The 223,048-nt window shown below is 38.8% G+C and overlaps 4 protein-coding genes across 12 annotated transcripts; 3 read left to right on the forward strand and 1 right to left on the reverse strand.

The window, feature by feature from the left end:
- The first annotated feature begins 7,733 nt into the window (after positions 1 to 7,733).
- On the forward strand, positions 7,734 to 57,783 carry LOC120539072 (class I histocompatibility antigen, F10 alpha chain-like). 3 transcript variants are annotated; one of them, XM_039768800.1, is made up of 17 exons: positions 7,734 to 7,916; positions 21,152 to 21,184; positions 26,250 to 26,513; positions 30,252 to 30,530; positions 31,690 to 31,956; positions 35,178 to 35,297; positions 36,613 to 36,642; positions 38,221 to 38,247; positions 44,292 to 44,342; positions 45,355 to 45,381; positions 46,068 to 46,112; positions 49,872 to 49,898; positions 55,013 to 55,039; positions 55,348 to 55,398; positions 56,418 to 56,444; positions 56,925 to 56,966; positions 57,281 to 57,783. In XM_039768800.1, exons 1-17 carry the CDS (start codon positions 7,862 to 7,864, stop codon positions 57,298 to 57,300), a joined length of 1,392 nt encoding a protein of 463 aa, XP_039624734.1. In that variant the 5' UTR covers positions 7,734 to 7,861; the 3' UTR covers positions 57,301 to 57,783. The 3 variants fall into 3 exon arrangements, with proteins under 3 accessions (XP_039624734.1, XP_039624735.1, XP_039624736.1); XM_039768801.1 differs by lacking the exon at positions 46,068 to 46,112; XM_039768802.1 differs by lacking the exons at positions 45,355 to 45,381; positions 46,068 to 46,112.
- Positions 57,784 to 62,979: 5,196 nt separating this feature from the next.
- Positions 62,980 to 75,554, forward strand: fkbpl (FKBP prolyl isomerase like). Of its 2 annotated transcripts, none has more exons than XM_039768803.1 (3): positions 62,980 to 63,064; positions 71,140 to 71,503; positions 74,467 to 75,554. In XM_039768803.1, the coding sequence occupies exons 2-3, from the start codon at positions 71,198 to 71,200 to the stop codon at positions 75,061 to 75,063; spliced, it is 903 nt and encodes a 300-aa protein (XP_039624737.1). In that variant the 5' UTR covers positions 62,980 to 63,064; positions 71,140 to 71,197; the 3' UTR covers positions 75,064 to 75,554. The 2 variants fall into 2 exon arrangements, with proteins under 2 accessions (XP_039624737.1, XP_039624738.1); XM_039768804.1 differs by having other exon boundaries at positions 63,060 to 63,103.
- A 14,892-nt stretch (positions 75,555 to 90,446) lies between these two features.
- Positions 90,447 to 160,699, forward strand: atf6b (activating transcription factor 6 beta). 2 transcript variants are annotated; one of them, XM_039768806.1, is made up of 17 exons: positions 90,447 to 90,689; positions 119,885 to 119,967; positions 121,183 to 121,264; positions 126,492 to 126,554; positions 126,845 to 126,942; positions 130,509 to 130,638; positions 132,543 to 132,707; positions 133,033 to 133,277; positions 135,312 to 135,494; positions 136,456 to 136,550; positions 136,710 to 136,916; positions 145,055 to 145,162; positions 145,840 to 145,939; positions 146,104 to 146,171; positions 151,831 to 151,942; positions 152,998 to 153,082; positions 158,887 to 160,699. In XM_039768806.1, exons 1-17 carry the CDS (start codon positions 90,617 to 90,619, stop codon positions 159,150 to 159,152), a joined length of 2,163 nt encoding a protein of 720 aa, XP_039624740.1. In that variant the 5' UTR covers positions 90,447 to 90,616; the 3' UTR covers positions 159,153 to 160,699. The 2 variants fall into 2 exon arrangements, with proteins under 2 accessions (XP_039624740.1, XP_039624739.1); XM_039768805.1 differs by having other exon boundaries at positions 90,448 to 90,689; positions 130,509 to 130,674.
- Positions 152,206 to 210,800, reverse strand: LOC120539076 (olfactomedin-like protein 2A). Of its 5 annotated transcripts, none has more exons than XR_005635551.1 (8): positions 210,543 to 210,800; positions 195,467 to 195,721; positions 187,601 to 187,708; positions 178,168 to 178,350; positions 173,529 to 173,673; positions 171,496 to 171,681; positions 165,817 to 167,406; positions 152,206 to 152,600 (listed from the first exon to the last, which is right to left on the reverse strand). XR_005635551.1 is itself a non-coding variant. In XM_039768809.1 (7 exons), the coding sequence occupies exons 1-7, from the start codon at positions 210,615 to 210,617 to the stop codon at positions 166,772 to 166,774; spliced, it is 1,575 nt and encodes a 524-aa protein (XP_039624743.1). In that variant the 5' UTR covers positions 210,618 to 210,800; the 3' UTR covers positions 165,372 to 166,771. The 5 variants fall into 5 exon arrangements, 3 of the variants coding, with proteins under 3 accessions (XP_039624743.1, XP_039624742.1, XP_039624744.1); XR_005635552.1 differs by lacking the exon at positions 152,206 to 152,600 and adding an exon at positions 156,115 to 156,270; XM_039768809.1 differs by lacking the exon at positions 152,206 to 152,600 and having other exon boundaries at positions 165,372 to 167,406; positions 210,555 to 210,800.
- Between the last annotated feature and the right edge of the window lie 12,248 nt (positions 210,801 to 223,048).

Below are 223,048 nucleotides of genomic sequence, written 5' to 3' on the forward strand. Positions count from 1 at the left end.
TTCTTTATCAGCAACCAAACAGTAACAAGGTGCACAGTCAGCCAGCTGATGACCAACCAGCTTGAATTCTCCTTTGTGTCCATCATACAGTATCCATCCATCCATCATCCAGCCCGCTATATCCTAACTACAGGGTCACAGGGGTCTGCCGGAGCCAATCCCAGCCAACACAGGGTGCAAGGCAGGACACAAACCCCGGCCAGCACACCACAGGGCACACACACACACACACACACACACATCAAGCACACACTAGGGACAATTTAGAATCTCCAAACCTGCATGTCTTTGGACTGTGGGAGGAAAACAGAGGACTTGGAGGAAACTCATGCAGACACAGGGAGAACATGTAAACTTCACGTGGGAAGCAAACCCAGTACTCCTAACTGCAAGGCAGCAGCGCTACCCACTGCGCCACCGTGCCACCCTCATGCAGTATCCGTTTTAAAAATATTTGTAGTGAGAAGTCAAGCAAAATGACACCTTTTATTGGCTAAAAAGATTATAATATGCAAGCTTTTGAGGTAACCCAGGTCCCTTCTTGAGGCAAGCGGCCTGAGTAAGTTGCCTTGAAAGCTTGCATATTGTAATCTTTTTAGTTAACCAATAAAAGGTGTCGTTTTGCTTGACTTCTCACTATATCCATAATGGCTAACATGGTACAAAACCCTAATACTATAAAAAAATATTTGAAAAGAGAAAAATCTTGATCTGCTCAGGCCCACATAACATTTGGATGTTGTCTCAGAAAAGAGAAAATCAAGAGTTAAGGAAATATTAGACATGATCTTTTGAAGAGCGATCTTTGAGAGACAGAGAGACACTTTCACTTTCTGTGAGTCAGGTAAGTCACGTCATACTTACAACCTTTGGAAGCAAGTCCCGTGATACACATGCAGAGCAGATTAGAGATAATGGAAGTAGGAAAATTCGAAAGTCTCAAAAAAAATTAGAGTAAAGCTCACATTAGTGCAAACAAACGGAAAATATTACTCGGTGAAATAATGGAAGAGCGAAAAGATATTGAACAGTGTTTGAGGATGTCTGGTGGAGAAGAGAGACAATGCACTGACTTTAAAACATTCGAAGAGCCGCACGAAATATAGATCACGCCACACAGCAGCAGCAGCAATCCAGCAGCTGATTGAGCAAAGAGGAGGTAAAAAAACAACTGTTATTTGCTTCCCATTGTATCACCATTAAAGATATTCTTCACAAAGGTGCGCTAGTGCTTTAAAGGGGCTTGGCGAGCAACGCGAGCTTGGGGTGAAGCCCCCTAGTGTTTTATTAAAAGAAACTGATTGGATTAAAATTGGTGGCCTACATGAAAACAGAGTATCAGACTTCTGATTTAGATGGCCACTTGTTGGCTGTATCTCATAACTGTCTTTCATTATTGTTTTGGCCTCTGGTTAAAATAAAAAGAAACAATATAAGTGTTTCCAATGTTAAAAAGCAAGTCAGTTAAAATTAAGACCAAAATACTGAATTCAATTTGTGACAGTAATTGGTCACTAATTTAGAAAGTGGCTGGAACAAAAACCTGCAACCACTGCGGTCCTCCAGGATCTGAGTTTGTAAGGCTGCATATCTGAGATATTGAGCATTCAAAGAGTTTAAGTGAATAGCACTTTGAGCAGCCGGAGAAATTAATTTTCCTCATTTGAAAACACGTAGACTTACAAGTCACTTTTATATGTGTATCAAAACAAAGTTCAGAATCAAATGCAACACCAATAAATGTTAACTGTTGTTTTGTAAGGTCAAAGAACTTCCAGATGGGGATTTGACATTTAAAAATGATTATCTATGCTTGCATTCCGCATTCATGGGGCCATATAGGCATATAGGCAGTGATTCCGTTTCATAATTCAGTTCAGTATTTAATATAACACTCAGTTCAAGTGCTCTGAGCAATAAGGTTGCTGTTACTTCTGCTCTTTTTTATTTAAACAATCCCTTGTGTATTTGAATGTGATGGCCTGTCATCCAGTCCAGAGCTGGTTTTCTGACCTGCTCTGCCCCTTTGTAGGCCTGACTTCATTAAGTCGATGACTTAAGGATGCTATGTTATGTTATCTTATATATGTAGTATTTTACAAATATACTAAGATTTAACCTATTGGTTTCAACTGAGGTTAAGTGGGTGTCACTGTAAGACAAGAATAACTGTATAAATTTATAACAACCTTTTCTGAAACTCTGGGTTTTTACACCATGCTAGCAAATTTAATTAATGTCCTACAGAAATATTTCTCCTCACATGGGGCTATTAGTGATACCACTGTTGTACTACAGGTTATTTGAAAAATCTGGCAGCAGTGATGTATACTTTTATTTTAATTAGCTGTGGCCACTAGAGGACATCACAGACCCCACCAAACCTCAGACACAATTGTGTCAACTACAGTTCTAGGTTCAAAACCTAACCTTTAGTTTTATTTATCTCAATTTTTCTTTAGTAGTTTTTTCTTTCCCTCGCTCTTTTGTCCACTTCCCTTCCAAGTGAGCTTCATCTGACTCCATTGCTGATCTGACTCCCCAAATGAATGTGAGGAGGCTAATTTTATGCAGGACCCAGGAGTACTTCTGATTTCAGGATTCTGCATGGCACTTCCAGGTCAGGCAGAAACTCTAAAAAGCACCCCGGTGGCACTCACTGCCCCATTGGACCACAAATCCTAGCAGCTTGTGGAGGTGTGTGTATGGGAACACCAACCCAGGAATGCTGTCACCTAGCACACCAGTGCTGCATGCAGTCTCAGAAGGCTATTTTCCCAGGTCCATCCAACATTCCAGCCTCCCAGGCTGGGTAAGAATCTCCTGTCATACCCCACTGGGATGCCAGTCCATCCATGTTGGCTTGGACACAGGGTTACACCTTGCCTCTGATTATTTATTCTGCTAGGCGATGGAACAGGATCCATACCAGCCAGGACACCAATCCATCCTGGCTGCCCATCACATGGCATATCTTCCATTTTCTGTCCACCTCAGCTATTATAATTGAATTAATCTGGTTTGAAAATAGATGGAATGACATCTTTTATATAACTAAATGGCTAACAATAATGTTTGATGCTATCAAAGCACATGTATTGTCTCTTACAGTTTTCTTCTTTGTAATGGTTTTAGTGAGGTGTAAGGGGAAAAAAGGCATAAACTGACCTGCTGCGATAGATTATGAGTGTGTGCATAGGTGTGCTCTGTGGCATCCAATCCAAGGTTGGAACTTTCCCATACATGCTATGTTTCTAAGATACACTAGTCTAGTAATGCCCCTATGAATGCAAGCTGATGAAACAGATGGATAGAAGATGGCTTGGGTTCAGCAGGAATATGAATTACCAAGCAAGATGGAAAACATTTACAGTATTATAAAGGATTGCCTTGTAGTCTGTTTCCTGACCACTGGCCATCGTTATATTATAACGGGCTGAGATTAGTAAAGCAATAATTATGTTTTTCTACGCAATTATCTACATCTGTAAAACAAACAATCCATGAAAACTTTGTGACTGAAAAACGTTAGAAGCACCTATAATTCAGTTTTAAAGATGGTATGTTACAAAATGCTTACGTCAGTGTTGTTAGACGTCTATGGACATTGCAAATGCCAGGAGCTTATTGATTTCCAAAGGTCCTGTCAAACAAGTGACCCATGTATCACAAAAATGACACTCTCAACAAATGACCACAAACCTTAGAAAGCCAAGGCAAAAATCTCCATCCATCTAATCAAGAGTTTGTTCTTGGCTATGACCACAGCATGGTAACAGCAGAAGTAGTTTAAATGTGGATTTATTATTATTAAGGCAAGGAACTAAAAGGAGGGCGGCACGGTGGCGCAGTGGTAGCGCTGCTGCCTCGCAGTTAGGAGACCCGGGTTCGCTTCCGGGTCCTCCCTGCGTGGAGTTTGCATGTTCTCCCCGTGTCTGCGTGGGTTTCCTCCGGGCACTCCGGTTTCCTCCCACAATCCAAAGACATGCAGGTTGGGTGGATTGGCGATTCTAAATTGGCCCTAGTGTGTGCTTGGGTGTGTGGGTGTGTTTGTGTGTGTCCTGCGGTGGGTTGGCACCCTGCCCAGGATTGGTTCCTGCCTTGTGCCCTGTGTTGGCTGGGATTGGCTCCAGCAGACCCCCGTGACCCTATTCGGATTCAGCGGGTTAGAAAATGGATGGATGGATGGATGGAACTAAAAGGAACAGAAACTGAATGTGTAGAAAAAAAATAAGTAGTCCAATTAGATAACACTGGGAATCAAAAGAGCAGGCAAAGACAATGCACAACCAATGTATAAATTAAGGTAGAACAGTGACAAGAGATTAAAGCAAAATTCATAGTCCAGGGTTCACAAAAAAAATGGCTAAAATATGAGAGAAACAACAAAGAAACGAGGCGAACGTCTTATGAGCCAAGGGTTGCCTGCTTGAAATGTGCCTCAGGTGATGGCTGAATAATTTTTGTTATGCACAAGAAGTGTTGCCAAGAGTATGTGAGTCATAACGCCATCAAGCTGATATGTGTCAGGTGAAATAAGCAAGAATCACAGCAACCAGTTTAAAAGAAATGTCGCTAAGATGTGCATTTCAGTATGGTGGTAATTAGTCCAGAAGAGACTGTCCTCTCCGTTTCTGTTAATTTCTTTTTGTGAGTGCAGCCTGTGCATACAGACATATATAGACACACTATATTGCTTGCCTTTACACACACATGAACTTTAATGACTTCCCATGCTTAATACATAGGCTTTAATATGGAGTTCGCCCACCTTTGCAGCCTTAACAGCTTTATCTCTTCTGGGAAAGCTTTCCACAAGGTTTAGCAGTCTGTTTAAGGGAATTTGTACCCATTCTTCCAGGAGAACATTTGTTAGGTCAGGCTCTAATTCATCCCAAAGGTGTTCTGTTGGGTTGAGGTCAGGGCTTTATGTAGGCCAGTCAAGTTCCTCCACACCAGACTCGCTCATCCATTTCTTTATGGACCTTGCTTTGTAAACTGGTGTGCAGTCATGTTGGAACAGCCATTCCCAAGCAATTCCCACAAAGGTGGGAGCATGAAATTGCCCAAAATGGCTTTGTATGCTGAAGCATTAAGAGTTCTTTTCACTGGAACTAAGGGGCCAAGCCCAACCCCTGAAAAACAACCCTACAACATAATCCCTCCTCTTCTAAACTTTACACTTGGCATAATGCAGTCAGGCAAGTACCGTTCTCCTGGCCATCAGACTGCCAGACAGAGAAGCATGATTCGTCACTCCAGAGGACATGTCTGCACTGCTCTAGAGTCCAGTGGTGGTGTGCTTTATACCACTGCATCCGACGCTTTGCATTGCACTTAGTGATATAAGGCTTGGATGCAGCTACTCAGCCATGAAAACCCATTCCATGAAACTCTACGCACTGTTCTTGAGCTTTTGGAGGTCTGTAGCTATTGACTCTGCAGAATGTTGGCGACTTCTGCACACTGTGCGCCTCAGCAAGCATTGTCACCATTCTGTGATTTTGCATGGTCTACTACTTCATGGTTGAGTTCCTGCTCTTCCCAATTGCTTCCACTTTGTTATAATACCACTAACAGTTGACCGTAGAATATTTAGTAGCGCGGAAATTTCACAAATGGACTTATTGCACAAGTGGCATCCTATTTAATATAGAAGACAATAGTATATGCTTGCTATTTACTGTATGCGCTCTGCTAGGACTCCGATTTATATTCGAAGCCTCCGTGATGGGCTTTGTTGTGCAAACCTCCTTGAATAATCAAAAAAGCACAGCCACGCCGCTCGTTTGTCTGTTAAGGTTTATGACACTTCGTCTGAAAGTTCAGGTTGTACGATGCGACTTTACAGCTCAATGCTAGTTTCCATGCAGCAATCCATCCATCATCCAACCCTCTATATCCTAACTACTTGGTCACGGGGGTCTGCTGGAGGCAATCCAAGCCAACATAGGGCGCAAGGCAGGAAACGCAGCCCACCGCAGGGCGCGCGCACACACACACCAAGCACACACTAGGGACAATTTAGAATCGCCAAAGCACCTAACCTGCATGTCTTTGGACTGTGGGAGGAAACCGGAGTACTCGGAGGAAACCCACGAGGAGAACATGCAAACTCCACTCAGAGAGACCCAGGGAAGCGAAACCGCGTCTCCTAACTGCGCGGCAGCAGCGCTACCACTGCGCCCTCATGCAGCAATAACAACGTAAATATTAATGCATCGTTCAGCATTACGAAAAAATGTCAGCAGAAAAAGAAGAACGTGTACAAATGCAAGAAAACATACCTAAAATGTTAACAAACTAAGCACATGCATGGATCCTAGTAATAATAATAATAATAATCCATGTGGCTATTGAACACTCACATTAACGAAAATTAATGTAAACTGTACTGCACAGTGATGCTAACGGCTTCTTCGAAATACTTGTTCAGAATATTATTTCATTTTTTAGATATCTAGTCTTCAGCACAATAGGGTCTTTGCTTTCTTTTTGTTTTAATTTTTTTTCTCTTCGTTGCACCACTGATCCTTCGTTTAAAATGACCTTCCATGTGAGATTTATTTTTGTGCGACACGGTAACGCATCAGATGTACGATGTAATAAAATTGATCAGACACCTGTTCTGATCGTGCCGCATTAATATCAGACTAAAAGAACTCATGATTCTCTGTTAACAGCTTTTTTATTTCTGACTGGACAGGTTTATAATCGTGAGGATCTAAGTGCGTGACACTGGCCCTGAAAATGTAACAGTACAGTACATTTAATGTGTAACCCCCTCTCCACCCACCATTGACTCTCTGAGAAGAACAGAACCCACACACGCACAAAAAAAAAAAGTAGGTCGGTCGCAATGTGCGTCAAAAATGGGCGAAACGCAACACACAAAACTGAAAACACGTGTAATGATCTTAACAATAAATACAGAACTATCACATATACGGATACAGATTTGTTCAAATACATCAAAAGCAAAGTAGAAACTACAGTAATTAACAAAACTAATAAACAGCAATATATGTCAATCAGCTAATTGTCGAATCACTGCCAGAATGTATACTGTACAAGCCAAACAGTCAGAGCTCTGGGGACGTCGTCTTCTCCCTCTATTGGCCATTCTGCGGCTAAGTCAGGGCTGAGACGGCCAACCTGATGAAAGGAACCTTCTACCCTAAAATTCCAGTGCTACTTTATCTTGGATGATTTATCCATGGCAGGCAAACACCTTCGCAGTTTAGCAGTGGCACTAAGTGCCACATGAGGATACCGAGAAGAACAACAGAATAGTCATGTTCAGTGAATACTGAGGGGTTTACACAGAAGACATTACATAACCGGAGAACGGATTAGGGAAATTAGGAATGCAGCAAGATAACACACAGCATAACATATATAAATCATAATTTGACGAAACACTAAATGACTTTAGACACCGGTTACCCACGAGTGGGTAAGGACCCTTAGCATATCAACTTTAGGAATAATACCCAATAACTAGAAAATTCCAATTTTGTACCGACAGAACAGGCATTTACAGCAATCCCCACTTAGATTATCACGATTATAAACCTGTTTTACCCAGCAACCTTGTTGGCTAACAGTACTGGTGGCGGCCGTTGTTAACCAATCAATAACATTTGGGGAACTTGCCTCTCGTTTGCCTTCCTAGTTATTACTTATCACCGGAGACGACGCGTCTGCATTCTTATTGGTTGCAAACACCCAGCAAACGCCTGTCACGTGACTCACCACACGCGACCTACATCTTTGAACAACATACACGGAAATTCGCATCTGTCGTATTATTACTTTTTATTGGTATATTCTTCTGGGTACGGATGTAAAATTACTGAAAATGAAGTGGACTATCTGGATATTTGTCGCGACTAGCCTTAGCGCTGTGTCTTCAGGTAAGTTGAAGGGCGCGAACTTGTATCAGAAAATATAAATAAAATGAAAGTGAAACTGTTTGTCTGTGACACCATGTTATAGTTTTCAAGAACTAAGCAAAACACTGTCCAAATACGTTTATTTGTTTTTATGAAACTTGTTTGATAGTTTCATATGTTCGGGGTTTATTTGATAGAAGGTCTCTCCGTAAGGATGCGATTTCTTTCATTTCCGTATGGACAAGTCGTTTGTTCTCCCACTCTCTTTCGGTTTGTTACGCAGAAAGTTGTTTGCATGTTATGTGAAGGTTTGAGAACGCTGATCATTGTTGTGATGTGGCCCAACTGTTGTCATAGAGTTTCTAACACTCGCCTTCAATATATCGCAGTGTTTAGGGTATTGTGAGATGACAGGCAGACCTCGAATCACTTTTTTGCATGCAATATGCATTGGGGTTTTCTGAGATTTAAGTGTCATCTGCATGAATGTAATATTAGTTTCCGTGAAAGTTGTTATTTCTTGTTTGAATTACTGTATATTGCATTGTGTATGACGTATGCTTCTTGTGGTATAAAGTTTTGTCCTGGAGGATTACCTTGGCCGCAGTTTGTCGTTTTCACCGTCATCGCCATCAATGATTACCTTAATTTTTTTTTTAATTGCTGACTTTTCCAGTCTCATATTTTTGCATTCAGAAAAGTGCAGTACTTAGAGATTTATATTCATTAGAAGTTTAAAAAATGTGTTTGCCATATCTGTGTATATTTTAACTATTGTCTTTTAACCTCTCTTTATTTGTAACGTTTATATCAGAATGCTAACAATGCACAGCAGGCACTAGAATCGTGCACAGTGGGTAGCCATTTCAGTGTTACCCACATGGATGCTTATATAGTAGACAATCGCTTAAATGTCCTGTACATTGAAAAATAACATGTACGGTAACAGCATTATATTACACACATTAATTCTTGCATTCAGCAAACATTTACTCTTACTTTTTATTTCAGGATTTATATTGGGAAATAGCCACATGCCTAATTAAATTAGGCATCTGACAGAAAAAAAAAAATGTTACAGACGAAATGTGAAGCCACAAGACATTACCAGGACAGAACAAGAGAAAATGCCACCATACCATCTCCCTTGTGTGTTTATACAAGTAATGAGAAATTCAACTATTACTCTTCATTTCAGTTGACTATTTACATAATATGCTCAATATAAAAATAATTTAGGATTTAATTTGTATAATGCCGTTGACAGAGCACTCCGTGCCAATGTGTTTTCCAGAACACACATGAATGACTACAGTATGCTATTCAAAACAACAAAATACGCCAGCGGTTGCATTGATTCTAAGCATTAATGCATTCTTGTATTTGGAGATAGTAACTATGTACTCTGAGTAATAAATACAATGACTACTGCCTCTCAGGTTATCTTAAGGCTTTAAAAAGATCAAGCAAATAAAGTTAACCGCTATTTCTTTCCCAGCAAACACCTGTCCATTCTGTGAATTCACGTTTTCTATTGCAGTACTGCAAGTGCCTGTAGCAAATGTTAACTGTAAAAATTAAAGTTTATATTTTAGAGCTCCTTTTACTAAGCACACTATTAAGATTTTATACAAAGTAGATATAAATGCATTTTAAAACCCAAACGTCCAGTTCTTCATTTTATAATTCTGCTTTTATTCCATTAGTGCTGAGGGAAATCACTGTAGCATTATTTTCTGACCTTAGGTATCCTTTTGTAATGAAGCCTGTTACAGAGGTTTCCACATTTACATAAAGACCTGGTAGTGTTACAGTAGTAATTAAGGTACATGAACACATCTGTGGCCTATGTAAGTGTAGTGTATGACATTTCAATTTTAATGTTTACAGTTTACCATAAATGAAGAATTTCCTCAGTCACATCATCCTGTCATAACATAATTCATAATGAAAAGTACAATATTCGTTATTCAAGGAATTTTTCAGTCAAGTACTGAATACATTATGCTGTTGATTACATTAGATATTGTTTTGAATGTTTTTATTTTTCTTCCAAATTTTACATTCGTGGAGGGTCAACCCCTGGAAGGGATACTGTTCTTTTCAGGGTACACTCAATTAGATACCCATGTTTGTCAAAATTGCAGTCAGTAGGTTAATGTGTACTGTATATATAAACGGTTGGTGGAAGCTAATTACCAAGTGATGAAAATGCAATCAGATTAATGTGCAAAATCCACAGCAAGGAGCATAACTGGAATACAAGCATTGTAAAATGTTGCAAAATGAATGTTTCACCAGTGAGAAAATGATTTACGTTTGTATTTGTATTCTTCGATATTGTTAACACTGTGCACCATAACTATTTTATTTTGTTAGCCTGTAATGGACAGACACCCCGTCCACTGATTTTTTTATGACTTGTGCACGATGTGGTAGTAGGCTCCATCCTCCCCGCGACTCTGCTCAGGATAAGCAGGTTTGTATGGAGTAAGGTCACTGTGAAAAATAACTCGTAATAATTTAAGTCAAATTTACATTTTACACGTGTCCGTTACGCTTGCGGTTTTGAAAATTACAGGTATAATTCTCAAGCGTTAACAAACTGTCAAAAATACGTCATTGGATGCACGAAGCATTCGATATCGTGGAAGAAACAATCGATTTTTGTTACTACGCATCTGTTAAAGGTAGAAAGATGGAATTACTTTTGATAGCGATAGTACATCATGCTTACCTCCCTTACAATGGTTTCAAAACGCAAAAAAACAAAACCAACGCAATATTTATATAAAAAAAAAAACAAAGACAACATTGGACTGCCAATCCTGCCAGCAACCCCCAAGTTTTCCCTGTAAGTTGGAGGACTTGCTTGCAGGACTGGATGTAGATCAAAGTGAGGGCATGAAATTAACAAATTAACATCGCCATCCAAGCGCTGCGTTTTAATCTTTACAAAACATCTTTGCCGAATGTCCAACTGTTTGTTATAAGTGTACAGAAGAGCGAGATGTTGCGGAACGCTTCCCACCTTTGGGGTTTCGGCACTCTTAGGTCATAGATTTGGGGGTTGGGTGAGAAGAACGGAATTATGACCCCACGTCTTTCCTCAAGGAGGATGTGAATATATACAACACTACAAATCAGACTTAAAGATTGGGGGCTTTTGCACCCTCGTGACGGCACTGAGTTTTTTTTTAACGCTCGCGATTTTGCTGTGGAAGCACCGAGTCAGATTAAGAACAGTTTGGAGAATAATGGAGGAATATTTTGGACAAAAATAAATCAGCAAGATAAATCAAAGAACTGTGAAATATGGCAATAAATACATAATAACACTGAATATTGGAGATTGCATGACCTCCCGGTGTCTGCGGAGGTTTCCTCCCATAGTCCAAAGACATGCGGGTTGTATGTGTTCGCGTGTTCACCCTGTGATGGACTGACGCCCTGTGCTAGCTGGGATAGCTCAAGCAGAACCCCATGACCCTATTTAGGACTAGGCGGGTTTGGAAATGACTGACTGACATAATGGAATGAAGACAAAAGGTATAATTTGTCACCCATTTAATCATTTATACTTGCATTTCATGTTGTTACTATTTATTTATTGTCACATGTCACAATAATTTTATTTATTTTCATGTATTTATTTGCATATTTATCCATTCATCTTACCAGTGGGTAGCGCTGCTGCCTCACAGTTAGGAGACCCGGGTTCGCTTCCCGGGTCCTCCCTGCGTGGAGTTTACATGTTCTCCCCGTGTTTGAGTGGGTTTCCTCCGGGTGCTCCGGTTTCCTCCCACAGTCCAAAGACATGCAGGTTAGGTGCATTGGTGATTCTAAATTGTCCATAGTGAGTGCTTGGTGTGTGTGTGCATGCCCTGCAGTGGGCCCAGGGTTTGTTTCCTGCCTTGCGCCCTGTGTTGGCTGGGATTGGCTCCAGCAGACCCCCGTGACCCTGTAGTTAGGATGTAGCGGGTTGGATAATGGATGGATGGGAAAATCATTGGCAAAATACTCAAAAACTAAAAAATAAAATATATTTAAAAAAATATAAGTAAAATGATTTTACTCACTGTAGTTATAAATATACTAAAAAGCAAAATATACATTTTTCTTTAACCACAATATTTGTGGTTATATGTGATTAAATAAAATCGTGAGGCGCACATAAATTAATTAATTCAATCAATTAATAGAATAGCTACTTTCATTATACAATATAAAAAAAACAACATTGTAATTCCCCACCATGCTAAGCAAGTTTCAAAAACTGTTTGAATTAATTAATTTATGTGCGCCCCACGATTTTATTTAGTCACATAAAACCACAAAAATTGTGGTTAAAAAAATATTTTTTTTTTTGCTTTTTAGTGCATTTATAACTAAAGTAAAATCATTTTACTTAAAAAAAAAATGTATATATATTTTTTATTATTATTTGGACTGTATGAGGCATTTATGTATGTTACATAGGGATCATTTAGTGTCCATTTTTAAATGAGTTTTTTTTACAGTTTTCATTCTCCGTTACTTACTAATGAGCAATGGTGGACACTAAAGTAGTTGAAGCATTTCTGCTGCAGTGTTTTTAAGCTGGTAGGAACAGCTGGTGACTCCATGTGACTGCAAGTTTGAGTTTGGGAACCACTGCTATATCTTACAATAATTTAATAGTTGATTAATTGAAATAGAATTCTAATCATGCAGCTACCAAAAAACTGTCAAAACACAGACTGCTGTCCTGTTTATATCTGTACCCCTAAAATTCTGTCATCATTATCATTAGACTAAACTATATATCAGTTGAGGACCAGTATTTGGCTAAGCTACTAGCTTAGCATGCATTACTTTTATTAAAAATAAAATATTGATAAACAGTTTACAAAGGTTGTCTTATTTATAGATCCATTCATTAAAATATTTCAAAGTTTTTAGTGTTAGTGTTTTTCAGTTTTGGAATCTAGTATGATGAAAAAACTAAATGAGGTTGATCATTTTTGAATTTTGAGATAATACGTGGATTTTACATGTTTTGTGTTATTTACATTTTTACCGACATTTCTTGTTTTAAATCAACATTATTGTGAGTCTATGGAAATACAACAATTACTCATGAAATATGCTTGCATATTGAAATAATTAATTGATATTGGCATCTGAAACGCTGCGTAAATGTAAATCTACATGCATTTATTTGTTTTAAACTATTTTTTTTATCATTAATTGTGCTACAGTATTACTCTTTAGATATTCCTGTAATGTGTTTTACTGGTATTTTTTACATTGTACTTATTAGTTATCCATAATTCTTGTGGTGTAATTATGAATTTTACTTATGCTGTGCTTGTTTCTTATCAGTCTTGTAGTATGTGATGCACACAGAAATAATAAACGCAGCCTTTTTCTTTTGCACAAAACCATCAACAGTTTTATCAATATGTTCATCTGCAGAGCTGAGCGTTCAGCCACTAGAATTGCTGAACTTGTTGAATGTTAGTGAGTTATAGTGGAACATACATAGTTTTTGACTCTTGTTTTAAGTGCGCTGCACACCCTTTTCAAAGTTTCATTTGGTAACGGTAATGATCTTTTATGTCAGTACTACTACAAGTAACAGATACAGCTTTGGTTTGTGTATGTGCTTTTGACACATCGCTCATCAGATGTTCACAGTTGAAAAACAGGAAAAAAAACACCTGTTTTCTTTACTTGCTGTTGTCTTTCTCTCCTTGTTTCATTTTTCATTTTCTGATGCATATTGACATCTCATGTTGCGCCTTCTGTGTAATGAGATAAGAACTTTTCTAAGCAATGGTGTAAGGCAGGGCAAGCAGCCGTGTCCACTGGCTCAACAATATCTTTGTATTCCTGAATCGCCCACCACAGGCTGACCAAGATTTTCCCAGTCAGAATTAACTTTAGTATTGTGAATACATCTGACATCTGCAAAACAAGGATATGTGAGTCTGAAAGCCTGAATTCTGTTTTTAAAATCACCGAAAGTACAAACCTATCAGTAATGTGGAAGAGCAGCCAACTCTGACATCTGTTCAGCTTTAAAACGCAAGCAGAGTGGCATGCATCTATCTACCTGAGACTGTAACATCTTTGTCATTGTGTTAAAGCACTGACATTCTTTAAGGCATAGCATCTTATTTTCATTTTTTTCATTTTTTTTTCTTTTGGATCATTAGCAGTTTTTGTTCTTACAATTTAGTATCTGTGATGTGCTGTGCAAATAAACACAGTTGAAGACTGAAGAGACATTTCAATTGTTTCTGTATATTACATTTACATCAGCAATCAATATATGAAACATTAAAGAGAGACTTTAGAAAAAACAAACCTGTCATCCAAGGCCGTGTTAAAGTCCATGGGAATTGAGTCTGACACCCTTGTTTTATAGGATTTTACTGGTTCATTTTGATGTTCACACTGCTAACAACTTCTCAGTGAGTACCAGATTTGAAAGAAGTGAAATATTTAGTTGTGTCTGCTTCTTAAGGTTCATCATCAAAATGTGTCAATCATCAATTCAGTAGTCTGTGGATTTGGAAATTATATACAGTATGCTGAATGGCCAGTAATCTAGCCCCAAGAACAGTTCGGGTCAAGGACTCTATGAGGGCCTGTGTGTGTTCCACACTTATGTGGCCAAGTCTGACATGATTGTGGCCTAAAGTGTTTGGAGCCTGTTCTACTAATGGTGCAATCGAGAGAGTGTTTTTTTCTTGAAACCTGTAAGCTTGACCTCCCCATCAATTATTTCTGCCTGCTTTATGCTAAAAGTATTGAAATAGCAACAAACAAAGTAAAATTAGAATAAAGCCACTTCTTTCCTTTAAAAAAAAAACATTTAAGGGCACCCTTCAATAACCCTAGGCTAATGTATATTATACATCGATTTTCATGATTCAACCCACTCTACGGTCAGTCAATGTTTCTGTCCTGCCACGTTATGACATTGATCACCTGATATGTTTATAGTAGTGCTGGGCGGTATACCGGTTCATACAAAAAACGTTTTTAATTTTTGTTATGATATGGATTTGTTTTATACCGGAACACCGGTTTAAATAGCCTAAACAACGTTCGGAACGTGGCGCAGTGGGAAACTGTTTAAGGGGGGACCATTTTCACTGCTACACCGCAAAACAGGAATGCCGCAGAGTACATGCGTTAGTGGAGGTTGTGAGAGAGAACATTCCTAAACGGAAGCTGTAGCAGACAATAAAGTTGAACATGATGACACCAGAAGAACCTTTTAACCAAAAAATATGCCGTGTCTGTTGTCTGAAGATACTTTGGTTTTAAAAGTTCAGATACGGACCATTATGTTCCAATGTGTGAATACTGTTTCTATAGTACTGGACTACTGGATAATACTGCAAGCCAAGTTGTACTTGTTTTATTTTTTTTCAATACTGTGTAATGTACCTGGTTACTGTGTAATAGTGTGAGATGCCGGTTCCCTACAGACTCCCTCTTCCCACATGGGAATCTGTTGAACCAACACCGTTGATAGTTATGACCGAGATGAGCTGAGAAATCTCATTGAAGTCGGGGTGGTGGAAAGTGCTCAAATGCTTTTGTTAAAAACAGTCAAAAGTAAAACAAAGTGTCCATTGTGCAGTGTTCAGAATAAAACAGTACCCAAATAAATAGCAAATCCATAAAACCAGTGAAACGTGGGGATAAAATCCATAATAAATAAATCCGTTAAAATAGAGGTTAAAATGCAGTCTCTCCAATCGCAGCACACCACCATCTGTCTCCAAGTGCTCACCCTTTACAGGCGTTGCTGGCGGAGCCTGTATTGGCTGACGCCACAATGCGCAGTCAGACCGTCCGAGATTGGCACACCTCCCGTGTTCCTTCGCGCTCACTCAGACACTCCTCGTATCCATTGGGTGGTCTTACATTTCGTTTGCCCCACTTTACACGCTTAGTTAGTGGGATGAACCAGCCCCTAGATCGCCTTAGCCTGCACTCGCTCACGGAGCCCCAGCTTGTGCTGCCTTCACCTTCCTGGTGTCTGGATCATCTCCCATGACTGCCTTTTCCCTTCTTTAACCTCCTTGTGTTCTATCTTTTCTTTTTTGCTTTCCCCTATCCTGCCGGCTCATAAATATACATCTCCGTCGGCGCAGCGCCTTATTCACATGCCGCAGTAAGCTGATGAATCAATAGAGAACAATCGGGTGCGACTCGCCCCAATCATCTCATCAACTCCCAGCAGTCGTGCAATCGCGCCCACGGAGACGGACATGGCGAACTGGATTTAAAAACAGACCTTTTTTTTTTATATATAAGCCGCAGACCCACTATGCTACAAATAGCATTATAACTGCAAGTTGCAGTTTTATTATTTATGTATGTAGCTTAGCTTGAAGCAAGGTCCATATTAATGCAATTTGCCTTAATGACGGTTCAGTTGGTAAAGATGTCATCACCAAGTTGCACTTGTTTTATTTTATTTTATTTTGGTGAATACTGTGTAAGGTACCTGGGCTTGAAGTTTTGAAGTAATAGTATTATTACTGGAAGTTGCACTATTATTTTTTTATTGTTAATATTTATTAGTTTAAATATTATGCAGTTTAATGATGGTAAAGTTGTTAAAAAATGTCACTTTAACATGTCAGTGGACAGAGATTGTTAACATTAACAGAAAGTGTAGTTGGTTTACAAAAAATATTTACTATTTATTCCTTTTCTAAGACCTGTTCAGTGCAATACAACTTTTGACAAGCACCTCTGGATATTTTACTAAGTCTAAATGTCTCTTTGGATGGTTGACAATATGTTGTCAAAATTATAGTTTAAGTTTTTGCAAAATTTGTTCAATAAAAAGGTTCTATATTTTGACTGCATCTGTCATGCAATGTGATTCCTTCTCTTCATTAGTGTCACCCCCTTGAAAACTATCACTTTATGGGGCCATGCAAACCTGTATTAATACTTGTGTGCACATTAAAATGTTTTTTGTTTGTACAATATACAATGCTCATTACAGTGGAATAGGTTATTCTTAGCCAGTCTACTGAAGTAATTGCAGGGGAAAATGTGGTTAACATCCATTTATGCATGGGGAAAAAAATACCGTTGAATACCGTGAAACCGGTGTAATTTAGAAAAATACCGTGATAAAGAATTTTGGTCATACCGCCCACCCCTAGTTTATAGGGTCAGTATTGTGACATGTGGAGAGTACCATGAAATCCTTACTTCCTTGTATTAGTGAACATACTGCCTGTTGCCTGAAGAAAAAAAAAATGTAGAATTTGCTGTATCTCCTCTGGGCTTGAATCATAAGGCCATGTCCCATTTGACAATAGTTCCACTGATTTTCAGCATAGCCTTCAGTTACATAATCCTAGTGAATAGGTGGCAGTTGGCAGTGTGCCGCCATGAAGCCAGTTGCATAATGTGTCATGCACAGCAACTCACTACAAGTAGCCCATGAAGTTTTTGATGTTGTCTTTAGTCATAGAGGTGGGCTCTGTATACATAAGAGTAGACAACCAATGAATGCTCATCTGGAAGTGCGGGACATGTAATTCAGCAATGAGGAATAAAGGTGTTTTGGACCTCACAAACAGAAGAGAAGCTTGTCTGTTTGATGTGTCTTGTTTGATGTACAACAACAAAATGGAAAATGGGGGGAAAAAAGAAAAAAAGTGCCGAAATTATAGTCAGACTTGACATGCACGTTAACCCTTTGCACAGCACAGACTTCATCAAGGAAGCATTTTAATGGCTGTCACAAAAAGAGGTGAGCCTGACTGCGCTGGATGGTTTGTAAGCAACTGATAAATGTGACATTACCAGTGATTCCCAGTCATGTAAATTGGTCAGGCAAGGAGACCAGCAATAGCAGTCAACAAGTCTGAAATACTCAACGACTAGGAAGTTGCATAATGTGGCATCGGCTTTAGAGAAGTTCTGTGGAAAGAGTAAAGAATGTCAAAATGAAAAATGTGTCAACCTTTAATCCGTTACTAAGCCCATTTAATCTGTGTGATGATCATGGGGCCAATGTTATATAATATGCAGAAAACACAGTGACTATCACTTAAAATAAAATTAAACGGATGCCATGTGTCCAAACATATGCTTCAGTATTTGTCAGTGGCTATAATAAAGTTTTTTTTAATAAAAAAAAAATGATTTGAAAATTAAACTAAAGAAGCAGGAATTTCTTGTGAATGTCCTTTGTCTAGCTACATGTCTTTTTTTTGTTTTTCTTTGTTTTCAGGCTGAGATGAGTTGTTTAGACTTGTTGATCATATTCAGCTGTCAGTCAAGTCTCGTCTATGCTAAGGCAACATTATATCATGACATGCTGTTTCCAATAGCTAACATGAAAGAGATCACAGTATAAATTCATTAGCACACCTCATTCCCCTCCATCAGCCCAGGAGAAAGAAAAAAGTAGTTTACCTTCAGCAGGTATTACAACCACTTGAAATGCCTTCTGAATTGTGTGCATGTAATAATCTTCAAACCTTTTAATGAAAACAATGTTTTGACATTATAATATACTGAGTTTTTAACATCTTTGTAACAGTTGTCTACACACTGATTTATTACGTGGACTGAAAAAGCCAATTATTGCACTTTTATATCTTACCCATTAAGTCTTCAATCCTAACTAAAATACCACCCCAAGTTTATTATTTGCTAACTTTTAACTATATACCTCTTCACAGTGTTTGTATCCCAGTAAACTAGAGGCAGTATGGTGATGCAGTGGTTATGACTGCTGCCTCAGTGGTCCATAATAATTCTGCACTTTCTCCTTGTGTGTACATATTTTTGGGTACTTTGGTTTTCCTCCCACATCCTTTACAATATGTGTGTCAGTTTATTTGACAATTCATATTTTCCCTGTGTGATTTTAAGTATGATTGTGTGAATAAGTCCACTGATGGACTGGCATCCTGTCTAGTGCTGGTTCTTTGTTTTCATTCAGTATACCATCAAGATAGGTTCCTCTGAAACCTTGAATTGAATTAATTGGGTATGAATATTATGATATGTGCAATAACAAAAGTGTGATGGGATGCGGCACGGTGGCACAGTGGTAGCGCTGCTGCCTCACAGTTAGGAGACCCGGGTTCGCTTCCCGGGTCCTCCCTGCGTGGAGTTTGCATGTTCTCCCGTGTCGCGTGGGTTTCCTCCGGCGCCCGGTTTCCTCCCACAATCCAAAGACATGCAGGTTAGGTGGATTGGCAATTCTAAATTGGCCCTAGTGTGTGCTTGGTGTGTGGGTGTGTTTGTGTGTGTCCTGCGGTGGGTTGGTACCCTGCCCAGGATTGGTTCCTGCCTTGTGCCCTGTGTTGGCTGGGATTGGCTCCAGCAGACCCCCGTCTGGATGGATGGATGGTGATGGGATGCCTCCCTGATAAGTGGTTGTGTAAAGCACCCAGCAGATTTTCACAGATTGAAATTAGTTTCCCACAGATAATCTCTGGATAAAAGAGAGAGATGTGCTTTCCACTGTCTATGGGTTGGAGTAATTCATCCAATTCTTCTCCAAATCACTATGTCAAAGCACTCTCCTTCTCACCCTCTATTTCACCCCCTGTCTTCAGGCCCTGGCCTCTCTTCTTTCCACCACTCAAGAGCTTGCCCTACTCATTTTCAGCTATGCAGTCAAATTGCCTCCATGGCAGACTTCAACACCATTCTGAAGTCATTTCTGATCAAGCCCCAAAATCACTTCTAGGATCAGGAATGTCCTTTGATTTACTCCTTCATCATCAGCTCCCTCTACCAGCTTCTGTTGTCCTCCAAGTTTTTCATTTGTGGTGTCATCTGAATATGGACAGCTCTCAAACTGACCCTTCCTAACAGAATGTTTAGAACAATGTAACAATTACATGATTACTGGGTTTAATCCCCATATTTAACCTTACCTTAACTTAAGTAACATTCTTGCTTTTGTAATAGGTTCACTTAGCCAATAAAAGGTGTCATTTTGCTTGACAAAACTATATTAGAAACAAAACTCTACTGTTTTGCTCATCATTAGTGATAATACTGTCGCCTTTTCCTCTTCAGACTAAGCCATTTAGAGAATGGCTTTTCTTCTGCAGGTTATGGCAAAGCAGCCATGCCTAACGGAGGACTATAAGTCTATTTCCCAAGTAAGGGTAGAGTTGATTCTGAATTTTACTAATGAATCAGTACAGTAAAATTCCTTTCCAGGGTGGTAAAGTGGGAATGAAATACACAAATGTAACTTTGGATTTATCAGTCGATTTCCTTCCTTTTCCTCACTAGGAACTCTGATTAAAATAAATAAATTGTAGGCTCCTATGTCAGTTTGCTAGATTTGACCCCCTGGATATGGAAAAGATTTTACAAAAAAGATAGAACTTTAGAGAAGAATTGATTTTCATTTTAAAACAGCCATGTGCTCTATTTTAACTGTTTAAATGACTTCATGTCAGTCATTCTCCAACCCGTGACTTTCTTTTTTTAAAACATGCTTTTTCTTTTTATTGATTTTATTGAAATCACACAACATTCCATACAAATAGATCAATTTTTACAAAAATAGGATTGAAAACAAATCAACCCCCACCCCTGAGAAAGAGAGCATGGCCGGCAGAACATGCTTATTCCTAACTTTGTTTTTAAAAATTTATATTGAATTCTGGTTCTGTTTGGGTGTCTTGAGTTTTATGCATGCCCCTGTCCCCCCTCTCCCCATTCATTCTTCAAGAGCCCTGTCTTCAAATCAAAAGCTTAGTCCAGTGTCAGTGCCTTTCCTGTTTCCTGTTCATGTTCTTCTGAGTTCCCAGAGGTATTTATCTAACAATATTTTAGCAAAAAATGCCTGTGTTTTGTACGTTGCCATCATGTGACTGGATGACTTGAATTGGATTATGCAACATGAGTAATGAAAGATTTTTTCATGGATGTGTTAAAAGGATAAGTTTTGTATTTTTCAAGTCAGTTATTTCTTGGTATTTGAGCATTTTCTATGCAAAATTGTGTTCAAAACTTAAATATTTTCTATAAATTTAAAAATATCTTGCCCGCACTGGTCCTTTACAATGCAACTTTGACTTGAAAAATACTAAACTTATGATTTAATATTGTTTGCTGTTGTACATTGTTGGTCTGCATAGGTGCTAGTTCTATTACAAAATTTATCTCCATTATCCATGAAATCATGTGATTAAAATGGATAAGTGGTATATTACAATATATATCTATTTTTTGTTTACATGTTACAGATTTCCCGCAGAATCCAGATGTGAAGTTTACTGGTAAGTGCTTTATATGTACATTTATTGATTACATAAAAGTAAAATAAAGGCACAAAAATGGTACAGTTGGACACAAAACACAACAATCATGTTTATGATTGTGTTGATGACTACAAAATTTTAGGATGTTGTAGTACACTTGTGAATTTCATTAGGTAAAAGAGATTAATGTTCAGTTTTATTTTTAAAATTTAAAAAAGGTTTTGACTTGATTTCAGTTTTCTTAAAATACCAACCAATGTGACCTGGTGTGAGGTGGGGATATCTGAAAACAAGTGTTATTATTATTTAAGTCTTATTATAATGTAGACCCAACACTTGAAAATTATCTTTTTGTATAGCATGTTGTGTTTCAGATCTACCAACATTTTCTTGAAGTGGCAAACATATTACCCTTCCTACCACATACACTCACCTAAAGGATTATTAGGAACACCATACTAATACGGTGTTTGACCCCCTTTCGCCTTCAGAACTGCCTTAATTCTACGTGGCATTGATTCAACAAGGTGCTGAAAGCATTCTTTAGAAATGTTGACCCATATTGATGGGATAGCATCTTGCAGTTGATGGAGATTTGTGGGATGCACATCCAGGGCACGAAGCTCCCGTTCCACCACATCCCAAAGATGCTCAATTGGGTTGAGATCTGGTGACTGTGGGGGCCATTTTAGTACAGTGAACTCATTGTCATGTTCAAGAAACCAATTTGAAATGATTCGAGCTTTGTGACATGGTGCATTATCCTGCTGGAAGTAGCCATCAGAGGATGGGTACATGGTGGTCATGAAGGGATGGACATGGTCAGAAACAATGCTCAGGTAGCCCGTGGCATTTAAACGATGCCCAATTGGCACTAAGGGGCCTAAAGTGTGCCAAGAAAACATCCCCCACACCATTACACCACCACCACCAGCCTGCACAGTGGTAACAAGGCATGATGGATCCATGTTCTCATTCTGTTTACGCCAAATTCTGACTCTACCATTTGAATGTCTCAACAGAAATCGAGACTCATCAGACCAGGCAACATTTTTCCAGTCTTCAACTGTTCAATTTTGGTGAGATTGTGTAAATTGTAGCCTCTTTTTCCTATTCATAGTGGAGATGAGTGGTACCCAGTGGGGTCTTCTGCTGTTGTAGCCCATCCGCCTCAAGGTTGTGCGTGTTGTGGCTTCACAAATGCTTTGCTGCATACCTCGGTTGTAACGAGTGGTTATTTCAGTCAAAGTTGCTCTTCTATCAGCTTGAATCAGTCGGCCCATTTTCCTCTGACCTCTAGCATCAACAAGGCATTTTCGCCCACAGGACTGCCGCATACTGGATGTTTTTCCCTTTTCACACCATTCATTGTAAACCCTAGAAATGGTTGTGCATGAAAATCCCAGTAACTGAGCAGATTGTGAAATACTTAGACCGGCCCGTCTGGCACCAACAACCATGTCACGCTCAAAATTGCTTAAATCACCTTTCTTTCCCATTCTGACATTCAGTTTGGAGTTCAGGAGATTGTCTTGACCAGGACCACACCCCTAAATGCATTGAAGCAACTGCCATGTGATTGGTTGATTAGATAATTGCATTAATGAGAAATTGAACAGGTGTTCCTAATAATCCTTTAGGTGAGTGTATATTAAATGAATGAATTCACAAATGGTAGTGTATTTTCCAGAAGCATTCAGTGAAACAGCTGGCTAATCCTTTAGACTTCTTTCCCTACACTACTTACTAAAGAGTCTGAATTGATATTACATTAATTTGGTAATGAGGGTAGCCATACTGTATGTACCAAACTGCAGAATAAATGCAAGTTGTTTATCATTGCATAACAAGGATTAAAAAAAAGAAATGTAAAATTTTGTTTATTATTACATACAGTTAAAAAAAAATGTGTTGTTCGCATATTGAGGGGGGAAACATGTCAGAAAGCAGGAATAGAGGAGGACAGTAAAGAGAGTGGAAATAAGGGTAGGAACTTTGAATGTTGGCAGTGTGACTGGTAAGGGGAGAGAGTCAGCCGATATGATGGACAAAAGAAAGGTTGATATATTGTGCATGCAAGAGACTGAATGGAAGGTTGAGTAAGGCCATGTGGGTCGGAGGTGAATTCAAATTGTTCTGTTGTAGTGTGGGTGGGAGGAGAAATAGGGTTGGGGTTCTTCTGAAGGAACAGTATGTCAAGATTGTTTTGGAGGTGAAAAGAGTGTCAGACAGAGTAATGATTATGAAGCTGGAAATTGGTGGTGTGATGATGAATGTTGTTAGTGCATATGCCCCGCATGTTGGGTGTTCGATGGATGAGAAGGAAGATTTCTGAAGTGAGTTGGATGAAGTGATGGACAGTGTACCTGAGGAATAGAAAGTGGTGATTGGAGCGGATTTCAGTGGACCTGTTTGTGAAGGGAACAGTGAAGACGAGGAAGTAATGGTAGGTATGGTGTCAAGGAGTGCAATGAAGAAGTTCAGATGATAGTGGATTTTACAAAAAGAATGGACATGGCTGTGGTGAATATGTATTTTAAGAAGAGGGAAGACCATAGGGTGACATACAAGAGTGGAGGAAGATGAACACAGGTAGATTACATCCTATGCAGAAGAGTCAATCTGAAGGAGATTAAAGACTGCAAAGTGGTGGTAGGGGAAAGTGTAGTTAGGCAGCATAGGATGGTGGTCTGTAGGATGATGTTGGAGATCAAGAAGAGGAGGAGAGTGAGGGCAGAGCCAAGAATCAAATGGTGGAAGTTGAAAAAGGAAGACTGCAAGATTGAGTTTAGGGAGGAGATAAGACAGGCACTGGGTTGCAGTGAAGAGTTACCAGTCAGTTGGGCAACTACAGCAGAAGTAGTAATGGTAACAACAAGAAGGGTGCTTTGTGTGACATCTGGACAGCGGAAGGAGGAAAATGAAACCTGTTGGTGGAACGGGGAAGTACAGGAGAGTTTACAGAGGAAGAGGATGGCAAAGAAGAAGTGGGATAGTCAGAGAGATTCAGAAAGTAGTCAAGAGTACAAGGAGATAAGGTGTAAGATGAAGAGACAGGTGGCGAAGGCTAAAGAAAAGGCATATGATGAGTTGTATGAGAGGTTGGACTCTAAGGGGGGAGAAAAGGACCTGTACTGATTGGCAGGTTAGGGTGATAAAGGATAAAGATGGAAACATACTCATAAGCAAGGAGGGTGTCTTGAGCAGATGGAAAGAGTACTTTGGGAGGCTGATGAATGAAGAGAATGAGAAAGAGAAGGTTGGATGCTGTGGATATAGTTCATCAGGAAGTGGAACGGATTAGCAAGGATGAAGTAAGGACAGCTATGAAGAGGATGAAGAATGGAAATGCCACTGGTCCATGTGGCATACCTGTGGAAGCATGGAACTGTTTAGGAGAGATGACAGTGGAGTTTTTAACCAGATGCTTTAATGGAATCTTGGAAAGTGAGAGGATGCCTGAGGAGTGGAGAAGAAGTGTACTGGTACCAATTTTTAACAATAAGGGGGATGTGCAGAGCTGCAGTAAGTACAGGGGGATAAAATTGATGAGCCACAGCATGAACTTGGGAAAGAGTAGTGTAAGCTAGGTTAAGAAGGGAGGTGATGATTAGTGAGCAGCAGTATGGATTCTTGCCAAGAAAGAGCACCACAGATGTGATGTTTGCTCTGAGGGTGTTGATGGAGAAGTATAAAGAAGGCCAGAAGGAATTGCATTGTGTCTTTGTGGACCTGGACACAGCATATGACAGGGTGCCTCAAGATGAGTTGTGGTATTGTATGAGGTAGTCGGGAGTGGCAGAGAAGTACGTAAGAGTTGTACAGGATATGTACAAGGGAACTGTGATAGTGGTGAGGTCTGCGGTAGGAGTGGCGGATGCATTCAGCGTGGAGGTGGGATTACCTCAGGGATTGGCTCTGAGCCCTTACTTATTTGCAAAGGTGATCATGTTGAAAGACAAGATTAGACAGGAGGGAGTCCCCGTGAACTATGATATTTGCTGATGACATTGTGATCTGTAGCGAGAGTAGGGAGAGTTGAGGAGACCCTGGAGAGGTGGAGATACGCTCTAGAGAAGAGAGGAATTAAAGTCAGTAGAGACAAGACAGAATAAATGTATGTAAATGAGAGGGAGGTCAGTGGAATGGTGAAGATGCAGGGACTAGAGCTGGCGAAGGTGAATGAGTTTAAATACTTGGGATCAATAGTACAGAGTAATGGGGATGGTGGAAGAAAGATGAAAAAGAGAGTGTAGGCAGGGTGGAATGGGTGGAGAAGAGTGTCAGGAGTAATTTGTGACAGATGGGTATCAGCAAGAGTGAAAGGGAAGGTTTACAAGACAGTAGTGAGACCAGCTATGTTATATGGGTTGCAGATGGTGGCACTGACTAAAAAACAACAGACAGAGCTGGAGGTGGCAGAGTTAAAGATGTTATGATTTACATTGGGTGTGACGAGGATGGACAGAATTAGAAATTAGTACATTAGAGGGTCAGCTCAGGTTGGACGGTTGGGAGACAAAGTCAGAGAGGCAAGATTGAGTTGGTTTGGACATTGCAGAGGGGAGATTCCAGGTATGTTGTGAAAAGGATGCTAAGGATAGAGCTACCAAGCAAGAGGAAAAGAGGAAGGCCTAAGAGATGGTTTATGGATGTGGTGAGAGCGGACATGGGTGTAACAGAGCAAGATGCAGATGACAGGAAGATATAAAGATGATCTGCTCTGGCAACCGTTAACAGGAACAGCCAAAAGAAGAAGAAGACAGTTAAAAAAAATTGTGGAGCTTACCAAAAGTTGATTTTTCTGATAATCTTAATCCATAAGTGTTCACTTGTATTTTAAGGGTTAAAGAAATATAATTGTCTTTATTACACCTTGACTAAAGATCAAATCACATTTATGAGCCATATATCCCAGAATCCAGAAGATTCCACAAAGATTACAAATTTCTTTACAGTTTTATTAGGAATTCAGCTATCACTGCATGATTCAGAGTTTCAGAAAACTAAGAAGTGAAACAATTTGTTTAATGTTATATACAGTATATATTTTTATTATGCAAGACTTTTTTTTTCTCCTTAGGAGTCCACTCTCTGCACTATACCTATAGTGCTCTTTCTTCTAACCAGAATGAACTCCCAACATTTGTGGCCATGGGCCTCATTGATGATCGACAAATTGATTACTATGACAGCAACACAAAACAAAAAGTTCCTAGACAAGCATGGATGGAAAAAATGATGAGTGAAGATTATTGGAAAAAGGGCACTTTGTCTCGCAAAAGCAAGGAGCAGTGGTTCAGGGTAAATGTTGATATCTTGATGTCGAGAACTAATGATACCAATGGTGAGCCGTTACTTTACATCTGGGCTTATGGTAATTGGGGATAAATTGTGTTTATAATATAAGTTGACTTTAATGCTTTTTTGTGTGATGTCTTGAAAGGCGTATGTAATAATATTATATATTTTTTGTGCCAAATTTTTAAGGATGCTTCAACTGTTTAGGTTTACTTAAGGCCAATACAGATCGTCAGTTTCATGTTGCTAGAATTCTAATACTGATTCCAATTTGTTTTCTTTTTTTTTCAATATTGTTTTCCAATCTAAGTTTCTGCATACCTAACCATGCAGAAGTGTTATGTTCTACAGTATATTAAAGTGGTATTTTTACAATTAAACTGCACACCACAGATATTACCTGTTCATTTTTTATTAACAGAATAAAATTCTGTAGGCTTATTGTTCAGTGTCCATAAAAATACTAAAATAAATAAAATCCCCCTTAAACATACATTTTTAAGCTAATACAAATTTAGGCAAAATATGTGTGGATAATACACATGCCATGAAAGAAAATAAATTTCTTTCATAATTACTAGCCACAGTTCTTATAAAATGTTCATAAGATGTTTATCAAGAAGATACAAGGCTAACATGCTTAACAAGTTTACATGTAAAATTGGCACATTTGGCTCCTAAGCTAAGAAGTCTATTGTTTAGTAAGCAAAAGGGGCAAATTCTTCTTCATCTATTCTTTTTTTAAATAAAATTGTGTGCCACTGTACTGAACACAAGCTCCCATACTATTCACACTCTGACAAGGAGTGTCCATTTTAAGTAAAGAACAAAGCGAAAAGGTCTTATCTTGTTACAATCCATTAATTAGTTTATGACCTATGGTCAGCTGACAGTGGTGGTGAGTTAAATCATACAGGAGAAAGTCAAAAATAAAGTCAAAGTCATGGAGATCTCAGACAACTGGCCGCCTACCTGCTCCTGGATTTTCTATAGTAGAGTCTGTGCTGGCCGTCCAATCTGATGAGAGAATCTTTCCTTCATCCAAGATGACTTTTTCATATTCAGGAGAGCAGCCACATGTGCTTTAGTCTCTGTTTGTTCCTTATCTCCTCCAATTCCATCCAAGTGCACCACTTCACCCAGGTATCTTTGACCTTCACTTCACATGCCTTAGTGTATTTCTCCTGAGCATAAGCATCACTGTTGACTTGGTGAGGACATGGTGATTGCTATTTATGTCCTGACATGTTCAACAATAGTACCGAAAGATGGTGTTCCTACTTTCTCACTTTAAACCATGGCTGTAAACACTCAAGCCTGGAATGACAGTACTTCCTGAGCAATGGTGGGGAATGTCTACATTACTGTATGTGGCACGCTGAATGAGGATGTTGCTTTATAATGAAATGAATGAACAAAATATTTTTATGTCATGCATCCTCTTAATATCCTGTGTTCTGACTTAGTATTTTGTGAATTACTGGAATTGTATCTTACATATGATTTTTTAAAATTATTTGTATTTGTTAACAAAGTATGCTCAGAATTTCTTGTTGTAATTTTATTTTTTATTTATGAAAATTAGCTGTGTTACCTGGCTTCACTCGAGAAATTTCCTAAGAATGGATCTCGGTTACAGTGCTGTTAATTGGATGTATCAGAAGTACTATGTAACTGAGTACTTTTCTGTATACAGTATTTATTCTTTTTTACCAGTGGTTAATATTATTAGTTAATTGGAGCTCCTTACTCTAACATCCTAACATACAATTATCCAGGAGTAAAATATTCATGCTGTAGATCAGTTCCTGCTGATTGACCATTGCTTTTGTTGATGGTCATTGGAAAATACAATTTTACAGTAAACTGTATTATTTTGAATTCTAATGGAAATTTTGGTTCTAAATAGAATTTCACATGGTAGTACATCCATGTTGCTGTGTATTCTTTTTTTTAAAAAAGGTAGCTTTAGTCAGAATTTAATGTAATGGTTTGATCTACAATGTTGTGTCATTACAAGGTTTCAGAGGGTTTAGAAAAAAAAGCAATATACACAGAATTGTGGTTCCTTTAACTTATTGGATAAATCATTGACTTTTACAGGCTGAACATTATAAGCATTGTACAGAAAAAAAAACTGGTGAAAAGATCTGTCATAAACTATGTACAATGCCCTAGTGCTTGAAGTAAAACCAAATAACTGGTGGTGCTCTGTATCATCAGGGTCACCTTTTTGTTATTACTTTTACATGACATACCATTTGAGCAGGTGGTTGAGAGGTTGGGGGTATTTGGAGCACCACACTACACTATCGTTAGATCAAGGAGAGGTAGGGGGTGTACCCCATTCAAGTTCATCTGCTCTGATAAAATGACATTTAGACAAAGAGTTGGAGATAAGTTATACTCACCAGTACACTAAGAAACGCACCCTAAGTAGAAATTGTAATTGGTCCCGGTAGCGGCCCACTAAAAAGCACAGCAGTGTCCAAATCCTTTATGTTCTGTTCTTGATTGACTTCATTACTGAGCTGACCAAGCATTTAAACTTACCAAAGCATGCCGTCACTTCTAGCTTGTGTTGTACACAGGGCTCAAAGATGGGTGGTGCTTTGTGAACCTGAGTGTAACAGCATATTGGATCTGATCTTCAAGGGGACACTCTAGTTCTCTCAATATTGCATGCATTTTACCACCAAGACTATCCCCAGTTCTTTGAAATATATGTACTGTATATAGTTTCATTCGACAATCCAATCTGGCTTCAATTTGTAGGTATTTTATGCACATCGTGAGGAGTAACTTAGCAATGCTAAGCATGACTTCTTCAAACTTTGTGGAACTTTCTGCCTTTACTTAGCTTCTGGTAGCAGCCATTATTTCCATACAGCAACAGTCTCAGTTCTCTGCAAGATTACATCTCTACCTTCTTGGCGCTCAGCAGAAAAAAGGATGCAGCCCCTAAGAATAGCCCACTCACTACAATGTAATTACTGACAAATATGGACAAATAAAAAAAAAATATAGGTTGGCTAGTTGTTTTTTTTTTCTATAACATTTTAAACATTTATTTTTCTTATTACATTTTAAACATTTTACATTTTAATAAAAGTAATTTAGTCTAGTCTAAAGAATGACATCCTTCTTCCGGTCCTGGGTGGCATTAAAGGACTGGTTCCCAGAAGGGACAGGTGTTGGTCACGAAAACCTATAAGTGCCATCACTCATTTTCCAGTTGATGTCCCTCTGAATTGCAGAAGGAAAAAGATATTGTGTTAGCATGAGCGCCCCCTCTTGTCCTGGGGTGATATTGATTACCTGTCCAGAGCCCTGAAATCTGTCATACTCCTACATGCTTGATATAAATTTTATTAATGCTTTATGTGATTTTTTTTAAAGTGCATGTCTCCCATAAACTTGCTTTCAGGTGTCCAGTCATTTTTGTGATGCTAGTTACATGAAGAGGTTTATTTTTAAACAACATTCTCCTGCTCACTTAAACCATTTCAAGATTGTGGAAGGTCAGGTCCTATTCTGGCAGTATAATGTGCGAAATAGAAAGGTTTAAGTGAAAATGGAGGGTTTTATTAAAGGCAAGTGGAAATAGTAATGAATGTAAAAACTATTGCAACATTGTATGTAGTTGAAAATATAAATCAGTAACAGAATGTAATCTTTGCAATTTATCCTCACCACTAACCTTTTGGTGCCTCCTTCTTCTTTTTGAATGAGACACAGCATGAATCCTCCATTTAACTGGAGCTGTAATTATGTTTGTTTTCAGGCCTTCATGTTTTACAGTGGATGCATGGATGTGAAGTTGACTTTGATAAGGGATCTGTGAAAGGAATGGATATGTACAGTTATGATGGAAAAGATTTTCTGTCTTTTGATAAGGAAAATATGCAGTGGGTTGCCCCAGTTGAACCAGCACTTCAAACAAAGATTAAATGGGACAAAGAACAAATCTTGAACCAATACACCAAGGGATACCTAGAAAATGAGTGTGTTGACTGGCTTAAAAGGTTTATGAATTATTCAGTGGGAGAGGCCACCAAGAGCAGTAAGTAATTATCTTTCTTTCCAAGGTTGAAACAAGGAGAAGCAATATTTGACCTGTGTGTATATACAAAATAATGGCAAGGAGGCTCATAAATAGATGCTCTAACACCCCTGTAACTCTGTTCTAACAAAGGTCATGGCTTGGCTACCTGTGATGCCCATTCAAGAGCTTACTTTCATATTATTATCAGGGCACTTAAGGCCCTGCCTTTGGTCTGTATTATCCACCGCTGCCTACAGAATCCATCTCAGCCAGGTTGTACAGTTACCTTCAGATATGATGATGTTTCTTTGTATTAAGAATGAAAGAGCATCTAAATTCTAGATAAGGTCTGGGTTTTTAAACATGTTATGTCCACAGTTCATATAAAGTCATTAATGTATTAAATAAACCTGAAAACACAGAAGACCATATTTAAAAATAGATTGCCAGCCTACAACGTTGCATTTCAGCCATCAGTTTAGTCACAGATAAAAAGGGAAAACGAGAAATAAGTGGACTTCGACAACCTAAGGTGTTACACTTTCATTTTATAAGGTGGCACATTTAGAAGTAGTCCACTCCTTAAAAGTTGGTATTAAATCACAGTGTTTGTGCTGTGAGTGAGAATTATGATAAGCATACTAATAATGTTAATAAATTAAACAATTTTTTTTAATGGAATATTGACTTTTGTTATCAATCTCCATTCCTGAGATTTGCAAGAATTTCACATGGAGTGATTATAATTCCATAAAATATGTATAGCATTAGTGTTTTGCAGGGCATGTCCATTTGTGCCCAAGCAGATTTTCAGGAGTGTAGGGATGCCATCTGCAGGTCATTCTGACTCAGAAATTGGGATATATTTGTTATACTTTACCTGCGTACTAAGGCTCCTGGATGACTTGTCCAACAGTAAAATTGATGCTCATGACACCAAAAACTAACTGGCACTGGGTTTGTTAGCAGCTGGTGCAAGTGTGAGCTGTTGATCATTTTGACAAGCTTACAGTAAAATGCAATGACAGTTGGTTAATAAAAACAGCCACCTCAGCAACTATAAGAGATGTACAGGTGAAATATTGCTTCTTCTTTTCCTAAAGAAATATTTATTTAATCCTTATTGACGTTGTGTGCACTCTCTCACTATCTCACTATCACTCTCTTTTATTTTAAGATGTTCCTACTGTGAGGCTTTTTGGCAAGCGTATGACTGATAAGGTCAGAGTTACTTGCTTGGCAACTGGCTTTTATCCCAGAGATATTAAGGTTTATATCACAAAGGATGGGGAAATAATCACCCCAGAGGAAGAAGACCCTCTACCAAATGATGATCACACCTTTCAGACTCGTAGAAACATAGATATTAATCCAGATGACAAAAGCAAATATGCCTGTAAGGTGCTTCACAACACCCTGGAAGAAAAAATTATTGTACCATGGGGTAAGTTCTTAAATTTTCAAATATTAACTGATTAATACAACTGAATAAATAAAAACTTTCTACTGTCAATTTAAAGATGAATTAAAGTTTTTGTTTAATAATCATTTAGAAAAGCTATTTGTTCCTCTTGAAAACAATGATTGGAAACTATAGCACAGACTCTCCATTAAACTGTACTTTTAAATAAACTATTTTTCTCATCCAGATTGATGATCATAATTACTGTAGTTGTCAGATCCTATATGACAACTAAACAACCTTCATATGTGCAGTTCAAAATTATTTCTTAGTCAGGACATCGTTTTCAGTTTGTCTAAAATTTTTCAATTTTTATTTCCTTTCTTTGTGAACAAGTTAACAAAAACTGGAAAAAAACACACAATGGTCCTCATAGTTATTATCACTTTAATATATCCGCTTTATGTTTTCCCTTTTATTTCTCTCTGTATGTTTAAGTCCCGATAACCTGCTTGTTTAAGTGCTTTTCTCCTTTTCACAACAGTTCAAATTTCCTTAAACACTTGTTTTCCCTCATATTTCTTTGCTAAATGTGTAACTTCTGCTGAGCTGTGGCAATAGTTTAACCAAATGGCAAAAAGATTGGCCATCTTGTAAGCATTTCTCATCACTCTGTAGAGTTGGTTCAGATGAGCTGCTGAGATAAACATTGAGCCAAAAATAGTAGAGGTAAAATCTAGAAAAGACGAGCTGAGATCCAGAATTTGACAAAATACAAAACAAAAAGCACTGTGCCAACACTAAGTCCTAGTCTTTCAAAGCTGGTGAAGTACAGTGCTAGAGCAAACACTAAGGATGTGTTCTTTTTATTTTCTTTTTCTCCAGTCACATGACTGCCACATTATTAAGCAACATGACTAGATTGTTATCGGCAGACATGGGTGAAAAGAGAGTGTAACTGGAGTGAACCCATACCAGAAAGTTACAGGAATTCATTAAAATTCTGTTTGTTTTTTGTTGTTTGTAATGGGACAACAACTTTCTTTGAGTCTTTGAATTAACGCATAACTGCTGGCAGCAGCTCTATTTTCACTATGTGGATTTCAATGACAGATACCAGGACTGTGCTGCTGCTGCTAAATATAAGAAATATTGTTCATATCCTCAGGTGAGGTTTACAACATTATAGAAACTACAGTGGAACTGTTGGGAAGTACTGAAGTGTGTTGCATTAAAATCTGGAAATGCACATCCTGACAGAAGTAACAAAAGGCTTACAAGTTTTCTTGTGGATACATCATAAAAATTTCGTAATGACAGTACTAGCTTTTTTATTTATGTTGATCCTGGAGAATGTTCATCTGGTGCTTGAATATATTTCATTTCAGGGATATTTCTGAGCTAAATTAGTTTATCCTTTAGGAAGACTCCAGTAATCTTTTCACGTTCCTGTCATCTGCAGCCATTAAATTTCAGTTCTCAAATGAGGATGCAGACGTGTGAGTTAACATATCTCATAGGTCTCTTAGAAGGTCAATGAGGACCATTTACCAGGACTAAAGAGTCTGTGAAGGCAAGAAAAGTGAAGTTGAGTTTTTTCTATCTGTTGTACTGGAATTCCTGCCACTAAACATCAGTTACACTGGATGGACACACCCTCTGTGGGAGAGGTAGAGACAGAAATTGTGGGGGATCAATGCTCATTTCCTTGAGGGAGGTCGCTGAGGTAGTTGAGTAACTCTGTAGTGACAATGCCCCTGGGAGTAGATGAGCTATGTCCAGACATACTGAAGTCCCTGGACATTCTTGGGCTCTAATGGCTGACTCACCTTTTCAATGTTGCATGGTTGTCGAGGGCAGTGCCCTGGATGTGGCAGACTGGTGTGGTGGTCTAATTTTAAATAGGGGTAGCGAATTTTGTGTTCCAACTATTGGAGATATTACACTACTCAGCTTCCCTGGGAAAGCTTATGTCAGGGTACTGGAAAGGAACCTCTGCCTAGTCATGGAACCTTCATTGTGGAACATTGGACAAGCTCTTTGCCCTCGTGGTCACTATACTAATCCATAGTGGTAAAGAAGGAGCTGAGCCAGAAGATAAAACTCTCGTTTTTCAATGACCGAAAGGACAAGATTGCAAATACAAGTGGCCTTTCTCCACAGGGTGACTGGGCTCTCTTTTTAGAGTGAGAAGCACAGACATCAGGGAGTGGTTAGGAATAAAGCCGCTGATCTTCCACATCAAGAGGAGCCAATTAAGGTGATTTGGGTATCTGATATGGATGCATCCTGGACACCTGCCTGTGGAGGGTTTACAGGCACAACCATCTGGCAGGAGACCCTGGGGGACGACCTAGGATTCCCTGTGAGGACTATATCTCTCAGATGGCCAGTGAACACCTTGGGATCCCACAGTATGAGTTGGCCAGTGTGGATAGGAAAAGGAACTTGTGGGCCTCATTGCTAGGACTGTTTTCCCCCCCGCGACCTGGTCCCAGATAAGCAGTGAAGAATGACTGAATGAAACATAAGTTAAAATGTCTGGCCGTTCACCATTGCATGCAGAAAGTATTTTGCGTAAGTTGTATGCTGTAGTCTCTCTCAACTTGCCCTGAACACTAAAGCTAAATTTGGTGAAACTCTTGCACACCAACCCTGTACTCTGTAATTTTACTTGTGGTTATATAGCATTTTAAGCCTACACTGCAAAAAACTAAAATCTAGGTAAGGGTGATTAACACTTTTTTAAAAAAAATTAGATTAGCTTATCAAATACCGGGTAAGTAAGATTATCTTGCTTCTTCTGAGAATGCCTGAGAAACAACACCATAGATAAGGAGGTTCTGAAGATAAAGCAAACTTGATAAATTTGAAAAAGAACATTTAAATGTCCACATTCAAGACATTGTTGCATGTTTAACTAATCAGACCTACAGCTATTTATTTAGTAGCTGTGGTCTAGTCTATTAACCACAAGGTTCCAAGTATAGTACACACCACTAGAGTAACGTTATAAATGTAATGTAACCTGACAGTTTTTCACTACAGTAACATTTGTCCTACCTCTTAATCTCCATTTGCATAAACTGAAAAGATTTATCTCCTTCATTTATTCCCCAAAGGTTATATCAGTCATTCCTCTCATTTGTGAAATCAGCATCTTTTGTGGACTTTCTCCAGCACTGCTTTTTATAGTCAGCAGTAATAGTAGTTCCCCCAAAACTGTTTTGATTCTAATAAGGACATTTGTATTTATGTTTCAGATAGAACAATATTGAATGAAAATAAAGGAAATGGAATGGTTTGGGGCATCATGGGTGCCTGTATACTTTTATTTTTCTGTAGTATGGCTGTTCTTGTTTACAAATACAGACTGAAAAGAGGTAAGAAAATGTTTTCTTTAAACATTTTAGGTATTTTTTTTAAATATGTTGTTATTTCATAAGTTACATAAAAAGCACACACATTGTTTCGTGTTGAAAGGTTAACCTTTTAAATTTATTAAAACTGTGACAGGAGAATTCAATGATAGAAAATTCAGTTCTTGGTGTGTTGATATATTAATATTAGAGAAGGTAGCCCAGTATACTAAAGTATACAGGTCTTGATTTTGGTTTCCATGTATACTTGACATTTGACTAAAGTATAAAAGATTTTTTTTTAACTGAAGTACATAAATCCAATCTTGGGTAGATTTTAGCATCTTTAAATTTTGAAACTTTGAATGTGCTGTGGAATTTTTTAATCTTATTAACCCATGTTTAGCACAAATTGAACAGTATTTTTTCCACATTGTTATCTTTAATTGTGATCATAATTGTAATTATTTTAAGTGCCTCTCTGGGCACTCTATGGGCGGAGTGGCAGCTCTGAGGTAGGGATCTGCACTGGTAATCGGAAAGGTTGCCGGTTCAAATCCCATTAACGCCTGAAGTGACTCTAATCTGTTGGACCCCTGAGCAAGACCCTTAACCTGCAATTGCTTCGTCCTGGGTATGACATTAATCGGAATCCAGCCCTGCAGGGAAAAACCTGGGGATTGGTGGCAGAATTGGCACTCCAGCCACCATAAAAAACATGGCTACACTCGGGTCCTAATCTGGGGATCCTGAGTTGATTTGTCATGTGGTGGGTGCAGCAATGCACTGTATCAGCGCGTGTTCCTAATCTCTCTCTCTCTCTGTCTATGAGTAAACTGCTTTACGAACATTGAGTTAAATTCACTTATATTTGACATTGCCCCTCTTTCCTTAGGGCTGTTTAACAGTAGTGTCCTTATTTTAGATAAGGAGAACCTTTGGATAGGAAGGTCAATCGATCTCCATTAAATTATTACAACGTTTCATACTTAATAACTTTATTTTTTTAAATGCAGCAAGGTATATGACAGACACATATTGAAGGTAGCTACTGTATGTATCCATTAATCAAGTAAAAACCTAGAAGTAGAAAGCATAAACATAGAGAGAGACAAAGTTAGAAAATATCACAGTGGGTCTGAAAAAGTAAAGAGAGGGTTACATACAGAGAAAGTGAATGTAAAGGTTTACTGTACTGTAAAACATCCTGATGAGCAGTCTGACTGTCTGTTACAAACTGATCAAAATGTCCTGTTTTTCTCATATAGCTTTTTTCATACAGATGTCGGGTGTCATAGTTTGTGATCAGTAATCACCTTTTTTGCTTCTGTTTATACAGTGCCTGAAACATCAAGTGCTACTAGTAATGGTAAGTTTACTAGATAATTTTTTTTCTTTTTTCCAGTAGCACTTTTTAATGACTATGGATGGAGTTTGAAACCTGGGTGTCATTATTATTATTTTTTTTTTTTGCCTCAGTTAAATAATATAGTATATAAAGACCCTACACATGCTAGACATGGTTGTTAGGTACTTGCTGGATCACAGGACCAATACAGGTGGAAATGAGCACAGCTGATCACACATTCTCAGAAGGCAATATAGATTAGTATGAGCCCCCAATAAAAAGATATCATGAGAATTGGAAAATTTTTTAATCAAAACCAATTCATAATCCAAAAATGAGAATCCAGAAATACAGGCAGGAGGTCATAATGAGGAGGGCAGAAAAACTTGGGCACATATTTCTTCAAACACAAGGAAAGGGCAAAAACTAAATACAGGCTGATATAAAGAAAGAAATTGAGAAGAGGCTATTATAGAAGCAACACTGTAAATGCTCAAGCAATGCCTTTTATCTTCCTCCTTTTATGTCATCAACCCCCATCATGTGACTGCTGCATGGCAAATGTTGCTGTGTAACAGACCCAGATAGGAGGGACCCTGTAGCAAAAGGAAGGTTAAAGGATGGAACTCCATCCACACATAATTATTTTCTCTTTAATTTTCTTATTATTGTGGCCAAGAGTCATACTTTTGCACTTTTTTGGATAGCCTTCACTTTGAAACACTTTTAAAATGTAAAATGAAAAATGACAGTGATATTAGAGCAAGTAACAGTAAGTAGTCTGTACATTCTAGTCTGACGGGTTTCAGATGAAGTGAGCTTTTAAAATACCAGAGAGGACCCTAGGCTGTACAATTATCTAGTTTAAATTTTTAAAGGTCCTGAAATACAATTTTACTTGACTGAAATTCTTACATTACTGTTGTTGCATCTGAAAAGTTGCAATTTATCTTTCAAGAGTAAAATATGTTTTATTTTTGCAACATATTTGCTATACAGTATTTCTTTGTAGTGATGTGAAGGTTTTGTTAAAATCCAGTTAAAAAAATAACCAGAAAATCAACACTGAGTGTAACACTCACTGTCAATGCACCTCTAAGCGGCTAACTGAGGACTGAAAAATAAAGATGAATGGCATTTTACACAGTAGCCAAAGACTAAAAAATGATATTGAAGCACTCACAGCGTAGACTTGCAGGATTTCACAAGTCCCAGTCAGTTCTTATTTTTTGCACTGTGAATTTTTTTACATGTAAAATTTATTATGCAAAAATATATCATTTTGTCAAGTAAAGAAAAGCCAGTATGCCTTTCCTTTGGTATTTTTTTTTTCCTTCTCTCTCCAAACGTACCTTGAGCTGAATACTTTCTTCATCCTTCTGTTTTAAATGTGTATCCTTGGTGCATCACTTTTTAATTCCAATCCAGGTTGTTACTTCTGTGTTTTGTTTAAATTGTTATCCAGAATAGCAGGACATGAGGTGACTCAGAAAGGTGTCCAGCATTTCTCTTTAACATTGCCTGCATATCTGACTTCCATTCAAGTACATTGCTACTGTTCATTCAATTAAAATTAAAACAGTATTTTTCTTTTTGCAGGAAATGCTACTTTGAATGCAGGAAATGGTAAGTAATTAAACAGACATCTAACATAAAATACAGGCAATGATTATGTTTCTGTAAATGACTAAACATTTAACTTCAAGCAAGCCATTTTTTTAAACATACAAAATCTAAAATATTTACTTCTGTTATTGGTAATTGCCAAGCCAGGGATAAATTAGTAAATTATTAGTAAATGCCAAACTGGGACATAACACCATGTAACAATAAATTGGAATCTGTATAAATAAAGAAAAAGTTAGGTTTGTCTGTCTTTATGTGTGTTTATTACCATATTGTCCAGTAAACAGCTCGGCGGACTTTTTTGAAGCTTGGGGTAGCAGTGGGATAAGCTAAGTAGAAAAATTCATAATAGTGCATGATATAATAAAAAAAAAAAAAAACTAATTTGGTTTTTAGAATTGCATTTAGATGGCCTTAAGTACATTAAGCTTAAACTATTGGGTTATAGCATGGAAGGAGGAGTTGGCCTTGAAAATTGGAGTGCAAATAACCCAGTTACACAACTGAAGCTCCTCAGAAATGATTACATTAGACATAATTTCTAGTTACTCCCCAACATTACTATTCATTCTTAGATCTCTCATAATGTAATGTTCCTTGCAACAAGATACTTAATTTACCTTTCAGAAAGGTAGGAGCTAATTTACACTGAAACAGCTTCTGCCATTATCACATTGACATGCAACTCCTGAGGGTAAGAGGTAATGGAAAGCTAAAATAATGTGAGGTAGTGCAAGATTTTAAATCTTTCCAGTGATTCCTACAGTGAACTCTTTGGTTGTGCTGATATTGTTTTAGATTATTTTCTTACTATAAAGCAATTTTAAAGAATTTTGTGGGGCTAGGGGTTAACTCCAGCTACTGACTTCAGCTTTGATATTTTACATTCATAGAAAAACATGGCTGAAGGATTTGAAATAAAAACTACCTTTGTCATTTTGGTGAGAGGCACTAGTAATTTTCTTCCTCTAAATATTTTCCCACTTTCATGGAGAGTCACTATTTTTGACCAGCCTCCTCCATTCTCGTCTGTTGTACACTTTCTCACCTGACACCCCATTTCTTCCTTATATTCTTCTTTATGCAGTCCACCCTTTTTCCATTTGGTCATCCTCTTCTCTTTTCTCCTTGCATCTCTATATCCATGATTCTTCTCCCCACATTATTTACCTGTCTTTTCATGGCATGTCAATACCATTTTAACCTTCTTTCCTGTATTTTCTTTAGAAATTTCCCAACTTTGACTGTACCTCCGATTCTCTTATTGATAATCTTATCAGGATTTGTTACTACACACTTTCATCTCAGCATAGTCATTTCTGTAGCATCCAGTTGCAGTGAGTACCACTTTACCTTTCACTCTTGCACTGATTCTTAACACTCATAACACTCTGTGAACGGTACCCGGGCACAGACAGGCGGACATGTTGTTTTCAAAACCACCACACGTTTATTTACACACTATTTACAATTATATAGGGTCACCAAGACCCCAATCAATGGTCACAAAGACCCAGTCACGTGCACAAACCCCCAAACTCCCAATGTCCTGGCCACAATGCCTTTCTTCGGGCCGCCTCCACTCTCCACTGCTTCGTCCTCCTTCCACCCGACTCCAGCCCTGAATGACGGGAGACGGCCCCTTTATGGAGGCCCCGGATGAGCCCAGGTGTTCCCGGCAATCTTCTGGCCACGCCCCAGCGTGGCGGAAGTGTCGGCTGTCCTCCCGGCTGCTCCCCGGGCACCGTCCAAAGTCTTCCCCCCAGCACTTCCTGGTGTGGCAGGAGTGCTGGGGAAACAATCCCCAAGGCATTGGGGCGCCTCCTGGCGGTGGCCACGGGCCCCTACAGGGAAGAGCTTCCAAGCCCTTGACCCGTGGCTCCCAAAACAACCCGGAAGCGCACCCCGTGATCCAGGCGGGCTCTGACCCTCTTCCGGTCCCTCCTGGCGTCCCGCGGGTCATAGCCCCTGGCATCCCTGACAGTGCCCACAGCCAGCGAAGACCACTCGTGGGTAAGAGCGACCCGTCCCGCGAGGGCAGCAGAGCTCCGAAACGGGTCCCACTCGAGGATAGCCGGGGTCCGGCCCCGCACTCCTAGCAGGGACAGGGCGGAGACACAATCCGACACCAACCCATGGTGCATCCCTGTGCTTCGCACAGGTTGTGCTCCCCCCTTTTACCGGCACCCCGGGGCCTCCTCGGTAGGCACCCCCTCCGGGACCTCCACGCCCCTTTGTTCTGAGCCACTCGTTCCCCCGTTGGCTCCTCTAGCTGCGAGCGCACCTGCGCACCGACAGAGAGATCCTTCTGCAGCGGCCCGACATCAGAGGGCTGTTCCGCCACGAAGGGGTTCCTTCAACTCGCCCGGGGTCCGTCCCTACAAAAGAGAACACAGGGGCAGAACCGCTGCCAAAGCACCCAGCTCGTGCCACGCATGCGGGCAGCGTTCTCCCCTCCAACCGGCACCCGGCACTTGCCTGATCGGCACCCTCTCCGCGGCTTCCGTGTCCCTCTCAACGATGGAGTCGTCGGCACCGCCCGCTCTCTCTCCGCCGGCCTCAGGGATTCCCTCTGCTCTCCCAGAGGGCAGCCAGCCACACGCGTGCACCCAGCAACGCGTCTCACCTTATCGGAGGAATCGGCACCCAGCCTCTTAATCCTCCCTTTACTTTCGGACGCCTTGACGATATGCGGCTCCGTATTACTCAACACGAGCCCCTTTCCCGTCTGCGTCCGTAACATATCGGAGGAATCGGCACCCAGCCTCTTATTCCTCCGTTCACTCTGGGACGCCATGACGGTTTGAGACTCCTTATGGAATAAAAGGCGCCTCTGTCCCGTCTGCGTCCCTATAGTGCGGCGCAAGACCGCAGCCGACTCGGGGCGGAGGGCGCTAGGACCCGGGGCACTTAGCAGCCCGTGTCCCTTCAGCGTCCTCTCGGACTCCCCCCTCGCCGCGCATGCAGTCCGCGGCGCCGCACCTCCTGTCGGAGGGCTGCTTACTCGGAACTGCTCATTGTCTTCACAGCCTTTTTCAGCAGACCCTCCCATATGCTTTACGGAGTCGGCTGTACTCACCGTCTCCGCTGTACCTCTCCGGCTGGAGATTCCAGCGTCGCGCCGTCCCGTCGTCGATAGAAACGTTCTCAGCGCCGCGCGCCTTCCTCTCCATTACCAGCACCTCAGCCCGGAGGGCACATAGCACCTGTAACACCGCGCTGCCCGGCGGGCTGAAGGGACGCCTCCAGCTCCGCCAAAGCAGCCGGCAAAGACAGGAAGTTAACCGGCGCGAGCCTACCTGACTGTCGGCCTCCGACGCCGGCCACTTCCTGTGGGCCTTCTCCTCCGGCCCAATCGGGTCTCCCCCCTGCCCGTGATGGACATTCCTTGGTCCCGCCTCTCTGCAGTCATCGGCGGGCACACAAGACACACCGTCCAATCGCGTGCCTGTCAGGGGGAGGGACTTCTGGTCCGCGGCCATCTTGGCTCTCCTTCTGCGGCGGCGACGTGCTTGCCGGCAGCCTTGCTGTTGCCAGCGCCTCTCGAGCTGCAGCGTCTCCTCCTTCGCAGCCCTCGCGGCTGCGCTGTGCTGCGGGCCCGCAAACCAGCATCGCCCGCCACTGGCGCGATCCTGGAGGTCCCTGCCTGGAAAACAAAACACACGCCCGGCCCCCAAGGGCCGGCTGCCGATAGGCAGGAACTCACCTCCCAGGTCCCGTCAAACCGAGGAAACGTCCTCGGCGTGGCCTCTCTGGACGCCATGCCGTCCCGGGCGCCTCCAGCAACGGCGCGCTCGTTGGAGACCGCTGCACTCTTCCAATGCACGCCGCCCGCCCGCTTCAGGGAATAACGGCCCTCCTGCGGACCCCTGGCGGTCCGTGGGGTTCCTTTACCCCGCGGGGCTGTGTGCACGCAGCACCCGCGGTATGCGTGGGTGGGGTCCCCTGCTGCACCGGGCCGTCCACAACAATGTTTTTATGAACAGGTCTCCGCCTTGAAACAGGCGGAGCATCCTGCCGACTACGCCAGATGTGAACGGTACCCGGGCACAGACAGGCGGACATGTTGTTTTCAAAACCACCACACGTTTATTTACACACTATTTACAATTATATAGGGTCACCAAGACCCCAATCAATGGTCACAAAGACCCAGTCACGTGCACAAACCCCCAAACTCCCAATGTCCTGGCCACAATGCCTTTCTTCGGGCCGCCTCCACTCTCCACTGCTTCGTCCTCCTTCCACCCGACTCCAGCCCTGAATGACGGGAGGCGGCCCCTTTATGGAGGACCCGGATGAGCCCCAGGTGTTCCCGGCAATCTTCTGGCCACGCCCCAGCGTGGCGGAAGTGTCGGCTGTCCTCCCGGCTGCTCCCCGGGCACCGTCCAAAGTCTTCCCCCCAGCACTTCCTGGTGTGGCAGGAGTGCTGGGGAAACAAATCCCAAGGCATTGGGGCGCCTCCTGGCGGTGGCCACGGGCCCCTACAGGGAAGAGCTTCCAAGCCCTTGACCCGTGGCTCCCCAAAACAACCGGAAGGCGCACCCCGTGATCAGGCGGGCTCTGACCCTCTTCCGGTCCCTCCTGGCGTCCCGGCCGGGTCATAGCCCCTGGCATCCCTGACAACTCCCAATACCTTTGTCCAACCTAATTTACAGGGTTTATTTCTAGATCTAGCTGTCCATCCTCCTATTATGGTTGATATGAGATATTTGAACTTTCCCAGCCTTTCAAGCCTTTTCCATGGAGGTGCAACAGTAATTCTAAACATTAATAAATGTCAGTAGTTTGAAAGGTGTTGTGACGGCATGCTTCTCAGAAAAAATAAAAGTAATTTCTGTACCGAAAAGAAGTAATTGAAGTTGTCTACAGATTTATTTTTTAATTTTTAATCATGCATGTAATATTTGCATGATAATTTTTAGTACCCTGAGGTGGACTGATACTCAGATGTTGCACCCAACTAAATATGATGGCTCTAGTTAAGTTTAAAAAAAAATAAATAAATAAAAATCACCAGTGCAGGTCTAACTACAAAAACAACAACAACATTTATTTATATAGCACATTTTCATACAAAAAGTAGCTCAAGGTGCTTTACATAATGAAGAATAGAAAAATAAAAGACACAGTAAGAAAATAAAATAAGTCAACATTAATTAACATAGAATAAGAGTAAGGTCCAATGACCAGGGTGGACAGAAAAAAAAAAAAAACTCCAGACGGCTTGAGAAAAAAAAAAATCTGTAGGGATTCCAGACCATGAGACCGCCCAGTCCCCTCTGGGCAACTAGAGCACTGAAAGACCACAATGTAAGATTAGAGTGTCAGCTGCAAGAACTGAAGTACTGTTAGCCTCTCTCAGTGCTTCTGCCTCAGTTTGTAGAGCCGTCTTCTGTGGGGGGTTTTCTTGTTATGACATTTTCATTCTGGGTGTGCTCAGCTTCTTATGCCCTATTTTTGGAAGGTGATAGCTAGTAAAATAACTCTCTGAATGCATATCAGTAAAGTATACTGTCATTGATGAAGCAGAAAATACTAAATTTTACTTTAACACTTCATGTAAGGAATGATTAGATTTTTTTCAGTTTATTACAAATTTGTACTATTTTCTTTATCGGTTTAATGGATTCCACAAGACACTTTTATATAAGTACACATCTTCGTTATTGATTGTATAAAGGCTCACAGCCATATTTTATTATTTTATAGGTGAACCCAACAATCTCTTGTTTACAGATAAATTTAAGTTTTCTTTTTTCATTTCACCTGGAACTATGCAAGGTGCAGGATAAAATAGTCTGTCTCAAACATTTTGGAATGTTTATCAAAGTTATTAAAACATTTTGAATTTAAATCATGATTATTTGCATAAGTGTTTTTGTCACTGCTATATCTGTGGGTTGTCAACAACCCTTTTGATTTTTACATACTATATATAAAGTATTCAAAATGGTTTTTTTTTTTTTTACTTGAAATACAATAGTTGAACACTAAGACTGATATGCTTTTTTGTTTAGAAAAAAAATAATTTGTGTTCACAGGACTGCCTGGCTATCCAAATGGACATGTTGGAATCTCGGTTACTAACTTGGGTAAGTAGAATAGAAGAAGTAGAAGTAAAGTCATAACTTTTATTCATCTCATTTTATACAACTGCAATAATGTATTATGACTCCACTTTATAGCATGCCTCAGAAAGATAAAAATGTTTACCAGATTCTGGGCTTTCAATCTCAAGAAATATGTACACCACAGTTTGAACTCTGTTGCTCTGAGTGGGTCATAACAATGAAATTTGATAACCTCGTGCTTTAGTTTGGATGAGCAGGACATTATCATATGCTAAATGATGTATCAATTATGTAATTTAATGGAAAAAACGATCTATAATGTGAAGAAGTTTACATTTTAAAGTTTAGTTCCCAATCACTACTTGTAATATGTATAATAAAATGAAAAGTATTCACCCCCACTTAGATGTTTTCGCTTTTTATTATTATGCAACATTGAATCACAGTGTATTTCATTTGCCTTTTTTGACGCTGATTAACAAAAAAAAAGACTCTAAGATGTGTGTACATAAGTAATGGTAAGGTTTGCCATATTTCTTGGAGTTCACCCTCTACATACAATACATACACATACACACATACAGTGTGTGTGTATGTGTATATCTATCTACTGTGAAACTATATCTAAAAAGAACAAGTTTATCTATTTATCTTTTACACTTGTCTGCATTGTTCTGCCCCTGTAGCTCTGTTCGAGTCAACTTCATCTCTTTAAAGAATTAATAGTTTGAACATGGAATATATTCTTTTACTCTAACTAGCAAAATATAAATATTAAGTGAGTCAGTAATTCATAATCTGTAGATCGGCTTTAAAAGTACAGTACCACTACCTGTGAGAATACACCTTGGTATGGTAAAATGTTGCATGTAAATGGAGGTCGCATCAACAAAGTTACTGAAATATAATGAAACTAAATTTTGTATATTTAAGAACACCTTGTCATTTGAAAAGATAATTAAGTAAACCAAACTTCGAAAGACCCTCTACTTTAAGATTTTAAGCATTTATTCTACTATTCTTGCCTCTGCAGGTGAATGTAGTTCACTTTTGAAACCAGGTAATTTCTTTTCTCCTTTGTTAATTGTACCTGAGATATACTGTACTTGATTACTCTAATAAGAGTCTAGAATCATTTTCTATCCTAGATTTATGATTATTCTAGATTAAATTTGGCAGTTGTGCAAAAATAATCCTTATTTCACAAAACAGCAATAAACAAACGTGCTGCTTAAGAAAGCTGTTTCGTTTTGCCCATTTTGTGAATCCAGAATTGAATTTAACATTAGTGCCAGTACATTGCAACCCACAGGAAGGTAATTTACTTGCTTTGCTGAACAGACTAACAGGTTGTAACTGTGCTAACACAGTTACAAAGGTTTCTCTAATAATCAGTTAGCATTTAAACATGATAAATTAAGGCTGTGCTAAGAGAGCTTAGCATTAGGACCTTGGAGTAGTGGTAATTGATAATGGGGCTTTGTAGTTACCTGTGAATAATAAATTATAAATTAGTCATTTCAGACAATAGTAGCCACTTGCAGCATTAAGTGATATCATGACTCATTTAATGGTACTCTCACTTACTACTTTGTGTGTGTGCGTGCGTGCACGTGTGTGTGTGTGTACACTTGTATATTGATATATAATTCTGTGTCTGTGCTCAAAAAATCGGTCTACCCTGTAAGGAACCTTTTATTCTATAAAATAGAAGTTTTATTTTTTCTTTTTCTTTTCCATAATCAGAAGTGGGTTTCAGCAAGTGTAGTCTGGCTGGTTCTTCAGATTCTGGTATGTAGAATTAAATTAACTTAAAGTATATTATATATAGTATACTCAAGTAACACTAAGAGGAAAATTTGTAACATTGACATACTGCCTATTAATTTCATTCCATGTAGATCTTTTATTGCATATTTCATCTTTAAGACCATCTTTTTTTAACACATTTTGCATTTATGAAGAACAGATGCTTCAAAACAACTCGTGCTCTCAAGAAGCACTTACAAACTCATTCCAATTCCTTTCAGTGTCAACTCGCAAACCCCATGCACAGTCATCGCATTCAGTTTTATGCTGCTTTTCAAGAAGATACCGCCATTCCCGTCCAAGAACATAACATTGGCCTACATACCGCAGTATGTACTTCTTGCAATGCTATTCATTGGCCATCAGAGGAGTTGGCGGGCCTTGCCCTGTCGTGCGTATCCCATGGTATCCCATGGGCTTACAGTTGGCGGGTGGGGCTCTGTGAATTGGCGGGTGTGGCTCTCTGTCTTGTGTGCGTCTTGGGTGCCCTTAGTGAATGGCGGGCAGGGCTCTGTCATGCGTTCCCCATGACGCGGGATGAGGGTTAGAGTGGGCGGTCGGGGCTCTGTCGTGTGTACCCCATGGTCAGGCGACTTGGTCGATTATATATAGAACAGCAGCCTGAACCGAAAAGAACAATGAAAAGTCAACGTGGCTCAGAGGTGTATGTGGACTGTAGCACAAACGAAAGCGACTGAGGCTGTGTTTGGTGAGTTGTTGCGTGCGGGTACATGAGCAGGCAGTGCACATGCCTCAAAAGCGACGGTGGACGCGGGAGGAGGGCTACAGTTGGCGGGTGGGGCTCTGTCGTGCGTATCCCATGACGCAGGAGAAGGGTTAGTTGGTGGGCGTGGCTCTGTGAGTTGGTGGGCGTGGCTCTCTTTCTTGCGTGTGTCTTGCGTGCCCTTAGTGAATTATATATATATAGATTTTTTTAATAAAACCGCAGGGAAAAATGTTGTGTGTGTTAACTGGCAACACTAAATGAATGTGTATAAGCAGATATGTTTGTACTTCAGTTTGCATGGGGTGTACTGTACAGTATACATGGTACTAAGTATACCGTTTCAGAGCTGGTTTTTCTCCTGCACCAGAGGATACTGAATCAGGCTTTTAGCTTCCTGCAGACTTACAGTATACAATGCATGCTTATAAAATGGAGAGATTTATTAATCATTTATTTTTTATGAATGTGTGTTTATGCTTAATCATTACCACCTTCTACAGTATGTGCTGATCAGACGTCCATCTGTACTTATTCCTCTTGAAACTCTCCATGATAGATTAGACATGCTTTATTTGTTTCCCTAAAATGATAGCAGTCACAGCAGGAATAGTAACAATCTAATTTAAGCAGCAATGTAACATCAGAGGTATTGACAAATCTCAACAGAATAATTTTCTGCCCTTGTAAAACAATCATCTGTCCATATTATAACAATATCTCCTGATATATAATTTGTGCTAAACTTTTCTGAGCTGTTACACAGGCAAAATAGAATACACATTATGAAAATGTACTGAATTTTCTGTATTAATTTAATGCAATATAAAGAAAATGCATCTAAACAGAGCATTTTTATTTTCTGTTTTATTTCTGTTATTATTGTGACCAAGAGTCATACTTTTGCACTTTTTTGGATAGCCTTCACTTCGAAACACTTTTAAAATGTAAAATGAAAAATTACAGTGATGTTAGAGCAAGTAACAGTAAGTAGTCTGTACATTCTAGTCTGACGGGTTTCAGAATGTTTCAGATGAAGTGAGCTTTTAAAATACCAGAGAGGACCCTTGGCTGTAAAATTATCTAGTTTAAATGTTTAAAGGTCCTGAAATACGATTTTACTTAATTGAAATTCTTACATTACTGTTGGTGCATCTGAAAAGTTGCAATTTATCTTTCAAGACTAAGATGTTTTTTATTTTTGCAACATATTTGCCATACAGTATTTCTTTGTAGTGATCTGAATGTTTTGTTAAAATCCAGTTAAAAAAATGAATAACCAGAAAATCAAAAGTAAAAATATCCAGAACACAGATTTCTCCATCAGTTTAGAAAAACCAAGTTGACTATTGTGTACACAACTTGGAATTTAAAACTACATCTTTGCAAAGTAGCTGATCTCATATACAGATTATCTTGCTGGAAGCTGCTAGCAATATGCCTGCCACGTGATTTAAACTGTGCAGCAACTAAAAACATGAATGGCAGATTGCTTTATGCCTAAAGTGTTCCGCATCTTGTCAAATTGCATGTTTCAGGAAGTTAACACTGCCTCTGCAAGTTATAAAAGACATATTTCTGCACACTTTTACATACTAAAACTGTGTGGAGAATTTAGTAGATTGAAAAAAATTGTGACTCATGTGCAAAACTGTGGCACCTTCCCAGTTGAATCATTACTTATTTTTAAGACTTCAAAGTCTGACTAATTGGGCCTTAAATCCACCCAGGTAAAGACAATTCCAGAGCTGATTAAACAATGACTCTTCCAGCTTCTCAGTATGTAACACTCACTGTCAATGCACCTCTAAGCGGCTAACTGAGGACTGAAAAATAAAGATAAATGGCATTTTACACAGTAGCCAAAGACTATAAAATGATATTGAAGCACTCACAGCGTAGAATTTCCACAATCAGAAACACCATCAAGAAATGGGTTATTTGCTAGATCTAGAAAAGTTTGTTTTAGAACTGATTGGGCCAGGCATGCAAAACAAAATCCACATGTCACCACAGAGAACTTTCTAAAATGTTTAGTTAATGCAAGAGTAGAGGTCTAAAAGTCTTTATTTGACCACTGCTTACACAAAAATGACTAAAAGAATTGTCATAAAGATCCAACCAAAAAGTCAATTGGCGAGAGTTTTCAAAGAGCTATGAACTGATATAAAACTTAGGCCTCAGTCACAAAAGCTACATTGGAGAAAACCAGGTAATGTAGGAAAAGGACATCTTGCCAGTCGATAAGCGTTGTGGTAGATCTGTTATGCTTTGTAGTTATCTTCTATCCAGTGGAAGAAGAAACATTGTGTTGATAAAACGAAAGAATGGAGTTGACTAAATATAAACAAAATCCTATCTATTAAATCCAACAAATAAATAATAATTGCGCATTAAAATTTTTAGAAATACTTCATGTTCATGTTTGCATGTGACAGAGGTTGCATTAACCTGTTTCTGCTCGGAAATACAATAAAACCTGAAATTTAATAATCGGTTCACAAATATTTGCATACAACTGAATCTTCTGACAGATGTTTTCCCCCTTTGTTTTGATGGAACTTGGTGCCTTCAGTGCAGACCTGTCTTTTCTTCTTTTTCATATTTCACTTGCAGGATTTCACAAGTCCCAGTCAGTTCTTAATTTTTGCACTGTGAATTTTTTTACATGTAAAATTTATTATGCAAAAATGTATCTTTTTGTCAAGTAAAGAAAAGCCAGTATGCCTTTCCTTTGGTGTTTTTTTTTTCCTTCTCTCCCCAAACTTACCTTGAGCTGAATACTTTCTTCATCCTTCTATTTTAAATTTGTATCCTTGGTGCATCTCTTTTTAATTCCAATGCAGGTTGTCACTTCTGTGTTTTATTTAAATTGTTATCCAGAATAGCAGGACATGAGGTGACTTAAGAAGGTGTCCAGCATTTCTCTTTAACATTGCCTGCATATCTGACTTCCATTCCAGTACATTGCTACTGTTCATTCAATTAAAATTAAAACGGTATTTTTCTTATTGCAGGAAATGCTACTTTGAAAGCAGAAAATGGTAAGTAATTAAACAGACATCTAATATGAAATACAGACAATGGTTATGTTTCTGTAAATGAATAAACATTTAACTTCTAGCAAGCCATTTTTTTAAACATACAGAATCTAAAATATTTACTTCTGTTATTAATAATTGCCAAGCCAGGGATAAATTAGCAAATTATTAGTAAATGCCAAACTGGGACATAACACCATGTAACAATAAACTGGAACCTGTATAAATAAAGAAAAAGTTAGGTTTTTCTGTCTTTATGTGTGTTTATTACCATATTGTCCAATAAACACCTCAGCAGGCTTTTTTGAAGCTTGGGGTAACAGTGGGATAAGCTAAGTAGAAAAATTCACAATAGTGCATAATATAAAAAAAAAATAAAATTAAATAAAACTAATTTGGTTTTTAGGATTTTAGGATTGCATTTAGATGGCCTTGAGTACATTAAGCTTAAACTATTGGGTTATAGCATGGAAGGAGGAGTTGGCCTTGAAAAGTGGAGTGCAGATAATCCAGTTACACAAGTGAAGCCCCACAGAGATGATTAAATTAGACCTAATTTCTAGTTAAACTCCCCAACATAAGGAAAGCTACTATTCATTCTTAGAACTCTCATAATATAATGTTCCTTGCAACAAGGTACCTAATTAAACTTTCAGAAAGGTAGGAGCTAATTTACACTGAAACAGCTTCTACCATTATCACATTGACATGCAACTCCTGAGGGCAAGAGGTAATGGAAATCTAAGATAATGTGAGGTAGTGCAAGATTTTAAATCCTGCCATAGAGGTGTGACCAGAACATTATGTGTGGATGGGCATTTGGCTTGTCTATGGGGGAAGGGGGGGCAAAAAATATCCATCCATCCATCCCCATTTTTGTAGGGGAGTCAAATAATAACAACAACAACAGTTTTATATAACATCATAACCATCATAACTTATTGTTCAATAAAATTAACAGAGACAGTGGAACTTGTGTTATTTTTTTGTGAACAAATATAGAACTACATCTACAAGGTAAATATCAATAAAGTCAAATGTATACAACATATGAGAGCAAGAACAGAAACGTGGCTTATTGTAGTCATTCGGGAGGCTATAGGATATCAGTTTCCCGTGTTTAACCTGGATATTACCTACAGGACCAGTCTGCGGTTGCTCTTGGCAAATTCTGCAATAAATTCATTCATGTCTAGATTTTCTGTGATGTTTCTCTCATGTGCCAGAATGACTAAATTTCTCTTCCTTGAATGCAGCATTGTTTGGCGGAGTGGAGTGAGAATGCGGTTCAAAGTAGAGAAAGAGCTTTCGCATGCAGCTGAAGACACACCAATGATGAGTGCTGTGACATATAGCGAATGCAACATAGGGAAGGCCTCTTTGTACTGCTGAATGCATTTGCATGCCTCAGAGAGATTAGCGTCAGCTGGCAGTTTATTGATCAACATTGCTTTTGCCACAGCAATTTCATTTTGCAAGCTCATGCTGTTTTGCTCTGTGCCTGCAAGTGCCTGAAGTGGTTTCAGGAGAGAATGATCAAGAAATAATTCTGATTTTGGCAGGAGAAGTGATGTGGCCCTTAGTAATTCAACATTTCTCTGAGAGAATCTTGTCTCCATTTCCAAAATAGCTCTATCAGGAATGCTGAACATTAGCCCTTTTAAAAGTCTGATTAGGAGCAGTTTGTTCATCAGAGTCACCATGCCCAAGCATAGACATGACAATACTATCATCAAGCTGTGAATTAACTTTCTGTTTCCTTTTGAGCGAATTGGTAGGTCTACTTTAACACTGAGAGAAATGCTCCTCCCAGAATGAGTCGCATCTCATCTCCTTCAGTGTAGCCAGTGAAGCTGTCACCACCTCCCCAGCAGTGCACAAATCCACTGCATGTGCCTGTAGAATTGCATTGGCTGGTTTCAGCACACCAAGCACATGAAGGAGGAATTTTCCTGTATTGAAGAAATTCTGCTTTTTTAATTGGGTCAAAAGACCACATGCCTCTATGCAAATGTCAAAATGGGCAGTGTCAGCCTCTGCTACCTCTGAGAGAAGCCCCCTTATAACTTCCTCATTGTTGACAATGGACTTTGTGACATCATAATGACTGGTCCATCGTATTTTTAGAAGTCTTTTCCATGTGGGTGTATTGTATGTGTGTGAAACATAATGTCTGTGACAAAATGTGTTCAGTGAATTTGACCAGTCAATGAACTTCTTAGCCAGAGGTTCTGATTCCATTGCATGTATCACTGCTGAATGGAGCTGGTGGTTGTAGCAGTGTACATATGGAATATACTTACCAACTTTGTTTTGTAACTAAGTCTGGACACCATGCCTTGCCCCAGACATAACAGAAGCACCATCAAAACACTGACACACTAAGTTGTCTGGGCTGTAACCGAGTTCAGAGAGATGTGACAGAATTTGGTTACAAATATATTCAGCATCAAGCTGATTCAGCTCAATTAAGCCAATCAGGTGTTCTTCAGGGATGGAGTTCTGGACAAATCTAATCACTACAGACAAATTCTCAATGTTACAGCGATCCCTGGTACCATCACTTTTAATGCAAAATCCATGAGAGTCAGCTTTTTCATATTTGGTCCTGATATCTTTTACCACCATTTTGGCAAGAGTCTCAATTATTTCATTTTGAATTACGTTGGATATGTATTTTGCATTATCTGGGATGTATTTTACAATTTCTGCAAGTTTGGCATCTTTTTTGATTGTATAATCAAAGAACATAAGGAAATGTCCCTCCTCCCCACCTTCGTGATTGTGACCACGCAGAGCCAGTTCATTGACTGCAAGGAACTGAACGGCCTCCCCAATGATTTTCACATAATATCTATTCTTTTCTATCTGCGTTGGACCCAGTAGTTGAACTATGCTTTCACCAGTCTCTGCCCAGTGCCGATACTCCTGCCATGCAGATATGGCTCTGACGTGTGGGATACTAGACGCGTGTTTGTGGAAGCCGCCACAGTCTTTTTCTAGAGCTTTTTTTCAATTAGTGTAGCTGTGTGGTGAATATGTCCTCGCGGTCTGAATTGATTCAAGCCACGGTCGAGACTGATACCAGCTTGCACTAAAACATCTGAGTGTCTTTCCGAATGCGTGCTTGGTATAATTAATTAAAATGGGCTGGGATGGGCTATCCATATGTAAGTCAGGCAGACCGGACTGTATATTTTGTTGAACGCAGAGGTTTCGAGTACCCGACACGGGCGCAGAGCTGGAGGATTGTGTAGGCTTATCTACATCTTTTGGAGTTTCAGTTCCCGATGTGGGTGCACTGTGTTGCGTGTTGGTAGCAGCGGTGCTGGGCTCAACGGTGGAGCCAGCAGGTTGCGGAGGGACAAAGATTGAAGATGTCTGCTTTTTAAAAAGCCACTTATGCATAGCCTTTGGTGTTACCAACCAGAAAATAAAAGAATGGAACGTATACACTGTTTTAATTAAAGAATGCGGTCAATAGGTTCAAAACGTGCTGCAAAATGTGCGGTAAAGTGAACTGTGAAAATCAAATGTTATTCTTCTCCAGAGTTTTCATTGGACAGACAGAGCATTTCGCAGGGTTGGCACGGCTTGTCTCTGGGGGGCAGTGCCCACCCCAGCCCAGTGGTCACGGCTCCATCCTGCCAGTGATTCCTACAGTGAACTCTTTGGTTGTGCTGATATTGTTTTAGATTATTTTCTTACTATAAAGCAATTTTAAAGAATTTTGTGGGGCTAGGGGTTAACTCCAGTTACTGACTTCAGCTTTGATATTTTACATTCATAGAAAAACCTGGCTGAAGGATTTGAAACAAAAACTACCTTTGTCATTTTGGTGAGGGGCACTAGTAATTTTCTTCCTCTAAATATTTTCCCACTTTCATGGAGAGTCACTATTTTTGACCAGCCTCCTCCATTCTTGTCTGTTGTACACTTTCTCGCCTGACACCCCATTTCTTCCTTATATTCTCCTTTATGCAGTCCACCCTTTTTCCATTTGGTCATCCTCTTCTCTTCTCTCCCTGCATTTCTATATCCATGATTCTTCTCCCCACATTATTTACATGTCTTTTCATGGCATGCCAATACCATTCTAACCTTCTTTCCTGTATTTTCTTTAGAAATTTCCCAACTTTGACTGTACCTCTGATTCTCTTATTCCTGATCTTATCAGGATTTGTTACTACACACTTTCATCTCAACATAGTCATTTCTGTAGCATCCAGTTGCAGTGAGTACTACTTTATTCACTTTGCCTTTCACTCTTGCACTAATTCTTTGCTCACATAACACTCCCAATACCTTTGTCCAACCTAATTTCATTACAGGGTTTATTTCTAAATCTAACTGCCCATCCTCTTATTATGGTTGACGTGAGATATTTGAACTTTCCCAGCCTTTCAAGCCTTTTCCATGGAGGTGCAACAGTAATTCTAATTAATACATGTCAGTAGTTTGCAAGGTGTTGTGCCAGCATGCTTCTGGGAAAAAATAAAAGTAATTTCTGTACCAAAAAGAAGCAATTGAAGTTGTCTGTAGATTTATTTTTCATTTTTAATCATGCATGTAATACTTGCATGATAATTTTTAGTACCCTGTGGTGGACTGATACTCGGACGTTGCACCTGACTAAATATGATGGCTCTAGTTAAGTTAAAAAAAAACAACCCAAAAACACCCCCACGCAGGTCTAACTAGAGCACTGAAAGACCACAATGTAAGATTAGAGTGTCAGCTGCAAGAACTGAAGTACTGTTAGCCTCTCTCAGTGCTTCTGCCTCAGTTTGTAGAGCCGTCTTCTGTGGGGGGTTTTCTTGTTATGACATTTTCATTCTGGGTGTGCTCAAATTCGTATGCCCTATTTTTGGAAGGTGATAGCTAGTAAAATAACTCTCTGAATGCATATCAGTAAAGTATACTGTCATTGATGAAGCAGAAAATACTAAATTTTACTTTAACACTTCATATAAGAAATGATGGACTGATTTTTTTCAGTTTATTACAAATTTTTACTGTTTATCGGTTTAATGGATTCCACAAGACACTTTTATATAAGTACACATCTTCATTATTGATTGTATAAAGGCTCACAGCCATATTTTATTATTTTATAGGTGGATCCAACAATCTCTTGTTTACAGGTAAATTTAAGTTTTCTTTTTTCATTTCACCTGGAACTATGCAAGGTGCAGGATAAAATAGTCTGTCTCAAACATTTTGGAATGTTTATCAAAGTTATTAAAACATTTTGAATTTAAATCATGATTATTTGCATGTGTTTTTGTCACTGCTACATCTGTGGGTTGTCAACAACCCTTTTGATTTTTACATACTGTATATAAAATATTCAGAATGTTTTTTTATTTTTAGTTTTTACTTGAAATACAATAGTTGAACACTTAGACTGATATGCTTTTCTGTTTAGAAAAAAATTAATTTGTGTTCACAGGACTGCCTGGCTATCCAAATGGACATGTTGGAATCTCGGTTACTAACTTGGGTAAGTAGAATAGAAATTAGTAGAAGTAAAGTCATAACTTTTATTTATCTCATTTTATACAACTGCAATAATGTATTATGACTCCACTTTATAGCATGCCTCAGAAAGACAAAAATGTTTACCAGATTCTGGGCTTTCAATCTCAAGAAATATGTACACCACAGTTTGAACTCTGTTGCTCTGAGTGGGTCATAACAATGAAATTTGATAACCTCGTGCTTTAGTTTGGATGAGCAGGACATTATCATATGCTAAATGATGTATCAATTATGTAATTTAATGGCAAAACGATCTATAATGTGAAGAAGTTTACATTTTAAAGTTTAGTTCCCAATCACTACTTAAACAGTTTGTGCCTAAATATTTACATACAATGAAAAATATTTGCCCCCACTTAAATGTTTTCACATTTTATTATTATGCAACATTGAATCACAATGTATTTCACTTGCCTCCTTTAATGCTGATTAACAAAAAAAAAGACTCTTTAAGATGTGTGTACATATGTAATGGTAAGGTTTGCCATATTTCATAGAGTTCACCCTCTACATACAACACATACACACATACAGTGTGTGTGTATGTGTATATCTATCTACTGTGAAACTATATCTACAAAGAACAAGTTTATCCATATTTTCTTTTACACTTGTCTACCTTGTTCTGCCCCTGTAGCTCTGTTTAAATCAACTTCATTTCTTTAAAGAATTAATAGTTTGAACATATGGTGTTTTACTCTAACTAGCAAAATATAAATATTAAGTGATTCACTAATTCATAATCTGTAGATCCACTTTAAAAGTACAGTACCACTACCTGTGAGAATATACCTTGGTATGGTAAAATGTTGCATGTAAATCGAGGTCACATCAACAAAGCTACTGAAATATAATGAAACAAAATTTTGTATATTTAATAACACTTTGTCATTTGAAAAGATAATAAAGAAGTAGACCAAACTTCAAAAGACCCTCTACTTTAAGATTTAAGCATTTATTCTACTATTCTTGCCTCTGCAGGTGAATGTAGTTCACTTTTGAAATCAGGTAATTTCTTTTCTCCTTTGTTATCTTTGTTAATTGTGCCTGAGACATACTGTACTTATTTATTCTAATAAAAGGAAGGTAATTTACTTGCTTTGTTGAACAGACTAACAGGTTGTAATTGTGCTAACACAGTTACAAAGGTTTCTCTAATAACCAATTAGCATTTAAACATGATAAATTAAGGATGTGCTAAGAGAGTTTACCATTAGGACCCTGGAGTAGTGGTAATTGATAATGGGGCTTTGTAGTCACCTGTGAATAATAAATTATAAATTAGTCATTTCAGGCAATAGTAGCCACTTGCAGCATTAGTGATATCATGACTCATTTAATGGTACTCTCACTTACTTCTGTGTGCATGCGTGTGTGTGTGTGTGTGTGTGTGTGTCTATGCTGAAAAAATCGGGCTTCCCTGTAAGGAACCTTTTATTCTATAAAATAGAAGTTTTATTTTTTCTTTTTCTTTTCCATAATCTGAAGATGAATTCAGCAAGTGTAGTCTGACTGGTTCTGCAGATTCTGGTATGTAGAATTAAATTAACTTAAAGTATGTTACAGTATAAATAGTATACTCAAGTAACACAGTGACATACTGCCTATTGATTTCATTCCATGTAGATCTTTGATTGCATATTTCCTCTTTAAGACCATCTTTTTTAACACATTTTGCATTTATGAAGAACAGAAATCAAATCTTAAAAGCTTGTATTTTTTATTTTTATCCTCTTTTGGGAATTTTTGCTTTCTATATATGTCACTGCTAGTGACACCAATTGTTTCAATCCGATTCTAAAGCAAATCAATGTGCTCTAAGCCTTATGTATTTTTTCTTTTAGGGGTTGATGTAAAAAATTAAATTAAAGTGGCAGAAGACTGATTCTTTCATTGGGCTGTGAATAAAAGTTCATTTCTGATGTCCGTCATGTTTACCCATTCCATCTTTGGCGATTCTCTGAAGCAGACTTTTTTTCTTCCACCCATTGAACTCTCAAAAAATAAAACTAGTCATATTTTAATAAAGATGTAAAGTTTTCCTGGTTCTTTATTAAGTTTGTTTTAGTTTATTCTTAAGCTGTCATCTTTTTATATATTGTGCTTCAGACCTTGTGGTAGGTAATGGTACAATTAGTAGCCATTACAGTTTTATTTTTTTATTTCTTCTTATAACTTTTAGAATCAGCAGTTGTGTCAGTTGTTATTTGCAAAATTTAAACACATACATCTGGAGTAAAAAGCTACAGTAAATTTTCCTCTTTAAAAAAATTATCAAAACCAACAACAAAATCACAACAATTGTTCAATGTGCTATACCATACCTTCTGACACAAGTCCATAATTGTGATACTCAAAAAAAACAATGGAATTTTAAAGCATAGTTAAAGATCTAGGGTGGTCCAGATCTAATTATGCAGATCTAGATTCTCTGGATGATTTTGATTTATGTGGGGACGATTCCAGTTCGGCGCAAAGACGATTCTTCATGTCGTCAGATCACATACTTCTCGATGGTCTGGGATTTTTCGGGTGATTTTGTATGTAATAAACTTAATAAGTTATAGCGTAATGAAAATTGCATAATTAGGTCTGAACCACCCTATAGAATCATTGCCCTTTTACTTCTGAAACGCTATATATTTTTAAGGTAACTGATGTATATTTTTTTATTGGTACTCGATTTAATGGAATTTTCTTTGGAAATAAAGATATTTCTGGTATCTCTTTGTGTTCTGTCTTACTCATTTCTGTTTAGTCCTTTAAGCCAGAAAGTGTAAACCGTTAATTGTGCCTTCAGATACTGATTTTTACTTTAGAGCTGATTCATATAGAAATCCACGCTGACCTTATGCAAAAAAACATTACAACAAATATTTATTTTTTGAAAATGATTGATGACTAAGCAGTAATTATTCAGGTAAGCAATTCTACATTTTAACATTAGTTAATTAATTTGTGTACTTGATTAAGCAGATATAGTATGCATTCAATTCTTGTGATAAACCAAAAGTTGTCGTGTATCTCCTGGTTTGATCTTCACAGGCTTTAGGTGAAATTTGCCTCTTCGCCAGCTGTTATGGCCCTTTTGGGACATTCTGGTTCTCTTGCACATCCCAGAGGTCTCTGTGATAGTTAACAACCAACTCTTAAATTGACCCAGTGAATGTGGATGCTGGTTTGTGTGTAAGACACTAAAGAGCACTAGCTCCCCATTCAGGAAAGGTTTCTGCCTTGGCCAGAGATGCCATTGATAGAAAAGGGAATAAAAAATAGGTGAATCACCCAATCATATTATGTTTCCTGTGTTTTATGCCCTGTGTTTATAGTTACATCTGATCATCATATCTTAGCTGCGGTTTCACTACTTCAAAGAAAAGTGGTAATTTTGGGTAAGTTTTTTTTGTTGATTAGTGGTCTGCACAGTGGAGAGATGGAATATACAGCTTTTCTAAGTATTTTGTGAAAATTCAACTCCTTATAGTAAATATTGAACCAAGTGAACAAAATAACAAATTCAAAAAGAATGCATGCGTAGCATTATCAATCATGATTGATGGCACTGCATTTTTTCCCTTTTGGAGAGTGAACCTGGGTACCCATAAGTGCATTTTATAGTTTGTTGGTGAGGATATAGTAATAAGATAACAGCTGAGGATGTTTCTGAGTGTAAGTAATTAGTTACCTTTACTGCTTCTTTATAATAGACATTTATTTAACACCATAATATAATTAGGTAGTTCTGACTTCCCAGTAATTTTAAATCAAATTTTAATTACTGTATTTTTTAATAATCATTATAGCATTACTTTAACACTGTTGGTGCTGTCCCATGTCCCATCCTACAGCAATAACCATTTATCCACACTGTTCCAGTGTGGTGCTTTCTGCAGTCCATGGCTAAAATACCATAAGTGGAGTAAAGACAGTACTGATTTGTCTACGATCTTCTTCACCACATATAGTGGAATCCAGGGGTGATTATTGTTTACTGTAGTTGATTATAAAACAGAGACAGCAATTCACATCCGAGTAGCAATATTTAATCATAACAGAACTTGAAGATGATCTTTCAGGGTGAAAATGATATGCTAAAGCTGTGCTTCTTAATCTTTTTGGTGTCACAACCCATTTTTTTGCCCGTATTGGGGGAATCGGAAGCGATTGTCAGAGTGGCGACCTGCATGACCGACTGACGGCAACTCGTCCCAGTGTTTGAGAAACACTGGTAGATAAACCTGCTTTGCTCCATAAAACTACATGGATACTCTGTTTTACAATATATGTGTGCAGTCTCAAGATGTGGATTCTCATAACACTCCTCACTTGAAAATTTGACATTTTCACAAAATTTTAAGGCTTTTCTTTCATATTTGGAATCCTACCCCTTTTGAATTGGAATTTTAAACCTTGAAAACTGCATTTTTTTAAATTATTAAAAATTCTTCACAATAAAATACAACATCATGAAAAACAGTAAACTGTAAGGTAGGGGAGAAAAAATAATCCAGAAGAAAACAACCTTGCTTTAATGACAAGATTGATGGTGCAGCCCCAGTAATAGCAGGTAATCATACATCATTCCAGAATTTGGAGGCCTATAACTAAATGCTTTATCTTCTAAAGCAGTTTTATTTAATGTGGAAATTTTAAATAAGTATGTAAACTACAACGTTTGAACCTGGTGGTATAAAGTGGATGATATACCTTATAAAGAGGAAAGGCAGTCCAAAGTCAGAGTAGCAGTTTTGGTGACACATATCAGAAAAGAAAGAGGAAGCTTGCGCTACAGCTAAAGGACTGGAAACTAAATGAGGAAGGTATAAGAAGTAAATTTGCATAAATTTGGTAGTAAAAACAAAGAAGAGCTTCTTAGCATCTGATGTAAATCACATGTCGGAAAGGATAAAGAATGTCCAACTGATAACAACAGAAGGAGTCTATAGCTGGAAATAAGGATCATCCAGTTACAGGATTTATGGACAACTGAAGAGGTAATGCATAGTGTCCAAAACCAAAGCAAGCTACAAAAAGCAAAGTGAAATGCAAGGAAACCTAGAGAAATAAAGCCAAAAGGCAATGTGCAAATGAGCAAGAGAGTGAGGAAAGATGTAATATTGTGTGTTCAGGATTATGAATTGGACTTCAGTCAAGTCAATGATCATACCCCATCCTACATATGTACTAATGAGCCCTGTAAAGGACAGGCATTCCAGGATTTGTGCTTCTTGCCTTACACCCAGTGCTGCTGAGAGAATCATAACACATTTTCCCTTCATTAAAATAAGTATTGTGTTAGATTACTTGTTACTTTTTAAAGTAATTAAACTATGTAACACACGTTACTTTTCATGTGTTACTCCCAACTCTGCTCCTATGATTGATTTGCAGAGCTTAGTACTGTACGTTAAACTCATCAGCATAAATTTAGCAATTTCTGAAATACTGAGACAGACTACTTCAGCAAGGTAAAGGTATAATGCAATTGCCTGAGCATTTATCATGCTGATACATTTCTACCTGTAGCTGCTGAAATCGTGTGCAAAGCTAACACATGTACAGGTCAACAGAATGCAACAGAGATGCAAAGACTACAAAATCTTTAACCCAGTTAGTGGTTTACATGACTGGGTTACTCACAGAGAAACCTACATCTGTAACTGAGGTTTTTCAATAACCTGCATTTTCTAATTGGAATAAAGGTTAACACAGAAATTTAGAAACCAGGTTCCTGTGAATTACCATGTTATTAAAGTGTTTGTAAAGGCACTGAATGTAAAACATTGTAATAGGCAATAGGTGGCCCTTTTAATGAAAGGAAGTTGGAGGATGGGCATCCCGACCAGGTTACTTAGTGGTACTTTACCTGGTTGGGAGGCCGGACGGGGGAATTGCATCCCTAGTACAGTGGGTAGCAACATCCCTTTGGCATACATGCTGTAAGAATTATATTTTTAGACTTCTCTAGCACCTTCAACATCATCCAACCTCTGCTCCTTAGGGACAAGCTGACTGAGATGGGAGTAGACTCACACCTGGTGACACTTGACTTGAGCATTCCTAGTTTTCATCCTCTTTCTCTGTACGTTTAGCATTCGTTTGCTCAGAGGTTGATGCACTTGATGCTTCCTGAGCAGCTCTTCTTTTCTCCACCCTAGTGGCCCGCTTCTTCTTTTCTTTCGTCTGCATCTTTTCACGTTAAAACTGATTAAGTCAGTGTTTGTGTTGCAATTACTTAGTACATTTTCTTTAATTTTTTTAAGTAGAGCCACTACTTCAATGTTACGTTCTGGGTATCTCTGGCACTGCCCTCCAGAGGATTAAGTTCTGTCTGACTGATAGGTAGGAGTTTATTAATCTCAGGCAACAGCGCCAGTCACACATGTCCTTGGTTCTCTGCTGTTTTGTATCTACATGCTTCTCCTTGGTCATATTATTTGTTTATTAATATTATTTAATATTATTTATTTGGTTTGGACTGGGTTATCATTTTTATGGGGCTGACACTCTGATCTATTTCAGTGTTAAAAGTGTCTGTAGTACTAGGGTGTTGTAGCATGTTAGCCATTATGAATGTAGTGAGAAGTCAAGCAAAATGACACCTTTTATTAGCTAACTAGAAAGATTACAATATGCAAGCTTTCGAGGGAACTCAGGCCCCTTATTACATCTTGCCTGAAGAATGAATAAAGAATGGTTCCAAAACATCCTCTGAGATCAACTTCTCTCAACCATCCAAGCACAGTTTGGTGATGAACAATGCCTTCTCCAGCATGATGGAGCACCGTGCCATAAGGCAAAAGAGATAACTAAGTGTCTCGGGGAACAAAACATTGAAATTTTGGGTCCATGGCCAGGAAACTCCCCAGAGCTTAATCCCTTTGAGAACTTCTGGTCAATCCTCAAGAGGTGGGTGGGCAAACAAAAAAAAAATTCTGACAAACCCCAAACATTGATTATGCAAGAATGGACTGCCATCATTCTGGATTTGGCCCAGAAGTTGTTTGACAGCATGTCAGTGAGAATTGCAGAGGTCTTGAAAAAGAAGGGCATAAACGTAATGAAATTGTCAATAAAACCCTTTAAAACTAATGCAATGCTTGTAACTATACTTTAGTATACCATTGAAACATCTGACAAAAAAGATCTAAAAACACTGAAGCAGCAAACTTTGTGAAAACCAAAACTTGTGGACACGACGATTCTGTAGCCATTACGAGTTAACGGCAATGCTACAGTTATTCATAAAATAGTCTCGCATGTTGAAATAATTGACAGTTAAAACACTGCTTAAATATAAATTTACAGTTTTAACTGTTTATTGTATTATATTTTTACTGCGAATATATACGGTTAATGTAATGTATTTTTATAGTATTTTTTAGAGTGCAGATTAAAAAGTTTAAGAACCTCTACCTGGATCATACAAACCTAGTCAACCTTCTGCAAATCCCGATCCAACGCTGGGTGTCGCTTTTGTATGTTCCAGATTGATCCGTTGTTAAGGAAGAACTCTTCCGTTGCTATGATGCAAGAAGTGATGCGACCCGGAAGTTGCTCCTCTAAATGTCAACAGGAAGTTTGTCACTCATGAGTCACCGTCGTGTGTAGGAGCCGCAGGACGTGAGGTAAGTGGTGTCGCTGTCATGTTTCAGTAATAGCGAAGTGTGAGTGTCTCTATAAATATTGCACAGATAACAGTTATTAAATAAGCTAAAAATGCATTTCGTTACATTTTATCCTAATTCTGATAGATGCGGATTTTAGACTTTTGAAGGCATGTCGGTGATGTTAAACGAAATTCTTCTGAAAGATTATTACAATGAATTAAACATTAATTTTGCTAAAAATTAGAAATCGGAAATAAAACTGGGTGCCCGACATTAGTGACGCGAGTTGCATTAGCCTTAGAAAATGAGTTCACTGCAAAACTGGAAAGAATTTTATGGAATCGGTTTTCTAGTCCTTTAGCAAGAATCAGTTAAAAGTGTCTGGCGTGGTGTATGGCATGTTTAGTGTTTTCTTATTCAGTATTTCCTGCTTGGGTCTTTGACATATAGTAGTGTATTGTACAGTATGCGTTCTCCATGTATACCAGCAGATAAACACACTTGAGATCATCACAGGTGCCACGCCCGCGGGCTGTGAGCTTCCAAAACTCGCATTGATCACTCCGCGCCAGAGAGGCCGGCTGGAGGAGACGCATTTAGTGACGTTATACAGATAGGATCATCTCCCGAAGAAGACCCTTGCAACCAAAATTACGCTTAAAATAACACATAATGTTTCGAAGGAAAAGGTCTAAATTACAGTCTTAAAAGTAATCCTTACGTGAATAGGTAGAGAGAAATGTATTTGTCCCAAGGGGAAAGTTAGCTTTTGCAGAAACTGCAGCTCAAGAAATATTGAAATATTATAAGAAACAATAACTCGCCCAAAAACAAACACACGAATTACCAAAAAAAAAAATGAATTCTGACTTGGGCAATGTTAAGAGAGCAGTCACAGAAAGTCATTAAAGAGCATATTACCTTAGGAAAGAAGGAGCCCCAGTACAGTTACAGGTTTGAGTCAGCTTATGGAGTTTTCTCATGGCAAAATGCTGAAATGTCTTAAAAATACACTAAAACAAAATGCAATGCCACTGTGACAGTGATTTAATAATGACTTCATTGTAGCTTGATGAAAATCACCTGTTGCATTTAGTTAATAAAACATATTTGTAAGATCCCCATATCATGTAAGTAAGAATGTTGATGCCCACATTGCATTTTGGTTACTTTTATTGCACATGCTTCCTGTGCTTTATCAAGTGGTCTTCAAAACCTTTCTGGAATCCAGGGAAAACTATTTCCAGCAATGTTCACAATACTTGAATCACACCATAATTATGAAAATGTTCATTTGATTACTCTGGAATTCTCTTCAGATTTACCTGTGAGCCTAAGTGTTCATTCACTTGCATGTCTCACAGTCACTCTTATTCAGTTAAGGCTACATCCACTCTAATACATCTTCATTTAAGAATAGGTTTAAAAAAATCTGTCCACATAAGCATTTTTATATACAGTAGTTTCTAAAAGCATCTCCACTCTCACTAAAATAACTTGAAATGCGTGTGATGTAGCCGTTAGTCTACAATAGGTATGCATGCATCAGAAGTGAAGAAGAGGGAGTGACACTAGATGTTCGTTTGCAGCTTGCATTTACATACACAGAACAGCGATTAGTGAATAAAAAAAAAACAGATTGTTTTGTTAGGACGGACAATGAGGTGATATTGTTATGGAGAGTAAAACACGAGCATAAGGTGAGCAAAGCGGCTTGCAAAGTGTAATGAGCAGAATCATTCAGGAAACCAATCTGAATGCATGAAGAGTCTGTGTTTTCAAAATTCTCTGTTTTCACCAATCCACACTGCAATGCTGAGCTTGTGGTTTTAGAAATATAAGGCCATGGAGAGAATTTTCAAAAGTCTCCATTTTTGGGGGTTAAAAGCACCAGTGTAGTATGGATTAAAGGTGGAAACACACTAGTGTCTGCATGTTTAAATGAAAATGTAGCATTGTGAGTGTAGTCATAGATTGTAGTTACATACACCTTAATGTTAGCCTATATAGATTGATAGCTGGGGAATTCCAAGCAAAATTTTAAATCTTATCTTGTTCAATAAATTTACAGGAGCCAGTCCTGTGCAGGGTGCTAATCTGTAATCATGTCCTCTTATGCTTGCATCCCCCACACTCTCATGAGAGAAGTTTAGAATTTCCAGTTCACCTAACATTCGTGTCTTTGAGGAAAGCGGTAGGGTAAAACATTCAGACTCTGCAAAGTTGATAACCAGACGTGGGATTTGAAACGGGATGTTAACCACTGTACTACCATGTCATCCTATATATAATTAGTGTATAATAAATACTTAATGTGACACATTTGAGATATTTTTGATTTTTTTATGGAAACACCAGTGGTCTCAGTGTTCTTTTTATCATTGTGCTCATGCACTGTAGTTGAAAGTCATAATCCAAATTTCTTAACATACATGCAATGTTTATAAATCTATGTTATTTAATATTGATGTACTTTTTCTAGGTGCAAGGAAAGTGTAGTCTTTGAGCACAAGTTTGTGAGCTAGTCATTAGTTCTGAAATAATATTTTCAAAGTTGCATAATCATACCTGACTTGTAACCTCCTGTACTTCTTGGCTTTTAGGTGTTGCTAACAAGAAATAATATGTGGGGGTATAAACTATAGTAAGTTTAAAATGCAATTTTAAACAGATATAATTAAATGGAAATATCACATACAAGATGGTAGTTTGTGAAAGTCTTAGACTTTCATGTGCAATGTAGACTTGCTGTACTAGGATGTAAAACTCAAAATAATCCAATTTTAGTTAATAGAATACACTTATTAAAATTAGACTACTATTAAAGAGATGGCACGGTGGTTGGTGCTGCTACATCACAGCATCAGGAGACTTGGTTCATGTCTCAGGTCCAGTCACTGTTTGTCCAGAGCGTGTATGTTCTCCTTCTGTCTAAGTGGGTTTTCTAGTCACATCACAAAGGCGTGCAGGATAGGATGATGGGGCTTGCTAATTTTGCCCAATGTGAGTGACCCTTGGAGTAAATGCCTTGTGATGACCTAATTACTCAGTCAAGGTAACTTTCTGTCTTGCAGTCAGTGCTGCTAAGGTAAGCTCTTGAATCAGACAACACATATGATGCCAGTCAAAGCCCAAATACCAGGAATCATCATTCTGTTTTCTCAAAGCATACTATTAAGGAGGAGGAGGAGGTTAGGAGCACACGCTGAAACAGCGCATTGGCGCACCCACCACATGTCAAATCAACTCAGGATTCCAGATTGAGACCCGAGTGCAGCTATGCAACAGGTGACACCTCAGCACCACACAAGTTCAGATGGAGTGGAACAGTGTGAGGTTTTTGTTTTGGAGGCTGGAGTGCCCCAGGTTTTTTCCTGCAGGTTGGAGGGCCTACATGCAGGGCTGGATGCAGATTAACGTCATACCCAGGATGGAGCAATTGCAGGTTAAGCAATTTAAAATCTTTTTAAAAAACAAAACATGTCTTAGGACTGAAAGAAAATACGCATGCAAAGTCCACAGAGGAAGCACCCACACTTAGAAATGAATTGGGGTCCAAGCATTGTGTGATGTCAGTACTGCTCACTAGGCTGTCTTGTTATTTCTAATTAGCACTTGTCTAATTAAATCTGGGCAGTTGTACCTCAGCATAACAGTTTTGTGTACTGTTCAATGCATTTAAATTATGTATCTCTAATAATTCAGAGAAGGATAAAAAAACTTCAATCAATCAATCAACATTTATTTATATAGCACATATTCATACAAAAAAATGTAGCTCAAAGTGTTTTACAAAATGAATAGAAAAATAGAAGACACAATAAAAAATAAACATAAGTCAACATTAATTAACATAGAATAAGTAGGGTCCGATGGCCAGGGTGGACAGAAAAAACAAAAAAAAAACTCCAAAAGCTGGAGAAAAAAAAATAAAATCTGTAGGGGTTCCAGACCACGAGACCGCCCAGTCCCCTCTGGGCAATCTACCTAACATAAATCAAACAGTCCTCTTTGGATTTAGGGTTTTCATGGAAGGACCTGATGATGATGGTCACGTAGACTTTTGGCTTTCAGTCCATCAATGTTGGTGTATCATGATGCTTTGAGTAGGTGGTGGTGGCGCAGGCAGCCACCACAAAGAAACCGGAAAAAGAAACAGAAGAGAGAGTTGGGGTCAGTACGGATTTTAGAGCCACCATGAATAGTTATTATGAAGAATTGAACATACAGAGTATCAGTATTAAGTTAAAGTGAAGTTATAAAAAGGCCATGTTAAAGTAATGTGTTTTCAGCAGTGTGTTAAAGTGCTCTACTGTATTAGCCTGGCGAATTCCTATTGGCGGGCTATTCCAGATTTTAGGTGCATAACAGCAGAAGGCCGCCTCACCACTTCTTTTAAGTTTTGTTCTTGGAATTATAAGGAGACACTCATTTGAAGATCTAAGGTTACGATTTGGAATATAACGTGTCAGACATTCCAATATATAAGATGGAGCGAGATTATTTAAGGCTTTATAAACCATAAGCAGAATTTTAAAGTCAATCCTGAATGACACAGGCAACCAGTGTAGTGACATCAAAACTGGAGAAATGTGTTCGGATTTTCTTTTCCCAGTTAGGATTCTAGCAGCTGCATTCTGCACTCGTTGCAAGTGATTTATGTCTTTTTTGGGTAGTCCTGAGAGGAGTGCGTTACAGTAATCTAGTCTACTGAAAACAAAAGCATGAATTAATTTCTCAGCATCTTTCAATGATATAAGAGGTCTAACTTTTGCTATGTTCCCTGTACTGCTCTGGAAAGCAGTAATAACCAGCCAAGCCAAAAAAAAAGAGCTCTTTTATTCAGCTCGACAACACTGCTCTCCATGCACCAGGCTTATTTACTTCAGCACTGCACCGCAGTGTTGCTCTAATTTAAAACTGAAGTTACATACACATCCTGGTAATGCTGCCTAGTGATGGGCAGGCTGTGTTCACCAAAATGTTTGATTACTGCATTTGTTTCAGTTCAGAGAAAAGGTCTGGATCACTGACTCATTTCATTGAGTAATTCCAGTTTCATCCCAGTCCTACCACTCAACCCAAAAAGCCCCTCCAGTTCAATGCAGGTACAACTAAACCTGTTTGAAATAAGTGATTTAGGTTTGCAGTTACAAAGCTGAATATCATAACATACTTATTTAAATAACATTTCTGTGACCTCTTGCATTTGTGTACACAAGGCTTTTGCAAGCATTACCCGTTAGCGCTGCCCCTCCTTGTGTTGTGTACACTCCACCGCTTTTACTTTTGTGCTGTTTGCATTTCAATGAAACATAGTGTGCATGCATCTTTGGTTTACACAAAGTTTTTTAACAAAATTGGGCATTTGTACCTCAACTCATTCAGGAAAGATTTGAAACAGGTTTATTGCTTATAATTGAGGATAATAATACACAGATTAAGGAAAACACCACCCAAGTATTTGCTTTAAAGGGTGTATTGTCTGGATGACCACCTGTCGAGTAACATAAACGACACCTGTATTGTGATCCTTCTGAGTTCTGGAATGCTAAAAAAAATTGGTACTTACTGGTTTACAAACATGAAGGGTCTCTTGTTGAATATCTCAATGTTTACAGTTTGATGCAGGACTGAAATCCTCTTTCATGTACAGTATAACTCTTTAATACTTCAATAGGATTTGGTTAATGTCACTATCACAGCACACTGGCACAGCAGGTAATAAAGCCATCTCACAGACTTAATGTTCTGGGTTTGAATACTCTGCAGATCCTGCTCACTGTTCTCATAGGTTTTGCATTGGGTTTTCCCCAAAACATGCTGGTTAAGTTAATTGCCTAATCCAATTTAGCCTTTTTCTGAGTGTGGATATTAATGGGCCCTGCGATGGACCTCCCTGAAGTAGTAGCAGAGTGGTGGCTCTGGTGGTCACTGGTTCAAATCCTGCAACTGCCGGAACACTTCTTTGGCTACTTGAGCAAGACCCTTAACCACAATGGCTTTGTCCTGGGTATGACGTTAACCTGCATCCAGCCCTGCAAGCGGTCTTCCAACTTTCATGGAAAACTTGGGGGATGGTAGCAGAATTGGCACTCCAGCCAAACCTTCATGCAGCTCCACACAGAGTTGCGTGGTGCCAAGGCATCGCTCATTGTGCATTATGTGTGATAGGTGCAGCTACACGCTGTACACAGTGCATGCTCTCCCTCCTTTTCCTGTGTTTTCTCAGCTGGGGATCACATTCAGTGTCACAATCCTCAGTCTAACACACACACACACACACCAATAGGGCAGATAGTTTATGTAATAAAGTTTCAATTTCATAAATGGTAGCTAAACATTTCAAACAGATTATCTTGTGGTGAACAGGCATATTTAGCTCTGTAAGTGGTTCTATAAATCTTTTTACCTAACTCTTTTAGGGTGAGCAGAGGGTGAAAAAAAAACCCTACAAATGTCAGTAAAACTCACCGTTACGTTATAGGTAGACCCTCTTTGCTTGGAGGACTGTTAGACTCGTTGCCTTGATGTTGAATACTTGCACGTGTAAGAGTAGCATAGAGTAAACAACATTTAAAATGGCATCGACATCGGACAAGAGAGTGAAGCGAATGTGCAAAGCAAAATACTCAGTGGATAACATTTTTGCATGTATTTTATTATTTTGAATTGGACTTTGACTTGTTGGACTATGATTTGGTGCAAGTGATCTGGAGATCGAGATCTAAAATGAAAGTGCGGTACTGGCTTCAGCTGATCAGTCCCCAGCTGACGTGCCCAACCACTGCCAGATCTCTTAACATGCAGCGACAGCACACTGCATGCAGCAACAAACGTTTTACATTGATTTATGTGAGAAACTATTGCTTTGTGTGCTTTTTAGAAACCTAAGTGTTCTGGAAAGATATTCAACCCTGGGAGAACAGAGGAAAAAAAAAATCAGTAATATGATAAGCCACTGCTTTAGTAATGTCACCCCATTACTCACTCTTTCTCTCATAAGGCAGAGCATGGGTTTATGAGTTTTGTAACATGGTTTGTTTTGGGGGCAGGAGGCTGGGAAAGCTTCACATTCTAGGTTGCAGCACGCATTTTCACACACTCTTCGTACTGCACTTTATGGTGCTGTTGTAAATGGTAGAAAAGAATAGTAGTGCTCGAAGCTTTTGTTGAGACTTGTTTTCTGCATTCTCTATGGAATACATTATTCTGCTGCTCATCTGACACTTTGAACCTGAACCATCTACAAATAATTGAGCCATTGTTTTCCTTTTTACCAACCAGTTTTTCTTCAATAGCTTCCTTCGTGACTTTATCTGTTTCCATCCATGATGCTTCCTGCAGGACTTAGTGAAGCAGTGGGGGAGGGGTGAATTGTGTTCAGATAGGGAAAGAGGTGGGCAGGGTGAAGTTGTGCGAGAGACAAACGGGGAGAAGAGAAAGGCGAACTGGTGGCTGTATGAGTATAATTGTAATGCAACATAGACTATATCGATATAAACGATATTGTCTCATCCTTTATCTCGTATGAAAATGTCAATATTTTTTTAAAACTCGATGTTGTCAATAAAATTCTAAGTAGACACACCACCAATCTGCATTATCTGCAGGGCCTGATGTTAATATGGACGCCTCAACTCGAAGTGTGCATAATTGTGAACCTCACATTTGTGACAGTGATCTGGCTTAACTTCAGTGAAGAAGAGATTCCATGTTACATTTTATGTGTAGATCATATATGGCATATGTTTTATTGTTTAGTCTAAATAGGCAGAGTGGTGGCTCTGAGGCTAGGGATCTGCACTGGCATTCAGGAGGTTGCTGGTTTGAATCCCGTAAATGCCAAAAGGCCTTGAGCAAGGCCCTTAACCTGCAATTGCTGAACGCTTTGAGTAGTGAGAAAAGCGCTATATAAATGCAAAGAATTATTATTATTATTATTAAACAAATTGCTTTTTAAACTTTTATTTATTACATTTAAAGATATGCATTTAGAAATGACACACCTAAATTGTACATTTCAGATAGGCCATAATAATGGAGACATAAATGCATTTTAAAAATGACACATTATAAATTCTACCTTTCAGACAGGCCAGAGTAATGGAGACATAAATGCAAAGTACAAACTGGGAACGCCACTGACCAATGGAAGGGGCTGCTAAATATGACACACAGGACTTGAATGATATTAGCAAATCATGGATGTCAGTTGCTGCTGGGAATCGTTGTCAAGTAAAGCAAAGAATATTGAAGGAAGGAAATGGAGCAGAGAGAGCAAAGGTGGGATCAGTGTGCAAAATAATTATTCAGTCAGAAAATTCAGAAGAGGACACCCATGAGTTTCTTCTCCCTTATCCTATAAATCAAGTAACAGAAGTTAAAATTGGAGAAGGAGAATGTGATGTCATTGAAGGCTGTCTTGAAGGAATGTCACTTGGAGAGAAATGTGAGGTGGGTCTTCTTCAAACCGCTATATTTTCTCCTTTTCCATGTTATTTAACTAATGACAAGTCTTTGGTATTTTACTTTTTTATGATATATGGGGGTTTCTAGTTTTTGATTCAGCATTCCCAGAGGAATACTCCACCCAAATATTTTCTTTAATATGAATATGTTACTTTACTCATGTATTTTGTAGTCATGGCCAAGAAAAATGTTTAATTCCATTCATGCAGAATGAGAGAAAGAAATTATGATATGATCTATACTAATAAAAGGCAAAGCCCTTACCGACTGACTGACTCACTGACTCACTCACTGACTCATCACTAATTCTCCAACTTCCCGTGTAGGTAGAAGGCTGAAATTTGGCAGACTCATTCCTAACAGCTTACTTACAAAAGTTGGGCAGGTTTCATTTCGAAATTCTACGCATAATGGTCATAACTAAAAGCTATTTTTCTACATATACTGTAATGGAGTTGAGCTTGAAAGCCGTGGGGGGCGGAGTTTCGTGTGACATCATCATGCCTCGTACGTAATCACGTGAACTGACTGTCAATGCAGTACGGAGAAAACCAGGAAGAGCTCCAAAAAGCGCTGAAGAAAACATGCATTATATAATTCAGAAGGCAGCGAAACAATAAGAAGCGAGCGAGTGACATATACAAACATATTCATGAGTGCTGCTACTTCGGGAAAACAAAGCACGGTGTAAACCTAAAGTTTAAATTAAGTTCATAGAAACGCTGCCGCTGGCGTTTGTCATGCCCACGGGTAATGCGGGATACAAGTTTAATGAGAGGACGCAGGATATAAACAAGAGTTTTGATCACTTTGTAACTAAGTTAAAATTGCAGGTGAGGGGCTGTGCTTATGCAAAATCCGAGAGACTGTGTTTGTGCGGGATTGACAGTTAAGGCGGGCGGGGGAGTCACGTCATCATCTCCCCTCCCATTCACCTCATTTCGCTCTGAGCTGCGCTCCACAGCTAACGCAGTGTTACGACTTTGTGACGCTGCCACCAAATACTCACAGATGGAAGCTTTATGAATAATCGAATCGCCATCAATAATTGTTTTGGTAAAGCCATACTCAGTGTAATCCTCCTTCCATTTTATAATTTTTCCACCACTAGCCATGATTAAATGAACGGTAAAAAAGTAAGAGTGATTTATTCAGGCAGGCAGGCGACAGCTCAATAGCTCGAATTTGGATATAAGTAGCTTCTATTTAGTCGCCAGAAATATCTTTGTTAGGAATGGAAGTTGAATTTAGTCTTTAAATTTCTATGGTAAAGAAAAAGTTATGCAATGATGACTAAATTTAACTATATAAAGTCAAAACTTGTATATATAAAGTCATTTGCGAATATATAAAGTCAAAACTTGATTATATAAAGTCACTGTCGGAATAAATAAAGTCAAAACTTTAATATATAAAGTCAGCGTCGGTATATATAAAGTCAATACTTGTTTCTGAATATATAAAGTCAAAACTTCAATATATAAAGTCAGCGTCGGAATAATCAAAGTCAGAGCTGGAATACCCATCCATTTCCCAACACGTTGAATCTGACCACAGGGTCACGGGGGTCTGCTGGAGACAATCCCAGCCAACACTGGGCGCAAGGCAGGAACCAGTCCTGGGCAGGGCACATGCATCATTTTCAAAACATTAACTGAACAGTGTTTTTTTAATTTATTTTTCTGAATACATTTTTGTTAACTTAGTTCAGTTCAGAGTCGTTTCAATCAATAGATTTTGACTTTCACTTTATATATTCAGGAGTGAGTTTATATACTCCGATGTTGACTTTATATAATCAGGAATGACTTTATAAATTCCGACGCTGACTTTCTATATTCAACTTTTGACTTTATATATTCCAGCGCTGACTTTATGTATACCGACGCTGACTTTATATATTCAAGTTTTGACTTTATATATTCCGATAGTGGCTTTATATATTCAAGTTTTGACTTTATATATTCGTGAATGACTTTATATATTCAAGTTTTGACTTTATATATTCTGGCGCCAACTTTATATATTCACAAAATCAATTTATTTGCCTGTTTAGCACCCCATAGTATATTTGTGTGTGTATATATGTACACATGTATGTATGTATGTATATATATAGATATGACAACAACACTCATATCAAAGACATAACAATTACATTAACAATCATGTTACGTTATTTTTAAAATTTTTCCCTTTAACACACTACTTCTCCGCTGCAAAGCGCGGGTATTCTGCTAGTAAACCTTAATTGAGATTAAGTCTACGCAACAGCAAATGATGTGAAAAAAATCCATGGGGAAAAAATAAGTTTGTGTTGCATAGTCCACATATTCCGTTATCTAGTCGTATGCTCAAAATGTGGAAAAAGCATACATTTTTTGCTGAACTAGGCAGCATTCATGGTACACAAGCATAATTATATGCTCTAGAATTGAGGACAGGACTCTTAACCAATAAATGATGGGGAGAGATGCGTCTTCATTTCAAAAGCACAGAATTATGGGAATGTGCTTTCCTGTTTAAGACATGTGGATTATTAGACATGAGTAAAGTGAGAATTTTTTTCTTTTTTCCATGGAGGTTTTTCACATAGTTTGCTATTGTGCAGCACACGTCGCTATTTAGATGTTATATCATATCATTTTTTTTCTCACATTCTGCATGAAAACATTACTACAAAGTACATGGATTAAGTAACATTAAAAAATATAATTTTTGGGAGGAGCATTCCTTTAATATGTTTCCAGAAAGATACTGATATGACCATGTCAATTAAGTTTGTTTTAAATTTTGATTGTGAAATTTAAAGAATATTACAATAAATCTATTTTATTTGAAATATGCAACACATTATAGTAATGCACTATAGCGCTATAGAAGAATGAGAAAGAAAATATTCAGTTTGGTTATTTTGCTTTTTCTTGTTTGTTTTGACCTTTTTACAGTTGCTAGTGAGACCCTTACCTACTCATACAGCTGCACAGAGTTTATCACCACCATATGACACACATGAATACAAGTATACTGTTCAGATGGAATGCTTCACCTGTGGCAAGGAATCCTGGGAAATGACATTTGAAGAAAAATGGGAAACAGCTCTACATCACAAAGAGAAAGGTGGAGAGCGGTTTCAAGCAGGTGATATCTGGGGAGCAGCAGATAGGTATGCTCGTGCCATGCGACTTCTTGTGACCATGCAGTGCCTACTCCCACCTACAGAAGCTTCAGAGTACCAGCAAATTAAAGCTATGCTCCATGCCAACCTAGCAGCTTGCCAGCTAAAACTGGGGCAGCCCCACAATGCTCTTGAAAGTGCTACCCGAGCTCTCAAATTGGACTCCAGTCTCGTGAAGGGATTGTACCGAAGAGCAATGGCTTATATGTCACTAGGGGAGTTTGATCAGGCACGTGTGGACCTCAAAAAATTACTTGAATTAGAACCAGGTTCCAGATCTGCCGTCCAGGCTCTGAAGGACTTGGATGCAAAAGTAAAAAGTGAAAATGCCCAACTTGCCAGGGCCATGAGCAAGCTGTTTACCTGAAAAGATCTACTAAAACTATACTCCATTGAACCACTAGAGTCTTCTTCCAGATGGGGCCCAGAGCCTTAGTGTGATCAGCTTGACCACTTAGAATGGCTGATTGTAAATAGCAGTGTGTGGTTAGAGGCGAATCTTTGTTTGGAAGGTGTGTTTCTGTTTTTACATGCAGTCTGGGGATGTTAATGATTGTTAATATGTTTAAAGAGCTGTTGAGATGTTAATTTAAAACAACAAAACTTATCACACATCTTTTGCTGTAATTATTTGGTTGTGTAATAGCAGCATTAAAAGTTATATTTTTAATTTTATCGATATATAACACTAGTCACTGTACCCTGCTTGGGGTGCTCTTGGTTATATTACAAGGAGGAGAAGATGTAAGAAGACCTATTAACTATACACTGAGCAAAAAAAAATAACAACCGTGAATCGTTATCTTGCTGTGCTGAATTGTTGACTGTTGTTATAAATAAAATACATTTTCCCTCTTGTTTTCTGTAGATGATTATATGGAAAAACAAATTTTACTTCTTGCGGTGATAACTTATTATGGGGTGGCTTCTTTGACACAACAAATTTAAAGTATATTTACTCAACATATGATCAGCATATAAACGGCCTAAAATGATTTTTAAATGAGTCAACGTTGTGGTTTGGATAGAGTTTCTGTGTGCATTTTAAAAAGCTGTACTGATTAGTTAACTTGTATTTTCAGTTACATTTTAAATATATCATGGAGAGAATCAGTGGTGCCCACCTGCTTAACAAAAACAATTAACTTGTGCCAAAGGAAAGCAAATGTGGATTGTCTCATTGCAGAAGGGTGGCACTCACTCCCATTGTGACGTGGGGCTGGTGTAAGATAATACATTTAACAATATATTCTAGATAGTATGGAGTGCCTTCAGTTTGTATATCATCACAACTGGTCCATAGAAAAATGCCATATTCCTTGCAATTTATACCATTTTGGCACACCTGGATAACAAAAAACTGCTATGCCAGTGGTCTGTTTATACATTAGGCATTATTAAAGTTGAACACCAGGCTCCTAGATTTGGGATTTAATGTCACTTCCATATTTTTATTTTTTAGTTTTGATCTTTTAGATTTGACAGATTGCAAGCGTCACTTCCAGGTGCCCCATAAATAAGGCTACAGTATGCTGAGCCCCCTGCAGTCCTCCTTGATCACCAATTACTACTGCATGGTGGAACAACTGCACCATTAACTATGATTATGACATGGCCCTAATTATCTACAATAACGAAGGAGATTGCAGAGAACTTGCCTTTTGACACAGTGTTCAGGGCAACTATCTCCATCTTAATGTTAAGAAAACCACCTTCATCCTGGCGTTATGTCCCGCTTGATCGCAGGGTCCGCTCTCTTGCAACATCGTCTCCATTTGGCTCGGTCTAAAGCGTCTTCTGGGGTGACATTGGCGATTTTCATGTCTTCGCTGATCCGGTCCATCCACCGCTTCTTTGGTCTTCCTCGTGGTCGCCGCCCCGCGGGTCGAGCCGCATTGCCGTTCAGCGCCACCGAGTTCTGGTCACCGGGTGACATGCCCGTACCACCGCAGCCTTGCCTCGCATCTTTTCTACAATTGGCGCTATGCCCATTCGCCTTCGGATGTCGGCGTTCATGATACAGTCCCATCTTGTTAGGCCCAGGCTCCAGCGAAGCATACGCATCTCCATGGTGCTTAGGGCTTGTTCGTGCTTCGCAGAGGCTGGCCAGCACTCTGATCCATATAGGGCAACTGGGCGGACCACTGATTTGTAGATTTTTGACTTCAGGCTGTCCGGCATGCGGCGGTCGCAGAGCACGCCAGTGACTTGGCGCCACTTGGCCCATGCGGCGTTGATTCTTGCGCGGACGTCGGGTGACAGGTCACCGTCATGGCTGATGACAGCGCCAAGGTACTTGAATTCGGTAGTCTTCTTCAGGTCTTCCTCCCCGATCTTGATGGTACCATCGGTTTGCAGGCCACATTCCATGTATTCGGTCTTTTAATATTCAACTTCATGCCGTTGGTGTCTAACCGGTCCTTCCACCGTTGGGCCTGTTGCTGTAGGGCTTCGCGTGTCTCGTCCGAGAGGAAGACGTCGTCCGCATACAGCAGCGTCCATGGGTGGGGGGTCTGGAGGTCCGCCGTTGCTGTGTCCATACACAAAATGAACAGGAGCGGCGATAGCGCTGATCCCTGGTGCACGCCCACATTGATGGCGAAGGGCGGTGATGTTCCCACTGGGCACCTGACCATGCTGGTGACGCTATGGTACAGGAGCTTGACCCAGTTGACGTATACTTCTGGTACACCGTGCGCCGTAACGCATGCCAGATGAGGTCATGAGGCACTCTATCAAACGCTTTCTCCAGGTCCAGGAAGGCCATATGGACACCTTTGTTCTTTTCTCGATGTTTCTCCAGTAGAAGGCGGGCGGCATGGATTGCATCGGTTGTTCCACAGCCTTTGACAAAGCCGCATTGATTTGGCGTGATGGTGACGATATGGCGGAGGCGGGCATCCAAGATCCGCTCGAATATCTTCATTGTGTGGCATAGGAGGCGGATTGGGCGATAGTTGGAGCACTCGGCCACGTCGCCTTTGCCTTTCCAAATGGGCACTGTTATGCTGGTGGTCCAGGCCTTGGGGACTTCGCCTTCTCTGACGATTTGGTTGAAGAGGTCGCATAGCGTCGCGGCTCCACGTTGCCCAAGCAGCTTCCACACTTCAGCAGGAATGTCATCAGGTCCGTCGCCTTCCGTTCTTCATCTTCTTGACAGCAGTTGTGACTTCTGCGATGGTAATTGGCGGGACGGGGCCAGAGACGGGGTCGGCACTGCTGATCGGCGGGTGTGGGAATTCTTCGTTGCTCACTCTGGAGTAGTAATCGCTCCAACGCTGGAGGATGGCGGGCGGGTCCCGTAAGACTTGGTGTTGGTCGTCCTGATATGCTTGACCTGGCCGATATCCTGGGTCGAACGATGGCGCATATTGGCAAGGCGATAGATCTTGTTCGCCTCCAGGCGTGTCCAACTCCTCGTAGAGCTTGCTATAGTGAGCCGCTTTGCTTTGCGACAGCACTCTTCGCCACCAACTTGGATGTTCTGTATTGTTGGTAGTCTTCATCGTCTCTGGACTGGAGCCACTTCTTCAGGGCTTTCTTCTTCGCTTTGATGGGTTCTTGCACTTCTTCGCTCCACCACCATGTTTGTTTATCGATGAATTTTCTTCCGGTTTCGTCCGTCCAAGGGTTGCGGACGCAGCTTCGAGATCTGGCTGGAGATGGTATCCCAGGTGTCCGCTACTGGCTGGTCAGGGTCCACGCCCATGCGGGCGAGCTCTTTTGTAAGCTCTTGCTTCCACTCGCGAGTCTCCACCATTTGATCTTTTCGGCGGTTGTTGTTCGTACCATTCGACGCTGGCCAAGGTCTAGGTGTAGGTCCATGACTAGCAGCCGGTGTTGGGGGGCGACGTTTGTTGATGGGATCACTTTTACGTCACGGACCAAGTTGAAGTGACACCTCGAAAGAGCCAGTAGTCGATCTGGGTGTCTCGGCCGCCGCTGGAGTATGTTATCTGATGCATTTGCTTCTTTTTGAAGAAAGTGTTGACTATGGCGAAATCATGGGCCTCTGCGCAGTCCAGCGCTCGTGTGCCATCGTCGTTACGGGCTCCTCGTCCTTGGCCCCCATGGACCCGTTCAGATCCGGTTCGCTCTTGACCCACGTGGCCGTTGAGGTCGCCACCGACAGCTACGTGTTCTTCGGGGGCAAATGATCGTAGGTGGGCGTCGAGGCTTTCCCAGAATCGGTCTTTCTCGTCGTCGGGGCAATTGGTTTGGGGCGCGTAGCACGATACAACTCGAACACGGCTGAGCCAGTGTCGTTCTTGAGTGACATGAGGCGGTCTGAGACTCGGCTGACTTCTACGACGTTGTCTTGTAGCTTCTGGCAGATCACGATTCCCACGCCGTTTTGTGCTTGTGCGCCGTTGTAATACAGTTTGAAGCCTTCGCCGATGTCTCTGGCGTTTGATCCTTTCCATTTCGTCTCTTGAATACAGGCGATGTCGACACGACGGGTCTTGAGTCGCCGGCCAACTCGCGCTTCTTCCGGTCATGGTGCCGATGTTGAGGGTCCCACACCGTAATCGTAGTCGTGGTCGGACTTGCTTCTTTAGCCTGTCCCGTCCTTGGGCAGGTAGCCTTCGTCCACTTCTCACGTCGCTCAGGCGAGGGCGCGCGTCGCCTGCAGGGGACGCCCTAGCATCATCGTCCAAATGTTGAGCCGTTGTTGCATATGATGCGACTGAGGAGGGGTCCGTCGATCGGCGCGTCGCTCCGCCTGACGTCGACGACCCTCACCGTTGGCCAACTTCCCATAGGGTCGTTGTTTCCAGCCGGCACCGCGAGGAGGTGGTGATGGGATTTTGCCAGCCATGTTAAGAAAACCACCGAACTATGCATAAACATCGAGGGGGATTGTTGTGAAAAAGATCAGCAGTTTTCAGTTTTTTGGAGTAACCATCAATGATGATCAAAAATAAGCACAACAACACGTTCTGGGTGTCGTTAAACACACCAAAAATGTCTACTGCCCTAGTTGGCTGCATTAATATCGTGGCGTGGTACCAGTCAGCTCAAGATCATAAAGCACTGCAAAATGTGGTAAAGGCTGCACAGAATAATAGTAGTACCTAATCCAGGACATGCATACATACATACATACCCTGCATTTGAAGGGCCAACTGTATTTAATAAAGACTAGCTTCACTTGGGAAATTTCCAAAGACAATGGGATCTCAGTTATAGTGCCATCAGTTGGATGAGTCAGAAGTATGGTGTATGTAATTAACTAAATACTTTTGTTTTTCTTCCCAGAGGCTAACATTATTAGTTCATTGGATACCCTGTACATAAATATGATGCATACAATTGCACATGAGTAAAACATTCCTGCTTTTCATAGTGACTGACCTTGACTTTTGTTGATGGGCACTGCAAAACACAATTTGAGAGAAAAGTGTATTCTCTTAATGGTCATTTAGTAAGAATAATGGGAATTTGGGCTATAAATGTAATGTATAAATGTAATTTAGCAGATCCTGTAAAAATCATATCTTCAGTCAGATTTCATTGTAACGCAGGTTTTGGAGGGTTTATGTGGAAATCAGTAAACACTGAAATATAGTATCCTTTAATATCACATACAGAGTTATTGTTTACAGTTTGCACATGAAATGACTTCATTCTTTTAAGCATGATACAGATCAGAACAGTAGAAATGTAATAATATTGTGAACTATGTACAGTGTCCATCTTATCTATGTTCTTTCAATGGGGAACCCCTTTCCTGAGGTGTGCAAGTGTTTAAACTGTCCAAGGTATGCCGTCACTCCTGGCTTGTGGTATAAACTGGGCTTGAAGTGGGCTGGTATGCTGTATGGACAGTTCCCTGTTTCTGCTTTGTGAACCAGAGCGTAGTGGCACATTGCGGTCTGACCTCCAAAGAACACCTTAGTTCTCCACAGTATTACATGTATTTTACCACCAAGCAACCCCCAACCCCAATTATTTTGAAAGTAATGTGTATAAGGGCACTTGACAATCCAATCCAGCATGAATTTGTATTTTAGTGCATAAGAGCAGCTAGGAGAAACCCAACAGAAGAGGGAGTTCTGTGTACACCCAAGGACGCCATTTAACTAACCGTGTCTTCTTTGATTTTCACCTAACCTTCTTTCATCCACTTCTTCAAATGTCATTTTCCCACGTAGAACACTACCTCATCTGTTTTTCCTGTGCAGGGCACATGCGTCTAGCCCCATTTCTCTCTGAGATTACAGCATCAGCTTGTCCAGTGGCTGTCTTCTGCTTGCAGTGTTCATGTGCATGAAGTGACAAGTGAAGCAAAAAAGGATACGCTGCTTAAGAATACCCAACTCTGTACAGCTTTATTACTGCCATATATCCACCTTAATAAAAGGATAAGTGACTGTGGCTGGTTGCTATGACTCTTTCATTCCAACAGATAGCACATCAGAACATTTTTTTGTAATAAAATACATTATATTTATTATTCCAACAGATGGCACATCACAAATTGTCATTTCATTTTATTACAACAAAAGATGTGCCATCTTTTGGAATGATAAAAGGAATGCATTTTGTTACAACATACATTACAAAAAATATACAAATAGATGGTGCACTGTAAACATTAACACTGAGGTCTACGTTGATTACTTCAATTTCAAACCATCTGAGATGGGTAGCTCAGCTAGTCACAAAAAACATTCTTCTGTAATGTCACCAAATTTCAATCAAATTAGTCAAAACATTTTTAAGGTTTTGGGGTATTTATTTTTTCTTTTGTAAGGGTGGTTTACCACTAAATATTCATAAATTGAAATGTCCTTTCTTAGTGGATACCAACTTGCCTAGATGTGCCACCCTGCCCAATTTGTTGGTGTTTTTGTTGATGAGTGAGTGAATGAGACAATCAACTTTACATTATATATTCATATACCATGAATATTCCTAGAGCTGGCTGCTCTTGCCAGACTGAGCAATCAGGGAAGAAGGGTCTTAGTAAAAAAAAGGTGACCAAGAACCCAATGATCACCCTGGAAGATCTTCAGCGAACTACAAAGGTAACCAGTACTGCAGCACTTTACCAGTCTAAGCTTTTTTGGCATCGTGTCCAGCCAACACATGAAAGCTTACAATGTGAAACAAGGCTGAACTATTTGGCTTCAGTTCTAAGTGGTAGGTCTGGAGGAAAGCATGCACCACTCATTGCCTCTGCAATGCTATTTCTAACGCTGAAATATGGGGGTAGCATCATCATGCTTTGGGGTTGGTTTTCAGTGGCAGGGACTGGGAAGCTAACCAGGATTGCGGACAAGTGAAACAGAGCCCAGTAGAGAGATATCCTTAATGAAAACGTGCTTCAAAGTGTTCTGCACCTCAGACTGGGCTGAAGATTCACCTTCCACCAAGACCCTGACCCTGAGCACAAATTAAAGACAACACAGACTTGAAAATAGTTGTCCACTGATAGTATTCATCCAGCTGAACAAAGCTTGACAGGATTTACAAAGAAGACTAGTAGAAAATCCACAAATCCAGGTGTATAAACTTTGTCATATCATGCCCAGGAAGACTCCAGGCTGTAATGGCTCCCAAAGGTGCTTCAATGAAGTGCTGAGTAGAGGGTCTGAATACTTGTGTCAATGTGATATTTAATTTTTTTTTTAATTTTAATAAAATTTCTAAAAAAACATTTTTTTGCTTTGTTTTCTGTGATATGGAGTGTTTATCAATGGACAAACAAATCTGAGTGATTTCAACATAAAGCTGCAACTTAACAAAATGTGTAAAAAGTGTCGGGGTCTGAATACTTTGTGGAGACTCTGTATTTACCAATGAAAATGATGCAGTTGCAGGCTTTTAGCATTGATTGTTGTTTCCCCAGATATCTTTTCTGCTTGTTAATTTTCATTATTAGGATACAATTAAATTAGCAAACAACAGAGGAAAAAGTAAATTAATAGGAAAACAACTAAAAAGTTTTATGCTTTTAAAGCTAGAGCAAAAATACTGTTGCGCACTTCCTCCCAATCTGCGTAGGTGAAATACGCGATAACAAATTCCAACACTAAAAGAGTTAAATCCAGCAATTCTAATGTCTCCAACAAACAATAAACAGTAAAGTTTGAGATAATTCTTTTGTTATCACCGTCAGGGTTGTGGCACTTAAGGCCTAAGCGTGGAGTATTTATGTAAGCGTTCATACCCAAAGTCTGCAATCAACCACTTCCTTCCCGCACAATGCCACCCAATGCGACCTGATTGTCTCCCGCAACTAGCCCTACACTCATGACATTCATTAGAATACTAATATTATATTTCTAAATGTCTTTTAAAATTTGGGAGTGGTCTCCCCTAGACTTTCTCATATACTCAGACATGGGGATGGATATTTGAGGAGTAAACCGTAAGACAATGATTGTATTTTTAAATTATGTACATTAAAGAACCATTAACAACAAATCAAATAAAATTAATAATATATCGAACAATTATTATAAAAGTAAAGTTGAATAAATCAGACTCTGCAGCTGTATGAATAAAAGGTAAAGTACCACTTCCAGTTAGATGATGATAGAAATCTATGTTTTGTTCCTAATACTTGTATGCAAAATTTGATTGACCTAAGTTAAGGCATACTCAAGTTATAGTGTTTATATACACACACACAGACAGACAGACACATAGACATAATTCCAAAAATGGTATTTTCAGACTCAAGGAGGCCTAAAACGTTGAGATTCATCAAAATCTCGAAATTGAATTTTTGGAGGATTCCAATACTTTCCCTATATTTTGTATACAAGAAAGTCTGTGAGGTCTAAAATGTTGAGATTCATCAAAGTCTCAACATCAAATTTTTGGATGATTACAATACTTCCCCTATACTTTGTACACAAGAAAGTAATAAAAAGCCCACTGCTCTGTTTTTCTGAATGCAGAATAAGAGAAGGAAGATAGAAAAAGACCAGCTAATTAAAGGAGATAAATTCAAGGTAAATAGACTTGGTGATTATGAAACTGGTTGGAACAAAAGCTGCAGCCACAAGCAATAAAGAACTTCTGGTCTAGTGGGAATTGGTCTGGGGCTTAACACTGAAAATGCAAGAGAACTTTTAGTATTTTTTCCACTCATCACTTACAAGAGGGTTACCAAATATTCAGATCTTAGGAGTGACATTTATTTATGATAAGCAATTATGTCCCAAGACGTTGATCTATTGTAATATCGGGATGCTGACATTTTCTCCTCTTGAACCTAGACATCGATAGTCATGTACCAAGATGAACTGGGGTGAATGAGAACTCACAACAACAAGGTGGTGCAAAAAAGTGCATAGTCCTTCTGTTCAATCAAGGCAGTGTCCAAACAAAGTACAATGCAGTGTTTGCATAAATAAATTTAAAAAATCCAATAAAAACAAGCAAGTCTCTTAATGGGAGTAAAAACCAGTTTGTTAATAATCAATAAATAATTCAAGAGATTAAAAACAGGAATTCTTGACAAGATCTTCTGTAGAGTCTGCCATTTTCGTCGCTGCACTGGAAGGATTTTTCAGGATCGGATAACGTAATCTCCCATCCGTCCGTAGGCTTCAAAGGTGTGCTGGGCAATGTTCCAAGGCTTTATACTCTTTCTCTATGTGCAGGCCCCTACTTAGGTAAATCATGCCATTCCAAACAAGGAAAAGAAGATCCAATGTCAGACAGAAATAGTTCAATGCCCATTTTTGTAGTTGTCCCTGTCTTATCTTCTAATGCTTGCCTAGCGGTTCTAAATGATGAGCCCCTGTGTGCTCCTTTATTCTATTGTAGGTGCAGGGACCCTAATTACAACCCCACAGTGCTAATGAGGAAACTGACAGAATTGACCACATCTCCACACGAATGCACGACCAACCTATCTCCTGTGACAGATAGGGGGCAGTATCACTCCCTTGAACCCTTGTCCAATACGCCAGGCACCAGATAAAAGTCCAAATGTTGACTTTATTTGTACAGCACAGTGCACAAAGCACCCTCTCCTCCACAATACTCATTAATTCACCAATACACTAACAATAAACAATCCTCAACTCCCAGACGTGTTGCCCTCCTACCAACCAGCTCAGCTCGCTGTCTGGGGGCTCCCACAGTCCTTTTTATATTCCCTGACTCGGAAGTGTTCCCAATCCCCAGTCCATGTGATTCTTTAACAATTCCGGGTCATATACAAAATCCTTTTCTTCACCCCGGAAGCACGTCATTCCCCTTGTCCATGTGACTCGGACATACTTCCGGGGCGTAAGGCAAATAACCATTTTTCCTCCCTGCAGCATCTCCTAGTGGCCCCCATGATATCCAGCAGGGCTGTGTATAAAACCTCCAATGTCCATGATGCCCTGCTGGTCTTCGGGGAACCTCCATACTGCAGGGAGGGCTCCACCTGGCGGCTTGGGGGTATTGGCCGAGATGAACGGCCGGCCATACACTGCACTCCTTATCAACACCCTGAGGTTTTGGTACCACACTTATCCACATCCATCAAACCTGAGCTGCAGTGCTTTTATTTTTAAAACAAAACATGCACTGCCAAGGACCTCTTTGTTACTTACCACACTCAGGCAGAAATGTGGAGGGCTAAGCCTTAATGAATTTAATTCCTCATCCATGCAATATACGATGTTCTCCTCAGTTTGTCTAACCCAAACAAATGGGGGGAAATAGAGACACCAGCTTGCCAACTTTGCTGGAAATGTGGAACCTTGGAGTATATTTTGAGCAGTTACACCAAGGCACTAGGAGAGGGAAGACACTGGTGGTGCCACTATCAAGTTCTGGAGGTTGTGACAGAAGCCATTAAAGAGGGGATTAAGTGGTGCAAACAGGTTTGTCTTTCTAAGCAGGGCATCAACTTCAATACAGCTGGTTAGCAGCCAAACCCCCCAAAACTGGAAAAAATCAAATTCACACTTAGAGGATGTGTACAAAACCTTTTCAAAGCCTGGCAGGATCTATTCAATAACATTTTAGTAAAAGCATTTAAATTGAGGAAGTAGGTTCACTCCCATCTTTTACTCCATTTATCTTTATTTATTTATTAATTTATCTATTTACTTATTTTTACTAGCTTAAAGTTTTACTCTGCTGGCCTGGGTGGGGGTTGCTTTGTTTCAAACTTTTTTTTGTAAAACTTGAGTTATTTGTATGGAATGTTATTTGATTTTAATAAAACCAATAAAATTTAACAAAAAAAAAGAAAACATTCAGTACAAGTCCATGTAAACACGATGCATTTCATTTACTTGTAATCTGTTTTGATTTGAAGGAGTAGCTTTTTTCCTAGTAGCAAAAGTTATTCTTTTTTGACTTCCAGTTCCTAAACAGATATAGCCATTGTCCGCAGAAGACCCAGCTCTAGGTATAGACCAAGCAAGCACCAGCTTGGATCTGCCAAGCCCAAATGGGTGCCAAAACGTCATTTCATATACGACCACTTGGGCACTGATCTCCAAAGGGGAAGCTTGTCAGTTTCATATGGGGTGAAGAGTGCACCAGTTCCCAAGTGAGACCCTCCGTCCTTTGTCAATTTTAGTTATGGATCTGACTGCATGGATCTAAAAGAGCGACTCTGTTTTGGATTTCTCAGCACTTGCAACCAAATCTGCTGAGGGGCAAAAATTACACACTGAGTATTTTAGGTACTTTTCTACTCATTTACTTGTTTTAATTTTTAAAACAAAGACAAATGATGCAGTAATATGACAGGGTTGTATTAAAGTGGTAATGAAGAATAAGACATTAATAATAATAAGAAACAGATTACCAGATTTGACAGGCATGTTGGAGCCCAATCCCATCAGCCTAATGTATTTAACAGTTTAATGGTTTATTATCAAAGAATTTAAATTTTTTTTTATACTACATGGTTCACGGGCTGTCGCTGGTGGCTCATGAATTGCTGTTGTTTATAATGGTAATGAGTCGCCACTCCAAAGATCACATTCAGTCCCCACCCTAATGATCGTCCTCAAATAACCAAGGGGGATAACTTGTCCCCTGGCTCTGATGATCATGCTCAAATAACTAAGGGGGCCTAGGTCTCCATCCTAGGTCTGATGATCGTGCTTGATTCACCAAGGGGGAGCTCAGATGATTGCAATCTGTTCAACATACCCCAACATCTTCAGTGCATCACAAAGACACTTACATGGGGAAAAGTGGGCTGCGACACCAGAAAGGTTGAGAAACACTGCTTTATTATAAATATTGCTCTCAAATTAGAATTACATACCAACTGTGCCACAGGCTTAACCAGCACATAATCCCAAAGAACAGAAGCAATCAATTGTTTAAAATTGGGAATATTTTACCATAACGTCTAGTACATTTTTTCTATTTACAAAAATATTTTATATTTTTCTCACATGTTTGCAAATCGTGGCCCAGCAGTAGTTGAATTACCATGAAAATACATTAAATACTTAATTTATCCCACCTCTGCATTCCAGTTTTGGACAGACTGTTTAATCAGCCATAATTAGCTGATGCTTTAGGGCATTGCCCCAGTTTATCAATAATTGGGTAGCAGTTGAATGAACTGTAACTACCTGTGAAATTGACAGGTTTTAAATGAAGGGGGTTGGATGACATTCACTGTCATTTGGTTGGATAGAAACAGAGACGATTACATAGGCTAAAAGGGTGCAGAAATGCAAATAAACATGTTTAGTCTTTACAAAATCATGCATAATTTGAAGAGAAACAGCACAGAATGTGGAGTAATGCAAAAGCCCATTTTTTTCACACAAAACAGATTTAAAAATAGTCCAACTGTATGAAACCACCTAATTTGGCAACCTCTAGCTAAAACGGAAAACACCTTTCCACAAGACAATGTGTTTACATGTGCTTCAATAACTCGGGTTATTCACAGAAATTTGATTTCTAAAATGCCATGTAAACCCTTATTTTGATTAGAGAAATCAGATTATTTACCTTTGAGAAACCTAGTCAACTGTGGTAAATTGCTCCATGAATAACCCAGTTATGGGGACATGTTAAACCTTAACTGGGTTACTATTAAGGATTTTTCTGTCTGTGCATGTCCTTAGCACTCTGTCAGCTTGCTCATGTATTTGCTTCGCACATGCTTTTAGCAGCCACTGGTAGAAGCTTTGACAAAATAAATTTTCAGGGGCAAATGTTAGGGTGATTGCGTTATTACTTGAAATTACCTGTCTCGGTATTTCAGAAATTGCTAAATTTATGTTGATGAGCTAAACATACCTTGCCAAATTCAGCAACATAACCTCGAGAGCGGGTAACATGTTAACAGTAATTTGCATCATGTAGTCCGATTATGTCTTAAAGTAACAAGCTAACACAACACTCAACTTCGGTTTATTAACTGTCAGGGCCAAATGAAAAAAAAATTGCGCACGTCACCCCCTATTACTGCCGTGCCATACACTACGAGCTATTTACATTGGAGCAACTCTCCCTTATGCTAGCATGTACTGTTCTTCCCCAGCACTATGTGCCAAGCAACATTTTGAAATCATATTGTCAGTTATGCACATTCAGTTTTAATGGTGTTTCATAGCTCAATTTACAGAGTAGGAACAACAACAGTGAACAATATGAATATAAGTGATGCCGACAAAATTTTAAAAAGTATTAAAAATGTAAACCACTGACAGTAATGTTATTCTTTATTAATATACTAATGTTAATGTTTTTCTGTATTGTAATTTTCTTGTTAAATTCTGTTATGTTTTGTTAGTATATTGTGACATGCAGGCAGTTGGTGATGGGGAGTAGGGGAACAGAAAAGGGTGGAATGCTGTTAAGTGATGGGTCTGGGTAAAGGGCTTCTGTTCTGCAAAGGGCGGACCTTCCACTTAGGAGACAGAAGAAGTTGGTGGAAAAGGGAAGGTGCAGCGAAAGGATGATTTGAGTGGGAAGACAGGAGACAATAAACAGCAGTATTTGTGGTATAGAGGAAGACGGAACGTGAGTGGCAGGAGATAAACTGATTGGTAGGGAATGCCAAGATAATGCAATATAAAACTGGGAACTGTTTGTTACGGAACAGAACAAAGACTCCCAGGTAAAACTCAGAAAACTCCAGTACCTCTGAGTTGTGTTTGCTTATTACGCTTGTTGTTACAATATTATATTTTGTTAATATACGTTTGTTGTTGTAAATAAATATGACTATTCGCTGAACTAATCTATTGTGTATCATTTTTAAAGTAGCCGTTCAGTTATCCATTATTTCTCTAATCCATCAAGGCCTCGGTCCCAACCCCTGATGGATAATCGAGGCTTTACTGCATTTATAAAACACAGGAAAATGGTTGCAGGCATCATGCTTATACTCGGATTCACGGGGACAGATGATGATATGTAACTCTTTTTTGCGAAGTTCAATGTCGTCTTAGTGTTTTGACAAAAGAGAACCGGGTTATTACCTTTATCTGGTTATGTACGCGCTCAGTCTAGAACAGGGGTCGCGAACTCCAGGCCTCGAGTGCCGCAGTGGCTACAGGTTTTCATTCTTACCATCTTCTTAATTAGTGACCAGTTATTGCTGCTGATTTCTTCTTTTAATTAACTTGACTCAGGCCCTTGTTTCGTTTTCTTTAATTAGCAGCCAAACAATAATGAGACACAAAACAAGCCACCACATGACCAGCTCCCCTGTGCCTATTACACAGTATCTGAAATTAAAGAGAGGTGATGGTCTTGGTAAGGTTGATCTCTCAGGTCCCCAAAATATTTGACAGTGCTCTTAGAAAGAACAGAAAAACACCAGTTATCGAAATGTGTACTGTGGCAGAATGAGAGCAGCAACAAGCCATGGAATTAAATAACGGGTTTAATTAAAAGCAAGAATTGGCTTCTCATAAAGAAACTAATTGGAGTGAAATTGATTGGAGTTTGAAGCCCGAGTTTAGCTGGTCATCTGTTAGCTTGTTTCACCACTCATTTCTGCTTGGCTGTCACTTAATGAAGAAATGAATCAATTCAGATGGCTGAACTCAACTAACAGGGCTATTAAAGCGATGGGGAAAAAGTTAATTAGCAGTGAAAACTCGTCAGTGATTAGGAAAAAGGTTAGAATGAAAACCAGTAGCCACTGCGGCACTACAGGCCTGGAGTTCGTCACCCCTGGTCTAGAAGGAACAATGTTACTACGGTAGCCGACGAGCTCAATAATCCCTATGCTCTCAATTAAGATCAGTGACCGTGGTGAGCAGCGTGCGCACGCGCCTGAGACTTTCCTGATGTTTCTGACAGGTCTCGTGTATTGACTCGTGCTCGAGGAGTTACACAAACAGAGAGCTCTTTAATGTCGCGTAGTACTTTTTTTTGCAACGATAGCTATAAACACGAAAGTGCAGAACGTTTAATTCTATTAGTTTTTAAAGACGAATTAATTGTATATAGCGGGTACACGGAACTATCCATTTAATATTAAGGCTTCGGTTTCAAGTGTATTTTGATTGGCTGCGTCCATGCCAATCAATAATGCGTAGTACGTTGTCGTTGAAACAAAATTATTTTATAAAATTCATTGGCTCCTGAAATTGTCAATTACTTATCCACAAATCTGATTGGTGTGATGTAACCAAAACTCTTCCTCCTCGTCTTCTACGGCCTTTCCCCCAGCTTTTCTGAAAGCTGCCTGTTTATTTCATATTCTTTTACGATTGGTTAATACTGTAATCCTGACTAATGATAGGGTACTCTTTCTGAAAGTGGGTGGATACCATAGTAAAGGGGTGGGCTCTGAATATACAGTATTGTTTCCCTATGTCAATGAGCGTGGAACCGTAGCTGCAAATAGGTTGCTTGTAAATTTAAGGATTAGTCCATACCCATGCGTTTGTGTTCAGTTTTATTAATATCGCACTGTTTTAATACTAAATTGCTGCCTGACAGTGTACTTTGAAGACCTGAGAATGGGAACCGAGCTGCTCTCCGATCTCGACAGCCGATTCTTTGCCGACAACTTGCTGACGAACGAGGATTGGGGTGAGGAGATGGCTGATCCTAACGAAACTATTTCGCTTCCGTTATTGTTGTTACTACAGCGCATGATAATAAGCAATTGTTTAATGGTGGCTATGTGTCTCATTTTAGTAATGTGTGCAAAGAACGATAGTGTAGAAGTTAGGGGGACTTAAGCAGTCAAAGAATGTGCCGGCACACAGTATAGCAGTATGACTTTCGGGAAAAAGGCGTATTAAGGAATACAGTATTAGGTATTTGCGAAGCGGAAATTCTGTTTTGTGTTCTTAAACTGATTGGATGCAGAGGGATTTATATTCCACGTTTTTTTTGTACTGGGGCGGGGTTTTTAAAAGGAAAACTGTTTTTCATTTTAAACATTTGATGATACAGTTTCCTGACATTATTAACTGATTAATTTTGAATGCTATTTTAATTGTATACTTATTCGAATTATATCAAAATAGAGTGAGCTGCTGTCAGCGTGCTGTTGTCAATCATCAAGCAAAGAATGGGGGGACTCCCCACGAATCTTTATAATCAAGAGGTTCCACTATAGCTGTGGGGACAGAGAAGAGTGTCACACCAAAATATCTGCTTTATAAAAGTTTCTGAAAGCTGAAATTATACTCCCCGATCCTCTAATTTGTGCGCACTTGCCGGATTTAGGGTTGCATGAAAGCGGATCCAATACCGGTAGCAGCACACGCTGGGCAAAATGCCAAATTATCGCAGAGAAACTGTCATTAAATGATAAGAAATGATGTTGAACGGCTTGTCGTAATTTGTTTGTACTCGTAGTTAAAAATACTGTAAAGTGTAGCGAACATAGTAACGTTATAGCAGACTGAAACTTTATGTATTTGTGAAAATTAGATTTCGACATGTTTTTATGTTGGCTTATTTGATTTCTCTTGTTTCCATTTTTAATTCATTTTCAGTCCTGTGTTTTCCGCTTCAAAGTGGAAGGGAGTTGTGCACTTAGTTTATTTTCTGGAGTTCCAAACGTTGCGGATTAAGCTGCGTTAATTTGAAAAGCAAGTTAAATTTATTTATATTTTTGCTCTCCCTAAAATGTCGTGTTGCACCGACATATCTGGACTTTAACATTTTACTGAGGGTAAGGGGTTATTAATCGTCCTGGTTTGCCTCAGGAGTTTGAACTATTCCTCCGAAAACTACAGAATACGAGTACTGTAAGAGATTTCCTGAAAACCAGGTGTGCTTAAGATATGGTAATGTGCTGAAATTACTGCGTTCAGGCATGAAATTGTATTACGTTCTGGAATTGGAGAACATGGAGACAGAACAGACATTCAGTTTGACCAAAGAGATGGAGAAATGTGAACTTACAAAGATAAGAGATCTAAACCAGTGTTGCCTTCAGCAGATCATTATTTTTACTTGGCACAAACAAATGATCAGCTTTATGGCAGTTGAAGCAGTTCCAGGATTGAAGTTTATGTGATGTGCTAATCTTCAACCTCTGCTGCCGTTGCTGGGATGAAATGGTTAAAAATTAACGCAAGAATTCTCTTTATTTCACCGCATCAGAGATGAGCTGTTCCCATTAAAAGGTCCGAGGTCATATTACAGTCAGATAGCGTTTTCATTTACTTATAGAACACTTGGTTTGCAATACACCATTAATGTCTGAAAATGAGTAATTTTAATGAGGTACTAAAAATATTGCAACCATTTAATGATCTTCCTCATTGTAATTTTTAAAGCAAAATCCAACCCTTGCCATGGTAACAATTGTTAAAAGCATTTATAACATTTGAAATTGTATTACCTTTTTTTTTTTTTAATGAGTGGAAGTCAAAACCCTGGAAAGTGTCTCACATGTTTAAAGGCACTTCATCTATTACAAGCATCCTGTACCTTCTGCTTCCTTTACTGTATGTTCGTAGCTCTTCTAGTGTAGCCAAAGGAGTTTTGTTTTTGGTATAAATGAACACTTAGGCTTTGTCACTGTATGCACATTTTAGGTCTGTAATCACACTCATGTTCATTTTATATTTTCACCAAACATGGCTCATTTGTTTTCTAAGGAATACTTCTCTGTTTCTTATGGTATGGACCCTTGGTCTCTATGTTTTTCAAGATTTGTTAAGGGTACCCAGTTGGCGAAATGGCTTTGATGGGTTAGCAAGTACTTTGGCAAAACCACACTTGGTTTGAACTCTAGAGCTTAATTTTATGAGATAAATTTTGATTAATGTGCAGCAGATGAAGTATAGCACTCTTCAATGTATACCTATGCTTACACTTGAAGTTGAAAAGTAAATTACTGAAAGATATCATTTATATGTGAATATGCAGATTAAGCTATCTACATACTAAAACTGAAATGTCCTTTATATACATTATAAACCCCAGTGTCAGCATTCATGATCATACAGTGTGAACAGACACATCCTGTCCTAGCAGCACCAAGCAAAATACAGTTGCCAGCACTGGGAAGGGTACCAGTGCATTACAGGGCAAACATCCACACTTGGTCATACTGGGACATTTCAGTATCACCAATTGGAGTGGATATATGGATCTGTTAGCATTCCTTCTTTTATATTAACAGTTTATTTTTTTATATTTCTAAATGCTTATTTTTTTGTATTCAAGTACAAAATTTGTATTCAAGAACTGGAACTCCGAAGACTGTTGTTTTTCCTTGAGCGTTATTCAAAGTGTCATTACGTTGTGTTCAAACTTCAATTGCTCTGTGAAATCCTACTGCTGTTTGACTGGATTTGCTGCTTTATTTTTAGTCCCCTTTTTTTTTTTTTTTTTTTAAAGAATTCTCTGTGTTTCAGCTGGCCCCACAATGTCAAATTGTCGTTTCATCATGCAAATCATTACTAAAGTTACTTTGCATGAAAACTAAATTTTGTGTATCATATTCCAAAATCTTTTTCCATTGACCTAGCTTTTCAGATTTGATCTAAGCTATTTTCATATACAGATATGCAGACTTCATTTGAAGTAGTATTTGCCATTCTGTAGCAAGTACTTACTTCCCTGAGGTACATTCTTAGTACACAGTTTTTTTTTAACAGCTGAAGCCAAGGCAGGGTCACCCAGTGAACCTGAAGTAGCAGCCTTGTGGTTTAAAGTCCAGTGTCTCAGCAGCTAGGCCAAACGGCCTATTTCATGGTGGCTTTGTGTCCTTTGAAATGGCTAAGGTTAGTTGGGGGCATGTGCTGATAGCGCATTGCTGCACCCACCAAACAATAAGCGTGGATCAGTATAATAAGGAGGCCTACATGTAGTATTAAGCTTCATAATAGACTATGAATTTTTTTTTTATATTTATTTCGCCTTGTATTAGGAGTTTGTTAGTTTTGTTAGTTTTCGCATACCCCTTGGGGTCAGAGCGCAGGATTAGCCATTGTCCAGCGCCCCTGGAGCAATTGCAGGTTAAGGACCTTGCTCAAGGACCCAGCAAAGTAGGATGTCTTTTGGCAGTGACAGGGATTCGAACCGGCAACCTTCGGGATACCGGCGCAGATAGCCTCAGAGCCACCACTCCGACCTAATTTCAATTTATGTGTCTGTATTTTTTTTTGTGACTCTGAAATGGCTAAGGTTAGTTGATAGCGCATTGCTGCACCCACCAAACAATGAACCACCTGAATTTTGACCCGAGTACAGCAGGTAACACCTCAGCACCACACTGAAACACTGTGAGGTTTTTGATGGTGGCTGGAGTGCCAATCTTGCCACCAACCCCCAGAGATTAGAAAACAAATGAATGGGTGGATGGATAGGTATTCTAGTATATAATTGGGTATAAAAACATACATATATTGATAAGTAAAGGCTGTAGGTGGTACATTTGCTATGATTTAAGGGACCTAGGTTTAGGTCCCAACCAGGTTCATGTCTGTGTGGAATTTCATGTTCATGTGGACGTGCTTCAATTTTTTTTTCCTCATTTCAAATGTCCATTATAAATTAACAGTAGCAGTAAATTGGGTATGTAATGGTACAATCATAAAAAGTAGGTGCAGTGAACCTGACTGGCAACTTTATGAGTTTCACCCATTTTATATGGAGTTGTTCCAAATTTGCTTTCAGAGTCACATAAATGTGTCATTGTATGGATTTTAAAAGGTATCAAAAACATAAAAAAGCAAAGTGAACACCAGTGTGCCCCATAGCAGATGTAAATTATCTGATGGTGGATCTCTAATTTAATTAGTGCATCCTAGCAGATGGTCAACTGGGTTCAAATATGGTAACCGAGGAAGCATCATGTGTAGCTCAAGTCACATTTACATACATTCCTTTAAGTGTTTCATGAATTTACTGTCCATGGGGGCTAGAGCATACACTGCTGAAAAACCAATTTGCTTATAGGTATACTGCTGCCATGAAGGGTTGAACTTGATTTGAAGTGATGTACAGACCTTCTTCCACATTCAACTATTGCTGTACTCTGTTTTTTGCGTGGTCTATAAACGCACTCCTCACACCATTACACCTGCATCAGCATTAATGCCTGGCAGGATTGTATTTTTACCAAAGTCTTGTTTACTGTGTAAATCGGAATGGCCTGTGCTGTGCAGGACAGGCGATGTTATTTTAATCCTCTGTTGTCCCATATTTTGTTCCTAAGCCCACTGTAGACTTTCTTTTGCTGGTATCTAGCATACCCAAGATACCACCAGTAGTGTATTTTGATAAGGCTGTTTGGCACTACTGTTGTTCTTTTACTGTTTGTTGCCTGATTTTAACTTACTTACCTGTTATAATGCATAAGTGGTGGTAGCTTCCCGAGCTCTCTTTCCTTCACTAGCACATAAGCCTTTACATTATTAAAATTTTTTGTTTTTGAGTGGAAGCCTATTTCTTGATAACACCAATGAAAACTGCATCAGAGTTGCAGTTGACAGGTACTTGTGTTGTTGCTTTTGACACTCACTATAACACCACATTGACAGTCCCTAAATCTCAAGTCTTGCCCATTCTCCCTCTGTATTACTTGTTTATACACTCTGCTATGGTCTTCACCTGATTCAGATATCACATGCGATGCTGTCTGTTATAAATGAAGGGTGCAGATGTACACAATAAAGTGGCACATCAATGTACTGTATATCAAAATCTATCAATTACGGTCTAAATGGTAAAACTATGAGCAGAAGTTCATATTTATTGGGTGTGGAACAAGCTTCTATATGAAATGAAGATTTCCTGTTATTTGCTTGTTCATCATTGTTTTAATTTTCTATTAGTCAACTTCTTCTTGATTTTACATTTTTTCTTTGCATTTGTGGAATTCTGACTTTTTCAGTTTTTCTTTTTGGCCATTTCTGTGTTTACTTTGTTCCTTTTCAAGCTTCTTGTCTTAGTCATAGTGGCACAGATCTATTTTTCTGGACTGGTTGTGTAACCTCCAGTTTTGCTGTGGTTAAAACAAAAAAAAAAAAGAAAAATAAGGATGCCCTCCCAGTCAAGTTGATTAATGTATATGGTAGGTTAGCACTACCCAAAAATCTGGACCCGGTCCAGTCTAGGTAGGGCAGTTTCTTCTGATCCACAGGCACAACATTTATACATGTCCATCTAAGTTTAGGTGCACTGTGTTTGGCATGATGTAGTGGATTTTGTGTTTTCCCCATTAAAGCATCTTGAAAGTGAACTGTTCAGATTGTACTGTAGCCAAGGAAATGTCTTTAACCATAAAGTATGTGTGTTACTCTCAAATGTTCTTTTGTTGTTGTTTTGGCATATCTAAAACAGATATTTTTAATCTTCCTTCTTTTTTTCTGGTATTTACCAGAAAGCCACTCTTCCCCTCCCCCCATCACCATCACGCTGCCATTTAGCATTGAACGCAGAGTGTCAGGAGGAAGTGGTATGGGTGTCAATCACATTTCAGTAGTTACTGAGTATAAGTTGATACAGTCCTTGTGGTTTTAGCTAACAGGTTTTTCCAGCAGCATTCATGATAGACCAGAAAGATGAACGTTTACTGTCTGTCAAGCGATAGGGAAGCCTGGAATCCGAATTGTTATCTGGAAGCACAAACAAGGCCTTTAGTAAAAGTGACTGATAATCAAAGTCCCGCTGGAGGACATTGCTGATTTAAATGTTGCTTCCTGTCTCACGCACAGTTGCTGTGGCTCGGTAATATATCTCTGCTCTTAACGACAGTCAAGCCTTGCTGTCTGAAGTGGACAAAGACATCACACATCAAAGGAGGTCTGTTCATGTGTCTGCTGTTTAACAGGAAACTGTACTGATGGTCCTTCCAGTAGTGTGCATTTTCCGGCTCAACACCTGTTTTATTTGTTTTTTGTTTTTTTTTTTGGTTTTGTTTTTTTTTTTTCTTAAAGTAACATTTCTACTCATTAAGCGTCAAAAATCTTTTAGCCAAATAGTATTCTTTGGTAAGTTTAGTCTTAGATTGTAAGGTTCACCTGAAGTAATTTCTATAAGTAGAAATTATAGAAAGCGACTATTGTCTCATGCAGGGCTCCAAGTTTGTCTGACAGCTGTACATTGGTCTGCTGTGCCAGAGTCATTTAAAGTCATCCATTATTTAATCAAGCAATTTTCTCATATCTGTATCCAGTTGAGGATTGTGTCGTACCCATTCCTACAGTGCTAGATGCAGGTCAGAAAGCAAATCCAGGTAGGGTGTCAGTCCATTGCAAGATCCACTTTCATAGTACTCTCAAAGTCATTCATCCAAGAGCCAATTCATTGTCATCAGCTAATCTGATCTTGCTCGCATTTGGGATGTTTATGCATAATTAACATAAGTAATTGATCACAGTAGAAATGCTCCTAGTTTTGCTGTAGTAAATCAAATTTATACCCATCCATTCATTCACTTTTCTGAAAGCCCTATTCTACATTATAGGTAGCGTCTCATTAGCATCAGATCTAAGATTGGATTGACACTTGGGCTGGATAGCAATCTAAGACTGCACTCACTCATGCACTCAACCATACTGTCTGATGCCTGGCATTTTGGAGTAGCCAAACAACTTATCCATGTATGTTGTTGTGGGGGCTGTTTATCTGGAGTGAACATGAATTTTATTAGTAAGCTGAACAGCACTAATGACAACATCAGCATGCAATCTCAGTCTCCTGGAGACCTGCCTACTCACAGCAGATGTGGATAATAAAATCTTAGTAACCAACTGGAAAAAACCTGTGCCACATTTATCTGTGTAATACACCTACACTTTGTTCACAGCCTTGACCATGCCTTTTGATTGCTGTTGCCTAAAGATGCAAATTACATTGCTGAAGGCTTGTTAAACCTAGTAGCCTCCTCACATTGAATTGGTATTCAAATAGTTCAGGGTGTGTGTTTTTTGTTCCCTAGTCTCAAACTTATCTGCTTCAGACCCATTGTTTATTTTTTTATTGCATTTTCTCTGATTAATTTCAGTGTTCTGTTTTTGTTTATTGTTAACCAATTTTTTCATTAGAACAATGTTTCTTCGTAAGTTAATTTCTCATTGGTGAATCTATTCTTTAAACTTTGGTTAGAGGGGCATCATCACTACTCTGTAAAATGTGAAGGCCTATTGTATCATTGGCTGTGCTTGTGGTGAATACAAACTATCCTTCTGCAAAAAATATAACGTAACACACATACATTCTCAATTGAGTGTTACAGTGAACTGAAGAATATCCTGGTACATTGTGCGCAAGAGAGAACAAAGAAGCCCTGAACAAGATGCCGTTTTGTTCCGGGTTCACCAACACACACAGAAAAGGACAGTTTGGAATTGCCAGCTAACCTTACATTTTGGTAATATGGGAGGAAAAAAAAAAAAAAGAGTACCTGGAACATACAGTCAATGACCAGGATAAATAAACTATTGCACCACCATGCTGTCCTCTGCATAATTGTCTTGCTTATGTTTCCCTTTCAACTCTGTGAACTAATAGCAATGGCAGTCCTAAGGTGTTCTGTGGCAGTCATTCCTAGGGGTGGGTATCATTAGGATTTTATTGATATTGATACTGCTTATCAATACTGATACGTATTGATACCCTTATCAATACTACTCTCCATAATGTGGTTCAAAAATAAAGACATGACATGATGTGAAGAGATTCAACAGTTATTTTAATATAACTTTTTTAAAAATAACAAGTTAGTTTCCTGTATTCCTTTAGTGCTGCTTCACTACCAGAAGCTAAGCTTACACATTCTACAACTATTAAAAATATAGAACTATTTACAATGTATTTTTCACAGGAAAAACTATTTAAAATATACTGTACATAGCCTTGCACAATAAAAATATTATGACTTTATAATCGAATATATTCTTAATAAAAAGTAGACTAACATAACTTTCCAGAAACAACAACCAAAACAAAAAGAAAAGAGCACAAGGTGTCACACAAATAGCCAAACAATCAAATTTATTACAAATTATTATAAACCCAACTATTAATACAAAATAAAGTAAGATTTAAAGTAAAGATAGTAACTCCTATCAAAATGTTCTATAAAGCAGCAACATTTCTCAGCCCAAAGCTTATCTATCTATCTATCTATCTATCTATCTATCTATCTATCTATCTATCTATCTATCTATCTATCTATCTATCTATCTATCTATCTATCTATCTATCTATCTAAAAGGAGGGGAGGATCACAAAGGCTGAGAAACAAGGTGAGATTTATAATAATTTGTAATAATCACGCCTTAATGCAGCTGCACTAAATCAAAGAGTGCAGTGAAGTTCACTGAACAGCTGTCAGTAACCCCCTCTTTCCTCTCAGAGCTAGCGACCAGATGCAGAGAGAGATGCCTGCCAGTATGTTCACAGTGCGGCTTTTTTCAGTTGCAGTGCACTTGTAATGATAAGCAAAAAGGTATGATTGGTATGCTACTAACTATATACAAGAATATTTGATATTAGGGAAGTTCATAACTAAAACAAAAAAAAAAATACAAAAGACAGAATACACTTTTCTACACATGCAGCTACATAACTAAAACATGATCACCTGATGTTTTGGTACCAAATTGTCTAGAACCATACCAGTTTAATACTGGTTTTTGATACCCATCCCTAGCCATACCTGTGATGTTTTAAAATTGTAGATTGCAAGTCATTTCGTAGCAAAAATGGTTGCTTATCTAAGAATCTGTTGTTTTTCAGCTTTAATTGCATAGCAAATAATGGTTGCTTCCTTCTTTTGACTTGCTTTAAAGGCTGCTGTAGGGTATAAACACATCTGTTTCCACAATTTGTAACACCTCCTTTAAAATAACACTTACAATAACAAAGGCCATTTTATGCATTATTTAGTTTTTTGTGTATTCATCCATCCATTCATTATCCAACCCGCTAAATCCTAACTACATCCTCATTTCAGCTTTTCCTTTGATTCATATTTTTATTGCATCAATGTATTTTTTGGTTCTGTTTGGCCGGATTTAGAATAAAAATCGGATACATCATTATTCTTGATATCGGCGTATGCAATATGAACATTTCAGTATTTGCTATAAAAGAACCCAGCCTGTGATTTGCACATACTGGATACCCCTCCACCCAGCTTCACATGTGGCATGTACACATTGCCTGCTGGTCAATATTTAAGCTTCTACATGTAAGAACTGTGCCCATTGAGAATTCTCTGAAATATAAAATCTATTGTAGGCATTTGAGGCTTTGTAGGAGAGATCATACCCCTTTGGCTGCGCTAATGTCTTCTGTTTGTTTGAGATCACTTTTTTTGCACATTCTAGCAATGTTTTTGTAGGTTACCTCTGGGTATTTTGGTTTTCATCACACATCACAAATATTTAAATAGGCACCTTTTTTTGAATAAGTGTGGGTATGTATTTATGTATGTATGTGAAGGTAACCATCAGATGGATTGGTGCTTCATTAAGGATTGATACCTGATTAGGTGGGTTTCATGTTGGATGCATAGATAATTGCTTTGTCTGTTAATTTCCCTGCTATTGGTTTGTCTGTACTGCTAAGTCTCTGTGCTGAACTATGGATCAGCATCCCATCCTAAGCAGGTATCTGCAACACCTCTTTTACGGCAGTTTTAGTCTCTAGCATGTAGGATATTAGAGTATAGAAAGTGTCTTGAATATTTACGACTATTTATTTTTAAACCAGGTCTTCCATGCTATACCCTTTATATCCAGACACCACTTTTCTAAACATGTTTTATAGAGTCTTGAGCCTAGATAATAAATCTAGTCATTAACAAGATGTCCATCAAGCTCCAGACACCCGCATTTCCTCACACCTGCACTTGGCCAAATTACATTCACCATTTGACCAAGTTGCATGGGTCTGGATTGTGGGATGAAACCAGATTTTACAAATATATATGCTTTTTTTTTTGTTTTTTTTGTTTAATTTTACAATTTTTTTCATAATCCACAAGCATATTTGTTGGATCAAGTGGCAATGTTTTTGTGCACTTTGTTGAATTGGCAAAACCCTGCCTTGCTTCCAGTATTTATAGGGATACATTATGCTTTAGGCAAACAAGTCAGAAACTTCAGTTTTAGATTGTTTGGTTTTCTTAGATGTTTATTCATATTTCATATTGCTATCTTTGTGTTTTAAGCATGTTCTTCCCAATCTGTGTGGCTACTACAATTTCCTCATGCCAAGGGACATGCATGTTAATTTACTTGGTGACTTTTAATTAGCTCTGTGTAACTGAAAGTGTGCTATTGACTGTGCCAAGTGATGGACTGGTTCTGCATCCTGGACTGGATCCTGCGTTGTATTCTGCGGTTCCCGGATAGGTACCTGATCCTAGCAATCCTAAGTTAGATAAAGGAGTTTGAAGGCAGATATTCACAGAAATAAATTTCTCTGACTAATTTCTATCCTTTCTGCAGTGATGGGTGCTTAGCAGGTAGAATGAGCCTGAACACAACCCACATTAGAAGCAGTAAAGTTTTCTAAAAGGATTTTCACACGTCCTTCCTGCAGCACATATGATGAGTGATTTCCTGAAGAAGCTAATGTATTAATTTTGTTGTGTTCAAATTGTGCGCTCAGACTACATTGATTTTCTCTGTACTAGAAAATTATGCTCAAAACAGGTGATACATGCCATTTGAGTCTACTATGACACTTTCAAATGTTGCTTGACTTCTCTTCACTTAGGTAATCACTTGTGTTCCATCAATTTTATGGTGGCACTTTGGAGAAGGAATACAGTTTTTTTGCCATGAAAAACAATATAGGGTGGTCCAAATCTAATTATGCAATTTTTATTACACTATAACTTATTAAGTTTATTACATAGAAAATCACCCGAAAAATCCCGGACCATCGAGAAGTGTACGACATGAAGAATCGTCTTTGCGCTGAACTGGAATCGTCCCCCGCATAAATCAAAGTCATCCAGACGATCTGGATCTGCATAATTAGATCTGGTCCACCCTGTATTTTGTTTTATTGCTTGCAGCCCTGTTGAAGTGGTACATCCTCTACCTGACATCACTCTCACATTAATAAATCCAGAAATCTGAGATGACTGGTGACCAGTATCTGCTATGAAGTATTACTGTCTGAAAAGATGTGATGGGAAACCTATTATGACTGCTAACATCTCTTTAAAATCTGCCACAATTTTCAGTCCAACCAGTATGAAATCTGCATAATTTAGTTTATACTGTTTAAGGATTCCTGTTGCTAAATGGTTCTTGAGACATTGCTCTTCTAATCTTCGGTGTCCTTCACCTTAGGCATTTGTGGTAACCTAAAAATCTTGTGTAACATTTGCATGCTCCCTTTTTTGATTTAATAAATGTTGCACTGGCATTCTTTGCTTTTGGGACAAGCATTACTGGGTGTTTTAAACAACATTTAAGCCAGAGATTGTTGCCTTTGGAAGCAAAGACATTTTTATTTAGTATACTACATTTGAAAATCTTGCTAAAGTGTTAATCTCCAGGGTTCTTTATTTTCTTCAGTTCCTTCATTGTCACACTACATTTCCTATGGGGCCTGTATTATTTTCATGGAGCGTCCCTTGAAACTTTTGTGCATTTGATTATTAAACATCTGAGCCTTTTCTATTTTATCTTGTTACTTGGAAAGATCTGTTCCTCCTGCCATCACCTTGACCTTGAATAGGATTGGTTACTTTTAATAGTGGATGGATGGATTCTTAAAATCTTTTGCCTTGTTGGTCATAATTAGTAAGGCATCTTGGGTAACAGTGAATTGATTGCATGCCTGTTCTATTTAGTTGCAGTAAACCAAATTGTTTTATTTTCCAACATCAAGGGTCATGTCATAAATCTTCCAAAACTCTGTCTTTGACCGGCTATTTTAGAGACAAGACCTGATTAGAAAATGAATGGATTTTTTTTTATTTCTCATTTAGATTGTGTTTCCTTTTTTTGTGAGTGTCAGTCATGCAATGTTCACAGGTTGTTCAGTCTTAGTAGAACTTCTTGCATCTTTTATTCTAAGTGCTGTCAGCTATAGAGGGGAAAACCAACAAATTAAACCAAGAACACTGTAGTGTCAGAGTAGCATGTGTATCATGTGCACCACTGTCACCTAGTGTATGCACTATTAATTTATTTAAATTTATTTGTAAACCTTCAAAAACGTGAGAGAGGAAAAGTGATAAATAAGAAAATTATGACTTGAATTTCATCACTTGCTTGGTGGAATCATACCTATTATTTAATAATCCTGCATGGTGTAACGTAAAGTGGAAAAATTTGTGACCCGACATTTGCGTGATAGACATATGCACGGCAAAAAAAAAGCGCCGATTAAAACGCGCCGACAAAATCGCGAAAGTTTCATTAAATATGAATTACTAGTTTAAAGCATATATAATAATGTTTATTTTAGAAGTCAATATTATGAGACGCAGCATGCCATCAGCACGGCACGCAGATAGTCCTTATTAAGATCATGCCCTGCATATGCAGGAAGAATTGCAGCAAGGGCGTCCCACTCTCTTGGTCTCTCTCGCGATTTGTCGGCGCGCATTTGTCGAAAACCAGTTAGCGGGTTTGTCGGCGCACATTTGTTGGTCGCGGTTTTGTCGGGGCACATATGTCTATCGCACTTTTGTCGGTGAACCGAAAAATTGCACTGCTTTTGTAAGACACGAAAGAATGCCACTTTTATCCCATTAAGAAATTTATTCAGAAATAAAATTATGTAATTGACAGTCCAATGATGTGACTACTCTGTTGTCGTATTATTTTAGCATGTAGCGCCACACGTTTGAATCAGGGGTTATAAATAATACAGATATCTTTTTTTTAATACGGTTCCATACATAGCCTCAATAAAGAAATTAAGGCCTCACATTTGTCTTGCAATGTAATACGAATGGCTACATATCTGTCCATGTTTAACTATCTTATTTGCTCAGACACAGCCATGTTCATATACTTTGAGTAATCTGATATTGTTTGGAAGAAACACCACATTGGCAGCGGCAGCAGCATTTGTAGCAAGTAAAAACTGATACAAGGCATGTGGCTTTCTGTACCTGGGGCTATATTTAAATGCTGGTGAAGTGAAGTGCCCCATATGTTCCTTCCAAAATAAAATGTATTTAGTGTTTCAGAACTTCCCCATTTTAATGATTTGCAGTATGAGGCAAATAGTTAAAAAAAAATAAATAAAACATGAAATGTGTTCACAGAAAGGCAAAAATCAAACTTAATCACAGTTTGTGGGGCTACTGAAACAGCATTAACCCAACAATATGTTGTTCAACAGGCTTTTGAAGCCAAAGTAATGTTCATTCGTGTAAAAACTAAAATGTGATGAAAACAACAAAAGCACATATGACACATACAGTATTTGATTAGTATGGACGAGAATGGGATGCCGTCTCCAGTTTTGTGTAATAAGTTAGTCATAGTCAGTCCAGTTCTGGATTAATAAGCAATTTTGCACACATTCTGAAATCATCTTAAATTAACAAATTTGATTTCACAAAGACAGTGTTAAAGTTGGGAATAATGTAAAAAGGAGAGATATTTTGAAAATTAAAGCACCACAAGTTTTTAACATTTGAAGTTGAATTTATTTACAATAAATTTTACACATTAGTGTTACTAACCAGCTAATATTTCCTCTGATACAAAAGTAAATCTCACAACAACAAATGTCAAACCTGACCAGGTCATCTTCTAACAAAACTGGTTTTTAGCATATACTGTTACTAAAGCAGCTTGTAAGCATTTCTGTAAATTGACATTTGCATAATTGTGATTTTCACTAATTTATGTAGCACTGATAAAATAAAACTTTGTATTTATATTGTCTTGTATTTTTAGTCTTACATATAAGCAGTAATTATTTTTATTAACTGGACATAAAATGACTGAATATATTTAGTATGTGCATAAACATAAATCAGATCAGTCAAATCTTTCTTTATAAACCCTACACTAAAATCCTTCCCAAGCCTCTAAATCACACCATTTGTTGTTACATTAAGGACCCTCAATCATGTGTCAAATGAAATTTGAGTACTAGAAAAAACATTATTTTAATAAATGCTATTGTTGACCGACTGTAACCAAGTGCTCTGCCAATGAATGATGGAGTTTCACCTCTCTCTGACCTTTTTATTATTTCTACTTTATTTTCCATGGTGATGGTTTTTCTCTTCTCTACTGTATCACCAGCAGTTGCATTAGATTTGTGTTTCAGAGACATTCTTGAACGGTGAAGACAAAAGGTTAAGATGAGCTGTTCTGCACAGCACTGCACGGCTATCACAGCAGAAAGGCAGCAGTCCTCAACACGTCTGATGTACTGACAAGAGACAACTTCCTGCTATGTGCGTAACAGTACAAGCAGACTTGCTAATGAGAATGAATGGGGGCCGCGAGGGGTGGTTCACCAGCCCACCTCACAGTCACCTCCACTACAGTATGCTGCCTGTAGCGTCCACCTACCGAGAATGAACACAGTGTGGCCAAAGGCGGGTAGTGAATCACCCACCACCGCCCCCATTCAGTAGGCACACTACAATGCTACCCTCCGCCGCCCCGTTCTCCCTCAGTGGCCTTCGTTCACCCACAACCGGGTCACCGCTTGCAGCATTACTGAGTCGCCCACCGAGAATGAACTGGGCAGCTGTGTGTGGTGGGTGGGCAGTGAAACCGCTTGCCACCGGGAGCCGCCCAAGGGACACTACACTGCGCGAGCAGGGAAATCGCCCCCCTCCAGCCTCCATCCAGCCACCGCTTGCAGTGTCCCCAGGCTGAAGATGACGGAGTGGCCGTTACTGAGGTGCATGCGTCACAGCTCCGGCCCCGTTCGTAAGTTGGATGTCCGTAACCTGGGGACTACCTGTATAATGTCATCCAATTTTGTATTTTATTTTAGTTTTTTATGTTATTTTTGGGAATCACTTTGATCTTTAGTTTGTGTTGAAATAAGTCACAAATGAATGTGATGCACAGATACTAATAATTAGTGATTCTGACGTTACTTTCCTCTACTAGAAAACTGTGGCACCTTTTTTTTCTCCTGGTAACACATTTATAAATGTTAGGCAGCTATGTACCTCAAGTAGCTTGGGGTCTTACTCTTTAGGATGAATAGGGGTGATTGTGAGGTTAACCAAAACATTTTTGCAGTGGCAGCAGATGTTGGAACAGGCCAAGGTAGTAAACAGGAGCCAAGCACTTAGAAGAAACTTTTGATTTATGTTGTAGTGTACAACTCTGTCGTTAGCTGTGATCACAAGCACATGTGGTGACTGAAAGTATGAGGTTGTCCTTACAGACAGCCAAAAAGTTCATTTTTAGCATTCCTCAGTTTTGTTTCTTTGATAAAGTGAGGAGTTCAGTAATACGTGAGGACCTGAGCATACAACTGCTGGCTTCACAGACTGAAAGGAGGTGTGTGAGGTTTTTAATCATATAGTCACAGTGTCCCTTGGTTATCTCCATCATCAGGCTCACAAGGCACTGCCCCATAGGAGAAGACCCATTCTGTTTGGGAGCATCTGGGAATTCTGTAGTGGCTATGAGGCTAAGGATCTGTGCTGGTATCCAGAAGGTTGCCGGTTTAAATCCCTGTCACTGCCAAAAGAGATCCTACTCTGCTTGGCCCTTGTATCAAGACCCTTAACCTGCAATTGCTCCAGGGCCGCTGTACAATGCCTGACCCTGCACTCTGACCACAAGAGGTATGCGAAAACTAACAAATTCCTAATATGAGAAATTGTATAAAGAGAACAAAAAAGAACAAAAGAAAAAAAAAAAAAGCTGAAAGAGGTTTCAGAGGATTGGGTGACTGGGAGTCTCCAGCTCAGCATATAATCACCGCAGTACTCACTAGTGTAAACAGAGTGAATGTTTTCTCACTGCAAGGTGCTGAATTGGACTTTTAGACTTTGCTTTGACAATAGTTCTCCATAGATAAACATTAAAAGTTTAAGATGTTTTCCAGTAACAATTTTAAAAAGTCGAGATTACTGTCATTCAACATGTTGATATCTTACTATGTTGATTTGCCAGAATTTGGTATATTTATGGACATTTAAAACAAAAAAATAAATCCATATGCATTCCTGATAATTTGTGACTGCTTCGTTTTGTAAGCATTTTCAGGCTAGTGCTTAAACACGTGTTGTAACCCATGCATTCCGACCTGAGTACTATCATGAAGTGGATGTCCAGTGTTAATGTTGCAAAGGTTGTTGCAAGAAGCTGTCAGTTTGAGATTATCTGCTTAAGTTAGCCAGATTTGCTGCTGCTTCTTCTTCTTCTTCCAGTAAATTCTGGTATAAGCATGCAACCATTGAGCGCACAGAACATGTTTAAGTTCAGATTTATTGTTGACTGTACTATATAGTATATAATGACATTCTTAGTTGCATTTCTCCCTGAGGCTAATGACAGTAGTACTGCATGAACAACAGACAGTACAACATGGGGAATACAGTGTACATGTAGTAAATTAACATCAGACGAAAAGAAAGACAGATGCAGACATCAGTACGAGTGGCTATCGAGTAGCCTTATGACTTGAGGATAAAAACTGTCCTTGAATCTGGAGATGTGAACACTAATATTCCTGGAGGTAGAAAAGGGACTGTGCATGATGACTGAGGTTTTAATAATACTCTTAGCCTTTATATAGGAACAGAGTGAAACTGAAGATCATTAATATTATGTGCTAACATCATGCTCTATGAATATTGTTTATTTAAAGAGCAGACTAAAATATATTTTTAAAAGCTATGGGACATTCAGTCTAATTTTCCTTTTTATGCCTCACTTCTAGCTTTTGAATTGTAAAAACATTGACCCTAACTATGCCAGAAAACCTGCAGAGCAGCATACTGTATGTGTTACTTTATTGTTATTATCCTTCCTTGTAAGTTGTTAATTCTGCATGTTTTTTTTTTTTGTATTGTTAGTCATTCTTCAGATTCTTTGACTGGATGTAGCTGCTCGCCCACTTGTTATAACTGCAACAATTCCATGACAGGTTGCTTTGTTCATATTTTGCATACTTTTTTCAAGTTAAATAAGAGATACATACCTTGGCAGTACTGCACAATTCCAAGCTTTTGATTGCAGGCTGAAAACGACCGTTTTAGTATTTCCTTTATAATTAAACAGATCTGGAGATACCAATGTGGTTCCAGGCACTTTTTTTGAATATTCCAAATCTTTTATTTTGTTATGGTGTGGTATGCACATACAGTACTATGACTTGAATATGTCTCACTCAAACAGGCTTTTAGTTAATATCTTGTTTTTTTGTAATTAAAGGCATTTTCATATTCATGGTTTGTTTGCTTTGTGTGAAATAAGGAAATGATTAGTTACTTTATTCCAGTCTCTAGTTAGTTGGGTTGCACTCAACACAAAACAGTTAAAATGAAAAAGTAATCATTTCATAGGCTACAGGGTTCTTTCATTTGGACAGAAAACGTTTTCTTTTGTTTTTTTTGGGGGAGAATCATCATGGAGGCAGAATGCCTATTGTCTTATATCTTAAAGGATGCAATAAACAAGCGCTTCTTCACATGCTACATCTTGGTCATTCTACTCTGCAAGGAGCACAGAGTGAAGTGTTTTAATTTCATGTAGACAGTACACATCTCCATTGAATTTCATTTCACCTTGATGTTGTGTATTTGCTCTCCTGTAGCCTGCTATACAGTATAAATGTTACCTCTATTTAGAGGTCTCTCAAATCACATCTACTGTCTTTACACTTGTAATTATTGTTAATAATATTAATTTTGGAATGGTTGACTTTTGACTATGCAACATCAAAGATGATGTGCTTTCAGTGTCCATATTGTGCACAAAGATTAAGAGGATACCTCACCTGTGCACATCACTCTTGCAATGAAAGGTTAGGGGTTTTTATCATTAATCTCATAGGTCCATGCATTTCTTTTTACGTGGTTTGTTAGATGCAACTACAAGTGAATTTACATTATTTATTTATTTTTAAATGTGGTTATCTGCTGTCTATTATGGGGGAGAGTTAGAGAGAAAAGAGAGGCTCTGAGCCTAAATTAAGTGCTGTGTTTGAACTGATTGACTAGTACTTGTGCAAGCTGTCTTAGGTGCATCGTGTTACATTTGTAATGTGTTTGTGTATTTCTTCTTATGCTAAGATTGCCTTAAAACCAGCATTAATGTCATAGCATGTGGGTGGCTGTAGCAGTCATTTTAACATCGCAATGTGCAGCATTTTGTGCAGTTAGATCAGTCTTGTGTTGGATCACATTCATATCTCATGCAATGCACATCTGAGTTTGATTGGTATCATATCACAACCACCTATTGTAAATGGTGTAGGTCCAGTTATTTGGTGTGCACCAGAGTGCAATTGGTATGTTCTACTGTACATAAACAAGCTGAACTACAGGGGGAAAGTTGCTCCAGATTTTGAAACAACTGTTCCACATGAACTAAATGAACTAGAACAAGCCTTAACACCATCATCTGACTTAGGATGATTGTTTTTATATTGCATAGATACAGATATAGATATATAGAGATATACTGTAGATGAAGTGACTTCCTCCCACTCAAAAATACAGCTTCAGCCTAGTGCTCCAAACCGCATTTTAGCTTTTTACATTTTTTTCTTTCCTCTGTAGTTTTCCGTGTAATTGAGATATTTTTGTAAATTAAGTGTTAAGAATACGCAAAAGACACATACGGGGAATATATTAGTAACGCTTCATGAATCAAACATTTAAAAAAAAAAAAAAAAGTAAAGAATTTGTTTTGCTGCTTTGTGTTTGTTATTCACTGTGTGTGCTCTCAAAAAATATTATTTGAATGCATTATTATCTGTTTGTGTATTTTTGTGTGTGTTTTTAAATTTTTGTTATCATACTCGCGCTGTGGAATATTTTCCAGTGTTTTCTGGTTAATTATTATTTTTTGCATCAGAGGCAGAATGAAAAAATGGTTCGCAAGGCTGCTTCCGAGTTTTGGTTTCGGAATCTGGCCTGGTCTGTGTGCTATGCAGAGCCATCTGTAGACGTGGTGGGTGTGAATGGCAGTTGAAAAATTTATCCTTTTCTATGAATGATCTGTTTATGCCACAATAATACTACTAATAGAGCTCACTGCCTTTTCATAAAACAAACTTTGTTTCTGACTATTGAGTAATACTTATTCATTACATAGTCATAGACTGGCAGACTCTGTCTCCTGACAACTTTAGGTACAAAGTAGGAGTGAAACCTGGATGGAAGTACACACACACACACACACACTTTTCATTCACAAGTTGATATAAAGTTAAAACAATCCACCCCACAGGTCCATTTTTATGTGGTGGGATGAAACTGGCAGAAACGCATGTGTACATGAAACATTTCTCAATGCCAGAGATTTAACATGGGAATCAAGCCCAGGTGTCTATGATTCAGTTGGCTGCTGGGAACTGGATATCCACGAGGAATTACTCACTAATACTAACCAAAATACTCAAATGCTAGTCCGATACCAATAATCAGTCTTTCCTGTATCATTTATGCTACTATTAATACTGATATTTTTGTTTTTCTTTTTCTGCATCTTGCTTATACACATCTTACAATCATGTTTACATCTGATTTACGTAAGAGTTCAAGTAACTAAAATTAGGTAAATATTTTATTTCATTCCATAAACATTTTAAAGTTTTGCCCAGGAGCAAATCAAATAAACTAACATATACACTCAATACACTTTTCATATTATTTCTTAGGTTTTTAATGTGAAATTATGGTGTACTTTAGCCATGAACATTAAGTAATGAATGTAGTTATCAAGCTGTCTTAAATAACTGTATTACCTTTATGAAATAATGGGTGATGCTTTTTTAGCTGACTAATTAAAGTTGTAATATATATCTTTTTTTAAGATAAAAGATCAAATGTTGCATACTGCTATTTTGTTTTGCGACTAGCACCTGTGTTGTCAAAATAATCACAAAGGTAACTTTTTAACCCAGTAAACTTCTAAACCTTCAGAGTGGCTAATCAGATTAGTCTTGGATATTCTTACATTCTAACACCAGGCCCACCACCGAGTTATTTTTTTTTCCTCTATTTTTGTTCAATAGCAATAACTGGTTTATTGTACTACTATTTATTGTCACCCAAGTTATCAAAAAACTAATTTAAATAACATTATACAGTATTTTTCAGTGATGTATATTGCCCCAGCACTTTTACATAAGTAGCACAGTAGTTTATGAGCTTAATAAATCCTTCAATTGTTAAAATCCTAATTGCCTACCATAAGTTGATGTCTTCTATTTTGTTAAAGATAAGCTGAAAAAAATAAATTCTCTATGCAAGGAAAAGTTCAAGAATTTATTAGACATTTTGCATGAATTAATTCATGTCTTTTAAAAATGATCTTGGCTAGATTTTGTTGAACTTTCTGCTGTTTTAATATATTTGAAGCTGTACTTGAAGCTGTAGGTTACTAGGCATCAGCGGTAACCTACAAAACTGGATCTTTAGTTCGTTAAGGAATGAATTACAATCAGTACTCAGTGCTGTGTTGATAGTGAGTAGTGCGCTGGACAACAAAACATTAGTTAAGACTTGTGAAGACCTGTGCTGTGATGGCTGCCACCTGGATCTTTGTTTTAGTGCCTGTGCTTGTATTCTCTGATGACATTGGAGCAGTCTCATTCCATCCCTGTTTGCTCACAAGGGTGCACGCAAACACATTTTAATTAAAGCAGGCTGCTTTGTTTGTCTTGTGGATATTCAGCAGTCTGTCGCAGCCTAAATCTATTGATTCACTTTGTGCCCTTCCTCAATGAATCCATTTGTCAAATAAGTACTATTCAATATTCTCAGCTCTTTAAATTTCCTGTAGGTGTCCTTGTGCCATTTTGTGTGAATTTTAAGCAGCTTTTAGAAATGTTTGAGAGCAGCTGGAGTGGCTGTGATGGGAGTCTTTAATTCCCAATAGCCTCATTGATTTGGAGGCGGTGGGTCCCAGTTGAAGTCGTATCTGCCTATCTCTCATGCCCAAATGGCATTTCAGATTTTTTACAGATGACTTAGTTCTGAATTTCCTCATTTATTACAAAAGTGGGTAAACAGTCAACCTGTAGCACTTCTCTGTAATTCTTGAAAATTAAAGCAGCTAGTAGTTAGTGGGTGTGCATGACGCACACAACGTGCTGGGAAGACGTGCTGTGTGTGAAGTGGAGGAGTATTTGTGTTGTCCCTCTGTATGTTCTCTTATGCAAAATTTTATCCCAATATCATGATGAGATTATATTTGTGGTTTTCCTATTTTTCTTTATATCTTTATAAATGTGGAAACTTTTGTAAAAATGTAAACTGTTACTAAAGCTTATAGACATGTAACTTGTCTGTTTTGACACCCAAGTTTTTACTTGTGCATCATAAGCAAATCCTCATCCATGGCAGCAAACACAAGTAGTGCTTTCTCAGTATTAAGTGTGATTCTGCAGTATCCTGAGCTGATATCTATTTCACATGTTAGGGTTGGATTCAGAGACTTATGCAACTGCCTTGAAATAATTCACAGTCAATCAACAATAAGCTGTAAGTTAAACTAATTTAGAATAAGTTAAAACTCTTAATGATAAAAATGATAAAAAAAAAATCAAGTAGCTCACAACCACAGTTACTACAGTTTAGGTGTCCTTTCTGAAAGGGTCACAAGGCAGTAAGAACTTAGCCCTATTGACTCGGCTACAGAGATGTAAAATCTGGTTTCCTCCCAAATTCCAAAGACCTACATATTAGTGTAAATGAAGACACTTTTTAATCCTGGAATCTTGTGCATAATCATCCTTGGTTAGTCTCCAGCTCCTTACAGACCTGTGATGGGAATAAAAAGGTTAAAAAAATAAAGGATAAAATGGACCTTTTTAAATATCCATTCTCTTAATCTATTTTCCATTTGCCTGGTAGCATCATCCACAGGTCAATAACCAACTATGCACAGTGATCTGTCCATTGTGTGGCACATTCACTTCATATACAAAAATGTGCACAAATCAATAACAAATCAATTTACATTTTTAGTCAACATTATGCACACAGCTTTGGAAATCAGTGTGCCAAGAGATCGTTCCTAAATTAGCAGACTCCACACAGACAGTGCTCGGGATAAGGCAAGGCATTTATAGATGTTTGCACATATTGCAGTCAGCAAGTAAGTAGAAGTAAATATTATTTTTGCAAGTTGTATCTCCAGGAGTAAAATTGTAAGGAGGAACTTTTGGCCATGGATGGCCTTGATTTGGAGATGCAATGGTTTAAAATTTTATTTGCTGAAGCTTTCACCTGTTGACATGGGAGAGGATAGGATATTATCTTGTTATTATCTTGTTACTCATGGAGGAGTTGGTCATTTTATTTACAACACTTACATTATTTAGAGAGCAAGCACAAGATAAAACATGCATTGCAAACAGTACCTGACAATACAAGATAAGCTCGAACAACACTTTGCATGCATATTTTTGCTGATACATTGTATACAATGAACGATCAGTTGGATTACCAAAACACAGGCAAATTAAAAGGTCATACAAAATATTTACATACAGAGAGTTTGATTTTAAATGTCTAAATAAGATGGCCTTTTGTTTTCAATCTCAATTTGAATATTTGGACAGAAGAAGTGTTACTGGCAGTCATACAGGATTGGTGACATATGCAAAATGTGTTGTTGCCAAGAAATGACAAGTGGGACATTGGATATTCAAGAATACCAAAGTCACAAAGGCTTAGATGTATTTCAGGTTAATTCAGGAAAAGAATTGTAGAAATAACTCAAACATTCTATGTAAGTAGTAAATCTTACAAATAATTATTCATTGAACTGGGGTACGGAAGAATAAGACAACTGATGAGTTAATATTTTATGACTTTTATACTGTAACTGTTATAGCCTATTACAAGATTTATTAAAAACTAAAAGGATTCGCAGTAGTGAGATTGCAGTAGTGTAGTTAATTTAAGGTAATTAAGATGAATTGATACCATAGAGCCATACTTGTGTTTTATAACTGACTAGCAAAATACCCGCGCTTTGCAGCGGAGAAGTCGTGTGTTAAAGAAGTTATGAAAAAGAAAAGGAAACATTTTAAAAATAACATAACATGATTGTCAAAGTAATTGTTTTGTGTATTTGGCGGCAGCTTCACGAAGTTGTTTTCGTCTATCTGCATCAGAAAATGTACCACGACGTCTGACACGCCTCCTTTTTACTGTTTTCTCAAAGCTTGAATTGCTGTTGTTATAATTGGTTTGAGTCTACATATATATATCTTCATGTATATACATATATACATATCTATATACATATCTATATACATATACACATATAAATATATATACATACCTATCTACATATATATATATATATATATATATATATATGTATATGTATATGTATATATATATATATATATATATATATATATATATATATATATATATATATATATATATATATATATATATATATATATATATATATATATATATATATATATATGTATATATATATATATATATATATATGTATATATATATATATATATATATATATATATATATATATATATATATGTATGTATATGTATATATATATATATATATATATATATATATATATGTATATATATATATATATATATGTATGTGTGTGTGTGTGTGTGTATATATAATGTACTGTAGATAGGTGTGTGTGTATATGTATGTATGTATATATATATATATATGTATGTATGTATATATATATATACACACACAGGTGTATATATATGTATGTGTGTGTGTGTATAGCTTTGGTCACTGACTGCAAGGGAAAAAAAATAAAATGTAGTCTGTAAGTTATTAAACAGTAAAACAGTTTTAAGAAGTAAAGCTACATTGAACACTACTGGAGTGGTTTCGGGTAAACTACATTTTAAAGACGGTGTAACACAACAGGTAAGTAGTACTAACAGCAGCTAAAATGTATATGGATCATCTCTTGGTAATAGATCCCTTTTGAAAGGCGCGGCTGTGGTATGGAAATTACATTTTCTGTGCGAACGTCCAAATTTCTGCCTCTGGTAATGTGCCTTACCGGCATTACCAGCAATTAAAGAAAATGAGTTTTGTGTCCTCTGCAGTGTTAAGAGAGAAAGGCTTTGGTTTGGGATAAAAGGAAAAAAGGTGTAAAGAAAGGAAAGTTGCCCTTTTCTTTTATATAGTGTAGAGAGATGTCTTCGCTGACGATATGAGCCTTTGGGGACCGCGTTTGGTCTTGTGTAGACTGGTGAGACGCCCCTGCCATTAACCGGCTGGGATGGCACTGTCGGTCCTCCACTCCTGTGTGTGTCTTCCGTGACCTCATAATAGTATACGTGCAAAAGAAAGTGCAAAGTGCCTTAATATTAGTTTGCCGCGGTCTAGAAAAAGGATCCCGTGTTTGCTGTTGTCTGGGCCATAGCTCAGGGGAAGGAGGAAAAAAATTGAAAGTGCTCACTTTGACTTAAGGCAGAAGCACAGTCAGCGTCTCAAAGGCCGGCACAGCTACACACACGCGCATGCGCCGGCTGCCCGACTTTTGTAGTATTTTTGCAGTGCAGGAAACGCCACTTTTTGCAGACACGTTCACGTGATCAAAAGTCTCCGCGCTCTTTAGAGGTCTTGCTTTCTCTGCGTACTGCATTCATAGTCAGTTCACGTGAGCCACTCGGAGTACATACATCAAAGCTTCTGAGCTGTGCCTGTGCGATCTCACAATGTCCATGACTTTACTTAATGTTGGCTAAGACCCGGCACTTAAAAGTTTCTCGCTACAGCAATATTAACTCCGTTACAAAGTGATCCAAAGTCTCGTTTATACCTCGTGTCTTCTCATTAAACTTGTATCTCGCGAATAAAGTATTCGGTGTTTTTCTTCAGCGCTCTTTGGGAGCTCTTCCTTCTTTTCTACATACTGCGGTCACAGTCAGTTCACGTGATTACTGGGAGGCGTGATGATGTCACACGCAGCTCCGCCCCCCACGGCCATTGAGCTAACGTCCATTACAGTATATGGAGAAAAATAGGTTCCAGTTTTGACCATTACGCGTAGAATTTCGAAATGAAACCTGCCCAACTTTTGTAAGCTGCAAGGAATGAGCCTGCCAAATTTCAGCCTTCTACCTACACGGGAAGTTGGAGAATTAGTGATGAGTCAGTGAGGGCTTTGCCTTTTTATTAGTATAGATGAAGTTAGGTTATAACTGTAAGATAAGTTCAGTCCAGTGTCAGTGTTATGGCACTTCTGGTTTCAGTGAATGTGTAAATGGTTATCATTTATTGAGATTTTGATGGAGCGAGAAAGCCAGGCTTCTTAAGCTATGCAGGAGATCATTGAAGAAGCAACAGCAGTATTTTCAAACCTGCTTATTGAAATTCAAGATCACAGAGGGGAAGTCTATACTGTCCTGTCTGCACTGGGTATGAGACATTAATTAACCTAGACGGGGCAATAATCCATCGTAAGGCCCATCCATGAAGACACATACATACACCGTATTAATTGGGAATTGCTGGTTAACATAACACACGTCTTTAAGGATGTAAGAGGAAAACCCAAAGACCGGCATTGGGAGCACAGCTCAGTCTACATAGATAGCAAGCAGTTGTGAGATTTGAATCCTGAATGCTCTTATCTGCGAAACAGCTGCAGTGCACACCATACTATCCATACAAGAAGTAAATCTTAAGGTAAAATCTTTTTGTGACAATGCCTACCTATGCAACCATATATTTAAAAGTTTAAAGCATCTATATATATATATATATATAATTCACTAAGGGCACGCAAGACAGAGAGCCACACCCGCCAACTCACAGAGCCCCTACCACCAACTCGTAAGACCATGGGATACACATGACAGAGCCCTGCCCTCCATCTCTAATCCTACTTCCACGTCCACCGTCGCTCTCGATCAAACAGCAATAATTAGCAAACAAACAAAGATAACTGGCAGTAACAGTGCAAAATTCACAATTGGTATGCCAGTTTGAAAAAATAAGTTTTGAGGGTAGTTCTAAAATGTGTTATTGAATCGAGTTGACGGATATGAGAGGGAAGAGAATTCCCGAGTTGAGGAGCACTAGAGCTCCCATAGCACAGAGCTTGATGTGTGGTACAGAAAGTACAGCTGCAGATGAGAATCTGAGTGAGCGAGAGGTGTGTCAGTCTGTAGGAGATCAGTGAGGTTGTGGAGAGCTTTAAATGATAAGAGCGGTATTTAGTATTGTATTCTGTAGTTAATAGGGAGCCAGTGAAGTTGAGAGAGAATAGGTGTAGTATGTTCCGTGGATTTAGAACAGCAGGTTACTATCCTGGCAGCAGAATTTTGAATAAATTGTGTTGATGGATACGTTTTTGTGGGATGACAGATAGAATACCATTACAGTAATCTATACGTGAGGTGACTCTGGCATTAACCAATACTTTAGTACTGTGTTGCGTAAGAACAGGACAAAGTCTAGAAATGTCTCGGAGATGGAAGAAAGCAGTCCGAGAAATGTTACTTATACAAGAGGAATTATTTAATAATAATATTATTATTATTTAATAATTGCCATTATTAGTGTATAAATGGATATAAATAATTGAATGTAAACGATTCGCCAAAATCTGTTGTATGTAAACGATACTGTTTAAAACGTCATTGTTTTTTTCATCAGAAAACCCAGTTTCCACGTCTACCTGTATTAGTTTAAATGATACTTTTACCACTTGCAATAGGGCGGACGCGCTGACTTATCGTGTCGACTGGGCAACACAGTGAATGCAGCTTCTATCTATGTATGTCTATGTTTTCCGTAGCCTGCTACAGGAAGATGCTCTCTTGACCATTGGCATTAGTTTCGCTCCTTGCTATTTTTTTTATACTGCGACGGTGGTTTTCTAAGCCTTTGTTATACTGAATTCCTTTTTACCGTTTTCCTTTCCTATTCTTACACTGCCGTATGCTACGGCGGTCTTTGGCTAGTTTGGTATATTAAAAGGCAGGCATCAGTGCAAAGTTGTAAAGCTTTTAATGTCTGCTTTCAGACTACAATAACATGACAATTTGTTCTTTTACTGTTGAAGAAACCTGGAGCTACTGGCACATGTCAGCTATATAAATACAGCTACTTCCTATATATTGGTAAGAGGTATTCATGAATAAACAAGTTCTGACTAATTAGTTTATTACCAGATAATTATGATATTACACCATGGTTCTTCTTAATGCTGTTGGCATACTTGTCCACAAAACTAATTTTATAATTTAAGTTCCATTTGTTTAATATGGTTATGTAAAACTTTGCTTGACATGCATAGAAAATGGCTGTACTGCAACCTGGAGCTTTTGCATTACAATAATGATTTTGGTTTTTTTTGTTTTTTTTCTTATTTTCTTTTTTTACTTCTCAGTGTGCCAGAAACTAACTTTGTTATTCATTCTTCACATGGGCTACATCTTAAGAATATTTAAACTAGAGAAAAATCCTTCTTTTGTGCCAAAAAATTAAAGTTTCATTTTTAAAAGTTTAAAGCACCAAAAAAGTTCAGTAAATGTCAGAGGACTGAAATAGTGGAGTGTGCCATATTACTGCTCCCTATTTTTAGAAGTTTTATGAAAAGTAGTAACCTTGAAACCCCGGTGTTTCATTTGGTGGTGAACTCATGGGGATGGTTGATATCTCATGCACAATTTTAAGTACTTCTGATTATTTTTGCATAAGACACCTATTGATTTACTGTTTATTATAAAAGTGTACAAAACAAAAACAAAACTGAAGTGATTTCATAGTGTTCATAAGTAACCCATAAAAGATAATACAGTACTCTTAATTAAAGTAAGATGTTATGCTACAATTTTTTTTATATTTGGACAACATCTTTTGGAACTTTGAACACATGATTGATTGACCTGTCAACTTCAAATTGATACTTCTTTTAAAAAAATCACATACACTTTTGAGACCCCTGAGCATTATGCAGAACAAATGGGGTGAGGGAAAGGGGAGATTTTTTGCTTAATCAGATAAATGTAAAGTAAAAAGAGTTTTTGAAATAAAACCTTGGCAACACCAGGTAATACAGGTATAAGGGATAAGGATGTTTATAAAGTTGTCACATCTAGTTGGACTGTTGGGACTGGAGTTTATGTCCAAGCCTCTTAGTATATAAATTGCCAGAGGGTTCTGTTAAAACAATACAAAGAAATAAGTTGGCAAATCCCAACCTGCCAGTGGTTAAACAGCAGGAAGTTTTACCATTTGTCATTAACAAAGTGACCCTCACATCGGCCACTTGGGTAATCTGTTGTTTATACCTATCAGTAATAACTCGTATAGTAATAGTAAAATATCCATGTCAATCCTATATTAAATAAATGGGACTACTGCATATTGTAATTATGATGAGGAACCTGCTAATTTATTGATTTTTCTCAGGCTTTACATATCTCATCTAAATTATTTTCCTACATATTGTAGGAAATATGTACCTGTATGTATTTATAGCATTTATTTGTTGCTAACAAGTTTGGACAATGAGTATTATGATTTTAGATATGTGATAGCACATCTGCATTTTATAGAGGACCAGGAAATTTTTCTGTTTCATCTGTGTTTGAAGGCAGAAATAAAATCCTCAGGGTGTCATTTTTCATTATTCTTGCCAAATCTAATGCTGATTTTTTTTTTTATTATTTCTTTATTTCAGATGCCTGTCTGTACAAATGTGAGACAATGGAGGAGGGTGAGGATGAGGTGGACTACCTGCAGAGTTTCAAATATGATTCCATGGTGAGCTGTATGTTTATGAAGAGTTTCATTTTGTCAGTTTCTTGCATGATATGGATAGAATTACATGTTGCAATTAAATTGTCATGAGCTTTGTTCTAAAAACTCTACAGTGACCATCTGACGTAGTTAAAAATTAGTACAATACCAGTAGGAGTGATGGTAAAATGTACTTTTGCAAAGATTGAATACATAAATGCATGTTATTCTAAATGGGGGGAAAAATTAAGATGACTCCGATAACTTGTATTGTTGAATGGCTGGCACATGGTGTTTGATAATTGAATTCATTGTAACTACTGAATCCAACATATCAGTTCTGTTTTCACCAGTAAGGTCTATCATTAGGTATTTTAAAATAAACCAAAAATGTTCTCTTTGTAAAATATTAACAGGAAATAATTATTTGAGCAATAATGACAGCTAACAAAATCGAACAAGGCACAAACTTTCTTTAAAACATTTTTACTTGTTTCATAGCCCAGAGTTGCGATTGCATAGTATTGAGCTTTTTATTAGTGTTTGCTTCGCATCGTGCACATTCCTCAGGGAGTGTAATAATTGTACAGTTACCCTTGTCTAGCTTATAGCTGTTCTTGTTTCCATTTTATTCCTGCAATGCATGCTTGGGGAATAACATAGGCACAGAAGTTAGTGCTGCTGACTCAATGTCTTTGTGGAGTTTACACATTCTCTCTGTGTTTGAGTGGTTTCTCTTGCCTTTAATTGGTTTCATTTGAGTAGGTGGTATGTTCTTGTGTATACAGTACACCTCCAATTGGCTGGTTCTCCATCCAGGACTAGTTCCAGTGTATGGGGTACATATGGGTTTTGTGTCAGATGCTGCTTGGCTAGGCTATGCAGACCCAGTGGAGCCATGAATTGTTATAAGCAGGTTTCAAAAATTGATGGCTGGGGATAAAATTTGTGCATAAGGAATAACTGATTTGGTGTTAACATTGTCTGTTTTCTGTGCATCCTTGTGTTACTGTTTAGCATTAATGATCACATAAATTATTGGGGACCTTTCCTGGACCATGCAGCTGCCTCTGGATCAGCATTCTGATTTAAATGCTTTTAGCTCACCTGTTATACCTTTCTGCATATGTCCCTGGCTGACAGTATTTATTTATGTCTTTTGAGATATATAAAGCCAATGTCATATTATACTACTTCTAGTCATATAATCTCAAAATCTGTATTTGTTTTCCCCTGCAGTTTGACAGTGATCTTGTGTTATCCCTGGATCCAAGTAGTCCACCTTCACCATGGAAACAAGTGACAGAAGATGTTTTGACAGGTGAGCCTTTCATCCAGCCTTGTGCCTAATGATGAGCTGAGTAAAGCAGGGAAACTTGGAAACATTTTCGTCACGAATGAGAATATAGATTGTACAAATGATTACAGCCTAGGAGATTGATCAGTCATTCAAGGCCAACAGCCATGAATAGAACTTACAGAGTATGTATGTGGTTTGGGTTGTTCTAAGAGAAAAGCACAAACTAAGTGAGACCTTTTAAGTATGGTTTTATGACAAAAGTGCTTAGCACATGTAAGGCACATCAGTTAACAGTAGTTTATAAGTCCATACATTATAAATTATGACTGCACGTCCACCAGTGTGGGATGCTGATGATCAAATAAAGTATTGCAGTGTTTACCAATTTTTTCCTTGTTTTGATCTTTGTCAATTTTCAATTCTATTCTGCTTCAAGAGGGAAATGAGCAGCAAAGAAATGAAAAGGCTATGCCTCTGGAATAGGCGTATACTTTCTAGAATGGTAATGTGTTAAGCAACAGACTCACACTGGGCAGTTGGCTGTGGACATAAGAGAGGAATCCATGTGAGTGAGAGCTATATCCAAATGCCCTGAGGTCACTACACTTTCTGCTGTGTTTACTGAACCATGTTTGTAAAATAATAACAAATTTTAAAGAAAAACTCAGCTGGCATGTGATTTTCAGGAGCATAGGGATCACTGGGATAGCAGGAATGGGCTTCACCTTCAGAGGAGAGAAAAGTGAGGGAGACAGGAATGTTTACTTGCACCTTTGAGTTTGGCAAGTGAGTGAACAATTACATTACACAGACAAGAACTCAAGATCTGTGTAGGGAGGTCCAAAAAGGCTGAAGTGTTTTGTTTTTGCCCCTTTAATGTTGTTACTTTGTGTATGTCTCATGTTTACCCCTTTGCATTTTTATTCTTTTGTTGTACTTGGGATCTTTCTGGGTTTGAAAAGAGATAAAATGAATGCCCTTTTCTTCACAAGATATTAGTTACAGAATAACTGGACAGAAATAAGATAGTAATTTGAGCAACAGTACTCATAAAGGAATTCTGTTTTAGATGAGGTGGTTTATTGCTCCAGCTCCTCTTTTTTGCAGTAATTTTGGAGCTAAGTAGTAATGGTGTATGTCTTCTTTATTTATTTAGTTATCACTTTCATTACTGTATTTGTAAGACATGGAAATGAGAATTTCATTATACTGCTGACACATGACAATACATTTAAACTAGTTTGAACTAAAAGAGACTATATAAAGAGATATATTATTTTTAATGTATTATCTAATTCTATATGAAAACTAATCATGGAGGTCTTACACTGTGTCTTCCAACAATATATGAAGGGAAGTTGCAAGTTCATTCATTTATTTCAGGTCAAGGATTCGACTGGAGGTCTGTCCTTCAAAGGATCCTTTTTTGGTCTTTCATTCAGTAGGTTGTGCAGAACCACAGCGGGGCAAAGTTCTAAGCTGAGTTGCCATTTCATTGAATACATCTATGTGCTAGTGTGTATGACCTCTTATCACCTCCAGAACAGTCTTACTTAGCTGAGAAATGGATTCAGTGAGGAACTGGAAAAATTTTGCATGTTAACCTAAAGGCATCATTTAGTTTGTGCATATTTTTCAGCTCCATATTCATACTGTGAATCTCCAAATCCACCTAATTCCAGAAGGGAACTATTGTTTTGAAAACTGGGAATTGTGTTGGTCATTGGAGCAAATGGAAGTCACTGTCAACATTTTGAAAACAACTGGAAATTATGCCTATTTTGAGACCTAAAACGTGTCCTGCTAGAATATACACATTTGAAAAGGTCTGTGGCTATAAATTAATGCATGTATGTTGTGGCATTCAAGTGATGCTCCACCATTATTAAGATAATTAATATGTGCCAAGAAAACATTTTACACACCATTACCACCAACAAGCTGTAGTGTTGATACAAGACATGGATTTGTGCTGTTTATATCAAATGCTGACCCTGCCATTTGTACATTGCAGTAGAAATTGGTTTTAGATTAGATAACTTTTTTTAAACCTTCATTTGCCTAGTTTTGGTGATCTTGTGGCCACTGTGGTCTTCTATTTCAAGGTCTGGTTATGTTGTAAATTTATTGATTTCTGACTGCATACCACCATTGTACCAGTGAAAGTCTCTATTTGGGTACTTGTGGTTTTCTGCAAGCTTGGAAGAGTGTGATTATTCTCCTCTGATCTCTGTCACTGATAGTGTATTTTACCTGTTGAACTCATTAGATTTTATGTTATTTATTGCATCTGGGCATTGTATGGCCTCCAGGCCACATCAGCCCTTTTGACTGCCCCTTACTGGCCCACGTTAGGTCAGTGGGAAATTAGGTATCAGACATAATAATTGCACATAATGCACACAATTCAATTGCATTGTTTTTTATTTTGAAAGTGAATGCCATTTTTGTTACGTACCTAATCAATTTCTGTATATTTGTGCATGTGTGCACATGTGAGCATGTGCACCTTCACTGTAATGTGTTGGTGAACAAATGTTTACAAGAAATGTGAGTTAGCTGTTAGTCCTCAAAATTGTCAGCTCACCTTAAAAGAAGACAATTTGAAAAAGAATGTTTGAGTTTTTAAAAAGGCATATTTACTGAAATCAAGGGTAAAGCCTTGTTCTTGGTTTGTGGAGAACAGATCTCTGTTTTTAAGGAATACAGTTTGAATTGCCCTTATGAGACTAAACATGCTGAGAAATATAAGAACTTGACAGATGCAGAGCAGGCACAGACATCTGAATTTTTGCTAGCTAAGCTGAAAAAGCAACTAGTAGTTTTTACCAAGCTTTCCACATCAAAAGACGGAGCAGTCAAGACCAGCTTTATGATATCCCACAAAATTGCAAAAACCAGTAGGCTCGATGGGGAGTTTATTAAATAGTGTTTGGTGGACTCTGCATTGCTAATTTGCAATAAGAAAAAAAGCATTTGAGAATGTGCTCCTCTCAGGCAAACCATAATGAGAAGGATCAAGACCATTGCCGGAAATCTGGCGCTTCAGCTGCAAATCAAAGTGTTCAATTTTGCTTTTTTTCTCCTTGGCTCTGGATGAGAGCTGTGATGTCTGTGACACAGCCCAGTTACTTATCTTTGCACATGAGATAAGGATAGACTTTGAGATTATAGAGGAGCTGGCAGCAATACAGTCAATGAAAGGGATGACTACAGGGAGCAGTTTGTTCTCAGATGTAAATGCTTGCTTTGACAAGCTAGGACTGAAATGGGACAAAAAGACAGGTGTTAAAACCGATGGTTGTCCAAATCTGACAGGGAAAAATGTCAGACTTTTGAAGTGGATGCAAGACAAAGTGAGTGAAATGAGTCCATAATAGATTAGATGCTGTGTAAGTCAGTGCTAAAAATAAACCATATTATAGATGTGATTAAAATAATTAACTTCATTAGGGCAAAAGCATTGAATCGGAGACCTATTATTGCACTTTTAGAGGAGCATGAAACTGAATATGGTGGCAAAGGCTACCACACAGCTGTCAGATGGCCCAGCCTGGGCAAAGAGCTTAGAGGAGTATGAGACCTGAGAGCAGAGATTCAAGAGTTTTGTGAGCTGAAAGGCAAGGACATCCCAGAGTTCTCAGATGCTGACTGCTTGGCAGATCTTGCATTTGCTATTGTTGTGACTGCATTAATAAATAAACTAAATACCCAACTGCAAGGCAAGACCTGATTACGCATGAAATGTACAGCCTGATAAATCTTTTTCATGAGAATGTTGCATTTCTTTCAAGCCTTTTAAAAGGGCAACATTCTCACCCACATGCCAATACTGAAACACGCCACACCATCAGCTGATCACCTCCACAGGTACTCATCCATGTTAGGAGCACTGCATGGTGAGTTTTTGAAATGATTTAAGGACTTCAAAACAGCTGAGAGTGAAATGCACATGATTTCTTCTCTGTTCACTTCCATTGTGTATAATGCACACAGTGATGATCAGCTTAAACTCATTGGCCTGCAGTCTGATACACTACTGACAGAACACTTTAAGTCAATATCACTGCTGGATTTTTATTCTTCTCTGAAAGATGAGAAATTTCCACACTTGAGGAGGCATGCTCAGAAGATATTGGTTCTCTTTGGACCTACCTACATTTGTGAACAAACATTCTCACTGATGAAATGTAACAAATGCAGATACATAACCTCTCTCAGTGAATACCGCCTGTCAGCTGTCTTTTCACATATCCAATTCAGACATTCAACCTGAGTTCAGTGCACTTGTGCAAGCCCAAGACAGACTAGAGTTCCCCCACTGAACAAAGTAAGTTAACTGAAAAACAGCAAATAAGTCAATTATTCCGTGCCTCTATTGTTGAGGCGGCTGACTGGAGCTGTGGCCGTAAGGTGGTTGGTGCCTGTCGTGGCGGCAATCCCCAAACACGTTGGTGGACTCCAGCAGTGAGGGAGGGATGCCATCAAACTGAAGAAGGAGTCATATAGGACCCTTTTGTCCTGTGAGACTCTGGAGGCAGTTAATAGGTACTGGCAGGCCAAGCGGAATGCGGCTTCGGTGGTTGCTTAGGAAAAAACTCGGGTGTGGGAGGAGTTTGGGGAGGCCATTGAGAACGACTTCCGGAAGGCTTTGAGGAGATTCTGGTCCACCATCCGGCGTCTCAGGAGGGGGAAGCAGTGCAGTGGCAACACTGTATATGGTGGGGATGGTGCTCTGCTGACCTCAGCTTTGGATGTTGTGGGTCGGTGGGGGGAGTACTTCGAAGACCTCCTCAATCCCACTAACATACCTTCCAACCTTTTTTCAGCCTATTGGTCCAGCCCTCCAAAACAGTCCTAGTTTCTCTTGTGGCCTCTTGGGAGAATTAATTGTACACCCCTGCTCTAGTATCTATGAAGATGCCCTTCGGAAATTGAAATCCTTGAACCACCATGTCTGGTGCTATCAATTACACATGGGTCAAAGTCATCTAGGTTGTATGTCTTGGCAGATTTTCTTTGTTTAAGCAGGAAAAACAAATACTGACCATATCTGCATGCTATACAGTATATTATGTATTGAGTTGCAATCACATGATTGTGTGTGGAGGAATGGGCTATTAAAATGGACAGTGAGTTTACATACACTTATAATGGGGTAGCCTGATTGAGACTTTGCTTGGTTGTTGACTGTATGTTTCATTGTTTTTTGTTTTTTTTTTCCTGTTTTTTTTTTACCCAATTCCAGAAGACAGTGATCTTTTGAGGGAAGATAATGCTGGACCATCAGAATTCTTACCTGCAGACATGTGTAAGTACAGTGTGTCTTCTATGCTTAGCGAATTAGAAACAGGCTTTTCACACTGTCTCGTTTGAAGAAAGGCAGAGAAAATTTGTATTGTGTAGATTCTGCAAAAATGAAAAGCGATCATGTGTCTTTGTTCAGCACAAAAGAAAGAGAGCTTTCACAAGCGTCTTAGTGAATGCCCTTTTCAGTAAAACTAGCGACCCTTTGCAAAATCTTAGCTCCATTTTTTTCCCCCAAACACAGTTTTAATTGTGTGCAATTTTTCTTTCTGACGTCTCAAATCTTTATTGCAGTGATCCAGGTGAAGTCTGAACCTAGCTCCCCAGCCTCCTGTCACAGCTCTGAGTCTTCTATGTCTTCAAACTGTGACTCCTCCAGCTTTTATCAGCAGGTGAGTGTCACATTGAGCTAACTTGGAATGAGAACTGAGCTAGTATCTTGTTACATCTTATGCTCATTGAATGGCAGTCTCACAATTAGTGTATGGCATTTCTGGGGAGAAACTAATCCTGTGGTTAATCAAGACTCCAAACTTGATTTATTTAACAGTAGCCTTCAGGTTTTAGATGGAGCGTGCCCAGTACTTTTATTTGTGTGTGTGTCTATGTGTGCATTTATGTATGTATTTATTTATTTATTTATTTATGTATTTGTTTGTTAAAGCTGTCCTTTAATTTGGTTTTTATTCAGCAAAGAATAATAAAAAAAAATAAATGTATCAAGTGTTCATGGATATCACAGTGTATATATTGCTGTAAGTCACAGTGAACATATAGATACAAATATCCCTGTAAACAGAAAGAGCCTGATTCAATTGTCAGCAAAACCAGTGCAACACTGAAAAATCGTTCTTGTAATAATTACGCCTTCCATTTTATGTATCACTCAGGCTAGAAAACATTTTTTTTTTTTTGCTCCTTTATGCAACAGTTTTACTAAGTAAGCATGTCTGGCGCCGCATGTGTTAATTGTGGCCTCTAGAGGGTGATATTGAGCTAAACTCAAATGTTGCCTGTGAAGCAACACTAAGTAAAAAGAAAATCTTCTTCTACTCCTTTATGCAAGAATATTACTGGGTTGACAAGTCTGACTGTTCAGTACTTCCATATCAGTCAGGTTCTACATCTATTATGCATGCTATCTTTCTTATGCTTGGTGTGCGTTCAAATGGCATCTTCCATCATGCCTCAACTTATTTACTGTATTACTCTGGAGCAAGCTCTGTATGAGTGAACACATTGCACATGTATGTGATGAAGTGAATGTTAGCACAGAAAAATTAATTTTCTTTAAGTCAACTTGGATGCTGCCAGCATTGAAGGCAGTACATAGTTAATCAGTAGTCTGTCATATTTCAATATTATTTATCAAAGAAGCAATAGTGTTTTTTTTTTTTTTTCAAAATAACACCTCCATTACTTCAGGTTTATGTCCCCCACCCTGGGTAATTTACTGGAATTTGCTTATGCCTGTGCAATATATGACTTTAGAATCAACATGCTTTATGCATGCTATAAGCTTCACTAATAATGTGTAATGATTAGTTGGAGAAGTTGAAGCCAATAGCTGCAGCAAAATCAAAGTATTTGTTATACAACAGACTGAGGGCAATGTGAAAGTCAACAATATCACAGTGAAATTACCAGTAATGGGATATTTGATAGATGTAATATTACATTATGCTGAATTGAGTCTGTGGTCTACATGCACAGCTTCAAGTGACCAGTGAGACCTTTGACCTTAGGGTCTTTATTAGGCTTGGGTAAAAAATTACGATTTTCCAATTAATCATTATTTTTTGTTTAAACATTTCAATATCGATTCTTAAAGTCTCAATATCAATCTTGTGAATCTCTAGCCTTCTCACTTACTATATGTAGATTTTTCCTCATCTTTGTTTTTGGCATCCGATCCAATAGATGTTGCTAATGTGCCAGTTAAGACTTTCTACAGAAAAAGCACTTTAATATGTTACATAAACTGGTGTGTCCTCCTCAACTGAAATTAGTTGAGATGTGTGGAGTTAGTACATATTCAAATATTGCGTCAGTAAATAACAATTGGATAAAAGCAAAGCCATATGTAAGATGTGCAACTCATAATTTGTAACACAACAAATCTGAGAAATAATTTATCCTGACATCATCCATAAACATAATCTCAGTCGACATCCAGAAAAGTAGAGAATAAACACTCTGCACTGGAGACCGCATTTAACTCCAGTTTTCCATTTAATTTGCCTTGTGCCCAAAAAAATAGCAGAATCTAGAGTAGTTTTTAAACGATTTTATTTAACTCGACTCCTTTGTTTGTTTGTCTGGGTCAAATCTTGCATCTAATTTTAAACCCACTTTTGGCAAAGCAAATTTCTTTAAATTTTGCATATGTGTTCCGTATCAATGACAATACAATAATCCATCAAAGCCGATGAAATAAAAAATATTTTTTTCTTTAACCAAAATTTTCATGGTTTTATGTGATCCTGCTGTGAGAGCCTTTAAAACACAATCTGTATGTTGTCAAGTGCTTCTACATTTTCATTTTTTCAGTCTTACTAGATGTTGTTCTACACTGCCCTTGAATACTATTGTTATCGGTTTCCTGCACAGCCTTTATTCACTAAATGTGATTTTTCTGCTTGTACTGAAATAGGAAGTGATGCATAAAGTCCTTTTTAATTTTGCTTACTAAAAATCACTATATTATATAAATGTAAGACCTATCAACTAACTTATCTAGTGTATTTAATTTTCTGATATTTTACTGTCCTCTTTTTTTTTTCTCCATTTTTTAGTTCAGTTATGTAATGATTACCTATATAGTTTAAATTTTACTTTAACTTGTATTTTTGCTATGTATTATTTAAATTATTGGTGATGAACTAAATGATTGCCCATGATCAAGACATTTTCTTATAATTTGTAAAGGTTGCACTGTATGCCTTGTGATTGTGTTCACTACATAAAGTTAATGTTCTTTGTTTGATAGAGATTATTTTGCAAGTTGCAAGAAATTCGATTTCAGAATAAAGCAAGATCAGTATGAACTAGATCAGCAGTATCAGTTTGGGCTGCACAATAATAAAGATGCTGATTTTCTGTCTGGTTCTTCTGATAAGTGCATCAGTTTTAACAGAGACAACCAGGCCTCCTTATTAAGAGGAACTGTGTCAAGGTCCTCCTGGCAGATTCCCAGACTGTCAGGTCAGCTGAGAGTTGTAATCAACCTTGTCTCCCCATTGTCTGCCACTTAACAGTAAGAATGTACTATAACTGGCACTCTACAAATGGCATTCATCAGTGGCAGAACCACGTGAAATACTCTTGGGTAGGCTGTTACCATCCTTATTTATAGGTACATGTTTAGGCAAAATTAGCAATTTCCTACAACCTCTAAAATACCTATAGAAAGACAAGAGGTTTCTTCTTCTCTACTGCTTGTTGGAGTCTTCTATCTGGCAACTCAGCATAGGCTTGTCAAGGAGGCTGAGAAGTGTAACTGAAATGCACAATGTACAGAAGGTGTTGACCCTGCCATCCACCCATATTGAGGGACACATTGACAAAGAAACCACAACAATATGGATCTACATTAGTGTTTCTGGATGGATTTTATTCATACCTGCATCATTTCTGTTGCTAATTTTGTCAGTCACTGCAGTGACCCAGTTCATCCAAATACATTCTGTATCTGCAAACCCTCCAACCACTTCATTTCTATCAGATTAATTAATGAAGGGTCAACATCTACTATACCATATCTAAGTATCTCTGAGATATGTAGGCTCCTTCACTATAGTTTTTGGATGAAAGATCTGAAATTCAGAACTCTCAACTTAATTAATACACATACAGACATTCAGGATGTAATTTATTGATGATTATCTATTTAATATTTTAATTTTAGGTGAGGTAAACACAACTATGTTATCCTTTCTTTTCTTTCTTTCTTTTCCAGAGTGTAAATTGTGAAAGTCCAGTGACTGTCCTAAAATCTGAGAACCCCCCAACGCCACCCTACATGTTTGGAGACATCTTATCTCCTCCTCTGAGCACAGTTCAGATTACCATATCACCAAAATTGGAAGGTATGGCTACAGGTCTGCTCAATCACACAGTCCCAGGTATGATTCTTCTCTATAAATAGTGGACAGTAGAATAAATACATCTTGTATGTGGGAGAAATAAGATGTAACCACATTCTTCAGACATAAAGGTCAATAGGCAAGTTTCTGCCAGCCCCTGTAATGCCTGCAGTTGATGCAAGAAAAGAACCCAGCCAGTCGTGCAACATGCTCAAATCCAGACACTTACACGGGGGCATATTAATGTCAACACTAAGCTTTTGAAATGATGCAAATAAACAAGAGTCCATTGAGGATTATAATGGAGGCATACAGACTCCTTGCAGTGAAATTGTGAGTTAGCAGCATCACACAGTGCACCGATATGCTACCAGGCATTATATGTATAAAAGTCCAGTTCGGTTTGTTTGGCTCTCTGGCCAGGCTAGTCAGCAACACTGACTGCACCAGAACACAAACACTGAGAGGCTGTCTGTTGCATTATGAGAGGCCAATTCTATAGAAAACATAGTGCAAATATTTGAAAGTGTGTGAGTTTTTGTTTGTCTCTTTTGCTTTAGTGCGTCTTAACTAAAACTAAACCCATTAAAAATATGAAAATGATGTTCAGGTCAGGCATTTTCACTTTAGACCACTGAATAGAAAGTATCGAAACTACACAAACTCTCAGTGCCAAAATGTTACAAATAACATTACGGAAAAAAAACAATAACTTGGATGTTGAGCTTGCTTTTTATACTCACAAGTTGTCATTCCCAATTGTGTTTTGCACAAAATCAAATGGAACCCTGCCTTGGTGTGTTGTGGGAAGTACTCGTCGGTACTTCTCATAGTAGGTGGCAAGTCAGTGGCAATTTGGAATTCATCATTTGCTTCATTGTTTGCCTCAGTATTATGTTAACTCAGATTGTGAAACTTTGGAAATATATAAAATGAGGGGAAATACGTCATGCTGAGTTACTGTACGAAACTCACCAAGAGCTTTCTCTGCTGATGCTATTTCCATTTTGTCTCAGTCTTTTGCTGTCACTGTTCAGAGCTGCAAAACTTAAAAGTTATCTTGCCATACTATAAAAAGAACAAAAAACAGAAGTAAAGAAAGAACTTACAAAAAGGCGTTCCCAAATATGGCTTGCAAATATAGTCTTTTCCCTGGGGTGATACAGAAATTTGGGTGATGATGTAATTTGTTCTGCATATTCCAGTGTTGCATGTCAGCAGTTATTCAGGTGTGCAGAGTACATATTTCTTTTATAAAGAGAGACACATGGCTGAAAATCCCTCATTAAGTATCCTTTATTTATTTCACTTAGCTGGTTCATAGGAACATCAGTGGATGTGGCTGAGGCTCAGTTTTCATGATGTTAGATACTGTGCATTACCTCTCTTACTCTCATCCCCTCCTTAACAGCTGTATAACTGGAAGAGTGGTTCTTTAGGATTCAATCCCCACACCACGAATTGTGGCTTAAGTGATAAGCCAACAAGAAATTAAAATTAAATCACAATATAACATCGTTTATTAGCTTTAGCTGTAGATCAGTAATCATCAAAACAGAGGTTTAGAATCACTATGGCAGCTGTAGTCCAAGGTAATAACACATACTGAAATAAGTACATGACATCTTAGGTCTGGAGAGCAGCAAAGACAAAGATCATGGTTATAGACCCTAGTGGTTAGCACGTAAATACATGACATACTGACACAACCCTTAGCATTTACTATATTTAGATTTCAGTTCGTGCAATTATGATTATTTACCAGCCTTTGCTGATAAAAGATTTCTTTCTACACTACTATATGTACATTGTTGCACTGCTTACTGAATCAAAATACTGTGTTTTTGGTACAAATAGTGTATTTTGCAGTCTGGAGTCAGTATCTGGTGTTTTTAAATATTTTGCAGCCCAGCAGACCACAGCAACACTGAAAGCTAGCAGCATATTAAAAAGCAAGCCAGCAATCCAGCCCAAACCAGTATGCGTTACTACAATCCCTGTGACTCAGACTAGCAGCCCAACCAAGACTATCATCTTGCAGTCAGTGCAGGCCATGGACCAGTCAATACCAGGTAAAAGTAGTAACAGAATTAATGCTGATTAGCTTTTTGTGGAACACAGAGACCTTTGTGTTAAGTTTTTTTAGAATGCTTTTTTTTATATTGGTACTATGGATGCTGAACAAGCTGATGAAGGCAAATGTACTGTAGGATTGGATCTTTGTTTCAAACTTTCCATTATGTTTATTTTCTGTTTGTTGTAATGATTCCTCTTGTTTATCTCCATGTTTTGTTTTGATCTACCATTTTCTGAAAACAAAGAAAACCAGTTAATTGCTTCCATGTCAAAGTGATATATAGAAGTATTCTGACTGTTTTCTTCCTCCACCATTTTCAGTTGCAGGCCAGTCCATGATGCTTGCACAGTCAGACCTGCTCCATCTGGGTCCTGTTCCCAGCATGATTAAAGTAGAACCTTCATCCCCAGCGAGTAACATAACTGCTGTCAGTGGTGTAAGTGGTAGCAGTCCAGCCACAACATTTACCAGTAGTAATCTCCTCTCAGGGCCATCCAAAACCGTGAACAGCAAACCCATCATTCCTGCACCCAGTCATGGTGGGGTGAGCTCCGGTGACATTGATGTAAGTTTTGGGGGGTTTTTTTCTGTTTTTTTAATGTCAGCGCATTAACTGATTTTGATTGAAAAAATCTCTTACTTTCATGCCGTTTTCTCCATGTATAAATTTAATCATACAACATAACACAGTTTGCAAGGATTTTTAAAAAAATAGAATCACAAGACTAAGAAGTAAATCAACAAACATTTTCCTGTGGTTACCAAGGTACAAGGCTTTTAATCTTATGGTAGATATCAGACTGGAAAGAATGGAGCTTTGCTTATGTGATGCCAGATTCAGCAGTCAAAAAGTATCAGTAATTGACTAATTTAATGTGAGCTTACTCCCATGTTACATATTTCCCAAAAATATATGGCTGTGATTTGGTGTGTAGATGAACTCCAGTCCTCACCATGTGACCCAATGCTGGTCATTTAATGTTGTAGTGACCGAAAAACAGAAACAGCATTATCACACAAATTGCTTTCAGTAAATAAATGTAAATCTAAAAAGAACAAATATAAAACATTAATGCAATATAGTAGGCTAATGTGCACTTATGTGTTCTTGTCCAGCAGGGGGCAGTGCGACATCATGGTTGCTTCGTAAAGAACTTGACCTTTTTGTTGCAATGTAAATGATTCTGTCTGCCATTTAAGAAAACAAGAACTGTCAGTGGCCAGGCCTCATTACTCTTTCTCTGGATCCAAGCAGCAAAGCAAGACATTTACTCAGGAATTTCGGCTAATTAGTTGTTTCATTGGAGTAAAAAAAAAAAAAGAAGAACTCTATTGCTGTGGACTGGATGGTTGTTCTTATTGGTGATCTGGCTTCATTTTGTTATTGATAAGATGCAATTTACTGACTTGTAGAATATTACCATTCTTTCTATGCAATTATTTCAATATTTATTTAAAGACTGCTCTATCATTAAGCTTTCCAGTTCTGGCTACACATTTTGATATTTGAAAATTTAAACTGTGTAAATAGTATTTTCTTACTGATCCTGATTGTGTGGGATTGTATATTTTTAAAATACATATGTTTTTTTTTCTTTTTATTTTACCAAAGGTGGGTAGATATTCGTTAATGTGTACAAAAATTTTTCAAGACCACAAAGGTTCAGAAAAAACAGTTTCTTGTCTAAATAACAAGGCATCACTTATTTCTGGCAGATGGCAGTTTTATGAGTTATGATATGCCTGTTTCTCTTTTTTTTTTTTTGTTTCTTCCAGAGGCAGCTTCCTGTTTCTCTTAACACTGAGTGCAATTGCAGGAATTTACTAATTTGATATAAAACGGAAAATAAAAAAAAATAGCAGAGCATCAGTCCATCCATTCTTTTATTTAACATACTTAATCTAATTTTAGGGTTGTAGTGAGCCAGAACCTGTTATGGCAGGACTGATCCTTGGGTGTAGCGCTAGTTCATTACAGGACATACCTCACACTTAAGGGCTAGTTTAGTATTGCAGATTAACCTGGTAGTGACTGGGCCAGGATGTAAGCCTGGTATTCTGGTGATATGAGACAGGAGCTCTAACCACTGTGCCCATCCATTTATATGATATTGACTTACTAATCAATTTCCTGTATTTATTAGATTAGTAAGTAAGCGAAGAATTGGTCTTGTGGTCTTCTGTACTGATTGTCATTTCCAAGCACTTTACAGATCTCTAGTAGATTTGTTTGAATGTATTTCAGTGGGAGGATTTGCAGCTTAATTGATGTAAGGTAGTCAGTTGAATGTACTGATTTGAAAAGCTTGTGGTCTACAGCCCAGTTCTTTAGTGACTAGGCCGCACTGTCTACATAATGCAATTTCACCTCATTGATAAGCAAGAGCCTTGTTGGCATAAATACATTAAAAATTGGTTCACCTTTGCCATTTTCTTTCATTTTTACTATAACTTCTATATGGTATATAAAATCTATTTTCACTACATTGTTTTGAATCATGTGGTCACTTGTGAAAATGAATGCTCCACTGAAGCCTGCACTTTGAACATTTATGTGGTGTTCTGACTACTTTCCACACCCTTTTTTGTGTGATGACAGATGAAGGTGCTAAAAAGACAGCAGCGCATGATCAAGAACCGGGAAAGTGCTTGCCAGTCAAGGAAAAAGAAGAAGGAATACTTACAAAGCCTAGAGAGTAAACTACAAGAGGCGCTGTGTGAGAATGAGAAGCTGAGGAAGGAGAATGCATCTCTAAGGAAGTTACTAGAGTCTGTTAATGAGGTGAGTCAAAGACTGGATGTTAAAGTATATGTGTTAATTGTCAAAGGTGAGGCATTCAAGATATATCAGTACTGGGACACAGTGTGCAGAAAGTGGTCCTCCAAAGTATTGACTTCTTAAAAACGTCTGTTATAACATTCTCAAACATGATTAATCCAGTTCAGGATTTGTATTTGGAGTCTATCCTGGCAACATTTGGAATACGCTCTGCACTAGGCATTTACTCGCCCACGTAACAAGTTTAGGAGCACCAGTTACCCAACATGCATACCTTTTGTAATACACAAGGAGAACTTGTAAACTCTACGTGGACTACAAACTGTTTGAAACACTGCAGCACCATGCTTATATGGTGTTTCCATTTAGTAAAACTTTTGTAAAATAAATTGTATATGCTCACTTACTTTGTTCTAAACTGTTTATTATTTATAATGTAATGTTTACAAGTATACAGACTGGGAATGTAAACAAAGGAAGCGACACTAATACAAATGATAAAATGAGGGCCTACCTTCCTATAACAAACAGCTTGCTTATGACCTTTCTCATTAATGAGCCAGCTAGTCACGTACTCAAGTTTCCACAAAGCCCCCAGTAATTTCTAATGCTACTTCAGTTTGGCTACCAAATTCTTTTTCTGTGACACTGAGCTCTAGCTATTTTTGACCTATGATAAAGTCTTAATCCAAGCAAACTCTCACTCAGATGTTCTTTGTATAGAACCTTTCACAAAGCCTAAGCACTTCAGAATTCTTGCATTTTTTGTTGGAACCATATGGTTCAAAGTACATAAGGTCAACATACTGCAATGCCCACTTCCCTGGTGAATATGTATGAATATGGTGGTTCAAGAATATGACTATAGAAAAAAGTAAGCAGGGTATAATCGATTAGGTATTAAAAATATCTGTCTCTTTCAAGTAAAGAGGTGACATTGAATCGCTCTTCATCTTTTCCACAGGGCACTGATGTCCGACTTGGTTTTGCTAACAACAGGAAAGCTGTGTGCGTCATGGTATTCCTGTTGTTCATCACTTTTAGCTTCGGACCTGTGAGGTTGGTCTTTTCCCTATTTAACATTTATCTTTGACCTGCGAAGTGGCCAGATATCTACCCATTGTGCCCATTTCCTTTTCACCATGCATCTCATTTTAGTTAAATTGCCATTTATTCCTTCATGTTGTCATAGTTCTACTTTTTTTTTTTTATTTTAAGAATCACAGATAAAACCCTGGAACCAACAGCACCAGTAGGAACAGGACCTTTGAAAGGACGGCGTCTACTGGGATTTTATCCAGACCAAGAAGCACATTTTAATAATAACCTGGACAGAGAAAAGGAAGCAGAACCTATAAGTATGAAAATGCGGCGAGAGACTGAAATGGACATGAAAGCCTCTAGCAGGCGCAGCGTCCATTTCAGGTAACAGAGTATGCTACATGGGCTGTCTAAATTCAAAAGGGTGGGGTATACAGTGATGGCAATCAAAGCTGGGCTTGAATAGGTTAACATATGCCAGCTTACATTGAGCAGTGTCTTTTATCCTCCCCTTTCTCACTGTTTGCCTTTGCTTAGGAATCCAGGCATGATAAGCCTTCTAGTGATTTGTTTACTGTATGCCCAAATCTAGCATCATGGTTTCCAAGGAGATGGACTGATAGCATGCAATGCTGCATTATACTTCAAATGTGAATTAGGTGAAGGAGGGGTGGAAGAACTGCAAAGCTGGACATCTCAACTTAGGTGTTCGCTTACATTTTCTCTGTCTGGTGGGGAATGCCTTATGTTTTCAATGTAAGGGGAGACGTATGCCTTTATGTGAGATGCTCTATACAGGGAAATGCCAGCAACTGGTAATTATAGTGTGGGCCTTTGTCTCTTAAACCATCAGGCTGAAGTTTTTTGTTTCATAGCTTTATTTCTTTCTACTGTGTAGTCCTAATATACCATGGGTGTGTTCATGCTCATTGTCACTTTCTAAGATCAGATTTGATTTTTTCAGGTGTTTGACAGTGAATACAAATCCCAGAAAATCCCATTTATTTTTTTTTCTTAACAAAGCTTAATTCTGCAAGAATAGAGTGAGCATAATTTGTTCATTTTTGCGAACATGTTTTGGCAGTACTGATTGAGAACCATAAGTGGCTTGTGACTTAATAGGATGTAAATATGTGAATGTGTAAGAATTTCTATGTACTAAGTAAAACTAGATATTGATTACTGTTGTTTTTTGAGAATGGTGCCATGCGTGATGGCATTGTGGTAGTTTTATTTTTCTATTTCTTTCCTCCCACACATATCAGTATTAGTTACATTCAGTTCTTTTCTGCTATGACCATCAAACTCTGTAGGCTGTTCTGCATCCTGTATGATCTGCTGATATTATTTATAGAATGTTGGTCGGCTGGCAGCTAATGTTGGCGCTATAGTCCATGTTAAACGATTGTCCCGGTTTGTAATGCATGATATAGCCATATTCAGATCTCTTACTACTTAAATTTTAGGTTCTGTTGAATGGTAAATAATTTTTGCAGCATAAAGTGATTTTAGGCCTTCCACCTATTCATATAACTGTGGTAACATACAACTGACAGAATATTTTTGTCCCCACAGTGTTTTTTGCATGGTTTTTAAAGCTATATACTCCTGCTTCCCTCCCACATCCCCAGAGAAATGTTGGTTAGGTTAATTTTGAATTCAAAATTGGCATTGTGTGAATATGAGTCTGAGTCCAAGTGTAAGTGTATGGCTCGCCATTGGAATGGACTGATATCTTGTTCAGAGTCTTTTCCTGTCCCACACATAATGCTGCCCTGCATAGTATTGATTGAGGTGGATTTAACTCTTCCTGGATGGTGGGTTAGAAAAGGCTTTGTGTACCCAGTCTCAAAGCTATGATGTCATCAATGTTCCAACTAAGTCATAGTGGTGTGCAGAAACTTAAATGATTCCACCCTTTTCATGATAACCATATTTATAATCTGAGATATAGGAAGGGGTTTCTTCATAAATAACACCAACATTTCCACTCAGGTCAAGGATTTATGAGGGTACACCCACTTGTTTTCTGATATACCACCATGCACTGTAGTATGCTGTCCCCAACTATGATTGGGCTTATCAAAGTTGTGTAATTTGGAAACTTCACCAATTAAATAAACATAGGTCCTTCTATTGCAAGCTTTCGTGATTATTCTTTTGTTTTTTAACACTTAATATTGTTTTTGTCTAAATTAAATATTCTTGGCAGAAATCTCACCATTATCCGCTATCATAGTAACGAATGTAGTCATTGATGCATATATTTCAAAGTTGTTTGTCTACGTTACAATAAATCCATAAATTAATCAAAAGCAATAATGGTATTTTTATATACCGAAGGGTGTCTTCTTTCAAGTACATTATAAGATTAATGTCTTCTCTATTTGATTAGTAAAATACGTGATTTGGAGACATCAATCAAGTGTCACTGTATCATACCATTTGCATTGCTGGGTTGTGAGTACATGAGAAAGAGGTGGTATAAAGTAATCCCTCCTCGATCGTGGGGGTTGCGTTCTAGAACCCCCCACGATAGATGAAAATTCGCGAAGTAGAAACCATATGTTTGTATGGTTATTTTTATATATTTTAAGCTCTTATAAACTCTCCCACACTGTTAACATTATTAGAGCCCTCTAGACATGAAATAACACCCTTTAGTCAAAAGTTTAAACCATGCTCCATGACAAGACAGAGATGGCAGTTCTTTCTCACAATTAAAAGAATGCAAACATATCTTCTCTTCAAAGGTGCGCCGTCAGGAGCAGAGAATGTCAGAGAGAGAGAGCGAGATAAAAGCAAACAATCAAAAAATCAATACGTGCTTTTAAGTATGCCTAAGCACCGCGATAAAGTGGCATTTTGTAGAGGAGCGTCCTTATCCTCTAAGCAAACAGCCTCTGTGCTCACACCTCCTCCATCAGGCGCAGAGAATGTCAGAGAAGGTGAGAGAGAGAGAAAAGCAAACAATCAAGCACCACGTGGGAAGCACATCGTATATCATTGAGGAGTTTTATTTAATACGTAATACATGCTCTGATTGGCTAGCTTCTAAGCCATCCGCCAATAGCATCCCTTGTATGAAATCAACTGGGCAAACAAACTGAAGAAGCATGTACCATAAATTAAAAGACCCATTGTCTGCTGAAATCCGCAAACCAGCGAAAAATCCATGATATATATTTAGATACGCTTACATTTAAAATCCGCGATAGAGTGAAGCCGTGAAAGTCGAAGCGTGATATAGCGAAGGATTACTGTATACAATTCCTTCCTCATCCAACCCATCCACCAACAGTATCAACAATGTCGTGCAATATTTTTATTATGTTTCTAATCATGCATACTTAAGCAGAAAGGAGCAAGATTACAAACATCGTAAAATCGAAGATTGGCCATTGGAAGGTTGATGCAAGTGTTTGGTGGTGGGAGGGCAGCTTATACAGTGAATTAGACTCATGTGTTTGCAACCCAGCTACTGCCACCTGTGACCCAAACATAGCAGAGAAAAATTGGTTTATGTGTCTGTGTGTGTGTGTGTGGGCTGTTTGTGTGACTACCTCCAGGGCCATGGCCTGGGCGGTTTCCTGCCTCACACACAAGGCTGCCAGGAAAGGCAATGTCTCCACCCGTGTAACCCATCACTGGAAGAAGCTGTATATATATACTTAGTTTATTCCAGACAAGAAATGTAAGAACACACTAAACTAATGTGAGGCAGCTGCAACAGAAGGCAGGAGAAGATGTTTGAATTATAGCACAAACACGGCAATCTGTTGTACAAAATGTAAGGTTTTTCTGTGTCCGGTGGTAAACAGAAATTGTTTCAAGCACTGGCATGAAAAATAATTTTGAAAGTAAAGATTTGAAGGTTATTATACGTACACACGTCTTTTGAATTATGTACTGTATAGTGTGTGTGTGTGTGTGTGTATATATATATATATATATATATATATATATATATATATAATTTTTTTTTCTAAATAATAAAACAAATATTTAACTGTAACTGCAATACTTGTTTTGAGAGATTGTTTAGGTGCCAGAGACTAAATGTTTCCAAAAAGGGGCACACCTTATGCCAAACAGTATAACTTTGCGATGCTATGGTATATGACATCTAAACTTGTTATAATAAAGGCTGATATATATATATATATATATATATATATATATACATACACACACATTTTTTTAATAATTAAAAACGTTTTGTCTACACCAATATCAACTAAACAAAACACAGAAAAACCAGTGCTTTAGGGATTTCTCTTAAAAAATGGATTTTACAATATGCAACCAAGAAATTAAATAATGCACAACCCTGGAATCAAGCTTCTTTTGTGTGTATATATATATATATATATATATATATATATATATATATATAATGACCACACCACATTGTCCTTGTCCGGCAGCCTGAATTTTACTCTGTTGTTCACTAAATAGCAGGTAGTGGTGAGTGGTATAACTAAGACTCCTTTCACATGTAGTTTCCCAAAATTGATGTTGAGCTTTGTTTCGCATGCAATTTCACAAGTGCAAAACTGGGTGTTAAGGAGTTTTAAAAGGTTTTTTTTTTGGCTGTATGGCTCATCATCATCAACACCATACAAAATGTTTGAATCTGTATACTTTTAAGATAATAAATTAGAAAGACTATCTTTTAAAAATTGAGCACGAGTAAACACAACTCAAGGGAATTGTAGTACTGATGTCAGCACTTGTTTCTGGGTTGCTCCAACCTCTCCCCAATACACCATATAGCCAGTATTTTAACTTGGACCAACAGCAACATACATGCAAAATTTAATGAAAATTGGTTTACCTATTTTTGTGTTAGAACGGTAAATGAACAAAAAGATATACATATTGATTATAATTTTGCTTATACAAAATACTATCTTCTTATGCAGTATTCATAACTGTACAAACGACATTAGAAATACCTCCTACAACAGTGAAGATCGGCCTAATAATTTGAAATGTCGAGCAGAACACATTTCCTGGTGCTGCATTTCATTTTCAAATGTAAAAAGCAGCACTGCATCTAATTTACAGTAAGTCAGAGGTATAAGGCGGTTCTTTCCTTCTTTGTTCAGTATATTTAATAATTACGTCCTGAAGGCCCAGAAAACCCTTACTGAACCTTGACTTCACCCCTCCTCGTTTGCCTCTAAAGCTCTCTGGCCATATTCTGAGTGGCAGTTCATATTCTGGCATTAAGTTCAGCTCCCTAATTTGTAAATCCTTAGTCATGCACTCTTCCCTCTGGCCTTGTCTGGCTGCTGAATGTCTAAAAGACAAGGGCTTTGCTCTGCATGGTTCAGCAGCTTTTCAGATGTCAAGTGCCTGACAGAAAGGATACTATTAATTGTGTTTTGAATGAGGAGGGAAGAGGTGGTCGAGTATACGGGTGTTGAGGTTGAACTGAACTGAGGCTTTGATGTGGGCATTTTACTCATAGATGATGGCCGCCCATTTTGGCACATACAGCCTGTTAATATGGAGTAGGGGCAAAGTAATGATTAATGCAACCCCCACCCTTAACTTTTTATTAATGTTAAATGAGTGTTCACATTTAAGAACAATCCTCTTTTTGTTTAATAGATGAGAACCTGCTATATGATTTCGCTTATGCTGAACAATTGGGTCTCAGGCTGTTACTTGGTGCAATGGTCGTCATTCTTTGCTTCATAGCACAGATTTGCCCAGGGGGTTGGCAGAAATTGTTAGCTGAGTAATACTGTGTTCAGGATGACAGGCAGAAAAAGGCTCTTTGTTTAAGAACAGATGATGATCAAAACATGAAATTGTTACCAGGAGTTATTTGAGTTGAATTCAGACTGATGAAATGTAGAGCATGGTATTAATTGCCAAGTGTTCTTTCTCTAAGTTTGAAAAAGCTAAAATAAGGCCTTGTGAACTTATTTCTGAAACATTAGTTCTTAAAATGAGTGCTCTGTGTACATCGCTTTAATAATATCTGAAAGATCAATTTCATATGGGGCATGAAAAGCAGTATACCTGAATAAGACCATGGCCTCCGTGACTAATGTCATAATTCACTAATGTCCATTCATAGAGTCTGAAATCCTCTCTTGTGTTAAATTTAAGGGGGGAGATCTCCTCCCCTTTCAAAAATGAATGCTGAGCTCTGATTTTAGACATATGATAATGATAAAACTGGTAGTTAGTTCTGCTTGCTCACAGATCCATCTTCGTATATTCAGATCTTGGCCTAGTCAGTACCTTTCCAAATTCAGCACCTGGCCCTTTTCTCTGTGAAGTTTGCACATCTTTGGGTACAATGGTTTATCTCTAATATGCATTTAGGAAAGTTTGCAACTCCAAATTAGCCAAAGGTGAGTGTGTGCAGGCATAGGCCCTATGATTGATTGATTCCTTCCAGGGTTGCTTCCTGCCTTGTACTTGATGCTTTCAGGAGAGGCTGTGGCCATTGAAAACCCTTATTTTTATTAAGATTGTCTGAGAATGTTGTGCTAATAAAATTATTGTTTAGATAAAAATAATAGTAAATAGGGAGACATGAGCAGTTTTGGCTACTGATTTACTGGACTTTAATTTATTTTTTTATCATTGTATTTTGTTTTTCCCTCCTAATTGCTGTTTCTTTGCCTCTATGTCGTCTTTTAGAGTGCCATTGTGTGGTTACATGAATGTTCTATTGCTTAACAGCCCTAAGAGTGATACATACTGTATCTATGCTGCGTGAACCCTGATTAATGTTTACCAGCTCGTTAAATGGTTCAGTAAACATTTTAGTTAAGGGTATCTGCCCACATGCATCATTTATGCATATTGCCTTTAACATCAGGGCCAGCAGAGGACCAAGTTAAAAGAGAGCCTTCACTAGTGATGGGCATTTCAATTCACTTTACTGATTTGTTTCTTTCAGTCCACCTGTTTTAAGTGAATCAGTTCATTTGATTAGTTTGATTCATCAATATGATGAATATAAAAAATAATCAAATATATGTTTAAATAAATAATTATATTATAATTCACAGTCTTGTTAGAAAGAGTAAAACATGACAACACAGGTAAAATGCGTAGGTAATGATTAAGTTTGTAAAGCAAATAAACAAGAATCTTGTGCCTCATTCTCAGGTAATGTTTCAGTTCAAACTTGAAGGAATCCTTGAATGACACATGCCCAATGCAGTCAATAATGTGCATTTTTGAAAGTTGAAAATGAATATTTGTTGGAAATTAGAATAATATTTTTATACGTTTCAGTTTTGAGTGACTACCTTGTTGAGTGTGCAACGGGACATAAAGGAATTAGTTAAATATTAATTCTGTTTAAAACAACACAATACAGCACAAACAATTGTTACATTCTAATATAAATGTGTTGTTGGTGTACTGTAGTTGCATGATGAACGAGGGAAACATCAGTGACAGAGTTCTCATTCACTCTTAATGAGCCAGTTTAAACTCTAAAAAGTCTAAAGTAAATGAGAATCATGAATCGGACTGGTGGTACTTGTACATGCACTTTAAACATCTACCTATAAAACCAAAGACATTTATGACATCATACCTGTGCTATAGTAATCCTGTTCAGCTCTGCTGAATAAATTTGTGCTTGTGAAATCACTGAAAAGAGTTATACCTTCACATAAAAGTTGCATAGTTTCTCCGTGTCCTTGGAAATTTTGCTCCTCTTTTTTATTCCTCCCATCCATTTTTGTACCCACTTAATTCAGTACATCGTCATTGGAGGGCTGGAGCCTATTCACGCAATCATCAAATGTTAGGTAGGCTAGCCCATCATGGGTCCCATTCACTTCTGTGGAGCCAGGTTTGATTTACCAGTCAAGAATCAGAGCTGTCTTTGGGAATTAGGAAGAAAACTTGAGCACCCAGTGTAAAACACTCAGAGTCACGGGGCTATCATATAGTCTGCAGAGTTACTGTGTAAGACATCAGACATATTCCTTTAGCACTAAACCATGGTGCAAAGACTTATCTCTATTTATTTTTGGAAATTACATTCTTTATATATTAACATTTTTCTTGATTTGAAACGTTTTTGGAAATTGAATGTTCTCAATATTAAAGAACCTTAATTCCATCCCTTTTACAGTAAAAGTATATATGTGAAAGGTACACAGCTTACATCATTTCTCCTTACACTTATGCTAAAGATTTTCCTAAACATGAAGTCTGTTTAAAGTGTCGAGACGTCTGATTACTTGTGAGTGCTTCGCCTGGAGGCAAGAGACTGTCAAAGTATACAGAAAGGGCTTATTATCCATGTGAGGGGTTTTCAGGTACCTCATTCATAAATGTTAGGTTCTTCTTACAGGTGAGTATGATTTTTAGCAAGCAGATTTAAAAAAAAAACAACAAGGATAATGGTAAAATCCTCCAAATGCATAACCCAGTTTACTGCCAGAGATACTGCTTCTTTTTAATTTTGCTTTTATTAAAATTGCTTAGGTTGTTATCATTGCTAATTTAACTAATTTTGTTTCTTTCTTCAGAAATGTTACAGCAACATTTTCTGACGTCAAGGACCTGATGCTTCGGGATATGCACCAGCTCTTCAGTACTTCAGATTGCCGTCAGTTTAATCGCACTGAATCCCTCAGGTACAAACATCAGCAAGGTGTTTTACGATGAATACTGAAAAATTTTTAAAAATATTCAAACTCATCTTTGTTGTTTTTTGGTGTCTGCTGTTAGTGACATGATATTACTTCTCTTTATGAGGTTACATTCATTCAAAAAGATGCAGTCTTCTGACAATTGGTCCGTTTTCTTGTAAGGACAGAAATCATCATCCATATCTTTAATAAATGCAGTTTATTATAGTTTTAAAGAATGATATTCCCTTTGTTATAATTGCCCATACATGATTGCAGACATAATAGGATGGCAGTAAAGTAGCAAATTCTACAGGGTTAGCATATAAAAACAGACTTGTCAGAGTAACAAACTAAAATGCAAAGAAGTCTAATTGGTTAAACAAAAAGTTAAATATTAAATATGGTAGTGCAGAATGTACAGTGACATGTCGTCTTTCACTCTTTAGGTACTATAGACTATTCAGGCTATTACAGCTTTTACAAATTACTATTCTGAAGTAGCAATTCATGCCCAGGAAACCAACTGTTCCTCATTTGTAGTTAGTAGTGGTGCCAGGATTAACCCCATTGAGAGGATGTTGATTTTCATGTACATTTCTATGTATAAATTCAGTTCTGTGTAAATCTATTTCTCCATTATAATGTCTACAGACCCATTTGTCTTTTGTGATAAATTATAGACTTGCAGATGAGCTGCATGGTTGGGTCTACAGACACCAAATTGACCGAAAAAAATTAGGAGAGAAGCCACAGCGTGCCAAAAAGGCAAGAATGGCACAGGTAAGAAGAATTGAAGCAATATGCAGATAAACCAGATGTTCTGTGCTAATAAAAAAAGGCCTGGTCTGATTAAGATTGTGCTCATGGTATGTTTAAATACTGATGCTAGACCACTAAGAAATCAGTTGATTAACCATTTAAATTTTATTTTGCAATATTTGCAGAAGGCCCAACAGAGGAAGTTCAACCTGTCAAGATATCTCCCAGCTCATTCACAAAAGACTGTAGACCGGTAAGTTCCCTACATGTGTAAGAGCGTGAGTGGGCCCTGTGATGTGTTGGAATTTGTCCATGGATTTTCTGCCAAGGTGAACTCCATTTCAGTGTGTGCTTTTATTTTGCATAAATTACACTTTTCTCAGGCAGCATGGTGGTGCAGTGATTAGCTCCGCTCCCATCCACATCCAAGGTCTTTAATTCAAATTCTTTACTCAATCAATATTGGCTTAGATTTTGTATGTTCTCCCCCTGACTTCTGTTTATCACTGGGCACTCATCTATTACACTGACATCCTTAAAGGTATACATTGGTTTGACTGGTCATTCTAAATGAACCTTGCATCAATGGAAGCTTAATTGAACTGTCACCCAATCCAGGACTGGTTGCTGCTATGCATTAGATCTTGCCAGGATAAGCTGTATCTCCCACAGCTCTGAATTTAAGAATGTGAATTATATGTACAGTCAGTCTTTCTTTACTGCTGTAGAACAGCAGATTTAACAGGGATGCAGCAATCCAGCTACGCCCTCACTTGTATTCCTTAATGAACTCTAAAGCTCTGTATTTCATCTAATAACAAAGGTGTCAAGTAGAGTTGAGCTGACACTTCTGCAATGAATCTTTCAGACAAAAAGGCACCCAATTGGACATGCATTTTAGATTCTTAACAAAAAACTGAACCACCCACTGTCTGTGGAGCAAAAAGCTCACAAAATTTCTTTGGCCCTGAAACTACTCTCCATAGAGCCTTGTAGGCCTTTTTTCTTTGGTTGACTTATTTTCAGTCACTCATTTATTGTTTTTTTTTTTTGTGATTAAAGAGGAATCTTCCCCCACCCAACTTTACATATGCACCAGCATTTTATCCTTAAAATGATTGTAATGAATCAAAAGAATTGACCGAGTTAAGTGAATTAGTTAGAGCCACCAATAGGCGTAACACACACATCTTTGGAATCTGGGATAATACAATACAATACAGTTTATTTTTGTATAGCCCAAAATCACACAGGAAGTGCCGCAATGGGCTTTAACAGGCCCTGCCTTTTGACAGCCCCCCAGCCTTGACTCTCTTAGAAGACAAGGAAAAACTCCCAATAAAAACCTTGTAGGGAAAATGGAAGAAACCTCGGGAAAGGCAGTTCAAAGAGAGACCCCTTTCCAGGTAGGTTGGGCGTGCAGTGGGTGTCAAAAGTAGGGGGTCAATACAATACAATATACAGAACAGAACAATTCCTTAAGACAGCATAATATTAAAAATTTTAGAAGTACGGTAAAACAGTAGATGATATGACATAATTAGGTTTGGATAATTTTAGAGTCCTGGAGACCTCATCCATCTAGCTGCCTCCCCATTTGGCCATGCCACGGCTGAAACGTTGCTCCGATGAAAGGACCCTCTTTCCCATGATTCCTGTGATCCTCAATCAGGGATGACTTTACCATAGGCAGGCAAACAACTTGGCAGGTGGGCCGTGGCACCAATGGCCACATTTGGGTACCGAGAAAAGAAACAGAATAGGTGAGGGTTAGTATTCAAATATAATTATCATGTTACTTATGTTATAGTGCTAATGACTAACAACAGAGATGCAGTATGTACAGTTAATCAGCAGCTCTAGTCAGGATATGCTAAACTGAAGTAGTGAGTCTTCAGCCGGGATTTAAAGGCTGAGACCGAGGGGGCATCTCTTATGGAAGCAGGAAGACCATTCCACAGTTTAGGGGCCCTGTAACTAAAAGCTCGACCTCCCACTGTTATTTTATTAATCCTTGGAATCCTAAGCAGACCGGCATCTTGAGATCTTAATGTGCTCAGGTTTGTAAGTCATGATAAGTTCAGACAAGTAAGCGGACCTTGGCCATTTAATGCTTTATATGTTAAAAGGAGGATTTTGAAATCTGCCCTAAACTTAACTGGGAGCCAGTGTAAAGATTTAAGAACTGGGGTTATGTGTTCATATTTTCTTGTTCTTGTAATAATTCTTGCAGCGCATTTTGGATTAACTGGAGGCTGTATAGAGAACAGTTTGACCAGCCAGTGAACACCGCATTGCAGTAGTCAATCCTACTAGAGATAAATGCATGAATTAATTTCTCACAATCCTGTTTATTTAGAAAGCGCCTTAATTTCCTAATATTTTTAAGATGGAAAAACATGTTTTGGACGACTTTGTAATATGCTTTAAATGACATGCTAGAGTCAAAGATAACTCCTAGATTGCGGGCTGATTCAGTAAAATTAATTGGGATTCCAACTGAGTTAAATGATGACAAAATATTGCTGTGATCAGCGTCATTCCCTCCAACAATTAACATCTCTGTTTTATCTGTATTTAAAGACAAGTAGTTCTCATTCATCCATTCCTTTATTTCACTAACACAACTAATTAAAGACAACATCGGAGAAACTTCATTTGATTTAAATGAAAGGTATAACTGGGTGTCATCTGCATACAGTGAAAATTAACATTATGTTTCCTAATGAGAGATCCCAGTGGAAGCATGTAAAGTGAAAACAGTAAAGGTCCCAGTACTGAGCCCTGCGGACACCATATTGAACTTCTGTGTATAATGATGGAGTACTGTCTGCACATTTCTGTACATACTGGAATCGATTTGATAAATAAGAACTGAACCAAGCGAGCACGGGCCTGTAAGCCCAACATCGTTTTCTAGCCTGTGCAGTAAAATAGAATGGTCAATGGTGTCAAATGCTGCACTTAAGTCCAACAACATAATTACAGTGGAATTTCCTTCATCAGAGGATATCAGAATGTCATTTACAACCCGTGTTCGTGCCGTTTCTGTACTATGACCAGTGCGAAGCCAGACTGGAATTTCTCAAATAAATTGTAATGCGTAAGGTGTGACTGAAGCTGACTGGCGACTACTTTTCTAGTATTTTAGAGAGAAATGGTAAATTTGAAATAGGCCTATAGTTATTTAGTATGTGTGGGTCTAGGTCTGACTTTTTAAGTAAAGGTTTAATGACTGACACTTTTAGTGCATCAGGTACTGTGCCATGCAGTAATGAACTATTGATAATGGTTAGAATAGGCTGCAAGAACATCCATTGCACTTTTTACTAGTTTTGTTGGCACTGGATCTAGGGAACAAGTAGTGGGCTTCATTTTAGTAATTAAAGTTAAGACTTCCTGGTGAGTTACAGGATTAAAATTATTAAAGTGCTGAATGCAATGTGACAGGGTCTGCTAAGCTAGTATTTGGTTTGTACTGTGATGCTGAGATCTGGGATCTTATATTTTTAATTTTCTCATTGAAGAAGTTCATAAAGTCTGTACTGCTAATATCTGTTGGTATTTTGCACTGTTGATCTGAATTCCCATTTGTTAATTTAGCCACTGCTCTAAAAAGTACCCTAGGATTTTTATTATTGCTATCTATTAATGTAGAATAGTATTCTGAGCGAGCTTTAAAGAGGGCCTTTTTATATTTATATACACTCTCTGTCCATGCAATTTGAAAGACATGTAGCTTTGTTGTTCTCCATCTGCGCTCCAGTTTTCGACACTCTAATTTAAGAGCTCGAGTATTTTCATTAAACCAGGGAGAGTTTCTATGTGCTTTGATCACTTTTGTTTTAGGGAGCCACTGTGTCCAGAGCATCTCTCAAGGTCACATTATAATGTGATGTTAGCTGATCTAAATTGTTTTCCACGTTTACATTTGATGTTAACTGATCTAAATGGTTTTCCACAATTACACTCGACTTACTCAAGGTATCTATAAATTTTGAAGCAGAATTACAATCTAGATGTCGCACTGTCTTTGTTTTAATCTGCGAGTGCGCTGGCATGGGCAGAACTAAATCAAACGTAATTAAGAAGTGATCGGAAATAACTACATTTAATGGAGTAATATTTAAATTTTGAATTTCAACTTTGTAAGTTATAATTAAATCTAATGTATGGTTATGATTATGAGTTGGACCTTTGACAATCTGACAAAATCCTACTGAATTTAACAAATAAGTAAAACATTTGCTAAAAGTGTCAGTTTCCACATCAATGTGTACATTAAAATCCCCCATCAGTACTACGTGATCATAATTTATAGCCAAATCAGACAGAAGGTTGCTAAATTCAGTCATGAACAATGAATATGGCCCTGGTGGTCTGTAGACTAGCACTATAATTGTGTTGGAATCTGTTTTAATATTTAAAATGAATGCCTCAAAGGATGTAAAGTTGCCTAAATTTTTAGGAGTGATTTGCATTTTGTTACAATGAATTATTCCAAGGCCTCCTCCTCGACCAGAATCTCTAGACTTATGAAGGAACGAGTATCCATCTGGTGACGCCTCAGCTAGGGGAACAGTGTCACATTTACTAAGCCAGGTTTCAGTAAGAAGACACAGATCAGATTTTGTACTTAATATAATATCATTTACCAAAACAGCTTTAGTGCCAAGAGAGCGAATGTTCAATAAACAGCATTTAAAACTGCATGGTTCTTTCTGAACTGCTGATATATTTTTTGTTTTAATTTGAATTAAATTTCTATTACAGATGCCCCTGGTGGAATGTCTGGTTTTATCCCTTGGTCTAATTATACACCTTATTTTTTGGTTATCAATTAATTTATGGTTTGTTTTAAGACTAAATTAAGAACCCACATAAACACAGGGAGAACATGAAAACTTCACAGAGACATTGCCTGGGTTGGAAACTGAACCCATGACTTTGAGATTTTGTCATTTGTGTCATCCTTAGTATGAACCTAGGTGCAGAAAATTTGTGTGCATTTATAGGCCATCTCCCCATTTTGTAATTGAGTACTGGATAGACAAAACCTGTCCTAGCAGCAATGAGCACAAGGTAGACTTGGTCAGGGCACTGGTGCATTGAGCACACCAGCGCTGTTTTGTATTGGGCAGTCAGCTTCATTTTTGGGATATAGAAAGAAAACTGGTGAAAACTTGTATGTGGAGAAAAAATTAGCACAGACGTTACAGGGCCAGGAATTTAACTCTGGAGCCATGTGGCAAGCACTGTGTAATATGAATTGTTCTCAAAGTATATGTTGTTAACAGCATTCATTTATTTATTCATATAATTGTCAGCTGTGATATTTTTTATGTTAAGTACAATTTTTTTGCCACATTCTTGACTATTGTTATAATAAAATATAGTTATTCTTTCCTGGAGTCAGAGATCTAGTAATTTAGCTCTCATTACTACAGGGTTGTATCTTTGTTGAAGAGCCAATTAAAACATTTTATTACCACTTGCAGTTGTTTGATGGGTGTTTGAAAAGTAAAGGTGCATAGTAAAAAAGTGACAGTATAATACTTAGGTTTACCTTAAAATTCGTACATCACTTAGACTTTTGTTATTTGTTCAGTTGCTTTGTGACTTTTTGAAATGGTTGATGGGTGTGGGTGTCTTTGTTCTGAGGTCATGATACTTGCCCTAAATGGTCCATTAGAGGATTTTACATGTGAGGTATTTATCTTTTCATGGAGAGTACAGATTTTGTGCTTTACCTTTTTCATTTTAAAGGCTTTGTATGTGGATCCTTTGATGCTCCCAGTAATGCATTCTCTTGCCCCATCCTTTGGCCTTTATCTGCCATGCTGACAAAATGTTTTCAGGCCGAACCTGTTTTTCTCACTTTAGCTCTGATGTCTCTCCCTTATTCTTTTCAGGGTTTCTTCAAGCCAGCTGCAAATCTACCCTGGACCAGATCAGAGAAATGACGATTTCTTAGATGCTATTGACCGCCGAGAGGACACCTTTTATGTTGTTTCATTCAGGAGGGTGAGAACCTTAATTATAAAAGTTATATAGTTTATATTATAAAGCTTTTTTTTCTTGTAGTGTTCTGTGACTCAAAAATTGAGGTAGTCATTTTGCAAATAACAAAAATCAGAAAAGTATAAATTTTTGAGAGAGTTGGGGAGTGGGTCGCGTAAGTTTAAAAATTACATTTATTTCTATAGCTCATTTTCATACACAGGATGTATCAAAGTGCTTTACTAGATATCAAAGAAATAGTTTCAAGAAAACAAAAACAAGTTACATTAGGCAAGAATAATAATGACTTAAGTAAAAAAAAATCAATACAAGCTTGCCTAACATAGGTATACTAAAGTATAACTAGTAGAAAAGTACACTCTGTATATATAATAACACATTGTGTAAGTCTCTAAAGATGAGTTTGATGATAAGGTCAGATGGCCATGAAGAGAGAAAAACCAAAAACACACACAAAAAAAAAAAACTTCAGTTAAGCTAGAAAAGAAAAAAAATCTGCAGGGGTTCCAAGGCCAACAGACCAACCAAGCCTTACTGGGCATTCTATGTAACATAAATGGTCTTAAGTCATTCCTCATTGTTTCCAGACCTTGTCCCAGAGGATTTGATGGAGTGAGATTTCTGGATAACTGGGGTATCTGCTTTTATTCCAATGTCATAGCTGGCCATAAAGGCAGTGGTGGTGTAGAAAACCGGAAAGGAAAGCAGAGAAAAGTGCAAGATTAGTAAGATTGCAAATCCACAAAGAATACAATAGTTCATTGCATGTAGATTCTATTAGGAGTACAGCTAAAATGTAGCCACAAAAAAGAAAGCCAAATTTAAAAAGTGGGTTTTTAGGAGTTTTTATTTTTTTAATGAGCCATGGTTTTAGCATAGCAAATCTCAGTCGGTAACCTTTTCCAGATTTTTGACGCATAGCAGCAAAAAGGCTGCCTTACCTGTAGTACGTAATTGTAAAAAGGATTAAAAATTCTGATGAGAATGCTGCACCTGAAAGATGTTGCTCCATCTCCGCTTATTTCCTGTCATTTTTATTCTGATCTGTTTGTTTCCAGGACCACTTATTATTGCCTGCCATCAGTCACAACAAGACTTCACGTCCAAAAATGTCTTTAGTCATGCCAGCAATGGCTCTTAATGGTAAGCTTTCACTAAACAGTCCTTTATTGAGTAGTAATTAGTATTATAGGATGTAAAACATGAAATTTATATTAGAATGTGCCCACTGTAATGCTTGTGCATGTTGTGAAGAAGGGATGGCAATGTATAAGATCATATGCTTTTCAGGTTACCATATATACACGCGTTTAAGTTTTCCCGCAGATAAGTCAGGGCTTTTTATTGTATAATTTCCGGTATTTTGTAATGTTGGTTGTATAAGTTGAGTACGGAAAATTCATGCTACTGGTCCTAGAGATTACGATATGCTAACACCCACCTGAGAGAGTAACCACAGAGCACACTGCCTTTTTTTCTATGTATTGTGCCTACATGACCACACGGTAATACCCGAACTATTCCAAAATGACGTTTGCACTGTTTTATGTTTTTTGTATCTCACACCCTCATACACCTTTATCATTAGAGCATCCTTTATCTACAATGGAGCATTTGATCAGAAGAGAATGTGAAGCTGGTTTTAAATTAAAAGTTGTTGAAGTGGCAAAAGAAATTGGTAACTGCACTGCTGCAACAAAATTCGATGTGTCTGAGAAGCTGGTGTGAGATTAGAGGAAGCAAGAAGATGTAAAAAAAAAAAAAAGTGTCGTATTTTGGAATGGGTATATAAGTCGGGGTCTGATTTTTAGGATTGATTTTTCGGGGTTCACTTATACACGAGTATATACGGTAATTAATTGACTTCCTGTAGTGGCATGCATTAAGTTTAAATCTTTGATATGGAGGCTCTATGAATTCCACTGCTCCATCTGGACTTTTCAGATCTGCTGTTGAACAATGCCTGCTGATGCCAACTCTGTGTGATTTCAAAACTCAATTCAGATTCTTTAACATGTGTAGCTCCTGACTGGTGGAGTGAGCTGCCTACGTCTATTTGAAAGTCTGACTCCTTCAGTCTGTTTGATAAACAGTTGAACACTCTTGTTTGCTGAATTTCTGTCTAACTGATTGTCTCTGTTAGGAATTGTAACTCATCTTGTATTTTGTTCTGAGCTCTTCACTTGTGGTGATCAATTTTTCTGTGATACTTGTTAACAAACAGTTTCCCAGACTGAAGTTTACTTAGCTTTGTTGACTTCTTTTGTAAGTCGCTTTGGAAAGAAGTATCTGCTAAATAAGTAAATGTAGATGTAAATAAATGCATGGTAGTAAGTAAGTAAGATAGCTCTGTGACAAAAAATACTTTGACACAGAAGCATTACTCCAGAACAGGCAACTTGTTAGTAAGCAGTGTTTCAGAATTGGACCAATAGAACAGTTTAAGGGTCTGCAGTGGAGCTAAACATATTGATTATTGGTTTGAGGTACAGCTCTCATGACCAAAGATAACTTGATAGAAGTCTGCAGCAGTCCAGACTGCTTTTTTCTGACATTGTTCTAGAAACAACTGGCAGTGTTTAGTAGTCAATGGCAAACAATGACTGCAAATTTTTATTGATTTATATGGGATGCCAATGGTCCAGCTTCTATGAAAGAATTGGGAAATTCTTTGGAAAGCATGCTGAGAATCGGTGCAGTTGGTAGGTAGGCTGAGGTAGATTTCCCATACATATTTTCATGCCTGCTAGTCAATAAATCCTTTTTATTTTGTTTTGCATTTTTTAATTCAAAGTTCAGTATACTGCAGCAATTATGGTTATTTTTTTAGTAATTTTCAGTATGGTTGGCTTCAATCACCATACATGGTATGATAAGGAAAAATGTCTGTTTAGGTTTCTCTTATAAGTATCTTTTGGGAAAGCTTCAGGGAGATAAATAGAAGCTGGCACACAAAGCAGAATAAATGATAACACCAAGCATCTTTTAGCAATCCCTTACATCCACAATACTACGTTTTCATTTCGAAAAAAATGTTCAACTAAAGGAAACTCTGAAGCTTTCACATCATTTACAACAGTATCCCCACTAACACCAAAATAGCCAAAATAATACATATGACATTGCCATTGACCTACACTGTGCATGTGTGCATCAATGGAAGAAGGATGAAGAAGTATCCCCTATGATACTTCATTCATTTGCAGCTTTACCTATGGAGATCAGCAGAGGCAAAAATGAAAAACTAAAAAAAAATGCATTGTTTAGTTTAGACTGAGGATATGGTGTAATTATTATTGAGAGTAGTACACGAATAAAAGGTGTGCACAGAGAGGAATTCAATCAGGAAAGAACCACATAATAAGCATGAACCAAACAGAGCACAACTAGTGTCTGTGCTTTTAAAACTGTGTATTTTCATCCATCCACACTGAAACACTGAGTCATCATTTTCAAAATATCTACTGCTCTGGAAAGTGTTTTCAAAAATCACCTCAGTTTTCTGGGTTTAAACACACCAGGATAGTATGGACAAAAGGCAGAAATGGAGACTAGTTTCTGCATTTTTAAACAAAAATTTAGTAGTGTGGACGGAGCCATGTATACAAGAAGTCCTGTTCTCCGTGTTCTGTCATAATCCTGTAGTGCATACCATCATAGCAATGGCATTACTGCTCAAAGAGGATAAACAAAATAGTTTACTTACATAAAGTTAGTAGCTTTGTTTACTTTTAAAGGAAGTCTCCCTCTTCTATACTAATAAAAGGCAAAGCCCTCACTGACTGACTGACTGACTGACTCATTCACTCACTGACTCATCACTATTTCTCCAATTTCCCGTGTAGGTAGAAAGCTGAAATTTGGCAGGCTTATTCCTTACAGCTTACTTACAAAAGTTAAGCAGGTTTCATTTCGAAATTCAACACGTAACGGTCATAATGGTCGACAATGTCCGCCATGTTGAACTTTCTTATTTGGCTTCCCTGCACTAACCGAAAACAATGTACATACTTATTTTGGTGGTATGACGCCACTGTCGGCTGCCATATTGAACTTTCCAACGGTCTTTGTTACTTATGGGCCCATCTTCAAGAAATTTGGTACACGAGTTCCCAACGCTAACTGAATCCTACTTACTTACATATATACATCCATAGCCTGCAGCTCGGTCACCGTGTGAGGTGGCTCTGGGTCCCCCATCCCAACGTTGCCCTGCCCCAGCAACGAACCAGCAGTCTTCCACAAAGGCTGCAATCGCACTTCGGGACGCACTCCAGCATGTCGTTCCCTTAGGGTGGGGAGTGGGGGGGATCCCAAAAGTGTTCAGAAACCTCACAATATGAAAAAGAAGAAAAGGATGATTCAGCTTCTGATTAATAATTGTGCTGCACACAACATGCTTCCACATATAGATAATGTTCGCATTGAATTCCTCCCACCCAATTGCACAGCAGTGCTTCAGCCATTGGATTTGGGCATCATTCGCACCCTGAAAGTGTATTATGGCAAAGAAATGCTGAGAAAAATTCTCATCAGCATAACTTTTAGGCAGGGGGAGATTAAAATTAACGTGAAAGAAGCTATTGAAATGATTGCGAATGCCTGGGTGCAAGTTAAAGAAAGCACTAGAGTAACAAATACAGAATCTCATTACAACTAAGTATTTTTTAGGTCCCTGGGAGTTTTTTTGTAACAGAATTTTACCTGTATTTATAACATGCTGAACCAAGCAAGAGGCAACAAAAGCAGTGCAATAGATAAGCAGCACTGCTGATTACTCACACTGAAAGTTCTTCAGATTACATTAATTCAACCCCACTGCAGTCAGTTTGCGTTCCTTTTGTTTGTTGCATGTGCCGTTCTTAAATTCAGATCAAATTTGTCTTAAAGGACGTCTCCAGCCACTTTGGACAACTGGCTTTCCATTTTTATAAGTCACACACTTCAAGTTCTTGTGTACAGTTCAATAAACAAGAGGGTAAAAAAATAGCTAAACTGTAACTGACCTCACTAAACAGAAAAGGTCTTTATCAAGCCTGTGGTTCTTTCACTCATTCCTTATAGGACATTTACATCTGGGCATCATCAAGACTAAATTTCACTATCCTGCTGCTTCTTTTCACATTTCTGGCTTTCCATTTCCCTCCAGTTCAGCCCTTTTCTGAAACCTCTCTCCCCAACTCCCAAGTTCCTGAAATTCTAGCCAGAAACATCTATTAAACCTTTGTCTGTGACCACTTTAGGTAAGCCTTGGTAAGTACTTGCGTGTTAGCTAGTAGCTACTGTGGACTACCACGGAGCATACAGCCACCCCCAAGCCAACACAGACAGGCAGAGACACAAGTCCAGGACACAACACACGTTTATTCAGAGTTGCGGAAGCACTTTTGCCTCGCTCATCAGCAGTAACACCCTATAAAGTACCCAGCACACAATAGACAATACAGTCCTTTCTTTCCTTTTTTCTCTCTTTTTTTCTTCTTTGCTTCCGCTCCTTCCTCAAGCTTCGTCCTGCTTCCTCCCAACTCTGGCTGCTTGAGTGAAGCAAGATGGCTCCTTTTATACTGCTCCCTGGGAGTGTTCCAGGTGGCTTTTTAGGCAGATCTGGGATCACTCCCAGGTGTGGTGAAAGCCCATTGTAGGGCTGTGCAGCCCCCCTGGCAGTCCTGATGGAACCCAACAAGACTGTTCCGAACTCCAACAGTTATGAAGCCCTGCAGGAATTTGTGGAGCCACAGCAACCCTGTGCGGCAGCCCTCTAGTGCTCTGGGGGAAGTAGTGTCCTATGCACATCTGCTCCTCTTGTCCTTCCATTATATCGACCTCCTGGCCAGACAAGGACCATATTCATCCGTCACACTAAAATCCTGGTGGTGTGTGTGGTGCTAAAGCCCCCAACCTCCCAGTGGCACGTAGGGTATCCTTATACTTCACTCACCAAAGAGTTGTGTCAAGGAGAGCCAAAATGGTAGTTCTCCCCAGTACCCTTGAGAGTCCCTCTAGAAGGTGTGTGAATATTCTAATACAACTTTTGTCTATATTCATGTCTTGACCAACTTAGGTCTGCACCCTGCTGGCTTTAATAGGTGTGACTATTTCAGTTTTCATTAGACTTGGTGAAATTCAAAGTGACCTTTGTACTATTCTCTTTTAGCAAAACTATGTCCTGTAGAAACACCAAGATGTGTTAAATGATGTTCATTAGCACCCTTGTATCCTTTTCTCACTTCTTTCTGACAGAGTACTGGTGCAAAAAAAGTCTAACCAGATCTATAAGCAAAATCCTGTCTATTGCCATTTTATATACTGATGTGTGTTTTCAGTGAATGGCAAACAAGAAACTTGCGAAATCCCGGACATTAAAGCTGCTTTTAGTTATGTTATGGATGATAATCAAGAAGCGTCATCCGGGCACTTATGCCATTATTCTCCACTTTCAGCTGGTGGCATCTTACATCTCCTTGATATCAGCATATTGTTGTAATAATATGTATCTACTTATCCACAAACAGCCATACTGCTTCACCTTAGATTTTGGCATTGGAAAATTATAAGTATACCATTTTGTATTTTTTTTTTTTTTTTATTAGCCATCATTAAATTTGAGGTTTTTCATCTTTTGTCTTTAATATCTTGGCAGTTTTCTGCTTCATTTATGACAAATTAAATCTTTTATGAACTAGGTTGAGTTTGGTGTGAATTAATTGATTTGTTTCCTTGTCACAGTTGTGTGTAAAACACGTGTTGTTACCCCTTGCCGTGATGGATTGCAAGTGTCTTATAGTCTTGTCACATTCCTCTCTTTACATACAAGGGGTCCTACTTTGACTACTGTGTAAACGTGTCTCATTCCTGTATCATTCTTCTGTAGTAAATCCAGTACATCCATCCTATAAATACAATGGCACACACTATCATTTCTCATTTTTGCTCCTCCCTTCCCTCAGAAACAGTCTACAACTCCTCACAAGGCTATGAAGTGATGATGCAGATCGACTGTGAGGTCATGGACACCCGCATCATTCAGATCAAGAGCTCCAAAGTCCCTGCTTTCCTGAAGGAACACCGCAGAGTGGACAATATAACATCGTCTTTGCATGACCGTCACAGTGCGCCAAGTGCAGAGTCCACAAGACAGGATGCAGTCGGCAAAGACAGGGTCGGTCCTCATGCCGAAACGTCATATTTGTTATCTCAGCATGATGCCGTCTAACTGAGCACTTGAAGGACTGAGAATATGAAAGCAGCTGAAGTGCTTGCCCCCCTGAATCAGGGAGGACCCTTGTTAAAACACCAAGCACTTTACCTAACCACTGTAATGAACACTGACTGCCATGATTCCTTTCACCTCTGTAGCCCTTTGCTCATTTCAGGACCTCTTTTTGCTTCACTGTGCTCTTCCGTCCAGCTTTGTCCCCTCCATCTCTGTCTGGTGCAGGTCAGTACTACAAATACTGTTGGGTGCAGGGACATCGCAGACACGCCAGGTATGTTGTGTGTATATGTGTGTGTGTGTGTGTGTGTTCCACGGCCTGCGACACAGAATTCTCTTTTATGAGGTGAGATATTTGAATATGCCTGATGGCACAAGCAATATGTTTATATTTGTGAAAACCAGGGTTATTCTTTTTCCTTTTGTAAATAGAACACTTCCTGAAATTCCAGCCTTATTATTTTTATTTGTGTGTAATTTTGTTGTTTTTTTTACCTTTGTGATAACTGTTGGTTGTGAGGAGTCAAACTTGTAAATTTAATTATCAAGTTTTTTTTAATCTTGTGTGCTAATTGTAATGTCAAAATAACGTTGAACAGAGTTTGGATTTAGTCAGAGGGAGTGTGTTTGGTCTGAGGCCATCTCTGCTAAACAAACTTGTATGGTCTGAGCTGTCTGCTCTTGGCTGACATTCACGAAAGGCCAGCTAGTGTGCAGCTAATGCAAAAATGCATCAGTTTATGAATCCCACTGTTCTGACTGCAGACTCAACAAAACTCAGCACTTAGCCCGCAGAAGTGTTTAGCTTTCAAATTTCCATTGATGAATAATACGTACTTGCATCCATCCTGGACTGGTTCCTACCTGACCCCCAATACTTCGGATAGGCTCCAGCCCCAATAAACCTGAATCGGATTCATCAGACTGGAAGATGGATTGATGAATAGTGAGTATTATTTATGAAATGATCCTAATATTTTCCACAAATGTAATGCTTAATTCAATAAATGTCACACACAATGAAGCAGTAGTTGTAACAAGTCATGGAGCCTCAGTTATAATCAGACTGGGACTTGTGCCAGTTCTGCATTTCAAGCCTACAAATATAATAAAAATTGTGAAGGGAAATTTACTTCGGAAATGTTACTGCTGCTGCCTCTAAGATGTTAGCACTCAATTTTGTAAGGTGCATGTTATTTTTGTCATTTTATTGTATACAGTTATATTGTATACTCTGAGAATCCCCCAACTGATATGCAGTCAGTGATTGGTTCGTGCCATGTGCCTGCCTATGCCGGGGGAGTGTAAAGGAAAAGGCCGCCGTCTCCTGTAATAGAAAGATGAATTCATATTGTGTGAATACCCTTAAGCTGTGTTAAAAAATCCAAATGGAGGTTTTGTTGATTTTTTTTATTATTATTGTGAAATTGTTCTATACCTTGTTGTAAATACTAGAGTGAAAATCATTTGATTTAAAAATAAAAAAAGACCAATTTATGGAAATAGGCTGTGAGGATTTGTAAATAAAAGAGTAAACAGTAAAATAATTGAAATGTTTGTTCTTTGTTATATTTACAATTTAGGTTTTGCTAATTTATAAAAAAAATGTTCTGTGCACACTGTGGTGGGATGGCGCCCTGCCCGGGGTTTGTTTCCTGCCTTGTGCCCTGTGTTGGCTGGGATTGGCTCCAGCAGACCCCCGTGACCCTATAGTTAGGATATAGTCGGTTGGATAATGGATGGATGGATGGATGGATTCTGTGCACAAGAACAGCCTCAAAGACCAGGGTGAGCAGTTATGACCGTTGACTTATATATAGAACATACACAAGGCCGAAAACCAGAATAAAAATAATCTTAATCCATTTTAAGTGTAATGCTGGAAAACATTTATGAACAATTCACACACACACACGTGTAACACCGTTTTAATTGTACACAGGTTGTGTTCATAGAGTGCAGCCAGCAGTTATCGATGCACAAAATGGCAGTGAAACAGAAGGATGTGAGAGAGTGTCATGCCGTATTCAACTAACAAACATTTCTGTTGAAAGGCCTCAGATTAAGATGGGGGCATTGGGCACCACACAAAACCACAGAACAGTAATAAAGGAGTGTGGATGAAGGAAGATCGCTCATCTACTGTAAGGTTTGGCAGGTTAGTCTAGAGGCGTGAAGAAGTTTTGTTTTATTTAAATGTGGTCAAACATGAAGCTGGGCAACTGGAAGAACTTGGAGGGAGGTGGAAATCGAAGTACAGCTCCTCAGTCACACCATTGATGTGCTGCTGCATGATGTGTTGTCTACACGCACCCCGTGTCGTCTTAGGTTTTCTTCTGGTGCTCAGGTTTCCTTCCACGTCCCAGAAATGTACAGCATACGGTGCCTTGCAAAATCAAAACCTCACATTACAATCTGAAATTAAATGGATTTTCATTTGCATTTTAGGTAATGAACTGAAAACTTGTGAGTGCATGTGTATTCATCCACTATGCTATGAAACCTCTAAACAAGACCTGGTCCAACCAATGAACTTCAGAAGTCACATAATAAGTTGATTAGCGCAATCAAAGTATCACATGATCTGTCACATGATGCCTTTATAAATGGACAGTTTCTGAAAGGCAACACCACTAAGCAAACAACATTGGAGATCAAGGTGTTTTTTTTTTTTTAAAAAAAAAAAATCCCAATTTTTAAATATCTCACGGAATCCCATTAAATCCATTATAACAAAATGGAAAGAATATGGCACCACTACATACCTGACAAGAGAAGGCCACCCACCAAAACTCACAGACTGGACAAGGAGGGCAGTAAGCAGAGGAGGAACAAAGACACCAAGGGCAACAGTGAAAGAGCTGCGAAGATCCACAGTGGAGATTGGAGTATTTGGCCATGGGACCACTTTAAGCCATACTCTGTATACGGATTAGGGCTTTATTGGGGGGGGGTAACATTATTTAAAGAAGAACATAAGAAAACATGTTTGGAGTTTGCCTAACAGCATTTCACGGGTTCCCTAAAGACCTGGAAGAAGGTTCTCAGGTCAGACAAAACTAAAATTGGAACTTTTTGGCCATCATTAGAAATGCCAAGTGTGGTGTAAGCTCAACAATTCCCGTATTCCCAGAGTTAAGTATAGTGGTAGCAGCATTACGGTGTCTGGATGTTTTTCATCGGCAGAGACCGGAAAACTGGTCAGAGTTAAAGGAAACATGGATGGCATTAAATGCAGGGCAATTCTTGAGGAAAACCAGTTTCAGTCTGCCAGAGATCTGAGGCTGGGATGAAGTTTCACCTTTGAGCAATACAATGGCCTTTAACGTACCGCTAAAGCTAATTTGGAGTGGTTTAAAGGGAAACTTTTTAAATGCCTTGAAATGGCCTAGTCAAGGCTCAGACCTCAATCCAATTGAGAATCTGTGGCATGACCTAAAGACTGCTGTACACCAAGACAATCCATTAACTTGAAGGATTTGGAGCAGTTTAGGTGGAATGGGTGAAAATCCCAGTAGCTAGATGGGCTAAACTCATAGAGACATTCTTCAAGGGTCTTGCAGCTGTAACTGCAGAAAAAGATGGCTCTACAAAGTACTGACTTTGTGAATACCAATGCCCTCTCAAGATTTCTGGGGTTTTATTTTCTTTTAATTGTTGTTTTTGTCACATTAAAAAAGTGGTAGGCCTGTTGTGTAAATCAAATCGTGCTAACTCCCAAAAAATCAATGTGACAAATCAGGAAAAACACAGAGAGGGGTGAATACTTTGGTGAGGTGCCGTAGGTTGACTAGTGATTCTAACTCTTCCTACTGAGAGTGGTATGCGGCCGTGGTTGGTGCTTGCCTTGTGCCCAGTGCTGCCAGGATAGGCTGTGGCTGCTTGCAACCCTGTTTTAGAGTTGGCGTGAATGTCTGATGTAAACGATTATATTTTCTCCTCTCCCTTTAAAATTAATACACTCATTAAACCCCACATGTTCATAAAAATAAAAAATTAGGAGTGGTCTCCCCTAGACTTTCTCGTATATTCAGATATGGGGATGGATATTTGAGGAGGAAACCGCCAGACAATGATTATTTTTTATATTATGTATATTAAAGAACCATCAACAACAAATCAAATTAATAATATATCGAACAATTATTATTAAAGTAAAATTGAATAAATCGGACTCTGCTGCTGCATGAATAACAAATGTACCACTTCCAGCTAGCGAAAATAGCCCAAAAGTTGATAGAAATGTGCATTTTGTACCTAATATTTACGTATATGCAAAATTTGGTTAACCCAAGTGAAAGTGTACTCGCGTTCTCTTGTTTACATACATACACACACACACAAACACATACCATTTTTGGAGTTATGTCTGTGTATGTGTGTATTTTCGGACTTAGGGGGATCTAAAACATCGAGATTCATCAAAATCTCGACGTCAGCTTTTTGGATAATTACAAAACTTTCCCTACACTTCGTGTACAAGAAAGTGAAAAGCTGCATCAGGTGTCATATTTGATCTTAAAATAAATATGTCATATAATCAGAATAAAGTAAGCCTTTTCTCCCCCCACCTAACTGGTGATTCAGAATGGTTATTCTGGGTTGAAGGTCTTGGAAACGCTGAGGAGCTGCAGGTGACTCCCTCCATCTGTTGTGTGTAAGCGTCTCACGTGTGTCATTCTTTGTTCTTTCTCTTGCTTTACCCTCTCTGAAATGTTAGCTGTGATGGCTACATATTTAAAAAAGGAAATCTCTCATTATCTCTCTGGCAGATCAAGAGAGGTAATCAAATAATCTCAAATGTTTACTCTTGTCTGAAGTCAGATAAATTAAGTTAAAGTGAAAAATCCACTCTAATACAATGTGAAGGACGGAGCGAATGAATGGCAGCGTTATTAAAAGTGAGGTCTGTAGCACACCCACACTTCTCAGAGGCTGCGACCGTTTTAAAAAAACAAAACAGCTGTGGCCTCACAGTTTGATGATCTTTGCTAGTCCCAAGTCGACAAAATGTTATCTTCGGAGTCCGATTCCCAGCTATGTGGGACTGGCCAGAGCAGCCAAGCATGTCAGGGTATTACAAATATGAAAGCATCTCGATAAGCATCAGCCTGATGCCCTGTGCTGTGTTTTTGTTAAAACTCATTCCACTAAAGCTGACGAGGCTGATACACTTCAGGGCCTCCATACGTCGATGCTTCAGATGGTGATTGTGCCCTTCATTTTCAGAAAACGAAAACGTTACACAATTCTGAGGCTGAGGAAGGTTGCTGGTTCAAATCCCGTTACTGCCAGAAGAGATCCTACTCTGTTGGGCTCTTGAGCGTTGTTCAAGAGGCTGACCCTGCACTCTGACCTGCAAAGGTCATGCAAAAAAAAAAAAAAGAACAATTTCCCCTCAGGAATTAATAAAGTATATCAAGTCAAAAATCATGTTTTTGATTTCTACATGTATGGGAAACAGGTTTTTATATACAATAAGAGGCAAAAGGTATTCCTTTCTTGTACATGTGCTGATTAAAATTTCACTGTGGATGCCAAAATGTTAAAATTATATGACAGCAATACAGTATATTTTATATTTTAAATAAAGCATGCAGCAAAAGGTTTCATTTTAATTCCGTTTCTTAATTTTCTGAAGTGTAGACTGATGGTACAGGCGCTAGCACTGCTTGCTACTTCACAGCCATACTGCTCACCCGTTTCTTTGCTTGGTGCCCCCTTTGCACACCAGCATGTTAGTTTGATTGATGGCTCTAAACTTTTGGAAGTGTGTGTGTGCGTCCTTCAGGGCTGGCCTCTTCCTTCCTTTCCTCTCATGTAATAATAATAATAATAATGATTCTTCTTTACATTCATATAGCACTTTTCAAAGTGAGTGGGAAGCCACTTCAACCACCACTATTGTGTAGCATCCACCTGGATGATGTGACGTCTGCCATTTTGTGCCAGTGTGCTCACCACGTATTATCTTTTAGGTGCTGAAGGGGTGAGAGCTAGTTAGCTAGTTAGAGGCAGGCGATGGCTACATGGGGGGCAGAATGACTAGGCTGGGGTTGAATAATTGTAGGCAGGACATCAGGAAACACCCTACTCTTCACGAAGGATGCCCAGGGATCTTTTATGACCACAGAGAGTCAGGACCTTGGTTTTACACTTCATCTGAAGGACAGCACCATTGTCACAGCGCAGTGTCCCTGTCACTGCACTGGGATCCACATTCAGACCACAGGGTAAGCACCTCCTGCTGGCGTCACCAACACCTCTTCCAGCAGCAACCCAAGTTTTTCTCATCCAAATACCAGTAAATACTAGAACATGTTTAGCTTCTAGTGGATGACCTCTTCTGTAGTGCTGCAGGGTTAGATTGTGTTACTTGATGAAAAATATCAAGATCAGGAAATAAACAGATGGGTGAGCGTGTGTGTCCTGCAATGGAGTGGCACCTTTTCAAAGCTTTGGGTGTGCCGCAGCTTCCAGTATCTCTATAAACGAGAGGAGTAGCTTGAGAAGGTAGACGGATTGTGCCCTGCATTTGACTGCCATTCTCCCCAAGGCTGCTTGCTGATGTACAGCTGATGCTGCCAGGATAGGCTTGGGCTCCTTGCGGCCCTGCTTTGATAATGGACGGCCGGATCAGTGTTTACGTCTTCAGTGCTCTTACCGTGATTGTTTTCTTTTCTGGACTTCTTGAAATTGTTTACCCAAAGTGCTGCTCTTCCAGGTAATTTATTGCGTTTCTTAAAACGACATAGACCTCTGTGGCACATCCAATTTGGAATTATTTCAGATCTGCTTTATGTAGTTGTTCTGTCCTACTGTCATGGTAGTTGTTAGGCCTTTGGCCAAAACATTTATTTGCCTCACCCTTTTCTATTCCTCTTGTTTGTTCCTCTTCTCTATGAACACAGAGTTCTTCCTTATAAACAAATATTCAAATATTGTTTTAAGGGAAAAGGAGGCAATTTAGCCCATCTGGGATTTCCCTATAATGTAATGCATGTCATTCTGCTGAAGAAAGTAGCTCTTTAATTGTCCTGTGCCTAATGGAGGGCACATCTTGATAAGTGTCGACCCTGCAGCTGCCTGCCCGCCTTGGCTGGCGCTGTCCTGACTCGCTCGCTGCTATCAGAAGGATTGCTCTGTTCATTCTTGGCTTTGTTCTCCAAGGGAGGCCAGAACCCTGTGGTTTTGGGGAGTTATGTCAATATTTGGTTCCTCGATGGCTGTTGTCAAGGAGATAGTCAAATTACAGAGCACTTTATTGGCAGATGGGATCACAACGGCGGCAGGCCTGCAGCAATCTCGCATCGCAGCATGTCTGCGCTAGAGACAGGAAGAAATGCCGGTGAGCGGTTCAGTGCTTTGGCCCATGAAGGTGGCAAGCTGACCAGTATGTTTTTGCTCTTTTGCGAAGATTTGATTGCACAAAGATAAAGCGGAGGTGAAACCAAACTCTTGAGAGAGTTTACATGCATACAGCACGTTATAAAAAATGAGGATATCAAGGGTCTTAATATAGGACAGGTTCTAGAAGAGAAGCAATTGCCATTTTCCAAATTTTCTCCTGCTCTAAAGAAGCTGAAAAGAGTCCTTTCTCAGTCTTTCAGCTGCTGCTGCTACACCGCAAAATGCAAAGGGTATTTGACTTGCACGCCATTATCCCAGCCGTACAGCTGCCTCTCGAGAGGACTGTATGACAGCTGTGTCAGGTAGCTAGAAGTTGACCCGGTTGAGAATGGGAGAGCAGGAACAGTTTGAGAATTAGAGTGCGTGTCAAAAGCAAATGAGATGGCTCCCCTGGCAATGGAGTCTTTGTCCATCACATACAGCACTCCACAGATAACAAACGAGAGTCCGTACTGTGGCCTTGACAGACCCACTTTCCACAGCGAGTCCTTTCTGGGGGTGAGCTCTTCAGGGTCCAGCTGTACCAATACCAGCTCATCATCCACTATGGTGCCAAAGTGATTAGAAGGGTACACCACCCACAGGCCAGTCTCGTCTGAAGCAAATGTCACATCGTTGTAGCCTTGCCAGCTTCGTCCACTGCCTGAGCCAAACTTGGACAAACTCTGCGCAGCCAGGGACAGGTCCTCAAGGAGACCCCAAGCTGCGGTGGCCCGATGGGAAAGGCTGTAGCGGATCAGAGTCCGAGTGAAGGCTTTAAGGTAGTAGAATGAACCATTGTAGACTGTATGTCCTGTGCCAGAATAGCTGCAAGGAAGCATGTGAACTCGGGACGAGGGCCGGCCTGCACAAAAGAAGAGAACAGATGATCAGAAAATAAATGGATTCAAATGAATACATATTTAAAATTAATCATATGGCTGCTACTGCTTAAAATAGCATGTCAGGAGAGAGGACCTGCACATGTTACTCCCTCTGGTGGTAGACAGGGAAATGTGCTGTTTAAGATCTGATCTACAGGGCCCTCCATAACGTTTGGGACAAAGAAATATTTATCCTTGGTTCACCCCTCTGCTCCAGAGTTTAAAAGTACAAATCAAACCATTCAGACGTGATGAAAGTGCACATTGCAGACTCTCATTTAAGAGTATTTGCATACATTTCGGTTACAACACATAGAAATGACAACACTTTTTCTACGTGATCCCCCATTTCAGGGCACCATAATGCTAGGGACATAGCAATGGTAGGTCCATTAAAGCAGACATATTTAGGATTTTGTTGCATATGACTGCTTAAAGTGTGTGATTCATAGACATCACCTTCAGGTGCTGACGATTTTCTTCTCTGGTGTTGCTCTGCCAAGCCACTAATGCAGCCATCTTCATTCTCTGCTTGTTTTGGGGGCTTCCCCCCCTTAGGTTTTCTCTGCCATATACTAAAAGCATGCTCACTTGGATTTATATTTGTTGACTGGCTTGCTCATACAAGAATTTTCCTTTTATTTTTTAGCTTTGAAAGACTCCTGTATTGCCTTAGCAGTAGGTTTGGGATCATTATCCTGTTGTAGGATGATACACCACCCAATGACCGGAACTTGAGCAGATGTTTCTGTACATCTCAGAATTCATTGTGCAGTTCCATCATTAATGAAGATAAGTGTGCCAGTACCTGTAGGAGCCATAAATGCCCAAGCCATAACACCCCAGCACCATGTATAACAAATGAAGTGGTTTGCTTCGGATCTTCGGCAGTTCCTTATCACCTTGCCATCACTCTGATGCAGGTTCATCTTTGTCTTGTCTGTCCTCAAGACCTTTTCCCAGAGTTCTGCAGGTTCTTTTAAGTACTTTCTGGTCATCCCGTTCCTGTGGTTTGTATCTCGCAGTGCGGCCTCTGTATTTCTGCTTATGAAGTCTTCTGAAGATAGGAGTCTCTGACACAAATATGTTTGCCTTCTGAAAACGGTTTCTGATCTGCCGGACAAGCGTTTGGAGCTTTTTCTTTACCATAGTGAGGATTCTTCTGTCATCAGCAGTGGTGGTCTTCCTTGGCTTATCAGTCCCTTTGTGGTTACTGAGCTCACCAGTGAGTTTTTTCTTCCTAATGATATTCCAGACAGTTGACTTAGGTAATCGTAAGGTTTTAGCAATGTCTTGAATGGCTTTATTTGTATTTACAAAAACACAACTCTCCTGTCTTACATTGTTTCAGGTAAATATAGTATATTATCTATATAAATAGAATTACGTCATTTGGATGTCTGTTTGTTTACTTGGTAATCATACAAAAACGGCTAAACCAATATTTATAAAATTCTGCATGTGCCTTGCTATGGGTCCAGTTTTGAAATATAGGCTACAAGTATATATTGTACTGTGAAAGAGGGGTTACAATGGTTGGTGTGGGGGGCCATGTGCAGCTCAAAATTACAGTGCCAAAGCAGGGAATACAATTCCCATAAGGCAGCAGGAGCGTGCTGGAGCTGACGTTTTGGAGTTTTCTGCCAGCCAAAGTGGAATTTCATCGACCACAGGTAACTGCAGAGTTTTCTTCTAATATTATTTTTATGAAAATATCATTGTCTCACAGGATTACAGCTTCTGCATAAGAGTATGTCTGTTTGTTTCATTGTGGGTTGTCCATAACCATATTTCATTTCCAAAAGACAGATTGTGGAACAAAGGGGTGAATCAAAGAAAAAAATGGCTCAGACATTATGGCGGGCACCACAACATTATAAATGAAGAACAGTTAGTTAGTGGGGCGGCACAGTGGTGCAGTGGGTAGCACTGCTGCCTCACAGTTAGGAGACCCGGGTTCGCTTCCCAGGTCCTCCCTGTGTGGAGTTTGCATGTTCTCCCCGTGTCTGCGTGGGTTTCCTCCCACAGTCCAAAGACATGCAGGTAGGTCCCTGGTGTGTGTGTGCCCTGTGGTGGGCTGGCGCCCTGCCTGGGGTTTGTTCCTGCCTTGTGCTGGTTGGAATTGGCTCCAGCAGACCCCCGTGACCCTGTAGTTAGGATATAGCGGGTTGGATAATGGATGGATAATACTTATTAAAACAAAACAATCATTTTACATTTACAATATCTGTAAATTGTTCTTTGATAAAGCTTATTCAGGAAGGTACATCCAAACTGATTACATCATCAATAAGAGACTGGAGGATGGCTAGGCAGGTATGGGTTTGATTAAGTGTGTTCTGATAAAGCTTCACTAATTTCTGATTCAGTCGTGGCATTTTGACAGACCTTATTGTTCTTATGGATGGAACAGCAGTTAGAGTCACTGCCTCAAGACCTCAGAGACTTATTTTTAATTCCCAACCCATTCATTGCCAGTGTAGAGTTATATTTGATCCCATTATCAGTGTTGATTTTATCTCAATATTCCAGTATCCTGCCTCATTAGGACATTAGAACAATCTAGACGAGAACAGGCCATTCAGCCCAACAAAGCTCACCAGTTCTATCCACTTATTTCCTCCAAGAAAACATCAAGTCGAGTTTTGAAAGTCCCTAACGTCTTACTGTCTACCACACTACTTGGTAGCTTATTCCAAGTGTCTATCGTTCTTTGTGTAAAGAAAAATTTCCTAATGTTTGTAGGAAATTTACCCTTAACAAATTTCCAACTGTGTCCCCGTGTTCTTGATGAGCTCATTTTAAAATACAAGTCTCGATCCACTGTACTAATTCCCTTCATAATTTGAAACACTTCAATCATGTCACCTCTTAATCTTCTTTTGCGTAAACTTTAAAGGCTCAGCTCTTTTAATCTTTCCTCATAATTCAACCCCTGTAGACCTGGAATCAGCCTAGTCGCTCTTCTCTGGACCTTTTCTAGCGCTGCTATGTCCTTTTTGTAGTCTGGAGACCAAAACTGCACACAGTACTCAAGATGAGGCCTCACTAGTGCCTTATAAAGGTTGAGCATAACCTCCTTGGACTTGTACTCCACACATCGTGCTATATAACCTAACATTCTGTTAGCCTTCTTAACGGCTTCTGAACACTTTTGGGAAGTTGATAGCTTGGAGTCCACTATGACTCCTAAATCCTTCTCATAATGGGTACTCTCAATTTTCAGACCTCCCATTGTGTATTCAAACCTAACATTTTTACTTCCTATGTGTAATACTTTACATTTACTGACATTCAATTTCATCTGCCACAAGTCTGCCCAAGCCTGTATGCTATCCAAGACCCTCTGTAATGATTCAATGGATCAGATTATCTGCCAACCCACCTATCTTGGTATCATCTGCAAATCTGACCAACTTGTTGCTTATATTCCTATCCTAATCATTTCCATATATTAAAAATAGCAGCGGCCCTAGCACTGACCCCTGTGGAACACCACTCTTAACATCGGCCAGTTCTGATAAGGTTCCCCGCAATATCACCCTCTGCTTCCTTTGACTGAGCCAATTCTCCACCATCTACAAACATCGCCCTTCATTTAGTTTGATGTGACACCTTATCAAATGCCTTCTGAAAGTTAAAATAAAGAAGATGTGTGTGCTACGCTAACTTGTGACTCTGAACTAGCTTGGCGTGATGGAATTCCATCCAGGGATGGTTGTTGTCTTATGCTTGGTGTTGATGAGAAAAGTCCCAGCTCCACAAAACTATGTAAAACATTATAGAATGGATTGACATTTTCTCATATTTTTATCAATCTATATGTAATGATGAGGAATCCTAACTTTGTATTATTATTGTGTCTGTTCAGTTTCCTAATATATTTTTGCATCCAGTATTTGCACTATTGTGTCTACTTCAAATGGATCCTATATATTGTAGAGTACACACAACTCTTTATAAAACTTTAACTGTTATTTATTTGAACTGTACTTGTATAATGAAAGACATTTTTGTTCCTACAATGCATTCTATAGGATCACACAATCAAACGTTTCTGTCTCTCTCACCCTGTGCCAAGGCCTCAGTATCGCTGAACTCCAACAGCTCGCTTCCAAAGATGTAGTCAGCCAAGTAGAGGGTGCCATCTCGGGACAGGGGATCTCTAAGCCAAGCACCCTCCTTCCTGCCGAACTGGCCAAACGCACGAGGGGTCTTCACTGCCATCAGTGTCCCAGCACAGGAGTCTTCGGGCACTAAAAGACACATATCAAAGGTGAAGACTAGCCTTTGTGATTACAGGTCTGGCATACTATACCTGCAGTTATAAACTGTGCCTGGGCTAACTGCCAAAGGGACATTCCTGGATTGGGCATGCCATACATTCTCAATGCATTTATATTTGTACCTCATCAAAGCAAAATAGAATTGCTAACTGAAAATGTAATCTTAAAAGGATAGGATAATCAATTACAAAGACATGGAAACTCTCCAATAATCGAGTGAAGATGCCTTTTGTTTGTGTTGTGGCCTCCACCTTCAGGGGTCTAGGTTTGATTCCCAGCCCAACAATAGTCCGCAGTATGGGGGTGTCACACAATCTGCACAGGTCTGCCAAGGTTTTTTCCCTTTTTTTCCTGCATACCAAAGCTATGCATCTTAGTCTAAGTAAAGACTGATCCAGTGTGGATGTATGGCCTGGCATGTGCCGTTGAATCTTGCATTGCACTTCACTGCAACCCCGTAGAGGCCCGCATTGACCTAAGTATATTAAGGATATTTACGAATGGATGATTTTGCTAATATTTGTTGTTGTAAGTTTACAAACATTATGTTGGAATTACAAAAACACTTGTGAATTGCAGCTGTATACCCTGGTAAAAACCTTCCACGCTACACAGTAAACTGTTCATGACTTGCACAAAATGGAGCCATCTGCTTCTGTACATTCGATTGTAAATAACAGTTTGTCCTTAGTGCCTATTGCAGCTTCTGCTCAAGTTTCAGATTTCTGTTTCACTTAGCAGACAGAGGAGCCACCTAAGAAGCGGAGATGAAGAGTTTCTGATAACTTCACTATTACCTTCAGAGCCAGTGCTACCATTGCAGTGAACTGCATCACATCAAGTTTTCTTTTTTCACTTCCGACATCAGAGGCGGCCTTAGGGGTGTGCGGGACCGGTTACGTCAAACGCTGTTACCGGTATGTGTGGACTGTATGAACTTGCGCAAAAATTTTATAAAAATAATGTTAACATACGCCGGTTTTTCTCATTACAGTATTCAGCTAAATTTTTGCAAGATAAAGTGGACTTTATCAAAATATAACAATATAATCTATTAAAAAAGTGCAATTCATAATTCATAACAATACCACGAAAGTGTGAATGGCAAAAATTAGCAGGGCCTCTTCTAGAAAAGTACCCGAATTGCAAGTGTACTCTGAGTCTCGATATGCAGGATGTCATAGTCATAACTCACGTTGATGTCATGTCAGCCAGTTATCATTAGCGATACATGTTTTTGAGCATTAATATTCAGACTATGGAATGTTTTCAAAGGCATACGTGTACGGAATTTGATATTGAAAGGGATTTTAAAAGGGTTCCTCTTAGAAGCATCTCAAATATATATATATTTATACTGGAGAATATCTTGACAAATATGCTTGAACGGGACACGCGGATCTCAAAAGCAGGGTCCCTTAAGTGTAGGGTCTGGGGCGGTTGCCCCACTTGCCACCCCTCAAACCCCGTTCTTATCCGACATCTTTATGTCCAAGTTGAAATCTACTATCTGAGGTGATCCCCTGAGATGGAACCCCAATATTCCAACTCAACACCCCAGCCAGAGCAAAAACAAAATTGACCTAACTGGAAACGTCTTGCAGACTTGCAAAGCTGGCTGTGAGCTGTGGCCCTCTCTGCATCATAATTATGTGTACAGGTTTAAAAGTAAAACATCTTAGGCTGGTGTTTTGAACAGGAAAGTTGACCTAAAAATCGCATGTAGGAATACTTTATTGCATGTTTAGAAATCAATCTCCTGACAGTCTGGGAGTTTCACTGAGTTCCCTTACAAAGACGTAGTCAGGAAAGCTTACCGGTGTTGGACAGCTCCACTTCTACGTCTTCCTCTCTGGGGTTAACTGTATTTACTTCTTCTTTATTCTCTCTGTTTGAAATGTTGCTCTGCGATGCATCATATGGTACACTTCCATTCTGTTCAGAGGTCATGTTGTCCTGGAGCTTTATGGGAAGAACATAAATAAAAAAATGTATCATTTAAAACTGCATGGCTAAGCCGAGCTGGATAAAGAGAATGATCAGGCTGACCGAAGTACTGTACAAGATTAAAAATGTTTAGAGTTTAATTGTCAGGTGATGATTATGAATGCTGCAAAGGCATAAGAACATACTGTAAGATGTCTGTCAAATGAGAAGAGGCCAATCAGCTCAACAGGCTCATTTGGTTAGCCAGTAGTTAAACTGTCCAAATACAGTGCCCTGTACTTCAGGAGATGAACCCCCAAAACAAGCAGTAGCTACAGATGGCAGGATTAGAAGCTTGGCAGAGCATCCCCAGAGAAGATGATGTCTATGAATCGTAGACTTCAAGCAGTCCTAGCATGCAAGGGGTGCACAACAAATATGTCTGCTTTAATAGACCTGCCATTGCTGTGTCCCAAATATTATGGTGCTGTGAAATGAGGTGACTACATAATGTGACTGAAATGTATGCCAATCCCCTTAAATGAAAGGCTGAATTGTGTAATTGGTAATTTTAAACTGTGGAGCAGATGAGTAAATCAAAGAGAAAATGTGTCTTTGTCCCGAACATCATGGAGGGCACTGTATCTCACCCAGGTGCTTTTAAAAGTTGTCAGGGTTTCAACTTGTAGTACATGACTCAGTAGTTTGTTCCAGTTTTCCAAAAAGCTTTGTATTAAAAATGTTTCCTGGCTTCAGTCCTAAGCACTCTTTCCCTTAATTTACATCAGTGCCTTGAAAACATGATTCATCATTTTAACCAAAGGAATTATTCTGGATGAATTTTATCGATGCCTTTAATAATTTCGATGACCAGGATTAAATCCCCCAGCAGCCTTCCCAGCATAAGACAGACTCAATAGGTTTAATTCTCATAGCCTCTAGCAGCAGGTCATCTTGGGGGGGACTTGGTGGTTCTCCTTAGTATGGCTTCTAGTGCGGCCCTGTCTTCTTTATCAGTGTGGTGACCAGAACTACACACAGTGTTCCGGATGTGGTCTCACTAGCACTAAAATTAAATATTCAAAAGTTAAAACATTTTATTTCTTTTTTTATTGATTCTACACATTGCCTAGACAATGTGAATGCTGTTCAGCAGTCAATTCAATTTACCGTATATACTCACGTATAAGTTGGGTCTTGAAACATGAAAAATTGATCATAAAATCAGACCCCGACTTATAAATGTTCAAAAATGCGACACTTACATTTTTTTTACATCTTTTTGCCTCCTCCAATTTCGCATCAGTCTCTCAGATGCATCAAATTTTGTTGCAGCAGCTTAGTTACCAGTTTGGCTACTTCAACGTTTAATTTAAAACCAGCTTCATATTTTCATCTGATTGAACGCTCCATCGTAGATAAGGGATGCTCTTACAATAAAGGTGCATGAGGGAATGACAAACACTAAAAACACAAATTAGTACAAACGTTGCTTTGGAATAGTTTGATTATTACCGTGTGGTCACAGAGGCACAACAGAGAGAGTGAGAAAGAGGTTAGGAGCACACGCTGATAGAGCGCATTGCCGCACCCACATAGAAAAAAAGGCAGTGTGCTCCGTGGTTACTCTCTCAGGTGGGCGTTAGCATATCATAACCTCTTGGACCAATAGCGTGAGTTTTCTGCAGTCAACTTATACAATCGTCATTATAAAATACCAGAAATTATATGTTAAAATCAAGCCCTGACTTATCCATGAGAGAACTTATCTGAGAGTATATACGGTAATTCAGTTATTTTTGCATAGTGCTCTTCCCCAAAGTGCTGTGATCTGATAGGAAACTTTTACTGCTCAAAGGCTGATCTTTCAAGGCCCATGAGACTTAAAAAAGATTATCATTTAAGTTTCATTAAAGAATCAACTTTATCACAAATGTTTCTCCTAAAATCCCTTAGGAGAAGTAGCTTTAGACACAAAGGAGACATGTGAGATACAACTGAGGTAAAAGGAGTCCAAACTGAGAATTTGGTTTGAAGAGCACATTAGGTTTTTGTGAGATCTCTTTCTAGTTTTGTTTTACTCTCTTTCAAGACTTCCTATTTTTTTACTTATTAGTGGACTGAACCTTCATCTATGATGACTTCCAACATCTGAGCCATGATTTGTTACATTTCTTTAGTTTTTCCATTTGTAACATGGGCAAATGAAGTGACTTTCTCATGGTTACAGTGGTGTCAGTAGTGGGATTTGAATGCACAACCTCAGCGTTGGAAGTCCAATGGCTTAACCTCTATGCCACACTGCCTGCCTTTTCTTCTAAGAGGATCACAGCAATGTAAATTAGAGCAACAATGCAAACACGTTCTAGGGATACAACAGGAGGAAGGTCAGATATTTTTTGGATCAAACAAATAGTCAAAATAGAAAAAACAAAATGTTAACCCAAGTTAGAAAGCTTACTAAAGATAAGATCAAAACTGTTTGTCACTTTTGTTTTTTAAATGTGCTATATAAATAAATTGACATTGACATTGACATTGATTTGTTTATTGGTTTCAACTTGTTAAGTCTTACCTTATTATGTTAAAGTTTGGATACCTGCTTCATATATTTTTTTGATAGCCACCATAATGTCATGAGTTAAACTGCATGCCAAGGGACTACGCAGCATTATAGTAACTCACTGTAGATGCACAAAATGATGGCATTTGGCAAAAAGCAGACACACAAGATTGTAATACAAAAACATTATAAAACCAACAATACAAGTGAATGTTGTAAAAAGAATTAAGCAAAATAAAACAACAAGAGTTTTAACAGTCCTAACATCGATATTAAGCCACATTTTCCTAATTGTGGCCAGTTTTGAAGGTTGTACGGGTGTTTTGTGCCCTCCTCAATTTCTCCTGTCTTTCCATTTTTTAGTTCCATCTGTGAATATCTACAAGATTACTAACTATACCAGAATCAATGTCATTAAAATAATTTTTAAAGTGTAACAATTCAAGGAAAGTCCCCTGAGGTCTTCATCTGTGATGTCACCCAGGGTGAAGCATTATCTTCTTATTTTTACTCTTCTCCTCTGTTTAATTAACTGTTCTGAAATTGAGTGTTGTAAGTTAGCTCTGATGCCAATGGTGTCTCGTTTCATAATTATGTTATGTTGTGGAGGAACATCAAAGGCTTGTTGAAAGTATAAGAATGATGTCATATGCTTTGATTTATTCTGCCCCTCCACTTGCTCATTGCAAGCAGAGTCAGATCTTTCTCTCACCAACCCATGCTGGATGTTATTTTGCACATAATTTTCATTGAAATCTTCTCATTTATTTCTGATGACAGTTTCCATAACTTTGTTTGAGATGGAAGTAGGGCTTGTAGGCTTATTATTACTGGAATCCTTTGAGTCTCCTGTTGTTTGGACTGTGGAGTCAAGAGTTATTTGAAGTGATCGTTGCAAATTGTTTTATGAAATTTTATAAATAACGCCTTTCATTGCTGTACACACTACTAGTACAGTTCCCTTTGGTCCAGGGGGTTTATGAGTCTTCAGCACATTGAAGATCTATCTGACTATTCCATCCATCCATCCATCCATTATCCAACCCGCTATATCCTAACCACAGTGTCACGGGGGTCTGCTGGAGCCAATCCCAGCCAGCACAGGGTGCAAGTCAGGAAACAAACCCTGGGCTGCCCACCACAGGGCACACACACACCAAGCACACACTAGGGACAATTTAGAATCGGCAGTCCACCTAACCTGCATGTCTTTGGACTGTGGGAGGAAACCCACGCAGATAGAGGGAGAACATGCAAACTCCATGCAGGGAGGGCCCGATCTGACTGTTCTTTAAAAAAAATCATATTTATTCTACCTGAAATACTTATTTTATTCATTTCTTTGCAAACACTTGAGTAACACGTTTATTTAGTTCATTTGCTATTTGTGTCTCCATTTTCAGTGACTTTTTCGTGTGCACCTCGGAGACTTCTTTGGTCTCTTTTTTTTTTTACTGGAGTGGTTTGCTGTTCGTTTTGCAGTTTCTTTTTTATCCTTTCATATTCTTTTTGATCCATTTTTATTGTGTCCAGCATTCCTCTAAGCCTGAATGTTTTTGGATGTACGTAGAGTGATCCCTTCATTTTTAATGATATCCCTATTGTTTTTTATGGCCGTTTCTTTAGACTTTTATTTAATTTCTTTTTTGGATATATATTCATTTTGAGCCAGAATATCTCTGAAGTGACATACTCAATTATTAGTAGTTGCAGAGTATTTTTTATTCTGTTATGTGCTTTCTATATGTTTCATCATCTCCATAAATTCAGTTTTCTGCATTTTATACAACTCCATTTGTGTCCAAAACAGCTTTAAATGTAGCCATGTCGTGATCACTGCTGCTTGCAAGATCAAAAGATTCTGTTTTTCATTCTGTACTTATTATTTGAAAAGAGATCTAGGCAAGTGTTACTTCACGTTGGACTTAAAAGAAACTGGGAGAGACCCCTGAAGAAAATCTCCATACCTTGTGTCCTTGCTGTATCGTCATGTCTCGGTAGACTCGAAGATGGCTGTTAAGCTTGTAAAGCTCCCGCGAGAGCAGTCGTAGGGCCTCCGTGAAATTCTGGTAGAGCATGGCAGTCTGCGAGAGTGAGGTGTAGATCTTCTTCATGAAGACTCTCTCCGCTGTATAGTTCGACAGCAGAGCCTAAAACAGAAGCCATTGGCAGTATGAGAACTCCAGACTCGACAGAAAAGGCGAGAACGGTAGGAAGTAACGAGTTTATGTGGAGGGCGCCACACTTACAATAGGCAGTTACTTTGACATAAGAGCGCATACATGCTGCTGATGGACCAAAGCAGGAATGAGAAAACTGTCCAGAATTGAATTCCAGGAGGTTTGTCATACAGCCTTGTTCTTAATGTTTGTTGTTAATCTGACACATGGAGAAATATAGCAGGCATAAACCCACTAACTTAGTCAGTCAGCCACTCAGTCATTTTCCAACTGACCACTATATCCTAACACAGGGGTCTTCTGGAGCCAATCCCAGCCAGCACAGGGCAGGAACAAATCAGGGTGCCAGCCCACCGCAGGACACACATACACACCAAGTACACACAAGGGACAATTTAGGATCACCAATACACCTAACCTGCATGTCTTTGGACTGTGGGAGGGAGAACATGCAGACTCCACACAGGGAGGACCCAGGATGCAAACCCGGCTCTCCTAACTGCGAGGCAGCAGCGCTACCCACTGTGCCACCATGCCGCCCCACTAACTATTATGAAACAAGAATTTATTTAACAGCTGAGGTTTTGCTTGTTCTTCATTTATAATGTTGTGGTGCCGTCCATAATATTTGAGACATTTTTTCTTTGATTTGCCCCTTTGCGTCACGATTTAAAATTACAAATCACACAATTGGCAGAGATTGGCACCCTGCCCAGGATTGGTTCCTGCCTTGTGCCCTGTGTTGGCTGGGATTGGCTCCAGCAGACCCCCGTGACCCTGTGTTTGGATTCAGCAGGTTGGAAAATGGATGGACAATTCAGAGATGATAAAAGTGCACATGGCAGACTTTCATTGTTGTCATTTCTGCATGCTGTGACTGAGATGTATGCAAATCCCCTTAAGTTCAAGTCTGCAATGTGCACTTTAATCACGTCTGAATTGTATGATTTGTACATTTCAACTGTGGAGCAGTGGGAAAAAATCAAAGAAAAATGTGTCTTTGCCCCCAAACAATATGCAGGGCACTGTATCTTGACTCTGCTCAGGATGCCATTAAATTGTAATATTATTAGTTTCTGCCATTAATTAATTAATAATGGTTATTCCTTTACATTTGTGCAATATGATAGGGATTCCCTTCCCTTGCAGCACAGCGATGATAGTGTAATTTATTCATTAATATTAATTTAGAAGCTTTCTGGCAAAAATAAATCCATTAAAAGTAATTATCACATGAAGGCCTTTCATCACATTCTCATTTTCTTTTCCCTACAGTTACGTGTATTTTCAGGCGTACATTTTCCAACACCATACAAGCCATACTAAACGAAGCCGAGCACTTCCAGGGTTTGATTGTGCTGGTCGCCTGCACATCTTCTGTCTCCTCCACTGAATGTTTTACAGCATAACGTGTCAAGTAAGAAATATGCCATAAGAAATAAAGATTGTTTTATGGAAGCTATAATCCATAATTTTTTGCACCCATTTTTCCATCCTGGCAGTTGAGGGTACAAAGTAGGACCCACCTCTGAAAGTCCATATTTGTGCACATTTGCACTCAACAATTGAACCAAAATACTGTACATGAAAATGTTTAGGATGGCAATGAGGGCTTACATGAGACTAATGTCTATCCGTCCATCCATTATCCAACCCACTACAGCATCACAGGGCTGCCCACCCACCGGGCAGCCCACCACAGGGCACACACACATTAGGATTGCCAATGCACCTAACCTGCATGTCTTTGGACTGTGGGAGGAAACAGGAGAACCCAGTGGAAACCCACACAGACACAGGGAGAACATGCAAACTCCACACAGGGAGGACCCGGGAAGTGAACCCAGGTCTCCTAACTGCAAGGTAGCAGCGCTACCCACCACGTCACCGTGCCGCCAACTAATGTACTAAATATAATATATTTAAAACATATGAAGAAGAGAGACACACTTGCTTTTGAAATGAAAACAAAATGTAAAAACAGGCAGACTCAGGGAGAAGGTTCGGTAAACAGACTTTAATTGAAGAAAGGCCTCCGGAGCTGTAGGGCAGCACTACTACACAGTGGGCTACTGTTTCACATTAAGATTAAATCAAAAGCTAAAGACATCACTAAATCAAGAAAACAAAATAATTATCTTCACCATCTTCAAGTCATATCTGATGAATAGTTATGGGACATCGGCGGTGCACACAAAAAAAAACTTCATACAAGGAAGTTCTTTGCTGAAAAACACCATAATTCAGGGTCGGGCTTTCCCTCTAATAATGCAGTATGGATTCAGAAATGGGGGATATGTTGTTCAGCACAAGGTTTTTCTTTCTTTTGAAGTAAATTATGCCTGCCTTATTCGTTCTTGCTGACAGTCTCACCTGCCAGGACAAGGATAAGCAGTTCTAGTCCTTGAGGGCCGCTGCATCTTTTTGTTGTTATTCCAACTTGAAACTTTTGATTTTTTTTTTTTTTTACCAATTAGAAGTGCTCTAATTATCTAATTATTTATGTATTTTTTACTCATTAAAAGTTTCTTTTTTTTTTAAAAAAAAACTGATTTAATGTGAGATTTAAAAAGAAAATTACTGCAGATGCCCAGATATTTAAATAGGGAAACCAGAAACTGGTGATAATTACACCTTAGCGATAATGATAAAAGTCAGCGTAAATCCAATCAAAAGCTGCCCGAAAATGTTGATCTAGCTAGGACTTCACTGTAAAAACTTCACATCTGGACCATGTGAGTTGTACAGTTGAAGACCATCCTGCTAAGACTGTGTGTGATTCATATCAGAAGGCAGAATCTTGGTTTTTCACTCCTCGGTGAACTAAGAGATTTTTAAAAAAATAAATCTCGAACTTAGTTTTTGAATTGCAATGACTCTTCAATAATCACACTTTAACACAGGACCTATAAGTGCAATGGATTGTTTAGAACATTGGACCGATTCTGTCAAGAATGGGCCGTGCTGCCCAACAATCATTTCCATCCTATTCACCCATTTTATCCAAAGTAACATCCCCTTGTTGTCCATCGCACTTCTTGGTCATTTATTCCATGTGTCTATGCTTATTCATATGAAGAAATACATTTGCCATTAGCAAGCTTCTAAGTGTGTCCCCATGTCCTTCTTGTGAAATTTATTTTAAAGTAAATGCTGGGATCAACTGTACTAACTCCTTTAATAATTTTAAACACTTTGATCATGTCAGATCTTAATCTCTATTTGCTTAAACTGGAAAGGCTCAGCGTCCTCAATCTCTCCTCATACTTAAGACCTCTTAGTCCCAGAAACAACCTAGTTGCTGTTCTCCGGACTTTCTGTAATGCTGCTATGTCTTTTAGCAATATGGAGACCAGTACAGTATGCATTGCTCTATGTGAGGCTCCACTAGAGTGCTTTATAACATAACCATAGCGATTCATAATCTTCTACTGAGCACATCGTGAGAAACCACCTAACATCTAATTAGCCTTCTTAAAAGCTTCTGTTTCATGTTTTGATGTAGACAGTGATGAGTCTGATGTTCTACTTGCAATTGGTACATTCAAGTTTCAGACTGTCACTTGTGTATTCAAAAATTTCTAATTCCAATTTTCAGTATTTTGTATTTGCATACTTAACACTTCACATTTATTTATATTAAATTTCATCGATTCAGCGGGTTGGAAAATGGATGGAATGATGGACAAATCTTCCCAAGCTAGTATGCTATCCAGATATCTACATAATAATTTAGTTCCTCTTCTTTCTTTCTAATTTGGTATAATCTGCAAAGTTAACCAGCCTATAGATTATAATCTTGTGTAGATTGTTGATGTATGCTAAAAAGAGCAGCAGCCCCAGCACCGACTCTGCCTGACATCACTTCTAATCATCAACTAATTATGAAAAATTTCCACTTTCCATAACACTTTGCTTCCAGTGTTTCAGCCAATTCTGTCCCAGACTACACAGCATGTCTTGAATTCCCTCTTTTTTTAGTTTGAGCCTTTCATTCGGTACTTCAACAAAAGCTTTATGAAAATCAAATCAAAATAAATAATATCATATGCACCTCTCTCACCATATGCTTTTGTTGCTTCATCATAGAATTCCATAATATTAGTGAAACACAACGTTCTTGAATCCATATTGGCATTTGCTAGTGCATCTGCTGTAGACATGTGCTGCTCAATCTTTTCCTGTGATGCACGTTTAGTTTACTGGCCTATACAGTAGGTACTTGGATCGGCTCGATCAAGTTTTTTATGAAACAGGATCATATATGCTAGATTTCAGTCTTTATAGACTTCCCAGGTGTGTAGAGACTTTCAAAAAATATTTGCCAAGGGTTTATATATATATATATATATATATATATATATATATATATATATATTGTGAGACTTGCCTGGACACCACCAGTGAGAGACCACATCTTTATAAAATTCACACGTTTATTAAGCATAATAAACACAGTCCTGAAACACCACACAATGCTCACAAAGCAATAATCACCACAATTCTCTTCAATAACTCTGTCCTTGGCCTCCAATCTCCTCCTGGGAGCTTCATCCTGCTCCCTCTCCCGACTCTAGCTCCCCTACTGTTAGGAGGCGGGTTCTTTTATTCCCGCCCGGATGCATTCCAGGTGGCTGGAAACAAACTTCCGGCAGCACTTCCTGGTGTGGCGGAAGTGCTGCCCTTTGCCCCGGAAGAACTCCGGGCATACCTGGCAGGTTCCTCCGCCATCTTGCCAAGTGTGGCGGAAGTAAAGTTCTCCCGGGTTCTAGGAGGCTTAAGGCACCCCCTGGCGGTGGCCACGGGTCCCAACCAGTTAAAATGTCTCTCTCCGGTCCCTCCAGGCATCCCGGCCAGGTAAGAACCCGGTCCTGGTGATTTGTTAGGTTTCAGCCTGTTTAATCCAAGCATCACTTCTCCCTCTACAATTTCTAAATCACTAAAATATAAAAAGTTACTTTTTATGCTTTATTAAAACAACATTGCACATGGTAAGCCATGGAGCTTTATCAGTATGGTAGATCAGCTTTGAACAGAAATGCAGTTTTTCTTAATCAGTATTATTTTATTTAGTTCCATTTATTGCGTAAACATTGCTATTGTCAAATATTTGAATCACTCAAATTTGTAATTTTTTAATTCTCATCATAAATACAGGTGTTCAAAATGATAATGTTTACAATATTAATACTATTAAAATTCAGTTGCTGTAGTACATTTTGTACATTGGAATGACAGCCCAGCCACACCACTATAATATCTGTTCATGTCCATTTAGAAAGGTGAATGTAATCACAACTGCAAACTGTTTTCAAAAGAGCCAAAAAAGAATAGAACAATCCATCTTGGGCCTCTGTTTCTGAAGACTTTATTATTTAAATGAAAAAAATGTGATTGGTCCTAAAGAGAAGAATTACAGTTTAACCAAAACCCAATTAGAAAAGATGTTCTATAAACTAATTTTGAATACAGTTTTTTAAAAGTAATCTGAGATATTACACAGTTCCATGCATCACTGTGAACACTTCTGTCCAAATGTTTTCTGTTGACTTTTGAAGTATCCTCTTCTTCTTTTTCTTCTGTTTTCTCTTCATGTTTTCCCATTTCTATGTGGGGTCGATGCACTTGATCAGATTTCTCCAAACAGCTTAATCCTGCACCTTCTCTCCAGTCAAACCCTTTTCTTCAGACCTTCTTTATCTTTAGAGGTCCACCTCCACTTTGCCCTCCCTCACATTCTCCTCCCTTCTACTTCCATTCTCTTCACTCCATCACTCTTTTGTCCACATATTCATTTTCTCTCCTCATCACATGTCCATACCACTTCAACCTGCTTTCCTGTACTTTCTTAGGTATCTCTCCTGCTTTTTTGTACCTCTGTCTCATTTGTTATTCTGTAACTCCAAATATCCACCTCAGCATTCTCATTTCTGCCACATCCAATTTCTTCTCCTGCACTCCCTTTACTGCCCATGTCTCAGCTCCAAACATCATTGCTAGTCTTCAAAACCTTACCTTTAACCTTCACCTTAATTCTTTGAATACACAAAACTCCAAATACAATGTTCCATCCACACTGTACTACATGTTTTATCTCTGCCTCTAGTTCTCCATCTCAGGCTACCACTGATCCTAGATATTTAAACTTACTCCCTGATTTCAACAGCTCTCCATGCAGGCTAACTTTTGAATCCTGATCATCATTAAATCTCAAATATCCTGTCTTCTTCCTATTTATATTCAACCTTCTGTCTCTCAAAGGACCTTCTCCATTCTTCCTCTTTTCTGGTGCTACACAACACAATGTCATCAGCAAAAATGATTCACACAACACATCCATAACCAGGTAAAATGTTGACATTTGAAATAAAAAAAAAACAGTAAATACAACTTGGACAGCAAACAAACTAAAGCAATGGCAGATTTTGTCTGCCAACTAGTTTTCCTCATTCTTTGCTCATGGTCACACAATGGTGTCAGTAGTGGGATTTGAATTCACAACCTCAGGATGTGAAATCCAAAGTTTTAACCAGTATGCCACACCACCTGCCTTTTCTTCCAGAGTAAGTATGATCTAATTAGAGCATAGTAATATAAATTAAAGCAACTAATACTATTATTCAGAAGCAAGGACTACATTTTTGTAATAATTTCATTTAATTATATAAACCATTACTGTACATTAAAAGTAATACAAATGCCACTGTTTTAGTTTGTTTGAGGTTAAAGCACTATTAACTAAATTTGAAATATTACCTTAAAGGTGAAAACACAAAACTACCAAAACAAAATATTACTTTCTTTAAAGCAAATCCAAATTATAATAGTTCTTTATATTTATATCGCACTTCTTAGTGAGTAGGGAGCCACTTCAACCACCACCAATGTGTTGCACCCACCTGGATGATGCGACAGCAGCCATTTTTGCGCTATTATGCTCACCACACATTATCTATTTTGGTGAGTGAAGAGGTGAAAGATAGTTAGCCAATCAGAGGCCAGGGATCTAGAATTAGGGAATTAGGGAAGTAGAGAGCCAGAATGAAATGACTGTGGTGGGCAATTTAAGCCAGGACATCAGGGTACACCCTGCTCCTTACGAATGATGCCCTGACCACAGAGAGTCAGGACCTTGGTGTTAAGTTTCATCTGAAGGACGGCACCATTTTTGCAGCACAGTGCCCCTGCCACTACAGTGGGGCATTAGGATCTTTATTCAGAGCACAGTGTAAATGCCCCCTACTGGCTTCACCAACACCTTTTCTAGCAGCATCCTCAACTTCTCCTAGATCAGGGGTCCTCAGTCACAGTCCTGGAGGGCCACAGTGCCTGCAGGTTTTTGTTCTAACTCGGTTGCTTAGATAGAAAGCAAGTCTTGCCAATAATTTAATTTCATGGCTTGTTAGTGCTTTATCTCTGCTATGTCAGGTCATTCTAATATCTTAGATTGTCTTCCCCTTTCTAAGGATATCATCCAAATGATTTGAAGGCTAAAATGGATGTAGTAATTCTCAGTCCTTCACTTTTTTCTCTTCACTTTCCTTCCAAGTATTTTTTTAAATAGTTTTATTGTAATCATTCCATACAAATCGATCAATCTTTACAAAAAATTGGATTGAGATTGAAAAACAAGTCGACCCCCACCCCTGAGAGAGACAGCATGGCCAACAGGGTAAAACTTAAGGCTTGTAAGCATACCTAAATTGATGAGTTTAATAGACCAATAGAGATGAATGGAGAAGAAAAAGAAATGAGGAGATAATTGCTTCATCTGTGCTTTAAGAGCTTATTCTAAAATATTACTGATTAGATCCTGCCAAGTTTTGAAAAAATTCCGTACAGATCCTCTAACTGAATATTTGATTTGCAATAGAAGAGTTAGGATTCTTCCAGTTTAACAAAACAAGTCTGCGTGCCTAAAGTGTAGTGAATGCAATCACAGTTTGCTTGTCTTTCTCCACTTTAAGCCCCTCTGGAAGAACCCCAAACCCAGCTGTTAATGGGTTAGGAGGGATTGTGAGTCCAAGGCTGTCTGAAAGGTAATTAAAAATTTTTGTCCAGAATAATGTTAATTTGGTGCAGGCCCAGAACATGTGACCTGTTGAGGCTGGGACTTGGTTGCAACGTTCGCAGGTCGGATCCTGCCCTGGAAACATTTTGGAGAGTTTTAGTCAAGACAGATGTGCTCGATAAATAATTTTAAGTTGTATAATTGTATGCTTTGCGCATATGGAGCTCGAGTGAATTCTCTGCATTGCTACCTTCCACTCCTTTTCTGATATATTGATTAAGGGATCTTTTTCCCAGTGTCCTCTTGGATCTTTGAAAGGAAGGAACTGTAAAATAATTTTATATATTGCAGAGATGGTGTCTAAGTCCTTGAAATTGAGCAATATTTTTTCCAGCATGGACGAGGGTGTAAGGTGAGGAAACCTTCCAAGTATTTAATTAAACCCAATAGTACAGTACATGATGAATTCACACAGATGTAAAAGGTAACAAAGTAATGCTGGTCTCTTTTATCATTTGCATGTTATTGCTAATTAGGAGCAATTAAAAAAACAAGAATACAGCTGTTTAAGACCAAAATGAGCCATAAGGGTTCAAAATCTTAACGAGCGAGACAACTAAAATGAAACACAAGTGTTACTTGAGCAATAAGTGCTTCTTATTAAGCAATTGGGTTGGAGCAAAAACCTGCAGCCACTGCAGCCCTCCAGGATTGTGTTTGTGGACCCCTGTCCTAGATGGTCTACCAGACATGCTTAGCTTCAGGTGGATGACCTGTTCTGGAGTTCATGTGGTATGGTAAGGGACTACAGGACCAAATACATAACAACCTAACAAACACTCTTCTAAGGTTAATGTTACCACAATATTCCCAAGCAAAAAGAGAGCCATGACCAGAAGACAGGGAATGCTACCACAAAGCAGAAATCCAAACAGGTACTTTAAATAAAACAAGGGCATCCTCATAATAAGCTGCAGCTAAACATAAGTAATTGTAATTGGTGGACTTGGTCTTTGAGGTAAAACCAAATAAAACAAAAATAAAATGAATAATTGATCATTATAACCACCAAAATTGACAAGGGCACACCCTAGACAAGAACATGACACAAAATGGGGCTGCGCCTTGAATGAGAGTGTAGAGTAGGGGGCGCAATATTCCAGTCACTGCTTATAATGGACAGAAAGACAAGTAGTTGGACGCACTGACCTGCTCCAAAGTTTTGATGTGTGTGGTGGCTCGATTGGTGTTGGAGCTCAGTCTCCTGATGTCTGCGCTGGTCAGAGCTTGGTGCAACATGGAAACAATTGGCTCAATCTGAAATAATGATAAAAAAAAACCAAAGAAGTTAACTTCTCTTCAATAGTAGAAGCACAAAGTTGTCTGCTCTTTCTTGTTTTTGTATTAATGACATTCGAAGACCAAAGGACTAGCTGTGTATTTTTTTTTTTATTTGATACTTCTTTTTTTCTCACTTTCCCACAGGCTCTCTCCATCAGTCAACACATAGCAATTTACTTTTCGTTACAGGTAAGAAACAAGGCACCTTTCTTTTTATTATTCCTAAAGTGGCAATGCAAATCCTAGACCTCATTCTCAAAAAGGCAGAGTTCAAATTAATAACCTTTCTCATGTGAGGAATGCGCACTGTGCTGAAAGAGGAGTAGACATCCAAAAGTGCATTTGTGACTGAAGAAAACTTTTCATGCTTAGTCTGGAGAACTGTGTGGGAAATACTTGAGTGCAAATCAAATCATTAATAAAAATAACAGAAAAATTGTAAGTGAATATTTGACAAACTACAAGGATGACTGCTTTCTTTTAAGGGACACCAGTACTATAAATATAATTATTATATGTTTACAAACCATCATCTAAAGTTATAGAACAGTCTGACGGAGTTGAAATGGGGCTGTGTAGGCATGCATCTCCAAGAGGAAAATACAATTGTTTAGAAGTCAAAGTCACTACAAAAGGTAAATCAACGGTATACTGGACTGAAAAATGAAGAGAACACTGAGGTGAAAATTTGGAAAGGGGTGAAGAAAACCCAGAGAATGGAAAATCAAAACATCAGAAGGCCATAGTGCCTGCTAAAGTCAGCCATTTTCAGAAGATGGGGGACATTAAAATATCAGTTGCTTCTCAAGTACTGGCGTAGAGTATAAGCAACAAAATTATGTTTTTCTCTTATAATTCTTTTTAATTATTTGTGACATAGAACTATTGGGCAAGCAAAACCACTCACAAGTTATCTTAAAAAGGCCACTTTAATTTATTTTTTAGGACATAATTACAAGGGATTAAGCTGGCTCCTTTAGCAACAGAGCTACTTTAGCCCGAGTCTACACTGTGAAAGATATTAGGAAAAAGAAGACTGGGTGGGTTTGGTAGCTGGCAGCAGGAAACAAGTTAGACAATGGCGTAACATTCAGTTGTGTTTGGAGACTACGTCAACTGACATGAAAGCTGGAGCATTTTGCAATTTTTATTTACTTTATCCAAGAGTCAGTTGTTACACTTTTGTTTATTAAATAGTTTTGTGACAATGAGTCATATTCAAAAGTAACAGTGATGATAATAGACTACATTAAATGCGTGCTTTTTAACAGCACTTTACAATGGAGTTAAACACAGAGCACAAATGGGCTTGTGGTGGCTCGATAGCCTTCATACACAGCAGATTCCAGTTCAAGTGATGTGAAAATGACATCTACTGAGGAGTGTTAGTGATGGAGGGGCTGTGCTGAATTGTTGTTCAAATTTATTAAATACAATATTTTTGAAAGTATACCCAATAAAACAGAATCCAATAATTAGCAAATGAAAATAAGATATTAGTACAAAGTGACCAATACTAGCCTAAAATCAGTATCAATATTACAATACAATACAATACAATTTATTTTTGTATAGTCCAAATCACACAAGAAGTGCCAACATTAGGCTTTAACAGGCCCTGCCTTTTGACAGCCAGCCTTGACTCTCTAAGAAGACAAGGAAAAAAACCCTAGTAGGGAAAAGATGGAAGAAACTTTGGGAAAGGCAGTTCAAAGAGAGACCCCTTTCCAGGTAGGTTGGCTGTGCAATGGGTGTCAAAGAGAAGGGGGTCAATATAATACAGTACACAAAACAAAACACAAGTAATCCTCAATACAATGTAACAGTAAAATAAAAATACAAGTACAGAACAGAATTTAGCAGTAGATGATATCACATAATATCCATCCGTCCATTATCCAACCCGCTATATCCTAACTACAGGGTCACAGGGGTCTGCTGGAGCCAATCCCAGCCAACACAGGGCGCAAGGCAGGAAACAAACCCCGGGCAGGGCGCCATCTTACCACAGGGCACGCAAACACACACACCAAACACACACTAGGGACAATTTAGAATCGCCAATGCACCTAACCTGCATGTCTTTGGACTGTGGGAGGAAACCAGAGTACTCGGAGGAAACAAACGCAGACACAGGGAGAACATGCAAACACCACGCAGGAAGGACCCTGGTCTCCTAACTGCAAGGCAGCAGTGCTACCATCACATAATAGGATTTGGATATTACCTTAAGAAAGGAAAAAAAGGAACTGAAATAGAAAGATCAGGGGATTAAGGCATTGAAGTCTCTCACCACCCAACCCACAGTCCATTTTCAAACAAGTCCTATGTTTATATCGCTTTTTATTAATTAGCTTAAACATCATTCAGCTGCAAGTTCATAAAGTTGGTCCTTTACAATAATAATCTGCAGATAATATTAGTTCAATCAATTCTGTCTTGTATATGTGTACATAATTGTTTTCCCCTTTCAATAATTTCCAAAGAAGTGACTTTTTCTGTACTCTATTAGTTAACTTTTCCAAAGCAACAGGAGAAGGGTGCGAGTCTGCAGCCCGAAGTCCCGACTCTGGAGCTTCACTTCAATGGAATTAATTAACTCAGTACCTGGCATTATTTGAGTCCAGTAACCCTTCTAACACCCTAGTCTTAACCACAGAGTAACCATGTGGAGCACTGGACGTCTGCAGCTGGACTCATTCTGTTGCCCTCCATTTGGGTCAGCTTCACCTACTGGTCTGCCTGCTGAAGAGTGGAGGCCAAGGTGGAGGCTCTGGGATACAGAGATGTATACTTGAAGGATGCTGCTGTGTGAGTGGTTTGCAAGAGCCTGCTATGCCCACCATTCAACTCGCTTGTATTGGGCATCCAAACAGGTCTCAGAATAGTAAAAGTGGAAAATATGCAATATTCAAGTTCAAGCAACCGCTCTCAAGGTAAAAGTGAAGCGGTAAACTAGTTCTTGTTGAAGTCACACGGAACTTTTCTCCGTTTTAAAAACAACAACAGCATTTATTTATATAGCACAGTTTCATACAAATGATGTAGCTCAAAGTGCTTTCAAGATGAAAAAAGGAAAACTTTATAAAATATAAAAATAAGATTAGACAATACAATAAAGTTATGATTTGGAGTGTAAAGTGAAAATAATTCCTATATATATGACGGAGAAAGATTATTTAAGGCTTTGTAAACCATAAGCAGCATTTTAAAGTCAATTCTAAATGACACAGGTAACCAATGTAATGACATCAAAACTGGGGTGATGTGCTCGGATTTTCTTTTCCTAGCTAAGTAAGATTCTAGCAGCTGCATTCTGGACTCATTGCAATCTATTAGGTAGTCCTGAGAGGAGTGCATTGCAGTAGTCTAGATGACTGAAAACAAAAAACATGAACTCATTTTTCAGCATCTTGCAAATTTATAAGGGATCTAAATTTTGCTGTATTTCTTAAGTGAAAAAATGCTGTCCTAGTAATCTGATTACTATGTGTTTCAAAATTTAGGTCAAAGTCAATAATTACCCCTAAATTCTTTACCTCTGTCTTGACTTTTAAGTCTAATGGATCAAGTTTATTTCTAATACCCTCATTATATTCATTTTTGCCAATCACCATGATTTACTACTCATCCATTCAGAAACACAAGTAAGACATTGTGTCAGTGATTCAAGAGAGTCTGGGTCATCAGGCGCTATTGATAAATGCAGTTGTGTGTCGTCAGCATGGCTGTGGTAGCTCACGTTATGCCTTGAGATAATCTGACCTAATGGAAGCATGTCAATCAAAAAGAGCAACGGACCCAGGATAGATCCTTGTAGAACACCATATAGAATATCGTATATCTTGGATGTATAATTACCATAACCACCACAGAATTCTCAAACCAATTTAAGACACTGCCAGAAAAGCCCACCCATTGACTAAGACAATTAATAAGAATATTGTAATCAATGGTATCAAATTCAGCATTAAGATGATTAAAGATGGATGAATACACAAATCCACAACTTCGTAAAGAGCAATCTGTTCAAGGCGTTGAAACAAAAATTGAACTGTGTCACATCTCAACAGTATTGGTCCACAGATTGACAAACACACAGACCTAGGCTTTCACAATAGGTGCTTCACGCGTTATATGCAGATGCACCTAAATATGGCTGCATTGGGGAAAAGACTGCTCAGTCTAGCACTTTTCATTTTATATAGTGCTATTAACACTATACACTACTAGAAGTTGTTTTACTGGGCTAGAAACATTACAGGATGCTATAAAATTTGAACAAATAAACAGTGCAAAATTTGGAATAAATATGCACATAGCAGATACAGGAATTGCATCACTGTTATACACTGGAGAGACCTTGGATCTATAACAGAATTTAAAAAACAAGTGTCAAAAACTGCTGTTTATCCAAGATACTTATGGTGTAAAATTACAAAACAGGATATATACCAATAATGGTATGCAAAGGTAAAATAGGAAAGCTATGTATAGTGATGCCAGGAAGAGATAAGATGATATCATCAAAGAGAAGGCTAAGTCATGTGGGTTTTAATTGCTGGGTCTTTTATTTTGAATAAATTACTGCAGGGTCTGATTTGGGCTTACTGGAGAAAGAAGATACCTTTCATTCCTGAAAAAGCTCTTCATGCTGACCAATTCCAGAAATCAGTTTGGTTCCAACACAATCAGTGAGCTCTGTGAAAAGGAATTGGTGATTGGAAATGGTCTTAATGATGAATGAAGATGGAGGCAGTGTGTTTTTATTAGGCCGACAATGTCTGGCGCAGAAGGTCAGTGGGGAGATCCAAACTAAATCTTAGAATGGTGGAGGGGGGGTTGGGGGTAGTATAGTGCAGCAGAAAAAAATAATATACACTGTGAATAGACTGGAATACAATCCAGGGTTAGACAAGTCTCTAATCTTGTACTTCCTGGAGTTTCTTCATAACCCTTTAAAGTAAAGAGTATCCTTAGCAAATGGCTGTATAATTCTAATTTATACAGTGTGGACACCTTTACGTGTTTTTTATTATTACAATTATAATTAAAATGTTTTATTTACGGTAGGCATATTGCTTTATAATCCACCACAATCAGTACCATTAAGAAACAATAAAACAAAACAAGAAACAAGGCCTTCATTCATTCCCTTTTTTTCCATATTCTGAACAACGACTCGGCATGCACAAAAATATTGTGCTTCATTCTGTTTCATCATGGCTTAACCCTATCACACTTAGTAACAATATACAAATGTACCACAGCTTTAATTTTTTTTAAAAAGTAACGCTTTGATGAAAAATGTAGTGTCATCAGTTCATGTCAGATTTATTGTCACGTGTAAACAAAGCAATAAAATTCGTATTTGCATACTTGAGCAACATGTATCATACCTCCACAATTCATGTCCAGCAGCCCAAATTGTTCTCTATATGTTAAATAAATATATTATCACAAAAAATAGGCAATGGTGTACAAGTTTTCTTTTGCATACAGTTACACAAAACTGGTGCTAAATTTTATTTTATATGTGACTTCAAAACCACAGACTCATTAAAAAGGGTGTATTTGAGTTTAAAAAGTTTTTTGTAAGAATACAAAGAAAGTAACATTGCTTGGCAAAGATCATACTGTTTTTGACCCTTATATTTCTTAGGAAAGAGTCTGGATTAAAATAAATGGGAAAAAACTTCAATATGGCTAAACACAACCTGTATTGAGGCAAAAACACGTACTCTTAGACTAAAGCTGTAATCCAGTGAGGCCAAGACACCGCTATCCAAATTAGCTGATATGAAATTACTATACCTGAGATCTTAGATGAGATCCTATTTTTGTGGGTACAAAAGTGTGTGCTGATAACGGCTCGCTCCCATCAGACCCAGCACACTCCTATTGCCTGATGGTAATTGTAGTCCCCATGTTGGTACTTCCAAAAGGTAGTAGATGAGAAGAAACATACAGTATGTGTATATATATATATATATATATATATATATATATATATATATATATATATATATATATATATATATATATATATATATATATATATATATATATATATATATATAGTACTCACTTTTTTCCTCGGCCAATGGTGCAAATTCCACTCATCCTGACAGAGTATAATTTTGTTATTTATTTATTGTGAAATTTCACTACCAATATACTGTATATTAAAAGTAGCCTGGGCCTTGGCCCAGATGGCCCTTCTGGTCCTTTAGTCTACAATTGGAACCTTATGTAGAATAAAATAGATCTGAATCATGTCATGAATGATTACAATTAATTAAATAATATAAATATATCAACCCTTAATAGCGAAAAAAAGGAAGAAACGTTGGGAAAGGCAGTTCAAAGAGAGTCCCCTTTCCAGGTAGGTTGGGCGTGCAGTGGGTGTCAAAGAGAAGGGGGTCAATATAATACAGTACACAGAACAAAACACAAGTAATCCTCAATACAATGTAACAGTAAAATAAAAATACAAGTACAGAGCAGAATTTAGCAGTAAATGATATCACATAATAGGATTTGGATATTACCTTATGAAAGGAAAAAAAGGAACTGAAATAAGTTCCCCATCTTGGTATAATTTTAGTTAAAACGCAGTAATTCATTAAAATAATATAAACAAGTAAGAACTTGGAAATCGATTAATTAAATAACGGAAATACAAATGGTACACGATGAGCGAGAAGATTGTTGCTTCCTGGGATTATATGAGTATATCTGAGACTGAAAGATCAGGGGATTAAGGCATTGAAGTCTCTCACCACCCAACCCACAGTCCATTTTCAAACCGGTCCAATGTTTATATCACTTACGGCAGCCACACTTTCTCATTTTATTAATTAGCTTACATAATCATTTAGCTGCAAGTTCATAAAGTTGGTTCTTTACAATAATAATCTGCAGATAATATTAGTTCAATCAATTCTGTCTTGTATATGTGTACATAATTGTTTTCCTCTTCCATTAATTTCTATTAGTTAACTTTTCCAAAGCAACAGGAGAAGGGTGCGAGTCTGCAGCCTGGAGTCCCGACTCTGGAGCTTCACTTCAATGGAATTAACTCACTCAGTACCTGGCATTATTTGAGTCCAATAACCCTTCTAACACCCTAGTCTTAACCACAGAGTAACCACTGGACGTCTGCAGCTGGACTCATTCTATTGGCGTCCATTTGAGTCAGCTTCACCTACTGGTCTGCCCGCTGAAGAGTGGAGGCCAAGTTGGAGGCTTTGGGCTGCAGAGATGTATATTTGAAGGACGCTGCTGTGAATCACTGGCTCACACTACTTATATACTGTATATTAAAAGTAGCCCGGGCCTTGGCCCAGACGGCCCTTCTGGTCCTTTAGTCTGCAATTGGAACCTTATGCAGAATAAAATAGATCTGAATCATGTTATGTAGATACTTAACTACATTGTTATTAAAAGATTATTAAATATATCAAGGATTATTGTCAGTTGTAATATTAAATAAATCAAGGATTTTTGTCAGTTTAGAATCCCTGATTGACATATTTTTTAAAAGTAAGGTGTAGGATAATAAAATGGCAGCTTTCTTGAAAAGAATGAGTGTGGCAACCTAGCATGAGGAATGGGTGATGAAAGACAGTGGAGACATTGGCTGCAGCACTGTTATATTATCATACCAAAGCAATGTAATTTACATGGTGACTCCTTTTTGACATATTTTTTACATTTTGGTGATGGTCATACCTTCTCCACATCTGGGGTCCTGTTCCTCAGTCTCTCCAACTTCAGTTCAGCATCACATGGATTGTACCCTGTGATTTCACACTGGCACTGGCATTTGGACTTCGGGGTGGATATAGGATCGAAGGAAAGAGGCTTTGATATGAGGGCAGCAGTGTTATTTCCTAGTCTGCATTTCTCCAGCTCAGGACGCCTCAATATACACCGACATGTGCACTCTCCATCACCAGCGAACATGCTGCTGCCGCTCACAGAGTCCTTAAGAAGAAGACAAATGAAAATGAATGCAGTTAAAATTGAATCAACAAACTGACCTTTCTAAGTAAAAGCTTTTTGGCAAACAAATCCATAACACTGCAACTGCTCAACTAATACCATATTGTTTATGCCTATAGATCTCACAAATATGAAGATAAAATCAAAGAAAACAAAAATTTGCATCTGTCATATACAGGTAATATAAACAGGGTTATAAAGAGCATCCTTTCTGCATCTAATATAATATATTTATTGAACTTTAATTATGCTAACAGTATATAGATCCATGTTTTAACTTTTTTTGTTAAAATGTATATTTTTACAGGTTGGGGTAGCTGCACAGTGGTTAGTTAATATTACTCTCTGAACAGCAAGAACCCGTGTTTGATTCCCAGCCTGACCACTGACTCTGGAGTTATGACATTCATCCAAAGCATTTTTGTAATTTAAATTGCTGATTGCTAAACATTCGCTGTCATGGAAATAAAGCTAATTTGGTATATGATATTATATTAAGTACAAAATCTGTTTTGTGTCTTATTACTGAAACCTGACTTAGTAAATCAAAATGTATTCCTTTAGCTGAGGCAGAACCAAATGGTTTTACGTTTCTTAATTAATGAAGGGACACCGGTCTTGGAGGCAGCCTTAGGGTAATTCTGTGTGACGAAGTGGAAACTACTGCACTTCTAAAAATGTAGGTGAACTTAAATCATTGGAGGCACTCACATTAGACATTAATAGAGTTTCCAGCACAATTGTAGTACTATTTTACAGACCACCAGGGCCATGTTCAATGTTCATGACTGAATTTGACCGCCTTTTATCTTTTATTACCCATAATTTATGTATGACCATTTAGAGGGTTGATGGGGGATTTTAATATCTACTTAGGAGTGGAAACTGAAATTTTTAGCAAACATATTAATCATCTGTTAAACACAATAGGACTTTGCCGGATTGTCAATGGCCAGACTCATTGTCATAATCACACATTAGATCTAAGTATTATTTACACAGTTGAGATTCAAAATTTAAATATTAATTAATTCAATTAAGTTATCTATGATCACTAATTAATTAAACTTGAGATGTTTTTGCCCATATCAGTACAAACACAGATTAAAACAAGAAGAGTGTAATATCTAGACTGTAACTCTGCGTCAAAATTTGTAGATATTTTGGAAAATGGATGGATGGATTTACCGTATACACTCGCATTTAAGTTCTCATGCGTATAAGTCGAGGCTTCATTTTACTGTATAATTTCTGGTGTTTTATAATGTTGGTTGTTTAAATTGAATGCAGAAAACTCACGCTATTGGTCCAAGAGATTATGATATGTTAATGCCCACCTGAGAGAGTCACCATGGAGAACACTTGACTTTTTTTTCTATGTATTGTGCCTATGTGACCACACGGTAATACCCGAACTATTCCAAAGCGACGTTTGCACTGTTTTGTGTTTTTTGTATCTCGCACCCTCATACCTCTTTATCGTAAGAGCATCCCTTATCTACACTGGATCGTTCGATCAGAACAAAACATGAAGCTGGATTTAAATTAAAAGTCGTTGAAGTGGGGAAAGAAATTGCCAACTGCGCTTCTGCAACAAAATTCAATTTGTCTGAGAAACTTGAGTGAGATTGAAGGAACAGGCGTATAAGTCAGGGTTTCTGATTTTATGATCAATTTTTCGGGTTTCACGACTTATACATGAGTATATATTGTTTGTATTATTGTATATATTTGTATATAATAATATTTATATTATTTTTATATATTTGTTTATATTATTTGTATATATTATTTATGTTAAAGATGCATAAATGTTTAACTTTTTTATGAAAAATGAAAAATACACTTGTTAAAACCTAATTACACCTCCCTAATAAAATGTATTGATATCCATCCAACCCACTCTATCCTAACGCAGGGTCATGGGGGTCTGCTGGAACCATTCCCAGCCAACACAGTGTGCAAGGCAGGAAACAAACCCCGGGCAGGGAACCAACCCACCACAGGGCACACACACACAAATACTAGGGACAATTTAGAATCGCCAATGCACCTAACCTGCATGTCTTTGGACTGTGGGAGGAAACTGGAGTACCCGGAGGAAACCCACGCAGACACGGGGAGAACATGCAAACTCCACGCAGAGAGGACTCGGGAAGTGAACCTGTACTTCAGCACAAGAACCAAAATGAACACAATGAATGACCCCTGCAATACTCACTTTTGCACATATTTTGCACAGTTGGCAGTTCACCTAAAACACTCACAATCCATGCAGTCAAATGGAAGAAGGAGTGTGCAAAGTCCACATAGCATCCAGGTTTAGGATTTGAACTCATCACACTAAATCCACAAGGCTAATCGCTATGTGACCCCAAGCCAAAAATATATATTAGAAGTCTATATTTTTTTATATCTAAAATGTGTTTTTAACATGTCATAATGTAATTATAAAGGTGCAAATGAAGGCGAGAAGAACCCTGTGCCATATGTATGTACAGTATGTGCCATTTTAGTCTCTGCAACTTCTCAAAATTATCAGCTCTCTTCAGTAGGTCTGTGGTTCTCAGACTGAGACACCATCTTCTGGGAGCCCACGATTTTATGTCATCCTCCCTGGAAGAGGCGTGGTTTAGCTGAGCAGGGGTGTGGCTGAGGTGCTCTTCACTGGGTGGCGTTTTTGGAGGAGTGGAGGAGGAAAGATGTGATATTCTTAGCATTGGCACTCACTCTTGTCCTGAATGGGTGTTGCATACCTTGTTTAGGCCTGGAAGAGTGATCCTCAGGCGTATGACATGCAGCCAGTATAATTTAGCCACTTATTAATATTTTTCTCATGGTTTAATTTTACTTTTTGTTTACCTTTCCCTGCATTTGAAAGAACCTTCCAGCATTGTCTCAAAAATATAACTGCACATTTTTACTGTTTGTAAGATCATTAAAATATGTTTTATTTGGAAAATAAGAAACCGGCTTTACTATATATTTAGATGTAATTTCTTTTTGACAAAATAGTTTTTAAAATCTCAACCAGCTTATAAAGAGCAGAGAGAGGGATGAACTTTATATTTCTATGTACTTCTTAAACTGCTCACTTTATGAAAAATTGTTAGACTTACCAAATATAAGTAATGAAGTGCTTACAATGTAGTTTATCATGGACAGTTTATTGTACACAAAAAAAAAACTCCTCTAAAACAAGTAATGCATGGTGGCCTTGTCGCTTGGACAATACAATTTGAATTATGAACCCTAAAATTTACAGTCTGACATGGAGCAACTCACTTTTCTCATGCTTCAGTTGTAAAAATCTGTAAACAGTTACAATGGATTGTGATCTTGAAAGTCACGTTGAATAAAGACATCTGCCAGTTATGTAGTTACAGTAATAATATGGCATAACCTTGTTAAAAACTCACAGAATTTGTAAATAATCTGTATACTTGTTTGGTTTTTGATGTGATTTAAGGAGATTTACTAATAATATGTTAATAATAAGTTACTAAGTTTCATGTTCCTAAATACTGAATATCAAAATTGCATTTCAAGTGCTTAAAATTTGAATTGTTTATTTTTTTGTGACTAAAGCATTTCCACCTTGAATTTCTAGAGTCCTCTCCTGTCCCTTTGGTTTCTTCCAACATCCAGAGCCATGGATGATAAGCAGTCTAGCAACTCTAAACTGATGAAGTGTAAGAGTGGATGTGTGCACTATGATGGGCTACTTTGTGTCGGTTCCAACCATAATAAATTGATTTAGATAATCCAGAGTCACATATAATGTAGCTTGAACCAATCCCAGTGGCAACCCACCTTAAATGTAACAGCAATCGTAATAGGGAGCCCAGTAAACACTACATGGACTGCTGCTGCATATTATGTATGTCCTTTAAGGGAGAGATGGGACTCAGGATGAAGGGAGACCTATAGGGAGAAAGCCCTACACTCTTAAAAATAATGGCTCTTTAATGGCATTGTATGATACTTTATCGGGTTGTGTGGTTCCTTGTAGAACTATTGCTTGACAAAGCACATTTCATTGTGGGATGAGTTCTCTGCATATGATGTTGGCCCTTTCTGCTTTGAAAAACTTCCTAAAACGTAGGGAAAAAAAAATGAAATTTTAAATGTATGGTACAGTAGGCTACCTAGCAGGTCACTGATAGTTAAACAACAGTCAGTGTTATTGTGTCATTGGTATTTCACAGAAATGTTACCATCTTATTCTTCTTCTTCACCTTCATCTTTTCTCACTCCTATGTAGGGCTGACTTTCTTATACAGTAGGTTTAGGTGTGATCATTACATCCAGATGACTTTCCTGATGCCAACCCTGCAAAATTATTTACTGTATAATGCTTGTTAGAGAAATAAAAGTAATTTCTGGAACCTTCATGTTGATGGGTCTTTTGAGAACCAAAAACATTTCCCCAATGGCATTGCTCTGAAGAACCACTCAGGCACCTTTATTTTTAAGAGTGTAGGAATCTCAAGAGAGATTCTTTACAATAAAAGTGACCCCGGATATAGTCCTGGAATGAATCCAGAGTGTAATGTAGTTTCTCCACCAGAGTCAATAAGCTAGTGGCTAGCCAAAGCTTTACTGGGAGGAGGAATATACTTTAGGCCAGAGCCAATGAAGCAGTGGAAAGGGGAGACATAGGGAAAAAGAGGCCTTTGGTGCACAGAGCTAGAACTTGGGTAGATGAACCACACACCCTACCTAGTAGTGACAGGCTTGAACCTGTGTAGTTAGGCCTGTAGGGGACATCACTGAGCCCCAAACTCCAAGACACCAATGCACCACACCAGTCCCACTTTAGCATTTAATTTAAACAATACCTTTTTTGTTCAAAATACAGCACAGCTCTTTCTCTTCTTTCTTCCTTCGTTTACTCCACCTCCACTCCTCCCACACCCAACTCCAACTCCTCTGAGTCACGTGGCATATTCTCTTTTAACTCCAGACCCAGGAGTACTTTCAGTGCTTAATCTATTGCCCCCCAGGAAGCACTTCCAGGTCAGGTAGGACCATCAGGATCCTTGTATTAGTGTCCATGAGCTCCCCATGGGGGCCCCAACAGAACACGACAAGGCAGGCCCAGAGGGACCACAACTCCCATGCTGTCCTGCGGGTGTCCATACTGGGGCTTACTGGGAGGAATGCTGCCACCCAGCGTATGGGAGGACAATCTTCCCATAGCAGGCAGTCAGCTACTGTACTGACCTTCCAGTTTTCTGAGTCCATCCAAGGTGTCACTCAGTGGCTGTTAGGACGCCACCCTGGCTGTAGCTGCTATAACCTCCATGACAAAAGCAAGGCCTTGTGTATTGCTCAATGTTATGTTGTTTTGCCCCCTTTAACTGTGTGCTGTGCTTAAATTGTTGTTTCTCATTCCTGTTATTTCCTTAATGAAACTTTTTTTTTTATTTTACAATTGAGCTTCCTTGGTGTCATTTTTGGTTGTTGGCAGCAGGAGCTAGTGAGTGTTTTCCTTTAGGTGAAATTATTAAACGGAATGCATATTTACTGTATCCTTAGGTGAATTGGTGGTGTCCCGCCTTGAATCCTGCTCTGCACCTGCTACTTTTTTGGGAAACATTCCAGCTCCCTGTATGGATGAATATTACAATAGCAACAGATCATGTCATACATAGGCTTGAAACATCCTCACTCATTCAATGCACTTGCATCAGACTCCCAGATTGTGAATAAATAGTTGAAATTTCCAAACAGCAACTCCAAAGTTTATTTATTTGGTATTATAAACCCATGCACAATTATATACAGTATATCAATACCAGAAATGAGATGCCATCACCTTAGATCATTTATCCACAAGATTAAACAGTAAACTAAATCTGTTTAAAGACAGGCCACTGTACACTCTTTAAAATAACAGTTCTTTAATGGCATTTTATGGTTCCTCACTGGCTTTTGTGATTCCTCTTAGAACAATTGCTTGACAAAGCACCATTTCATTCTGGGATGGGTTCTTTGCATAAGAAGCTGGTTCTTTGTACTCTGAAAAATTTCCTAATATGTATAGAAAAAAATGAAATGCTTAATGTATGGTAAGCTATCTAACAAGACAGTAACAGATTAGGAAAACCTGATCTTAACCCATGTAATTGCAATTAGCGAAAGTCCTTCTAAAATCAGGACCCACTGGTAGTTCACAAATTTGTTTCCATCTGTTCATAGGTATGTTCTGTATGGAGTTTGTCCCAGATCTAGATCAATAAAGGTTCTTTTTGGATCCAACATGTGGATGAGTCTTTTGGGAACCAAAAATGGTTCCCCTATGGCATCTCTCTGAAGAACCACCCTGGCCTTTAAGAGTGTACTGCCATTTGTGACGTTACATTGTTTCATTTTGGGAAGCATAGTTTTAAAAGGGCAAATATTTACTAATGTAAGAAATTAAAAACGTATGAATTTGTTAAAAAAAACAATACAGTTGTCACATCTGAAGTAGACAAAGGAGCAGATAGTGGATTAGAAGTGGGCTTTGTTTAGCTTGAACTACTGAACAGCTACGGGTCTTGTTTTAAATGCCCTAATGTCTGTGGTAGGCCTATGTGTGCCATGGCGGCTGTACATGTCAGACACTGCCCCGATATGTGGTGCTGAAGTCATTAAAATCCATAGCAAGAGATCAAATTTTTCTTTCCTGATGGACACTGTAATTATATAAAAGGTAAAGTATTACGGCGTTGGCAGTGCAGTGCTTAGTGCTGCTACTTTCTGGATCCAGCAGATTCACACCCCATGCCTAATTACTGCCTGTGTGAGACTGGCACATTCGCCCTGTGTCTTTCCTCCCACAATCCAAAGACATACAAGTTAGATAAATTAGCAATTCTAAACTGACCCTGTGCACGAGGCAGTGTGTGTCACGTGATGCCTGACATGGACTGACATCCTAACCTTAACTTGGATTGAGCAGGTTTAAGAATGGTGAAGCATTGTGATGAGATTAAAAACACTCACAGAGGAAGACCCCTTTTGGAGTGATCTGTGTTTGCCTGTAGACCAAATCGCAGAAAGTTCACATGAATCTCCGCATTATTAGCATTGTAAAATGCTAAAAGCCTGTTAATTATTGTATTCGATTTTACTAAATAAAGATAATGATTTTGCATTTTTGTACACACTGCCCTGCAATGTTTTACTGTTAAAATCAAAGCTACATCTAGGGAAAGTCATCTGCTGGACACTTTGGATTTGAATAGTACATTTTTGTTTTTCTTGAAATGACCGTAAATTTAAAGTCAAGTATGCCAGTACTTTAAATTACATGTCCACAATCCGACGGGACATATGAACTATATAAACTGTTAATTGTTACTTAAAGCTGTGTTATCTTATACAAGGACTGTTTGTCTTGCTTTCTGAAGTCTGACAAGTGGGCTGTGAATCGGTTACTTTTTGACTAACTACCTCTTGCTCTGTTACCTCTACCTGTGACAAGAAGCTAATATAAAATCAGGACATGTACAAATATGTTTAGCCTTGAAAAGTTTGCAATGTTGTTTAGGAAAAATAAAAATAAAAACTTTTCTAAATCAGAAATGATAATTGGGTGACCAGCTTGGCCATTTTCCATATTTTAGCTTTGAAAAATTCCCGTGTTGCCTTAGTAGTATGTTTGGTATCATAATCTTGTTGTAGGATGAAGTGCCATCCAGTAAGTTTAGAGGCCAGTCCTAGCCAACACAGGGCACAAGTCAGGAACAAACCCCAGGCAGGGCGTCAGCCCACCGCAGAATCCAAAACACTACAGGCAAAATATACGAGTCTACAATAATCTTTTAGCCTTCGCATCATTCAATGCACCAAATGTAGATTCACACAATGATGGATCATACGCTATGAGAAACTGTGTTCCCGCAAGTTAAAGCCTGCAACGACAAGTTAAATTTCAAAGAAAACACAATTCACTCAGGTGTATATTTATGATCACGGAGAAGCAATGCAAATTTTAAGAGGTGACAAGAAAGTTAATGTAGTATATATTCTGCGAATAACATTAGACACCAAAGGAGATCTTGATATGCTATTCGTATTAAAATGTTTTCAGTTTCCCGTGAGAATAGCTTTTGCTATGACAATTAACAAATCACAGGGACAAACATTTGAAAAAGTGGGATTATTTATTAGAGAAAAGAAACGATATTCACTCATGGCCAGTTATACCTTGCGTTGTCACAATGTATCTCCAAAAACGGAATCACAATTCAATGCGATCTTGAAGAAAAGGTAATTCCAAATATTGTTTTTACTGAAGCTTTAAAGTAAAAGTGCAAATAATGAAATTGAAACAATTCCAAATAAAAAAAAAAGCTTTTAAAATTGTATATCCGATTAACCAAATACAGGGGTTGGCGTGCAAACCCCCTAGTATATATATATATATATATATATATATATATGTATATATATGTATATTGTGGCAGTAGGGGGCGCTAGTGCTCCCTTGAACCCTCAGGTACAACTCCAGACACCAGGTAAAAGTCCGAGACACTTTTTTTTTGATTCACAGTGCACCAAACCCCTTCCACACTACTCATATAATAAATTAATTCAACACAACACTATAATCACTTCTCCTCGCCCAGACATTTTGCTCCTCTACCTCCCAGCACAGCTCGCTGTCTGGAGTGAGGCACCGCCCTTTTATAGCCCCTGACTCAGAGGTGTTTCTGTCCCAACAGTCCACAGTTCCTTTTTCCTTCCGGGTCAGGGCAAACAGTCCTGCTCTTCACCCCGGGAGCACGTCGTTTCTTCCCGTCACGTGACCGTGACGTACTCCTGGGTTATAGGGCACACAAGGGCCCATGAGCCCTCCTACAGCGACTCCCGGTGGTCCCCAAGGTATCCAGCAGGGCTGTGTAAAAACACTACATAGTCCATAAGGCCCTGCTAGAACTCGGGGCACGATCCTGCTTTTGGGAGAGCTCCTCCTGGCGGCCTGGTTGTGCGGACCGGCATGGGAAGCCGGCAGTCCTCCACAATATATATATATATAATTTAGAAACCTTACTATATATACTATTTAGTGTGTTAAAGAAGTTATGAAAAAGAAAAGGAAACATTTTAAAAATAATGTAACATGATTGTCAATGTAATTGTTTTGTGACTGTTATGAGTGTTGCTGTCATCAAGGATTTGATTATCATTATTTCTTTCAATCAGGTTTGTATTTGTACGATGTGTTGTGTTCAAGTTACATTCCGTGTTTGTCTAGTCTATCCCTGACCATCTCATTTTCGTTGTCAACCGTTGTAAAGATAACAGGTTTCATTCATCGAAGTGTTCACTACCCGAATCGGTACTCGTGAATCTAAGATGTTTAACAGGCATTCCCGGTATCAAGTTGTGGATTTGCCTGTGAATATTTAGTGGCAGCCTGTCTATGAACTTAATTTAAACTTAAGCTTTACACCTTGCCTTCCTATTGATATGTCTACAAAGGCTTGTTCAGCTTCAGAGGGTTGTTCCTTTCCTACTGCATCAATAAACAGCTCGTCTTCCTCTTTATCTGAGACATCACACACTGCATGCACGGGTTTACCTTTCCCAGTCCTGCAAACTTTAGAGAAGTGGTTCAATTTACCACATTTTTTACACTGTCTTCCTTTAGCTGGACATTGACTTTTTCCACCGTGTGCTTTGTTTCCGCAGTAGCTGCACTTATGAATATGCTTGTATGCATCACTCGCTTCATATTCTTTTGCTGCCTTCTCAATTGTGTAATGCGTTTTTTGTTCAGCGCTCTTTGGAGCTCTTGCTTGTTGTCTGCATACTGCGTTCACAGTCAGTTCACATAAGCCGCTCGGAGTACATACATCAAAGTTTCTCAGCTGTGCTTGTGCTATCTCACACGATCTTGCGATGTCCACGGCTTTATTTAATGTTAGCTAAGACCCGGCACTTAAAAGTTTCTCTCGCACTTTCGCTGAGTTTGTGCCAAACACTATTCTATCCCTGACCATCTCATCTTCGTTTGCATAAGCGCAGTCCTTCACCAGCAATTTTAACTCAGTTACAAAGTGATCAAAAGTCTCGTTTATACCCTGCGTCTTCTCATTAAACTTGTATCTCACGAATATCGTATTCGTCTTAGGCATGACAAACGCCTCCAAACAGTCATAGTAAGTTTTCAGTACCGTGGCTTCCTCCTGGGTGAGAGTCCATGTGTTAAAAGTGTCTTTTCTTTTTTCACTAGTCGACAGGAGCAGGTAGCTGCATTTCTCACTCTCGTCTTTGCCTTTTAGCAGGCCAGAAAACATCAGCTCCACGTGCTCTCGGAACTTTTTCCATTCTCCCAGCAGGTTAAGAGAATCCCAGTCAATTGGTGGTGAGGGAACTCCAACAAAATCCATGACTGTCCTCTATTCTGACACCATGTCTTGTTTTTACAAATTGTGAAAAATTAAATGATGGCAAGACTTTCTTTTAAAGTGTGCAGGGGAACTTTATTTATTACAGCTCTTACATTCATGGCATCTGTGCTCTAAATTAACTTTCATAATAGTAACCTTGAGGTCCATTTTTCTGGTGCCTTCGTGATGACATAGGTGCTTAAACCATGCCTGATAATAATATATTTCAATGACATATAAATATTACAGTGATCACCTTGATATTGGATTGCTGCTGACGGACGGACTTATATGGGCAGGCACTCAATGATGTGGGAGGCGTGGTGATGGGGGACGCAACTCTGCCTCACATGGTGACCGAGCTGCAGGCTATGGCCGTATATATGTACGTAAGTAGGATTCAGTTATGCCAGTTACGTGTAGAATTTTGAAATGAAACCTGCTTAACTTTGGTAAGTAAGCTGTAAGGAATGAGCCTGCTAAATTTCAGACTTGTACCTACACGGGAAGTTGGAGAATTGGTGATGAGTGAGTGAGTCAGTCAGTGAGGGCTTTGCCTTTTATTAGTATATATATATATATATATATATATATATATATATATATATAGAGTAAGGTTTCTAAATTCTTTTGGGACTCCCCCAGCATGAAGACACACCAAAGAGCATCCCAAAGCAAGATCGCCATGTCTGTGGGAAGACAGTTTATCAGTTGCCGGGGCAACCGCCAGCTCCTAATGCTTCAGCGGCTCGCAGCCAAAGCAGATCCGCGTGGATTGCAGTTGCGCTAAAAACACTTACCGTTGATGGGTGTTGCAAGGAACATTATAAATGCAGGGAACTGTATTACTTGGCCACGACCCTGCCTGTCTGCTGTGTCTGTGTATAGGAGAGTGGCAGATCCCACTACAATAAATAACTGTGCTGTTCCTGTTTCAAGCTGAATAATGTTGGTTTTGCTAAAGTACTGAGACTCAGTCTCGTGTTTTGTGGTGGAAGACAGGGACTCACATGTCACTATATATATATATGTGTGTGTGTGTGTGTGTGTGTGTATACACTAACTGTGAAAAGCTTTAGAACCCCTAAGATTTTCAAGTTTTATTTTTTCCAAGTTCAATTTAATCAGTTGCAATACAATGAATCACCTAAAATGGTGAAAAGGTAAGCAGTAAACTGCCAGAGGTTTAAAATGAAAGATGATGTTGCAAAAACTGAAAAAAGGAAATTTCAAAATATTACAAATGGGCCATCCTCAGGGAACAAATAATAGGTTACAACCTACAGATGTTCTTCAGCAATTGAAGTAAATTAAGCCTTGCAAGTTGAAGCAAACAATTTGCACAGGTGCCTCGACTTCTGATGATTATCTTTAAAAGCCCTCTGTCTGTCTTAAAGCTGAGTTGGAACAGACTGTGTTACTGCACCCTCGGAGGTACTACTTGGACAATATTACACTGTAGAAAGTTATAAATTCCAGTGATGATGGCAAGGAAACGGCAGTTGACAAATGCAATAAGACAGAGCATCATTACCCCTAGAGAAATTGTAAAAAGAAACCGAAGTGTCAGTGAGTATGATGTTCTATACAATCCAAAGGCAATCGGAAGCTTGAAGAAACTCTGACAGGAAAGAGATCTGGCAGACCAGAAGTCACAACCCCTAATCAGAAGACAACTTTCTGAAGGTCACCAGCTTGCGTGATAGGCGCCTCACAACACCACAGCTTCAAGCACAACTTAACAATGGTCAAAAAAAGCAAATCTCAGTTTCTACTGTAAAGAGGAGACTTTGTGTTGCAGATTTGAAAGGGCGAGAAGCAGTAAGAGAGCAATTTATTAAAGAACAAAATAAGAAAGTAAAGCTTGCCCAGGCCATTAAATACCAGTCGTTGACTACTGCAGACTGGAAGAACATCTTTTAGACCGATGAATCACAGTTTGAAATCTTGGATTCATCACTCAGGGTGTTTGTACCCCGTTGAGTTGATGAAAGGATGGTTCCTCAGTGTGTGACACCAACTGTCAAACTTGGAGGAGGAAGTGTAACGGTCTGAGGTTCTTTTGCTGGAGGCAAAATGGATGACTTGCACAGAGTGACTGGCATTCGTAATCAAAAGGGTTACCACTGTGTTTTGTAGCACCACACAATACGTTCTTGTCTGCATATAAGTCAGAGGTTTATCCTAGCAAGACGATGCCCCAAACATACCTCCAGGCTATCTCAGAACTACTGTATATTTTAAAAAAAGAACAAGAAGGTACACTTCAAAACATGGACTGGCCAGCACAATCTCCAGACTTAAACTCCAATGAGTTAGTTTGGGGTGAACTGGACAGAAAGGTGAAAAGGAAGCAACCTACAAGTGCAGCACATTTGTGTGAAAGTCTGCAACAGTGTTGGGAACATCTTTCTGACCAATATTTGATTTCCCTCATAGAAAGAATGTTATGTGTGTGTGTGTGTTTGGCTGTTATATATGAATGAATCAAAATTTTGAATAAAATGTTGTGCACTTAATGATTCCTTGACTTATTTTTTTAATTGCCATTGTTTAACATTAATCCATTAAGACATTAAACTGCATGAATTTCTATAAAAACTGAAGAAACGGATGTGTTCTAAAACGTCTGACTGGTGGTGTATATACTGTATACACACACAAACAGTTTGGCTTAGACTCCCACAACACAGAAACTGAAAGAACGTAGCATCAATTCACTTCTAGACCTGCTGCTAGGCGGAGTATGGTGGGCGTACCTGCCCCTTTTATTAGTAAGCCTCAAAGAGCCAGAGAACTCTAATGTTATTTATATTTTCTTATGTATTTTACTTATAATAGCCTTAAATCATAGGTGGCGTAGTGGTAGCGCTGCTGCCTCGCAGTTAGGAGACCTGGGTTCGCTTCCCGGGTCCTCCCTGCGTGGAGTTTGCATGTTCTCCCCGTGTCTACGTGGGTTTGCTCCGGTTTCCTTCCAAAGACATATGCAGGTTAGGTGGATTGGCGATTCTAAAATTGGCCTTGGTGTTTGTGTGTGTCCTGCGGTGGGTTGGCACCCTGCCCAGACCTGGTTCCTGCCTTGTGCCCTGTGTTGGCTGGGATTGGCTCCAGCAGACCGCCGTGACCCTGTGTTCGGATTCAGCGGGTTGGGTGATGGATGGATAGCCTTAAATCGCAATACAACAAACATTCTCCATTCCATACGACTATCATGAATACGTTTTATGAAAGTTTGTATTATTTATTTAAATCGGCACTGCCGCTGAGATTTACATCTTTTTACCAGGCATCACAGGTGCCCTTTAAAACTCTGACAAGTTAACAACACATAAGAAACAAGATGATAAAAGAAATAAGACCGCTCCATAACGTAAAATCACTTGAAAAATAAAAGACCGATCACAGACGTAAGCGCCATTGTAAAGTGTGAATGAAACAGCAGCCAACAGTTCGCTGCGAGGGCCGTTAACTGAATGGCGCTCTCGTGCGTCCTGATCTGTAGCTCCGTTAATCTCAATGTGCTGCGCGCACTCCTGTGAAGAGCCCCGGTATACCACCATGAGAGAAATGCACTGGACATACTGGAAATTGCCTTACTATTCGGATTTTTGGCCTCAAAATGAACTGTAATATCTGCCGATGCACATTTCATGGCTCTTTTCACATCTTTAACGAGGCGCTACAGCAGTTAAGACGTACTGAATATGCAGCCTGAAATATCTGGACGTCTGAGGAATGGCAAGAGGACAGAAGCAGTGGAGAACACCACACCACAAGCAGAAGGATGGAATATGGTACAGAACTACAAATCAATTAATTGGAAAGCACAACGCATATAAAGTAATCAATAATCAGAAATGCTAAAAAATTCTCAGATGCCGGCACTTACTAAATACACTTGTTTGTCTTGGGGCGTCGTTCGCGTCTTTTGCCGTTGTTTTTAAAGAGCCTTTTTACCGTCTGTAATTTCTTTCTTCTGTGTACATTCAATTATCGTATTTTTATATTTACAGCTCACTGAGAGCATGATCAAATCCCGGCTACAGATTGTGCAGGACCGCGAAGTTCTGGTCCATCGCCGGGGACACTAACTCACGCACAGACACTGCATTATTTCCCAGTTAAATTCACTCACAAATTATTTGCACAATGCACGTATAAATTATTGTTTTGTAAAGATTTTAGTTTACAGCCGTGTAACTTGCTAATGCATCTTAAAAGTGATGTGTGCCTTTCTTTTATCCTCTATGACTTTCTGCCGCACCCCATGCACCCTACATTCCCATGCCAACATTTACTGCACTTGCAGTCCAACTGAGCGACTGCTGTAGACCCCCATTTAGGAAGAGGCACCGTCGGCGAAGTGGAAGATGCTAAACTGAGATATTGTCGTTGCTCTGGATGAATGTACTCACTGTGCTGCTTACAGATGGAATCCCGAGAGCCAAAGTCAGCAGGGCGCACTGGACGACACGTAGGATCCTTTGCATGTTCCCCGTTCGATTTGGAAGAGAACAGATAGCGCAGTTAGAAAGGAACGACACCCCCTTCTCTCTTTCTGTCTCTCTTTGTCTCTCGTGCCAGTCTGCCTGGGATATACCAGTCTCCGGTTAAACATAAATCACACCTGGATGACTCACTTTCTGCTCACATATCAAAGGACAAACCAGGTGAAAAGTGACGCTGCCGCATCCGCGCCACATCGAGAAACAGCGCCCCCTGCCGCACAGAGATCATGGACAGCTGTCAATCAATGCGTCTGCTGCCGAGACACATTTATAAAGCACAGGCAGTTTTTGGATTACTTTCTCAGTAAAACTCAACAACATGTACAACGCATCCAGGTAACAGGTGATGAAAGAGAAAGGAAAAAGATGCAGGTTATTTAATTATAGCAAAGCCAAGGCAAGACAGTCGAACCGCTCATTTAAGCCGGAATTTACAATTTTAACGTTACGTTACGTTTTAAATTAAGCTAGATCTTTCAGGAGGAGCTTTGGCTTTTTACAGAACCTCTTTAAATAAATAAATACATAAATATGTAGATGAGTAAAAACATAAATTTACACGCACACTTTGGTCCGAACACAAAACGGAATGAGTACAAAGACAAGAATATTAAAAAGAAAAGAAAACCTCTTAGTTATTAGTCCCAGTCCCACTGAGGCATCATGCTGGTTGTATAAAGGAGCCCCAATGAAAGGGGAACACTGAAACTCATTTATAATCATCAGCTGCCGACTTTGTTCTTAATACAAATATTTATCCTTTATTGTCAAACTGCTCATTTAAGGTTTCGATGTCTTTTGTGAACAATTTATTAACTGACGATTAAACCTTTAGATTATACCTGTACTGGTCTGCACCAAAACCCTCCAGCGCGAAAAATCGGTGCATAGATTTATAGATTTAAAGGTTCAGAATCAACTCGCTCTGACGGTAGGGATCTGCTGCCGCAATCAGAAAGTTGCTGTTCGAATCCTGTAAGCGCCAGCAGTGACTCTACTCAGTTGAACCTGCAATTGCTTCATCTTGGGTACGACATCAATCTGCATCCACCGTTGCAGCAGGTCATCCAATTTACTCCAGTCACCATGAAAACCTCACGTTGTTCCAGTGTGATGCGAAGGTGTCACCCGCTGCCATCGGGTCCCAATCCAGGTGTCTCGTCGTGTAGTGGATGACGGTACACTCTATCAGCGCATGCTCACAACCGGTCCATTGCTTAAACTGAAGTTTTTCTACCACAAACCGTTTTCGTGAGATATTGTCCATCCATCCATTATCCAACCCGCTATATCCTAACTACAGGGTCACGGGGGTCTGCTGGAGCCAATCCTAGCCAACACAGAGCGCAAGGCAGGAAACAAACCCCGGGCAGGTCGACAGCCCACCGCAGGGCACACACACCCACACACCAGGGACAATTTAGAATCACCGATCCACCTAAACTGCAAGTCTTTGGACTGTGGGAGGAAACCGCGAGATATTGTATTCAATGGAAAACCCCGTATTGAAAAAAGAAAACTTGATTAAAAGCTACATTCATGGCATAAGTATTTTCAAGCTCAGAATACTATTTGAAGTGCATTTTGAGTTAAAGAATACAGTAGTACCCTTCCTCATTCTTAGCTTTGGTAGAGGAGGAAACTTATTATAATCCAAATTATTTGCCTCACGTTTTTGCTCTCAGTCAGAATTTTTCCCCTTTCTTTTTATTCTTTCATATAAGCAGGAATTAATATTAAGAATGTTAGACAGATGTTGTTTTTATTCCCTGCAGATTTTATTTTATTTTAATTTTTTTCTCCGGCGGAGTTTTTTTTGTTTTTTTGTTTTTTCTGTCCCACCTGGCCATTGGACCTCACTCTTATTCTATGTTAATTAATGTTGACTTATTTTATTTTCTTACTGTGTCTCTTATTTTTCTATTCTTCATTATGTAAAGCACTTTGAGCTACATTTGTTTTGTATGAAAATGTGCTATATAAATAAATGTTGTTGTTGTTGTTGTTGTTATTGTTTAGAAGAGGGTATTTATTTATTTATATAACAGATATTTACAACGTCGGGTTGATACATCCATTGAAATGACCAGGCAACAGGTAAGAATATAAACCTTTCTTTATTGCAGTAACAAAAGTCATTGATTTTACAAACTGACGAGTGGGTTTAGATAGAATAGAAAGAGATGTGGATGCGGATGTCTATGATAGTCTACACCGTGTAACACCTTCGGAGGATTATAAGGGGACAAAATACTAAGTGACTACTTTTTGATATAATTTGAAACTATTTTATATGTAATTTATAATTTTCTAATTCATAATATTTTTAATTTATAATTATTTCAAGTCTAAATAATGTTACGATTTTTCTTTAATGCACAAACCAGTGTGTTTCTTCGTGCCGGTCCCAAAGAGGGAGGGTTACGACACGAAGGTGTAAAATGTTGCCAGATCAATACGCGGACAGATGATCCGCTGTGGCAACCCCTAACAGGAGCAGCCGGAAGAAGAAGAAGAAGAAGAAGAAGAAGTGCATTTTTCTTTAATTAAAACCAGATTTGGCTTCAGTAGTCTGTAATCGATAAGTAACACCTAAACGTTTAACTCAAGCGCTTTTGTTTTATTTTTTTACTTTTATTAATTATTATTATTATTATTATTATTATTATTATTATTATTATTATTATTATTATTATTATTATTAGTGTAGTAGTAGTAGTAGTAGTAGTAATATTTTTGCAGGCGGAAGAAACAAAGTCGAGCTGTTGACCGAATTTCGTACCTTGAAGATAAGCACAGGACAACCGTACCAAGAGGAGGTGTGTTGGTTATTTGTATTCCTAAATATTTATTGCTTATAAAATCAACGCAGGAAGGTGCCAAGTAATGAAAAAATGGAAAATCTGATGATCACAGAAATATGTTACAATTGGACCAATATTTGTAAATTGATAAACGCGACTATTTTTAATTTGATTTTAACTGATCACAATAAAATGATAAATGGCTTTTAAAACCCCTAGACAAAACAGACTATATCAGGCAAACCCAAAAAAGACAGAGGACTAATAAAAAGCACAATTAAATCAAATAGCCAGCAGGGTGATTACAATTCCATTCACTTCGGTTGAATTACAGAATTGGAAGACATCAAAAAATGGGGAAGAGACTAAAGAGGCATAACATGTTACAAAAAATATAAAGCGGAAGTCATTTTAATACCAGGATTAATTAATTAGCTACTCCATCATCTATGTTTAATCAAAATTGTACTGTTTTTAGCCGTTCTTGAACTGTTATTTTAATATTTTTTTCAATGACTCAGAGGATGCACCCTGTGAAAACTGGCATATTGTATGTGATGAATGCTGACTGAGTGATAACCTGCTCATTACTATTCATCTGGAATTGACAGTTTAAAATGCAGTGGACTACCTTACAACAGCATGATCGGGGAGTATAAATAAATAATTTAACATATCAATTAATATAGGAAGTAACAATAATGAAGGTGACCAAAAGATCAGAATATGTTAATATATATTAAGTACTAGCAGTCCCCTGCAGCTTCGCCTGTATAGAAGTAAAGCAGGATGTCACGCTCCATCCCAAGGGCCCACTGTCTGTGTCTCGGATTAGCACAAACATCTCGCTCCTGCAAGTGAACTATGATTCTTAGCACAATAAGAAGTCACAAAATTAACCGGAATGTTCAAGCAAATCCTAGAAAAAAGCCCAATCTAAATCCGTTAAGAAGTTGTCCGTGAAACAGGCAGCCACACATATGTTGGATTTCATATATATAGAGAGATATATTCTGTGTATATTTGAGTGTGTCCCTTGTGTTACCTGTGTGGAGTTTGTGAGCTCTCCCCAGCTCTGCATGGGTCTCCTCCAGGTGGTCCAGTTTCTTCCAACTTTTCAAAGACGTGCAGGCTCAGGGATTTGATGTTGATGTTGAGACTCCTCAGCCTCCCTGGAAAAGTCTATTCGGGGGTTCTGGAGAGGAGGGTCCGTCGGATAGTCGAACCTCAGATTCAGGAGGAACAGTGTGGTTTTCGTCCTGGTCGCAGAACAGTGGACCAGCTCTACACCCTTAGCAGAGTCCTGGAGGGTGCATGGGAGTTTGCCCAACCAGTCTACATGTGATTTGTGGACTTGGAAAAAGTGGTCGACTGTGTCCCTCGGGGAATCCTGTGGGGGGTGCTCCGGGAGTATGGGGTACTGGACCCCCTGATAAGGGCTGTTTGGTAACTGTACAACCAGTGTCAGAGCTTGGTCCGCATTGCCGGCAGTAAGTCGAACCAGTTTCCAGTGAGAGTTGGACTCCACCAGGGCTGCCCTTTGTCACCGATTCTGTTCATAACTTTTATGGACAGAATTTCTAGGTGCAGCCAGGGTGTTGAGGAGGTCCGGTTTGGTGGACTCAGGATTGGGTCACTGCTTTTTGCAGATGATGTTGTCCTGTTTGCTTCATCAGGCCATGATTTCTCTCTGAATTGGTTTGCAGCCGAGTGTGAAGCAGCTGGGATGAGAATCAGCACCTCCAAATCCGAGACCATGGTCCTCAGCCGGAAAAGGGTGGAGTGCCCTCTCAGGGTTGGGGGAGAGATCCTGCCCCAAGTGGAGGAGTTCAAGTATCTTGGGGTCTAGTTCATGAGTGAGGGAAGAATGGAGCGTGAGATCGACAGGCGGATCGGCGCAGCATCCGCAGTGATGCAGGCTTTGCATCGGTCTGTCGTGGTGATAAAAGAGCTGAGCCGTAAGGCAAAGCTCTCAATTTACGAGTCGATCGCCGTTCCTACCCTCACCTATGGTCATGAGCTATGGGTAGTGACTGAAAGAACGAGATCGCGAATACAAGCGGCTGAAAAGAGTTTCCTCCGTAGGGCGTCTGGGCTTTCCCTTAAAGATAGGATGAGAAGCTCAGTCATCCAGGAGGGGCTCAGATTAGAGCCGCTGCTCCTCCGCATCGAGAGGAGTCAGATGAGGTGGCTCGGGCATCTGATCAGGATGCTTCCTGGACGCCTCCCTGGTGAGGTGTTCTGGGCACGTCCATGTTCCACGTTCCAGGAGGCCCTGGGGAAGACCCAGGACACGCTGGAGCAACTATGTCTCCCGGCTGGCCTGGGAATGCCTTGGGATTCTCCCAGAAGAGATGGAAGAAGTGGCCGGGGAGAGGGAAGTCTGGGCCTCTCTGCTTAAGCTGCTGCCCCTGCGACCTGACCTCAGATAAGCAGAAGAGGATGGATGGATGGATGTTGAGAAATTGGCCTGTGTGTGTGTGTAGGTGCCTGTGTGGACTGCTGCCCTGTCCAGGTGTTGCTCCTGTGCCCCTGCCCTGGATAAGCAGGTTAGGAAGATGGATGGATGGGTTGGAAAATGGATGGATGGATATATATACAGTAGTGTGAAAAATTATTTGCCCCCTTCCTGATTTCTTATTCTTCTGCATGTTTGTCACACAAAATGTTTCTGATCATCAAACACATTTAACCATTAGTCAAATATAACACAAGTAAACACAAAATGCAGTTTTTAAATGATGGTGTTTATTATTTAGGGAGAAAAAAAATCCAAACCTACATGACCCTGTGTGAAAAAGTAATTGCCCCCTGAACCTAATAACTGGTTGGGCCACCCTTAGCAGCAATAACTGCAATCAAGCGTTTGCAATAACTTGCAATGAGTCTTTTACAGCGCTCTGGAGGAATTTTGGCCCACTCATCATTGCAGAATTGTTGTAATTCAGCTTTATTTGAGGGTTTTCTAGCATGAACCGCCTTTTTAAGGTCATGCCATAGCATCTCAATTGGATTCAGGTCAGGACTTTGACTAGGCCACTCCAAAGTCTTCATTTTGTTTTTCTCCAGCCATTCAGAGGTGGATTTGCTGGTGTGTTTTGGGTCATTGTCCTGTTGCAGTACCCAAGATCACTTCAGCTTGAGTTGACGAACAGATGGCCGGACATTCTCCTTCAGGATTTTTTGGTAGACAGTAGAATTCATGGTTCCGTCTATCACAGCAAGCCTTCCAGGTCCTGAAGCAGCAAAACAACCCTAGACCATCACACTACCACCACCATATTTTACTGTTGGTATGATGTTCTTTTTCTGAAATGCTGTGTTCCTTTTACGCCAGATGTAACGGACATTTGCCTTCCAAAAGTTCAACTTTTGTCTCATCAGTCCACAAGGTATTTTCCCAAAAGTCTTGGCAATCATTGAGATGTTTCTTAGCAAAATTGAGATGAGCCCTAATGTTCTTTTTGCTTAACAGTGGTTTGCATCTTGGAAATCTGCCATGCAGGCCGTTTTTGCTCAGTCTCTTTCTTATGGTGGAGTCGTGAACACTGACCTTAATTGAGGTAAGTGAGGCCTACAGTTCTTTAGACGTTGTCCTGGGGTCTTTTGTGACCTCTCGGATGAGTCGACTCTGTGCTCTTGGGGTAATTTTGGTTGGCCGGCCACTCCTGGGAAGGTTCACCACTGTTCCATGTTTTTGCCATTTGTGGATAATGGCTCTCACTGTGGTTCGCTGGAGTCCCAAAGCTTTAGAAATGGCTTTATAACCTTTACCAGACTGATAGATCTCAATTACTTCTGTTCTCATTTGTTCCTGAATTTCTTTGGATCTTGGCATGATGTCTAGCTTTTGAGGTGCTTTTGGTCTACTTCTCTGTGTCAGGCAGCTCCTATTTAAGTGATTTCTTGATTGAAACAGGTGTGGCAGTAATCAGGCCGGGGGTGGCTACGGAAATTGAACTCAGGTGTGATACACCACAGTTAGGTTATTTTTGAACAAGGGGGCAATTACTTTTTCACACAGGGCCATGTAGGTTTGGATTTTTTTCTCCCTAAATAATAAAACCATCATTTAAAAACTGCATTTTGTGTTTACTTGTGTTATATTTGACTAATGGTTAAATGTGTTTGATGATCAGAAACATTTTGTGTGACAAACATGCAAAAAATAAGAAATCAGGAAGGGGCAAATAGTTTTTCACACCACTGTATATATATATATATATATATATATATATATATATATATATATATATATATATAAAACATGATTTGAATATATATTAGGGGCTTCGCTAGCCAACCCCTTTCCCCAAAGCCCCCCACCCCGCCAAGCGCTACGCTCCGCTGTGAATGCACCCCAAGGAGACAAAGCTGCTCCTCCGAAAACCCCTCTTTAATGGTGATACAATGGGAAGTAAATAACAAATGTTTTTTTACCTCTTCTTTGCTAGATCAGCTGCTGGCTTGCTACTGCTCACGTGATCTGCATTTTGTGCCGTGCTTCGAACATTTTAAAGTCACTGCCTTGTCTCTCTTCTCCCCCAGACATCTTCAAACACTATTCAATCTCTTTTCACTGTTCCGTTATTTCACTGAGTAATATTTTCCATTTGTTTGCGCTAATGAGAGCTTTACTCTCATTTTCTTGAGACTCAAATTTTCTTGCTTCCATTATCTCTAACCTGCTCTGTATCTGTATCACGGGATTTGCTTCCAAAGGTTGTAAGTATGACGTGACTTGCCCATCTCACAGAAAGTGAAAGTGTTTCTCTGTCTCTCTTCAAAAGATCACGTCTCGTCACAAGTATTTTTATTTTTTTTTATAATAGATATATATATATATAGTGGAAGACGGCCCGGACAGAGACAGGTAAGACATCGTTTATTTACAACTATCATATGCAAGTGAAACACAGCACACAACCCACTTTCACCCCCAGTCCAGGCCTTTTCCAATGCCTCTCTTCAGGTCCGCCTCCACTCCTCTCCTCCTGAGCTGTGTCTCTTCCTCCAGACTCCACCAATCGAATGGAGGGAGGCAGCCCCTTTTATGCCCACCCGGATGTGCTCCAGGTGCCTCCCAATGAGTGCCTGCCGGCACTCCCTGGTGTGGCGGGAGTGCCGGCTATGCACCCGGAAGCACTCCGGGTGTCACTGGTCTTCTTCCCCCCCAGCACTTCCGGGTGTGGCAGAAGTGCTGAGGGCCAGGGCTCCTCAGGCATCGGGGCGCCCCCTGGCGGTGACCATGGGCCCTATAGGTCACCCCCTTGTGGTCTGGAGGAGGCGTAATCCCTCCAGCCACTTGCCACACTATATATATATAAACTTCTCTCTTTTCTCCCTGCAGACCAAATACGAGAAATTGTGCCTGTCCTGGCCCCGAGGACATCACTTCCTGGGAACCGACTATAAAAACTCCTCATCCTCCATATTTGAGCAGTTCTATTTTTTGCAGCCAGGGAAACTATATGGGTGGCAGCCCCAAACCTTTGTTGTGTGTCCAGTCATGCATTTCACAATACACATACACATATAGGCACTGCATACATTAGTTTAAACTGAAGCATAGACGTTTCAAGTGACTTCTCACAGACACACAGTTAGCCATAGACGAGACCAAACTGGCAACCTTATGGTTTAAGAGCTCAGTGGCTTTGTCAGTCCAGCATTTGTTTTACTTGCTTGTGTTTTGAGCGTCTGAGTACAACCATTTGTTTTGACCAACTGGCTTTTTACACACAGCCATGTTTTTGTTCTCTCTTCACAACTTCGAGCCGTCCTGTAAACAACTTGACTAGCAGCTCTCATCGCTTTTCACCAACAAAAGACCTTTATACCTCTTAACTTCAAAAGGCCCACTCTGGAACATTTACCAAGAAGATGACGGCTAGGCACAGGTTAAAGATGCAAGCTTGCTGTAACATGACAAAAAAGTCACTTTGTGCAAATTCAGTTGGAAGAAGAAACCACATCACCTACAGCATGTGCAGAGATTTTTTCATCTGTCTGGAACAGATTTCTCATGAACACTTCTGTCATATTACAAAGTTTCATAATTCTGCTGAGTGTTGTCATACTAGTGCTTCTTTTTATAAAGAGTCCTCGTAATGTGGTATACTAGACAGTATTTAGGCAGGCAAATATTCATATGGATAGTTGCTCACATTATAATGTCTCTAATCAGACGTGTAGGAATGTGAGGAATATCAAAACATTACAATGATTAAGATCAAAAAATCATAAAGGATGCATCACTTGAGTGGAGCCTCCATAGACAGACATGTATTGGCTGGTCACATTTCCCAGGAAGATCAACAAGTACCATTGATAAGCCAGTGACATGAAGGTTACAAAAGTGAATGGAGCAGCATTATGGTCTTTAAAGTTACAATATCCAGCCTGAACATCTTGATTCACCTTTCATGGAAGAAAGAAAAATTAGACCATAGCAATCAAGCAACTACTGACTTCCTAACCCTAAAGAAAGATTGACAGAAAATGTGAATCACAAGGATATCCTAAACCATAAAAAAAATCCTATTTTATGCTAAAAGAGTACAGTACATTTCCAAACCATACCAGTATTCATATTGCAATCCCCCTCCTCACTTTTGTTCCAAATTTCAAGTAAAGTTACACCCCTTCTTGCTAGTTACATATATAAAAGAAGCCACCTCATTATCGCTCCCACTCAGGGAGTAAAAGTGTATGGAGTTGCATCAAGTGTGTGGCCATAGTGCATCATGTTCCTTGTAGAATCTGCTGTGAGGAGACAGAGGTCTGGTGGAATACCATGTAGGTGGCACATGGGATGGACAGGCAAAGAGTCGGCAAGATTTCTTACCCAGATGGGAGGCCCCAAATGAACAGAAAGGCATCCCAGCTAAGAGAGGGAAGGATGTCACACCCGGAAAAGACTTTCCTAATAGACAAACATCCCAGCCAGAGAGAAAGAAGATTCCTTACCCAGACTGGAAGGCCCAGACAGATGCACAAGCTTCCCTGCCAGACAAATTTGCAAGGACTGGTTGTTCATTCCCCCAGGATGTTAGATGGCAGCAGCTCTGGATATCGGTACCCATTTGGGAACCAGCAGTGAAGGTCAGGAAATGTAGTCTGGCAGTGCAGCCCTGCTTGGGCCCATGGGTGCCACAAGAGGGCGCTGCAGGGAGATGTACTCCCTATTACATGGGACTTGTGTGTGACGCAGAACTACTTCCTACAGGCAGCTATCCTGACACTCCCTTGTCCAGTCGAGTCGGAGCTGGGAGAAAGGAAGACAACACTCAGCTGGAAGAGGGCAGTGTGGTGGAGAAAGGAGAGGTGATTGTGGGAGAGATAACTTGTGCTTTTGTTACTTTTTGGAGGTATTGTGTTTCATAAATCATCCTTTATTTGATCCCAGGGCAGTCATAGTGTGTTTGGGTTGGGGGCTCATTGATGCCCCATTTCCATCACAACCAGCAGAGTTCATTACAAATATCTGCTCTTGACATTTTCGAAGTAGTATCCAAATTTAATAAGCCAGTTAAGCGGAGACTATGTTCTTTTTTCAGTGAGTCAGTATTGACATTTTACCCTGCATTCTCAGAGGAGTGTCACCAGGGACCAACTGTGAAAGAGGAACTGAACCAGAAAGAAAATCTGGTGAACATTACTACTACCAAACCTGCATAAAAACTATTTCATAAAATTTCAAAGGGAAGATCATGACCAGCTACTTTGTATAACTATGCTGATTATTAAATATAAAGTTAATTGAATGTTACAACTCCAGTTTTGTTTTACTGTACTGTATTTCTAAAGCTTCTGCAATTGAGATCTAGTGGCTTTAAAATAAACTTGATTTTTTTTGCTTATTTAGCCAATTACTTTAACACATTTTTCATATTTTTTAATTTAAAAGGTAAATGTCATAAAATGTTTTGTTATGTTTCCCACAAGAGGCATTAAGCAGATTTTATAGACTCAGCTGGCTAAGGTAAAGGCTGCTACAATGGCACAGTATTTAATGCTGCTGCCTCACAGATGGAGGGACCAGACGTCAGTCTCCCCATGTCCATGTGGTTTACTTCTGGTGCCCTTAATTCCTTCCACATTGTAAAATTGCATATTTTAGGTAAAATGATACAATGGGCTATGGTTTGAGCACAGTTTACTTTGTTTCTGACTTGCACCTGCCTGTCTCTGGCAGCAGTGTATTTGCAAAAAATCATATTCTAGGAATGGATTGGTGATAAGAACACGGGCTGTATTGATTTTTTCCATTCATGCTTGAAAATATCGTTTCAGATATCACAGCTTATTCCCAGTCTCATAAAGAACCATAGCGGGAGCTCACTGGCACTTTGCAGTTGTACAGTATTCTTGAGAGACCTGTTAGCATGAGATTCGGCTGCCCCCTAGTGTACCATTTGGAAAATGCACTATAATAAGTAAAGCTTTCTTGATTAAACTACTGTTTGAATAAGGAAGCATATTTTAAAACCCGATTATACTATAGGCTGGAGCCTTCATACACATCATCATCATCATCATCATTTGTAACACATCTCATGAGGTCTTCTAACTGATTTATGTTGCCACTGGATGGTGGATATGAAAGAATTGTGTTTTCCTCACAGATTTGGAAGTAACTTATTTGATAATGAGACAGAGGCTTTCTCCTCCTCATACATCTCAGATAACCACACAATCTACCAAAGCTGGTCCTGGAGTACCACTGTGGCAGGAGTTCATTAGCAACTAGTTGGAGTTTGTAATGGAAGGCCGTATCTAATTCTACTTCTCATTCACATTTCTCTGCATTTATAACAACAGGGTATTGTGGATGCAGGTCAGAATATCACATTTAAATGTTTTTCACCAGATCCCTTGTCAATTAAAGGACAAGTCACTTCTGGCGAGTGCCCTTATTATTTATGACAGCTAATATGTAATATTTTGTCTTTTACATTGCTGAAAACATGTTGCATTAAAGGACCTTTTCAGGACTAAAGGGACTGAAAACCTCCACGAACTGAACCACAAGGTCAATATGTATAAAGATTTTTAAGGGAAAAAAAAAAAAAAAACAAACAACACGGGATTGAGGTAAATCTGTGTTTGTAATACTATTAAAGTTATTAAAAGGTGTTAGTTACAGTACAGTTTTCAGCCACAAAGATCTTTAAAATCTCCTGAATATGTGCTGCTGTCTGTTAGACTAAAAAGGGTTTAAATGGCATCTCTAAGGATTGGGGCTGCCACCAAACCACAGCAATGGGCAAACTGAAATTGAAAGCCTGCTTATCTACTTTAATGTTTTAGTTTTGTAATATTCTTTCTTATTGAAAATTAACTTTAAACGTAACAAAGGAGAAGCATAGCTGAAAAGAACACAAATCAAAAACAGAAAGTCATTGGGATAAAATACAATCTGAAAGTAAAGGGGCACTTATTAGGTACAGAAAAAGTGACTGAGTACATTTACTATTAGTATAAAGTTTGACAATACTGCTAATGAACTACACACAGCATCTTAACAGAACAAATCCTTATTGAAGTTTATGAACTACGGTGTTAATCTAACAGCACAGCACTGATATTAAATCAAGTACCTTATTC

The sequence above is a fragment of the Polypterus senegalus genome, chromosome 11 (genome assembly GCF_016835505.1).
Source record: "Polypterus senegalus isolate Bchr_013 chromosome 11, ASM1683550v1, whole genome shotgun sequence".
In the NCBI taxonomy this organism is placed as follows: Eukaryota; Metazoa; Chordata; class Cladistia; order Polypteriformes; family Polypteridae; genus Polypterus; species Polypterus senegalus.

Bases quoted from the DNA above. Each gene is read 5' to 3' on its own strand.
- LOC120539072 (XM_039768800.1), top strand. From the start codon at position 7,862: ATGAAGTGGACTATCTGGATATTTGTCGCGACTAGCCTTAGCGCTGTG. The intron at 7,917-21,151 runs GTAAGTTGAAGG...TACATGTTACAG, and splicing joins CCTTAGCGCTGTGTCTTCAG to ATTTCCCGCAGAATCCAGAT. The intron at 56,967-57,280 runs GTATGTAGAATT...TTTTTCTTTTAG, and splicing joins GACTGGTTCTGCAGATTCTG to GGGTTGATGTAAAAAATTAA.
- fkbpl (XM_039768803.1), top strand. From the start codon at position 71,198: ATGGAAGGGGCTGCTAAATATGACACACAGGACTTGAATGATATTAGC. The intron at 71,504-74,466 runs GTGGGTCTTCTT...ACCTTTTTACAG, and splicing joins CACTTGGAGAGAAATGTGAG to TTGCTAGTGAGACCCTTACC.
- atf6b (XM_039768805.1), top strand. From the start codon at position 90,617: ATGGGAACCGAGCTGCTCTCCGATCTCGACAGCCGATTCTTTGCCGAC. The intron at 130,675-132,542 runs GTATGATTCTTC...AATATTTTGCAG, and splicing joins GCTCAATCACACAGTCCCAG to CCCAGCAGACCACAGCAACA. The intron at 136,551-136,709 runs GTTGGTCTTTTC...TTTTATTTTAAG, and splicing joins TTTAGCTTCGGACCTGTGAG to AATCACAGATAAAACCCTGG.
- LOC120539076 (XM_039768808.1), bottom strand. From the start codon at position 210,617: ATGCAAAGGATCCTACGTGTCGTCCAGTGCGCCCTGCTGACTTTGGCT. The intron at 187,709-195,466 runs GTATGACCATCA...TCATTATTTCAG, and splicing joins GGACCCCAGATGTGGAGAAG to ATTGAGCCAATTGTTTCCAT. The intron at 178,351-187,600 runs GTCAGTGCGTCC...CTTCTGTTTTAG, and splicing joins ACATCAAAACTTTGGAGCAG to GCTCTGCTGTCGAACTATAC.